A 248336-nucleotide genomic window follows, 5' to 3' on the forward strand; every position below is an offset into this window, starting at 1 on the left:
GCATCCCATGCTTGATCAGAGTTATCACCAACACTGAGTAGCACCTTGTACCTGTTAATAAGGTGTAAGGAGTTAGCCGCATGACCTGCTCCCTCTTTCGTCTTCCGCCCAGACACCCATGAACCCACCAATGTCTGCCATGTGCACTTGAGCGAAGATGGCCCAATCAGATGATGCAGCAAAAACACCTGGATCACCAAGCTATTACAATGGTACCAAATGTGTTGCAGGTCTCATCACCAGCACCCCAATGTCACTTCAACTTTGAGCATTAAACAGAAGGATGTCAATGGTAGTCAACGCAGCTTCCAGCTGTTTACAAACAGCAGCCCATTCTCGTTGTGTCCGCTCACAATAAGCACAGTCCCTTGCCATATTTTAAGGTGTAAAAAATAGATATAGGATCTCAAATGGTGCTGTAGAGTCTGTAATATACGTAAAATACAATGAGGAGAATTAAGAAACACTAAAAACTGCTCTGCAGTCTTCTCACTATATGACGAGACAGCAACCTCTTAGAAATAAATTTCTCTGCTGCAGTGGATGTATCTACATTACTTGTTACTAGAAACCCTTCTTACCCATACGCTACTGCATGAGAAGTATGCAAATTAGAATGCACTGATCTAAACCATATGCTGTCTACCAGCATGAGATTTAAACTTAGTGACATGGCGTGGAGCCTCTGGCCCCAGGGAAATGATACCAGGAAGCCACCTTACACAAGGATATGCACCAAGTTTTATGCAAAAACAAAAACAACTTAGAATAATTTGCAAACCACTACTCTACACACTAAAATACAAAATTACAGTTCATTTCTTTGCAGAAGCACATGAAAAATAAATTATTGTGTATCAGACAACTGATGCTGCTGCTACCACTGCTGATGCATCTGCTCAGCTTGTCATCTGCATACGATAAGAGGTACACTGTGCCATGGCCCTGTGCATTGCTACTAGGACACTGACCACTAAAATTCACAGGATTTATGCATTGGAAAAGGGATACCTAACAACTGACCTAACTTCTTGCATTGATGCACATACCATTTTAGTACCTGCCTGGTACTTCCTTCCCAGCCCCATGATTATCGACACTATTTGGTAAGCTGATTACTTCTCTTCTCCTAGCTTTTTGGAACAAACCTTTGATTTCGTTTTTGATTTTTTTTTCTGAAAGACTGACCAATCAGCCAGCCAGCTTTCTGCTGCTATGGCTCTCATCTCAGCCCTATAGCTACCACATGAACTGCCACCACCTATTGGGTGCTAGGGATCAGACTACCAGGCAGCACAGCAGCACGGTTCGTGAGTGAAGTTGGTCATATGCCTTATCCTTTGAGAAAAGATATGTACTGTGCTTTCTGTGCTTTACATGTGAGCTAGTGTATGTGCCTGGTTCCCTGAATGTAACACAACACTCTGAGAACAACACAATATTGTAGAATTTTCTGGAGACAAAAATCAATGATTTCACTACTTCAAACATCCGTCTGCTTAGCTGGGTGGTAAAGTGCTTGCCTCCCATGCACTGGGCCTGGGTTGAATTTCCAGCCAGGTCGGAGATTTTCTCTGCTTGTGGACTGGGTATTGTGTTGCCCTCATCATCATTTCATCCTCATCATCGGCCGCAAGTCTCCCAATGTGGCAGAGACTGAAATAAGACTTGCACTTGGCAGCCGAACGGGAACTTCCAGCCAACAATACCATACGATCATTTCATTTCATACTAGTTCAAACCACACTGATACAATGCTATTCTTCATATACACACTATCTACTGTAATCCATACTACTGTTGAAGCAATTACAGGCTTAACAGAAGCAATTCATTGCATTTTAGTGGAACATCAGTATCACAGGTATATCACTTTGTGTATGTGCAGGTGCATTTTAATATTCAGTATGTGACACATGTTAACATTTTCTTTGTCTTCTCCTTGCTCTCCTGCACAGGTCAATAGACCAAACCTGATGCGAGTCATACAAGATTTGAAATCACACCATGTGTGCACATGCCGCAACAGCATAGCAACAGATTGGCATCACTAGGGCTGAACTTTGTGCAGCTGAATCAACAAGAGGCTGTGCTACTCTTGGCTACAAACAGGGGCAGCTTTTCAGTTACAAATACATACAGCCATGTGAGGAAATTTTCAACTCAATCATTTGGTCACTGGAAACAAACACAGTTATCAAAACAAATTACAACTACAATTCTTGCCATATACCACCCTAGAGAATGTCTTAATTTCAAAGTTACACTTTTCTTGAATCCTTGCCTAATCTACAAATCTATGTGATATCCTGAACATCATAGTTAAGTCCACCATGAGAAGTCCATCACTGCACTCTGATACCACTGATCCATCAGTACGGGAATCTATGGTTATTGCAAGTAAGTCAGGAAAAAGCAAGTACAGGGAAATTCTTAGGTACTGGAACGAGAACATAAATTTTTACACATGCAAGGACTGGAATTTTGTAAAGAAGACCACTTGCCAGAGTTGAACCATACACTGCTTTTGTGTCACCAATGTCTTTACTCAATTGTCAAACAATGGTTCTTAAAAGGAACTAAAAACAGGATAGGTACTGAGTGCAGTTTCTCAGTAATGATTTATGTGATGTTGAGAAATAAGAAATTTTACAAACAATTTCCAAACAATTGTGGCACCCTCACTGTCAAGGTGATGAATAAGAATTAACTCGGGTAATTGTGGTTCAGCACAGAAAGGTAGATACTAAAACTAAACAACTGGCCAATGATGAGCTAACTGCTCACATCACTGCTCCATTTACTTTGCAATACATATTACACTTGTGTTCAATGTTTTACAAGTCTCTACTGTTTTGAGAATTACTTTTCCTGCATTTTGTATACTGTATTCTGTGTATGGTAGAGATAGGAAAGTTCCTTTCCCTTGAAACTTGCTGGAATTTATAAGCTATGAATTATGGTGAGATGCATATGAAACAGTAAGGCAACATTACATTTAAATGAAACATTATGTTGGAGTTTACAGAATCTCCTAAGATATAGGAATAGGACGCATATATAGTGTGCAACATTTCTTATATCATTATTTGAAATACTGAGGGATCCACACTTAGAAGTACTTTTGAGGAGTTAATATTTCCTTTAACAGTGGCTTTGTCTCTTTCCTTTTGTGGATAGCCAAGTTATTTTGATTTAAAATGCCCCTTAGGCAAATTACTTATCCTATGTTCTACAGTGGCAAATGTTATCTTTCCAATGAGGTTATGTACTGTGACCTAGACTGCATGTACTCTAGCTGTTTTCTTGGTTGTGGTTATGCTCCTACTCCGTCCACCACCATTTAAATGAATAGAGGCATGATTAAGTGACTTGTCCCAACAAGACTCGGCAGTAGTTACTGTATTTTAAAGGATTAAGTACATTACTCTAGCATTTCAGTTTATCATTAACACTTCTGAATCATCCTTGGCACCTATGAATCTAACAACTCATTTACATGTAAGCAGAGGCCACATGGTAATAGTAACAGGCATAGACGTTGTGTGAGAAGGGATTCTCCTTTGTCATTTCCCTCCCCCTGGACAAGGGATACCTAGCAACTTCCCTAATTTCTTGCGTTGATGCACATACCTTTTTAGTACCTGCCTGGTATTTCCTTCCCAGCCCCATGATTATCGACACTATTTGGTAAAACCAAATTGTTTTTGGGACTTACAGTGCCAACTCCTTTTGAATACATAACCCTATAATACCCATAGTGCTGGATCAGTGGTCTCGGTGTGCAGTGGCAAACTTCTGATGATGTATTCACCTGTTATATTCAGGATTTCACTCTCCTATTGTGAACACCTGTTTCCAGTTTGCCATGAAGTAAGCTAGCCACTATAAATGCACAATATACTGGATTGGCAGAACTGCTATAAGCTTGGACAGCTGAACATGACTGCCTTCCTTCCTTCCTTACCTCCTATTTTTATTGTATTCTTCTATATATTAGAATTTAAATATGTTGGTAATATGTTTCATACACTTAAACAATGCACTTATTACTAATATTCACCACCATTTTCATAACTGAACAATGAACTTATAATCATCTGCAAACAATATGCTTGATTTCAGAATTACTTGTTTCTGTCAGTATTCTATAAATTCTGCTGATCCATCATTCTGGCCACGTGTCAGTTGAATCTCAGTATCCTGTTACACTTGCCTCCACATGTGTGCTGACTATTGCAACTTGCAAGCAAAAATGACAAGGTAATACCTCTCTCTAGTGCTCCTTTTCATGCTGAATTGGTTCTCTTTCATTGCATTATGGACAACGTTTGACCTGTGAATATCCAATTGATTATTTGGTGTGAAGTCACATCAATATATTATTGTGAATCATTTTACTAGTTTGCCACAACACCCAAAAGGTAACTAATAACATTTTATCTGCTGCTAGATGCCTTGGGCAGATCATATTACAACACAGCTTGGGACATACTTTAGTATTGAGAGATTCTGTTGAACTGCAGCTTTTCATGTTTCTTTTCTAGGTAGTTGGATCTGTGATAGTGGAACCATCATCATGTTCTGAATCAATACCACTGACTAGCATGTGCATCTCACCCACAATGAAGATAACCTTCTAGCCACTAACAGACAAATCCACAATGCAGGCACTGAGCTAGTACAGCAATATAAGAAACTTAGAAATTTGATCTAGCGTGCCACAATAACTGTACACAGGAGAAAATCAAACCTAACTGCTACTGTGGGAGTAACTAAAGCATTACAGATTTTGGTGTATAGCACCCATGCAACACAGATGCTTGTCAGCACCTTGCATGCCATCATTCATTAGGATTTTAATAGTTAGTTCATACTGCCTGCTGAAACCTTCTTGCAAAATTTAAGGAATATTTCATTTTATCTGTTGGCACTCAGGCAAATGACCTATCCAATTTGGTAATAAACCTTGGCAAAGTACAACTGTCACAGTCTATGAGAGTGTTAAACACACATATATCCCTACCTGTCACTTGCACTAATTGTGAGTTTGAGTGTTACTGCGTTCACATCTTCCCAGTCACCTGGGCAGCCACTCACAAACATATTATTTGACACAAAACTGACTTTCTGACTGTTAGTAAAGATTATCAAACACACTGTCATACAGCTCACTGAGTTTCAGCTTTGCAGTCATACAAGCTATTACAAGTGTTCCACTTTATCACTTTCCACTAGTGTCGCAGACTGTAAAACTGCTTTGTTTTCAGATGAAACCAAGAGACCCCTTATTCCCACACAGTTGTCATGATGCCTCAACCACGGTTTGTACCTGTTGGCCATAGTTTACTATATGTGATACAACAGCCAACTGTCATAGCACTTCTCTGCTATAACAATGTGTTGATGTCACATTCTTATCAGTTCTCTCTGACAAGACAGTGTACTCCTGTTCAACAGTACTTATTGTGACGTAATCACAACCACTGCTAGACTGTGTGCTTGTTTAAAGTACATATATAACACATGTTTTAAATCTTTTCTGTTGCATTTGCCTGAAATACCTTTTGTGCTGCCACAACCTGACAGGTTGCTTATGGTGCTGCAATCAACTGACAAATTATCAGCTCAAGAGTGAGGCCAAATTATTCTTGTTTGTGCCACCACACAAATTGCATACTGGGATATACAGGAATTGATGCAGAGGGGGAGGGAGGTTAAACACAATGTCATACCTGTTCCACTAACCCTGGTTGCCTTTGGACTGGTCATATGGTTCACATGTAGCAAGGATTAGAATCCCCAAAACCAGCTGCAGCTGAGCATAATCCATCATGTGACTATCATAACTAAAGACATATTGAAAATGTGGGGTTGTTAAGGCATGGCCCTCTCTTACTGCTAAGTGTTAGGAATTAAGTTGTTTGTATATTAGTTTGTTTTCATTAAATATATTTGTCCTTTTACATATTCTGTAATATGAAAAGCATATTAGTTGTTATACATTGGCGATGGGCCTGATATGTAGAACATCATATTGTGGTGTGTTTGATGATGATAAAAAAAAAAGAGTAATCTCTCATAGGAAATTGGGATTTGTTAGTTGATATTAACCTTATTGGAAACAAGTATATTATTAAATTTAAGGAAAAAATGTGCTAAGAGATTGGGTTGATCATATTAGTACATCATGGAGAGCACATACATGGATAGTCAGTTTTTTAAGTATTCATCAATAAATCTTTGAACTTTTGACTTTTATACAATACAACAGTGGAGCTTATAGAGAAATACACCCTATGAACCTCCCTTGATGGAGTGTCACAGTCTTTAATAACCTGTGAGGTCTGGCTGTCACACCTGACAACCACCCTCAGCATCCTGGCTGCACTACTCCATCACTACACTCAGATGTCGCTGACACACGAGCCAAGTCACTACACCGAGCAAGGTGGCGCAGTAGTTATCACACTGGACTTACATTCAGGAGGATGACAGTTCAAACCTACGACCAGCCATCATGATAGGTTTTCTGTGATTGCTTCAGGATGGTTCCTTTGAAAGGACACGGCCGGCTTCCTTCCCCACCCTTCCCAAATCTGATAGGACTGCTTACCTCACCAACCAACCAACCAACCACTTACCTACCTACCTGACACATCTCAACAGCCCTTGTGTCGTCTCAGCCGGCTTACTACACTGTCACCACACCTGGCATTCTCTCCATGCAAACACACCACATCAGTGCACCAACTTGACTGGCCACATATTTCTATTGTTGTTGACTAAAATCAGGAAATTCAGATCTAAAAAATTATTGTAACATTACATGTAAAGGAAATGGAATTACCAAACTTCTCAGCCCTGGCCATTTTTACTAACTTAAAATTTTTCAATACATAAATTGCCCTACGTTACATATTAGCACACCTTAGTAAATACCACATGTCCAAGGGAACACTTTCCTTAAATTTAGTGATTCCAATCATTTAAATAATTGAACCATTATACCTGTAATCTTGAAATCAGTTAAATTGCTTCTACGGATGGGAGGGAGAGGTGGGGGGAGGGAAGGAATGTGCATGGTGGACCAGTAGACTGAATAGGAGAAGCTTTATTTTTCTAAGTTTTTGATTTTTCAAACTTTCATTCTCTGTATAGAGCAACTGCATTTAACTGAATAGTTGTGACCATACTTGGGCTGATACGGTAGTGGGTACCATTGCCAACCCATGCCTTGTTCACATGCAAACTGTTCTCACAGCTAGCAACACTGATGTGGTGATGCCTTGCCCCCTCAGTCTGTTGGTGGCCTCCCTGGCACCACATTTTTTATTGCACAATAGTAGATTATCTTAATAAACCTGGCACACCTGCTGATTTCTGGAAAGTACCCAACTGATCCTATTCAGCTATTTCATACACACCAGATACACACTCTCTGCAGTAGCCTTACCCTCGTCCAGTCCTGGAGACCTCTGTTCAGTAGTAAACTGCAACACATTCTGATTAATGAAGTCTACAGTTCAGTCCATTTGTTTATTACCTGTATGTTTTCAGAAACTGCATATCTGATGTTCAGTAAGGGACCTTTGGAACTGATGTATTGTATAAGAACATTTCTTCAAAATTTCTTTCTTTTTCATATTTTCTGTAATATTTTGGAAATTCATTTTTATCTTTGACTTTTAAAAATGTTAAGTAACCCATAAATTTCAGTTATTTCTTTCAACTGAAAATTGGCACTTATTTTACAGTATAAAATATTTTATCACAAGAAGTCCATCATAACATTTTACTATCCATATAAATAAAACCTGTTACAATTTTTCATAAATACCGGGAGAGATCATTATGTTAATATTGTAAGAATGTACCTTTGATGCTTTGCACCAACGAGTTCCGCTGTCTTGGTTAATCTCCGAGTAGTAGTCTTTGAGAGTAATGGAGGGAGTACAGTCATAAAAAGTGAAGTGTTGGACTAATTTTCTTGTGAGTTGGAGTGATATGTTATTTCATGAACTGTTAACTGTGAACACTGCATTTAACAAAAATGTCAATTTTTATAACTCTACAATGAGGAAAAGGAGTGCAATAATATCTGTTGTGATATCAGTGACTGTAACAAGATACAATTTGGTGGATACATTGAACATGACAAACTACAGTGCTTTATTATCTGCAAATGAATATCTTCACTGAAGCATTTCAAACCTGAGTCTCTTGAACAATCATATCCCAAAATATATTGGACAATGAGATGAGTCATGAATTACTTTGAAATATCCAGATGAACATTATTACAGTCACCTTGTTTAACACTTTCACTGCGGCTGACACTTATAAGCATCAAAACAAGCCACGAGCCAGTGCGGCTGATGCTGATAAGCGTCCATGCTCGCTGTCGGATTACTCACTCTAGTTGCAGCGTCTAAGCCAGCATCAAAGCGTGTAAACTTTGGTTTTGTGTGGTCAGTTATTGAATGTATATTGCTGGTAATAGCGGCTAATGAACCAACACCTGGACCTTCCAATGTGAAAAGGAGCAGAAAAAGTGTTAAACTGACAGAGGAACAATTACTTAGTGTACTAGAAGACAGTGATTTTCTGTGTAGTGAGGATGAGGCATACCACGGAGATTGTCATTTAGAGGCTGCAAAAGAATTGCAGAGTGATGACAGCATGGAAGCACAGCTTTTGAATCTGTTTCGTGACAGTTCTGAATCTGACGATACGAATTATGATGATTGTATGGAAATCGACGACGAAAACGAGCCCGACCTGTCACACGGAGATAATCCAGGTGAGTCTTGGCATAAAGAACCACATAATATGCAGTATCACCCATTTACGAAGGAAGAAGTTCTGCAAATTCATCCTGCTGGCAATTCTCCTATAGATTTCTTCAGATTATTGGTAACATACGAACCGTTGCAACTTGTAGATGACGAAACGCATGACGACGCAGTCAACATATTGCTGAGTGAAAATACAAAAGAGGGATCTAGGATCAGTAAATGGAAACCTCCAAGTGTAGGCGTCATCATTAAATCAGTATAGAACATGATCCTACAGATGTTACAAGGTCTTGACGTCGGCCTGTATCTCAGGTGTCAGGAGAGTCAGCTCCGAGCGGTACCTGCCCTTTCAGAGTGTTACCGGCTTGCGCTCGTGCGTTACCGGCCCGCACTCACACGCTGCTGGGCAGCATTGGAGAGTTGCACGCCTGCACCGATGCCGCAGCGAAAGTGTTAAGCAACAACCAATATTGGAACTTCTACTCTCAGTGTTTTTTCCCATCATACACTGATATATACATTTACATGTCTAATAGTACAGACAAGGAAATGTTAATGGGGAAAAGGACTGTTAGGATATGCAATTACCAACATCGATTTTTATCCAACACTTTAACCCCATTTCTCTACTGCCATGCCTAGTAATCTACATTAATAATTATTCTTATTGTTGTTGCTGTTGTTGTTCCTGCTGTCAGCTTCAGTTCAAAGACTGTTTTCATGCAACTCTCCATGCTACTCCAGCCTGTTTAAGCCTCTGTCTCTGAACAACCACTGCAACCTACACCTTTCTGAATCTGCAGATTGTATTCATTTCTTGGTCTTCTTCTACGATTATTACCCCTCACACTCACCTCCAATACTAAATAGGTGGTACCTTGATGTCTCAAGTTGTGCCTCATATATCTGGTCTCTCCAGTTCGGTTCAGAATCTCCTCATAAATTACACAATCTAGCCATTTAATCTTAAGCATTCTTCTGTAGCACCACATTTCAAAAGCCTCTTCTTGTCTAAACTGTTTATCACCCATGTTTTACTTCTCTTCATGGTTACAATCCAGACAAAAACCTTCAGAAAAGACATTATTCAATGTTAACAGATTTCTCTTATTCAGATATGCTTCTTTTTTGCCACTGCAAGTCCACATTTGATATTTTCTTTACTTCATACATAATCAGTTATTTTGTTGATCAAATTGCAACACTCAGCTACTACTTTTAGTGCTAATCTAAGTCCCTTAGCACCACCTGATTTACTTAGACTATATACCATTATCCTTGTTTTGCTTTCTTGATGTTTATTGTATATCCTCCTTTCAGGACACTGTCCACCCTGTTCAACTGCTCTTCCAAGTTCTTTGCTGTCTCTGACAGAATTACAAACCTGAAAGGTTTTAGTCTCTGATAATCCATCAAGTGGAACTGCAGCCGGACAAGTAGTACTTGAATAATGGCGACAAAACCAGTGGCTGTATTTGAATCTAATGTTGTTTATTCTTTTTAAAACACGTTACCAGTTTTGACACCACATGGTGTCATCTTCAGGCCTCAAATGTAACCTGCTACACACATGCACAATGTGGCATCGAAACTGGTAGCATGTTTTAAAGAGAATAAATGACATTAGATTCATATACAGCCACTGGTTTTGTCATAATTATTCAAGTACTGAAAATTTTTCTTTCTTCTCTCTGAACTTGAATTTATACTCTAAATTTTTCTCTGGTTTCCTTTACTGCTTGCTCAATATACAGATTGAATAATGTTGAGGATATGCTACAACCCTGTCTCTCCCTTCTCAACCACCACTTCCCTTTCATGTCCTCATGTGTGGCTAAACCTTTGTTACCTCTTTAGGCCTAACTACACCTATAATTTCCCTATGTGGACTCTTATCTGGAAGATTAGAATTGTACGTTCAGGTAAGAGTGATCCACTTTATCTTTTCTGTAGTACATTTTATTAACTTTAAATACAAAAAGACATTAGCATACCCACCAGTGCACTTATCGCCACATTTAATTACTCAGATTGTATTACGTGAGGAAATTGTTTACTTGGAGGAAGGTTTACAGACTCCACTGCCTTGCACTGTCTCTTTAGTCAGTGTGTGCACCTGCTTTTTGCCACTACTGCCGACAGTGTGACTGCCACAAAAAACTTTAGCCACCTATATGAGTCACCACCCTTTTATTTACACTCTGTATTTCTTCACTTAACAATACAAAATCTATGTCACCTTTTTAATTAGAAAATTATTAGTGAACTTTTGACCTATATTCCTAATATGTTTTCTGAATTTCTTAAGGTACTTTATGCTATCGAACTCTGACACCAAAATGCAGAGGTGATCTGACAGTTTGATCTGCAAAAGATCACTGTTCCAATTGTCACATGAAATTACATACTGCCTCTGTTCCAATTGTCACATGAAATAACATACTGCCTCAGTGTGTCACAATTGCAATCACCTTCCACAACAGCAAATAGCCTCAGTGATGCCTAACAAGAGCAATTGTCACTTTCTGTGACAAACCGCCTGAAAATCGAACTAAAAATGCAAAGACTGGTTGTCAGCTCTGAAGAAGCAAATATAATTCAATGTTCCTGAAGGAAATGTCAAAGTAATTAAATTTTTGAACTTTAATCTGAGATGTTTGCTTTAAAGAAACTTTTCTACTTCTACTGAAATGTTTGCGCATTTTTAAGTTAACCTTCTGCAGGATGAAACCAAGCTAACTTCACTTGTAGCATACTCACTACTAATACAAAATTTATCCATGGTGGACTTGTCAAAGACCTACTCTCCTTCTCCCAATTCCTGCAATGGAAACACTTATTTGCCACCAGCCCCCCAACCACAGCCAACATAATCTCAACACTAAACCCGGCCTCTCCCAGTTCATACCACCATCCAACCATCACCCTCTCCCCTTCCCACCCAAACCCTCCATGTCACCATCCAGGAACTCCTTACATCCAACTTGGCCTCATTATCCTTGCCCAGGTCACTTCCTAAGAATAACCACCTTCCAGCTGAGGAAAGGACATCCACACACAGTGTCAAAACAGACCCTGGCCCAAACATCCCACCTGCAGACAAAATTCCACCACTGCCATTAGGAATCACAGAGACTACCTGGCAGAAGGCCACTGCCAATTAGCTGATTGTTCCATCTATAAACTTTGCCACAGTGGTTCCAGCCCATTAGTCTAAAATAACCTCTAAGCCCTGCTTAAAGCCTTGGGCCTTTCGCAGAACCTGTTCCCTGTACCCATTTCACAACTCACCTATTTGACACCCTGCACACCTGCCTTCTACATGCTCCCATGGGCACCCATATGGCACCCTCCTCTGCCAACCTGTTTATCAGCCATGTAGAGGAAACCTTCACAGCCTCCCAAAACCGTAACCCACTGGTCTGGTCAGGTTCACTGACTGTATCTTCATGATTTGGACTCAGGGCCAAGACACCCTTTCCTCATTCCTTCACAACCTCACTATCTTCTCTCCCATCTGCTCCACTTGGTCCTCCTCAAACTGGCATGCCACCTTCCTAGACATTTACCACCTCCTCACTGATGGCTCCACCAATACCTCTGTCCACATAAAACACACCAACCATCAACAGCATCTGCATTTCAACAGCTGCCATCACTTCCACATCAAAAAGTTCCTCCCACAGACTGGCATCCCAGGGATGGCATATCTGCAATGAAAAGAATTCCCTTGCCTTGGATGCTGAAGGTCTCACCAAGGCCTACACAGACAAGCACTATCCCACAGACCTAGTCTGCAAACAGATCTCCCATGCCATTTCCCCACAATCCTCCACCACCCCCAAGAACTAGCTACAAAGGGGTGCCCCATTCATCACTTGATAACATCCTGGACTGTAATAACTGAACCCCATCCTTTGTCAAGGCTTTGATTACCTATAATCATGCCCTGATATGACAGACATCCTACCCAAGATCCTTCCTGCCTCTCCTAAAGTGGGCACACCCAACCTCCACAATATCCTAGTCCATCCCGATGCCACTCCAAATCCTAATTCCAATCCCTTGCCACAGGGATACCACTGTGGCAGACACAGGTGCAAGACCTGCCCAGTCCAACCACACAGTATTTGGTTGGTTGGTTTGTGGGATTAAAGGGACCAGACTGCCACAGTATTTGTATTCCAGTTCTGTCACTGTCTTATCCTATCCTATCAGAGGCCGGGCCATCTGTGAAGGCAGCCATGTCATACATATACCAGCTACACTGCAGTCAGTGCACAGTTTTTTATATTGATATTATGACCAACCAGCTCCCCACCAGGATGAACAACCACTGCCAACTATGCCAATGCACCCACCTGTTTTCCCCTTTCCTGTTCCTCTCCTTTTCTGCTCACAATCCCCTCATCCCACCACTTCCTTACACCCTGCTTGTCAGACTTCTCGTGCTTGTATTTAGTCCCTGAATGCTCTGAGCAATTATGCTCTTCTCTCCACCCATCTGTACCCTGCTATCCTTCCTCCTTCCCTGTCCAGCTGAAGACTACTGCTTACACTGAACCTGACAGCTGCATTCCAATACAGTTTGCAGCTGATGGTGGTCATGTGTGCCTGAACTGTGCTTGCTTGTATGGATGTGTGTGTTTTCTTGTCTGAAGAAGGAGAGGGGAAGGGACACGGACGCGCGCACACACACACACACACACACACACACACACACACACACACACACACACACACACACAGAGAGAGAGAGAGAGAGAGAGAGAGAGAGAGAGAGAGAGAGAGAGAGAGAGAGAGGGGGGGGGGGGGGGAGGGGTATAGCAGGCAGTTTTAAGTTGCAAAGGGGTAGTGGGCAGGTGGAAAACAAAGAGGGTGTGATGAAGCAAGTGGAAGAGGGAAAGCGAGAGGGTGTGATGTGCTAGTGAAAGAGGGTGTGGGGAGGCAGGTGGAATATGAGCAGGTTGTGAGGATGTAGGCGGCAGCACGACAGTTAGTGAGGAAACAGTTGGAATACAGGAATAGTGCAACAAAGCAGGTGGCTGGCGGAGAGAGAAATGGAAGGGGAAGATAGATCAGGGCAGAGATTTAAATTTTTCCTGATTATTTTGATGTAGGCAACTGGCACGACTATGTGTGTTGGGGACGGGGTGCATGTCATGACTGACAGTAAGATACATCACATGCATAGTTGGATCCAGGGGTGAAATAGGGTGACCAAAAAACTCAGCAGCACCTGGAGCAATTTAAACATACTTTGGGACACACGTGACATTTTTCATATAAAAGTAGTCTGGGAGTAGGGTACCCAACTACTCCTAAGGAAGGTGATGAAGATGAGGAAGGGATGGTATGTAAAAATGTTCAAAAATAATCTATTGGTATGTCTTTCCTGCATTTAGCCGACTTGGAATACTTTAAAAGTATTAAGTGCAAACTGTCTTATTCGTGTGGTTCAGTGTGTCCACCCAGATGTGAGAATGAGCACTGCAGCAAGCCAATAATATGTCAACATATTTCAGCACAAAAGATCAGGCCACACAGCTAAATACCATCCACTCAAGTCATACGGTGTTAAACAGAGATTTAGGCATATAGTACATGTGTACGTGGACAAAGCTGCAGGCAAAAAGCTAGTTCCATGTTTTCCTATATACTTACAGTTACTTTCTCTCAGGCAATTAGCCTCCAAACAGGTTGTGCACTAAGAACTTTCTTGTTGTTAATGATGCAATGTTTTATGACAAAACTTAGCATAGCACGATTTGGAGTATTTCCTGCAGTTACAAGACTTCAGCATTTTCATGTGAGTGTAGCTAATAAAGTTTTCTCTACTGGTATTTAAAGTTTTTAGGAGATTCAGAAGAAATATAACGTAACTTGTGAGGTGATTCGACAAGTGAAAATAAACCTAAAAATTGCTACGAACATGTGTCAAATTTTCGATTATAACGGAACTGGTGCGGGCCGTGAACACAATGTTAGACAGTATAATGGGTGGACAGATGACCGATTCATCATATAAGAGGTGTTCAAGAAGTCCCCCCCACCCACCTCAATGCACTTGTCAATTCACTGGAGTGTGTGCTGTGCTGCACATAGATCATCATCTCAGCATACTTTAATGTGGGTAGCAGCATTGGTGATGCGAGCAACAAGTTCTTCATGTGTATCTAACATCACAAAATACACGTCTCCCTTTAACCACCCACATAAACAGAAGTCTACTGGGGTTACATCAGGAGATTTGGAAGGGCATCACAGCCAATCCACTGTGGAAATGTGTTATTCAGATTCTGGGATACTTGTCTGGTACAGTGAATCAGTGATCCATCACGTTGCATGTACGATGTCGTCATTGCTCTAATGTCACGTCTTCCAAGTGCAGGCAGGTCTTCTATCATGGAATGTGTGTATTCTACAGCTGTCATATGATTTGGCAGGAACACAGGCCCTGGTCACCAGGTCATCAATCTACCATATCAGACTTTCACTGAGAACCTAAATTGGAATCTTGTTTGCCTGGTGTCATGTGGGTTTTCCATTGCCCATGTATGATAATTGTGGGTGTTCAAGATACCACTGGATGTAAATGTAGTCTCATCTGTAAATAAAGTGTATTGCACGACATCTTTGTGTTCAGCCAACCATTCATAAAATTTTTGTTTGCTTCCCGAGTCATCTGGATGCAGATGTTGCACGGGCTGCACGTGGAATGGGTACAAGCCCTCAAAATGTAATGTACACTACAATTGTGTTAGAGGAATACTGAGCTGACAGTTAACATGGCATGTACTATTGGTGGGATGCCATTGTACCATTGCAATAATATCTTCCCTTTCCTCAACTGACTGGATCGCCTCACATTTTGATGTTACGTGTACACTGTGTAGTGTTCCAGATTCGTGTAATGTCTCAAAAACCCTGAGAGATACCCTGGCACAGGGGTTTGTCCCTCAGGAACATGTCCCTGGTATTCTGTCACAGCTGCACTGCAATTACAATTCTCCTACACAAACAACATGTCTGCATATTCTGCATGGGTGAACTTATACAGCTTGTTGGTATTCATGGGCACAAATGGGCAACACTCAAACACAACACGCACATGGCCTCACATCTGCTCACTGCTCCAACCCACATTTGTACACTGGGTATGCTTCAACCCGCTCCAGTTCTGTAACAATCTAAAATCAGACTTTTTCCATTTATTTTTACATCCAGAATCACCACACAAATTATGTGACATTCCTCCTGAACCACCCTGTATGTCAACATCCAGTAGACATCAAATGTTTCAAAGATAACACATCCTGATCATTAATGAATATTTAATTTTGTTGGAGTTAACAATAAAGGAACCGGCACAGCATGTGTGTGAAGTGACTTAAGGAAGCAATGGAAAACTTAAATCAGGATTGCTTGACAAGGAACTGAAATCCACTTCTCTTGAACATGAGTTCACATTTTCAACCACAAAGCCATTTCACTCACTACTATGAACAGTGATGTTATTCGAGAACCTGAAGCATTCAGAGCTTTGCAGTTCCTCAGATTAGCAAATCTTTACCTTACTGACTGCTTAGCGTACTTAATACTTTCATAAAACAGTTTGAAAAATATTTTAGGGCATTGCCAACAAAAAAAAAAAAAGACATAATTAGATGTCCTGATCCAATTTTGTAACATTCCTCTACCTATGTTTTCCCTTTTCAGGCTTTTTTTCTTCACATCAGTACAGCGACTTCCACCATAAAAAATTTAAATTCTACATCAAATTACATCATTTAACAAAATAAGGAATCATTTGTTATACACACACTGTACAGTACTACTACTTCTTCTTCACTGTACAAAAAACCTTTGGTTGAAAACTAGTCTTTTTACCCACAAAAAAGGGAAGAAATGATTTGATCATCATCACATTGACAATTTGTTCACATGATTAAGCTTTATGCAGTGCCATGGACTATTACCAATAACAAAGAAACAGATTTCAGTTTTTGCCTATAGCGGCATTTATTTTATGTAAAATATCTGAGCTCCAAGTACAATGAAGGTGTATGCGTAGTTTCTGCGATGCACACCACCAACCTGGCACAATACTCTCTAGATTCTAATCAAAGAATACATAACTCAGCACACAAAACCAGTCACAACTAAACACAAATATGTTTTACTTATTTATGGATGTGATGTTTAATTACATTGAGATGAATCAGTACATAAGACATGAGTAGCAAATGTTCACAACTGGTTGCCATTGAGAGGCACACATCATGGTACTTGAGTAGGATTTTGCACCTTCCCAGCTAACAATACGAGCTGTGTGTCACGATGCAGCAAGAAGAAGAGGAAAGGCTGGTCCACAAAAAACCGGGTCACCTCTCTCTTCGGCCTCTTAGTCCCTGAAATAAATTTTCATTTATCAGTATAGTACATTAATTTTAAAAATGAAAATGATCAGTCCATTTACATTCACGAAAATAAAATGTAGCTGTGATATAGTTCATCTTTTGTAATGAGCGATCTGCAAGTAGTACATTAAAGGGACTACTAGCCACATATGGGAAGAAGCAACAGTACAGGTATTCAATACAACCAATCTTATGAACAGAAGATGATATTTTGCATGATGAATAGAGCAACTATTACACTCACGCCAGTGTTACTTGTGTTGATAATAGTACTGTCACTTACTGAGTTGCTTTTTATTAAAATCACCTCTACAGTTTACACTGTTCAACTGTTTGGCTGAACGTTAACAACAGCAAGTGACGTTCTTCTTTAGTAACTATTTGTTCACTTTGTTCCGCTGAATTCATTTATGTTTAAATATGGATAGTTAAGAGGTCGATACCTCTTAAGGATAGCATAAATTCAAATGTCTCCTTTAAACATAGGAAGGAAAATGGTGGCAGAATGAAAATAATTTAGGAGTAGAGGAGAATAGCAAATGCATTGTCATCAATAGGCACACAAAAAAAGAATGAAAAGTTTACTAGCTTTTGGAAGAAATCCTTTGAGAAGCTAGAGTACAAATACATGCACCCATAACCTTCCTGGCCTCAATCTCCAATAAAACCCACTTTTCGCACACCCTCTAACCAACTGTTCACCTTTTCTCAGTTCCATCACCCCCTCCCAACCCATGCCTCCACACTATCTTCCTCATGTGCCACATCCTACTGTCTCTGGTGCCCACCTATTGCAAGTCTTGCCTGTGTACCTGCCAGTCGTCCCTCCTACATTCCTATCCTGTATAACTACTGTCTTCCCTCGAACCACTAGCTACCCATCTCCAAACCCCCCTCCTGCTTTTTTATTTATTTATTTATTGTTCCGTGGGACCAAATTAAGGAGAAGTCTCCATGGTCATGGAACGAGTCAATACATGAAATTATAACACGATATTAGAAACAGATAAAATGAAATATAAAAAAACATATTCAGGTGACAAGTCGTAAGTTTAAATGAAGAAAATCGACAATGTAACACTGGAATTTGCTTAATTTTTTAGCTCTTCCAGGAGCTCCTCGACAGAATAGAAGGAGTGAGCCATGAGGAAACTCTTCAGTTTAGACGTAAAAGTATTTGGGCTACTGCTAAGATTTTTGAGTTCTTGTGGTAGCTTATTGAAAATGGATGCAGCAGAATACTGCACTCCTTTCTGCACAAGAGTCAAGGAAGTGCATTCTACATGCAGATTTCATTTCTGCCTAGTATTAACTGAGTGAAAGCTGCTAACTCTTGGGAATAGGCTAATATTGCTAACAACAAACGACATTAAAGAAAATATACTATACTGTGAGGGCAATGTCAGAATTCCCAGATTTTTGAATAGGGGTCGACAAGACGTTCTCGAACTTACACCACATATATCTCGAACAGCCCGTTTTTGAGCCAAAAATACCCTTTTTGAATCAGAAGAATTACCCCAAAAAATAATACCATACGACATAAGCGTATGAAAATATGCGAAGTAGACTACTTTTTGTGTTGAAGTGTCACTTATTTCAGATACTGTTCTAATGGTAAATAATGGTAGCTTTTGGAAGAAATCCTTTGAGAAGCTAGAGCACAAATACATGCACCCATAACCTTCCTGGCCTCAATCTCCAATAAAATCCACTTTTCGCACACCCTCTAACCAACTGTTCACCTTTTCTTAGTTCCATCACCCCCTCCCAACCCATGCCTCCACACTATCTTCCTCATGTGCCACATCCTACTGTCTCTGGTGCCCAGATCCTTGACATGGGCTTTCCACAACAGCTTACTATCTATCCGAACGCCTAGGAACTTGAACTGTTCCGTCTCGCTTATAATATGCCCATTCTGTCTGATCAAAATATCGGTTCTTGTTGAAATGTGAGTTAGAAACTGTAAAAACCGAGTATTACTGTGATGTAGCATCAAATTATTTTCCACAAGCCGCGAACTTATTTCATGAACTACATTATTTGTTACTGTTTCAATATTACACACAAGATCCTTCACTATCAAGCTGGTGTCATCAGCAAACAGAAATATTTTTGAATCACCTGTAATACTAGAAGGCATATCATTTATATAAATACGAAACAGCAGTGGCCCCAGCACCGACCCTTGGGGAACGCCCCACTTAACAGTGCCCCATTGGGACTGAACATCACTACCACTCTCAATATTGCGGAGAATTACTCTCTGCTTTCTGTTCTTAAAGTAAGAGGCGAACCAATTGTAAGCTACTCCCCTTACTCCATAATGGTCCAACTTCTGCAGTAATATTTTGTGGTCAACACAGTCAAAAGCATTCGTTAAATCAAAGAAAACACCTAGCGTTCGCAACCTTTTATTTAATCTGTCCAAAACCTCACAGAGAAAAGAGAATATAGCATTTTCAGTTGTTAAGCCATTTCTAAAACCAAACTGAACATTTGACAGCAAATTATGTGAATTTAAATGCTCCAGTAACCTTGTATATACAACCTTCTCGATAACTTTAGCAAACGCCGATGGCATAGAAATAGGTCTAAAATTGTCAACATTATCAATGTCTCCCTTTTTATAAAGTGGATTTACTACCGAGTACTTTAATCGATCAGGAAACCGACCACTCCTAAAGGAAAAGTGACAGATATGGCTGAGAACTGGGCTAACATACATAGAACAATACTTCAGTATTCTGCTAGATACCCCATCATATCCATGAGAGTTCTTGGTCTTTAGTGATTTAATTATTAACTCAATCTCCCTCTTGTCAGTATCATGGAGGAGCATTTCAGATAACAGTCTCGGAACACTTTTTTCTAAGAGCGCTATATGATTCCCTGTTGGGACTAGGTTTCTATTTAGTTCACCTGCTATATTCAGAAAGTGATTATTAAGTACTGTACATATATGTGACTTATCAGTAACACGGACATTCCCACTACGCACTGATTCTATATCCTCGACCTGTCTCTGCAGACCAGCAACTTCCTTTACGACCGACCATATGGTTTTAATTTTATCCTGAGACTTAGCTATTCTATCTGCATACCACATACTTTTTGCCTTCCTAATAACATTTTTAAGCGCCTTACAATACTGTCTGTAATGGGCTGCTGCATTTAGATTTTGACTGTTTCTAACGTTTTGATATAATTGCCACTTTGTTCTACAAGATATTCTTATCCCTCTAGTCAGCCACCCAGGCTGCCTGTTTATGCTAGATCCCCAGACTCCGACTTCACAACATTTTTGTTAAGGCTAGAGGTGGTTCTTGGTTCACTTTATAGGAAATACAAAAAGTTAGTTATATGTGGTGACTTCAATATTAATTGTATAAGTGATTGTGCAAGGAAGAGGATGCTGGTAGACCTCTTTAATTCATATAATCTTATGCAAACCGTATTCTTTCCAACGAGAGTGCAAGGGAACAGTAGAACAACTATAGACAACATTTTTGTTCATTCCTCATTACTAGAAGGGCATTCTGTTAGCAAAAAGGTGAATGGCCTTTCAGATCATGATGCACAAATTTTAACTTTAAAAGATTTTTGTGCTGGAACACATGTTAAATATAGTCATCAGCTGTTCAGGAAAGCTGATCCAGTTGCTGTAGAGACCTTTGTAAACCTTATAAAGGAACAAGAGTGGCAAGATGTTTATAGCGCTGACACAGTAAACGATAAATATAATGCTTTTCTCAAGACTTTTCTCACGCTCTTTGAAAGTTGCTTTCCGTTAGAACATTTAAAACAGGCTTCCCACTCCTTTCTCCCTCTACCTGCCCTACATATCGCAACCCCTACCCCAGCTCACCTGCTGAACTGCAATTCTGGTATTGTGCATCCTTCCGGCACAATGTATGTGGACATGGGATTTGGGGGTGGGGTGGCGGGTGGGGTGGAGATAGAAGGAGAGAGCTAGCTCATCATAAGATTTCTTCCAAAATCTAGCAAAGCTGCCATTCTTTTTTTGTGCACCTGTCAATGATTCTATGAGTCATCTCCTTTACTCCTAAATTATAAATGTTTCCTTCATTATTTTAGTAAGAAATTTATTTCCCTTCATCTGCCGCTTTGTTCCAACTGAATCCTAACACACTTTCATAATGCAGAACACCCACCTCTAAAATTATTTTGTCTTTCCAAATACGGAGAATGTTCTAACCACTGGGTACCATTTGTTTGAAGAAAAACGTGTACCGTCCAGTGAAAAACCATTTACCCAAATCATCAATAACTGCTTACAGCCTCTTCCCGCACCATTTGAAGAGCTTTATAGCATAACAGTGTAAGTCAGATTTTGATGAAAACAATTACTATGTTATGTAGAGAAAACTTCAGTTTTTTGGATGGCATGGTGATGTATGTCTTTGTATGAACAGTAGCATCACAGATGGCACCACAAGTTGTACTGTGAAACGGTTCGTATGATACATGTTATGGCACAGTGAAGGAAGTCCAACTTGCATCACAATGCCATGAAACAAAATTACCATCATCATCATCATCATCATCATCATCATCATCATCTGCTTGATTATTTGGCAGGTGTTACTGATGTTCGTATGAGATTATGTTTATGGTAATATGAATAATGCAGAAAGGCTTAGAGAAATCGTGAACGAAGAAGGGGAAATTTTGGATTCTGCTTCAGAATAGTAACCATCCGAAAGTGAGTCTAATGAAGAAAAAGAGGAACAGCAAACTCGTAGAAGAAAATGACAGAAGATACAACAGATGAAACTCAAAAGGAACTGAGGTCAAGAATATGCCACCAGAAAAGATAAGACAGTGCCTGTCAAAATATTTTGTAATGATGACTGCCACTGTAGACTACAATTCGCTTCGAAATTAACTGAAGAAGAAAGGAAAAGACTTTTTGATAGTTTTTGGAGATGGGGATCTTTTGCCTTTCAGTATGTCTACCTATGTGCTCTAACCAAAACAGAATCTCCTGCAGCAAAATGACGATGAATGGGACCTTGACTTTCAAAGGCTTCTACTGACAAATACTATTTACATGTTCAGAATTGATCAGTTAAAAGTCTGTGAAAAGTATTTTCTGAGAACTTCACAAATTTCTGATGGCAGGATGAGTCAATTACACAAAAAATAAAAAAAGGATAGGATCCTGATAATGATTTAAGAGGTCATCATAAAGCTCCAGAAGGTACAGTTTAGTCATATTCATTCATACATTGAAAGTTTTCCATGTCATCCGTCACATTATTCATGATAAGAAATTCTTAACAGATGTTACTGGAGTCCCGAATTGAACATCAGAGTTCTGTACATTTGTAAAAGATTGTGATTCTGTGCTTGGTGAAGATGGCTGATGATGCGCAATTACAGATTGGTGTGGAAGGGTTTTCTATAGTTGCTGTGGCCAAGGCATTCATTTCATTTACAACAGATGACATTGAGGAAGGGCAATGTATTGTCTTTTTCTACCTCCGTGGTGAACTGGAAGTTACTGTTAATGCTGTCGATGTGTTCCAAGAACCTGACAATAAGAACTATTTCGGTACACTCTTACATTGTTTATTTTCTGTACAAAAGCCAGTATTATGATCAGATGGACAGCATTGCAATGGGTGGCCCTTTAGCTCCAGCTGTTGTAAAACTTCTTCATGAAGAATTCTACGGATATTGCCTTACACACTGCACCATTAAAGCCTGGCTGTTTTTTGTAATACTTTAATGACACGCTTGTCATTTAGCCGCAAGGACGTGACAAACTTGTCTAGTTCATGGAGCACATCAACAGCATTAACAATAACATCCAGTTCACCATGGAGGTAGAAAAAGACAATGCATTGCCTTTGCTCAATGTCCTTGTCTGCTGCAAATGAAATGGATGCCTTGGCCACAGCGCCTATAGAAAAACCCACCCAGCCCAAAGTCCAAAGCAACTCGAAAAAGCGCAGATGACTTCTACATGTAAGAATGGGCCCACAAAATTACAGACCTACATCCTTTATGCCGGTATGCTGCAGTATCCTTTAACATATTCCAAGTTCAAATATGATAGATTTCCTTGAGCCTGAAAAGATTATCAGCACAGATTCAGAAAGCATAGCTCGTTGGAAACAGCCTGACCTGCTCTCTTGTAATATCTTGTGAACCACAGACTAAGGGCAAAACCAGATCCCATATTTCTAGTTTCCAGAATGCTTTTTACACCATTCCCCACAAATAACTCCTAATTAAATTGCATGCCTGTAGAGTATCACCTCAGTTGTGCAACTGGATGTATGATTTCCTGTCAGAAAGGTCACAGTTCTTACAAGGGAGCCTCCCCATTGCACCCCCCCCCCCCCCCCCCTCAGGTTTAGTTATAAGTAGTTATAAGTTGGCACAGTGGATAGGCCTTGAAAAACTGAACGCGGATCAATCGAGAAAACACGAAGAAGTTGTGTGGAACTATGAAAAAAATAAGCAAAATATACAAACTGAGTAGTCCATGCGCAAGATAGGCAACATCAAGGATAGTGTGAGCTCAGGAGCGCTGTGGTCCCGTAGTTAGCGTGAGCAGCTGCGGAAAGAGAGGTCCTTGGTTCAAGTCTTCCCTCGAGTGGAAAGTTTAATTTTTTATTTTCAGACAATTATTATCTGTCCGTCCGTCTGTCTGTCGGATGCGAGGTAACTGCGCTGTAGTATGGGGATGCTACAACTAAACAAACATCGAAACACACGACGTCAGTTGACTACAGTGCACGGAAGAGAGAGTATTCCTGCTAACGAGGCTCCCTGGCTGGCAGTTGACTGTGCGCTACTTTGGACGAGAGTGCATTAAATGCGTGAGATGTATTCCTGTCATGTGATGCACATGCCATCACCAGTGTCATATAGAATATATCAGATGTGTTTTCCTGTGGAGGAATCAGTTGACCTATGACCTTCCGATCAAATGTTTTCGGTTCCCATTAGAGAGGCACGTCCTTTCGTCTACTAATCGCACGGTTTTGCGGTGCGGCCGCAAAACAGACACTACACTTATTACAGTGAACAGAGACGTCAATGAACGTACGGACAGATCATAACTTTACGAAAATAAAGAAAGTAAACTTTTCACTCGAGGGAAGACTTGAACCAATGATCTCTCGTTTCGCAGTTGCTCACGCTAACCACGGGACCACAGCGCTCCCGAGCTCACACTGTCCTTGATGTTGCCTATCTTGCGCATCAACTACTCCGTTTGTATATTTTGCTTATTTTTTTCATAGTTCCACACAACTTCTTCCTGTTTTCTCGACTGATCTGTGTTCAGTTTTTCAAGGCCTATCCACTGTGCCATCTTATAAATAAATCTGAGGGGGCCGTGATGGGGAGGTTCCCTTGTCAGTAACTGATGGGAAGTCATCCAGTAAAACGAAAGTGGTATCTAGGACTCCCCAAAGGAGTGTTAAAGGTCCTCTGCTCTTAATAATCTATATAAGTGATTCAGGAGACAATCTGAGCAGTTCTCTTAGACAGCTTGTAGATTACGCTCTCATTCACCATCTAATAACATCATTAGAAGATCAAATCCAATTGCAAAATTACTTTGAGAAGACATCTATATGATGTGAAAAGTGGCAACTGACTCTAAATAAAAGTGTCAGGTTATCTGCATAAGTACACTACTGGCCATTAAAATTGCTACACCAAGAAGAAATGCAGATGATAAACAGGTATTCATTGGACAAATATATTATACTAGAACTGACATGTGATTACATTTTCACGCAATTTGGGTGCATAGATCCTGAGAAATCAGTACCCAGAACAACCACCTCTGGCCGTAATAATGGCCTTGATACGCCTGGGCATTGAGTCAAACAGAGCCTGGGTGGCGTGTACAGGTACAATTGCCCATGCAGCTTCAACACGATACCACAGTTCATCAAGAGTAGTGACTGGCGTATTGTGACGAGCCAGTTGCTTGGCCACCATTGACCAGATATTTTCAATTGGTGAAAGGATCTGGAGAATGTGCTGGCCAGGCCAGCAGTCAAACATTTTCTGTATCCAGAAAGGCCGGTACAAGACCTGCAACATGCGGTCGTGCATTATCCTGCTAAAATGTAGGGTTTTGCAGGCATCGAATGAAAGGTAGAGCCACGGGTCGTAACACATCTGAAATGTAACGTCCACTGTTCAAAGTGCCGTCCATGCGAACATGAGGTGACCGAGACGCGTAACCAATGGCATCCCATACCATCATGCCAGATGGTACGCCAGTATGGCGATGACGAATACGCGCTTCCAATGTGCGTTCACAGCGATGTCGCCAAACACGGATGCAACCATCATGATGCTGTAAACAGAACCTAGATTCATCTGAAAAAAATGACATTTTGCCACTCGTGCACCCAGGTTCGTCGTTGAGTACACCTTTGCAGGTGCTCCTGTCTGTGACGCAGCGTCAAGGGTAACCGCAGCCATGGTCTCCGAGCTCACAGTCCATGCTGCTGCAAACATCGCCAAACTGTTCATGCAGATGGTTGTTGTCTTGCAAACGTCCCCATCTGTTGACTCATGGATCAAGATGTGGCTGCACGATGCGTTACAGCCATGCGAATGAGATGCCTGTCATCTCTGCTAGTGATACGAGGCCGTTGGGATCAAGCACGGCGTTCCGTATTACCCTCCTGAACCCACCGATTCCATATTCTGCTAACAGTCATTGGATCAAGACCAACGCGAGCAGCAATGCCGCGATACGGTAAACCGCAATCGCGATAGGCTACAATCCAACTTTTATCAAAGTCGGAAACGTGATGGTAAGCATTTCTCCTCCTTACACGAGGCAGCACAACAACGTTTCACCAGGCAACGCCGGTCAACTACTGTCTGTGTATGAGAAATCGGTTGGAAACTTTCCTCATGTCAGCACGTTGTAGGTGTCGCCACTGGCGCCAACCTTGTGTGAATGCTCAGAAAAGCTAATCATTTGCATATCATAGCATCTTCTTCCTGTTGGTTAAATTTCGCGTCTGTAGCACATCACCTTTGTGGTGTAGCAATTTTGATGGCCAGTAGTGTATTAAAAAGAATCCATTAAATTTCAGCTAAAAGGTATTTCACACAAATCTACAGGCTGCAAACTCAACTAAATACTTAGTGATTACAATTACTAATAACTTCAAATGGAACCATCACATAGGTAATGTTATGGGAAAGTGAACCAAAGACTGTTTTATTGGCAGACCACTTAGAAGATGCAAGGGACCTGCTAAAGGCCATCGCTACACTTGGCCGTTCTCTGCTGGAGTACTGCCGCTCAATATGGGATCCATATCTGAATGGATTGACAGATAACATCGAAACACAATATGCAGGCACACCCATTCACAAAATTTCACTCTACAACTTTCTCTACCGAAAGCAAAAACATTCTGTTGGCACCCTCCTTCAAAGGGAGAAGTTATCTTTATACTAGAATAAAGAGGAGTCATAGTTTGCGTATTGGAATAGTAAACTATAAAAAGAATTGAAATTTTAAACATTGTTATTGGTTGAAGTCCAGCAACCGTGCATTAACTTAATTACAGAATGTATGTAGAGTCACCTCGGTTGCACAAATATGCAACTGAGGTGGCTCTACGTGCATTCTGTAATTAACATAAAAAGTATGTATGCAGAAGATCTGTATGTGCACCAGTGTTTCTTCTTCCCTGATGCTTCTTAAGAGCAGAACTAAAGACAAATACAGTGGAACCTCACATAGTGAACACAATTCATTCCAGAATTTTACTCTTAGTGTGAAACACTTGTTAGGTAAAACAATTTATCCCATAAAAATTAATGCAAAATATGACAATGCATTCCTTGCAGAAGAAGTACTGAAGGTTTTGTCTTATTCATGTCATTTATACACAGAAAATTATACATACAATATTATGTGCTTTACTATTCATGATACATAACTAATTCTTTTTATTAGGAAGCTGTCTATATTCATTTATTTATCCTGATGCTTCAACACTTGGTGAAAATGCGACACAGCATTATCATCAAATAAATTTGTACTACGCATAGCCACTGCTTTATTGGGGTGAAGATTTCTCAATGTACAATGCAACCAATTCCCATGCTTTCAGCATTTGTCTTATTGTGCCAGAAGATTGCTGCTTTGCTGTTACTGCTGCCGCCTCCTCCTCCTCCTCCTCCTGATTAACTGTTCTTCACAACTTCCTGCTGTTAAACACAGTGCAACTCCTTAAGCTCTTTGGTGGTCATTTTTGGGCTGTGATCTTCCACAAGCTCATCGATGTCATGCTCTTGGCCAAAGACACAATCCTGTTGACTATGGGCTCCACAGATACTGACTCAAATGCCTCAGAGTCACATTTGACAATGCACTCCAGCCACAGCTGCTTCCATGCAGAAGTCAGAGTTCTCTTGGTAACCCCTTCCCAAGCCTTTTTGATCATCTTCATGCTGGCAAAGATGTTAAAGTGGTATTTTCAAGACACTCAGAGTGAGATTGGTAACTTCAGTCAACTCAAAGCAACGCTTAAAGAGTATTTTAGTGTAGCGTTTCTTAAAGTTAGAAATATTATGCTGGTCCATAAGCTGAAGTAATGGAGTGGTGTTGGGAGGCAGAAATTGCATCTTGATGAATTGAAATTCTTCAAGGGTGTGGTGTTGGAGACCTGGAGAACGCACAGGAGGATTGTCATAATAAGCAAGACATGGAGTGGCAGATTCATCTCAAGCAAATATTTTTTCACCAAAGTACCAAACACTTCATCGATCCAATGAAAAAAATCATGTGTCAACCGAGCCTTGTTGTTGGACCTCCATATCACATTGAACCTGCTCTTCTGGACTTTACACTTCTTGAAGACTCGTGGAGTTTCTGAATGGTGAAGAAGCAGCGGTTTAATTTTCAAACCACTGCTTGCACTGGCACAAAATAGCAGTGTGAGACAGTCTTTCATTGACTTGTGACCTAGCAATTCATTCTCCTCTGCTGTTACAAGGTACACTTTGGTATCTTTTTCCAGAATAGACCCATCTCATCACAATTAAAAACTTGTTGCAGCAGATCTAGCTGCTTTGTCATGCCTCACACTGCTGCGGATGCCAGTTCTTCTCTTAAACTTCTTGTACCACCCACAGGTTCCCACAAACATTTCTTTGGCCACTGATGATCTTGGCACCTTCTTAACGCAGTCGGCAAAAATCATTCTCAACTTCTCACAAATGACGTTCTAGTTAATAGTGTTGCCTTGCAATAGTTTTTCATTTATTCATATAAGGAGCAACCTTTCGACATCATCCAGAATACAAAACCATTGTTTACTCTTGTCACTCCCTTTGAAGCACCTATCTCCTTAATCTTGTCCCTGTTCTTGAGGACAGTGCAAATAGTCAATGTAGACTGATTGTATGTGTGCTAAATCAGCAATGCTCACACCAATTTTGTGTTTTTCAATGATTTTATGTTTCATTTTTAAGGTCATTTTCTTTCTCTTGTGGTCATCTTCTTGTATATTTATCTTAGGGAACATTTCTACAAAGGTTATTAAAACTTGTGCGCAAAAAAACACTGCGTGAACTCAAGTTTAGAAAAATGTATGATCACAAGCTGTACTAAGATGGTGTCAGAAAGAACACTACACACAGATTGCAGTACACACTACAGACATTTTTCATATACAACTGCCGACAATGACAGGTGTTCATAATGTTGAACATTTCCGCCACTGCGCACAAACGGGGGGAGGGGGGGGGGGGGTCACACTAAAGCATTGTCGCGTGTTATGTGAAAGATCACTTGTTAAGCGAATAATGTTTTTTACAATTTGTTTTGCTTGTTATGCGAGGAGCTTGTCAAATGCTGTTCCACTGTAGTCTGAAGGTGGTTTGATGAACCCTTTGCGAGGCACGTAATTGTGAACAGCAAAGTAGTCATGGTGGTAAGTTCCTATGGACCAAACTGCTGAGGTCATCTGTCCCTAGGCTTACACAGTACTTAAACTAACTTATGCTAAGGACAACACACACACATCCATGCCCAAGGGAGAACTCAAATCTCCAAAAGGGGAAGGGGGGGGGGGGGGGCAAGGCGCCTCAAGACCACGTGGCTGCCCCACCCGGCAGAGTAGTCATGAATGTAGATGTATCCAGTATGTTATCATCAATTGTGAGTGTTCATCTGAGACAAGGGTACCATCAGGAGTGCAGGAAGTTGGTGTGGTTGGACCACTCGTTCTCTCTGTGTATAAATTATCTGACAAACAATGTAAACATCTGTGACTGTTTGCTGATGACATTGTAGTATATGCGAAAGTATTGTCATTGAGTGACTGTAGAAGGATACAGGATGACTTACACAGAATTCCTATTTGGTGTGATGAATGGCAGCTGGATCTACATGTAGAAAAATATAGCTTAATTCAAAGGAGTAGGAAAAACTATCATGTGACTTTCAAGTACAGTTTCGGTTTGCTCATTTTGAGAAGCAAGTAGCAATTCAAATTAATGCATTAGTGAAGATAAACTCCTTTGCCACGATCACTAATAATAAGCTTTATTCTAGATAACTGGCTTCGGTCATCGAGGTTACCATCTTCAAATCTCAACCGACAGGTTACTGTGTATGTCTTGAAATAGCAGTAAAACTACTCTTCTCATGAATTAGCAGTTACCAACAAACTGGAAGACTGATGCATTGGCATCTCAAAATTGAAACAACTGTGTGCAGTTATTCACCACACACACCTGTCTTATGTCACTCACAACAGAGCACATCATTTCAGCCAGGGTGCCGCTAAACTCACAAGGGAACATTCACAAGTGTCAATAAATGATCTTCACGAATCTCGGCAGTTGTATGGGGGGAGTAACAACACTTTTTTGTGCCCAGTTTCACTTTTAAGAGGTAAAACACAGCACGAAAGGTAATTTGGCATATTAGGCTTGGAGGGAATATCTTCGAAACGGTGGTATCTAAAAAGTGTTTCTCTGTAAAAGTTGATATGTAATAAACATTCTCAAACACTGGATAATCAAGTTTTGGAATAATTTTAAATTTTGTAAAATGCCCCACCATCATCAATTAATCTTGAAAAATGAAAACTGTTGTAACAACCTAAATTAAAGAAGCTTTCAAGCTCTATACATTGATGTGTAATAAAGCTAGTTTCTGAAATAGCATTTTCGGAATATAAGCTATACACAATGTGCTGTCACAGTCTTTCCAGTATACCTAATTGAAGTATTTAAACATTCCTTATTAGTCTAGTTATTTTACTTGTATTCATTTTATGTAAGTAACTCATTATGATACAAAATCACTACAATAATGATAATCTGTAAATAAATGCTTAAAACATAACATTTTCTTACACGACACACGTAAAAGGAATGAAGTTTCTTCACATATGACACACGACAGAGAACACAATATGAAACAAAATTCAGTAGGATTTCAAATTGTCGCTGGTGACCCTCTAAATATCCTGTGTTTTGTATAGGACATATTTCAGTACATTGGAAAACCTTGGCAAAGAGAACTGTTATGTACTAGTGACGGCAGCTTGATTAAATTGTTTCTAAAATGTAGACTGACAACCATTTAACAGAACTACGAGGGTTGAATGAAAAGTAATGCCTCCACCTTTGTTAATTGGTTTTGGATGGGAATGTTTTAATAAATTGAACACAGAAATAATTCTTAGATTGTAATATTTAATCACCAATATTCACTTTTCCACACAATCAACAGCCAATTGGATACATTTCTGCCAACGATGAACAAATTTTCTGAAGCCGTCACGGAAGAAGTCGACGCTATTTCCACAACCACAGTCTCACAGTTCTCTCAACATCTTCATCAGAAGCATAATAATGTCCCCGCAGATTGTTTTTCATTACAGGGAACAGATGGAAGTCAGACAGTGCTAAATCTGGACTGTATGGAGGATGCCGTATAGTGTGCTTTCATTTCAGGAGTCAGCATCCGGGGTACCCATCGTGCACATATCTTCTGATAGCCAAGCAAACCAATAACGTGACCCACACGTTATTGTGAAATGCCAATTGTGCTTGCAATTTTTCTCCAAGTGATACGACGATCGTCCAGAATCAATCTGTCACCCTTTTGCTTGTGAAATTCAGTGGTTGCTGTCACAAGACATCCAACTCGTTTGTCATGCAGGTCAGCTGTTCCCACCTCAACCTCTTTGAACTTACTCGCCCAACAACGCACAGCACTCACATCAATACAATCACCATAAACTGCTTTCATTCTCTGATGAGTCTCCTTTGGGGTAACACCTTCTGTTGTCAAGAATTCAATGACCGCACATTGTTTAAATCGCATTGACCAACCGTCTGCGCAGGGGTCCATACTCTACACTGTAACAACACAACCGTTTAGCGCTAAGTCTTCCCGCCATCTGGAGCTGTATAGAAGAGACTACAGAACAAGCCAGTACCTACTGCATACCAATGCTGCTAACTGTTTAAGAGTTACGAGGATGGAGGCATTACTAATCAGTCAAGCCTTGTACATCTGAAAAACTTCTTACAAAGTTCTTCCAACATTGAACGGTACAAATCTCACGACTGTACCTATCCCATCAAGCCCTTTAAGATAGCAAGACGAACAAGTTCCTTGTCCTTAGGTATGATGGTCAATATACTTTTTCATACCGACTAACCGCTTTTTCATAGTTTTAGAAGAAACTAATGGTGAGGTTGGGACAAGAATAAGAGAATCTTTTTTTGAAGCCTCAAATGGTCTTGTGACAGGATCGAACTCTGGTAAACAAACATGTGACCAGGTCAAGAGAGATTTGAAAGATGTTTTCTTTCCCAGTGAGGGAGAAAAGTTACTTATTACAGTCAGATTCTTGGGGCCATCAGTGTGAAAGAACCCTATAGAGCGTTGTACCTAAGGATGAGGCACTTCTTCGTATGGTGAACCCATATGGCATAGGTACGACTGAGATGCACATGGCTTTTGATGTTGGAAAAACTTCATGGAAAAATTTTCATGATTTATTTCTGTTGAATGATTATGATGTCGGTCTCCACTTGAGAAACAATGTAATCAAGCTGCAGTTACTAGTACATAATTAATTCCCTTTGCAAAGGCTTTCCAATGTACTGAAATATGCCTGATACAAATTAGGAAATTTAGAGGGTCACTCGCAACAGTTTAACATCCTGCTGAATTTTGTTTTGTATTCCTCTCAGTCACGTATATTCTGTGAAGAATTTCCATTCAATTTATGTGCATGGCATAAGAAAACGTTTTAGACAATTATTTACACATTATCAGTATTGCAATAATTTATCATAATAATGAGTATTTACTATCTTCAATTAACAAAATACATTTATGTAAAAAAATGAGTGTAAAATAACAACTTCAAACATGAAGCAAATATAACTAAAGTAAATGGCTAACAATAAATGCTTAGGCATTATAATTAGTTATGCTGAAAATACAGCACATTGTGTAAAGCTTACTTCCCAAAAATGGTATTTAAAGATCCAGCTTTATTACACACGGGTGTATGGAGCTTGAAAGTGGCTTTAATTTATGTTGTAACAAAAGTTTTCATTTTGCAAAATTAATTAATGGTGGTGGGGTATTATGCAAAATTTCAGATTATTACAATATTCAATTATACACGTTTCAAGGACATTAATTATGTATCAAGTTATATACGAAAAAGATTTTTTTATATAGCATGATTTCAAAGTATTCCCTCCAAACTTAATATGTCAAATTACCTTTCAGGCCGTTTATTACAGCTTAAAAGTGAAACTGGGCACAAACAAAAAATACGTACTGCATTATTTTGACCCCTACTTCTACATCTACATCATACTCCAGAAGCCAGTTAATGGTGTGTGTTTGAGGGTACTATTGGTACTACTATTTGATCCTTCCAACCCTGTTCCACTCACGAACAGTACACAGGAAGAATGATTGTCGATTCGCGTCTGTATTGCCTCTAATTTCTCAAATTTTCTCCTCATGTTCACTATGCAATGCAAGATGTATGTAGGGGTAAGTAATATGTTGTCTACATCTACATCCATACTCCACAAGCCACCTGACGGTGTGTGGCAGAGGGTACTTACAAGGGAACCTCCCCATCGCACCCCCCTCAGATTTAGTTATAAGTTGGCACAGTGGATAGGCCTTGAAAAATTGAACACAGATCAATCAAGAAAACAGGAAGAAGTTGTGTGAAACTATGAAAAAAAATAAGCAAAATATACAAACTGAGTAGTCCATGCGAAGATAGGTAACGTCAAGGACACTGGGAGTCAAGGAGCGGCGTGGTCTCGTGGTTAGCGAGAGCAGCTACGGAACGAGAGGTCCTAGGTTCAAGTCTTCCCTCGAGTGAAAGGTTTAATTCTTTATTTTTAGTTTATGTGAGAAACTCTTATGTTTTCATCACTTTTTTGGGAGTGATTATCACATCCACAAGAAAACCTAAATCGGGCAAGGTAGAAGAATCTTTTTACCCATTCGCTAAGTGTACAAGTTAGGTGGGTCGACAACATATTCCTGTCATGTGACGCACATGCCGTCACCAGTGTCATATAGAATATATCAGACGTGTTTTCCCGTGGAGGAATCAGTTGACCTATGACCTTGCGATCAAATGTTTTCGGTTCCCATTGGAGAGGCACGTCCTTTCGTCTACTAATTGCACGGTTTTGCGGTGCAGCCGCAAAACACAGACACTAAACTTATTGCAGTGAACAGAGACGTCAATGAACGAACGGACGGATCATAACTTTGCGAAAATAAAGAAAGTAAAATTTTCAGTTGAGGGAAGACTTGAACCAAGGACCTCTCGTTCCGCAGCTACTCACGCTAGCCACGGCACTTCTGAGCTCGAATGTTCCTTGATGTTGCATGTCTTGCACATGGACTACTCAGTCTGTATATTTTACTAATTTTTTTTTTATGGTTCCACACAACTACCTCCTGTTTTCTCGATTGATCTGTGTTCAGTTTTTCAAGGCCTATCCATTGTGCCAACTTATAACTAAATCTGAGGAGGGTGCGATGGGGAGGTTCCCTTCTTAGAGTACCTCTATTGGTTCTCCCTTCTATTCCAGACTCGTATTGTTTGTGGAAAGAAAGATTGTCGGTATGCCTCTGTGTGGGCTCTAATCTCTCTGATTTTATTTATCCTCATGGTCTCTTTGCGAGATATACGTAGGAGGGAGCAATATACTGCTTGACTCCTTAGTGAAGGTATGTTCTCGAAACTTAAAAGCTCATACCAAGCTACTGAGTGTCTCTCATACAGAGTTTTCCACTGGAGTTTATCTATCATCTCCGTAATGCTTTCGCACTTATTTAATGATCCTGTAATGAAGTGCACTGCTCTCCTTTGTATCTTCTCTATCTCTTCTATCAACCCTATCGTGTACAGTTCCCACACCGGTGAGCAGTATTCAAGCAGTGGGCAAACAAGTGTACTTTAACGTACTTCCTTTGTTTTTGGATTGCATTTCCGTAGGATTCTTCCATTGAATCTCAGTCTGGCATCTGCTTTACTGACGATTAATTTTATATGGTCATTCCATTTTAAATCACTCCTAATGCGTACTCCCTGCTTCCAGTTGCTGACCTGCTATATTGTAGCTAAATGATAAAGGATCTTTCTTTCTACGTATTTGCAGCACATTACATTTGTCTACATTCAGATTCAATTTCCATTCCCTGCACCATGTGTCAATTCGTTGCAGATCCTCCTGCATTTCAGTGTAATTTCCCATTGTTACAACCTCTCGATATACTACAGTATCATCCGCAAAAAGCCTCAGTGAACTTCCGATGTTATCCACAAGGTCATATTATGACACTCCCCTGGGGCACACCTGAAATCACTCTTACTTCGGAAGACTTCTCGCCATTGAGAATGACATGCTTCATTCTGTTATCTAGGAACTCTTCTATCCAATCACACAACTGGCATGATAGTCATCACACTCTTACTTTGTTCATTGAATGACTGTGGGGAACTGTATCAAATGGCTTGCGGAAGTCAAGAAACACGGCATGTACCTGGGAACCCGTGTCTATGGCCCTGTGAGTCTCGTGGACGAATAGCGTGAGCCGGGTTTCACACAATCTTCTTTTTCGAAACCCATGCCGATTCCTACAGAGTAGATTTCTAGTCTCCAGAAAAGTCATTATACTCAAACATAATACGTGTTCCAAAACTCTACAACTGATCGACGTTAGAGATATAGGTCTATAGTTCTGCACATCTGTTCGACGTCCCTTCTTGAAAACGGGGATGACCTGTGCCCTTTTCCAATCCTTTGAAACGCTACGCTCTTCTAGAGACCCATGGTACACCGCTGCAAGAAGGGGGGCAAGTTCTTTCGCATACTCTGTGTAAAATCGAACTGGTATCCCATCAGGTCCAGCGGCCTTTCCTCTTTTGAGCAATTTTAATTGTTTCTCTATCCCTCTGTCTATTTCAATATGTACCATTTTGTCATCTGTGCAACAATCTAGAGAAGGAACTACAGTGCAGTCTTCCTCTGTGAAACAGCTTTGGAAAAAGACATTTAGTATTTCGGCCTTTAGTTTGTCATCGTCTGTTTCAGTACCATTTTGGTCACAGAGTGTCTGGACATTTTGTTTTGATCCACCTACCACTTTGACATAAGACCAAAATTTCTTAGGATTTTCTGCCAAGTCAGTACATAGAACTTTACTTTCAAATTCATGGAACGCCTCTCACATGGCCATCCTCACATTACATTTCGCTTCGTGTAATTTTTGTTTGTCTGCAAGGTGTTGGCTATGTTTATGTTTGCTGTGAAGTTCCCTTTGCTTCTGCAGCAGTTTTCTAACTCTGTTGTTGTACCACGGTGGCTCTATCCCATCTCTTACGATCTTGCTTGGCACATACTCATCTAACGCATATTGTACGATGGTTTTGAACTTGTCCACTGATCCTCAACACTATCTGTACTTGAGACAAAACTTGTGTGTTGAGCCATCAGGTACTCTGAAATCTGCTTTTTGTCACTTTTGCTAAACAGAAAAATCTTCCTACCTTTTTTAATATTTCTATTTACGGCTGAAATCATCGATGAAGTAACTGCTTTATGATCGCTGATTCCCTGTTCTGCATTAACTTTTGCAAATAGTTCAGGTCTGTTTGTCACCAGAAGGTCTAATATGTTATCACCACGAGTCTGTTCTCTGTTTAACTGCTCAAGGTAGTTTTCATATAATGCACTTAAAAAAATTTCACTGGATTCTTTGTCCCTGCCACCCATTATAAACGTTTGAGTCTCCCAGTCTATATCTGGTAAATTAAAATCTCCACCCAGAACTATAACATGGTCAGGAAATCTACTCTAAATATTTTCCAAATTATCCTTCAGGTGCTCAGCCACAACAGCTGCTGAGCCAGGGGGCAAATAGAGACATCCAATTACCATGTTTGACCCTTCTTTAACCGCGACCTTCACCCAAATTATTTCACATTTCGGATCTCCGTCAATTTCCTTCGATACTATTGCACTTTTTATCGCTATAAACATGCCTTCCCCTTCACTGTCCAGCCTGTCTCTGCGGTATACATTCCAATCTGAGTTTAGAATTTCATTAGTGTTTACACCTAGTTTCAGCCAACTTTCCGTCCCTAGCACTATGTGGGCATTTTATTTATGTTTATTAATGAGAGCAGTTCTGAGAACTTTCTATAGACGCTCCTGCAGTTTACTATTACCACATTAATATTGTTATTCCCTGTTGCGTTTTGCCTACTACTACCACCTTGTCACGTCTCGGGAGGCTTCTTGTCGAGCCTAGGGAGGGAATTCTCTAACCTAAAAAACCCACATGTCCAATCCACACATACTTCGCTACCCTTGTAGCCGCTTCCTGTGTGTAGTGCACGCCTGACTGTATTCAGTGGACCCTACATTTCTCGACCAGATAGCGGAGGTCGAGAAATTTGCACCCCCAGATCTCCACAGAATCGTCCGAGCCTCTGGTTTAAGCCTTCCACTCGGCTCCAAACCGGAGGACTGCGATGGGTTCTGGGAACAATACTACAAATTGTTAGCTCAGATTCCACCCCACGAGTGAGGTTTTCTGCCTTGAACTTCGCCAACCACCTGTATGAACTGAGGATGACCTCTGAACCCAGACGGCAGGAGTCATTGGTGCCGACATGAGCAACAATTTGCAGTCAGGTGCACCCAGTGATCTCTATCACCACCAGCAGGGGCCTCCTCCACATCTCGGATGAACCCCCTCCCCCCGGCAAGCAGACAGAGTGAACACTGCCCTTCTTCCCTGACCTTCCCACTATTTCCCTAAGGGGCTCCATCACCCACCTAACACTGGAGCTACTAATCACTAATAAACCCCTCCCCCCGTGTGCCTACTTGGACCTTGCTGAAGGATCGGCCGCATGTCCACTCACAGGCAGAGCATGTGATGCCACACGGCCAGCCTCCACATTAACCCTCCAAACACTTCCTGGAAAGTGCAGCCCGCTTCGGACCGGAGTATTCTTGCCGAATTTTCCTAATTGCAGGATCCCAAGCTGTACTGAGATGGTAACCACTGTCTCGATTAATTAAATTTTCTTTCATCACCGAATCCCAAAATCCACTGGTGCTGCACAACTTCTTCATTTCTTCAAATTCGAAGGTATGCTTTTTGTTGATGCTGTGTTCCGCTTGGGATCCTGCAATTAGGAAAATTCAGCAAGAACGCTCCGGTCTGAAGGGGACTGCGGCCAGCGCTGATATGAACAGACACCAGGAATCCACACCCGCACGCGCACCCTCCCCCTAGGCCGCCCAAACTCTGGTGGTGCCGAGCGCAGTTCCGCAGCACGCAGCATGTGATTGGTCAGCGGCCCGAATCTGATAGCGGTCCAGTGGCTACAAAGGAGCGCGACGACAGACAGCATCCCGACACTTTGCCTGAAGATGAAGGATACGCAATCCATTGAAATGTTGCGACTAGAAGATGATGCCACTCGGCCGATAACTCATTAAGATTTCATAGCTCCTTAGGGTTTTTACTCAGATCGGTTGACAAAGTTTTACTCTGAAAGCCATTGGACGCTTCTCTCACTGCTCTCTTTATGCTCATTTTCATGTAGTTCAGCTAGGGTTTTACTTCTCTTGAATCTGAGGTGAGGTTCTCTTTGTTTATGTAACAGTTATTTAACATGGCTATTGTACTATGGTGGGTCTTTCCCAACTCTTAAGACCTCCCTGAGAACATACTTGTTTATAGCATATCACACGATTCCTTTGAATTTTTTCCATTTGTTTTCCACATCTTCATCGTCATCACTGACTATTTGATGCTGACTGCTCAGATGCTGTGAAATTTGTATCCTGTCACTCTTTCTAAGCAATATCATCTCCTTACTGTTTTTAACATTCTTTGTAAAACTGGTTGTCACAGATACTATCACAGCCTTATGATCACTGATACCTTCCTCTGTGTTAACTGATTTCATAAGTTCAGGTCTAAAAGATGTTACCCTCATGAGCTGGTTCTCTGTCTGCTCAAAGTAATTTTCAGACAAGACATCAAGAACAATGTCACATGAATCCGTCTCTGGCACCAGTTTTGATATCATGACACTCCAAATCTACACCTGGCAAGTTGAAGACACCCCTAGTACAATGGCATGATCTGGAAAATTACTAACGATAATCAGCAAGCTCTGTCTGAACCGCTCTACCACTACAGCTAATGACCCAGACAGTCTATATAAGCATCCGATTACCACTTTTGACTGATCTTTGATACTTAACTTCACCCCGATTACTTCATCTACATCTACATTTATACTCCACAAGCCACCCAATGGTGTGTGGCGGAGGGCACTTTACATGCCACTGTCTTTACCTCCCTTTCCTGTTTCAGTCACATATGGTTCGCAGGAAGAACAACTGCCGGAAAGCCTCCATGCACGCTCGAATCTCTCTAATTTTACATTTGTGATCTCCCCAGGAGGTATAAGTAGGGGGAAGCAATATATTCAATACCTCATTCAGAAACGCACCCTCTCGAAACCTGGACAGCAAGGTATGCCGCGATGCAGAGCGCCTCTCTTGCAGAGTCTGCCACTTGAGTTTGCTAAACATCTCCGTAACGCTATCACGCTTACCAAATAACACTGTGACGAAATGCACCACTCTTCTTTGGATCTTCTCTATCTCCTCTGTCAACCCGACCTGGTACGGATCCCACAATGATGAGAATACTCAAGTATAGGTCGAACGAGTGTTTTGTAAGCCACCTCCTTTGTTGATGGATTACATTTTCTAAGGATTCTTCCAATGAATCTCAACCTGGCACCCGCCTTAGCAACAATTAATTTTATATGATCATTCCACTTCACAGTCTGAATCCACGATAACCTCACCACATTTTATCGAATTCCTTACTGCTATAAACATGGCACCACCATTGGCGACTAACCCATCATTACGATAAATATTCCAATCTGAACTTAGGATTTCATTGTCATTAATGTCCGGTTTCAATCAACTTTCTATTCCTAATACTATCTGCACTTTATAACCTTGAGTAACCAATACTAAATCTGGGACCTTTCCTTGAACACTCCTGCAGTTCACTGAAATCATTAACCTTTTCTATCTCTAATGTGCTACAACAAATGTTCTCCGAGGCCAATGAGGCTAATTAAATCAGGCAAATTGTCTTTGATCCCGAGGGAGGGTTCCTCTAACCTGAAAAATCCCTATGTGCACGCCGCATGTACTCTGCCACCCTAGTAGCCGCTTCCTGCAATTAGTGTATGCCTAACCTATTAAGGGGAACCCAGCAATTCTGTAGCCAATAGTGGAAGTCAAGAAATTCGCACCCGATAGTGTCACAGAGTCATCTGAACTTTTGGTTTAGACCTTCCACTCTGCTCAAACCAGAGGACTGCGATCTACCCTGGGAACGATGCCACAAATAGACAACTTAGCCTGCACCTTGCATGTAATGGTAGTTGCCTTCAGCAAATCAGTAATCCACTGAATGGAGCTGAGGATGCCCTCAGAACCCAAGCGGCATGCGTCATTCATGCTGACATGTGCCACTAAATGCAGTTGGTCGCACCCAGTGCGCTCAATAGCTGCTGGCAGGCCTCTTCCACATCACGGATGAGCCCTCTTGGCGAAAGTATCAAGTGCACGCTGGCATTCGTTCCTGCCTTGCCTGCTATTTCCCTGAGGGGTCCATCGTCCACCTAACACTGGTGCTCCCAATGACAAGCATTTCCAACCCTCTGCACTCGTCTGACTGCTGGCCCAACTAGAGATGACTTCCCATGCTGGCTCAGAGTTATCACCAACACAGGGTAACATCTCGTACCTGTTGCTAAGGTGTAGGACGCCAGCTGTGTGACATGCTGCCTCTTTCACCTTCCGCCCAGTGACATGCAAACTATCTGCCATCCACTCTCAAGTGATGACTGACCAGACAGATGTTGCAAATCAGAATACGCAGCGACAGCCAAGACATGAGGAAATTACAAACGCACCAAAGGTGTCGCAGGCCTTGTCCCCAGGTCGTAGCCATATCATAGTGTGTAAAAATAGATGTAAGATCTCAAATGGTGGTTGCCAGTAAGCTACTGCACAAGATAAATATGCAAACTAGAATGCACTGGTCTAAACTATGTGTCACCTGCCAGCACAAGATTTACACTTAGTGGCGTGACGCGACAGCCTGATGGCAGGAAAATTACACTAGGAAGCTACCCTACACAAGGATTTGCACACAAAAACCAAAACACAGTGATCTGCTAACCACTGGTCTACACACTAAAAGATGCAGGTGCAGTTCACTGCTGCTGGTACACACTCACCACGTTTCATCATTTTCATTTACTGACAGTTGGGAATTGTCCCTTGTCAATCTAGCAGTGCCCTGGCTGCAATGATGTACTCTGTTGAGAGTGACATAAGACAGATGCATGAGGCGAATAACTATGTACGTAATTAATTCCGACATGCTGATGCATCAGTCTTCTAGTCTGTTATGGACCTACCAGTCAATGAGAAAGAGTACTTTTACTGCTATTTCAAGATACAAAATAACTTGTCCTTGTAGTACACAAGGCAAATGGTCGACTTCAGTTTACTGGGAGAATTTTATGAAATTTAGATTCACATCTCATGATATCAGGTGTACTGCCGATGCCTGGACAGTGTCTCGTGTTCCCCACAACGCCCGTGCCTGCGGCAGCCGTTTCTGGCAGTTCTATTTATCTCTAAGTGTTCCGTTTTCCGTTCACACCCATTTCCTCTGTTTTCTCCAGTGATGGCCATGCCAAGGCGTTCTGTACGAGGTCCATGCCTGCCAGGCGCATTCCCAGCACTAGCAACATGCTTTACATATTTCTTAAGCTTTAGGCAACTGCTCCAGCTACCTATTGCTCCCTGTCATTTGCCTGGCCTTACGGGTTCAGTATGCCCCTACAAGGTTTGCTTCCTGCTCAATTGCATATTCAGTCCACGCATGCCACAGCAATCTCTTGTGGCGGTGGCCGCCGTCTGCAGTTCTGTAATATGTCTGGTCCTAGGATGTGTAGTGCCTGAGGTTTCGCGTGGTTGATGTTCTCTCTCTTGTCGTTTTCGATGAGCATTACAGTTGTCTCCCGATTAGACAGTTGCCATCTTGTGCTCCACAAGAGATTCAATCCTGTTAATTAAGCACCTGGTTGTCTGAGATTCGTTACTGGAGAAGGGAACTTTTTTTCATTGTTTATTTGGTAATTATAAAGCCAGATTCCACACCACACTGAGCTGATGTCCTGCTTCCCAAATGGTCAAATAAGAGAAAACCTGATCAAGAAGGATATTAATTCAGAAGGGCATGGAATCTGGATTTAGAATTACTAAAATAAAACAACGGAAAGAGGTTCCTTCTTCAGTAACAGACTCGGACAACCAGGGGCGTAATTAACAGTATGAGATCTCTTATGGAGCACCTGGCAGAAACTACCTCCTCAGAAGACAACTGTAGTGATCACAAACAAGACAGGGAACAACATCAACTACCCAAAACCTCAAGCACCACACACCCTACGAGCAGCCACAGCACAGAACTCTAAATGGCAGCCACCACCATGGGAGATTTCTGTGGCGTGCACAAACAGAATATGCAATTCTCACAGCATCCTGATTCAGCAGGGAGTACATCTTGTAGGAGCATACCGAACCCACAAGACCAGGAGCATGACGGGCATGACAAAGCTGGAGTGGTCGTCAAAATCATAAGAAATGTCTAAAGCACATTGATAGTGCTGGGAATGTGCCTGGTGGGCATGTACCTAGTATGGAATGCCTTGGCATGGCCGACACTGGGGAAAACAGCGGAAACGGGCACAGACGGAAGATGGACTAGATATAAGTAGCACCAGAAATGGCCACAGCGGGTGTGGATGACATAGGGAACCCAAAACACAGCCCAGGTATAAATATGAGACACAGTCAGCTTGCTGATCAGTTGCAGGAAATACCTAATCAAGATGCCGAAATACGTCGTCATAATATTGTGTTGGGAAGACGCAGACCACCAGCAGTACACCAGATTCCATGAGACGACACCGAATCACCATGAAAGTCTAAGAAATTACAGAGCTTAGATTATCTACAAAGGAGACAATATACAGAATACTAGTGCGACCCATTCCTGAGTACTGCTCGAGTGTTTAGGATCCCCACCAGGTCAGACTAAAAGAAGACCTTGGGGCTACTTGGAAGCACACTGTTACATTTGTTGTAGGTAGATTCAATCAACATGTGTAAGTACTACGAAAACAGCTCATAGGAGGCATACAGACAGTCTGTTCCCTTGCTCCATTTGCAAGTGGAAGAGGAAAGGGAAAGACTAATAGGGGTACCTGTTATCCTCCACCCATACACCGTAAGGTGGCTACTAGAGTATTATGTAGATTTAGAAGAAATGTAGAGCATTCCGAAGTCTAGATTAGGTCGGTAGTTGACTGTTTGGTTGTGATTTGCAGTGGATAACAAATGTATCACAACAAAGATATTTTAGTTAAATGAAGTTTGTGATAAGACTGATTCACTTTCGTTAGTGTGACATTTCATACACTCAGTGATCTCGAAAATGACAGACAAATTAATAAGTTTATCAAACTGTTACAACTATTTGAAGACAGAAACTTATTCACATCTATTAAAATACTCATATTAGAGATAGCACATTAATACTCAAATGAGTGATCTCCGACGAAGAAAGAAAGAAAATATCTGAAAGAATGAAAAAATATTGGTCAGACACAAGTGCAAAAACCCCTTTATGTAAATAACTAGTCTATTATTGAATTTTATCGAAGTAAATTGTTTAATTCAATAGAAAGTCTTTGTATAAACCTTTTACAAATTAAGCGAGGTGTCCAATGAAGGCAAAAAATATATAAATAAATGTACTCAAATGTTAATATTCCAGAATAACAAACTTTCAAATAAACACAGGAAACATACAGATTTATTCTTACCCATGTGTGATGAGACAGCTCCAACAGAATTAACCGCAACATAGGATGCGGAGAAAAAGGCATCTTGAGTGATAGATTTCACATACAGTGGAGGAGCACCACTTGCAGAAGCAAATCCTAACTCTGCTGCACTTGCATTGAAGAGACTCCGTACACCCAACTGTTTCATAAATGGTGTCAAATCAAGTCCACTTGATAGAGCTGTAAACTGAGGAAGTGAAACTTCCGTCTCAGCATATGTGAGCCAGTGCGGCAGCTGCTGGAACGACACTCCTGGGAGTTTCACAAGAAGCTCATCTATATGATCAGGAGCATCCGGCAGAAGTATGAGAAGATTAAATGTTCCCACCTGTAGGCAAATCAAGATAATTTCTAATATAGACTTTACCTCACGAAAATCATTACGTATCCTTAAAAAAAAAAATCAACAAAATTAAGGCATATAGCATATTTCAATGCTACAAAATGGCAATCTATAAACAAAGTCACAATGTAATTACATGCCTACTATCAGACCTTCCATGTTCTGTAATCATCAAATTTACACAATACAAATGCAAGAGCAGTTTAAATAAAACATATATGAATTAAACAAACCCCCCCCCCCCACAAATGTCACCACATCAAAGTGCGTAATACAGTTTTCTACAAGCCCTAGTGGCAATCTAGCAGTATGAGCCTGGTGAAGTAACTTTCATAACTACAAAAACAACATTGTTAAGAGGCAATCTGCCATTTGGAGTCAACCACAAACTAACAGTAAAATTCGAAAATGAGGGCACAAACAGCTGTCTATAAATGTTGGTTTTGTCATTTGTACAGTATCATGTGAAGGGAATGTCCCACATGCAATGTTAACAATATATTAAATCAAATATTGTCCAAACAAACAAAATAAAAATAAATTATTTCTTTAAATCACAGTTGTGATGACAGACTGATCTGTGCTGTAGCCCAAAGTCAATGTTAAGGCCCTTGTGAACAAACTTGTTTGTCAAATTTGCTCTTACCTAGCCATGGATTTCTGGAACAAGCCTGTACATTTACCAACAAATTTCGACCCTTTAACCTCACTTTTTGAAACAGACACTATTATACTGTATATTGCCACTAGTGGGGCTGGCTATAAATGCAGATGCAGCATTTCTAACATTGACTCGGGCATTTTGTCAGAATAAGTAGTAGTATCAGCAAATGGAAAGTGAAACTTGTTTAGAGTTGGGTCATTCCATGCCAAGTGGTTTAGAGGTTCCTTCATAACCATCAAGGATTTTGGTGCAATTTTGTATGAACAATTGCACATACTTCCAATGAACATTGGTGTTTTTTCATCATTAGTTAAACACTTCCAGAGATACAGTGATTCGTTTGATGCCATGGTGCAGCTACCAACAGTGCACCCGGTAATTTTCAATAACTTTGAGACATAACATCTCCGATAATATTTTCTTGAAAGAAACAAAACTAGGTTATCTTGCATAACTTTTTCCGTTCTTGTAAGCGAAATAATAAAGAATTCCTGACCTATCTGCATACAGACAATTTCAAGCAAAGTCAGCTGAAAAACATAGATATTTTAAAAAAAAAAAAAAAAAAAAAAAAAAAAAAAAAAAAAAAAAAAAAAAAAAAAAAAAAAAAGGAAGCTTAGCTTTTTGTATCTCCGGAAGTAATTGTGGGGGAAAACCTGAAAACACCATAATTTACCAACACAAGGTCTTAGAATTTACAATTTCATTCTCCTACTGCTTTCCAATAGTTAACAAATTGAGGGCAAAGTTCATTTTTCAAAAACTGTCACACACTATAGTTGTTTAGTACTCTCTGGGCAAGGTAATATCAAAATCATGACTAGGAAGTGAGAAAGTCTGAATAATATGATATATTTCAGTCTGCTCTTCTATTATAACTACAGAATCAAACTGGTTATAAACTTCATGATTTAACTGTTCATTATCAGGACAGTGGAGATTATGGTAGCAAAACTGTTTCATAACAGCTGCAGCACACATCATACAAATGGTCTGCAGGTTTTACACCACTGTCACATTGTGTAGATTTTGATGAAGTTTACAGAATTCTTCCTCACACTTTTTGGAATGGACTCTTGTTACAGAGAATAATCAGTATGTCTTTATTGTGCAATTCTATTCACGTGCTAGTTTAATTCTGGTTTAAGGTACAGTATACCTTGTATTAGTATAGTTTGCAGTCAATGTAGAACATTAGTCAACACATGAAAAATTGTATAAATATGTTGGTACAGTCCACGATGACTTAACAACTGCTGGCTTCTTTCAAAGTGAGAAAACCAGTACCTACATGACCACAGGGGCCACGTCTGACAGCTGGCAACAGCAGCCATGGGTGAGTTTCTTTATCACAGGTTCCCAAGCTGATTATGCGGTTTCTATAAGAGTCAGAGGCCAAAGCTAGAAGCAGTCTCTTTTACAATCCTAAGCTTATGTCTCGGTGAAGCTACTTGAATTTTTTACAGATTTCATTAATTTGCTGCAGAATGCCACGAGGAAAAAACCATACAACTATACTTCCGGGCAGATGATGTCACTGATGGTATTGTTAGGCAAGAAATTCTGCTAAAAATAAAAATTGGCGCTTTTAGAGTGTGATTACCTCAAATTATTACATCAAGAAAAGAGAGAAAACTATTATTTTTATTGGACTCCTCATTCCATTTAATTTTTAAAAAATGATTTTGTAGGGCCGGATCCTTAAAAAAAAAAACTATTTACTAGTAGATTTGACTCCAGCTTATTTCCTAGTCATCAAAACTTTTTATATAATCTTCCTCAGAGAGTATTAAACAACTGTGGAACTTCATAACAGATGTCATATTTAATCTGAATACCGGTAGAATACAGGCCTATTTTCAATGCACATTCACTTTGTCATTCTTTTCTAGAGCCTCATATGCTCGCATTGCAAAACCAAATATACCTTTTTAGTTGGTTTAGAACGTGGTCTTTCTAATGACTCTAGTTTAAAGACGAGTTTGAAGAAGACTTTTACATAAATGTGGGACAAAAATAGCTGTTTTGGGCATTTTCAGAAAAGTTGTCAAATCTGCCCTCAATTTGAACATTGGAAAGCAGTAGGAGAATGAAAATTTATACTCTAAGACCCTGCATTGGCAAGTTATTACGTGCAAAGTTTCACGTGTATCATGCAATTACTTCTGGAGATACAAAAAAAAGTAATCATTACATTTCTTCGAGCATCTATTTTTTGGCCAACTTTGCTTCAAATGATCCTTATGCAGACAGTGCAGGGAAACTTTATTATTTTGCTTATGGGAGTAAAAAAAGTTGTACACGATTACCTAAGTTTTGTTTCTTTCAAATGGCTCTGAGCACTATGGGACTTAACAACTGAGGTCATCAGTCCCCTATAACATAGAACTACTTAAACCTAACTAATCTAAGGACATCACACACAACCATGCCCGAGGCATGATTCGAACCTGTGACCGTAGCGGTCGCACAGTTCCAGACTGAAGCACCTACAACCGCTCGGCCACAAATGCTGGCATTGTTTCTTTCAAGAAAATATTGCTGGAGATACTATGTCTCAAAGTTGCCAAACACTCATCAGAGCACTGTTAACAGTTGTGCTATAGGGTCAAACAAATGACTATATCCCAGCAATTATTAAATTGGCGAAAGTGAACGTTTACCAATGTTCACTGGGAACATGTCAAGCATTCACACAAAATTTCAGCAAAATCCGTGGTGGTCATGGGGGATCGATTTTCACAATTTGATGACGCGGCATTGAAGAGCCCAGTCACTTCACCCAAACACTGAAAAAGAGGACACATGTGTCAGTAAATTTATTCTCTTCTATTTGGCCCTCGAACGACAGTTCATTAAAATACCACAATGTAGGAACCCATACCCTCCATCTTACTTGAAAGAACTGGAGAACTTATTTTTCTTATTTTATTACACTCTCACTTGTACGTAGGGCATAGAATACCAATTTTCTTATTAACCACTTCTTGCATTATGTATAGTTGAGACAGATGACACATCTACCATTTTGGTAATTACCAGTGCTATTTTGTTTATATCCTTGGTTGTAGTTTCCATAGTTGTGAAAACTCATGATGCAGCGAGATAAGTTGTAATGAAACTATTTGTCATCAAACATATGCAGTAAGACAACACAATGTTCACAGATCCTGTCATATTTTCCTTCAATATTAATTCCTGGCAAACAGATCAAACATGCTCTATGTCTTACAAACACATCTAACAACACCGTACGCGGTCAAATATTTAGCAAACATAATAAAATTTGACATACTGTTTGACGATTTACAGGAGCCTTTAGGTTGGGAAGATCGCAATGTTGTTTTTAGTGTGCACTACTCATTCCTAGTAGTTTGACAGTTAAAACACTCAATTGTATGAGTTAGTGTATACATTGGTTGGAAGTTTTACTGAGGTTAGGCAGCCCTCGTTTTCCCCAGCACATGCGCATACCTATCCAATCAATTACAGGGGCTTACATTGTAAAATGAAATCTCAATCATCTCTAAACTGTTTTTTCCTGATACAGATAAAGCAATGATAAAGTGAAAGCACCACCAAGTTACAATCCCCAAGATTCACCAGGGTTTAAATCAATTTACTTATACAAGCATTAAAAAATTTAAGTGGCCTATAAAAATAAGTTGGAAATTAACAAGTGTAAAATAATTAAAAACAAAGTCTACTTGAAAATCGTTTTACTACTTCTTCAGTAATAGCAACATGGTAACAGTTTTGTATTGGACTCCCCCCCCCCCCCCCCCTTTGCATTTAAACATTAGGTTTCGTATTTGATGAATTTGTTACCACAACCAGATTTTCTGCTTAAACATGTTTGCTTAACCAACTCACATCCGATTGTCACCTTCCAATCTGACCTACACTTCAAGCTGTGCTAGAGATCAGTGTCACCACAAGCAAGGTGTGGTCCACCACACAACTTTAGCCAGAAACCTGCAGTATCAACCTTCCAAATATAAGACTAGGAAATTCTTTCTCCATTTTATTTCATACCTCTCAGTCATCTTTTCACACTTTCAACATATTATATGGTGCAATAAATAGTCTGTACTTCGACGTTTAAATTTGTTACATGACTAATAACTCATGTACTTATATCTGGGTTTCAAGTAGATTACTCTCTAATGTGCAAACAACAATGCAGTATCAAATGCTACATAATTCTTAAAAAGTCTATTAAGATTTATAAAAAAAAGAAAACTGAATAAACTATGTGACATATGCATCACTTCAAACATCCATTGCGTTGCACATATAAGAATTTGCAAGTTTTCATCCATGAGATTTACAGTGTTCTGCAGTACTTAGACAGCAAAGAAATACTGACACTGGTTTTATAATTCAGTTATTTCCATGCATAATTTTAGGTTTCTTTTTTATTGATCCATACTGTCAGTCTTTTGCTCGAGGCCAAAATAAACTTTTCTGGCAAAGAGACTCCAGTAACATAATTCAAATACAAGTTGCAATACACAGTTGCCGACATTTTATGTACTATGAACACACTACTTTATATCATAGTATATGTCTACAATATAACAGAAATCCTCAAATTGCCTACACTTGGCGCTATGTTCACAACAAATGGTTTCACACAAAAATGAACCAAGATCAGCGCTAGTTTGTATTATAGTTACAAAAATGTTGCTGATCATTGGTTGTCACACAGAAACCATGAAATATTTTGATTACTTTATTGCATCACGTCACTATCGTATGCAAATAAAATGTTCACCATCTGATGGTAACTCATTGTACAGCAGCTGTTCCACGAATCATATACCATCACAGAACCTTATCCAGGTCATCTACTAACAAGATACCATTATCTCTAACAAGCCATACATAAACTTCCACTAATTTCTATGTTAAGTTACCAATTGTGTGTCTCCATGATTGTCATAATCACACAGCTTAAATCGAATTTCAAACACTTGGTAGACAGCAGAATTAAATTCAAAACAACATTCTTATCATTCGAATAATCCATCCACACCATAATATTCACTTCTATTCATCCAGTAAGTGTGATGCCATGTATATTAACACAATATCAATCACCTGGGTCCCTTGATACGGGGAAGTATAATTCATAAAATGAAACTATTGATAATATAGGCGTTATTTCATGAGTACATTAAAATATGTGCTGCTTGGCATATACAAATGAATACTGATGAAATTAACTAGGTATGAGTGTTCTGTGTGGATACGTGAAAACACCAAACTTAAGGATTCCTTTCAATTAAAACTTTATTCAGTATTTACATTTGACCAGCCTCTTGTGAGCAGATTAAGTCGTTGCCATGTTACTTTAGCACAGAATGTTAGAGTCATACTAACCAACAAAATGTAGCCTTTCCATCCGCCCCACTGTAACTATACAAAATTTGCAACATTTTGTTCACGTCTCCTGTTACCATATACTATGCAACTAAGCACGAACTCTCCCTAACGTCAAAATTCCTATACGCGGAAAATCAATGTGGCGTTGTGACCCTAACGCGCCTTTATTTACATATACGTTACCAGTGTTGCCAACTCGATGACACAACTTTGTACTAAAAATGAATCACAAGTCGCTAGGAAAAAGTCATCTCTGAACGCACAGGCGCTAAAAAAGGCGTAAAAATGTTTTACAATAATAATCGCATTGAAGTAAAACAAATGCAACATCAGACAACGGTGAAAGTTTCGATCAGTGTTGTATTAAGAAGTGATGGAAAAATCTGGTCATTGTAAACATTTCTGGCACAGTTGAAATGTATATGAATTGCAAATAAATGGGTGCTGCTGTGGAAAACGGTTTCATAATACGCATTTGTTGAGCACCGTAGTAATGTTTCTTCAGAGTATGCATAATTAATTCACATTTCACATAACACGCACCTAAGAGGCAAAGAATTTTTTTGTGTAGCGATGGTTCCCATCTCGATCGAAGTTCAGAGTGCCCTTACTATTTCAGAGCAGAGTGAATCAACATCCCTAACTTCTATCACGTTACGCCAAGAAACCACAATTCTCGTGCAATAATGTTTATGTTTTAAAATATGAAAATCATTTAGAAATTAATCAGAGTTAATTGTAATGTATAAAGCAGCAGCCTATAATGCATCATTAACATCTATAGCTATAATCCTAAAGTAAGCGAAAAGAGTGAAAAGACGTCGACAGTAAATCTTCCGCCTAGCTTCTGTCGTAGTATTTTATTTACTCCTTTGTCTAATAATAGATCGATAAGTTCCTTAAATATCAAAAATTCTCTTCGTGAATATACACTCCTGGAAATGGAAAAAAGAACACATTGACACCGGTGTGTCAGACCCACCATACTTGCTCCGGACACTGCGAGAGGGCTGTACAAGCAATGATCACACGCACGGCACAGCGGACAAACCAGGAACCGCTGTGTTGGCCGTCGAATGGCGCTAGCTGCGCAGCATTTGTGCACCGCCGCCGTCAGTGTCAGGCAGTTTGCCGTGGCGTACGGAGCTTCATCGCAGTCTTTAACACTGGTAGCATGCGTGGACGTGAACCGTATGTGCAGTTGACGGACTTTGAGCGAGGGCGTATAGTGGGCATGCGGGAGGCCGGGTGGACGTACTGCCGAATTGCTCAACACGTGGGGCGTGAGGTCTCCACAGTACATCGATGTTGTCGCCAGTGGTCGGTGGAAGGTGGACGTGCCCGTCGACCTGGGACCGGACCGCAGCGACGCACGGATGCACGCCAAGACCGTAGGATCCTACGCAGTGCCGTAGGGGACCGCACCGCCACTTCCCAGCAAATTAGGGACACTGTTGCTCCTGGGGTATCGGCGAGGACCATTCGCAACCGTCTCCATGAAGCTGGGCTACGGTCCCGCACACCGTTAGGCCGTCTTCCGCTCACGCCCCAACATCGTGTAGCCCGCCTCCAGTGGTGTCGCGACAGGCGTGAATGGAGGAACGAATGGAGACGTGTCGCCTTCAGCGATGAGAGTCGCTTCTGCCGTGGTGCCAATGATGGTCGTATGCGTGTTTGGCGCCGTGCAGGTGAGCGCCACAATCAGGACTGCATACGACCGAGGCACACAGGGCCAACACCCGGCATCATGGTGTGGGGAGCGATCTCCTACACTGGCCGTACACCACTGGTGATCGTCGAGGGGACACTGAATAGTGCACGGTACATCCAAACCGTCATCGAACCCATCGTTCTACCATTCCTAGGGCGGCAAGGGAACTTGCTGTTCCAACAGGACAATGCACGTCCGCATGTATCCCGTGCCCCCCAACGTGCTCTAGAAGGTGTAAGTCAACTACCCTGGCCAGCAAGATCTCCGGATCTGTCCCCCATTGAGCATGTTTGGGCCTGGATGAAGCGTCGTCTCGCGCGGTCTGCATGTCCAGCACGAACGCTGGTCCAACTGAGGCGCCAGGTGGAAATGGCATGGCAAGCCGTACCACAGGACTACATCCAGCATCTCTACGATCGTCTCCATGGGAGAATAGCAGCCTGCATTGCTGCGAAAGGTGGATATAGACTGTACTAGTGCCGACATTGTGCATGCTCTGTTGCCTGTGTCTATGTGCCTGTGGTTCTGTCAGTGTGATCATGTGATGTATCTGACCCCAGGAATGTGTCAATAAAGGTTCCCCTTCCTGGGACAATGAATTCACGGTGTTCTTATTTCAATTTACAGGAGTGTATTTTCCCCATAAAGTCTGCCAGCAGACATACTTTCTATTATGCTGCAAGGAAAAATGTCAAGTTGCACAGATTACTGTAAAAATTATATCTTAAGACACCAGGTGCCAAATCTTTTACTTTTCTGCAAATACACTGGAGAAATGCGACTAGATTAAAATGTCACGAACTAATTGTAACTATTTTCAACTTGTACACTTATCTTACTACAGTACGTGCAAAATAGTTTTCCGAATCGTATAGCCGTGAAAACTTGCTGAGTCTGTACAACGCCCGAGTTTGCCAGCCAATCAGGGAACGATATTCCGCTAGCAGAGTGTATCAAGAAATAAAATTTCTCCAGCACCGGTTTAAACAGCAATGTATTCCGTTCGTATTATTAGATATTTGTTACTGTACACCACTCTAGTAGTCTAACGTAGTTTGTCAGTTGCTGATCTTTGCTCTATCTGAAATCGCAATTTTTAATACTACCATTCAATTAACGCTCACCTGTTCGTAGTCTGAAAATGTTTCTATTTCATCTTCTTGTGCTGCCGCACAAGTTGAAGGCTGGTTGCTTTTCTACATCTACAGGTACATAGATCCTCCACAAGCCACCATACTTTGCGTGGCGGAGGGTACCCTATACCACTACTTGTCATTTCATTTCCTGTTCCTCTCGTAAATAGAGCGAGGAAAAAACGACTATCTATTTACCTCCGAATGGGCCCTAATTTCTCGTATCTTATCTTCGTGGTCCCTGCACGTAATGTATTGTTGCCAACAGTACAATCGTTCTGCAGTCAGCTTCAGACGCCGGTTCTTCTAAGTTTCTCGAAAAGAACGTCGCCTTCCCTCCAGGAATTTCCATTTGAGTTCCCGAAGCATAGCCATAACACTTAAGTGTTGCTCGAACCTACCGGTAACAAGTCTAGCAGCCCGTTTCTGAACTGTTTCGATCTCTTCCTTCAATTCGTCCTGGTACGGATCCCAGACGTTTGAGCAGTACTCATGAATAGTTCGCACCAGCGTCCTATATGCGATCTCCTTTACAGGTGAACCACTCTTTCCTAAAATTCTTCCAATTAACCAAAGTCGACCATTCGCCTTCCCTATCACAGTTCTTACGTGCTTGTTCCACCGCATATTGCTTTACAATGTTACGCCCAGATATTTAAACGACAAGCAGGACACTAGTAATACTGTATCCGAACATTACAGGTTTGATATACCTACTCATTCACATTAACTTCCATTTTTTCACTTTTAAGTCTAGCTGCCATTCATCACATCAACTGGAAATTTTGTCTAAGTCGTCTTGTATCTTCCTAGAGTCACCCAACTGCTACACCTTACCGTAAACCACGGCATCATCAGCAAACAACCGCAGACTGCCGCCCACCCCGTCCACCAAAACATTTATGCATGTAGAGAACAACAGCCGTCCTATCACACTTCCCTGGGCACTGCTGAAGATACCCTTCTCTCTGATGAACATTCGCCGTCAAGGACAATATACTGGGTTCTATTATTTAAGAAGTCCTCAAGTCAATTACATATCTGTGAACTTTTTCCATATGGTCGTACCTTCACTAACAGCATGCAGTGGGGCACCGTGTCAAATGCTTTCCGGAAATCTAGAAATATGGAATCTGTCTGTAGCCTTTCATCCATCGTTCGCAGTATGTCATATGAGAAAAGAGCAAGCTGAGTTTCGCACGAGCGATGCTTTCTAAAACCATGCTGATTCGTGGTCATAAGCTTCTCAGTCTCAAGAAAGTTTATTGTATTCGAACTGAGAATATGTTCAAGGATTCTGCAGCAAACAGAAGCTAGGGGTATTGGCCTGTAATTTTACGGGGTCCACTCTTTTACCCTTCCTTTTATACTGGAGTCACCTGCGCTTTATTTTTCCAGTCGCTTGGGACTTCGTGCTGGGCGAGAGATTCACGATAAATGCAAGCTAGGCAAGGGACCATTGGCATAGGATACTCTTTGCAAAACAGAACTGGGATTCCACCTGGACCTGGTGATTTATTTGCTTTCAAATCTTTCAGTTGTTTCTCTACGCAAGGTATGCTTATTACTACGCCGTCCATACTGGAGTTCAGATGACGGTATGTTTGTACGATTCTCCTGTGTGAACGATTTCTTGAACGTGAAATTTAAAACTTCGGGTTTTGTTTTGCTATCTTCAACTGCCACACCAGACTGGTCACAAGGGACTGACTGGAAGTCTTAGACCCGCTTAGTGATTTTACATAGGACCAGAATTTTCTCGGGTCCTGTGCCAGATCTTTTGCTAAGATGTGAAGGTGGTAGTTGTCGTATGCTTCGCGCATAGATCTTTTCACAGAAGCACTAACCTCTACTAACCTTTGCTTTTGTCGTTTGTGCATTCCCTTTTGAACGAGAATGCACCAGCCTCTGCTTCCCGAGTATCCGCCAAATTTCGTTGTGAAAACATAGTTAGTCTTGTCCATCCTCTATCCACTTACTAGGCACATTACTCTCCAGACCACGATTTACAATCTGCTTAAACTTTGTCCATAATTCCTCTACATCCATGTTACTGGAACTAAGTGATGCCAGTTCATTGTCAGAGTGAGATGCTAATAACTGCCTGTCTGCTCTTTCCACCGGAAACACTCTCCTAGCCTTCTTGACTGATTTATTAACTTTGGTATTCACATCTGCTATAATGACATCATGATCGCTAATCCCCGTTTCTGTACGGACATTGTCGATAAGGTCCGACCCATTCTTAGCTACAAGCTCTTAAGATATTTCCATTGCGTGTGGGCTGCCGAGCTAGATGCTAAAGACAAATTTCAGAAAACGTGTTCAAAAGCATTTCGCATGACGCTGTGTCAGTACCCCCCGCAATGAATTCATAGAAATCCCAGTTTATAGTCGGTGGGTTAAAGTAGCCTCCAACTAGCATTGCATGATGTGGGTATTTACGCGCTGTCGACCGTAGACTTTCTTTGAATGATTCTAGAACTGTCGCTGCAGAATCAGGTGGCCGATAAAAACATCCAAAAATTAACTTGATTCCACCTACACCTGTTATACGCGACCAGATAACTTCACTGAGACACTCAGCTTCGACCTCAATAGAGACAATATTTTTGGCAACTGCAATGAAACTTCCCCTCCTATGGCCTCTAATATGTCTTTCCGATATACTTTCCACGACTCGCTAAGTATCTCAGAGCTTTCCACTTCGGGTTTCAGCCAGCTCTCAGACCCAAGAATAATTCGAGAGCGAGAACTTAGCTGGAGGAATGTAAATTCAGGAACTTTATTACGAATACTTCGACAGTTTACTGATAAAACTGTGACAGTCGAAGTGTCTTTATTCTGAACGCCGTTTGATTTCCCTTGCTGCATATCGACTGGCGAGTGTTCATCAGAACGCCTCAAACTAAGCCTAGCCTAAAAAGCCCTGTGTATACTCCACAAGGATTCTGCTACCCGAGTAGCAGCATCCTTTGCGTAGTGCTCCCCTGACCTCTCAAGGGGAGTCCTATAAATCCCCACACGATAACGTAGGTCTAGAAATCTGCAACCAAGACCATCACAGAGTCGACGAAGCCTTTGATTGAGACCCTCCACTCGGCTCCAAACCAAAGGACCCCTATCAACTCTGGGAACGATGCTGTAAACTGCGAACTCTGCTTGCACCCCGCACGCGAGGCCATCGGTCTTCATCACCTCCACCAGCCACCTGTGTGAACTGAGCATCACCTCAGAACCCATGCCGATATGAGCCACAACATGCAGACGCCTGCACCCTGCACGCTCGATAGCCACAGGGAAGACCGCCTCCACATCTCGGATGAGGCTCGCTGGCTGACATACTGAGCGTTCGTTGGCTTTCTTGACAACCCTGAACGCTATCTACCTAAGGGGCTGCATAACACGCCTAAAGGTGGAGCTTCCAATAACTAGTAAACCCCCCAGCCCTCCGTGTGCCTGCTCAGACCCTGTCCACTCACAGGGTGAATGGGCGAGGTCAAGCGGCCAGTCTACACATTAGCCCTTCACCTCGAGCGACGCGAACGAGTTACCACAGCCACTCACACTGCTGTACGGGCGGACTCACCGCATCGGGTGCACTAGGAGGTGCCTCGGAAGCAGAGCCCTTGGGCAAAACAAGGTGTCCCATCCAATGTGCCAGATTCTCTGCCACCGCTGCACCCAAAGGCAGCAGCCTGAAGGTGATTGACCGTAGCCAAAAGTACAGGGTTATTACAAATGATTGAAGCGATTTCACAGCTCTACAATAACTTTATTATTTGAGATATTTTCACAATGCTTTGCACACACATACAAAAACTCAAAAAGTTTTTTTAGGCATTCACAAATGTTCGATATGTGCCCCTTTAGTGATTCAGCAGACATCAAGCCGATAATCAAGTTCCTCCCACACTCAGCGCAGCATGTCCCCATCAATGAGTTCGAAAGCATCGTTGATGCGAGCTCACAGTTCTGGCACGTTTCTTGGTAGAGGAGGTTTAAACACTGAATCTTTCACATAACCCCACAGAAAGAAATTGCATGGGGTTAAGTCGGGAGAGCGTGGAGGCCATGACATGAATTGTTGATCATGATCTCCACCACGACCGATCCATCGGTTTTCCAATCTCCTGTTAAAGAAATGCTTCTGCTTTAGCCTTTTACGTAAGATTCTCCAAACCGTCGGCTGTGGTACGTTTAGCTCCCTGCTTGCTTTATTCGTCGACTTCCGCGGCGACGCGTGAAACTTGTCCGCACGCGTTCAACCATTTCTTCGCTCACTGCAGGCCGACCAGTTGATTTCCTCTTACAGAGGCATCCAGAAGCTTTAAACTGCGCATACCATCGCCGAATGGAGTTAGCAGTTGGTGGATCTTTGTTGAACTTCGTCCTGAAGTGTCGTTGCACTGTTATGACTGACTTATGTGAGTGCATTTCAAGCACGACATACGCTTTCTCGGCTCCTGTCGCCATTTTGTCTCACTGCGCTCTCGAGCGCTCTGGCGGCAGAAACCTGAAGTGCGGCTTCAGCCGAACAAAACTTCATGAGTTTTTCTACGTATCTGTAGTGTGTCGTGACCATATGTCAATGAATGGAGCTACAGTGAATTTATGAAATCGCTTCAATCATTTGTAATAGCCCCGTACATTCAGCTGTTCGTGGACAGCGCCCAGCTCCTCCTGCGACCCATCACTGCATGCACACACATCCTAGCTATCCTAGCAAGACTAACGGAAGAAGTGAACTATAAAAGCAAACAGTTCTAGATGTCTAACTTGCTACCCTCCTGATGCGTCACCAATGGAAGCTGCTGCGTTAATGAGCTACGTAGCTGGCTGTTCAGTGAGCAACTATCGCACTGCAGACTGAATGAATTTACACTTAAAAAACGGGAGATTAAACTTCTTAAACAGCGAAACACGCGCGAAATTAATTAAATATACTACAAAAGAAACACAGAAAAAGATAAACACTTAACTTGCTGCTCTGCAGTTGTACTCATACTCGTATATTAGCTCGTATATCATAGCTGTATACCAGCCGAGAGCTGGAGCCTGACTGACTGGCTTACTAAACGAACGGACGGTTTATTTCGAAACAAAGCAAATGAGCAACCTCTGCGCTACAGACTGAAGTTATACAGGTTGTATCACAATTAATTGCATAGGGTCGGAAATGCATACCTGAAGAGCTACGAGCAATTTTTCATCTTCGATACTGTGAAACAAATCTCTTCTAGTGCAAGCTCTTTGCTTTCCATATTTTGGGAAGTGGTATGATGGACCAAAATAAGAGAAAAAATGTCCAGCAAACATGTGCTCTAAAACGCATTCCTTAAAAGTTACGAGCACTTGATCATTAGAAGCGTTGTGTTACGAAGCAGCAAAGATGAACACGTGCTCATGGCTCTTAAGGAATGCATTTTAGAGCACATTTTAACTGGACGTTCTTTCTTGTTTTGGTCCATATTACCAGTTCCCCAAATATGAAAAGCAAAGAACTAGATGTAGAAGAGATTTGTTTCTCAGTATCGAAGATGAAACATTGCTCGTAGCTCTTAAGGTATGCATTTTCGACCCTATGTTTACTGAGCCTTTTTTCCTTTTAGTATCGTGTAATTTCAACTTTATGTGTTTGCGCCATTAATTATGATACGCCCTGTATACAGCATAGGAAACAACTGTTTTATCCATATTTTTCAGTTTTTCAGTGAGGCAGAAATTTTAAAACTCGTTTTCAAGAACACATGAATGCTTTTCAGACTCAACCATTTTGAAACATCAGTCACTGCACAACATATGCTAGAAATCAAATATACATGATTATCAACAGGCTAGAAAACAATATGATAGGGTACTACACAATGAAATTTAATGGTAAGACACTAAATCTGGAACTGCCCAAGGCTTCCTGCTACTGCTGGCCCACACCTCTACTGTGCAAACTACCTAACAGCAGAACCTTCTTCTTTCTGTTAGACTTTGCAACTGACCTAGGCCTTGCATGTTCCCTACATCTACATCTGCAAGAGGCTCCTCTCCGCTCAACTCTGACAGTTGGTCAAATCTATTGAACGTATGCAAAGTATAACTGTCTGAATACCTCCTATTCCTAGCTGCCTTCTTGCCAACTGCCAGTTCCCATTCCCCAGCGCCCTCACTCTCCTCAACCTACCTAGTTCCTCCTTTGCGTGTTGTAACTGCACCTGAAGGGCACAGGTTTTATGCTCCTGCTCCTCTATCAACCTAGTTCTACTACAGATTCTGCATTCCCAGGAGAGGATCTCGCTAGAATGCCCACTGGCTTCCCCACTGCATTACCCCCAATGAAAATACTTTGAACAAATCCCACACCGTAACCCACTACTCACAAACCTACGACAGAGCCCACACTTCTCGCTCACCGTAAAATTTTACAGTTACTGAAAAAAAACTATACTTCTCCTCTACTTAACTTTAGTAACGCAAGTAGAACTATTTATAGAACTAACAATAGCGGTCTCGAAATTCTCTGTCTACTAAGAAAGCAACTATTTGTATTAATACCACTACACCACAGCTAATACCAATAACAACAAAACTTCACAAAATTATTGGCTAAAACCAAACATTCAATCGGCCACTGGAACACTCAACGAAGTTAAAACACTGAATGAAAGTTTTACTGAAATATTTTACTAGAAACAATAAGAAACGTCAGCTGAAAACTAAAGAACGAAGTTTATTAAACGAATTCAAAGCACAGAAAATCTAAAAAAAACAGTAAGCGAACGTTTCCAAAAGCCAGAAATAGGATAAAACACTAAATTTAGTATCTGTATATCGGTGCACAAATAACTTCGTAAGTACTTACAAGGGAACCTCCCCATCGTATCCCCCTCAGATTTAATTATAAGTTGGCACAGTGGATAGGCCTTGAAAAACTAAACACAGATCAATCGAGAAAACAGGAAAAAGTTGTGTGGAACTATGAAAAAATAAGCAAAATATACAAACTGAGTAGTCCATGTGCAAGATAGGCAACATCAAGGATAATACGAACTCAGGAGCGCCGTGGTCTCGTGAGCAACTGCGGAATGAGAGGTCATTGGTTCAAGTCTTCCCTCGGGAGAATAGTTTACTTTTTTTATTTTCGCAAAGTTATGATCTGTCCGTTCGTTCATTGACGTCTCTGTTCACTGTAATAAGTTTAGTGTCTGTGTTTTGCGACCGCACCGCAAAATCGTGCGATTAGTAGACGAAAGGACGTGCCTCTCCAATGGGACCCGAAAACATTTGATCGCAAGGTCATAGGCCAACCGATTCCTCCACAGGAAAACACGTCTGATATATTCTATACGACACTGGTGACGGCATGTGCGTCACATGACAGGAATTTGTTGTCGACCCACCTAACTTGTACACTTGACGAATGGGTAAAAAGATTCTTCTACCTTGCCCGATTTAAGTTTTCTTGTGGATGTGATAATCACTCCCAAAAAAGTGATGAAAATATAAGCGTTTGTCACATAACCTGAAAATAGAAAGTTCAACTATTTACCCGAGGGAAGGTTTGAATCATGGACCTCTCGTTCCGCAGCTGCAAACGCTAACCACGGGACCACGGCACTCCTGAGCTTGCTCACTCCTTGTTGTTGCCTATGTTGCGCATGGACTACTCAGTTTGTATATTTTGCTTATTTTTTCATAGTTCCACACAACTTCTTCCTGTTTTCTCGATTGATCTGTGTTCAGTTTTTCAAGGCCTATCCACTGTGCCAACTTATAACTAAATCTGAGGGGGGTGCGATGGGGAGGTTCCCTTGTTAGCATCATAACCGCTACTGTTGCAAACTGCACACCGCAAAATGTAAACACACTACTGAGTTGTAGGAACTAGGAAGTGTTGGGAAGTGAGTACCAGGTTGTGGCGTCGCAACTAGTGCGCGATCGCCCATTTGTCTACTTTACTTCGGAATGTATGTGGGCTGCAATGTAAGCCGGTAGAGTATTATACGGTCAGTAACGGACGAGTTGTGTCCTGCAGACTGACGTCACGACCATCTGTTGAAGCTGCGCGTGTGAAAGCAGTGGAGTAGCGCTGGCAGGCCACTTACATTATACGAAACTAAAAATATTAATAACTAACACAGCAATAACCTGAGGAACGTCATATTTGATGTACAGGGTGTTTCAAAAATGACCGGTATATTTGAAACGGCAATAAAAACTAAACGAGCAGCGATAGAAATACACCGTTTGTTGCAATATGCTTGGGACAACAGTACATTTTCAGGCAGACAAACTTTCGAAATTACAGTAGTTACAATTTTCAACAACAGATGGCGCTGCGGTCTGGGAAACTCTATAGTACGATATTTTCCACATATCCACCATGCGTAGCAATAATATGGCGTAGTCTCTGAATGAAATTACCTGAAACCTTTGACAACGTGTCTGGCGGAATGGCTTCACATGCAGATGAGATGTACTGCTTCAGCTGTTCAATTGTTTCTGGATTCTGGCGGTACACCTGGTCTTTCAAGTGTCCCCACAGAAAGAAGTCACAGGGGTTCATGTCTGGCGAATAGGGAGGCCAATCCACGCCGCCTCCTGTATGTTTCGGATAGCCCAAAGCAATCACACGATCATCGAAATATTCATTCAGGAAATTAAAGACGTCGGCCGTGCGATGTGGCCGGGCACCATCTTGCATAAACCACGAGGTGTTCGCAGTGTCGTCTAAGGCAGTTTGTACCGCCACAAATTCACGAAGAATGTCCAGATAGCGTGATGCAGTAATCGTTTCGGATCTGAAAAATGGGCCAATGATTCCTTTGGAAGAAATGGCGGCCCAGACCAGTACTTTTTGAGGATGCAGGGACGATGGGACTGCAACATGGGACTTTTCGGTTCCCCATATGCGCCAGTTCTGTTTATTGACGAAGCCGTCCAGGTAAAAATAAGCTTCGTCAGTAAACCAAATGCTGCCCACATGCATATCGCCGTCATCAATCCTGTGCACTATATCGTTAGCGAATGTCTCTCGTGCAGCAATGGTAGCGGCGCTGAGGGGTTGCCGCATTTGAATTTTGTATGGATAGAGGTGTAAACTCTGGCGCATGAGACGATACGTGGACGTTGGCGTCATTTGGACCGCACCTGCAACACGGCGAACGGAAACCCGAGGCCAATGTTGGATCACCTGCTGCACTAGCTGCGCGTTGCCCTCTGTGGTTGCCGTACGCGGTCGCCCTACCTTTCCAGCACGTTCATCCGTCACGTTCCCAGTCCGTTGAAATTTTTCAAACAGATCCTTTATTGTATCGCTTTTCGGTCCTTTGGTTACATTAAACCTCCGTTGAAAACTTCGTCTTGTTGCAACAACACTGTGTTCTAGGCGGTGGAATTCCAACACCAGAAAAATCCTCTGTTCTAAGGAATAAACCATGTTGTCTACAGCAAATTTGCACGTTGTGAACAGCACACGCTTACAGCAGAAAGACGACGTACAGAATGGCGCACCCATAGACTGCGTTGTCTTCTATATCTTTCACATCACTTGCAGCGCCATCTGTTGTTGAAAATTGTAACTACTGTAATTTCGAAAGTTTGTCCGCCTGAAAATGTACTGTTGTCCCAAGCATATTGCAACAAACGGTGTATTTCTATCGCTGCTCGTTTAGTTTTTATTGCCGTTTCAAATATACCGGTCATTTTTGAAACACCCTGTACATCCTTCTGTTGTGAAAACAAACAATATGTCAAAGTCTGAGATCAAAAATAGTTGTATTTTGGAAGTTGGTAAAATTCCACAAAAAAACGTAATTTTCCGACAGTCAAGAATTTAAATAAATACAGTGATGTAATAGTTCACCTTCAGTGACTATGTACAATGATCTGATAACACTTTCAGTGTTCATATATAAATTTGGAAAGTTTTTAGTTTCAGAAAACCTCTGTGACTTTTCTATAATAATAATTTCAAGAATTCTAAGTAAATATGTGTATTGTGTGTTAGTGTGCGTGTGAATGAGAATGCGTGTGTGAGAGTATGTGGGACGTTCGGCATTATTAAAAATCATTCTGCAATTCTCTACAGGAACTGGCAAGTGTTCCAACTCTGTAACTTGGGAACGAATCCACTAGTGGTTCCCCTACTAGTGAATGTCGGATGTCCAAGTATGTATGCTTATGTATAAGACAGCCAGAACATTCGCGACAACATAATAAATTTCCAGATATAAAGTAAAGCTTATAGTTCATTTTGTCTTGTTTATTTAATTAGAGAGTTTTGTGTTACTTAATTTGATGATGTCAATGAGCCTAGAGAAGTGGTTGGTGCTTGCTAGATTTTGGCGCGAGCCGCGCCCTAGAAGTGAGTTCTCATTGGTCGTAAGTGCTGACAGCCATTGAGAAGCGAGACGGTTGGCCGCCTAGCGAGGAGATATAGATTTGAGAAGTGGGAGAGTGCGAGGAGAGTTGCGAGCCAGCTTTGATTGGAGGCTGTTATGCTGGATGTGACTTTTCGCATTATGCGTAAGATGAAGTCTTGGGATGACTTCCGCGTTATGGTCCAGTGATAATGGTATCTGGTAGTGACCAGAAACTGTTTATGAAAACTTTAGAGTGTTGTGATAATTCGTTCCGACGAAAATCGCGAGTGAACTTCGAATTACACTCCTGGAAATGGAAAAAAGAACACATTGACACCGGTGTGTCAGACCCACCATACTTGCTCCGGACACTGCGAGAGGGCTGTACAAGCAATGATCACACGCACGGCACAGCGGACACACCAGGAACCGCGGCGTTGGCCGTCGAATGGCGCTAGCTGCGCAGCATTTGTGCACCGCCGCCGTCAGTGTCAGCCAGTTTGCCGTGGCATACGGAGCTCCATCGCAGTCTTTAACACTGGTAGCATGCCGCGACAGCGTGGACGTGAACCGTATGTGCAGTTGACGGACTTTGAGCGAGGGCGTATAGTGGGCATGCGGGAGGCCGGGTGGACGTACCGCCGAATTGCTCAACACGTGGGGCGTGAGGTCTCCACAGTACATCGATGTTGTCGCCAGTGGTCGGCGGAAGGTGCACGTGCCCGTCGACCTGGGACCGGACCGCAGCGACGCACGGATGCACGCCAAGACCGTAGGATCCTACGCAGTGCCGTAGGGGACCGCACCGCCACTTCCCAGCAAATTAGGGACACTGTTGCTCCTGGGGTATCGGCGAGGACCATTCGCAACCGTCTCCATGAAGCTGGGCTACGGTCCCGCACACCGTTAGGCCGTCTTCCGCTCACGCCCCAACATCGTGCAGCCCGCCTCCAGTGGTGTCGCGACAGGCGTGAATGGAGGGACGAATGGAGACGTGTCGTCTTCAGCGATGAGAGTCGCTTCTGCCTTGGTGCCAGTGATGGTCGTATGCGTGTTTGGCGCCGTGCAGGTGAGCGCCACAATCAGGACTGCATACGACCGAGGCACACAGGGCCAACACCCGGCATCATGGTGTGGGGAGCGATCTCCTACACTGGCCGTACACCACTGGTGATCGTCGAGGGGACACTGAATAGTGCACGGTACATCCAAACCGTCATCGAACCCATCGTTCTACCATTCCTAGACCGCCAAGGGAACTTGCTGTTCCAACAGGACAATGCACGTCCGCATGTATCCCGTGCCACCCAACGTGCTCTAGAAGGTGTAAGTCAACTACCCTGGCCAGCAAGATCTCCGGATCTGTCCCCCATTGAGCATGTTTGGGACTGGATGAAGCGTCGTCTCACGCGGTCTGCACGTCCAGCACGAACGCTGGTCCAACTGAGGCGCCAGGTGGAAATGGCATGGCAAGCCGTTCCACAGGACTACATCCAGCATCTCTACGATCGTCTCCATGGGAGAATAGCAGCCTGCATTGCTGCGAAAGGTGGATATAGACTGTACTAGTGCCGACATTGTGCATGCTCTGTTGCCTGTGTCTATGTGCCTGTGGTTCTGTCAGTGTGATCATGTGATGTATCTGACCCCAGGAATGTGTCAATAAAGTTTCCCCTTCCTGGGACAATGAATTCACGGTGTTCTTATTTCAATTTCCAGGAGTGTATATAGTGTGGCGGTACTGAGTATATTCTTACTGAGTATTTATGGCGAGCATAAACTTTTACTAAAGACAACCACTGAATATCGTGTGCAGAAGTAATTGGCCGATCATTGACTGTGTTACAAGTAATTGGTTTCGGAATTTGGGAAGGTAAATGTTCTGGCTGTTTTAGGTATGGTGATAACTGTGAGCAGAAACTTTAGTAATTTTCGTAAATGTGGGCTAATGATCTTGCTTCACGGCAATAAAGATCTATTGAAGGTTTAAATTTGAACTTCATGTTTAAAGTACGAGTGACATCCCCTTTCCGAATCATTTCTTTAAAGTACATAGACAATTTTCAGCAAATTTTACTTATAGCGGCCTCCGGCGTGTAGCTATGAGGTTACAGTTTCCTCAACATTGCTTTTCTGTGATCTCGTAAGTAGCTGCAGTCAGGAGTTTACGTGCGAAGATCTACCGCTGTAAAGAGGTAGGTGAACAAAAATTATAAAAGAAATTGCAGCAACAGCAGCAACATATAATCTGCCGTAATTGGTGCATCGCACGCACGCACGTAAAAAATCCGTCGCAAGGTCACCAGCATTGTGAAGCCTAGTGCAGGGTTGGCTCAGGTGACTGACAGCTTAGGGGAGTTATGTAGGAATTTTACGGAGGAGGATCAGGTAGTGATAGTGGGTGGAGCAGGGAACAGTCTTGATAGGGACGAGGAATATGATGTAGGTGGTGACCTGGTAAAGATAGCTACTCAAAATGGTGGCACTAATGTGCATTTCGTGCAACTGTTCTAGCGTTATGATCGGCCTCATCTTATTGCGACTGTTAGGCGCATTAACTTGAGGCTGGAGGGGGTGCTGATGGGAGAGGGCATTGGTCACATTTCAGTGGTGCCAGTTGGGTCCATCAGTAGATCGGGTTTCAACAGGCATAGCCTGAATCTCGATAGGTATGGGAAGCGGAGGCTGCAAAGCTTATAGGTGACAGTGTAGCGGGTGGTCGTGGAATAACTCATGGAAAAATTCCTGTGGTAGTTGGTGTTAGAGATGCACTTCTTTAGATTGAAATCAGCTGATAGGTATATCTGCTTGAAGGAAGTCCTTCTAACTAAGCAATCACCTCCAGAGGACGTCATGTTCCTAAGTAGAGAAGGAATTAGCAAATTTCATCAAAATATAAGAAGTATTAGAGATAAAGTTAGTGAACTGCTTATAGATGTTGACTCTGAAATTATTGGTATATCGGAGAACCACTTAAATAATTGGACAATTCAGAGGCTTCCTTTACCAGGATACAGATAAGCTAGTTGTTTTTCAAGGAGTTCCTTGTGGGGTGGGGGAGTGGCTATGTACGTAAAAAACAGTATTCCATTTGAGTCCATAGACATATCGTGGCACTGCACTGAACAGATATCTGAATGTTGTGCATGGGCAGTTGAATTTAGTGAAACTAAACTTCTAATTGTTGTTGTTTATAGGCCCCCAACTCTGGCTTCAGAGCATTTCTACTCAAGCTAGAGAGTATTCAAATGTGTGTGAATTCCTAAGAGACCAAACTGCTGAGGTCATCAGTCCCTAGACTTCCACACTACTTAAACTCATGCTAAGAACAACATACACACCCATGTGCGAGGGAGGACTCGAACCTCCAGCGGGAGGGGCAGAGAGGGTTCTTGATCCACCAGAAATTAGTTAAATGTGGTGACTTTAATATAAATTTTGTATATGATGGTGCAAGCAAAAGGATGTTGGTAGATCTAAATTCATATTATCTGATGCAGACTGTGCTTTCTCCAACTAGGGTGCAGGGGATCAGTAGAACAGCCATAGACAATATTTTTATTCATTCTTTATTACTAGATGGGCATTCTGTTAGTAAAAGGGTGAATGGTCTTTCACACCATGCTGCACAAATTTTAACACTAAAAGGCTTTTGTACTCAAACAGATGCCACATATAATTACAAACTATGCAGGGGAGTTAATCCAACAGCAATAGAGAGTTGTGTAAACCTTGACAAGGAACAACAGTGGCAAGATATTTATAGCGCCGATAACATAGAGAGTTGCTTTCCATTAGAACGCTCTAAACGGGGTACTAGTAGTAATAGGCAGCCCGGGTAGCTGACTAGTGGGATAAGAATTTCATGTAGAACAAAATGGGAATTATATCAGAATGTTAGAAGTAGTCACAATCAAGCGACAGTAGCCAATAACAAACAGTATTGTAAGGTGCTTAAAAATGTTATTCAGAAGGCAAAGAGTATGTGGTACGCAAATAGAATAGCTAATTCACAGGATAAAATTGAAACCATATGGTCAGTTGTGAAGGAAGCGTCTGCTCAGCGGCACAAGGTCGACGATATAAAGTCAGTTCGTAGTAAAAATATTTATGTTACGGATAAATCAGATATATATACAGTATTTAACAACCGTTTCCTGAACATTGCTGGTGAATTAAAAATTTAGATTCTGCAGGGAATCATATAACTTTCGTGGCAAATGCCTTTCGAAGATTGATGTCTGAAAGACTCCTCTGTGATACAGATAAGGGGAAGATTGAGCCAGTAATTAAATCACTGAAGACTAATGACTGTCATGGATATGATGGAGCGGCTAGCAGAATATTAAAGTACTGTGCTGCACAGTTAGCCCTGTATTTAGCCATATTTGTGATTTTTCCTTTAAGAATGTTCAATTTCCTGAAATATTAAAGTACTCAATCACAAAGCCACATTATAAAAAGGGAGAAAGGGATAATTTAGCCAATTTTAGACCTATTTCTATGCCATCAGTGTCTGCTAAAGTTATTGAAAAGGTTGTGTATGTAAGGATAATTGATCATTTTATATCACATGATTTGCTATCAAATGTACAGTTCGGCTTTAGAAGTCGTTTAACAACTGAAAATGCTATATTCTCTTTTCCTGTGAGGTACTGGATGGGTTAAACAAAAGGTTTTGAACGCTAGCCATATTTTTTGATTTAGCTAAGGCATTTGATTATGTTGATCACAAAACATTGCTCCAGAAGTTGGACCATTGCGGAATACTGGGAGTAGCTCACAATTGGTTCACCTCTTATTTTAGCAACAAACAGCAAAAGGTCATCATTCACAATGTTGGGAATGGCTGTGATGTGGGGTCTCAGTGGGGTACGGTCAAGTGGGGGATGCCCCAGGGATCAGTGTTGAAGTCACTCCTGTTCCTTATTTATATAAATGATATGCCCTCTAGTATTACTGGTAACTCTAAAATATTTCTGTTTTCTGGGCAGTAAAGGATGTTGTGAGTAACATTGGCTTGGTTTCAAATAGTGTACTTCATGACCTAAGTTCATGGCTTGTAGAAAATAAACTAACGCTAAATCGCAGTAAGACTCAAGATTTACAGTTTCTAACACACAATTCAACAAAACCTGGCGTTTTAATTTCACCGAATGGGTATATGATTAGTGAAACTGAACAGTTCAAATTTCTAGGTGTTCAGATAGATAGTCAACTGTCGTGGAAAGCCCACGTTCAGGATCAAAGACTAAATGCTGCCACTTTTACTATTCGAACGATATCTGGAGTGAGTGATCGTTCGACACGAAAAGTAGTCTACCTTGGTTATTTTCATTCGCTTATGTCGTATTGTTTTATATTTTGGGGGCAACTCTTCCCATTCGAAAAGGATATTTTTGGCTCAGAAACGGGCGGTTCGGGCAATAAGTGGTGTGGGTTTACGAACCTCTTCTCGAACCCTGCTCACGAATCTGGATATTTTGACTTTAGCCTCTCAATATATATATTCCTTGCTGTCTTTTCTTGTTAACAATATTAGCTTATTCCCAAGAATAAGCAGCTTTCACTCGGTTAATACTCGGCAGAAATCAAACCTGCATTTGGATCGGACTTCCTTAACTCTTGTGCAGAAAGGTGTACAGTATACTGCTGCATCCATTTTCAATAAGCTACCACTCTAATTCAAACATTAGCAGTAATCCACGCGCTTTCAAATCGTAAATGAAGAGTTTCCTCATGGCTGACACCTTCTCTTCTGTCGAGGAGTTTCTTGAAAAATTAACCTGACTCTTGTTGTATTGTTGATTGTGTTTTCTTAAACTTACGGGCTGACTTTTTTCGGGTTCATAAACATTTTATTTTTATCTATTATTACTTTTATGTTGTAATTTCATGTATTGACACGTTTCATGAGCTTGGAGATTTGCTCCTCAATTTGATGCTACGGAACTTTTCGTGTAAATAAATGAATAAAATACACCTCCAAAAAATCAGAAAATCTGAATCAAGGTTAAATATAGCCCTAGTTACGTTAGTAATTTTAAAGACATTTTTTAAATTTATTTCTTTGCGTATGTAAAACTCAGATTCTTTGCAGTGCACGATAAACGCCATCTTTGGTGACTTCATGTTAAACTAACTTTGTGAAATGTTTTGAAATGTATAAGCAAGTGTTAGCCTTGAGTAACGTGATGTGTGATTATAGAATGGATAAACCAGCGTCTGCTGGTATTAAAACGTTACTCATTGTTTTTTGTTTCGCTGAACTTTTTCACTGTTTCCCATTATATTTTCTGTCATTAGATTCACGAAACAGAGAGCCTAACATGTAATCTTCTCATACCAGGAATTTCCATTTCGCATCGCTTCGTTCAAGAGCAGAAGTAACTAATTTATTAAGGTGATTTACAACTGACGATCGACGTACAACTTCTGAAATGCGTCGTGTGATTCACTGAAACACGAAAAAATTGTGACGGCGCAAAATGGGCGAGCTCGCTTCAAACCTGGAAATAATAGAAAAATGGATACAAATCCTAGAAAACTGTGCTCTCTTACATTCCTTGGGTCGCTGATTAGGAATCAAATGTCGGAAATACAAAATTTAAAAATAGCGGATCGAATTTGGCGGATCAAAATGTATAAATTTAGCGGATTTGAGTAACGCTTCGGCTATAATGTATTGTGAAGCCGCTGACAACGAATTAAAAGCCGAAATTGCATATTGAAATGTTTTATTCGATATTTTACATTTTTCAATCGAAATCATAGTCGTATTCGTCGTTTGTATCATTATCGCTTCAGAAGGGTCGCTGTAGTGTTGTCCACTAGGAGATGGTTCGAAAAGCAAATCATTTACCTCAGGTGGCATCCGTATATTATCTTCAACAGTCATTTTCTAGATACTCGAGGCGAATGGATCCTATGAGGCCAGAAAATGATGGAATACCACATGCATCGTTTTATCGCTTGAATATTTGCGTGTAAAATCGTCGCTGTACCTCTGGATATCATTCCGAGCTTCCTGCGCATTTTCAAATAGCCGACCAATCGGCAACGGAACAGCTTCGATTATGGCATACCCGTGCGTCAAAGCTCTGTGGACTAATGTCGGTGTCGAGCAATATTGCAAACTATTCTGGGGCCGGTGAAGTTCGCACCCGACTTACGTGATGTACCGGGTGATCAAAAAGTCAATAAAAATTTGAAAACTTTATAAACCACGGAATAATGTAGAGTAGATAGAGAGGTAAAAATTGACACACATGCTTGGAATGACATGAGGTTTTATTCGAACCAAAAAAAAAAAAAACAAAGTTCACAAAATATCAGACAGTTGGCGCATGACAATCGTGTATAAAAGGAGCTGTAATGAGAGAGAGAGAATCAGATGCACCAGCAGTAGCAACATGTTGACGTTACCTGAAAAGGCGCTTTTAGTGAAGCTGTGTTATCAGAATGGGGAATGTGCTAGTTCAGCGTTACGATCCTATCGCCATAGGAAGGGGATTCGAACGGGTAAAGGTCCGTTGACAAATGCAACTGTGGCGAGAATGATTTCGAAGTTCGAAGCCACGGGTTGTTCAGACGATAGACCCGGTAGTGGCCGACCGAGCACAAGGCGTAATGCTGCTGAGACAGTTCAGGAAGAAATGGAGACTGTAGCGGGTTCGTCTATGCACGGGGAAGTCAGCGCTCGTGCAGTCGCACCGGCATTCCATACACTACTGTTTGGTTGGCACTGAGGCGTAACCCTCCGATGCTTTCCGTACAAAATCCATCGGCATCATGAACTGTTACCTGGCGATTTAGTGAAGCGGAGGGCATTTGCAGTGTGGGCGTTTCAAAAAAAAAAAAAAGTGGTTCAAATAGCTCTGAGCGCTATGGGACTTAACATCTGAGGTCATCAGTCCCCTACAACTTAGAACTACTTAAACCTAACTAACCTAAGGACATCACACACATTCATGCCAGAGGCAGGATTCTAACCTGCGACTGTAGCAGTCGCGCGGTTCCGAACTGAAGCGCCTAGAACCGCTCGGCCGCCACGCCTGGCGCGTTTCAAAAGATGGCGGAAGATGACGATTGGTTTAGTAACGTGTTGTGGACAGACGAAGCTCATTTCACTCTCTGTGGGTCTGTCAACGCCCACAACTGCAGAATTTGGGCTACCGAAAATCCTAGAACTGTCGTGGAAGCTCCATTGCACGACGAGAAAGTCACGGTATGTGTTGGGTTTACCACGTCTACCGTTATCGGGCCTTTTTTCTTCGAGAAATGCGCGATTCTGGTTTTGTAACTGCTACCGTGACGGGTGAGACGTACGTCAATATGTTACAGAATCGCATCATCCACAGCCTGGCTGATAAACACCTGCTGGAACGTACGATGTTTATGCAGGATGGCGCTCCACCCCATATTGCTAGACGCGTGAAAGATCTCTTGCGCGCGTCGTTTGGTGATGATCGTGTGCTCAGCCGCCACTTTCGTCATGCTTGGCCTCCCAGGTCCCCAGACCTCAGTCCGTGCGATTATTGGCTTTGGGGTTACCTGAAGTCGCAAGTGTATCGTGATCGACCGACATCTCTAGGGATGCTGAAAGACAAAATCCGACGCCAACGCCTCACCATAACTCCGGACATGCTTTACAGTGTTGTTCACAACATTATTTCTCGACTACAGCTATTGTTGAGGATTGATGGCGGACATATTGAGCATTTCCTGTAAAGAACATCATCTTTGCTTTGTCTTACTTTGTTATGCTAATTATTGCTATTCTGATAAAATGAAGCGCCATCTGGCGGATATTTTTTGAACTTTTGTATTTTTTTGGTTCTAATAAAACCCCATGTCATTGCAAGCTTGTGTGTCAATTTGTACCTCTCTATCTACATTATTCCGTGATTTATTCAGTTTTCAAATTTATGCTGACTTTTTGACCACCCGGTATACATTTCTTCAGAGTTCTCGATAGTTATGTTTTAGTTCTTGAGTTCCCTGTACGAAATTTAAATATTCTGCAACATTTTGTGAAAAAAAACAATATTACTCGGGAAAATTTTAATCGTGTGAGAGAAATTATTTGCCAGTTTTCGAGAGGAATTATGATCACAATTCCGAATAGATCCCCAAGAATTCTGCAGAAAACCGTAATGGTAATTTTTTTCCAAATAAGTTTTAATAACTAGGGAACCATTTTTCCCGTGTGGTAATTTCGTAAGCTAGATAAATGACCGTCCACTAAGAACTTGTAAATATGTGCACATAAATACATTTGAACTCGTTAATATGCTATTAAGGTAGTAGGAGAGGCATTTACAAAAGTGGAAGCTCTTAGAGGAAATTATGTAGTCAACGATTTCCGATAATATCAGTAGTAGTTTAAAGTCGATATACGTTTTGAAACCAGTTGGCCCACTGTGCGGCTTTATTACTTATACTTCCTGTGAAAAAAAAAGAAAAAAAAAAGAATTACCTTGAGAGGAAGCTCAATGGCGGTGCAGGCTAGAGGAGCGACGCGTCCGCTACGGAATAGGCCAAGGTGCGGCACCATGGGCACGACTATGGTGTCGCCGACGCGGCCACTCCGCTGGAAGAGCGTCGTCTGCTGCGGCGACAGAAAGGCGAGCGTGCCGGTGCGATCCAGGTCCCGCCAGTGGCTCAGCACGCCCGCGTCAGTGCGGATCTCCAGCGCCTGCGCGCCTGCAACCACATCACATTAGTCGTATCCACGGAGAGTCGAAATGAATCAGACACACACATGTTTAATTTTAGTGCAATACAGTGAAATGATGTTAGTTGATGGAGGACGGAGGAGAAACGCAAGGAAAGGGGAGGGACTTGATATCAACTGCATCAGGCTGTGTGCGGCATCAGCGGAGGCGAGTGAAAATGCGTGCCGAACTAGGATTCGAAACCGGGATCTCTTGCTTACTTGACAGTTAGTTAATCATTGCGCCACTCGAACACAGTGTTTATCATACCCGCGCGAACGATCTTGACACGCCTCTCGACCGACACACACGCTTATCCGCAGTCCCTGTCTATGTCTAACATGCTCGCTACTGAGAGATTCCGGCAGGAGCTCTGACGTACACTACTGGCCATTAAAATTGCTACACCACGAAGATGATGTGCTACAAACGCGAAATTTAACCGACAGGAAGAAGATCCTATGATATGCAAATGATTAGCTCTTCAGAGCATTCACACAAGGTTGGCGCCGGTGGCGACACCTACAACGTGCTGACATGAGGAAAGTTTCGAACCGATTTCTCATACACAAACAGCAGTTCACCGGCGTCGTCTGGTGAAACGTTGTTGTGATGCCTCGTGTAAGGAGGAGAAATGCGCACCATCACGTTTCTGACTTTGACAAAGGTCGGATTGTAGCCTATCGCGATTGCGGTTTATCGTATCGCGACATTGCTGCTCGCGTTGGTCGAGATCCAATGACTGTTAGCAGAATATGGAATCGGTGGGTTCAGGAGGGTAATGAGGAACGCCGTGCGAGATGACAGGCATCTTACCCGCATGGCTGTAACGGATCGTGCAGCCACGTCTCGATCCCTGAGTCAACAGATGGGGACGTTTGCAAGACAACAACCATCTGCACGAACAGTTCGACGACGTTTGCAGCAGCATGGACTATCAGCTCGGAGACCATGGCTGCGGTTACCCTTGACGCAGCATCACAGACAGGAGTGCCTGCCTTGGTGTACTCAACGACGAACCTGGGTGCACGAATGGCGAAACGTCATTTTTTCGGATGAATCCAGGTTCTGTTTACAGCATTATGACGGTCGCATCCGTGTTTGGCGACATCGCGGTGAACGCACATTGGAAGCGTGTATTCGTCATCGCCATACTGGCGTATCACCTGGCGTGATGGTATGGGGTGCCATTGGTTACGCGTCTCGGTCACCTCTTGTTCGCATTGACGACACTTTGAACAGTGGACGTTACATTTCAGATGTGTTACGACCCGTGGTTCTACGCTTCATTCGATGCCTGCGAAACCCTACATTTCAGCAGGATAATGCACGACAGCATGTTGCACGTAATATACGGGCCTTTGTGGATACAGAAAATGTTCGACTGCTGCCCTGGCCAGCACCTTCTTCAGATCTCTCACCGACTGAAAACGTCTGGTCAATGGTGGCCGAGAAACTGGCTTGTCACAATACGCCAGTCACTACTCTTGATGAACTGTGGTATCGTGTTGAAGCTGCATGGGCAGCTATACCTGTACACGCCATCCAACCTCTGTTTGACTCAATGCCCAGGCGTATCAAGGCCGTTGTTACGGCCAGAGGTGGTTATTCTGGGTACTGATTTCTCAGGATCTATGCACCCAAATTGCGTGAAAATGTAATCACATGTCAGTTCTAGTATAAGATATTTGTCCAATGAATGCCCGTTTATCATCTGCATCTCTTCTTGATGTAGCAATTTTAATGGCCAGTAGTGTAATTGTGCGTCCGCAATGAATGTCGTGGATTCGTTGCCCATCGAGGCGAAACAGTTACATCAATGCGTGGTGTCTGTCCTTTCGGACATTACCGAAAAAACAGTCACGCCGTATTCATATAACTGATTCGCCTACATGGGCAACGGATCCACCTTTTTCAGTGTGGATGCACAAGTACGTCTGAGCTCCAGCGGGAATCTCAGAGTTGCGAGCCTGGAGAAAATGGACAGGGACTGCAGATAGGTGGCGTTCACTGGGAATGTGGGTCGGCTGTGAAGCGTGCCAAGATAGTCCGCGCAGCTGCGATAACACTGTGTACCAGATGGCGCAGTGGTTAACGAACCTGGTAAGCAGGAGATCCTGGTTTCGAATCTCGGTCCGGTAAAAATTTTCGCTCGTCGCAGCTGATTCCCGATGCAGCTAACAGCAGTAATCTCTTCCTTTCCTTTCCTTTCTCCCCCTCTCAACCTTCAATTTACATATAATGTATCACAGCTGCAGGTCCGAAAGAACAGATACCACGCATTGATAAAAAAAAGAGCTTTGTGTTGCTGTTGAGCGACATCAAGGGGTGGTAATCGCATATCCGTGAGTTACCACGAGGCTTGTGGATGGGAATGACTAAACCATCGAGGAAAACGTCTGGGGTCAGTACGAGAGGTGACGTAAGGTCGTGACAAATTTCCATATACACGTACGAAATGTCCGATAAATCTCCAGTGGAAGGCCGTCAGGGCCAAGCGATCTGTTCGTAATACTCGCCTGGATAGTATCATGGACTTCGTCCTCTGTGACTTTAGCTAGTAGATTCATCATTGCATCCATAAGAACCGAACCAAAGGAAAGTCTGGAGACCGCCTTAATGTTGGCAGGGTAGCGACGTTGTTCATGGTACGGCATAACGTAATGTGCATGGAGGGCAGACCCTGTATCGCGTTGAGAATCTAAACGCCGCGCATCACGGGTCGTAAGAACATTAATCAAAGTCCTCTGACGGTGGCGCCGTTCTGCTGTCACATAATACATGGATAGAAGCTCCTGCGCTAACTTGTCGTGTGTGCGCGTCCTTACAGTAGCTCCTCAAGGTAACGGCGAGAGAGAGATGTGAGCTGCGCCTTGCCACGATTCGCCATATCCTGGCGCTCTGGTGAATTCGGCATCATAGTACATTCCCAGAGAATGATGAAATAGAATTCCTGGATTCGTCATTGCCACACCGCGACCTCCCTTCAGTAACAATCAAGGCCGGGAAGGCTTTGTGCAGAGCACCCACCATGACAGGACAGTCGAGTGAAGTAAGGTGGGTTGTGTTCAGTTTCCATGGTCCGCAGCCGCGCCACACCCTTTGACGGCAGAGATTAATGGCACAGATATATGCGTCAGGGTCAGAGAACGCAGTGGGACAAACTTCAGCAGCCTGCACCCCACTGATAATATCGTGAGAGATGAAACACGATCGAGGCGGCTGGAAGAATGGCTAGTGCAATTCGTAAACCCAGCACGATTACTACGAACGTGCTCCCAAGAATCCACAATTCTGAGGTGCTGGAGAATTGTCGCTAGCGCAACTCACGGAGAGTGACGTGGTAATTGGTTAAAATAAATGGCTCTGAGCACTATGGGACTCAACTTCTGTGGTCATTAGTCACCTAGAACTTAGAATTAGTTAAACCTAACTAACCTAAGTACATCACACACATCCATGTCCGAGGCAAGATTCGAATCTGCGACCGTAGCGGTCTCGCGGTTCCAGACTGCAGCGCCTAGAACTGCACGGCCACTTCGACCGGCTGGTAATTGGTCTTTGGGTGCCTGGGTGCAGTTGAAATCGCCTCCCATGATCAGTGCATCTTGCCGACCCGAGAAAAGATGCGTGACTATCTAGGAGAAGATGTTGGAATGTTCATGCTGGCGATCCCGAACTAGATGGCTCGTAGACGTTGACGATACTGACGCCACAAAACGTGCATAGGGAGACAGGCAACTGTATCAGCCACCCCACTACCATTAGGGGAAGCATGGGAATCATGTGCTGTAAAACCATGGGGAGAACAGAAAGTTGGAACGTGCACCTCCTGAAGGAGGGCAACGTCAACGTCCGCAGCATATCATGTAGTAAAGGCAGTTTTGTGGAGTACTCGAATGGTATTGACACCGACGGCGGCTATGCGATACGTCTAAAAAGCTGCCATAATCAGGAGGACATGATTGAAACACAGGGAAGCACAGGGAGGTCCCTGTTAGGCCCACGTAGAAGGGTACAGCACTATGATGGGGAGGGAGCCGACCCTACAAAGGGAGGTACATTGCTCTGCACACCTCCAGAACGTCCGTCCTCAGCATCGACGTCGTTCGCCCAGGAGACAGGTGTCGCACCAGGTCTGTTCTATGGAACACTACCAGAAATGCGCCCACAGGTAGCGCCAGACACAGAAAGGGAGGCAACCGCATCTTACTCAGGCGGGGGAAGGTCGGTGTCTGGAGGTGGACGCTGAGATTGGAGATGGAGGCGGGGAAAAACATCGCATCGCCAGGTGCCAGGGCTTCAGAGAACAGCGCATCATCAGTATCAGGGTCGTCATCCCATGCACACATCCGATGGAGGCAGTCATCAGAAGGGGTAGGGCGTTGTCTCTTCCGTTTCCTCAGCGACCGTTGGTTCCTAATATGTTGTTTCGGGTCGGATGGCGGACGGCTATTGTCCGACACGTGGCCAGACGTCAGAAAAGCGGTGGTCGGTACAGCCCCATGATTAACAACTATGAGGTGGGGACGGACGGCTTGCGTGGGCTGACAGCCGTCGTCCGTTGGTACTGCCTCCGGCGGCAGTGTAGGAAACACAGGAAATACGTCCACCGTGTTGTCAAGAGGAGTCGACGCTGGCGCCAACTGATTCAGAGTGGGCGCAGCATGCAGCCCCGCCGTGGACTCATAAGACAGAGGTAACACAGTGGGCGCCACAGGTAGAGCGACGTCTCCGGTCAGCGTCTGAACCAGTGTACGTCGGAGACATTCAGAACGGACATGTCATTCCTGGGCACAACCTGAACAAGTGCGCGGCTGGCAATCGTACGTGACGACTGCTCGGCAACCGACTATTACCAAGTAGGCTGGCACGTGCTTCCTCAGTTCAGTTTTTGTCTACTGTACACCGTTGAGGACACGGTATCTTTCGAACGTCTTCCACGTCTCATAACGTGGCCGACGACGTTTCCGTAAAGTTTACAGGCGGCCACCACTGTGTCCGACGGCACTTGAAACGGGAGTTCGAAAACCTGCAACGTTCGGAGGCCAAAACCAGTGTGATCAACCACGAGAGCTCATATATGGCCGTCAGAGTATGGGAACTTGAGATCGTTAGTAGCATGGCGCCGCACAACGTTAGCGCTCAGCTTTTGATTCACCAGCTTTATGTTCACATTGGTCCTAAGGATCGAAAAATGAATGCCGAGAACATCTTATGGCGGGAGACGCTTTTCGTCCCGTGTAAACCAGTCAACTTAGTACGCTCTGAGTCGCTCATGATCCAAAGGGAACATTAATTCGATCATGGCTTGGCGAAAGGGACGGCCGAAGTGGCCGCGCGGTTCTAGGCACTACAGTATGGAACCGAGCGACCGCTACGGTCGCACGTTCGAATCCTGCCTCGGGCATGGATGTGTGTGTTCTCCTTAGGTTAGTTAGGTTTAAGTAGTTTTAAGTTCTAGGGGACTGATAACCACAGCAGTTAAGTCCCATAGTGCTCAGAGCCATTTGAACCATTTGGAGAAAGGAAAACACCATGGCGGTTGGTTAATTCGGACACGAAGACAAGCCGCGACGCGGAAGTACACTATCGCGCGCCCGCTCGCAAGCAGCACAACAGGCGAGACGAAAGGAAGGCGTGCTCGCCTCAGCGCTGCCGAAAGCAGTCACTGAGCCATCCGGACACAGGGTCATTGCAACTGATCAGACTACCTTAACACGCTTCCCGTCAGACCCATATTCTCAAGTTATCGACACACTAGTAACGTAATGCCCCTTGGTCATCATTCTCATTACTCGCGGCGCCGGCCGCGGTGGCCGAGCGGTTCTAGGTGCTTCAGTCCGGAACCGCGCTGCTGCTACGGTCGCAGGTTCGAATGCTGCCTCGGGCATGGATGTGTGTGATGTCCTTAGGTTACTTAGGTTTAAATAGTAGGGGACTGATGACCTCAGATGTTAAGTCCCATAGTGCTTAGAGCCATTTTTTTACTCGCGCCATTTTGCTGATTCCCATGATGGAGTAGCAGCTGAGCAGCGGACCTAACCGGCGCCTGCTCCCTGCACCTTGCGTAGCTGCCAGAGGACACTTTCGTCGCGAATGAGGTAAAACTGGCTTAGTTGCCATAGGACGCTCTTTGGAGCATCGCTAACAAGCACACGCCGCTAAACGCTTCACAGCAGTAAGCGGCCTAGAGTTACTGCAACTATGGTTGCCACTTCCCCACCGGGTTTCTCTCGTTCTTTAATAGGGTATTTCAGTGTCAGGGGGCCGTTCACGTTGGATGACCCCGTGCACTGTAGGCTGTCTTCCACCCCAGCCGGCCAGTGTGGCCGAGCGGTTCTAGGCGCTACAGTCTGGAACCGCGAGACCGTTACGGTCGCAGGTTCGAATACTGCCTCGGGCATGGATGTGTGTGATGTCCTTAGGTTAGTTAGGTTTAAGTAGTTCTAAGTCCTAGGAGACTGATGACCTCAGAAGTTAAGTCCCATAGTGCTTAGATCTGTAAGTACACTAAAACGTTTATCTCTGCCGATGATGATGATGTTTGGTTGTGGGGCGCTCAACATCGTGGTCATCAGCGCCCGCACAAGTTCCAAATCTTTTCATTGCCAGTCTCGGCACTTCCCAAATGATAATGAGGGTACCGCCGGCCGGAGTGCCCGAGCGGTTCTAGACGCTACAGTCTGGAACCGCGTGACCGCTACGGTCGCACGTTCGAATGCTGCCTCGGGCGTGGTTGTGTGTGATGTCCTTAGGTTAGTTATGTTTAAGTAGTTCTAAGTTCTAGGGGACTGATGACCTAAGATGTTAATTCCCATAGTGCTCAGAGCCATTTGAACCATTTGATAATGAGGATAAGACAAACACCTAGTCCCCGGGAGGAGAAAATTCCCGACCCGGCCGGGAATCGAACCCGGGACTCCGAGAACCAGAGGCAACAACGCTAGCAGCTAGACCACGAGCTGCGGACTTTATCTCTGACGAAAAAGCAAAACTGTCTTTTCTGACGAAAAAGCAAAACTATCTCGTATCCACACCCTACCCTCAATAAAAGTATTCTTACGCTGGGGAGATGGCAGATCCCCCTAGCAGATTCCACCCGATGACCCGCGTCAAGACTGCAGCAAAGGAGGTGGGAATGCCGACTGTTCCCGTCGACGTTTCCGTTCCGCTCGCCACACATCAGGGGGTGATCAGCCAGCTAAAGCTGGATGTCAGTGCCGCCAATCAGGAAGCTTGGGCTCAGAGAGAGCAAGAGCTCGTCGCCAAACTGACGGGTAGAAGCGACATAACAGCAGGAGCAACAGTAATACATATACACCACCAGTGAATACGCTAGACATGCCCTCAATATCGCCGCTGCAGCCTCCCGAGCCTCAAATGACGATTCTGGCGACCGCAGAGGAATAAAAAAAAAAACGGAAAAGACGGACCTTGGCAGGTGGTATGTTCAAAACGCAAAACAGCAGCAACATACGCCGACAAGTGAGCCCGCAGACTCACAGGACAAACGACCAGAGTTTCTGCCGACACTACCAACACTGGTTCCAAGCAGCGGTAACATGAAGACCATGCAAACAACGCTGTAGCAGTTCAACAACACAACACTACACCATCAGCTACGCAATTGGTAAGTTACTAAGGGGCCAAACTGCTGAGGTCATCGGCCCCTAGGCTTACACACTACTTCATCTAACTTAAACTATCTTAAGCTTAGGACAAGACACATACCCATGCCCGAGGGAGGACTCGAACCTCCGATGGGGGGAGCCACGCGAACCGTGGCAAGGCGCCTAAGACCTCACATCTACCCCGAGCGGCCCAGCAGCTACGTAGAACACAACAACTTCGTCTGGTTTCCTACCGGTCATAATACGCGTCTACACTTGCCTCTGATAGCTAAACAAGAGATTCATAGAACGTCACTCCGCCGCCACATACCACACAAAACTAGCAGGAGACCACACATCACTGTATGTATGCAATAAAACAGATTACAGCAATCTCCTTAACTTCTTCAAAGCTGAGGGGATCGAGTATAATACATACAAAGTCTATGTGAAAAAAAAAAAACTCAAATGTCCACTGATGAGCCAAAACATTACGACCACCTTCTTAACAGCTTGTTTATCCGTCTCTTGAAGGAAATGCATCACTGATTTTGCGTATCAGGGATCCGACAGTTTGTCGGTTGGGTTGTGGAGGTATGTGGCATTAGATGTCTGTGCACAGGTCATGTAATTCGCGTAAATAACAGACCGCTGATTTGCGTGCGCGGTGATGGCGCCCGATAGCGACCCAGACGGGTCCTCAAACCACTGTAGCACGGTTGTGGCTTTGAGACACGGACATGCTGATGAGAGATGACATTGCCTTCATGTATGACATCAAGCGTGAAGGGATGCAGTTGGTTCGCAGCTGTCTGTGCGTCTTTGATTACTACCACAGATCCCATGCAAGAGAGGGGGATGCCTCCCATAGCATAATATCGCTCCCACCAGCCTGCGACCGTGGCCCGCAGCACGTTTCGATCCGCCATTCACCTCGATGACGGCGTTTTTAGAGACGACACTAGACCTAGTGTAGTGAGAATGTGATTCACCTGAAGGGCCAACACGTTTTCATTGATCGACGAACAAATCAAATGGTTCAAATGGCTCTGAGCACTATGGGACTTAACATCTGTGGTCATCAGTCCCCTAGAACTTAGAACTACTTAAACCTAACTAACCTAAGGACAGCACACACATCCATGCCCGAGGCAGGATTCGAACCTGCGACCGTAGCAGTCGCGCGGTTCCGGACTGAGCGCCTAGAACCGCGAGACCACTGCGGCCGGCTACGAACGAATCCTATGGTTCTGACAATGTCATTGGGTCAACATATGATCACGTAGGGGTGATCTGTTGCGGAGCTCCATGTTCAACAATGTACGATGAACAGTGTGCCCCGAAACACTTGTGCGTGCACCAGCATTGTGCTCTTTCGGCAGAGATCCTACTGTCCTACTTTACAAAGCAGGCAAGCCTCCGAACCCTACTTTCTGTGAAGAGTCGTCGACTTCCAACCATTTGGTGCCTAGTGGTAGTTTCACTGTCTTTCTTCCTCTTTCTGTAGATACTCACTACACAAGTACGTGAGTGTTCGACCAGTTTCACCGTTTTCGACATACTCGCTTATAGGCTCTGCGTAATAATAATCTGCTGCGGCCCGCCGCGGTGGCCGAGCGGTTCTAAGCGGTACAGTCTGGAACCGCGCGACCGGTACCGTCGCAGGTTCGAATCCTGCCTCGGGCATGGATGTGTGTGATGTCCATACGTTAGTTAGGTTTAAGTAGTTCTAAGTCCTAGGCGACTGATGACCTCAGAAGTTAAGTCCCATAGTGCTCAGAGCCATTTGAACCATTTTTTTTTAATCTGCTGCACTTTGGCATAGTCGCTTTTCTCATTGGATTCCCCCATTTGCAGCCCAAATCTTCGCTAGGGGTATCCCCTGCCCGTGTCTGCTCCGCTTACATACTTTCGTTACCGAGTCGCGTGCTCGCAACGCTACCAGGCGGCATCCTACGTCGCGGTGAGCAATAGTCATAAAGTTCTGCCTTATCAGAACCCTCAATGACATTGTACATGATGAAATCACAGCTGCGTGAGCGTGAGCCGAATATTGGGTTTCAGGACACACAGACCACAGTCAAACTACTTAGTAGAATTGGTCGACACTACTCATTCCCGCGACTTTCTGAAGCGTTCTCGCTTCCCTTAGCATGGGTCCCGGGTTCGATTCCCGGAGCGGTCAGGGATTTTCACCTGCCTCGAGATGACTGGGTTTTTGTATTGTCCTCATCATTTCATCATCATTCATGATAATTGCGAGATTGGACTGAGCAACGATTGGGACTTTGTACGGACGCTGATAACCGCGCAGTTAAGCGCTCCACAAACCAACCATCATCATCATCATTATCATCATCATCATCGAACCTCCGGCGGGAGGGGCCGCGCAATTCGTGACATGGCGCCTCAAACCTCGCGGCCACTGCGCGCGGCCACAACCACCCAAAAATACTTCTAGCTAGGGACAATTAACCACCTATGGACACAAGTTCACAGACAAAGCAAATACTGGTGAACCCCTGCATTACAGCAAAACTAACTGGCGTTGCCTGCTGCAAATACCTAGCCGACCAACCGACAACGCAGCAAAGCGGTGCTGTACACTAAAAGCAAACAATTCCAACCAAACTTCTTACACCGTGCGATCGATTTATGGCCAATCGGCCACTCATATAACAACCTTGGCTTTTTAGAGGTACAGACGCTGCAGCTGGACCAGGAGAAGTCATAGGTGCCCAGCCTAGTAGTACCCCTCCTCGATAGGACTGAAACTCTTTATGACGACGAAAGCTATGACAACGGTACAGAGCACTGCACGATACACAAAACTAACAACAACTTCACCCTTGCACAATCTGTCGCAGATAGCAGGAAACCACTACTGCTCTTATTAGCCGTCCAGACTATCGCAGAGGTTTTCCCCCCTTAGTGCTTGCCATGGCACGCTTTTCTCCTCTGACTTAAATCCGCTACCCTACGTTCGCTTCTCGAGCACTTCTATATCCACGACGCGCGAACGTAGGTGACAGCAGAACTTCTGTGATGGTCACTACGTCGGTGCGGACGTAGAAGGATTCCACGCTTAAAAAAAAAAAAAAAAAAAAAAAAAAAAAAAAAAAAAAAAAAAAAAAAAAAAAAGGAGGAGAAGAAAAAGAACAGGAAGAAAAGCCGATTCCTGTAGGAGTTCGAGCCTGTTGTGCATATGAACTGAAGAGATCATTGGTCGTCTCGCCTTAATTATACAGATATGTGTGGTGTCTGTGTCTACATATATATAAGTGAGTGGTTCTTTACCCCACAGTAATTCTTTCCAGACATTAAATGATACGTGTATCAAGCTTGGTTGAGATCTGTCAAGGGATTCGGGAGAAGATGTGTAACATACATACATATGTACATCCACTTTTATAATGTGTACGGATAATGCAACGGCTGAAGAGCGGCGAATTGGCCGCTGCCAGCTCGTTCCCAATCAGAATAATGTAAATAACAATAAATGGTGTCAAAAAAGAAAGTAAATTAAAATTATACTGATAACCGAAATAAGTAGACAATTGGTTCCTTTTACCGATCCCCTGGCTCAGATCATACAGTTGCTGAAATGTTCAAAGGAAACTTGAGTATCAAGTCTAATAGGTACTCACTCATAGGTTATAGTTGGTGGTGACTACAATCTACCCTCGATATGCTGGCGAAAATGCATGTACAAAGACGATGGTAGGTACAGTACTGGCCATTAAAAGTGCTATACCACGAAGATGACGTGCTACAGACGCGAAATTTAACCGACAGGAAGATGATGCTGTGACATGCATATGATTAGCTTTTCAGAGCATTCACACAAGGTTGGCGCTAGTGGCGACACCTGTAACGTGCTGACATGAGGAAAGTTTCCAACCTATTTCTCATGCACAAACAGCAGTTGACTGGCGTTGCCTGGTGAAACGTTATTGTGATGCCTCGTGTAAGGAGGAGAAATGCGTACCATCACTTTGATAAAGGTCGGATTGTAGCCTATCGCGCTGGCGGTTTATCGTATCGCGACATTGCTGCTCGCTTGGTCGAGATCCAATGACTGTTAGCAGAATATGGAATCGGTGGGTTCAGGAGGGTAATACGGTACGCCGTGCTGGATCCCAACGGCCTCGTATCACTAGCAGCCGAGACGACATGCATCTTATCCGCATGGCTGTAACGGATCGTGCAGCCACGTCTCGATCCCTGAGTCAACAGATGGGGACGTTTGCAAGACAACAGCCATCCGCACGAACAGTTCGACGACGTTTGCAACAGCATGGAGTATCAGCTCGGAGACCATGGCTGCGGTTACCCTTGACGCTGCACCATAGACAGGAGCACCTGCGATGGTGTACTCAACGACGAACCTGGGTGCACGAATGGCAAAACGTCATTTTTTCGGATGAATCCAGGTTCTGTTTACAGCATCGTGATGGTCGCATCCGTGTTTGGCGACATCGCGGTAAACGCACATTGGAAGCGTGTATTTGTAATCGCCATACTGGCGTATCGCCCGACGTGGTGGTATGGGGTGCCATTGGTTACACGTCTCGGTCACCTCTTGTTCGCCTTGACGGCACTTTGAACAGTGAACGTTACATTTCAGATGTGTTACGACCCGTGGCTCTACCCTTCATTCGATCCCTGCGAAAACCTACATTTCAGCAGGATAATGCACGAGCGCATGTTACAGGTCCTGTACGGGCCTTTCTGGATACAGAAAATGTTCGACAGCAGCCCTGGCCAGCACATTCTCCAGATCTCTCACCAATTGAAAACGTCTGGTCAATGATGGCCGAGCAACTGGCTCGTCACTATACGCCAGTCACTACTCTTGATGAACTGTGTTATCGTGTTGAAGCTCCACGGGCAGCTGTACCTGTATACGCCATCCAAGCTCTGTTTGAGTCAATGCCCAGGCGTATCAAGGCCGTTGTTACGGCCAGAGGTGGTTATTCTGGGTACTGATTTCTCTGGATCTATGCACCCAAACTGCGTGAAAATGTAATCACATGTCAGTTCTAGTATAATATATTTGTCCAATCAATACCCGTTTATCATCTGCATTTCTTCTTGGTGTAGCAATTTTAATGGCCAGTAGTGTATAAAACATCGTCCAGTATTATACTAAATGCTTACTACGAAAATTATTTTGAGTAACTAATTCAGGAAACGACTCGAAGTGTAAATGATTGCAAAATATGCTTGACCTCTTAGCAACAAATAATTCGGAGCAAACAGGGAGCATCATGACGGATACATGGATTAGTGAATCCGAGGTCGTTGTAGCGAGATTGTATACCGTAACATCTAAACCCATTAAAAATAAACGCAGAATATATCTATTTAATTAAGCAGATAAAAACTCGCTTGGCGCCATCCTAAGAGACAGTCTTCTTCATTCCTTCTGTACTAACTGTGTGATGTGGCTTAAATCCAAAGGAATAGTATAGAGAGAAATTGAGAGATTTATATCACATAAATTAATAAGAGAGAGAACTGATCCCTCATGGTACAAAAAACAGGTCAGAACGCAGTTGCAGAAGCAACGAAAAACAGCATGTCAAATTAAAAAAAAAAAAAAAAAAAAAAAAAAAAACGCAAAATCTCCAAGGTTGTCGAATTTTTACAGAAGCTAGAAATTTAATGCGAACCTCAATGCAAGATGCTTTTAATAGTTTCCTTTACGAAACTCTGTCTCGAAATCTGGCAGAAAATCCAAAGAAATTCTGGTTGTATGTGAAGTACACCAGAGGGAAGACACAATCAATATCTTCACTGCGCGATAGCGATGATAATGTTACTGATGATAGTACCACTAAAACCTAGTTACTATATACAGTTTTCCAAAATTCCGTCACCAAGAAAGACGAAGCTAATATTCCAGAATTCGAATCAAGAACTGCTGCCAACTTGAGTAACTTGGAAACAGATTTCTTCGGTGTAGCAAAGAAACTCAAATAACATGATAAAGGTAAGTTTTCTGGTCCGCATTGTATACCAATTACTTTCCTCTCATATTACACTGATATAATAGCTGCATACGTTGCATCATACACAACAGTTCTCTCGACGAAAGATCCGTACGTAATGACAGGAAAGTAACACAGTCACACCAGTATCCAAGAAAGAAAATAGGTGTACTCCGCTGGATTACAGACCCATATCGCTGAGGTCGATTTGCAGTAGGATTTTGGCACGTGTACTGTGTTGGATCATTATGAGCCAGCGGAAAAATGCTTCTATTGCACCACAAAAAAGGCGAATATGCTCATGTTTATTAGAAGACTGACTAAAAAGTGGGGTATAAGCTGCCTTATTCTACGATCTTGCACGTTTAAAAATTTTTTAACGTGCATTTCACCTCTGACATTCACTAGCTGCCCTGACTATAACTCGCTCACACCCACTAGTCCATCGCTGTAAGTGGCTCGAACCCATCCACTCCAACTTATCCATTCTCACTCGCTCATTCAGCCCGACTCATTGTCATTATCTCTTTGTGTCTCTATAACTGTCATTGTTCTCTGTATTTCGGCCACAGTCTCCGTCGTTCTGTCCTACTACTACTGTCTCCTCTTACTGTCATTGTCTTCCTTGCTCGCTCTTGCTGCTGCTATTTCATTCGTTCCTTCCAGCTGCTGATGACTCCTTTCACTGTCACTATCTTACTCTACCTCGTTATCACTGGCTCTCACTCACTTCACTTGCTACTTCTTGCTCCTTCTCCTTCTTGCTTCTTCTCTTTATTCCTCTCACACTGGCACTGCCACCTTCACTCTTTTCCTAGCTCTGTTCTATCAGTGTCAACTATGTTCCACTGCCACTGTCCTCCCCCCCCCCCCCCCCCCCCCTCTCTCTCATGTCATTGTGTCTTTTGCTCTCTCTACATCACACCCACTGTCCACTGTCTTCCATTATTACTTTTCCGTTTTTTTCCCACTGTCGCTGTCTCCTTCTCTCTCTGCATAAAAATATTGCCAATACGAGGTGGGACAATAAAGTAATGAGAATGATTTTCTTCGCAAGATGTGGCAACCATGCAGGCTTTTCGCGGATGATGCTGTAGTATACAGAGAAGTTGCAGCACTAGAAAATTGTAGCGAAATGCAGGAAGATCTGCAACGGATAGGCACTTGGTGCAGGGAGTGGCAACTGACCCTTAACATAGACAAATGTAATGTATTGCGAATACATAGAAAGAAGAATCCTTTATTGTATGATTATATGATAGCGGAACAAGCACTGGTAGCAGTTACTTCTGTAAAATATCTGGGAGTATGCGTGCGGAACGATTTGAAGTGGAATGATCATATAAAATTAATTGTTGGTAAGGCGGGTACCAGGTTGAGATTAATTGGGAGAGTCCTTAGAAAATGTAGTCCATCAACAAAGGAGGTGGCTTACAAAACACTCGTTCGACCTATACTTGAGTATTGCTCATCAGGGTGGGATACGTACCAGATCGGGTTGACGGAGGAGATAGAGAAGATCCAAAGAAGAGCGGCGCGTTTCGTCACAGGGTTATTTGGTAACCGTGATAGCGTTACGGAGATGTTTAGAAAACTCAAGTGACAGACTCTGCAAGAGAGGCGCTCTGCATCGCGGTGTAGCTTGCTCGCCAGGTTTCGAGAGGGTGCGTTTCTGGAGGAGGTATCGAATATATTGCTTCCCCCTACTTATACCTCCCGAGGAGATCACGAATGTAAAATTAGAGAGATTCGAGCGCACACGGAGGCTTTCCGACAGTCGTTCTTCCCGCGAACCATACGCGACTGGAATAGAAAAGGGAGGTAATGACAGTGGCACGTAAAGTGCCCTCCGCCACACACCGTTGGGTGGCTTGCGGAGTATAAATGTAGATGTAGATGTAGAATACCTTTGACCTTGGTCTATCAGCTGCTTCTAGTTCAAGTGGCACATCGATGCAACTACTCAGTCGTGAGTTGTACTGTAATAAGTTAACACGTGTTTGTGTCTCTCGTCACGGAAATGGAACCGCAGAATATTGCGCAATGGTATGCCATTTCTTTTTGTGTTAAATTGGGTGAAAACGCGACAACTTACGGTATGCTTCAGAAGGCAATTGGAGAGGAGGTTATGTCAAGAGCTCAAGTTTTTCGTTGGCATAAAATGTTTAGTGAAGGCAGAACGAATGTTGAAGATTAAGACCGCAGTGGACGAACATCAACTTGGCCAGGGTGCGTGAACTCGTACGATCTGACCGAAGATTATCCGTGAAAATGATTGCAGAAGAACTGAACATAAATCGAGAAACGGTTCGTCTAATAATAACTGAAGATCTTGGTATGAGAAAGATTTGTGCAAAAATGGTCCCCAGAAATCTCACACCACAACAGCGAGAAATACGGAAAAATGTGGCAGCCAATCTGTTAGAGCAAACGGAAATCAATTCAGAATTGTTGAGCAGTGTTATCACTGGTGATGAAAGTTGTTTTTTTTTTCAGTACGATTCAGAGACAAAACGCCAAAGTTCTCAATGACGCTCAAAGGGATCGCCCAGACCAAAAAATGCTCGCATGTCAAAGTCAAAAGTGAAATGCATGCTTGTGTGCTTCTTTGATTCGAAGGGAATTGTTCATAAAGAGTGGGTGCCTCCTGGACAAACAGTTAACCAATATTACTACAAAGAAATTTTTGAAAGACTTCGTAAAAGAGATCTTCGTGTTCGTGCCAACGTTGCTGATAATTGGATTCTGCATCATGATAATGTGCCATACCATACTGCTCTGTCAGTACAGCAATTTTTAACCTTAAAACAAATTTCATTACTACCACAGCTACCTTATTGACCAGACATCGCTCCGTGCGACTTTTTTCTATTTCCAAAAGTCAAAACGGCGGTCAAGGGACACCATTTTCAAACAACACAAGACATCCAAAAAGTTGTGACGAGGGTCTTGGAGGATATTACAGGAGATGAGTTCCAGAAATGTTACCATCAATGGCAGAAGCACTGGAAAGAGTATGTGCAATCAGAAGGGAACTACTTTGAAGGAGACAACACTAAACTTGACTAAAACGGCAAGCAACATTTTTTTCACATCAGTCTCATTGCTTTATTGTCGCACCTCGTATGTTCGCATGCCAAACTTTTTGGGAAAAAATTATCCCAAGTTTCAGTCATTCTTTTAATAAACAGGATTATATTCACATTTTTTACACATTTTTCGCCTGGTTTCGTCCTTTCACCCGTTACAGCAGGGCATGTCACTCATATGATAATAACTTTATGGATCAGTAAAATTTTGATAGTTTACGTATGTGGAATTGAAATGACGCAAAGCTATATAATGTGGCACCTCATACCGTATTGTATGTACACAAAAATTTCTACCGAGTGAGGTGGCGCAGTGGTTAGCACACTCGCATTCGGGAGGACGACCGTTCAAACTCGCGTCCTGCCATCCTGATTTAGGTCTTCCGTGATTTCCATAAATCGCTTCAGGCAAATGCCGGGATGGTTCCCTTGAAAGGGCACGGCCTACTTCCTTCCCATCCGACCCTAACCTAATGGGGCGGATGACCTCGCTGTTTGGTCCTCTCCCGAAACCAACCAACCAACAACAAAAATTTTGCATGTGCTTCAGTACTACAACAACATGTTCCCAGAAACTTTCTGATGATAACGGAGACACTTAACATGTCATTTCTCCGTGCTACGTCACTTTATAAACTACGTTCTCGCCTCACACCGGATTTTACGTGCTATTTTAAGTGTACAAGTAGGGTAACTTTGAACCTGTACGTCGCGGAAACGGTAAAGATATCAAGAAAATTGTCAAGGTTGTTCGAGATCTGGATCTTAGGAATACATCGCAAAAATAACAGTCATTTGCTACACATAATCATCTTGAAATTTGCAGTTCGGTTTTGATATTCACAAACGATATTTTGGGGTGTTTCTCGATAACGGATAAAGATGTTTGAAAACGGGAAGATAGCAATTCTAGGCGCTTCAGTCTGGAACCGCGTGACCGCTACGGTTGCAGGTTCGAATCCTGCCTCGGGCATGGATGTGTGTGATGTCCTTAGGTTGGTTAGGTTTAAGTAGTTCTAAGTTCTAGGGGACTGATGACCTCAGCTGTTAAGTCCCATAGTGCTCAGAGCCATTTGAACCAGATTTGAACCATTTGATAACAATTCTAGATAAACGCCTAGAGAATGTAACGTTAAAACTTGAGCAATTTTCTGCTGTGGTGTCGCGACAGGCGTGACTGGAGGGACGAATGGAGACGTGTCGTCTTCAGCGATGAGAGTCGCTTCTGCCTTGGTGCCAATGATGGTCGTATGCGTGTTTGGCGCCGTGCAGGTGAGCGCCACAATCAGGACTGCATACGACCGAGGCACACAGGGCCAACACCCGGCATCATGGTGTGGGGAGCGATCTCCTACACTGGCCGTACACCACTGGTGATCGTCGAGGGGACACTGAATAGTGCACGGTACATCCAAACCGTCATCGAACCCATCGTTCTACCATTCCTAGACCGGCAAGGGAACTTGCTGTTCCAACAGGACAATGCACGTCCGCATGTATCCCGTGCCACCCAACGTGCTCTAGAAGGTGTAAGTCAACTACCCTGGTCAGCAAGATCTCCGGATCTGTCCCCCATTGAGCATGTTTGGGACTGGATGAAGCGTCGTCTCACGCGGTCTGCACGTCCAGCACGAACGCTGGTCCAACTGAGGCGCCAGGTGGAAATGGCATGGCAAGTCGTTCCACAGGACTACATCCAGCATCTCTACGATCGTCTCCATGGGAGAATAGCAGCCTGCATTGCTGCGAAAGGTGGATATAGACTGTACTAGTGCCGACATTGTGCATGCTCTGTTGCCTGTGTCTATGTGCCTGTGGTTCTGTCAGTGTGATCATGTGATGTATCTGACCCCAGGAATGTGTCAATAAAGTTTCCCCTTCCTGGGACAATGAATTCACGGTGTTCTTATTTCAATTTCCAGTCTCATATTACACTGATATAATAGCTGCATACGTTGCATCATACACAACAGTTCTCTCGACGAAAGATCCGTACGTAATGACAGGAAAGTAACACAGTCACACCAGTATCCAAGAAAGAAAATAGGAGTACTCCGCTGGATTACAGACCCATATCACTGAGGTCGATTTGCAGTAGGATTTTGGCACGTGTACTGTGTTGGATCATTATGAGCCAGCGGAAAAAATGCTTCTATTGCACCACAAAAAAGGCGAATATGCTCATGTTTATTAGAAGACTGACTAAAAAGTGGGGTATAAGCTGCCTTATTCTACGATCTTGCACGTTTAAAAATTTTTTAACGTGCATTTCACCTCTGACATCCACTAGCTGCCCTGACTATAACTCGCTCACACCCACTAGTCCATCGCAGTAAGTAGCTCGAACCCATCCACTCCAACTTATCCATTCTCACTCGCTCATTCAGCCCGACTCATTGTCATTATCTCTTTGTGTCTCTATAACTGTCATTGTTCTCTGTATTTCGGCCACAGTCTCCGTCGTTCTGTCCTACTACTACTGTCTCCTCTTACTGTCATTGTCTTCCTTGCTCGCTCTTGCTGCTGCTATTTCATTCGTTCCTTCCAGCTGCTGATGACTCCTTTCACTGTCACTATCTTACTCTACCTCGTTATCACTGGCTCTCACTCACTTCACTTGCTACTTCTTGCTCCTTCTGCTTCTTGCTTCTTCTCTTTATTCCTCTCACACTGGCACTCCCACCTTCACTCTTTTCCTAGCTCTGTTCTATCAGTGTCAACTATGTTCCACTGCTTCTGCAACTGCGTTCTGACCTGTTTTTTGTACCATGAGGGATCAGTTCTCTCTCTTATTAATTTGTGTGATATAAATCTCTCAATTTCTCTCTATACTATTCCTTTGGATTTAAGCCACATCACACAGTTAGTACAGAAGGAATGAAGAAGACTGTCTCTTAGGAAGGCGCCAAGCGAGTTTTTATCTGCTTAATTAAATAGATATATTCTACGTTTATTTTTAATGGGTTTAGATGTTACGGTATACAATCTCGCTACAACGACCTCGGATTCACTAATCCATGTATCCGTCATGATGCTCCCTGTTTGCTCCGAATTATTTGTTGCTAAGAGGTCAAGCATATTTTGCAATCATTTACACTTCGAGTCGTATCCTGAATTAGTCACTCAAAATAATTTTCGTAGTAAGCATTTAGTATAATACTGGACGATGTTTTATACACTACTGGCCATTAAAATTGCTACACCAAGAAGAAATGCAGATGATAAACGGGTACTCATTGGACAAATATATTATACTAGAACTGACATGTGATTACATTTTCACGCAGTTTGGGTGCATAGATCCAGAGAAATCAGTACCCAGAATAACCACCTCTGCCGTAACAACGGCCTTGATACGCCTGGGCATTGACTCAAACAGAGCTTGGATGGCGTATACAGGTACAGCTGCCCGTGCAGCTTCAACACAGTTCATCAAGAGTAGTGACTGGCGTATTGTGACGAGCCAGTTGCTCGTCCACCATTGACCAGACGTTTTTAATTGGTGAGAGATCTGGAGAATGTGCTGACCAGGGCAGCAGTCGGACATTTTCTGTATTCAGAAAGGCCGGTACAGGACCTGCAATATGCAGTCGTGCATTATCCTGCTGAAATGTAGGGTTTCGCAGGGATCGAATGAAGGGTAGAGCCACGGGTCGTAACACATCTGAAATGTAACGTCCACTGTTCAAAGTGCCGTCAAGGCGAACAAGAGGTGACCGAGACGTGTAACCAATGGCACCCCATACCACCACGTCGGCGATACGCCAGTATGGCGATTACGAATACACGCTTCCAATGTGCGTTTACTGCGATGTCGCCAAACACGGATGCGACCATCATGATGCTGTAAACAGAACCTGCATTCATCCAAAAAAATGACGTTTCGCCATTCGTGCACCCAGGTTCGTCGTTGAGTACACCATCGCAGGTGCTCCTGTCTGTGGTGCAGCGTCAAGGGTAACCGCAGCCATGGTCTCCGAGCTGATACTCCATGCTGCTGCAAACGTCGTCGAACTGTTCGTGCGGATGGTTGTTGTCTTGCAAACGTCCCCATCTGTTGACTCAGGGATCAAGACGTGGTTGCACGATCCGTTACAGCCATGCGGATAAGATGCATGTCGTCTCGGCTGCTAGTGATACGGGGCCATTGGGATCCAGCACGGCGTACCGTATTACCCTCCTGAACCCACCGATTCCATATTCTGCTAACAGTCATTGGATCTCGACCAAGCGAGCAGCAATGTCGCGATACGATAAACCGCCAGCGCGATAGGCTACAATCCGACCTTTATCAAAGTGATGGTACGCATTTCTCCTCCTTATACGAGGCATCACAATAACGTTTCACCAGGCAACGCCAGTCAACTGCTGTTTGTGCATGAGAAATCGGTTGGAACTTTCCTCATGTCAGCACGTTACAGGTGTCGCCACCAGCGCCAACCTTGTGTGAATGCTCTGAAAAGCTAATCATATGCATGTCACTGCATCTTCTTCCTGTCGGTTAAATTTCGCGTCTGCAGCACGTCATCTTCGTGGTGTAGCACTTTTAATGGCCAGTACTGTACCTACCATCGTCTTTGTACATGCATTTTCGCCAGCATATCGAGGGTAGCTTGTAGTCACCACCAAGTATAACCTATGAGTGAGTACCTATTAGACTTGATACTCAAGTTTCCTTTGAACATTTCAGCAACTGTATGATCTGTGCCAGGGGATCGGTAAAAGGAACCAATTGTCTATTTATTTCGGTTATCAGTATAATTTTAATTTACTTTCTTTTTTGACATCATTTATTGTTATTTACATTATTCTGATTGGGAGCGAGCGTAAGCTGGAGGAAGTGTGTAATATTCATTTTTTGAACCGTGTATTATATGATGGTTACAGTAGTACGATCCTTCTGTTTGATGTACAAATTCTCTGTTGCCCAAGTACTAACTAAAACACTTGTCTCGCTTTTATGGGCGGCATTTTGGAACACATTAGGTAGCGCATACTGTCGCAAGTGTACTGATTATATCGAAGTAAACGATCTTTTGAGAAATAGTCATTACAGATTCAGAAAATAGTGTTCTTGTGAAAAACAACTAGCTCTTTATATTCATAAAGTAATGAGTGCTATCTACAGGGAATCTCAAATTGTTTTCACATTTCTGGATTTCGAGAAGGCTTTTGATACCGTTCCTCACAAGCGGCTTCTAACCAAATTGCGTGCCTATATAGTATCGTTTCAGTTGGGAGACTGGATTCGTGATTTCCTGTCAGATAAGTCACAGTTCGCAGTAATTGACGGTATGTCACCGAGTAAAAGGGAAGTGACATCTGGAGTTCACTAAGAAAGTGTTATAGGAGGTCTGCTGTTCATAATCTATATAAATGATTTAGGAGACAAGCCGAGGAGCGCTCTTAGATTGTTTGCAAATGATGCTGTCATTTATCGTGTAGTAAAGTCATCAGAAGATCAAAACCAATAGCATAATGACTTAGACGAGATGTCTGTATGGCGCGAAAAGTGAAAATTGACTCTAAACAACAAAAAGTGTGAGGCCATCCACGTGAGTACTAAAAGGAACCCGTTAAATTTAGGTCCTACGAAAAATAACGCAACTCTAAAGGCTGTCAGTGCAAATAAATACCTAGGGATAACAATTACGAACAACTTAAGTTGGAATGAATACATAGACAATGATGTGGAGAAGGCGATCCAATGACGGCGTTTCATCGGCAGAACATTTAGAAAATGCAAGAAATCCACTAAAGAAACTGCCTAAACTACGTTAGTCCGCCCCCTGCTAGAGTCTTGTTGTGAGATATAGGATTGATGGAGGAGTGAGGACATCAAAACAGTTCAAAGAAGGGCAGATCGTTTTGTACTATCGTGAAATAGAGGAGACAGTGTCACGGATACGATACGGGAGTTACAGTGGCAGTTTTTAACAAAGGTGATTTTCGATGAGCGAAATCTTTTCAGTCTCCAACTTTTTTCTTCGAATGCGGAAATATATCATTGATGTCCATCTACATGGATATAAATCTGGGTTCGACTGGAGAGATATAAGTGTTCGTTTTTCCTGTGCACTCATCGAGAGTGGAACGGTAGTGAAGTATTGTGAAAGTGGTTCGATGAATCCTCTGCCAAGCACTTAAGTGTGAAGTGCAGATGTCATGCTACACCATGAAGAAATGCAGATGATAAACGGGTATTCATTGGACAAATATATTATACTAGAACTGACATGTGATTACATTTTCACGCAACTTGGATGCATAGATCCTGAGAAATCAGTACCCAGAACAACCACCTCTGGCCGTAGTAACGGCCTTGATACGCCTGGGCATTGAGTCAAACAGAGCTTGAACTGCTTGTAGAGGTACAGCTGCTGATGCAGCTTCAACACGATACCACAGTTCATCAAGAGTAGTGACTGGCGTATAGTGACAAGCCAGTTGTTCGGCCATCATTGACCAGACGTTTTCAATTGGTGAGAGATCTGGAGAATGTGCTGGCCAGGGCAGCAGTCGAACATTTTCTGTATCCAGAAAGGCCCGTACAGGACCTGCAACATGCGCTCGTGCATTATCCTGCTGAAATGTAGGTTTTCGCAGGGATCGAATGAAGGGTAGAGCCACGGGTCGTAACACATCTGAAATGTAACGTCCACTGTTCAAAGTGCCGTCAGTGCAAACAAGAGGTGACCGAGGTAACCAATGGCACCCCATACCATCATGGCGGGTGAAACGCCAGTATGGCGATGACGAATACACGCTTTCAATGTGCGTTCACCGCGATGTCGCCAAACACGGATGCGACCATCATGATGCTGTAAACAGAACCTGGATTCATCCGAAAAAATGACGTTTTGCCATTCGTGCACCTAGGTTCGTCGTTGAGTACACCATCGCAGGTACTCCTGTCTGTGATGCAGCGTCAAGGGTAACCGCACCATGGTCTCTTAGCTGATAGTCCATGGTTCTGCAAACGTCGTCGAACTGTTCTTGCAGGTGGTTGTTGTCTTGCAAACGTCCCCATCTGTTGACTCAGTGATAGAGCCGTGGCTGCACGATCCGTTACAGCCGTGCGGATAAGATGCCTGTCATCTCGACTGCTAGTGATACGACGCCGTAGGGATCCAGCACGGCGTTCTGTATTACCCTCCTGAACCCACCGATTCGATATTCTGCTAACAGTCATTGGATCTCAACCAACGCGAGCAGCAGTGTCGCGATACGATAAACCGCAATCGCGATAGGCTACAATCCGACCTTTATCAAAGGCGGAAACGTGATGGTACGCATTTCTCCTCCTTACACGAGGCATCACAACAACGTTTCACCAGGCAACGCCGGTCGACTGCTGTTTGTGAATGAGAAATCGGTTGGAACTTTCCTCATGTCAGCGCGTTGTAGGTGTCGCCGCCGGCGCCAACCTTGTGTGAATGCTCTGAAAAGGTAATCATTTGCATATCACAGCATCTTCTTCCTGTCGGTTAAATTTCGCGTCTGTAGCACGTCATCTTCGTGGTGTAGCAATTTTAATTGCCTGTAGTGTAGATGGAGGTGGTTCCTTCGAAAGGAAACTACTCCTATTCTTTTCATTGTTTCCCAAAACGAGCTTATACTATGTGTGACCTCGTCGTCGGTGGGACGTTGAACTCTAATATTACCTTCTTCAAAGTTTCCTACAATCATCAGTGGCATCGTTCACTGTGACTAGTTTTGAATAAAGGACTAGGTACATAGATGGGAGGACACCCTGGGCAGATTGCTCAAATTTCTTAGCATTATTTAACAGCCGGCCGTTGTGGTCGAGCGGTTCTAGGTGCTCAATCCGGAACTGCACTGCTGCTACGTTCGCAGTTTCGAATCCTGCCTCGGGCATGAATGTGTGTGATGTCCTTAGGTTTTTGTGTCGTTGTAATTCATGGAGTGGTCTGTGGAAATACAATGTTCGGCGATTGCGGACTTGGTGGGTTGGAGAAGGCGAGTATGCCGTTGGTGTTCCACAATGCGTTCCTGCACAGTTCGTGTTGTTTGCCCTATAGACCTATATGATTTGCCGCATTCACACGGAATCTTGTAAACACCTGATTTACGCAGGCCCAGGTCGTCTTTAACGGATTCCACCAGTGATGAAATTTTGGAAGGAGGGCGAAAGATGACTCTCACTTGATACTTTCTCAATATTCTGCCTATCTGTGAAGAAATATTCCCAATAAATGGTAGATAAGCCAGTCGACCTGAAGGCCTCTTCCTCTTCCTTGTTCCGTCGTTTGTAGGTCTGCATCACTCTGTTCACTTGCCTAGTTGAAAAGCCATTCTTCAGAAATACTTTTTGCAGGTGTTCCAGTTCCGCTTGAAGACTGTCGGCGTCAGAGATGGTATGGGCACGGTGGATTAAGGTTTGGAGAACGCCCATTTTTTGTGCTGGATGGTGGCAACTAGTAGCTTGCAGATACAGGTCTGTATGAGTGGGCTTTCTGTACACCGAGTGACCAAGTGTGCCATCACTCTTACGCCGCATCAAGACGTCTAAAAATGGCAAGCAACCATCTTTCTCTATCTCCATGGTAAACTTTATGTTTTCATGTATGGAGTTCATGTGATGTAAAAATTCTTGGAGACGGTCCAAACTATGAGGCCACACTATAAAAGTGTCGTCAACGTATCGTCAAAATACTGTCGGTTTAAAAGTGGCAGAGTCGAGTGCTCTCTCCTCAAAATCTTCCAGAAAAACATTGGCCACCAGGGGAGATAAAGGACTCCCCATGGCGACACCGTCAGATTGTTCGTAAAATGTGACGAGGAAATACTGCAGAGTCTTTCTGACTGCTGCCTGGGGAATATTTTGGGTACTCACCGTGGGGTGGGTCGCCAGCTGCGGCGTCTGTGACGTTGACGCGGTAGAACTGCGTCAACAGTTGCTTGTACTGCGGCGACAGCAACCCCGGCGTGTGCACCGTCGCCATGCTGAACGCGCCCGCCGCCTCGTCCGTCAGCGACTCCGCCGAGTGCTGCGAAGTAAAAGCGCGGTCTCGCAGGTCCAAAGCAGGCACAGATCTCATCAGTGACGTGCTCATACAACATTATCCGCTCTCGTTGTTTAGTTATTACTGTTCGTAATTCAATTTTTGTATGAGGTGTAGTCGTACAACTTTAATTATCATCTCAAAAATAAAGTTAGGTAATTAATTTACTTTTTGTTTCCTGGTACACTTCTCCTGTCCTACGACACACTGAAATCCACGTGCCACACTTCTTCAGCACTCTACTAGAGGAGCCAAAACGGCATAGCCCATTATTTAGTGGAGTGTCGTGCGGTAATTTGTTTTCTGAAGTAGAAAGCGTACAACACTGTAATATGACGCTTCCTGGCAGTTTAAAACTACGTACTGGATTGGATCTCGCACCTGGAATCTTTTTATTCAGTAAGAAAGTGCCCTACAAACTTTTTTTTTTAACATCGGGAAGTAGTTTCAGTGCAATACCTGAAGATACATACAAAAGCTTATCTATGTATTACGGTGCTGGAAAAAATATTCATAAGTTACGACGTGGACGCCCCCTGCCAGTTTCCGTAGTTCATAAGCGTGCGTTAGTGACCTTTTTTTTATGGAACATGAGAGGGAAATATAAACTCTATTTACAAACAAACAATACACCAAATCATCAGACAACGTCACAAAATACAAATGGGGAAAAACGACGGTTCCTTGTAAGCAGACGGAAGGTAGGGATGATGGAATGTGAGTAGGTGTAGGTCGTCTCCGGCTCGAAGATAGGGCGGAGGGCGGAATGGACCGGGATCCCTCGCCAGGCCTGGCCATAGCGTTACCAACTCCAGCAATCAACAGGACTTCGACAAGAAGGGATAGTCAAGGATGGAAAAAATTGTAAGCATGAAATTTGTGACACAGCAGTGGTAGATAGGGAAGACGGGAATGGGAAACAAGGACAGTGCAGCATCAGGCGCAGCGCCCACCACGGTCTTGAAAGCCGGCCACTGTGGCCGAGCGGTTCTTGGCGCTTCAGTCCGGAACCGCGCTGCTGCTACGGTCGCAGGTTCGAATCCTACCTCGGGCATGAATGTGTGTGATGTCCTTAGGCGAGTTAGGTTTAAGTAGTTCTAAGTCTAGCGGACTGATGACCTCAGATGTTATGTCCCATAGTGAAACTTCCTGGCAGATTAAAACTGTGTGCCGGATCGAGACTCGAACTCGGGACCTTTGCCTTTCGCGGGCAAGTGCTCTGGTTCGCAGGAGAGCTTCTGTAAAGTTTGGAAGGTAGGAGACGAGGTACTGGCAGAAGTAAAGCTGTGACGACGGGACGTGAGTCGTGCTAGGGTAGCTCAGATGGTAGAGCGCTTGCTCGCGTAAGGCAAAGGTTCCGATTTCGAGTCTCGGTCCGGCACACAGTTTTAATCTGCCAGGAAGTTTCATATCAGCGCACACTCCGCTGCAGAGTGATAATCTCATTCTGGAAGTCCCATAGTGCTTAGAGCCATTTGAACCATTTGAACGGGCTTGAAATAACGCGTGGTGTGTTAGCAGTGCACCTCGACAGCAGTCTAGCCAACCACGCCAGGCACATTCCAGCAGAGGAGGGTTTTTGCACAAAACTCCAAGGAGGTAACTGCCCATAACGGTGCGGTAAAGTGAACGTCGTTCAATTACCTCATGTTCAGTCTGTAGGAGGGTCCCAAGACCGAGCCACCACTTGTCCCCGTCTCCGTCAAGGTAAGCGACGTCTTCCGCGCGAATGAAAACGTATAGTTCGATCACAGGTGAAGGGGCGCAGATGAAACAGGCGACGATTTGCCGCCCCAGCGTCCAGATTTCACGAACGCTGGCGCATGTCGAGCGCTGGGCGTCATCGTCCACCGTGTGACAGGTGGAGCGTAAAGGAGTGTCCATTAAACCAGTCGCTTGTAAACGCCTGTTAGTGGCGAATTTTCTACAGGCGACATGAGACCGTGACGCTCCGACTGATGTCGGGAGGTACGGCTGATGAAGGTTGCGCCACACCGCCGTCCACCTTGTTAATGGATACTTAATCTCAACGTTGTTGCAAGGTACATCACACAGTAATTGAATGCAGAAATAGTTTGGAAGTGGGGATGGGGGTGGGGGGATGTACACGGAAGACAAGCATGCACATATAGCTAAGATCCACAAAAAAGACAGACAGATGCGTAAATAGAGGCGCAACATTCCCTACCGACTCCGGTGGGGAGATGGAGGCTGGCGTGTAAATGTCCAAGAGTTGGCACATGAGTGAGTTCCCTGTGCCAGATCACTATTTGCGCATGGTATTTAGATATAATGCCGCTGCACGACCCCAGACATTGGAGTGAGTTCAAGTCCTCAAGTCCACCAGCTGTCCAGGGGAGGGTGAACATATCATATTTGATCTTAAAAATGTTACCAGCCCTCAGGACGTAGCCTTATGCGGCCTGCAGGCTGTGACCAATCGCTGGCAACATCTAAAAGACGTGTACTACGTGCACCAGCTTGGAAACTAAACGCTCATTCAGATATCCCACATTATGCAAAGCGTCAAGGCAATGGAGGCAATGTTGCTGAACGGTCATGCGGGTGATTTGGAGGGAACGTAGGAAGTTGACCACTGCGATGCGACGGGTGGTGGACATACAGATGATGCCAAGGTATTGGAAACTCTGGACGCAAGGTAGAGGCGCCAGTTCTTCTTGTGTGAGTTTGCGGCCTATTGGCATCGCCGTTGATTTGGCAACACTCAAAGCACTGCCTGCCACGTCCCATACACGGAGATCAGATGAAGTACGTGCGTGGTTTCTTCCTGTAAGCATACCGGCAGCAACAAGTCGTCTGCATACACAACAGCGGAAAGTGCATTGTCGCAGGGTGAATCCTGACAAGTGCTTCGTGAGACTCCAATTAAGTGGTCCCAGGGAGCGAGCACAGAGGACCATCAATAGCGGACATCGCTGAGATATTATACTCGGACGGATCCGATGGCATTGTGTCGCCAAAATACATGCAAGTATCTTGTAGTCGGCATTGAGTAAGGTTGGGGGGCACTAATGGGCAGCCATATTCCCCTGCGATGGCTTGTTAATTGGGATGTTCAAAATGTTCAAATGTGTGTGAAATCTTATGGGACTTAACTGCTAATGTCATCAGTCCCTAAGCTTACACACTACTTAGCCTAAATTATCCTAATGACAAACACACACACCCATGCCCGAGGGAGGACTCGAACGTCCGCCGGGACCAGCCGCACAATCCATGACTGCAGCGCCCTAGACCGCTCGACTAATCCCGCGTGGCTTTAATTGGGATGATAATAGGTTCGACAAATGGCGGTGGAACCATGATGGCTGTCGTCGAAAGTTCGTGAAACATCAGTCAGTCTTGGCATCACTAAATCCTGGAAAGCGCAGCAAAATTCCACAGGGAGCCCATCCAAGCCAGGCGACTTGTTTGGATCACCCTTCGCTATCGCATTCTTGATGTCATCACAGGTGATGTCCTCCATCAGAGTTTACGTTTCGATGTCCGAGATGGTGCAGGTGACGTGGGACAAAATCGGCTCCAAATCATAACCTTTATGTTGCTCTTACTGGTAGATGTGGCGAAAGTGTTCCAAAACGCCAGCCACAACATCTGCCTGGTTGATGGCCCTATGCCTCCCCCTCCCCCTCCCCCCCCCCCCCCTCCCCACGAGCTCCGAGACCAGTTGTTCCTGGCGATACTTTCTGTCAGTTACGATGTGGTGCATTGAGGGGTCTTCCTGCGAAACTGTATCTTGACGGCGAGTCTTCACGACCACTACCTGTAATCTGCGATGATCAGTGCAACTGTGTGAGCCTCTATCCTGTTGATATCCATCTTAACAGGCGGATAGAATGGATGACGCTGGAGCTGTCGTCTTATTGTGTCCCATATGTGCTCGACTGGAGACGGATCTGGTGATGGAGCAGGCCAAGGCAACATGTCGATTATCGTGTTGGAAAACACCCCCAGGAATGCTGTCCATGAATGGTAGCACAACAGGTCGAATCACCAGACAGACGCACAAATTTCCTCCTGCTGTCATACCAAACAGCAGCGCAGACCGTAGCTCCAGGTGTAGGTCCAGTGTGTCTAGCTCGCAGACAGCTTGTTTGCAGGCCCTCAACTGGTCTCCTTCTAATCAACAGTTCGTTCCTATCGAGATGCTTATATTGCTGATGCTGTACGATACTACGGAGCCCTACGTCGAACACTTCCGAGTCTTCGCGTTCGTTTGCCTAAACTCACGTCGTCTTACAAAACTGTGCTCGTAGCGGAGCGGAAGTCATGATCTGCTGCTGAGTGTCGGTGGCAGAGAGAAAGCCAGCCCTCGTCGGCTCTGGGTGGAGATAAGTATTCTGTTCGGTGCCCGGAGAAAAAGTTAGATCTGTTCAGCGACCAGAGAAGAAGGGTATCCTGTTCGAGCTCTGAAGAAGAAGTGAATTCTGTTTGTTCTCCAGATTAGCTCTCCGTCCTGCGTCTGTGCGCCTTCGTTGTGCCAATCAGACGATTTTACAAAACTCTGCCGAATGGCATGGCCATAAATAAACCAACAATTTCCGAGTTTGCAATGTTAACCTATGGAAGGACTTGGTCTGAACAAGTCTTGTTGACGTTCTCCCTCTCCTATCGAGTTGTCTATCTAGCCAATCGGTTGGCTCCACGTTTTAGAGTTTCTGGAAGTAGGGCTCGGCTCCTCCACTCTGCTAAATTATAACTACTAACCAGTAAGGAGTCTCGTTCAACTTTTCAACGAACTGGCTGGGCTGTCCCATGTTGTCTCTTACAGTTCTGCAAGGTGCTTTCCACTTCACACCGCTCGTTTCTGGGAAGGACGTTCCAACCAGAAAGTAAACTTCTTGTCTCAAACAGATACGCCTGGCTGCACTGGTTTGCTAAGCTCAATGAGTCGGCTGAACTGAAGTGTTCTGCCACTACGTTATCGGGTTTTGTAGGAGGCTTCCTGGACCTCATCTATTGCGAAATACGGTACGCTGACCTTCTGAGTTTCACCGCGGGCTGCGCGCAAGACTCGGACAATGCGGTGGCTTATACGCTCGGCCGCACTGGACTCCCTGATACCTGGCCGTTAAGCCGCAGAGGATGGTTGCTCCTGAGTGCTGAACGGGACTTCGCTTTACTGCGGAAAACAAGATTCTCAGGCAGTGTCTTGGTCTGGGGTTCTCCATTCACGAAATCTTCAGAAAGTTTTATATGCAACTACTAGTGTATGGATAGAGAGAAGTAAGATGTTAATTGATATTCTAATCTCTGCAGTCACTGAATATTGCTTCTATAAACGTGGGCGTACATCAACTAGCCCCAATCGAAGTCGCTCAGAATAAATTAAATACACTGTGACAATATAACACGAGATGTGTCAGTTCACCAATAGACTGCCACATATCGCAGGCCTTTGACCTCCACGTTCTGTTATGAGGTGTGGATGGCTAACACATTGTCGCCTACTCATGATTTTACTGTCTTCCATAGGAGCTTAAGAAATTAGCATGCGAACAACTGACCATCTTCGCTGTTTCCAGGCACTGGGTCGTAAGAATCTCCTCTTTGTCAGTCATTTAAGTGGATTTCCTCACTCGCTAGAATGATTTCCCATTCGTCTTTGGTCCACTTAGATACTACCCTTACCGCGACACGTACCCACAACGCAACCAGGCGACATCAATCTCGCTGTGGGCAGTGGTCATAATGTTTGCGCTCATCAGTGTGTATTAAAACCTAATATAAATTTAAGTATTAGGAATTATTTTCGGCTGGTGTGTGACACATGGACGATAAACAGAACATCCAACAAAGGAACAGAAGAGTGTGAAATGTGCTATAGAAGAGTGCTGAAGATTATATGAGTGAATCAAATAACTAATGAGTAGGTTCTGAATAGAACTGAGGAGAAAGTAGTTGTATGGTATCGTTCCACTAGACGATAGGATCGGGTTAGAGCATAGGCCCTTAGGTGTCAAGGAACAGTTGATTTGGTAATGCGGAAAGTGTGGTGGTAAGTGGATATAAACTGCAGAAAGAGACCAGGTCTTGAATACAATAAGCAGGTCCAGACTAATTTAGCATGTAGTAGTTAGGCTGATATGAAAAGAATTGGGCAAGGGAGAGTAGCATGGAGAGCTACACCAAACGAGTCTTCAGAGTGATGATAACAACAACAAATATTGTGTTTACAATGTACTATACATTTGAAACCATGCGTTTTCTGTGTTCCACCCTGTATTTACTACTTTTCATAAAACACCCTATATGTAAATGGAACATACAAGACGGCAGTGTATACAAGAAATAGTGATAAAATTTTAATTATCACATAGAAAAAACTAAGATGTAACCATGACATTTTATGATGGTGTTAGTGTTTCTCTACATATAGATCCCTCAGTACAGTACATTTTTCCCAATGTTGGTAGGAACGCTGTCTGTAGAAGCCTGCATTTGGGATTTTCTGGAAAAGTTCAAGCTCAAAATTCACCTTGTCGTAATTCTATAAATAGCTCCCATGCAATGGTTTCTTCAGCCGAGGAAAAATTAGAGGGGTGCAGCAAAACTTTTATGGGTCAAAGGATCAGCATGTGTGACTATGTCGTGTGGAGAATGAGCTGGGCGTTGTCGTGGAGCAAAAAACAGCTTTGGAGAGTTTCCTCTAAAGCCTTCTCTGGACCGTCTCCCGTATCCTTGCCACGAGATTTTGGCGGTGTGCTACTGTAGCCCTATAACGGTTTGCCCCTTATGAGTATAATCTGTCAGCACCACACCATGACAGTCCTAAAAACATGATGATGATTGGGTCTACGGTGCTGAATCCTCATGTTTCACTATTCGTTTTGCTCCTTCGTCTCGGGATCATCGTGATACCCCCAAAACTCGTCGATGGAGATTAGATGGCTAAGGAAGTCATCTGGACTGGCCTGACAGAGCTGCAAAATTTCCGATGGTGTTTCTGTTCGGTCGGCTTTTTGAACTGGTGTGAGCAGCAGTGGAACCCAGTGGGTGATGAACTTTGTCGTGTTAAACATGTCGTGCAAGATGTTGAAATCTGATCCATTAGTGACCACCACTTTTCCCCCTGTCGCCTCAATTGAGATACGCCGGTCTTCGAGCACCAGAGTCTCTTATGATTCTTGCTTCTTTACAGAGACTCACATTCTGGAGCACGATGTTTAAAATCCGTGTCTGGCCATCCTAATTTAAGTTTACCGTGTTTTTCCTAAGTCATTTAAGGCAAATATTGGGATGGTTCCTTTAAAAGGGCACGGCCGATTTCCTTCATCGAGTATCCCTAATCCGAGCTTGTGTTCCGTCTCTAATGACATCGTTGTCGACGGGACATGAAACATTGATCTTCCTTCCTTTTCTTTACAGAGAGAGCGTCTGCAGCTTCGTTTTTCGTCAGACTTTTCTGATCAAACTGGAAGCGTCTTTTCCACCTAACTACTGTATCGTACGATGGTGCATTTTTGCCGTTACTTGCATCAAATCAGCAACCGTTTCAAAGACAGAAAACCAATTACCAATTACCGCCCTTTGTCAGTGGACTGGATCATTTTTCATTGGCTGCTTCGGCGGCGTTCTACGATCTTGTGGCGCGGGGATTTCAGGATGGCAAAAGTGATAATTAAAACTTTATGAATATCTTGCACGTGTGGGCTGTCAGTGCAGCGAGATCTCGACCTGAGGGGTCCTAAAATCATTTTGAAATTTGAGCAGGTAGGGTGCAAGTAATGACAATACCCACCTCGAAAGTGTCGAAATAGGCCTTGAAACCGTCGCGTAGAGCCTGGCGCTCTGCCTGCGCGATGCCAAGGGCGTGGTGCAGTTCCCGCGCCGTGTCTCCACTAGCTGCCTCCAGCAGGATCCCAGCCGCGCTCGCCACGCCGAACGGCGCCAGGACCAAGTTGTCCCGCCCCGGCGACAGTGCCTGCCAAAACACGTTCTTCTAAGTCTCTGGACTGTTCGCTTTCATAATTACACTGCGCAAAAATGAAAGGATCACTTCTATCGAAACTCCCTAATTGTCTCCTATTCCGACGCGTAAGTTTGCAACTTGACTTGTCTACAACCTTTCTCTGCAATGATGTAAAAGCATGGCACCCTACGCCGTCACACTCGAGACTGGCGACGCTTCAAACGGCAAGGAATCGACACATGAAAAGAAAGGGCGACATCTCAGAAGCTCGTGTTAGCTGCAAGACGGATAAATGACGTTACATTTACACCAAATTTCACTACAATTCTGCTCAACGCTGCCATGCACGTGTAGCATGATGGAAAAGTCGTCGCACCCTCTCTTACCCACATTTCCCCCATCTTTTGACGCCTCTACGATGCAGCCCAGAACCACGACATCCATCGTTGAAATCAGGTGGTTTTCTTATGAGTGGCCGACGAGAACATTTCAGATGCACCGCCGCTGAGAACTGACACGAAAAATCCTTAGCGGGTGGCGTAAAGGGCGTCAATGAAACCATACCTTGGCTTGGGACGTTGATTCCCACACATTTCGCCGCCAAAAGCGACAGTTCGCAGTGCGATGAGCGAGAGGACGACGTTCTTTTCAATGTTAGACACTGTCACCACCCAGTAGGCGTTTCAACCCTACTCTAAAGACATCGTGAGGCTGTAATCCCATTGAACTTGATATGATCCATTTCGAGTATAGTGGGACTGCAATTTTTACTTTGATATACAGGATGGAAGCACTAAAGACTGTTGAAAACTTTTCGGCGAAATCTAAACGAGATCCGAAGCAGAAATATACTTTTGTGCGTTTTCATCCCTCCTTTTTCGCGCCCTACTATAGTGTGATTACTGGGGCGGGGTTGTGGGGTGAGGGGGAGGTGCAACATTAAGATGTGCGTGAAAAAACAGCAAAGATCCCCCCAATTCTACAACATCCTTAGTGCCAGCCACGCAGCTCTCGCACCTGAAGGTTAGACAACCCATTCAACACCCATCAGGTGGTGTTTACTAGCTTTGAGGCATTAGAGCAGCCGCATGGCTGAATTGGTGTCGAACTTTCTGACAGGTACCATTTGCCGTTTTATTCACGCACATATTAATGTTTCACCCCCCCCCCCCCCCCATCCCCCACTCCCACCCTCCCCAGTAATCACACAATAGTAGGGCGCGAAAAGGGAGGGATGGAAAAGCATAAAAACGTATTTCTGCTTCGGCTCACTTTCAGGTTTCGCCGGATGATTTTCAACAGTCTCAAGTGATTCCATTCTGATGTCGGAGTAAAAATCCAAATTGGTTACATCATGTTCAACGGGGTTGCAGCTCTACGATGACCTTAGAGGGTAGAAATGCCCAGAGATGGCAGCAATATCGAACGTTGTCAAGAACGTCGTCCTCTTGTTCATCGCATTGCAAACTGCCGTTTTTGACGGCGAAATGTGTGGGAATCAGCACCTCAAGTGAAGGGATGATTTCATAGACTTCCTTTATGACACCCTCTGAGGCTTTTTCTTGTCGATTTTACGTGGCGGTGTGTCTGAAATGTTTTCCACGACCACCCATAAGAAAACCGCCTGATTTCAGCGCTGGGTATCGTGATTTTGGGCTCCATCGCGGAGGCGTCAAAAGATGGGGTGAAATACGGGTAAGAGGGGGTGCGATGACCTTCCCATCGTGTGACGCGTGCATGGCCGCGTTGGACAGAGTTGTAGTGAAATTTGATGTCACTGTGACGTCATTAACCCACCTTATAGCTAACACGAACTTCTGAGCTGTCGCCTTTTCTTTGCATGTGTCGGCACCTTGCCGTCTGAAGCGTCGCCAATTCCTAGGGTGATGATGCAGGGTGCCACGGTTTTACATCATTACAGAACAATGGTATAGGAATCTTTGAGCCAAGTTTCACACTTGCGCGTTCGAATAAGAGACAATTACGGAGTCTCGAAAAGTGGCACTTTCATTTTGTTGCGCGGTGCAGTATCCAAGATGTGAGCATAAAAACATGGAAAACTTAGATTTTATGGAATCTATGGCTGTACAAACAACTGGTTTGTATCATACTTAACAAACGGAATGCAAAGAGTGATGCTGAACAACGTTGGAAGGAAAGAAAATTTTATTAACTAGGAACAAATTACAAAAGAAATCACCTAAGGTTCAGTTTTGGGTCCACTGCTATTCTTTTTATATGTAAACGACATTTCACTTAGCATATTAAGAACCAGACATTTCTGATGAAACGTGCCGATGTGGACGGGTATTGCCTGATTTGTATGCAGCCAACACAATGTAATTGTCTTGCAGGTCCTCCAATCATATTTCGTCTGACTATACAAAACGACATGTTTTTGGCTAGCTCTTTTGTTTTCCCATGTAACCACAAACAGATTTACATATCATAAATTTTTCGTCGTTTCTGTTTCACTCTTTCAGTGTTTTGAACATATATCGTTTCTCTACATTATGAAACAACAATTTTTAATGCATGCACAAAAAGTACCAATTTTTATAAACTATAATACTGATGTAACTTTAAGCTACATGTAAAAATAACACCTGTTAGTGTTCACAACAATAAATCCATTATATCATACAAACAAATAATTTACTTGTTTCTGCGGTTGCCATTTGCTGATGTGCTCCTTTGGTATGATATTTACTGTCGTGACTATACACACAGCACTGCGCTGAGACACAGACAGTTTTCAAATATTATCACTAAGCCCTTTGACTTGATTTATTGCGGAGATCTTATCATTTACAGCTACTGCTTCATATATTGCATTAATCTTGTAGCTTGCATATAAACCAACTTTCCTAGTACTTTTTTAATGTGTAATACTGCGTAAAACATTTCTTTCTGTGAATAGGAACCGTAGAAATTTTTGCAAATAAACTTTGTTTCACTTCTTTTTATGCGGGCTGCACCAACTCTACCGAGTCTCGTAGGTAATTTATTTTTTCAGTATTCTGAAATGGACACAGGTTTACGTTGCTTCATGTCACCCGACACTCCTCCAATGTGGATCACTACGTGGTGCTTTCCCTGTTTCAATAGGGGATGGATTGGGCATATATCTCTCTGGTTTCGGAGAGCCTTCGTTATCATCGTCGGTAATCCAATTTTTCGCCACCAACTGAAGAAACGGCTTATACTTTATTTTTTCTCGGCATTCAAGGCATTTTAAATTCTAAATAAATTGAAAAGTCCACGTTTTATTAGGTGAAGGACGACTTTTTTGTTAATTTCGTCGATTTACTGACAGTAGGAGAGTAATAAAGATATCCGCATGGTCACCTCCTTTCATGCGGGCATTTTGTTGTTTTATGCAAACAGGCATCAGTATATGCTGTCCAGTTTTTCTTTTCAGTATTTCCAAGAGAAGTCCTATGAACTGTCGATATCATTCTGACATCCCGCTTGTCTTTGGATACGAGGAGACGAATGCCACCTTATCTACAGAAAACTACGTCACATCTCTTCATTCTTTGGCTTTCAGGATATCCGGTAAACTTATGTTCACCCTAATAGTACCACAGACTTTGTTTTTGTTTTTCAGTAACAACTCTACATTTACGATACTGTTACGTGTAATAATTATCCAGGTAGATATGGTGCCCACCAAGAACATGGTTAAGAACTGAGACTTCTTCCAATTTCGTCCCTTCAGCAGTGTCATCCTCCATGTTACAAATATAGTCTGTGTCACTCTCGCACAGCATCCTAACAAGTAACCCATAGTTTTTAATCTTTGCAGAGTTGTACGTTCGTAACCTCAGGTGCCTCTCCGTGGAATAATCCTTTCTTCCAATGAAAACTGTTGCTTTGGATTTTTAAAATGTCCTGAATTTATTGAGGAAACAATCCGACACAGGTTGAACTTTGAAGGGTCTGCCAGAGCTATTGTTCAGTTTCGTGTTGTCATTAAAGTGCCAGAATTTCCAAATCTGTTCAGATCTATTGCGACTCATAGTCTGTGAAAATATTTGTGTAGCTAGTAGAGGGTCTGTTGACCAATAATCTTTCTTGTTTACCGTTTTTCGTTTGTCCCATAACAAGAATTACGTTAAGGAATTTCTTCATGCCTCTTTCTGTAACCGAAGACTACTTGAGTGCTATAGGCTAGGTGCACGACTCCTTGCAAAACAGTTCAAACAAGTCATACCCAAAGGTCAGGATAATCACAGAAGCTTCAGAGTCATACTGCGTTGGAAACTTAATGACTCCAGGATGACAATGAAACGGTTCTATGTGTGACTGAAAGTCAATTTCACATCAATCGCTGTTATAAATATGACAGGGTGAATCATTCACAAGAACAGTCACTTCAGTGTCATTGTCAGAATCACTTGAAAACACTGCCACTTAAGATTCTTTACAAGTCTAATTATGTCACTGTCACTGGAATCCTCCCCCGAATCATAAGTATATTTCTTCACACAGTCATCCAGATCTTCATTCTCATTAGGAACATTTCAGTACTCGTTAGCAAAAACCTCCGAAAATATTTCTAATTCGTTCATTTACTTCCGTTTTCTGAATAGGGCCATCACTAAAAGGAGGAGTAGCTTCAGGACGGAAATGGTAACTGTTGTGACTGACAATTCGCAATTTTTCTCAAACACGACTTTTATTTATGTAAGTTCACAAGGTTGATGACTGAACAACAAAAGAAAGGTAACAACAACGATACTAGTAAAAGTCTCATAACTGAGGCAAACAAAAGTTCACTTCTAAATTTCCACAAAGGTTCGTGGTAACACACACACGCACACACACATACACACACACACTAGTGAGAGTCTAATTCAGAGATGAAGACGTAATCTTCAGCGGTCGAAGTGCACGAGATCGGCGTCCAGAGTGAACTGAACTTCTGGGCTAGTTCTAGCACCTAAATAGCTGTTGCCAGCCAATTAGGTTTTGGCGTAGTGATACTTCCTGCAGGCCGTAGCTCGAGATCCCCCTGCAGGTAGTAGTGCTCGGAATGTCTGTTTCCATTATCTTGTATGTAAATAGCCGGTGTTTACCATGGTGCTTTTGGTACACCTTGGAATAAGCAACCTCGTCCTCTGTGGTGTAATATGAGTTGCCGGCCCTCAGGGGCTACCTTTGGTCCGGTATAACAGTAACTTTCTGAAATATCAAAATACACTCACAGTGTTAAATAAGCAAACGGTACGCTAAGAAAGTCACCATTGCTACGTTGGCTATGGGTGTGAACACCTAACTAGATGAAGTCTAGAGGCTGCATGTTGTAAACACGAGTTATTTCGTGATCCGCCCGAAACAGCTGTCGCGTGAAACACGAGTAAACTCTGGATCTGTCCGCACTGCGTTAACATCCATCATCAAGCAGGATTTGTGCTTTTTGTAGTGACCATGAGCCGTAACGCCTGCAAGCCAGACTTCCCTCAAAGCACGCAAGCTACACAGTGCTGCCAGCTCACCAGGCGAAGCGAGCAATTTCTAGCGGACTACGTCAGAGGTCGTTAGCACAGCGGTACTGTGTTTCACGACACGTATCACGCGGGACAAAGAGTGTGGCGCTTACTATCACAGCACAGCAGGATATGAGTTGTGCTTAGAGGCTTAACACACATAGTGTGTTCGAGCTTTGTTCCTGTGAGAGTTGCAGTTCCAGTTTCAGTCGCAATCGCTACTCCTGATGATCGCAGGTCACCTGTAAGAAGAAGGATCCGCCGCTCTTCGATGACGCACGACACCGCCTCGGCAGTGCACACTCCGAATAGAAGAGCCACCTAGACGTAGCCTCAGAGCAAGAGAGTCACAGGATAGGAATACTGCACAACGATCTCTTTGAGCATCAGTGCGTAACTGAATAAACGTGTGCGTTTTGGAAACAGAGCCGTAGTTTATGTAATTGTGTATACTGGGTGGTCCATTGATCGTGACCGAGCCAAATCTAATGAAATAAGCGTCAGACGAAAAAAAACTACAAAGAACGAAACTTGTCTAGCTTGAAGGGGCAAACCAAATGGCGCTATGGTTGGCCCGCTACATGGCGCTGCCATAGGTCAAACGGATATCAACTGCGTTTTTTTAAATAGGAACCCCATTTTTTATTACATATTCGTGTAGTACGTAAAGAAATATGAATGTTTTAGTTGGACCACTTTTTCGCTTTGTGATAGGTGGTGCTGTAATAGCCACAAACATATGGCTCACAATTTTAGACGAACAGTTGGTAACAGGTAGGATTTTTAAATTAAAATGCAGAACGAAGGTACGTTTGAACATTCATCTCGGTTGTTCCAATGTGATACATGTCCTCTGTGAACTTATCTTTTCTGAGAACACATGCTGTTACAAAATGGTTCAAATGGCTCTGAGCACTATGGGACTCAACTGCTGTGGTCATAAGTCCCCTAGAACTTAGAACTACTTAAACCTAACTAACCTAAGGACATCACACACATCCATGCCCGAGGCAGGATTCGAACCTGCGACCGTAGCGGTCGTGCGGTTCCAGACTGAAGCGCCTTTAACCGCGCGGCCACTCCGGCCGGCCATGCTGTTACAGCATGATTACCGGTAAATACCACATTAATGCAATAAATGCTCAAAATGATGTCCGTCAACCTTAATGCATTTGGCAATACATGTAACGACATTCCTCTCAATAGCGAGTAGTTCGCCTTCCGTAATGTTCACACATGCATTGACAATGCGCTGACGCGTGTTGTCAGGCGTTTTCGGTGGATCACGATAGCAAATATCCTTTAACTATCCCCACAGAAAGAAATCCGGGGACGTCAGATCCGATGAATGTGCGGGCCATGGTATGGTGCTTCGACGACCAATCCACCTGTCATGAAATATGCTATTCAATACCGGTTCAACCGCACGCGAGCTATGTGCCGGACATCCATAATGTTGGAAGTACATCGCCATTCTGTCATGCAGTGAAACATCTTGTAGTAACATCGGTAGAACATTACGTAGGAAATCAGCGTACATTGCACCATTTAGATTGCCATCGATAAAATGGGGTCCAATAATCCTTCCTCCCATAATGCCGCACCATACATTAACCCGCCAAGGTCTCTGATGTTCCACTTTTCGCAGCCATCGTGTATTTTCCGTTGCCCAATAGTGTATATTATGCCGGTTTACGTTACCGCTGTTGGTGAATGACGCTTCGTCGTTAAATAGAACGCGGGCAAAAAATCTGTTATCGTCCCGTAATTTCTCTTGTGCCCAGTGGTAGAACTGTACACGACGTTCAAAGTCGTCGCCATGCAATTCCTGGTGCATAGAAATATGGTACGGGTGCAATCGATGTTGATGTAACACTCTCAACACCGACGTTTTTGAGATTCCCGATTCTAGCGCAGTTTGTCTGCTACTGACGTGCGGATTAGCCGCGACAGCAGCTAAAACACCTACTTGGGCTCCATCATGTGTTGCAGGTCGTGGTTGACGTTTCACATGTGGCTGAACACTTCCTGTTTCCTTAAATAACGTAACTATCCGGCGAACGGTCCGGACACTTGGATGATGTCATCCAGGATACCGAGCAGCATACATAGCACACGCCCGTTGGGCATTTTGATCACAATAGCCATTCATCAACACGATATCGACCTTTTCCGCAATTGGTAAACGGTCCATTTTAACACGGGTAATGTATCACGAAGCAAATATCGTCCGCACTGGCGGAATGTTACGTGATACCACGTACTTATACGTTTGTGACTATTACAGTGCCATCTATCACAAAGCGAAAAAAGTGGTCCAACTAAAACATTCAAATTTCTTTACGTACTACACGAATATGTAATAAAAATGGGGGATCCTATTTTTAAAAAAAACGCAGTTGATATCCGTTTGACCTATGGCAGCGACATCTAGCGAGCCAACCATAGCGCCATCTGGTTTCCCCCTTCACGCTAAACGAGTTTCGTTCTTTGTAGTTTTTTTCGTTTGATGCTTATTTCGTGAGATACTTGGCCTGGTCACTATCAATGGACCAACCTGTATAGCTACGCGTGTTCGAGGATTGGTTAGGAGTAGTGACCCTTTTTGCACTGTCAGCGGCTCCTCTGTGTTTCTTGTCAGCATACACGCTGCCGACGAAGTGTAGCTATAACATATTTGCAGGAGATGCTAATGTTATAATAAATTCTATTGGAGGGAAAGCAACAAAAATTGTTAATGATTTTTTTTTCAAAGAATTATCAAGTGGTTCTCTGAAAATAGACTTTTCCTAGATTTTGAGAAAACATATTCAGTTCTGTACTACAAGTAGTCATACCAACAAATGCAGAATATAAAGAGAAATCAGTAAACAGCGTAGAATGCTCCAAATTTTTGAGTGTACCAACTTATGAAAACTTTAACTGAAGGAAGTGTATTAAGTTCAGCTGCTTACGCTCTTTGTTTTCTTGCTAATCACTGGAAACAAGCGAATCAGCCTCCTAACGTAGTGTGCATATTTACAAATAAGATTGTCTCATAGAATACTTTTCTGGAATAATTCATTACTTAGAAAAAAAATATTGGTTGCATAGAAGCGACCAATAAGAATGATATATGGTGTTCAACCACAGTCATCTCGTAGATGCTTCAAGGCATTTTAACTGCACCTTTACAATATATACTGTATATTCATTACTGAAATTCATTATAAATCACCCATCATAATTTTAGAAGAACAGAGGTGTCAATAGGTACAACGCTAGGAAAACAGACCTTCATTACCCGTTGTTAGAGCTGTCGGCAACTCAGGATTAAGATCAATATGCACCAACAAGGTTTTGATCATTTGTCCAGTAGCATAAAATGTGTGACAGGTAACAAAGAATGTTTGAAATCTAATCTAAAATCATTTCTTCTGGTGGATACCTTCTATTCCATACACAAATTTTTGTTTACAACCTGGTAACACCATAAATTTTCACTACGCCGTCCTCCGTGAGCTCAATGCGCTCCCTCCATCACCTGACACCCATAGGGAACGACAACGTACTAAAGCTCGTCTCATAAATTTTCACTACGCCGTCCTCCGTGAGCTCAATGCGCTCCCTCCATCACCTGACACCCATAGGGAACGACAGCGTACTAAAGCTCGTCTCATAAATTTTCACTACGCCGTCCTCCGTGAGCTCGATGCGCTCCCTCCATCAACTGACACCCATAGGGAACGACAGCGTACTAAAGCTCGTCTCATAAATTTTCACTACGCCGTCCTCCGTGAGCTCAATGCGCTCCCTCCATCACCTGACACCCATAGGGAACGACAGCGTACTAAAGCTCGTCTCATAAATTTTCACTACGCCGTCCTCCGTGAGCTCAATGCGCTCCCTCCATCACCTGACACCCATAGGGAACGACAACGTACTAAAGCTCGTCTCATAAATTTTCACTACGCCGTCCTCCGTGAGCTCGATGCGCTCCCTCCATCACCTGACACCTATAGGGAACGACAGAGTACTAAAGCTCGTCTCCTCTCTCTCCAACGTGCACAACTGCATGGTGTCGTGGTGCGTTCCCGACGACAAGACCTCCTCCACGATGAAACCCCATCCACAATCCATGCCGCATCCGACCATAGTCGTCGACGTCGACTTTTCGTCCCCAACATCACGACCTCCGATGGTGTTCACCACACAACACAGGCGACAGTGGTGTCTGCCTTTGCTGAACATTATCGCCAATTTTATGATGATGAACCGATGGCAACGCCAATTCCTGATGATCTCCGTCCGTCCCCTGATCGGAGCCTCACCGTAGCGGAGTCAACGTCCATGATGTCTGCAATCACCGCAGAAGAGGTTGTAGATGCGATCAACAAAGGGGCCAAGAACAAATCACCAGGACCAGATGGTTTCCCAGTGGAGTTTTACCGGGCGTTCACCACGTTAATGCTTCCTCGCTGGACGGAAATGATTCAAGAACTCTTTACTCCGTTCTTCCCAATTCCACCTGAATTCGTCACTGGCATTCTTCTACCTGTGTCTAAGCCGAAGGGAGGGTCTCATGTCTCTGCATATCGCCCCTTACTCTACTGAATGCAGACTATAAAATCTATGCACGCCTCTTAGCAGCACGCATACGCACCGTCTTACCTACGGTCCTTTCACCGGAGCAGACTGCACGTGGTTGTGGGGCCACCTTACCAACAGCCCTACAAGAATGCCGTGACCTCATCGTACTGGCGTCGGTTTGTCGCACGGGTATCCATCGATTTCACGAGTGCCTTTGATCGCGTTCGCCACCCATTCCTCCTCATGGTGGCGACACGTATGGGGTTCCCATTACTTTTTGTCGATGCCATTCGCCGGTTACTACTTCCCGCGGTCCCGATGGTACAAGTCAATGGGAGGCTTGTAGGACCGATTCCTATACGCCGCTCTGTGCGTCAAGGATGCCCTATGTCTGCTTTACTATATGCCATTGCACTTGAGCCCCTCATCACTGGTCTTACCTCTAGACTGCAGGGTCTCACTTTGCGTGACTACACCTTTCACTGCAAGGCTTATGCGGACGACCTCCTCTTTCTCACCTGCTCCTCCACGGAACTCAATGACGCCATTAAGTGGATCCACCAGTATGGACGTCTTTCTGGTAGCATTCTTAATGTCCGTAAATCGACTATGATGCTCATTGGGCTCGGCCTCCCGGCTATGGTGCCGACCCCGCTCCCAGTCAGTACCACCCTTCGTTACTTGCGTATCGAATTTACGAGCTCCACACACCGCACAGTGGCCCTCGCTTACCGGCGGCTTTTGCAGTCGATTCGGCACCATGTCCGCGGTCAAGTGCACCGTAACTTCAACCAACTCCAACGTGTGTCCTATGTCAACATGTATGTCGCCCCTAAACTAGTACACGTCGCCCAGATCCTCCCAATGCCGTTACTCATTGGCCGCCGCATCCAATCAGCCTTTGGATATTTCGTGTCAGCAGGGGCACTTTTCAAAGTCCGCTACAACACTAACACTGCCTCCTGCAAAAGGTGGCCTCGGACTCAACGTGCGGACACGATCTTCTGCACTCTTTGTCCATACTATGTTGCGGCACTGGCAGGGGCCGGTCCCGTCCCTAACACGCAGGTTCGAATCCTGCCTCGGGCATGGATGTGTGTGATGTCCTTAGGTTAGTTAGGTTTAAGTAGTTCTACGTTCTATGGGACTGATGACCACAGATGTTAAGTCTCATAGTGCTCAGAGCCATTTGAACCATTTTGCACCTAACACGCAGTCTCTTAGATATCCTCCGACCAGCTTCTCCCGATCCACCGATCAATGTGGCACCTATTTCTCCATTATTGTACCACGTCGCCAATTGTTTCATAGAACTCAGCTACGTTCGGGTCGATCTTCCAGTCACCCGTCCCCCCGTACAAAAGGTTATTATCGTCTGTTTATGCTGTCCAACCCTTGCGACCCCATGGTGCCACAGCATCCTGACATTAACTGGCGAACGGTATGGGGGTGTGTGCAAGCACCCTTCTTACCGTCGTCTGTGTCTGCACTCTGGTATGTTTTAGTCTATGGCAAATTACCGACCAGTCGTCGATTTTATCGCATAGGACTGGCCACCTCCCCACTCTGCCCTGACTATCAGCTCGAAGACACCGACGAGCACCGTCTTACGTGGCCCCTGAAACGAAACGTACGGCTCCTCATCCAACGAATCGTGGGCTTTTACCTCCGTGCCCCGCCAACGACGGTAACCCCGGACTTCCTGTTATTGCCCCAGACATTTCACTACACTCTTGCTAAGCACCATACCCTAATTTCGAGGACAGGCTTTAGATTACCTGTTTCAGAGTGGTCCGCTTACAGTCCTTGACTTCTGGTACAAAGTTGTGACCGCGTATAGCACCCTCACCCGCAAACCATCTTACCGACCAACTTTTGCCGGTTATCTCCGCAGCGTCTTCCTTGACCCCCCTCAAAGTTAGGGGTGTGCCATGCCTACCTTTCACATGATGCAACACCCTTATCCACGTTCTCATGCATCGACCAAAAACAAATAAAAAAGGAAGAAGACAGAATATTTATATTTTGTTGTATTTAATGTTTTTCTAATATTTCTTGTTTAACTAACAGTCATTTGTATATGTTTAAATGGTACCTAGAAGAACTCTTGCATAGTGTATATGTATGTACTTTTAGTTTGTTCAACAAAGCCCAAGAAAAAGTGGTCAGCGCGACAGACTGTCAATCCTAAGGGCCCGGGTTCGATTCCCGGTTGGGTCGGAGATTTTCTTTGTTCAGGGACTGGGTGTTGTGTTGTCCTAATCATCATCATTTCATCCCCATCGACGCGCAAGTCGCCGAAGTGGCGTCAAATGGAAAGACTTGCACCAGGCGAGCGGTCTACCCGACGGGAGGCCCCCGCACACGACATTATTATTGTGTACAGAGAGTGAATTGTGACGGCACAAGTCATTCAGCAACGAGACGTCACAAACTCATTAGCCGATCCCATTCCCGAAAGGGAGCTGTGTCGAGTTCCAGACGAGTCACTGGTGGCAGCTGACGGGCTGCAGGTCCTATCGAAACTTTTCTAGCATCGTCGCCATGTTACTTAGGCCATATTTGTAACTTTTTGTTTACAGAATGAAATTTTCCCTCTATAGCGAAGTGTGGTATGATATGAAACTTCCTGGCAGATTAAAACTGTGTACCAGACCGAGAATGGAACTCGGGACTTTTGCCTTTCGCGGGCAAGTAGAAGGTAGTGGATGAGGTACTGGTGGAAGTAAAGCTGTGAGGATTGGTCGTGCTTGGATGGCACAGTGGTTTGTTGGTGAGTGTGATGATGACCATTTGGCTTTTCACCAGTTTATATCTACGGTTTAGTGGTCGCCGGCCGCGGTGGTCTAGCGGTTCTAGGCGCTCAGTCCGGAACCGCGCGACTGCTACGGTCGCAGGTTCGAATCCTGCCTCGGGCATGGATGTGTGTGCTGTCCTTAGGTTAGTTAGGTTTAAGTAGTTCTAAGTTCTAGGGGACTGATGACCACAGATGTTAAGTCCCATAGTGCTCAGAGCCATTTGAACCATTTGTTTAGTGGTCCTGTTCGCAGCTGCCTAAATTTCGGAAACTCTTTGCCAGCATGGTGAATCTTATCTTTGAAAGACTTGGCGTTGGGCAGCAGCGGCAGCAGCTGCTAACCTCATAGTGTTTTTGTTCTCTCGTCCCTATTTTTGCGCTGCATTCCTTCCTTTTGCGCTATTGCATCTCAGTGGCGGCCGGGTTTGAAGGCGTCGTGGCCGCCTTCTTGTCTTCTTGTCTCCACATGCCTGAAGGCGTCTGACAATGACAGATGGATTTTAGTAAAGTGTATTTTCTCTTTTGCACGATATTCAAATACTTATGTTGTGTTCCTTCTAATTAATTCTACTTTCATTATTGAAAATGTGTCATGCTCACGTTAATTTTATTTCGGTGTAAGTTAACTGTACATATAGTATACTCAATAAATAACTGTTACGAAAAAAAGTGTTAGAGCTTCTGCCCGTGAGAGGCAAAGGTCCAGAGTCCGAGTCTGTGTCCGTCACACAGTTTTAATCTGTCAGGAAGTTTCAACTTTTTGTTGTTTGCCTTGACCGAACGTGAGGAGGCATTCACTAATATGCTTTCGTAGAAGGGAAGTACAGTATAAGTGCATGGAAATACATAATTATTTTATGACATAACTAATAAAGAAGTAATCTCTGGCAGTAAGGCTACAGAATACTTGAAATCTGAGATCTGTGTGGAAGAAAAAACCAGTATAAATCGTAACAAATTAGGTCTACATACAGTGGTGGACGAATGCCCAAGGGAATTCAGCTAAAGAGAAAGAATAGTTCAATGGCATTATTTACTCTCTGCAGCACAGCCTCTAGCAAAGTAGAATGCCTGACGTAATATCATACCAATGTTTAGTCCAAAATGTGCCACGAGACAAGCGAAAATTATGTAGGACAGACAATCGGCGCCGTGTTCTGGTGATCTGCTGGACATAAACGTCATATCAAGCCCGGAAACTTGCAAAAGTCAGCGATAGCTGACACCTTGCGAAAAGACTAAAGTTCTCATTTAAAGATACGAAGGTCCTATCTCAAGCTTCGTCTTACTGTGGCTCTATAACAAAACGAGTGGTAGAAATTCGGATGTGCACGTTCAAATGCGATATAGTCAGTGAACGCAATCTTGACGGAGCCTGCTGTCAGCCGCTAGAAATGAAGAGTTACCAAAGAACCAAAATTAAGATCTTAATTACAAATGGAAGTGATGGCGCTGGGGCGGTGTCCTTTCTCCTTCCACTCTGTAGTTCTGACCCGGGGATGCAATGAAGCGGAGGCTACACTCTTTTCATTATTCCACAAAAAGTTAGCCAGATCACTTACTATTTAAGAAGCACATATCGGTCCCAGTAGTGTCGTCTGGATCTCCGCCCTCTCAAAATTTTGCAAATCCCTTGAAATTTCGGAGAGACAAACACTCTGCCTAGCCTCCGGCATCCGACTACCTTCTCCAACTCGCATTCCATTCCAACTCATCCAGTTCCCACACATCATTTTCTCTCTACGGCACTTACGAACCAAGTATGTAAATAGGAACGCCCAGTCCCAGCACCTCATACCTTCGTCTCTGATCTCCAATCTAGCTTCGCTTTCGCGCCATTACTCCCAAGTTCCAGATTCCAAGGACTTCCCTTGATCACCCTCAATCGCCTAAACTTCACCTAACAACCACTTACCAACCATAAAATCCGTCGTGACATATGATCGCTCTACCTGCCTTAGCCTACAATGTTGCATACCAACCAATTACTAAAGTACTCTATCGCTTCTCTCACATTCTACTTGCCGCCGTGGTTTTCTCTGTAAATTAAAAAATAATCGGTGAAACGAAATAGGTAAAGGTAAGATAGGTTTCTCTTTCTGCTGATTTATAAACTTAGTTTATTTAGTTGTTATCCAGAGAGTTTCAGCAACAAGCTAAGTTTTGAATTAAGATAATACTTTTTCCTGTCATGCGGCTGATGTATTTAAACCAACTAGATACAACTAAATGTAAATAAATTTGCTATCAGTTTCATGTAGCGACCTAAAAACATTCAAAGTTTTAGGGGTGGATACAGCATGCTGTACATGGTGGGTTGCGTTCTTACGGATGTTCTGGAGGCGGAATATTCATTTAAATGAGGTGTTTAAATGAGTGCTCAAATTCCCGAATGCGCGATTCAACATGCGTTCTAAACGACCTGCGGAGGAGGTGTAAGGCTGTTAGTGTTACGGAGCGATACTCTTCCTCTTTCTTGTATCTCACCCGAAAACAAATAAATAAACAAAAAAAATGGTTCAAATGGCTTTGAGCACTATGGGACTTAACATCTGAGGTCATCAGTCCCCTAGAACTTAGAACTACTTAAACCTAACTAACCTAAGGACATCACACACATCCATGCCCGAGGCAGGATTCGAACCTGCGACCGTACCAGTCGCGCGGCTCCAGACTGAAGTGCCTAGAACCGCTCGGCCACACCGGCCGGCCAAAATAAACAACGTTCGTAACTCTGAAGTAGGAGTAACGTTCCTTATGTGTATCCAGTCTATGTAGATAAATATTCCTTTCACTTATTAGTTTGTAAGTTACAGAGAAAAACACCTTATCTGAATACCCTGTAAGCACAGTATTTAACACCAATATTGTAGCCTCATTTTTTATATTAAAAAGCTGTGTAAAAATGTATCACTTGGTCTTAAAAGAGCTGTTTTGTCAGCTGCAAGCCCTTCCTCTGGGGCGGAACTAAAATATCAATAAAGAAGAAATGAGCGTCACGGCAGTCGGTTAGATCCTGATGAAGAGGATGGTTAATTTATTGGGGCCCTGGAAAATTAACTTCGGGATGATGCAGCTACAAAACAGAGCAAATTTTATAAAAATATGAAGTAATTCAGTGTGATCAGAGTATTACGAAATGTCGTATGGCATTGTTGGTTGAGATATCCCATAGGACGGTTTCAGCTGCCGTCGGAGAGGGCACACTCCGCACACAATGGTCTCTTTCCTTGTGGGTATGTGAGAGATGTGTCATTTGTGTATTTGTAGAGTTTACTACATATGTGTTGTGTGATGATGATGATGATGAGAGAAAGCAGAGCATGCACATAGCAATCTTCGTCCGCAGCTCGTGGTCGTGTGGTAGCGTTCTCACTTCCCACGCCCGGGTTCCCGGGTTCGATTCCCGGCGGGGTCAAGGATTTTCTCTGCCTCGTGATGACTGGGTGTTGTGTGATGTCCTTAGGTTTAGTTAGGTTTAAGTAGTTCTAAGTTCTAGGGGACTGATGACCATAGATGTTAAGTCCCATAGTGCTCAGAGCCATTTGAACCATAGCAACCTTCTGTCGAATAGCACAAACGGAGTCTCAGAGCTTGACGCCTCCATCCGACGGACTGATCACCATCAACTATGGTGATGATGTTTGGTTTGTGGGGTGCTCAACTGCGCGGTCATCAACGCCCGTGCACATTCTCACTCTGTACACAGTGCGATCCAGCCACTTTCACGAATGATGATGGAATGATGAGGACAACACAAACACCCAGTCCTGAAGCAGAGGAAATCCCCAACCCGGCCGGGAATCGAACCCGGGACCCCGTGATCCAGTGGTAGCAACGCTAGCCATTAGACCACGAGCTGCGGACACCATCAACTATGTCACATACCATCGCTTCATGAGACACTGCGGTGAGAGTTGTAATTTAATCCAGAACATTGGTGTAAAGGCTGGTGATCAGCAACTTTGCATTACCGTATCTCCTCCCCGTTGCCGGCTAAATACTGTCAGTGAAAATGTCATCCATCACCCGGATTCGTACCCTCTTACTACCAAGTCGACCGCCATCGCATAGGCGTGCGTTAGCGAACTCGGCTACGGAAGCGGTTACGAAATGTATTTGTCCTAGACGTTTGTGAAAACAGGGAAGTGATAAACAACAGGAATTATTAAAAAGGTTAAGACTGAAAGGGAAAGTAAACGACATTTCCAGCTGTCGTTCTCTGCTCCACTAATTGCTGTTCTAGTTCTCTGTGGAGCGTGTCTACTGATGCTGCGAGCGAGAAGCCGCTTTTTTCTAAGCGAGCGCTCGCGGCAGGTACGCGCTGCCATCGCTTTCCCTTTCACTTCCAGCAGGAACGCCTGCATGATTCGTTTCATTCCCACGCTCGGCTCTCTTCTGAAGGAAGGTTCTTCGCTGTGTGGGTGGACCTGGTGACACGAGAAGATTGCAAGACAGAGCAAGTAAATGGTGTAGCTGGTCGTGATCAGCAGCACAGGCTTCTGGCTTTTCTTATCTTTTGGGATCCAACACAGAGATTAGAGCTGAGCTCCGTATACTCAACTCGCCAGCGAGTCCTGTGACGCCATCTCTTAACTCGCCGTCTCTGTCTGCCTGTAGACTCAACTCGTGAGCCTCCGCCGTTGCCCACATATCACTTGAGTCTGTTGTCGGGTACAAATGAACTCAACTCGTTCACAGAGGACAGCGAGTACACGAGTTCGCTAGTATAGCCATACAACCACGGACTCGCGGCATTCCCGCGCTTAAACTGTAAACTGTTATTCATTTATTTCACACAGTCATGATTTCGGCTTTCTAGCCATTCTCAAGTGTAAGTTTAACTGTTACAGAATGTCCTACCTGCCTACATGACACAAGCAAGATATATATACCAATATAACGACTGATCAGTTAGTAATGAATATTGTTTTGTTTATACATGCTTTTATACAGATAAAATTTTTTCGAACACTGTTGTAAATTTATTTTAATATTTAATATCTATTCAGCGAATGTCTAACAATTACACTGACATATTCTTACTTTCGTGCGTTATCGAGTCTGTAACGACAGTTCCAGAAAACATGACATGTGGATGAATGCAATCTCTAAAAGGTGATTAATTATTCAAATAAATAACAGAAATGAATTATAAGCTACATAACTCGCTGTTACTCCACGAAAGCAAGTTTCCGTGACCAAATGAATAGAGATATAGCACGCTTTTTTATGTCGCAGGGATGTAACAGTGACGTTTCTTTGTGCTGTTTCACGCAGAACGTTTTTCTCATGATGGGGGTGGAATAAACGAGAATACAACCATTTTGTTTGCATTTGACGCAGTTTGTATATTTTGTGTCTGAAGCGTGGACTGTAGCGTCAAACTTATTAAAAATATCGCTCCTCTTCTAATGGAATACAGTTGTATTTATATACAGGGTGATCAAAAAGTCAGTATATATTTGAAAATTTTATAAACCACGGAATAATGTAGAGAGGTAAAAGTTGACACACATGCTTGGAATGACATGGGATTTTATTGGAACAAAAAAAAAAAAAAAAAAAAAAAACCTAAGTTCACAAAATGTCCGACAGATGGCGCTGGACAGTAAACCTGCTACCGTGACGGGTGAGAGGTAAGCCGATATGTTACAGAATCGCATCATCCCCAGCCTGGCTTATAAACACCAGCTGGAACGTACGATGTTTATGCAGGATGGCGCTCCACCCCATATTGCTAGACGCGTGAAAGATCTCTTGCGCGCGTCGTTTGGTGATGATCGCGTGCTCAGCCGCCACTTTCGTCATGCTTGGCCTCCCAGGTCCCCGGACCTCAGTCCGTGCGATTATTGGCTTTGGGGTTACTGAAGTCGCAAGTGTATCGTGATCGACCGACATCTCTAGGGATGCTGAAAGACAACATCCGACGCGAATGCCTCACCATAACTCTGGACATGCTTTACATTGCTGTTCACAACATTATTCCTCGACTACAGTTATTGTTGACGAATGATGGTGGACATATTGAGCTTTGCTTTGTCTTACTTTGTTATGCTAATTATTGCTATTCTGATTCAGATGGAGCGCCATCTGTCGGACATTTTTTGAACTTTTGTATTTTTTTGGTTCTAATAAAACCCCATGTCATTCCAAGCATGTGTGTCAATTTGTACTTCTCTATCTACATTATTCAAATGGTTCAAATGGCTCTGAGCACTATGGGACTTAACTGCTGTGGTCATCAGTCTCCTAGAACTTAGAACTACTTAAACCTAACTAACCTAAGGACATCACACACATCCATGCCCGAGGCAGGATTCTAACCTGCGACCGTAGTGGTCGCGCGGTTCCAGACTGTAGCGCCTAGAACAGCTCGACCACTCCGGCCGGCTATCTACATTATTCCGTGATTTACTCAGTTTTCAAATTTAAACTGACTTTTTGAACACCCGGTACGTTGCATCAATTAATTTTCATCTTACACCCTCCACAGTCTCACAAAACATTAAAGGGCATCTGATCCCGACAATCGGTCATTTCGCCTTGTCAGTGCTACTTTACAGCAGCAACTTCGTGTACTGGTCTTCCGTACAAGCAATAAGTCACAATTAGCCTTACATTCGTACGTGCTTCAGTAAGAGAGAACGAGTGGAAGAGTATGAAGCGATCGCAGCGCCACAGCTCTCAGACTCGTCGTACTCACGAAACTACTGCGGGAACAAAGGAACCCCGTTAGCACTGATGTAACAGCGGCTTCTTGATTTGTGAAGTATGTTATCCGAACATTACACTCGTGGGAACAAAGGAACCCCGTTAGCACTGATGTAACAGCGGCTTCTTGATTTGTGAAGTATGTTATCCGAACATTACACTCGTGGGAACAAAGGAACCCCGTTAGCACTGATGTAACAGCGGCTTCTTGATTTGTGAAGTATGTTATCCGAACATTACACTCGTGGGAACAAAGGAACCCCGTTAGCACTGATGTAACAGCGGCTTCTTGATTTGTGAAGTATGTTATCCGAACATTACACTCGTGGGAACAAAGGAACCCCGTTAGCACTGATGTAACAGCGGCTTCTTGATTTGTGAAGTATGTTATCCGAACATTACACTCGTGGGAACAAAGGAACCCCGTTAGCACTGATGTAACAGCGGCTTCTTGATTTGTGAAGTATGTTATCCGAACATTACACTCGTGGGAACAAAGGAACCCCGTTAGCACTGATGTAACAGCGGCTTCTTGATTTGTGAAGTATGTTATCCGAACATTACACTTGTGGGAACAAAGGAACCCCGTTAGCACTGATGTAACAGCGGCTTCTTGATTTGTGAAGTATGTTATCCGAACATTACACTCGTGGGAACAAAGGAACCCCGTTAGCACTGATGTAACAGCGGCTTCTTGATTTGTGAAGTATGTTATCCGAACATTACACTCGTGGGAACAAAGGAACCCCGTTAGCACTGATGTAACAGCGGCTTCTTGATTTGTGAAGTATGTTATCCGAACATTACACTCGTGGGAACAAAGGAACCCCGTTAGCACTGATGTAACAGCGGCTTCTTGATTTGTGAAGTATGTTATCCGAACATTACACTCGTGGGAACAAAGGAACCCCGTTAGCACTGATGTAACAGCGGCTTCTTGATTTGTGAAGTATGTTATCCGAACATTACACTCGTGGGAACAAAGGAACCCCGTTAGCACTGATGTAACAGCGGCTTCTTGATTTGTGAAGTATGTTATCCGAACATTACACTCGTGGGAACAAAGGAACCCCGTTAGCACTGATGTAACAGCGGCTTCTTGATTTGTGAAGTATGTTATCCGAACATTACACTCGTGGGAACAAAGGAACCCCGTTAGCACTGATGTAACAGCGGCTTCTTGATTTGTGAAGTATGTTATCCGAACATTACACTCGTGGGAACAAAGGAACCCCGTTAGCACTGATGTAACAGCGGCTTCTTGATTTGTGAAGTATGTTATCCGAACATTACACTCGTGGGAACAAAGGAACCCCGTTAGCACTGATGTAACAGCGGCTTCTTGATTTGTGAAGTATGTTATCCGAACATTACACTCGTGGGAACAAAGGAACCCCGTTAGCACTGATGTAACAGCGGCTTCTTGATTTGTGAAGTATGTTATCCGAACATTACACTCGTGGGAACAAAGGAACCCCGTTAGCACTGATGTAACAGCGGCTTCTTGATTTGTGAAGTATGTTATCCGAACATTACACTCGTGGGAACAAAGGAACCCCGTTAGCACTGATGTAACAGCGGCTTCTTGATTTGTGAAGTATGTTATCCGAACATTACACTCGTGGGAACAAAGGAACCCCGTTAGCACTGATGTAACAGCGGCTTCTTGATTTGTGAAGTATGTTATCCGAACATTACACTCGTGGGAACAAAGGAACCCCGTTAGCACTGATGTAACAGCGGCTTCTTGATTTGTGAAGTATGTTATCCGAACATTACACTCGTGGGAACAAAGGAACCCCGTTAGCACTGATGTAACAGCGGCTTCTTGATTTGTGAAGTATGTTATCCGAACATTACACTCGTGGGAACAAAGGAACCCCGTTAGCACTGATGTAACAGCGGCTTCTTGATTTGTGAAGTATGTTATCCGAACATTACACTCGTACTCGCTCCGCTCTTGGTCTCTAATCCAACATTCCTGTTTCATTAACCATCCATTCACGCGGCTGCATGTCCCGCCTACATCCTATCGATTTTCTTTACAGATCTAGTTACTTACAGCACGGCAACAGGTTCTTTACCTATTTGTTTGCCTATCTGATCTACACTGATGAGTCAAAACGTGAGACTGAACGCCACCTGGTAGATTTACAAACACGTGACACGGTAAGGGATGTATACAAGCGAAAGAGAGACGAATGGGGGACTATTATAGCAACGCTACGCGCCGCAAATGGGGAAACCCAATGATATAAGCGAGTTTGATTAAGAGCAAATGGTTATGGTCCGACCCTCGAGCACGATCATTTCGGAAACGGCGAAGCTGGTCGGCTGTTTTCATGCTACTGCCATGAACATCTTATGGAAAGTGGTCGTAGGACGGTGAAACCATGAGTATGCGACAAGGTGTTGAACGTCCAAGCCTCGTCACAGTACGTTCAGATCGGAGACTTGCCCGCTCTGTAAAATAGAGTAGGTGGCGATCTGTGGCAGATCTGACGACAGAATACAATGCTGGTGTAGGCACAAATGTTTCGGAGCACACCGCTAGGCGCACGTTGTTGAACATGGAGCTTTGCAACAAGACGATCCCTACATGTTCCCATGTTGACCAAAGGGCGTCGTTAGTTACGACTGCAATGGGCACATAATCATCTAGATAGGACCATGGATCAATGCTTCTTGTCATCTAGTCGGATGAGCCACGTTTCTTGTTACACCAGGTCGATGGTCGTTGCTGTATACTCCATCATCCAAGCGAACAACTGATCGAAACATCCACCGTGCTACGGACGCAAGCCAGTAGGGGCACCACCGTACTATGGAGGACATTCCTCTGGGCTTCAGTGGAACCTGTGGTAGTAATTGAAAGCACTATAACAGCTGAGAACTATGTGAAAATTACTACCTAGAACTTGCTTCCCTTCACTGCGGATGTCTTCCCCGGTGGCGATGACATCTACCAGGAGGGTAACTGCCCGTGTTATAAGGCCAGAATCGCGCTATAATGTTTGAAGAACATGACAGTAAACTCACTCTGATGTCTTGGTCACCAAATGCGCCTGATATAAACCCGATGGAACACTTCTGGTATAATACAGCGAGCCAGCTCCGCGCCGACAAACCATCGACACGTAAGTTACGGGAATTATGTTACTTGTGCATATACATCTGGTGCCACATACTTTGGGAAACCTACCATGGACTTGTCGAAACAATGGCACGTACAGTCGCTGCAGTTTTGGGTTCCAAAGGTGGACAAAGACACTACTAAGCAGGTGGTCGTAATGTTTCGGCTCATAAATGAACTGAGCCCTAACATGTATCTCTCCATTGTTCGTTTAGTAACTTCCACTATTTGGTTTATTTTCGTATTAAAAGTCTGTAGCTCACTACCATAGGCCAAAACTGCTAATACACACTGACAGTAAGGTTTCTGTTTGAGACATATAGGAATCCTAGTTTTGAAAACCCTGTTCAGAGTACCAAAATCACTCCAGACCAATTTTACTCTCTTGTTTGTGTCCATCCAGTTCTTGTCTTTAACTGCTGTCAATGCAAAAACTCATTAACTCGCTTTATTATTGACTGTTACTATGTACAATTTTTTAGTGTATTATTAATGGATAAGTTTAGTCTTATTATTATTATTAGTATTGCTACTAACGATTTTCATGCATACTTTCAGACTTCTTCTATTAAGCTGTTCCATTCACTATTGAAATTTGTATGTGCTAGAGGCGTACTGTCCAAGTGTCATCTGCAAAATAAAGGTAATTCAGATGTGTTGCATCAACACATTCCTTCTTCGTTTTCCCAGCACAAGGATCTAAAAATTTCCTTTTAAGATTGCTGGGAATACGTTTGATGGTATGGAAGCTTTTTGCCTAACTCCTATTTTAACTGTGAATTTCCTACTTTCTTGATGAAGTGTAATTTATATGGTATGGTGTTCAGTACACTAACGCATTAGGTTGGTGCATAAGTTCGTACTTTTCTGTTTTGCATGTTGGTATTCCGGTTGCTATGACTCTATTTATTGATTGTCATTTTTTATTTGTAGTAAACTGTTGCTATCTGAGATTTCATATTGTCATTTTGTCATTTGGAAACAGTGCGTGGAGCTGGAGTGTCAAGTGGAGAAATCGGAACATTTCCGACATGTTACCCTGTTTGAGTTCAGTGGAAGGGTGGCAGCAGCACCATGCATGAGGATAGTGCCGTTGGACAGAGCACGGCAAGAAAATGATTATCTCGTTTTAAGAGGGATCGCCTTGACATTAGTGACTCGCCACGTTCAGGAAGACCTTCGGTGTTTGACGAAGATCGTTTAAACGGATTAATCCACAACGATCCACGTCAGTGTAATTCAGAACTGGCAAATGTGATGGACTGTGATAATTCCTCCATCGTGCTACAATTTCCTGCAATGGGCAAGGTTCAAAAATCGGGTGTGTGGGTACAGCACGCTCTAAGCCAAAATCACAAAAATCAGTGGATGGTCGTATGTGCATCTCTGCTTGTTCGTCATCAACAGGCTCGTGAACAACACCGACCAGTCCTATTCTGTATCATTACTGGTGACGAGACATAGTGACGGTGTGGTGTACTTCGTATTGCTTCACCGAGGTGTAACCATCTCAGCTGACATTTATTGTCAACAACTGAGACTTCTTGCGAACGCAATCGAAGAACAACGACCAACACCCTCCCGCATTCTGCTAGACTGACAAAAAAACGCTGTAGAGCAGTTGCGTTGAGAAGTCATTCCGCACCCATCTTATTCACCTAATCTTGCACTCTCAGATTTTCACATTTTGCGCTCTCTATCGAACAACCTTCAAGAAAATTCCTTTCCCGGAAGAAAATGCGCTCTGAAAATGGCTCAATGAGCTCCTCGCCTCAAAATCACGTGATTTTTACAATCGTGGAATCGAAAAATCGTCCCATCGTTGGCAGACTGTTTTAAAAAGTGAAGAAGAATGTATTACTGACGATAAAGTTCAAAATGGTTCAAACGGCTCTGAGCACTATGGGACTTAACTTCTGAGGTCGTCAGTCCCCTAGAACTTAGAACTACTTAAACCTAACTAACCTAAGGACATCACACACATCCATGCCCGACTGCAGCGCCTAGAACCGCTCGGCCACTCCGGCCGGCGACGATAAAGTCTCTGTTACGAGTATCTGTTGTGTTTATTAAACTTATGGAGAAACGATACAAACTTATGCACCACCCCGTTAAGTTGAATCATTACCTTATTTCTCAAGGGCTATTACTACAGAGTTTAAGGGAATTAAGTTAAAAACTCTCTCTAAATCTATGAATCGCATGCAGAGTGGTAATTCATCCGCGTTGCACTATCTACAGTTTCGACTTGCATTGTGACATTTGCACTAATGAAGCATTCTAGTTCTTCGAATGAGTGAAATCCAATATTCTAGGAATGACGGTTCTCATACAATGCCTGACAGACTTTCTAGAGTGACGTTACTGGACAGTTGGACACTGCAAATAAGTCCTGTCAGTGATAACTCGAGTACCAATTTTATGGGATAGTTCTGAGCATGAATTTTGAACACTTGAACGTCATATATGGACTTGCTCATCTGCAGGTATACCGTTTCCATGAATACTTTTCGCCTTTAATCTATGGTGTACCTTCAGCAGCGTAGGCAGTATTTCCGTTACTGAAAGTCAACTTCAAGAGACTCTGTCCTCGACATCTAAGGAGATCGAAGCAATGGCCCCATGGTGTGTTGGCTAGGAGCAAACTGAAAATGGGAAGATGAGTTATTGAGAAAGTAAAATGTGATGAAATTGCCTAACATTATTCCAGGTACACATATTTACTTCTGTTTATCTCAATATGAAGTGTAGTGTGGAAGTAGAGCAATGTACACCAGTTGGAAGGTTAGTCTGGAAGCTGAAACTGAGTGATGCAGTAACATTTACATATGCTTTCGTGGTCTTCCCGTACAGTAGATGTAGTCCTAGAAAGCTCTGTTTTTAATATAACGTTGGAAAAATAGCTAACTTAGAACTCGGATAAAGAAGAAACAAGTAAACAACTTTGTAACTGAAATATTACACAGAATTGTTTACATAACGGGTTTCTCTTCTAAGAGTCGTCAGGCGCGATTATCTCTGGTGGTTCGGCAGGTATTTGCATTTTCGCTCTTGGAATGTGGAGCTGGAGCCAGCCGAAATGGTTAGTGACTCACTCTGTATGTTACTATTACTGTGGAACTGGTGGGTGATCAAGAAATTTTATTACTAACACAGACACAAAAGTGGTCGTTAGGTAAAAAAGGTGACTACTCCTGGTGTATTGTATTCTCGAAGGTAGAATTTGAGGAGCAACCTAGCATTGGCCTCAATGAGCGTTGAAAACCGCCTAAAAACCACACACTAGGCAGGCCGATGTACCTGCCCACGGTCGTTAATCCGTCGGGGGGATGCGATCCGTGTCTGGCTCACCCGTCTGTCTCGCACATTAGAGGACGAACTGTCAAAAACAGGAGGCCATACAAAATCCGCACACTTCTGTGAGTTCCGCAGGAAAGCACTTGATTTATTTGCCACGCGTTTTGTTACTTTGGCTGAACTATCACATCTACTTAAAATATGTTAATTTCTTAGTCGCAGTTTTCACAGCCGACACATTTAAGGCGAGATCTGCGTGGAAGCAATGCGCCAGAGGCAAATCACTGACCTGGAAAAGCTTCGGCACGAGGCTATTGCTGAGCTTGGTGACGGCCTGGACGCTGCTCTGCGACTCCTGGAGACTCAGACGAGCTGCCGCCACCACCAACAGCGCTCTCAGCATCTCTGAAACGACACAACACGTTTCCATTTAGTACACGTATCACTAAAATACGCCCTCCTCGAACGGTGGGTGTTACCATTGGTGAGGTGGATTGCATGCTCCAGCGAAACGGATAGCCACACCGCAGGTGCAACCACAACGAATGACTATCTGTTGAAAGGCCAAACAAACGTATGGTTCCTGAAGAGAGGCAGCAGCCTTTTCAGTAGTTGCAGGGGCAAGAGTCTGGATGACAGATGAATCTACCCTTGTAACATCAACAAAAACGGCATGTCTGTGCTGGTACAGCGAACGGTTTTAAGCAAGGGGAAACTACAGCCGTAATGTTTCCCGAGGACATGCAGCTCTACTGTATGGTTCAATGAAGATGGCATCCTCTGGTGTAAAATATTACGAGGGTAAAATAGTTCCCCATTCCGATTTCTGAGCGGGGACTACTCAAAAGAATGTCGTCATCAGGAGAAATAACACTGGCGTTCTACGGATCGGAGCATGGTATGTTAGACCCCTTAATTGCGCAGGGAGGTTAGAAAATCTAAACAGGAAATGGGTAGGTTGAAGTTAGATTAAGTGGGCAAAAAAATGGCTCTGAGCACTATGGGACTTAACATCTTAGGTCATCAGTCCCCTAGAACTTAGAACTACTTAAACCTAACTAACCTAAGGACATCACACAACACCCAGCCATCACGAGGCAGAGAAAATCCCTGACCCCGCCGGGAATCGAACCCGGGAACCCGGGCGTGGGAAGCGAGAACGCTACCGCACGACCACGAGATGCGGGCGATTAAGTGGGAGTTAGTGAAGTTTGATGGCAGGAGGAACAGGACTTCTGGTCAGGTGAGTATAGGGTTATAAACACAAAATCAAACAGAGGTAATGCAGGAGTGAACTTAATAATGAATGAAAAATAGAAATGTGGGTAAGCTACTACGAATAGCATAGTGAACGTATTATTGTAGCCGAAATAGACAGAAAACCAACACCCACCACGGTAGTACAAGTTTATATACCAACTAGCTCCGCAAATGATGAAGAGATTGAGGTGCTGTGTGATGAGATAAAAGAAATTATTCAGATAGTTTAGGGAGACGAAGTTTTAATTGTGATGTGGAATTCGATAGTAGGAAAAGGAAGGGAAAGAAAAGTTGTAGGTGAATAGGGACAGGGAGAAAGGAATGAAAGAGCAAGCCACCTGGTAGAATTTTGCACAGATCATAATTTAATCATAGCTGACACTTGGTTTAAGAATCATGAAAGAAGGTCATATACTTGGAAGAGATCTGGAGACACCAGAATGTTTCAGATTAATTATATAATCATCAGGCAGAGATTCTGGAACCAGATTTTAAATCGTAAGACATTTCCAGGGGCAGATGTAGACCCTGACCACAACTTATTGGTTATGAAATATAAATTAAAACTAAAGAAACTACAGAAAAGTAGTACAGTTAGGGTATGAGACCTGGATATGTTGAAAGAACCAGAGGTTGTTAAGAGTTTCACAGGAGCATTAGACAACGATTGACTAGAACGGTGGAAAGGAATACGGTAGAAGGCGAATGGATAGCTCTGAGTGATGAAATAATGAAGCCAGCAGAGGATCAAAAAAGTAAAAAGACAATTAAATACTTTATAACATACAAGACACTGCGGACGACCATCCCTCACAGTGAATAGAAAGGTATGCTCCAATAGAGGTACAGGGCTCCCGCGGTTAGTCATAGCTGTCATTGAACACGGATTATTGCGTCAGTTGTGGCTGCATGCGGCCAGGGGGCAGTGAGTACGCTTTCCCCCTCCACGCCGGCTCCGAGCTGACCGCAGTGAGCGCTCCGGAGTGCTCCGGCTCCATGGAGCTCGGTTGGAACAACCTGGTATAGAGGATCTGTACAAGGGAAATGAACTTAAAGGCAGTCTTATAGAAATTGAAGGGGACGTAGGTGAAGATGAGATGGAGGATATAATACAGCGGGAAGCATTTGACAGAGCACTGAAAGACCTAAGTCGAAACAACGCTCCAGGAGTAGACGATATTCCGTCAGAACTACTGACAGCCCTGGGAAAGCCAGCCATGACAAAAGTCTTCCATCTAATGTGAAAGATGTATGACACAGGTGAAATATCCTTAGACTTCAAGAATATTGTAATAATTACAATTCCAAAGAAAGCAGGTGCTGACAGGTGTGAATATTACCGAACTATCAGTTTAACAAGTCATGGTTGCAAAATACTGACGCGAATTTCTTACAGAAGGATGGAAAAACTGGAGAAGATCAGTTTGGATTCCTGAGAAATGCAGGAACACACGAGGTTATACTGACCCTACGATTTATCTTAGAAGATAGTTTAAGGGGAGATAAACGTACGTTTACAGCATTTGTAGACTTAGCGAAAGCTTTTGACAGTGTTGACTGGAGTACTCTCTTTGAAATTCTGAAGGTAGCAGGGGTAAAAAACAGGGAGAGAGCAGCTGTTTGCAACTTGTACAGTAACCAGATAGCAGCTATAGGAATCGAAGATCATGAAAAGGAAGCAATAGTTGAGAAGGAAATGAGACAGGGTGACAGCCTATCACCAATGTTATTCAGTTTATACATTGAGCAAGCAGTAAACGAAACAAAAGAGAACTTTGGAGTAGGAATTGAAGGTCAAGCAGAAGAAATAAAAACTTTGAGGTTTGCCGATGACATTGTTTTTCTGTCAGAGACCGCAAAAGACTTGGAAGAGCAGTTGAACGGAATGGACAGTAGCCTGGGAGGAGGATATATAACGAACATCAGCAAACGCTAAACAAGGATAATGGAATGTACTCGAATTAAATCAGGTGATTCTGAGGGAAATAGATTAGAAAGCGACACAATTAAAGTTGTAGATAAGGTTTGTTATTTGGACAGCAGAATAAAAGATGATGGCCGAAGTTGAGAGGATATAAAATGTAGACTCGCACTGGCAAGAAAAGCGTTTCTGGAGAAAAGAAATTTAGCAACATCGAATGTCTTATTGAAAGTATTTGCAAGTAGTGTAGCCACGTTTGGAAGTGAAACACGGATGATAAACAGTTTAGACCAGAGGAGAATGGAAGCTTTTGAAATGTTACAGAAGAATGCCGAAGATTAGGTGGGCAGATGACATAACTAATAAGGAGGTAATGAATGGAATCTGGGAGAAAAGAAATTTGTGGCACATTCTGAGACATCAAGGGATCACCATTTTAGAAATGGAGGGAACTATGGGGGTAAAAGTTGTGGAGGGAGACCAAGAGATGAATACAGCAAGGAGATTCAGACGGCATAAGTTACGGTAGTTACTCGGAGTTGAGTCTTGCACAGGGTAGAGTAGCCTGGAGGGCTGCATGAAACTGGTCTTCGGACTGAAGACCACAACAATAAACATCACTAAAATTCCATGTCTCTTTCTCAACTCCATGGATTTACAGATTCTGAAAGTGTTACGGCACACGTTCCAACTCGCACCACCACTCACAGAACAGAGGTCACACTCCGATAACTCTGGATACATTAAAAACGTCTTACGCCAGTCGATGGATGCAATAATAAATAACATAATTTGGATGAAAGCTGTTAAGTTGAGAAAGCGAATTGGGGAAGTGGAGCAGCTCGTGGTGAAGATCTGGATAATATAACATCTGTGGTTTTTGATATGAGCCTACAGCAGTGTGGATACACCGAAAATAATGCAACACATTCACATGTTGCACTTGTCAAGTGTGTTTACTGTTCTATGCCACTATGTTTAAAGCACAGGTGCCTCCTGTACATAAGAATGGCAATAGAACTGAAACGCAAAGCTACAGACCAATATCCTTAACACCGGTTGCTGCATAATTCTTGACCACATTCTCAACTCGAAGATAATGAAGTTGGTTGAGGAGAAAAGCTCCTGTGCATCAATTAGAACGGTTTTAGAAAGCAACACTTGGGCGAAACACAGCTTGTTGGTTTTTCACATGGTGTCCGGCCAACCATCGGTGAAGGGCAATAGGCAGATTCTACACTCCTGGAAATTGAAATAAGAACACCGTGAATTCATTGTCCCAGGAAGGGGAAACTTTATTGACACATTCCTGGGGTCAGATACATCACATGATCACACTGACAGAACCACAGGCACATAGACACAGGCAACAGAGCATGCACAATGTCGGCACTAGTACAGTGTATATCCACCTTTCGCAGCAATGCAGGCTGCTATTCTCCCATGGAGACGATCGTAGAGATGCTGGATGTAGTCCTGTGGAACGGCTTGCCATGCCATTTCCACCTGGCGCCTCGTGCTGGACGTGCAGACCGCGTGAGACGACGCTTCATCCAGTCCCAAACATGCTCAATGGGGGACAGATCCGGAGATCTTGCTGGCCTGGGTAGTTGACTTACACCTTCTAGAGCACGTTGGGTGGCACGGGATACATGCGGACGTGCATTGTCCTGTTGGAACAGCAAGTTCCCTTGCCGGTCTAGGAATGGTAGAACGATGGGTTCGATGACGGTTTGGATGTACCGTGCACTATTCAGTGTCCCCTCGACGATCACCAGTGGTGTACGGCCAGTGTAGGAGATCGCTCCCCACACCATGATGCCGGGTGTTGGCCCTGTGTGCCTCGGTCGTATGCAGTCCTGATTGTGGCGCTCACCTGCACGGCGCCAAACACGCATACGACCGTCATTGGCACCAAGGCAGAAGCGACTCTCATCGCTGAAGACGACACGTCTCCATTCGTCCCTCCATTCACGCCTGTCGCGACACCACTGGAGGCGGGCTGCACGATGTTGGGGCGTGAGCGGAAGACGGCCTAACGGTGTGCGGGACCGTAGCCCAGCTTCATGGAGACGGTTGCGAATGGTCCTCGCCGATACCCCAGGAGCAACAGTGTCCCTAATTTGCTGGGAAGTGGCGGTGCGGTCCCCTACGGCACTGCGTAGGATCCTACGGTCTTGGCGTGCATCCGTGCGTCGCTGCGGTCCGGTCCCAGGTCGACGGGCACGTGCACCTTCCGCCGACCACTGGCGACAACATCGATGTACTGTGGAGACCTCACGCCCCACGTGTTGAGCAATTCGGCGGTACGTCCACCCGGCCTTCCGCATGCCCACTATACGCCCTCGCTCAAAGTCCGTCAACTGCACATACGGTTCACGTCCACGCTTTCGTTGCATGCTACCAGTGTTAAAGACTGCGATGGAGCTCCGTATGCCACGGCAAACTGGCTGACACTGACGGCGGCGGTGCACAAATGCTGTGCAGCTAGCGCCATTCGACGGCCAACACCGCGGTTCCTGGTGTGTCCGCTGTGCCGTGCGTGTGATCATTGCTTGTACAGCCCTCTCGCAGTGTCCGGAGCAAGTATGGTGGGTCTGACACACCGGTGTCAATGTGTTCTTTTTTCCATTTCCAGGAGTGTATATTCCTTGACTGCCGAAAAGCGTTTAACACGGTGCCCCGCTGCAGACTGTTAACGAAAGTACGAGCATACGGAACAGGCTCCGAGATATGTGAGTGACTCGAAGATTTGTTAAGTAACAGACTCCGGCCGCTGTGGACGAGCGGTTCTAGGCGCTTCAGTCTGGAACCGCGTGACCGCTACGGTCGCAGGTTTGAATACTGCCTCGGGCACGGATGTGTGGGATGTCCTTAGGTTTAAGTAGTTATAAGTTCTAGGGGACTGATGACCTCAGGTGTCAAGTCCGGTAGTGCTCAGAGCCATTTGTACCGTTTGAAGTAACAGACCCCAGTGCGTTGTCATTGACAGCGAGTGTTCACCAGAGACAAGGGTGTCATCAGGGAAGCCTCAGGGGAGTTATTCTCTATATACATAAATGATCTGGTGGGCAGTATGAACAGCAATCTCTACAACATTTCTAGTTGGTGTGATGATTGGCAGCTACCTCTAAATTAGAAAAACGAAAGTTAATGCAGATGCTTACGAAAAACAATCTCGCAATGTTCGAATACGGAATTAGTAGCGTGCTGCTTGAAACAGTCACAGCGATTGAACATTTAGGCACAACGTTGCACAGCGATGTGAAATGGAACGAGCATGGAAGGATAGTAGTGGGGAAGGCGAGTGGTTGACTTGGGTTTATTGAGAGAGTTTTCGGAAAGTGTGGTTTATTTGTAAAGGAGCTCGCAAAAGAACACTACTGAGACTCATTATTGACTACTAATCGAGGGTTTGGGATCCGTACGAGATCGGATTAAATTAAGACATCAAAGCAGTTCAAAGGCGGCCTGGTAGATTTGTTACCGGTTGGTTCAAACAACGCGCAAGCGTCACGAAGATGCTTCGGGATCTCAAATAGGAATCCATGGAGCGAAGGCGATGCTCTTTTCGGGGAATGCTATTGTCGTTCAAATGGTTGAAATGGATCTAAAGCACTATTGAACTTAACATCTAAGGTCATCAGTCCCCTAGATTTAGAACTACTTAAACCAAACTAAGCTAAGGACATCACACACATCCACGCCCGAGGCAGGATTCGAACCTGCGACCGTAGCGGTCGCGTAGTTCCGGACTGAAGCGCCTAGACTCGCTCGGTCACAGCGGCCGGCTGCTATTGTGAACATTTAGATAACCGGCATTTGAAATTGATTGGTGAAAAATCCTACTGCCGTCAACGTACATTTTGCGGAAGAACCACGAACATAACATAAGAGAAATTAGGGCTCGTTCGGAGGCATAGACTAAGCCGTTTTCCCCTCATTCTGCTTGGAAGTGGAACAGGACGATAAATGATTAGCAGTGGAACAATGTATCCTCCACCACGCACCGAACCGTGACTTGCCGAGTATGTATGTAGGTTAAGAGTAAATCAGTCATGGAAACTCGAACATTTCCAATTGGATGGCGGATGAAGGAAGAACGTACGACGACACAGCAACTTCAAATTTGGGGAACATGTCTCGAAGTATTGCTTGTGTTAACTCATATTTTTTCAAGCAAATGTTTAGCTTTTTGCCAAATAATACCTCATTTATCACCACCTCTATAGCCGAATGGTTAGCGTCACTACCATCTGTGCGGAAGGAACCGGGTTCGGTTCTACGTAGCGCTTCTGATTTTCCAGAGGTGGGGCGGTCTGGAACGGTGTCTGCTCGCCCTCGTGCGGCCAGATGAGGAACTGCGTAAGGGGAGCACACCCTGCCTGTCTAACCCATGTTAATTTAGGCAAGTATTTTACCCATTTCTGAAAAAACTATTTGATGCTGGACCTTAATATTTTTACTGTATGTTACGTGATGCTAACAGTGTCAACTGTACTAAAATCTACGTTATCCATTTTATAGTTTTTAAGAAATACTTTTTTAAATTTATTAACAAAAAATATTAAGTTTTTTCTGCAGAAAATATTTTTTTGTGAACTTCCTAATGGGGCAATATTAATGAATGTAGTACCAGAGGTGGCTTTTTATGTTATACAGAGTCTCTGAAAATTTCATTCATTAATCTACGATAGTTTCTGATATAATGGGGCATATGTACTGAAAATTTTAGTTTGCGGGAAAGTGACTTTAAAGAAAAAACTTTTGAAATTTGTTACTTACAGTTAATTAAAACTGCCGTGATGCATACGATGGCCCTTCTTTGGCCTCTAGCAGGTCTTCCAGCTTCTTTTTCACGTTCCTGGGTGTTTGTCTTGCTTTGAAGGCCATATTAGGTGCAAAACTGTCTGCATCGGCTATCCTCATTTTATCGCAATGTTGCAGCCCAGTGATCATATTTTCACCAAGATTAATTCCTAGCTTTTTCAGTACCCAACACATTCCAATATTACCACAACTGAATGTAATAACAACATCATGAACTCCTAGTTTCATTGTATACATGCCTACAAATACAGTTTTAGGAAGGCGGTTCCAAATTATGCTGTTGAAACATTCATTTTGGTTCTGTGTTTGCCCGTGCAGACATTTCCTTAGGTCAGGATGAGCCAAGTGTCTGAAAATAGGTTTAATTGCTGTCATAACAGCAGCAGGAAGAGAATGCTGTTGAAAATATCCTCCAGTTGCCTGAGCCCTATTGTATTTGCACCACGAATTTTCCCCTATGGACACAATCCATGACATGGCTTATCATCAGCAGAGGACTTATGGAAGAATATGGCCCAAACATCTCTCTTCATTGCCTCCAGATTTTCTTTATTTCTCCGAATTGCCTGCCAGTAGTATACCCGGAAGTTTTCTATAACAACTACTCGCAATCACACTTGAACAAAACTAACCGCGTGTTTGAAAGCGTGTTGTTTGCAAACAGCAGAAACAAAAGAATATCGACCGTTGAATTCCAAGGGTAGCCAACACACGCGGGAGTAAAAAAAATCCCTAACGTGCAATGTATAAAGATCTAAAATGTATGCAGAAAAGTGGGTGACAGAAAAGTGGGCGTGGCACATAAACATACGTGGTAGGAAAAACGCTCTTTAAAAGCTCGAAAAAAATTTTTTTCAGCAAAATCCTTTTCAGAGTACTTAAATAAAACATTACTCTATCGAAATATGATGAAAACCGAAAATCTATTTTTTCGACCTGAACCACGGTGTGGTCCCTTAAATAAAGAAACAGCAGCATGGCCAGGATTAATCTACTGACAAGAGGGGCTGGAGGGACTGGAGACATGCTGATCACATATCTCACGATCACACATTGCTTCCCACAGTGCCTTTCAGGCAGCAATTGGACAGCCGTAACTTGTCTATGACTAACGCCTGATCCGCGAGTACTTATAATTGTTACGCGGTTTTTTTTTGTCAGAGACTTGCACTGATAAGCAAAACATTATGACCACCGCCCACCGCAACGCTGGATTCCGCCTGGTGGCGTTATGGGCACGTGACGCGGTAACAAAAGTGTGTAAGCGGAGCAGACGTGGACGAGGGATCACCCTAGCGAAGATATGAGCTGCAGATGGGGAAATCCATTGGGATAAGCGAATCTGACAAAGGGCAGATTATTATTACGCAGAGCCAGCGACCGAGTATCTCAGACATGGCGAAGCTGGTCGAATGTACACGTACTACTGTCGTGAGCATCTATGGAAAGAGGTAGAAGGACAGTGAAAATACTAATAGGCGCCAAATAGTGGGATGTCCACGCCTCTTCCCAGAACGTGAGGTTTTGAAGCTTGTCTGCTCTGTAAAGTAAGATAGATGGTGATCTGTGGCATCTCCGACGAAAGAGCACAGTGCTGGTGAGCTCACAAGTGCTCAGTAGCACACCGTTCATCGTACAATGTTGAACATAGGGCTCCGCAGCAGACCAGCGTTACGTGTTCACATGTTGACCCAACGACATTGTCAATTATGATTGCAGTGGGCACGGGACCGTCGCTATTCGACCGTCGATCAATGGAAACGAGTCGGTCCTTTGGGTGAATCACATTTTTGCTGCACTAGGTCGATGGTCGTCTCCAAAAACGCCGTCATAGAGGTGAACGGTGGTTCAAAACAGGCAGCGCGCCACGGACGCAGATAGGTGGGAGAAGTATTATGCTAGGGGAGACATTCTCCTGCGCTTTCATGACACCTGGGGTAGTAATCGAAAACACGCTGTCGGCAGCGAACCACCTGCATCCCTTCATGCTTGATATCTTCCCCGACAGCGATGTCATCAAAAATGGCTTTGAGGTCATCAGTCCCCTAGAACTTAGAACTACTTAAACCTAACTAACCTAAGGACATCACACACATCCATGCCCGAGGCAGTATTCGAACCTGCGACCGTAGCGGTCGCGCGGTTCCAGACTGTAGCGCCTAGAACCGCTCGGCCACCCGGCCGGCAGCGATGTCCTCTTTCAGCATAATAATTGTCCGTGTCTCGGAGGCAGGACCGTGCTACAGTGATTTGAGGAGCATTACAGTGAGCTCATGTTGTGTCTTAGCGACCATATTCGCCTGATGTACATGCTATAGAACTCATCTGGGTCACTATCGGGATCCATATCCGACTATGCACATCAGCGATCCGTTATTTATGCGAATTTCATGACCTGTGCGTAGACATCTAATACCACATACCTGCACAAACGTACTAACAGACTGTCAGATCCATGATACGCAAAATCAGTGATATATTTCGTTCCCAAGACGGACAAACAAGCTGTTAAACAAGTGACCATAATGTTTTAGCTCATGAGTGCACACTTCCGTACTGTCCGCGCCCGGTAATTGAGTGGCAGCTGGCACGGTAGCTCAGCGTATTCGGTCAGAGGGTTAGCTGCCCTCTGTAATAAAAAAAAAAACTGAGTTAAACGATCAACAACGAACTTAAACGGGTGTCTTACGACGTCCGCCCCGAGCAGATTCAACGAACGAAAACGAACAAAATTAGATTAAAAAAAATAAATAAATAAAAGTGGTCAGCGCGACGGACTGTCAATCCTCAGGGCCCGGGTTCGATTCCCGGCTGGGTCGGAGATTTTCTCCGCTCAGGGACTGGGTGTTGTGTTGTCCTAATGATCATCATTTCATCCCCATCGACGCGCAAGTCGCCGAAATGACGTCAAATCGAAAGACTTGCACCAGGCGAGCGGTCTACCCGACGGGAGGCCCTCGACACACGACATTATTATTATTATTATTACTTCCGTACTCTTTAGATACGTTAATCTTCAAACTTCGATGGTTCACAAATGCCAAGATAACAGATAAATGTCCTTTACTGATGGCAGCTTAGACACATGCCTGTATTTTTTAAATTATTGTTATCGCTTTAAGCCGGTCCCGCTGACGTGCGGCGCTTATAAACAAACAGTGCCATATAACGTCATATGCCTTGAAGGTTTCGTCGCGTTTGAGGCGCTTAAGGCATCATTCACAATCACTGAGTGCTTTTTCATTGCAAAGTGTAAGTACTGTATCTCAAATGTAACTACACAGTACAGTCACATTAAAGTGGCCGCTGTCTATGCTCGATGTCAGCGAGCAATAATCACTCACAGATGGCAGTTGGGAGCGCTAGCAGTGGAGTATACAACATAAAGCGTGTCCGGGGGACGTGGAAAACAGTGCAGCCGTTGCCGTAATGCGGAAGCGTAGTTATTTATCTGACGTCCAGAAGGGCATGATCATTTGATTTCGGGCCAAGAGTGGATGCATTTCCGAAACGGCTATGATTGCAAACTGTTCGCATGCCGCTGTGGTTAAATTATTCTTGTTATACCGGAGCCAACGTAACCCCTGAAGGCCGGCAACCAATATAACACCACAGAGGACGAGGTTGTCTATGCCCAAGGCGTACCCAAAAGCACCATGGTAAACATCGGCTATTTACATACAGGGTGTTTCAAAAATGACCGGTATATTTGAAACGGCAGTAAAAACTAAACGAGCAGCGATAGAAATACACCGTTTGTTGCAATATGCTTGGGACAACAGTACATTTTCAGGCAGACAAACTTTCGAAATTACAGTAGTTACAAGTTTCAACAACAGATGGCGCTGCGGTCTGGGAAACTCTATAGTACGATATTTTCCACATATCCACCATGCGTAGCAATAATATGGCGTAGTCTCTGAATGAAATTACCCGAAACCTTTGACAACGTGTCTGGCGGAATGGCTTCACATGCAGATGAGATGTACTGCTTCAGCTGTTCAATTGTTTCTGGATTCTGGCGGTACACCTGGTCTTTCAAGTGTCCCCACAGAAAGAAGTCACAGGGGTTCATGTCTGGCGAATAGGGAGGCCAATCCACGCCGCCTCCTGTATGTTTCGGATAGCCCAAAGCAATCACACGATCATCGAAATATTCATTCAGGAAATTAAAGACGTCGGCCGTGCGATGTGGCCGGGCACCATCTTGCATAAACCACGAGGTGTTCGCAGTGTCGTCTAAGGCAGTTTGTACCGCCACAAATTCACGAAGAATGTCCAGATAGCGTGATGCAGTAATCGTTTCGGATCTGAAAAATGGGCCAATGATTCCTTTGGAAGAAATGGCGGCCCAGACCAGCACTTTTTGAGGATGCACGGACGATGGGACTGCAACATGGGGCTTTTCGGTTCCCCATATGCGCCAGTTCTGTTTATTGACGAAGCCGTCCAGGTAAAAATAAGCTTCGTCATTAAACCAAATGCTGCCCACATGCATATCGCCGTCATCAATCCTGTGCACTATATCGTTAGCGAATGTCTCTCGTGCAGCAATGGTAGCGGCGCTGAGAGGTTGCCGCGTTTGAATTTTGTATGGATAGAGGTGTAAACTTTGGCGCATGAGACGATACGTGGACGCTGGCGTCATTTGGACCGCAGCTGCAACACGGCGAACGGAAACCCGAGGCCGCTGTTGGATCACCTGCTGCACTAGCTGCACGTTGCCCTCTGTGGTTGCCGTACGCGGTCGCCCTACCTTTCCAGCACGTTCATCCGTCACGTTCCCAGTCCGTTGAAATTTTTCAAACAGATCCTTTATTGTATCGCTTTTCGGTCCTTTGGTTACATTAAACCTCCGTTGAAAACTTCGTCTTGTTGCAACAACACTGTGTTCTAGGCGGTGGAATTCCAACACCAGAAAAATCCTCTACTCTAAGGAATAAACCATGTTGTCTACAGCACACTTGCACGTTGTGAACAGCACACGCTTACAGCAGAAAGACGACGTACAGAATGGCGCACCCACAGACTGCGTTGTCTTCTATATCTTTCACATCACTTGCAGCGCCATCTGTTGTTGAAAATTGTAACTACTGTAATTTCGAAAGTTTGTCCGCCTGAAAATGTACTGTTGTCCCAAGCATATTGCAACAAACGGTGTATTTCTATCGCTGCTCGTTTAGTTTTTATTGCCGTTTCAAATATACCGGTCATTTTTGAAACACCCTGTACAAGATAATGCAAACAGACATTCCGAGCACTACTTAACGCAGGGGGAGCTCGAGCCACGGCCTGCAGGAAGTATCACTACACCAAAACCTGATTGTGTGGAGACAGCTATTTAGAGGCTAGAACCAGGCCGGCAGTTCAGTTCACGCCGGATGCTGACCTCGTGTACTGCTACCGTTGAAGATTACGTCTTCGTCTCGGAATTGGACTGTTACTAGTGTGCGAGTGCGTTACCACGAACCTTTGTGGAAAATTAGAAGTGAACTTTTTTTTGCCTCAATGAGGAGACTTTTTTCGTCATTGTTACCTTTCGTTTGTATGTTCAGTCATCAACCTTGTGAACTTACATCAATAAAAGTTGTCTCTGTGAAAAATTGCGAATTGTCAGTCACAACACAAGTTGTTATATGGGTTTCCGGCCCTCAGGGGCTACCTCGGCTCCGGTATAACAATTATGTGCATGGAAAAACTGCGCTGTCGAAAACCAGCGCCGAGGACACTGATGCACCACAGGCCATAGGTGATAGGGGTGAACGACGGCTGCGGAGACGTGTACGGGCGAACGGACGTGCAACTGCTGAGCAGCTGACCGCTCAGCTGAACCAAGGGATTACCAGTAGTGTCTTCTCAACGACTATTCGGCGAATGTTGCTGCATATGGGTATCCTCAGCAGGTGCCAGGTTCATGGACCCATGCTGACAGCTGTTCATTGGCGACGAAGGCTATTTGTACAGCCGGCCGGTGTGGCCGAGCGGTTCTAGGCGCTACAATCTGGAACCGCGCGACCGCTACGGTCGCAGGTTCGAATTCTGCCTCGGGCTTGGACGTGTGTGATGTCCTTAGGTTAGTTAGGTTTAAGTAGTTCTAAGTTCTAGGGGACTGATGACCTCAGAAGTTAAGTCCCATAGTGCTCAGAGCCATTTTGCTATTTGCACAACAGTACCGCAACTGGACGTCACTGATTGGCGACAGGTGGCCTTTTCAGATGAATCATGTTTTATGTTCCATTGGACAGGTGCAGTTGGCGTGTATGGAGTGAAACGTCTGAAAACAAAAATCCTGCAACAACTGTCGGAAATGTCCAGACTGGAGGAGGAAGCTTAATGGTCTGATGAATGTTTTCGTGGCATTTCCTGGGCGATATCGTTATTCTGGAAGGCACAGTGAATCAACACAGGTATGCATCTGTCCTTGGGGACTATGTCCATTCCTACATGCAGTTTGTTTTCTCCTCAAGAAGATGGAATCTACCAGCAGGACAACGCAACATATCACACAGCTCCCACTGAGCACCGGGATGGGGTTATCATACACTCCTGGCAACGAAATTCTTCAGATTCATATCCAGTCGAGAATCTGTGGTACCACCGCGATCGGGCAATTTGAACATGGATCCTCAACCGCATAACCTAGCGCAGCTGGCTACGGCATTGCAGTCGGCGTGGCTTCACATCCATGTCGGTGCTGTTGTATCCGCCTGGTAGTCGTTTTCTCTGCACACCAGGCGGGCCGTACTGGTGGTCCCCACTCCAGGATGACGTGTGTAAACGGCTCTCATAAACTAAGAGATACACCCATGCTCATAAATTAAGGATAATGTTGATACATTGTAAAACAACACTCTGGTGTGCGGTTTGCAGGTTTAAATCACCTCGGGGTATGACCATGCGGTGCATTTGACCTGCAGCCTCGCACGGTGGCGCTGGCAGCAGTCCACATACGCAGAGGTGTGTTGGTGCATGTCAGAGTATGGTTCAGCGAGTAAGTGTGCAGACGTTTTCAGACGTGCTAATGGTGACTGTATGTTGAAAATGGCTCAAAGAAGAAATATTGATGACGTTATGAGGGGTAGGATACTAGGGAGACTGGAGGCTGGTCAAACACAGCAGGTCGTAGCACAGGCCCTCCGTATGTCACAAAGTGTGATCTCAAGATTATGGCAGCGACTCCAGTAGACATAAACGTGTCCAGGGGACTTCCACAGTGTACAACACCACAAGAAATGATATCTCACCATCAGTGCCCTCAGACGGCCACGGAATACTGCAGGTAGCCTTGCTCGGAACCTTACCCCAGCCACTGGAACAGTTGTCTCCAAACACACAGTCTACAGACGACTGAACAGACATGGTTTATTCCTGCAAGGTTGACATTCCACTGACCCCTGGTCACAGGAGGGCCCGTAAAGCCCGGTGTCAAGAACACAGTACAGGTCATTGGAACAGTGGTCCCAGATTATGTTCACGGACGAGTCCAGGTATAGTCTTAACAGTGATTATCGTCGGGTTTTCGTCTGGCGTGAACGAGGAACCAGATACCAACCGCTTAATGTCCTTGAAAGGGATATGTATGGAGGTCGTGGTTTGATGGTGTGGGGTGGGATTATGATTGGTGCACGTACACCCCTGCATGTATTTGAGAGAGGTGACAGAGGAACTGGAACAGGTCAGGTGTATCAGGACGTCATTTTGCACCAGTATGTCCGCCTTTTCAAGGCGGCAGTGGGTCCAACCTTCCTCCTGATGGATGATAACGTACGGCCCCACGGAGCTTCCATCGTGGAGGAGTACCTTGAAACAGAAGATGTCAGGCGAATATAGTGGCCTGCCTGTTCTCCAGACCTAAACCCCATCGAGCACGTCTGGGATGCTCTCGGTCGACGTATCGCTGCACGTCTTCAAACCCCTCCGACACTTCAGGAGCTCCAACAGGCACTGGTGAAAGAATGGAAGGCTATAACCCAGCAGCTGCTCGACCACCTAATCCAGAGTATGGCAACCCGTTGTGCGGCCTGTGTACGTGTGCATGGTGATCATATCCCATATTGATGTCGGGGTACATGCGCAGGAAACAGTGGCGTTTTGTAGCACATGTGTTTCGGGACGGTTTTTTCAACTTATCAACAATACCGTGGACTTACAGATCTGTGTCATGTGGGTTCCCTATGTGCCTACGCTATTAGCGCCAGTTTTATGTAGTGCCACATTGTGTGGCACCACATTCTGCAATTATCCTTAATTTGTGAGCATGGGTGTATTTCCTTGTATGGCCTGGGCTGTTGACCTCTGATTTACACGTCGCTTCCACAGCATCTGGGGGCGCCAGCCTCGTCGACAGTCAGCGTGCCTATCGCAGCAGAGATCGCTGTCGCCAGGCCACTATTTTGCTACAAGTTACGTGCCCTCACAGCGCTACGCGGATATCCATTTACCCAGACTATTTAGGCCACCGCCGGACCGTGCGACGTCATTTACATCCTACGCCTCAAATCGGCGGGAAGAGCCGTTCCGTCTGGCAATAAAAGCAGTTCAGGCTAGAGATGGGCAAAGTCGTTCATCCTTGGGAACTAGTTCACTGTTGAGCTCTCTTTTTTGGGAACCGTTCATTTTTACTCGTTCACCGTTCATTGTGCTTGGTATATGGTTCTTATGAAAAACTGAAAATTAGTAGCATAGGTGACTGAAGATGGAAGGCACCAAGAGGGGGCACTTGCCTACCCCCGGGAGTACAGAGTTTTTATTCATAACAGAATTCTTACACACTTGTAAGTTTCATGATTCTGCAAAACATCTCGTTTAGCCAACTGTAGCGTTATGTGGCTGATCTCAGTGAAATAATATAAAGTGGCGCACGAAAATCCCGGTCCCGAGTGCAGACGGCTCGCCAATTACGCACGATTTGTTGACAGCTGCGAGCAGAATAAACATGTAATAGTTAGGCAGTGAAGAAATAACAAATAAGCTAATGCAAACAACTCCGAAACAATAGATGACGATTGGTAAGCGACAGTGAGCAATCTAGTACTCGGGGCCGAGTTTTCGTGTGCCACCCTATACCACTGAAATAATATTGTAGGAATTATCATATTCTCTTTACAAAATGTGACACCATACAGTAGATTACGAAGCGCGGGCTTCATTCGGTTGTGAGTCGGTCTGCCTTCCATAACAATGAACATACTCTTGTACCTTGGCTCAAAAAAAGATGGAAAATAGCCACTCGTGTGTGCCGTGCCGACGTCCTTTGCATGTGTAATAACAAAAAATCTTGCCTTTTTATAAGTATTTCTTCTGCTGTTTATCGAAATTGTGAAGTAAGCTGATACGCCGTTTTTTTACGTGAAAAGACGTATGTATTACATACCACGTAATTTTCATGTAATTTACGTAATCATAAAATACATTTTAATTACCGGTCATGGACGCTGAATGGAATACGAAAAGAACCAGAAGTTCAGAGTTCAGAAAAGATTTGAGACGGATCTAGAATGGGCGTGCGAAGCGACTGAAACGAACAACAACCCGATACTGAACTAACAAGGAGCAGACGGCAGTGGAACTGCGACTTGTGGCCACGTTAAGAAGGACGAGTCCGGCCGAGGGAGGCCGAGACAGATGGGAACGGGACCGAGGCTGGAAAGAGACCTGCTCACGTGCCGTTCGGGAACGAGACCGACCGTTTCCCGTTCCCGGGAACTGTAAGTAGAAAGCCGCGATCGAAGTGAACTATGAAAGACCGTTCCCTAGAATTCGTTCCTCGTTCGTTCCGTTCATCTTGGTGAACCTTTCCTTTGGGCCCGTTAGTTCGCGAACGACCCATCTCTAGTTCAGGCCCAGCGCTATATGTTGGCAGTACAATACCAACAACTTCGTCTCAACGCTCCACGCCGATATACTTGGCCCAGTTCGTTGTGGTCTTCACCAGCAGCATGTTAGCCATCATACGGCGCCGGCAGCGACTCATTTTCGTCCCAGGTCTTCACACCGCTGCGTATCACTACTCCAGCGTTCGTCGTGTAGGTACATCACAGACAACGACATAGAAGAGTCATTTCTATGGTATATATTTGTGTGGGTGGTCATCCAAGGATATTATAATTGAGTTTCCTTTTGTTAGTAATGTTTTCCTTTTAAAAGTGTCTTCGATCACTTCTGAGTACGACGATATTTTAAGCACCTTCCAGAACTTCACTGATTTCTTCCTGCACGTCTCGTAGTGGCCCGCGTTGCAAAAGATGTATGCATTTCGAGATGTATGCATGTCAAACGGAACAGGTACTGCGGTGACTACAGCTGTTACGAAACACATTAATTGTATTCGCAATAGCGAATAACGACAACAATCATTTGTAGAATGGAATGACGACAATGAAAATTTGTGTCTGACATCTATTTTGTATATTCCCGTACAGATCAGACGTTGTACTTGAAAGTCGCTTGCCCGGTATCGGCAGTGGAATGCGATATTTCAGTGCCTGTGTTATTCTGATTACAATGTAAAGTTCCTTTGGATATGCGGTCCGGCACAAATTTTCACTGTCGTTATTCCATTCTACTGGTGATGGTTCTCGTTATTTGCAATTGCGAATACGTTTAATGTAATTTATAACTGATGTAGTCGCCGCAGTACTTGTTGCTTTAGACATGGATGCATGTCCAAAGGAGCTTTGCATCTTAATCAGAATAATACAGGCATTACAATATCGTATTTCTTTGTCGATACCGAGCAAGTGACTTTCAAGTACAACGTCTGACCTGTACGGGAATATACATAATGGATGTACGAGTACAGGTCGTAGATGCATGTTTGACGACTTACGGCAGTTTGGGTACAGCCATGAGTCGTGCGCGGTTAGCCAAATGGTATGCGGGCACTGTAGCTCAGAGTGTTCGGTCAGAGGCTTAGCTGCCCTCTGTAATAAAAAACTGAATGAACGGATCAACCATGAATTTGAACGTGTGTCCTGGGACGTCCGCCCCGAACAAATGGGACGAACACAATGAGATTAAAAAAAATGGTAAGGCGATCGCTTGCGATAAGTGGGAAATCCGGGTTCGAGTCCCGGTACGCCACAAATTGTTATTGTCCTCATGTCGTCATTCCAGTCTACAGCTGACCGTTGTCGTTATTCGCAATTTCGAATACGTTTAATGTATTGACAGAAGTGTTTAACACGTTCACGCTAGCGCTGGAAATTGTTTCATGCCGTGGGGTGGCGAGCGTTTTCATGCTTTGCTTCATATGGCTGCGCTGCTTTACCTGTTTGTCGCCGCTCCGCGGCGATAGAATTCGGACGCCCCAGGCTCTATTTTAATATACACTACTGGCCATTAAAATTGCTACACCACGAAGATGATGTGCTACAGACGCGAAATTTAACCGACAGGAAGAAGATCCTATGATATGCAAATGATTAGCTCTTCAGAGCATTCACACAAGGCTGGCCCAGGTGGCGACACCTACAACGTGCTGACATGAGGAAAGTTTCCAACCGATTTCTCATACACAAACAGCAGCTGACCGGCGTTGCCTGGTGAAACGTTGTTGTGATGCCTCGTGTAAGGAGAAGAAATGCGTACCATCACGTTTCCGACTTTGATACAGGTCGGATTGTAGCCTATCGCGATTGCGGTTTATCGTATCGCGACAGTGCTCCTCGCGTTGGTCGAGATCCACTGACTGTTAGTAGAATAGGGAATCGGTGGGTTCAGGAGGGTAATACGGAACGCCGTGCTGGATCCCAACGGCCTCGTATCACTAGCAGTCGAGATGACATGCATCTTATCCGCATGGCTGTAACGGGTTGTGCAGCCACGTCTCGATCCCTGAGTCAACAGATGGGGACGTTTGCAAGACAACAATCATCTGCACAAACAGTTCGACAGCGTTTGCAGCAGCATGGACTATCAGCTCGGAGACCATGGATGCGGTTACCATTGACGCTGCATCACAGACAGAAGCGCCTGCGATGGTGTACTCAACGACGAACCTGGGTGCACGATTGGCAAAACGTCATTTTTTCGGATGAATCCAGATTCTGTTTACAGCATCATGACGTTCGCATCCGTGTTTGGCGACATCGCGGTGAACTCACATTGGAAGCGTGTATTCGTCAACGCCATACTGGCGTATGACCTGGCGTGATGGTATGGGGTGCCATTGGTTACACGTCTCGGTCACCTCTTGTTCGCATTGACGGCACTTTGAACAGTGGACGTTACATTTCAGATGTGTTACGACCCGTGGCTCTACCCTTCATTCGATCCCTGCGAAACCCTACCTTTCAGCAGGATAATGCACGACCGCACGTTGCAGGTCCTGTACGGGCCTTTTTGGATACAGAAAATGTTCGACTGCTGCCCTGGCCAGCACATTCTCCAGATCTCTCACCAACTGAAAACGTCTGGTCAATGGTAGCCGAGCAACTATCTCGTCACAATACGCCATTCACTACTCTTGATGAACTGTGGTATCGTGTTGAAGCTGCATGGGCAGCTGTACCTGTACACTCCATCCAAGCTCTGTTTGACTCAATGCCGAGGCGTATCAAGGCCGTTATTACAGCCAGAGGTGGTTGTTCTGGGTACTGATTTGTCGGGATCTATGCACCCAAATTGCCTGAAAATGTAACCACATGTCAGTTCTAGTATAATATATTTGTCCAATGAATACCCGTTTATCATCTGCAGTTCTTCTTGGTTTAGCAATTTTAATGGCCAGTAGTGTACTAAACTTTTATTTTTAAATCAACAAGAGGTTACATACAGCAGTTTTACACTAAATTAATCACATATTGTGTGGTATCTCATTTGTTGAGAAAGCTCTGTCGTTGAAGGGGCACGCAAAACTGTATTCAGAGCTGTTCGTTATGCCTGGCTGATACGTTAGACATCAAACTTTTATTGCTTGTAGCGTAATTGGTAGAGTCAGACATGAACCGTCGGTGGCACACTCCAGCGTGAACGGGTTAAACTCGAGTGCGTGCGTCTACATGATTTCGTACCTATAACAGACTGAAGGAAAAAGAACTTATTGCTTTCGGCCCACTGGTTTTTTAAAGTTAATTTTTTTGTCCAAACTTGAAGGGTTACCTAACGCTGAGAATATTCCTTGAAGCTGCCATAAGTAATGCCAGTTCTGAGAGAAGCGTCTCTAAACTGAAGCTGATTAACAATTATTTAAGATTGTAATGGACCAGAGGATAGGGGCCTGGCCAACCAGCGCGCGATCACTCGCCTCCCCTGCGAGCAGAGGCCGTCAGACGAGTGACCAGTGTCTCCCTTCGTCTCCACCGGAGCATCCACAAAACCACATCGTACGCCAAAATGTTTTTCTGTGCTGTTCAGAAGAGGAGAAGAGTAAAAGAGACCCGCTATCAGATGAAGGAGTAGAGGGCAATTGGATATGCCGATATGTAGTGGGACGATATGAAGTTTGCTAACGGAAACAACGCTTGTTGTGAGTGCCGTTTACGTCTACGTATGTCTCCTGCCGAGAGACGTGTCGGGGGCTGATTGCACTGAAGTGAGGGAATTCCACTCATAATGATGTTTGTGTAGTCATCTAGCTGTGCGAATTGTGGGCAGCACAGAACTTTGACAAGGATGGTAAACAATAATTTGACTGGGAGAAGAAGAGTATGATCCAGCCAATCGAATGGGTGGTTACGCCCACGGACAAAGCTGGGGAGAACGTAAAGAGATCGCCTTGGAAGGGAACTCGTCATCAAGCCGGGAAAGAAGACATATGTTGGCCAACCTACCCTAGAACTCTTGCTTATCACCCTCCCGCTGCCACGAGCGGACCCCATCCGACCTGCATCTCGTGCGACGCCAGCAGCCTAGTCGCCTCCCGCTAAAATGCACTGTAGCTCTCATCTAAGTCCACCTGCCAGTTCCGTTTGTCTCGTAGCAACCACGATTTGAACACCTTGGTAACGCCCCTGAGATTCTTGTAACTGATAATGGATAAATCAGTATTTCCTTCCTCGTGAGTAAATGTAGCTTGTAAATTTTATTTGGATGATAGTGGTCCTATGGAATTTCTGTTTCTTAAAATAAATATTTACGACTAATCTCTTTACATTCTCGCAGCTGCCGTTCCTAACCCCTTTAGAAACACAAGTGTAGTTCAACATATTTTGGTTAATTTTTAATTAATATGTCCCGATAGCTGAGTGGTTCAGTTCGGCGCCAGCGGCCGTGCGAAGAGGAGATCCGATACTTCCGCCTGTGCGGCGTGTGCGAGTGTTTGTTTACTTGTGGACTTAGTCTGCGAGCGGGCTAGCAACAACGATCATGGCGAACAAGTACAGGAAAACTACATCACAATTCAATTTCTGCAAAGACTACGAACGACCAAAGGCTTTAGCAGTGGAACGATTCATTCGAGAGGAAGTCAAGATACCGCCAAACGATATTGTCGGAATTCACCTGTCCATCATTAGTACCACGGTGTATGTTAAGATGGTAAATGACGCGGCGTGTGAGAGAATTCTACAGGCGACAAAAGCAGGTCTCCGATTTTGCCATAGTGACGGGAATGTCGGTACGGTAACTGTAGAACATGCTGGTCTGGGTGTACGGACAATACGTGTTTTTGAGCTGCCATTTGAGCTCCCGGCTGACGAAGTTATCGAGGCTTTTAAGCCATACGGCACGGTACATGGTCACACGGCAGAACGCTGGACACAATTCGCCACGTACCCCGTTCTTAACGGAGTGCGACAGATCACTATTGATCTTCAGAAGCATGTACCGTCCTATCTGACAATTGGTGGTTGTCGGGCGGTAGTTAATTACGATGGTCAACCACGTACATGCTCTGGCTGTGGCCAGGAGGGACACCTCAGGTCGAACTGTATGCAACGCCGGATTACGCAACTGCCTTCAGATGTGCGGGAGCTGTCGCCGGCGATGACAGTACTACCGATCACCTATGCCAAAGCCCTCACTGCGTCCGCTGATGACCGAAAGGACACAGCCCCGGTGGAAGATCAAGATGGCACTCTCCGAAACCTTGTAGCAGACGTCGGGATGACAGAGGATGCTGCTCCATCGAACATACAATCTACGGCGACATCAGATGAGACCGAACTCCCACCAAGCACATCGATAGTACACGAAGCAGTTCCAGCCACTACGGATGCTGTTCCGTCTGGAACGCACTCTGTGACGACAACATCAGTCTCGACCGACCTCCCGCCAAGTACAACGATGGGAGTCGACACATCCAGTTCCTACGGATGCTTTTCTGTCGGGCAGCCGTGATTCCCTACAATCTGAGGACACGGAAGGAAGATGACGCAAACAACGTTCCCCGAAAAGGAGGAAACGGCGGCGTCGCACGACATCTCCTCGGGATGACTCCCCTTGCCCCGACGACGATGTGCCTGTGGACCAAGACGACACAACAGCCTCTACGAAACAGGATGAGGCAATGGAAACTGTTCGATCAGACCCGCAGCGGTCTGTCACATTGACGGTACCGGGACGTGGTGATGCTGAAGAGGAATCACAGCCAGTTGGCTCTCCAGACGCAGATGCTGTGGCTATGGACACGAATATATCACTGCCTGAAAAGATGTGATATGACGATATTGAGAAGGCGCCGGACGTCATAAAGAGGCAGCCGGCACTCACGGAGACGGCCTAATAATTGCTGAAGGTGAAGGTAGAGGGGCGAGAGAACGTCTTCTAACTCAGCCCCCAGCGCCGATGCAGGGAGATGTTGTTGCGCCTCGACAGAGTGGGATTCAACGCCATGCAAACCGTATTGCGACATTAAATATAAATGACGTGCGTTCACCGGCCAAAATACACCTACTGAAGTAAACGATTTGTGCATCTGATGTGGATATTGCTTTGCTGCAGGAAGGCCACATAGCTGCACTCCCATACATCGCAGGCTACCAATCCTATTCGTCACATGGAGATCACAATGGGAGTGGGGTGGCAGTTTACGTGCGAGATGGCTACCCAGTGGAAAACGTGTGCTATCTTCCGTCGGCCAAGGGAATGGCTTTCACGACGTTTGGGACACGCATCATAAATCTTTATGCACCGTCGGGAAATAATCGGCGACAGGAAAGGGTGCGATTTTATGCAGAAGACATTGCCCCACTATTCTATGGACGTTATGAATGTGTAATAATTGGTGGAGATTTCAACTGTGTTCTCAGACAGAAAGACCAATGGCCGCAAACAAACATCAGCCAGGAGTTGCGAATCGTTGTCAACGACCTTGTAGTTAGTGACACGTGGGAATTACGACATGGAGATGCACCGGGATACACCTATGTGACAAGTCATTCGGCGAGCAGATTAGATCGCATTTATATCTCACGGGCTCATGCAAATGATGTCCAGGACGCGGAACGCTCGCCATTGGCATTTTCCGATCACGGCGCTTACATCTGTACGGTGCTTCTTCCCTGTAGAGAGGTGTGGACAGTAAGGCCCCGTAGAAACTAAACATTCAACATCTACATGATCCTGAATGCCGTCAACGGGTCCCTGAGACATGGACGATGTGCGAGCGAAGGGTTGGAAGGTATGCGACGATGCTTGATTGGTGGCTGACTTGTGCTAAACCGGCGCTTCGCCGTACGTTTATCTCATATAGCAGGGAGATGGCAGAATGGCGCCGCCGTGCGACCGACTTTTATTTTGCAGCACTGCGCGACCTGGATGATGGTCCGCCGGGACAGGACATCTGGATCGAACGCAAAAGGATAAAAGCTAAACTTGTGGCTTTAGCTCGGAAACATCTTCAGGGAACCATGGTGCACGCCAGATGTCGCGATACGATAAGGCACGAGATTCCTTCCATGCACCATGTCGTGAATGAACGAAAGCACCGAGGACGCGATTTGGTACGGGAATTAATTACCCGCGAAGACCGAAGAGTGACGCGTCAAGCGGACATTGTCTCTGCATTCGTCGACCATTACCAACACATCTATCGGGAAGGAGCAGCCCCTGTCGATGACCTCGACCGTATAGCCACGTACGTCTCCCGTACACTGACGGTGGAAGCCGCGGGAACCTTACTGGAAGCGATTAGCTGTGAGGAAGTACATGATGCGATCGCACAAGGTGCGTTGAATCGGTCCCCAGGCATTGATGGGCTTCCTGCTGAATTTTATCGAGAATTTCTCAACGAAATGGCACCGCGATGGACGGAAATGTACAACGAGATGTTAAATTCCGATGTATCTATTCCACCGGCTTTTATGGAAGGCCTCTTGGTGCCAGTAGATAAACCGAAGCCAGGAATTACGGTCACACATTATCGCCCCATCACCCTGCTTAATGCCGACTATAAGATCTTTGCACGGTTGCTAGCGTCCCGATGTCGTATGTCAATTCGTAGCGTTCTCTCTCCTGAACAGACGACACCGGGTGGATCGGTGAATGTGCAAACAGCTACTGGCGAATGCCGTAATGTGATAGCGCTGGCGGAGGAGTGCCGGCTTAAAGCGGCGATGGTGGCGGTTGATTCTGACAGTGCTTTTGATAAAGTGCGCCACAACTATCTGTACGCTGTACTGGAACAAATGAGATTTCCAGACCGTTTTACTGGTCTCATTAGAAGGATTTATGTGGGCGCACAATCCTTGGTACAGGTTAATGCGCGTATAGCAGGGCCCATTCAAATTCGACGATCCGTTCGCCAGGGCTGCCCTCTTTCGATGCTGCTGTTCGCGATAGCGTTGGAACCATTATTTGGGAAGCTAACAAATTCTCTTTCTGGGATGGAACTACGGGGCTACACCTTCAAATGTCGTGCCTATGCGGACGACCTCCTGCTGGTCGTTCGTTCTGAGGAAGAGGTGAAAACGGTCCTTGAACTGTTGTTGGACCACAGTGTGACAGAGGGTAGTGCAGTGAACATGAACAAATCGGCGGCAATGCCGGTTGGAAGGGGCCTTACGCCAGAAGAAATCAGTCCGTTTCCTTATGTGCAACGATTCCGCTATCTCGGAATAGACTTTACCTCATCTGTAAAACATACTGCGGCAGTTAACTACCGACGTATTTTACAGACAACACGTACCATGGTCCGACAACATCTCCTACGGCGCCTTGATCCTTTGCAGTGAGTCGAGTATCTGAACACTTATGTGTTTTCTCGAATGGTGCATATTTCGCAGATCCTGCCCCTACCACTCACGCTCGGACGTCGACTTCAGTCAGCACTAGGCTATTTTGTGATGATTGGATCGCCCCTCAAGGTGCGATACGCAACGCTCACGCTCCCTACGGGCAAGGGGGGACTCGGACTTACGAATGTTCACTGCCGAGCGACGGCGCTGTTCCTAGCCACAATGTACAAGCAATGGCGTAGCGGGCGTGATTCTCTTACATCCTGCCTACTGAATCTCCTGGTTCCAGCGTCCCTCACACCTCCGGTGGCGGTGGGCAACATTACGCCACATTTTGCGCATGTATCAACATTTATCGTGGAACTTAGTTATATCAGAGACGAGCTTCCGCGCACGAGACCGCCATGCGCGAAGGATTTTTATGTTTGGCTGCTACGACGGATAATTTGTAATGTCATTGAACTCAAACACCCCAGGTTGCATTGGCCAAAGATTTGGAGACATGTGCACCAAAAATTCCTTCCTACCTTCGTTCAGGCACTGTGGTTCTCTGTCACCTGTGGCAAGTTCAACACCAACCAACGGCTCCATGCAATTGGACTAGTGGACACTCCACTATGCCCGAAATGTCGCCAAGTGGATGACGACCGTCACCGCTTAACTTGTATCGCGGTGGAGGACGTCTGGCTCCTAGGAAGACAGATGGTGGCTTGGTACCTCCGCAACATATTACCCCTGCTTCCTTCTTGCATCCGGAGAGTGACTACTTTCCGGCGACTAATTCACAGTCGATAATCTGGGTCAAAGGTTGGACGATCGCGTACCTCTATGGGGATGCTGCCAAGTCGCGACTTGACTTTTGGTATTTCTTGCAGCAAGCCCACAATGAGGTTCATAGATGGTCACACTATCGGAAAACCTTTGCCAACTATCTTCAGGCAGTCTTCCTCGACCCCCCACGCAGCTGAGATGTGCCGGGTGCAGTCGGTGTGCACATTTGACAGCTGATAATGAACCTCACGCTTCTCTCACCACTCAATATGTAATGCACATACTATACCATGAAATGATCTACATGTTCCTTTTAACAGAGTGATCTTTATATCTTTATAAATAAATTTAAAAAAACATCCCTGTTCCTTTAAATTTGTGATTTGTTTTAAATTTTTTTTTTATTTTTGCAGAGGATGCATTTCATCTAGTGTTTGTGAACTGCCTAATTTTGTATCCAAATAGAATACTAATACATAAATAAAGAAAAAGGGTCGTGAGTTCAAGACTCATCTGCATCGTAAAAAAAAGTGGTCAGCGGGAAAAAAAAGTGGTCAGCGCGGTGGTCTCTCCTGCCAAGGGCCCGGGTTCGATTCCCGGCTGGGATGGAGATTTTTCTCCGCACTGGGAATGGGTGTTGTGTTGTCCTCATCATCATTTCATCATCATGAGTGGAAGGCAACGGGAAACCACTACTGGAATCACTTCCCTACACGCTCATGCGGTGGACCTCTCTAAGGAGGCTTCCCCCATGACAAGACCTGCCGTTAAGCAGAACACAATGTTTTTTTATATGTCACACCCAAGTGCTATTTAATAATTTTAGTTTGGTTCATAAGCTCGTTGCGTTTTTGTTTTGCATGTTGGTATTCCGGTTGCTATGGATTTATTTATCATCATCTTCTTCTTCTTCTTTTTGCGTTACGGCCTTTGTAGGATCACGGGTAGTCCATTCGTGAACTGCATTTTCCTCTTCTTCTCCCGGAACCTCTTCATTTTTTTCTCTTCTTCTCTCCCGCTCATTATTTATCGATTGTCATTTTTTATTTTTGTTCACTGGTGCTACTGGAGTTTACATATTGTCACTTTGTCATACGGAGATAGTGAGTGGAGGCAGAAGATGGAGTGCCAAGTGGAGAAATCGACATATTTTTCTGTTTGAGTTCAATAGGCAGGTGACAGCAGCGAAGACAGAAATCTTTGTGCCATCTGTGGGGACAATGCTATTGGACAGAGCACGGCAAGAAAATGATTTTCTTGTTTTAATGAGGATCATTTGGATATTAGTGACACTCCACGTTCAGCAATGTCTTCAGGGTGTGATGATGATCGTTTAAACACATTAATCCACAAAGATCCACATCAGTGTACTCGAGAACTGTCAAACCTGAAGAACAGTGATCATTCCACCATCGTGCGACATTTGTATGCACTAGAGAAGGTTCAAAAATTGAATGCATGCGTACCGCACGCTCTTAGCCAAACTCACAGAAGTCAGCAGGTGGCCATATATGCATCTGTGCTTGCTCGTCATAAATTGGCTCTTGAACAACACCAACCACTCCTATTCTTCATCCTTACTGCCGACGAGAAATGGCGTCTTAATGCTAACATAAAGAAAAGAAAGGAATGGTTGAGCCCAAACAAAGCAGCAGCTTCCCGTACAAGGACCTGCGCGCATCCACATGAGATAATGTAATGCATCTCGTGGTATAGCGACGGCGTGGTGTACTGCCAATTGCCGCCCCCCCCTCCTCTCCCCTCCCTCCACCATTGAGGATTAACCATCACTGCTGACATTTGCTGTTAGCAATTGAAACTTCTTGCAGATGCAGTCCAAGAACAGTGACTAGGAAGACTGCGTGAAGTGATGCTACTCCATGATATGCCGGCAGCGGTGGCCGAGCGTTTCTAGGAGCTTCAGTCTGGAACCGCGCGACTGCTACGGTCGCAGGTTCGAATCCTGCCTGGGGGATGGATGTGTGTGATGTCCTTAGGTTAGTTAGGTTTAAGTAGTTCTAAGTTCTAGGGGACTGATGACCTCAGATGTTAAGCCCCATAGTGCTCAGAGCCATTTGAACCATTTTTTTTTACTCAACGATATCGCCCACCCGCATTCTGCTAGACTGACAAACAACGATGTAGAGGAGTTGGATTGGGAAATCATTCTGCACCCACATTATTCACCTGATCTTGCACCCTCAGATTTTCACCTTTCCCGCTTTCTGTCGAATAACCTTCAAGAACTACATTTCCACATTTCCATGCACTCCGAACATGGCTTCACGAGTTTTTCGCCTCAAAACCACGTGATTTCTACAGTCGCGGAATCGGAAACTTACCCCACCTTTGGCAGACTGTTATAAATACTGAAGGTGAATATGTTATTGGTGACTAAAGTCTCTGTTACCTGTCTATGTTAGGTGTTAAACTTACGGAAAAACGCTAAGAACTTACGCATCAATCTAATAATAAATATTGTAAAAATTTCGACCACTATGAAATCTACACTGTCCACGTTGAGATTAACAAATCTAATCATATTGGCAATGAAACATGTGATACGTACCCACACTGACGAGTGTATTGAAGACGTTGCATTGCAAAATACATGCAGAACAAAATTTCAGTTTATGAAAGATGTTTTATTTTGAATCCATTTCAAATAGTGACAGAATATCGCAGATGTTTTTTCCTTCACAATTCTTTGCATGCATTTCACAGCTAGTATAACGTAGGTTGGTGCTTCTGTGAACTTCGAGGCGTCATCATGATTATAAAATATCTAGGTGTCCTAAATATAATTGGAGTGGTAACTGCATTTCAGGTTAATTTGCGACTAAGTTCTAAGGTTTACAAAGGAGGGTCTTATGTCCTCATATCACGCGTCCTCTCTATAAGTGACGACACAAAAACATTTATAGATTTGGCCAAGAAATTGGAAGGCGTGATTAAAATCTTGCCTTGAGTTAATATTATGTTCAAGCTCTCCTTGTAGTTTTTATTACGTTATGAAAACACTTTCTGCTTCTGAATATATCAATCAAATCTAAGTCAAATCGCATTAATATTCGTTGTGGGTCAAAATTTTTGGTAAAAAGGGAGATATTTTCACATTTATACTGAGGTAGTATCGTCTGCGTACTCAGTTTGCTTCAAAAAGATATAGGAGGTTTTCAGGCTTTAAAATATGTTTACGAAATACAGACTGGAAAGATGTACACAACACGCTCGTTATCAATGAAAAGTGTAATGTACACTGTAATATAGCCTACAGTTCCCTAAAAAAGCATTCCAAAACGAGATGAACAAATTTCATTCAGTTATTATTATTTTTGTACGTATTAGTCAACATAAGGGAATCAGTGTCACCGCTCCTAAGCACAGCAATTCACTTTCCTTGATAAAGTGACGTTGAAAATATGGTTGAAATCGTTCGCTAAATCGCTCGTGTGTGATACGTAGGTTCAAGAAAAGGGAACGATTACAGGCAATATCGCTGGCGTGTGTTGGGTGCCCTAACATATATAGTATAGAACGGAAGAATTCTAAAACTATTAAATCAACGTCATTAAATTCTTATATATACAGTATTATTAACTTTGTTCTCAATAGTGCTGCTTTATTTGATTTCGATGTTCTCTGTTTGACAAAATACCTAAGACATTAGAGGGAAACTAATCCAAAACGTAGTGAATTTATGACTTTCTTTTTCCTGTTTTCGCGACGTCTTTGAGAACGTCCACTGCTCTCGTCCCTGCGCTGCAGGTGACGAGAGACGCACGCTATCTCGTTAGTTAAAGTATTCTTAACTACATCACTATCACTAAAGGAAACGTTAATTACATTTTATTTACGGTTCTAAAAATGCTTAAAGATTTGCTTTAATTTGCTAGACAAGAATATTTCGTCATAACTACTATACCACTGATTTTGGTCCTAGCTATAGATAAGGTCAGTCTCTCAATGAAAAACCTTCAGCAGCTATTTATTAGCTCTACAGTCTAACACAAATGTAATGTATTGCGAATACATAGAAAGAAGGATCCTTTATTGTATGATTATATGATAGCGGAACAAACACTGGTAGCAGTTACTTCTGTAAAATATCTGGGAGTATGCGTACGGAACGATTTGAAGTGGAATGATCATATAAAATTAATTGTTGGTAAGGCGGGTACCAGGTTGAGATTCATTGGGAGAGTGCTTAGAAAATGTAGTCCATCAACAAAGGAGGTGGCTTACAAAACACTCGTTCGACATATACTTGAGTATTGCTCATCAGTGTGGGATCCGTACCAGGTCGGGTTGACGGAGGAGATAGAAAAGATCCAAAGAAGAGCGGCGCGTTTCGTCACCGGGTTATTTGGTAACCGTGATAGCGTTACGGAGATGTTTAATAAACTCAAGTGGCAGACTCTGCAAGAGAGGCGCTCTGCATCGCGGTGTAGCTTGCTCGCCAGGTTTCGAGAGGGTGCGTTTCTGGATGAGGTATCGAATATATTGCTTCCCCCTACTTATATCTCCCGAGGAGATCACGAATGTAAAATTAGAGAGATTAGAGCGCGCACGGAGGCTTTCAGACAGTCGTTCTTCCCGCGAACCATACGCGACTGGAACAGGAAAGGGAGGTAATGACAGTGGCACGTAAAGTGCCCTCCGCCACACACCGTTGGGTGGCTTGCGGAGTATCAATGTAGATGTAGATGTAGATGTAGATGTAGAACACATGGCTGCCACTGAAAGAAAAGCACGTAATACATAAGCACTCATAGTCGAAAATCAGAGCTCCTACAAAAATCTACCACATTTTCCCCATATCCTGCAAGATCCCTATCTGTGTTCTAGATTCCGCAAGGCTTTCTTATTAGCCCCTCGAAACCTTTAGTTTGGAGAATGTTCATTTTAGATGCAATGTTTCAGATGTGACGTCCCCTCTCCGCCGCGTGCTGGCGTTGTCGACGCCGTTGAGCTGTTACTGCTTCAGCTCGGTCGGTGGAGTCGAGACGCGATGCTCGATGATGGATGTCTCCGTCGGTTAACGAGAGACAAGATTTGAAAAAGCTCTTAAGAAATCGTTCCTCGCGTAATGATTAAAGTTTGATTGCGAGTCGGTACAGTTTCCTTATTAATGCAAACTGCGCACTCTGTCTCTTATGGTTTGAAGTTGAATTATTATGTGCCCAGTTAACACTTTAGTGCAGTAATTGATGAATCTTCCCTCATGCGCATAGTCCACATCACCAAAAGCAAGGAAAAAGTTCAATTGCAGATCGTATTGGTCGTTGTATGTTCGTTGCTAAGTAAAATTGTTCGCTCTATATGACGCGAGATCCACAGATACTCTTTAACAATGTCTTAATTATCTTGCGTCGTAGTATTATGTATGTCCAAACTTTCCTTGTCACAACTAACAGTCCACGAATTTACTTCCAAGTTAAATAGTCACGGTTCATTAACTTTTGCTGAGCAGTTACCAAATATTCATAGAATGATGGAGGCGACACGTTGAATTTCCACTTTTGATGAACAATTTTATTGTTACTTTTCGCTAAATGCTTTATAAACATCACGCCACACGCACACACGGTTAATTAGCACTGGCAGTTCTGTTAGTTTCAAGTATCGTGACAATTACGACAGCTTTAACCCTCGGCGTGATTGTATCTTCATGTATTCGTGTCAATGTCTCCTACTCGAGACTAAACGCGTATTATAGTCTTTTGAAACTTTGTCCATTCCTTTCTATAAGTTCACTTATATGAATGTTGAGTCCAATATTGCCTACTTCCGTTAATAAAGTCCAACAACTCGGTATTCACAGTCAGCATACTACCTCGGTTCAAGTCTCTAGTCTGAATATCAGTTCACAAAATCCGTGCGTCTACGTCACGCAACAAGGACTCTTGAAAGTAAAACAATCTCGTCGCGCTCCGTTCGCTCAACTATGGCCAGAGCTGCTCTCGTATGACTTGATAGCACGATAGCTTGCAAGCGACTTACTTTTTCCGTGAATGAGTATTGTAGACGCATTGAATTTCTTCGTTGCGTTTACAACTCCCTTCCACATAAAAGTTATCTCTGACCGACATTTCTTTGGACTTAACTTTCATGCTATTAATTTGAAACTATTACTTAGATGTTTGGCAAATAACTAAAGATGACCTTTCTTTCTACTTCCTTTCTACCAAAACACACTCTGTGATGCTTAATGTTGGTGTTTATCAAGACTTTCTGGTGTTATGTCATCGGCAAAGTTGTCGTACCTGTCAGGATAACTTTTCCCTACTTTACGTCATGATGGTCTTTCCTAATTGGGTTTTGGGGTTCATTAGGGTGTTACACAGCCTACAAGTGCTGTGGGAACAGACTGACCGGCTTCCGCTCCAGTACGAGCATTCCCACTGGTTCCTTCCCCTCTTCTACTATTAGCACTTTCCTCCTGGGTGTTGCTTCCTGGCATGACTACTCGTTTATAGGTCAAGGTAAGCTCTTGTGATGGTAGAATCCTCTTGAACCCAACAAATCCTGAACAAATCCTGAATTTACCCCCCCCCCCCCCCCCCCCCCCCCAGCTAGTGGCACGCTGACAAAATGGAGTGTGCCTGCCGATTCGTAGATTAGTTGCGCCTCGTCCAGTGGGCACTGAAAATGTCCACGGAGGTCCCACTGACAAGGAGTTATCATAGAATTAATATCCATAAAAGAATTCCCCTAACTTAAAGCTATGAAAACCCATTCCCTGTAGGATCAGAGCTGTATGTTACAAATTATTTACTTCTTAATGCATGAGTGTTTTCTTTGTTGAAACTGTCTTAAATGTGTGAAGTTTATCTTTGCTGTTACGTACAACTCACACAAAAATGGCGTATAAATATCCTTCGAAAACGATTTGTTCAGAGTAAAGGAAAGCATGCAACAGACTCAAATAATTATGCTGGGAAAATAAATTGCTACATCCTATCGTCTTTTAATAAACATAAACCAAATAGTGCTACGCATTATCAAAGATCTCTAATATCTTTTGCTTAGTTGCGAAAATAGGGGGACAGTAGATTAGGGTGGATACATGAACAAGGCGTTGCCTCGAGTCTAGTGTATGATGATGACGTGTTTATATATTTAATTCAAGCCGCTGCGAAAGACTGCAGTAAGGTGAGGAAGCTTTGTCCTTAGTGGGTACTGTATCTTTTGATAGAAAAGCATAGGTGCATAGGTTCTTGTGGTGTAGATGTTTAGTCAGAAAGATTTTAATGTGCCACGTCTTACTATGTGAATGCCAGCATCACAGGCGACGAAAATTGTCTACGTTTCTATAATGTTTCAGCCAAGTCTAATAAACAAGTGGTAGATTTTTGACACGGGTTTATACATATCTCGATCCAAAAGTCTCTGACTGCCTAGAAAAAAATGGCGATTGTTGTGGTCATGTTAAACCGTGAATTATGTGATGTTCGAGTTCTAAAGAGCATTCACTGGAAAGGAGAATACGAAATGGAGCACTATCTCAAGTCGCAGAGGGACATACGAGTATATCTAATATCTAAACCAATGGATGGCTTTATATAATGATAATGCGCCAGAAAACGAGTTAATTCTTTTATTTTTTATTTTTTTACAGGTCGTTTACCTGCAATATTACGTAAGAAACCTGCCTGTAATAACGATATTGCCTAATATGATTTTATATTGTTTCTTAAGTGAAGGATTGGTTGAAAACCTGCGTTTTGTGGCTATCGAAAATGTCATGTGGGAATGGGACCACGAGCTGGAAGACATTCTGGAAGAATGATTTGGTAAACGATTACCAAGAATTAACGGATGCATTCAGAAAGTTGGAAATTTTGTTCGTTTTCCTCCTCCTCCTCCTTCGGCTCCCTCTTAGTCCAACAGTTATTATTCTTCGGTATTATAGAACTTGATTAACCTTGGCCTTCGCTTCCAAACGAAACTAAGAGGCATCTTCACGCGTTCCGAACCCGTATTAGTATTATCCAGCGTTGTTCCCTACATTCTTTTTCTGTCTTCCATGTAGAACAGCGGTAACAATATTGTATACATATGTCGTGGTGGCGGCGGTGGTTGTAAGTTCCTATGGGACCAAACTGTTGAGGTCATCGGTACCTACGTAATCTAACTGAAACTAACTTACGCTAAGGACAAAACACACACCCATGCCCGAGGGAGGACTCGAACCTCCGACGGGGGCAGCCGCTACAGTATGCTACGCCTCTGTTATTTCCATATATTATGTTGTGGGTTGGCAGGAGAGCCAACACCTTGTTATTAGAGGAAGCCGAAAGGCACGCGCTTTAGCTCAGGCAGGCTGGCGTGAGGTCTGGAACAGGACAAGGAAATTAGAATTTAGAAAAAACGGACGTAGCTGGTGGAATACTTAACTTTAATCCATTAATGGTGAACGTCGCTCTTGACTGTACATTATTCACAATATCAATAGTAACTGAACATGGCGCCTTGCTAGGTCGTAGCAAATGACGTAGTTGAAGGCTATGCTAACTATCGTCTCGGCAAATGAGAGCGTATTTTGTCAGTGAACCATCGCTAGCAAAGTCGGCTGTACAACTGGGCGAGTGCTAGGAAGTCTCTAGACCTGCCGTGTGGCGGCGCTCGGTCTGCAATCACTGATAGTGGCGACACGCGGGTCCGACGTATACTAACGGACCGCGGCCGATTTAAAGGCTACCACCTAGCAAGTGTGGTGCCTGGCGGTGACACGACATATTAGTTTTTTCTTCTTTCTTGTTAACTTGGCATATTATTCTAGCTTTATATGCTCCCACTTTCCCCAGTGTCAGTTATATACGCTTATTACTCGGCTCACTCCAAATTTAGGAGTGTTTTGCTAATATAGCTTTTAGTAGATTTGTTTAGTTCACATGCGATATACATCAAATAAAAAGCCCTAAAATCGAGTAAAATTTATGTAACGGAAAAAGAAGGATACATGCACACAAAGAGACAGAACGGTGAGAGAGAGAAAATACTAGGTCAGTGTGAAAAAAAACGCAGCTTGGCTGTCAAAGACATTGTTTATTCTGAATTGAACATACTCTAAGTTCTTGAGGTAGTCCCTTATATGATAATGCGCACTAATCAAATTTTTCGCAGTGACTAAATCAAATTCCTGAAGTGTCATTAAAGAAAGTCTGTTAAACTTTTATCTATAGTTGTCATAACCTTCTCACTGTACTGGTGTCATGTCTTATGAATAGGATTAATGTTCCCACGATTGGTTCTTCAAAGCTCTGTTTTACCACTATTATCAATATACACTTGTGATCAGGTGAAATGTAGGATGAAAATTAACATTTTTCCTTTGTAATCCACACCTCTTTTAGCGTTTTTTGTCCAGTTATCCCACAAGGCTTGAAAAACATTTTCTAGGTGTTGCTCATCATTTACAAGGCTATTGCTAAGAAGAAACCATCTTACACTATTTATAATCTTCGCATCAGACGAAATCATTTTTATGCAGTGCTACCGGCATTTACCCACTAATTCGCTGTCCGCATGCTCTGGGATGTGCAGAGAGGTGCACACGTCTCGTCTACATTAACAAATCGAAGTAGAAACTCAGCTGGATTTTTTTTTCCAGAACAGTTCAAACGTTAGCGGGAAACTCGATTTCGCTTTTGCTTTTGATCAGCATTCAACAAATAAAACATCTATCGTGCCTAATAGTTTCTCTTTTATCCGGACTGTGCTTTATTGTTTTTTCTGATATGCCTATAGCATCACTGATCACCCAATGATATGTTGCACAGGTTCTCGACGTTTTCATCCATGGTTGCCATTTTACGTTTTAGGACGTCCTTCAAGATTTCAAGAGAAATACGCCACATTTGAATTCAACTGCTCGTTCTTTTAGTCAAAACTAACAGATTACGGTATACTGATAATTTTTACTTATGGACCGTCTGACAGCAACTGAATAAAACACAATTTTAGTGCCATACGCGTTTCGCCTTTATTTACTGCAAGGCATCTTCAGTGGCCTGGAATATGTACATATGTTTGCTATTTAATTTACATTTTGGTCACTGTACCTATAGGTTATAAACAGTTCTAGTAGTTGGTATTTCCTATTAAGTAGTAATGTTTTGAACTGTCCTTAACAGGTTGCGTGCACGATTTCCTACATATTACGCTCCTGCTGCATTTTTGGTGTTGTTCTTCTTCTTATAAATGCCAATTTTCAGTTTTTTCCCCCCATATTTCACAGCACTGTGCACTGAACACTTGGTTCGATGCAATGTTTTGGTTCCTGTTGCCGACTGTCAGATGTTTTTACCAAAGATTCAATGTTATTGCCAAACTTTCGAGTGTAATTATTGAAGTATCTGTGATCTGTTCGTGTATGCATTTGTGCGTGCGTGCGTGTGTGTGTGTGTGTGTGTGTGTGTGTGTGTGTGTGTGTGTGTGTCCAGAAGGGGGAAGGGGGAAGAGTTTTTATCTGGTTGTGAGAGAGGAACGAGTGGTTTCTTTCTTTTTTGTTATCTTATCATTATCATTTCTTTTATTAAGTGTAGTAAGGGGCCTGTGCTGATGTGTGTTTGTTCATTTATCACACGTTCGTTTTCAGCGATGGCTTTCTAAATGTGGAAGTTTTCTTGCGTTTATATAAGATGTTTGTCATGGTTGCTTATTCTCATTATTTTGATTTCTTGTTCCATATTTGTAGGATGGTGATTATGGTATTTTAAATATTCTGCAAATGTGTAATGGTTTGTTTCGTGCTTCCAACACCTGTTATGTTCTTTGTATCGCGTTTTAAAATTTCTGCGTGTCATGCCTATTTATACAGTCCATAAGTAAAAATTATCAATATACCGTAATATTACACGCAACTGAGAAAGACAGGACTACAAAAGTTGAAGATATCAAAACTTACAAATGTTACTGTATTTTTAGTTGTATGTACTATGGTTGGTGGTATGGTCATGAAACCAAAAGCCAATAAGAACTGTTGAAAACTAGCAGACTTCTTATAAACCATCATCTGCTTAAGATACAGTTCTGTTGGTGATAATCCCATAGTAAAATAGTTTTAATAACGTTTCGGTATTCCCCTTCATAATTTGAACGAAACACAACAAGTTAAACGTGCCTTCAGAAATCTCTTACGCAGTTCGCACATTACTTACGTTATTCGCAAGTAGGCACCAATATAACAGACCGAAACTCAGTGATACCAGTGCTATTTCTGTCACATTCCATTAAGTTCTCACCTTGTCCTAATTCTTGGTGCAGACATGTTGCATAACGAAAACATCGTAAAAGCGAGGAACGTTCTCGCCAAGAACGAGAAGCTATGTGTACAGACGAAGAGACAAAGAACAAACAAGGTAGAGGGACAGTGAGAGCGGGGTGGAGAGGCAGAAAGAAAGTTAGAATAAAAGATATTGTAAATGGCCACCGCTTCGAAACACGGCATGTTTCGTGTCGAGTATGAGCGTCTCAGCCCTGCGATCGGAGCTGTAACAGCGCCTCTAGGATATTCGCTGGAGTAAGCTGGCACGTATTTCACTTTCACTCGTTAGAAACCGCTAGCGTGCCGCTGGTGTACATGTCCTGTTGGTAACGAGCTCGTGGCGACGAATCGTGCAGCGGGGCGGGGAACGTCTGCCTGTGTCCCGCGCAAACGTCCTACAGATGAAGTCTGTTCCACAATACGCTAACTCTACCAAGATTTCATCTTTGTTGAAAATGGAACTATTTTCTTTTCATGTCTTTTCCTCCTATATTCCTGTTTATTTGCCTGCCTATTTTGCCTGTCGCTCTCATTAGTGTTTGGGCACCAAGATGAATGGCACTTATGATAGCAAATTTAAAATTTATCCAGTGTTTAATTTCTCAGACATCAGTTAAAACCATGCTGTGTAATAACGCCAACCAACGTTGAGAGGATAATGGGCCTCCATCTGCATTGCATTAAGAATACAACGCGTTTCTGCGGCTTATAAAACGCTGAGCACCAGACGTTGCCCAGGTACGTATTTATTTCAGTTTCCTGTTAGTTCATTCTTCCTTCCCCCTCTCGTTGTCCATCTCTTCCTCCCCCTCTCTCTTCACACTCTCTGTCCATTTGCTTCTTCCCTTTCTGTCCATCTCCTCCCCTTCCTTCTCTTATTCTATGTCCTCCTCCTCCCTCCCTATTCACCTCCTCTTCCCCATCTCTCTGTCCGTCTCTTCCTCCCACCTCCTCCTGTTTATCTCCTCCTCTTCCCTTATTCTATCCATTTCCTTCTCCCCTCTCTGTTCTACTCTTCCTCCCCCTCTCTCTGCCTATCTATCCTCTCCCAGTCTCTGTCCATCTCTTCCTCCCTTCTTTCTTTGTCCACCTTCGCCTCTCACCTCTCTCTGTCATTCTGCTCCTCCCCCCCCCCCTCTCTCCATCTCTTCTTTCCCACTATCTGTCTCCATCTCCTCCTTCCCCTTCACTGCCTGTCCACGTCCTCATCCCCCTTCTCTCACTAGGTTATCACATCACTCCAATAAGGCGCTGGCGGTTGTTACCCCACGTTATTTCTTTCCAAATCGTAAATAGCGTGAGTACCAAATTTGGCTGAAATCTTTCCATTAGTTTAGAATGAACTTTTTACCCGTAGTTTTGGCCGCCTACGCACATGTCAGATATATTTTACATGTACACTACTGGCCATTAAAATTGCCACACCAAGAAGAAATGCAGATGATAAACGGGTATTCATTGGACAAATATATTATACTAGAACTGACATGTGATTATATTTTCACGCAGTTTGGGTGCATAGATCCTGAGAAATCAGTACCCAGAACAACCACCTCTGGCCGTAATAACGGTCTTGATACGCCTGGGCATTGAGTCAAACAGAGCTTGGATGGCATGTGCAGGTACAACTGCCCATGCAGCTTCAACACGATACCACAGTTCATCAAGGGTAGTGACTGGCGTATTGTGCTCGGCCATCATTGACCAGACGTTTTCAGTTGGTGAGAGATCTGGAGAATGTGCTGGCCAGGGCAGCAGTCGAACATTTTTTGTATCCAGAAAAGCCCGTACAGGACCTGCAATATGCGGTCGTGCATTATCCTGCTGAAAGGTAGGGTTTCGCAGGAATCGAATGAAGGGTAGAGCCACGGGTCGTAACACATCAGAAATGTAACATCCACTGTTCAAAGTGCCGTCAATGCGAACAAGAGGTGACCGAGACGCGTAACCAATGGCACCCCATAAAGTCACGCCGGGTGATATGCCAGTATGGCGATGTCGAATACACGCTTTCAATGTGCGTTCACCGCGATGTCGCCAAACATGGATGCGACCATCATGATGCTGTAAAAGTATCCTGGATTCATCCGAAAAAATGACGTTTTGCCATTCGTGCACCCAGGTTCGTCGTTGAGTACACCATCGCAGGCGCTCCTGTCTGTGATGCAGCGTCCAGGGTAACCGCAGCCGTGGTCTCCGAGCTGATAGTCCATGCTGTTGCAAAAGTCGTCGAACTGTTCTTGCAGATGATGGTTGTTGTCTTGCGAACGTCCCCATCTGTTGACTCAGGGATCAAGACGTGGCTGCACGATCCGTTACAGCCATGCGGATAAGATGCCTGTCATCTCGACTGCTACTGATACGAGGCCGTTGGGTCCAGCACGGCGTTCCGTATTACCCTCCCGAACCCACCGATTCCATATACTGCTAACAGTCATTGGATCTCGACCAACGCGAGCAGCAATGTCGCGATACGATAAACCGCAATCGCGATAGGCTACAATCCGACCTTTATCAAAGTCGGAAACGTGATGGTACGTATTTTTCCTCCTTACACGAGGCATCAAAACAACGTTTCGCCAGGCAATGCCGGTCAACTGCTGTTTGTGTATGAGAAATTGATTGGAAACTTTCTTCATGTCAGCACGTTGTAGGTGTCGCCACCGGCGCCAACCTTGTGTGAATGCTCCGAAAAGCTAATCATTTGCATATCACAGCATCTTCTTCCAGTCGAATAAATTTCGCGTCTGTAGCACGTCATCTTCGTAGTGTAGCAATTGTAATGGCCAGTAGTGTACTTAACATACCTTACATTTGTACCCATATTTCACCTTATCTCTAGCAAATTTTGCCCGGTGGCAGAAGATGCTGTGATATGCAAATGATTAGTTTTACAGAGCATTCACACAAGTTTGGTGCCGGTGGCGACACCTACAACGTGCTGACATGAGCAAAGTTTCCAACATATTTCTCATATACAAACAGCAGTTGACCGGCGTTGCCTGCTGAAACGTTGTTGTAGTGCCTCGTGTAAGGAGGAGAAATGCGTACCATCACGTTTCCGACTTTGGTAAAGGTCGGATTGTAGCCTATTGCGATTGCGGTTTATCGTATCGCGACATTGCTGCTCGCGTTGGTCGAGATCCAATGACTGTTAGCAGAATATGGAATCGGTGGGTTCAGGAGGGTAATACGGAACACCGTGCTTGATCCCAATGGCCTCGTATCACTACCAGTCGAGATGACAGGCATCTTATCCGCATGGCTGTAACGGATCGTGCAGCCACGTCTTGCAAGACAACAACCATCATCTGCACTAACAGTTCGACGACGTTTGCAGCAGCATGGACTGTCAGCTCGGAGACCGTGGCTTTTTACCCTTGACGCTGCATCACAGACAGGAGCGCCTGCGATGGTGTACTTAACGACGAACCTGGGTGCACGAATGGCAAAACGTCATTTTTTCGGATGAATCCAGGTTACTTTTACAGCATCATAATGGTCGCATCCGTGTTTGGCGACATCGCGGTGAACGCACACTGGAAGCGTGTATTCGTCATCGCCATACTGGCGTATCACCCGGCGTGATGGTATTGGTTACACGTCTCGGTCACCTCTTGTTCGCATTGACCGCACTTTGAACAGTGTACGCTACATTTCAGATGTGTTTCGACCCGTGGCTCTACCCTTCATTCGATCCCTGCGAAATCCTACATTTCAGCAGGATAATGCACGACCGCATGTTGCAGGTCCTGCAGGGGCCTTTCTGGATACAGGAAATATTCGACTGCTGCCCTGGCCAGCACATTCTCCAGATCTCTCAGCGATTGAAAACGTCTGGTCAATGGTGGCCGAGCAACTGGCTCGTCACAATACGCCAGTCACTACTCTTGATGAACTGTGGTATCATGTTGAAGCTGCATCGGCAGCTGTACCTGTTCACGCCATCCAGGCTCTGTTTGACTCATGCCCAGGCGTATCAAGGCCGCTATTACGGCCAGATGTGGTTGTTCTGGGTACTGATTTCTCAGGATCTATGCTTCTAAATTGCGTGAAAATGTAATCACATGTTAGTTCTAGTATAATATATTTGTCCAATGCATACCCGTTTATCATCTGCATTTATTCTTGGTGTAGCAATTTTAATGGCCAGTAGTGTATGTTCCAAAATCCTGCTGCATATAGACGTTAACGATATGGGCCCGCAATTTAGTGGATCACTCCTACTACTTTTCTGGAATATTGGTGTGACCTGTGCAACTTTACAGTCTTTGGGTACGGATCTTTCGTCGAGCGAACGGTTGTATATGATTGTTAAGTATGGAGCTAATACACCAGCATACTCCGAAAGGAACCTAATTGGTATACGGTCTGGACCAGAAGACTTGATTTTATTAAGTGATTTAAGTCGCTTCACTACTCCGAGGATATTTACCTCTACGTTACTCATGTTGGCAGCTGTTCCTGATTCGAATTCGGGAATACACTCCTGGAAATGGAAAAAAGAACACATTGACACCGGTGTGTCAGACCCACCATACTTGCTCCGGACACTGCGAGAGGGCTGTACAAGCAATGATCACACGCACGGCACAGCGGACACACCAGGAACCGCGGTGTTGGCCGTCGAATGGCGCTAGCTGCGCAGCATTTGTGCACCGCCGCCGTCAGTGTCAGCCAGTTTGCCGTGGCATACGGAGCTCCATCGCAGTCTTTAACACTGGTAGCATGCCGCGACAGCGTGGACGTGAACCGTATGTGCAGTTGACGGACTTTGAGCGAGGGCGTATAGTGGGCATGCGGGAGGCCGGGTGGACGTACCGCCGAATTGCTCAACACGTGGGGCGTGAGGTCTCCACAGTACATCGATGTTGTCGCCAGTGGTCGGCGGAAGGTGCACGTGCCCGTCGACCTGGGACCGGACCGCAGCGACGCACGGATGCACGCCAAGACCGTAGGATCCTACGCAGTGCCGTAGGGGACCGCACCGCCACTTCCCAGCAAATTAGGGACACTGTTGCTCCTGGGGTATCGGCGAGGACCATTCGCAACCGTCTCCATGAAGCTGGGCTACGGTCCCGCACACCGTTAGGCCGTCTTCCGCTCACGCCCCAACATCGAGCAGCCCGCCTCCAGTGGTGTCGCGACAGGCGTGAATGGAGGGACGAATGGAGACGTGTCGTCTTCAGCGATGAGAGTCGCTTCTGCCTTGGTGGCAATGATGGTCGTATGCGTGTTTGGCGCCGTGCAGGTGAGCGCCACAATCAGGACTGCATACGACCGAGGCACACAGGGCCAACACCCGGCATCATGGTGTGGGGAGCGATCTCCTACACTGGCCGTACACCACTGGTGATCGTCGAGGGGACACTGAATAGTGCACGGTACATCCAAACCGTCATCGAACCCATCGTTCTACCATTCCTAGACCGGCAAGGGAACTTGCTGTTCCAACAGGGCAATGCACGTCCGCATGTATCCCGTGCCACCCAACGTGTTCTAGAAGGTGTAAGTCAACTACCCTGGCCAGCAAGATCTCCGGATCTGTCCCCCATTGAGCATGTTTGGGACTGGATGAAGCGTCGTCTCACGCGGTCTGCATGTCCAGCACGAACGCTGGTCCAACTGAGGCGCCAGGTGGAAATGGCATGGCAAGCCGTTCCACAGGACTACATCCAGCGTCTCTACGATCGTCTCCATGGGAGAATAGCAGCCTGCATTGCTGCGGAAGGTGGATATACACTGCACTAGTGCCGACATTGTGCATGCTCTGTTGCCTGTGTCTATGTGCCTGTGGTTCTGTCAGTGTGATCATGTGATGTATCTGACCCCAGGAATGTGTCAATAAAGTTTCCCCTTCCTGGGACAATGAATTCACGGTGTTCTTATTTCAATTTCCAGGAGTGTATTTACTTTGTCTTCTTTTGTGAAGGCATTTCGGAAGGCTGTGTTTAGTAACTCTGCAGCACTTTATAACTGACTGCTTTATTTGTTTATCTTAATTTTAATCAGTTCTTTTTCCATTTAAATTGTAAGTAACGTAACATTAGCAATTTGTAAATTTCTAAAAATGGTTCAAATGTCTCTGAGCACTTTGGGACTTAACTTCTGAGGTCATCAGTCCCCTAGAACTTAGAACTACTTAATCCTAACTAGCGTAAGGACATCACACACATCTATGCCGAGGCAGGATTCGAACCTGCGACCGTAGCGGTGGCGCGGTTCCAGACTGTAGTGTAAATTTCTACTGTCACATACATGTACATAATGAAATATCTCTGAGAGTGAAAGTCTTTGGCATTGTTATAGTTGTAATATCGCCATCTTTGTATGCATACCTTCATGTGATGATACTTCTAAGTGTATGAGTGGTGCGTTACATTATGTGAATACGTTGCAGAGCTCAGAATTTAAAAGAGGCTCTTCACCAACTTGAACCATCGCTGACCACGCCAGGTGAGGTGAAGACTTTAATCTGCCCATGGGAACTCTCTCTACCCCAGACCAGACAGTGGTATGAATGAACATCTAAAACATCTTCCACACAAACTCTTAGTGCTGTTCACGAGCGTTGCAATAGTTGAATAAGGCTGTGCTCCTGTTTGGGTGTATGGAAGGTCGCTTATATCGCCCCTATCTGAAAACCTGGCAATAGCCTTAGGTTACCGATTAGCTACCGTTCTATTAGCCTACCTTCCACCTTATCGACGTTGCGGGAAGGCTTCATTTTTTGCCGCATGAAACCATTCATCCATGATCAGCAAATCATTAGGACAGGTCAGTCTGCGTTCCAGCCGTTGCTATTAGCTGATTTTCAACTGCTGTGAGCCGTGGAGAACATCGCCTGTAAAATGAACGTCTCCAATTATACAGCGGCTATCTTATTAGACAGAGACAAAGGTTGTGGAAGCGTGTGGATTGATAACTCTTGATCAAACTGCAAGATCTGCTATCCATGCCCGACTAATGTCTTCGGATAATTGGCAGTTTTCTCTAACACTTGTAGATGGTGGTTTACATCGATGAGCATCACTCCAGCGTCAGACGCCCGCAGGATGGTCTTCTGCAAGGGCTGAGTCCTGTCCCCAACTCTTTTCATCGTTTATGTTAACGACTTGCCCACCATGGCCGTCCTAGGTCATTTCTCTGACGATACAGCCTTACTCACTGGTAGCCAGATAATTACTGCAGCAATGGGGAGATTGCAACGCCAGCTCACGCTGGCGGAAGAGTGGTGTCAGATAATCACATTCGTCCCAACGCCGACAAAACAAAGGCTCTCTTACTCACTCGCAAATGCCCCAAATTGCGGAGCAGCCTTACCCTTCACCATCAAGAACGCGCGTGAGAAGAACCAAATTAAATACTTGGGGGTGCACCTGGATAGCAAACTCCTTTTCAGACGTCATATCCACAACAAGAGGATGCAACTGTTATAGCTTCTGCAACAACTGAGTACCGTTTTAACAAAACTCAACAAACGCCATTTTTTCATAATGCGTATTTAATGTATTCTGGTACTTTAAAATTAGCTTCACACAGTTGTTGTTGTTGTTGTTGTTGTTGTGGTCTTCAGTCCTGAGACTGGTTTGATGCATCTCTCCATGCTACTCTATCCTGTGCAAGCTTCTTCATCTCCCAGTACCTACTGCAACCTACATCCTTCTGAATCTGCTTAGTGTATTCATCTCTTACTCTCCGTCTCACACAGTAGCTAACAGAAAGTACGACGAAACTAAATATTTACCGTTGTAAAAGGTGCCTGGATATAGCAAATATTGACAAATTCGACATCTCCATTTTTCAAGATTCCGCAAAACTCAACTAATCCTTCTTTTATACCGCACAGCTGAAATTTCGAACACGAAATTTAAAAGTTAAATTTATTAGCCTTTACACTAGCAAGTGTTAACTGTCGGGCAATCACACAGCATACTACAGGATAAACCAACTGTTAGCTAAGCGAATGTTAGACAACAATACATACAGTCCAGCGTAATTCTCTTTCATGTTCAGCCACTGTTTCACTATACGAATAGTAGGTGTTGTAGTTCGTTGTAGTCGGAACACCATTATTAAAATATTAGAAGATTTAGGATATTCTGAAATAGTCCAGAGGTGAAAGGTGGAAGACAAAGCAGGAGTCGTCAACGTCAAAAGAGTAAGAAGTACACGATTGTATCCTCAAATGAAGATCTGTATATAGAATTCAGCCATATTGAAACAACAGAGGAAACTACATGGAAATGATGTTTATGTTTCAATGATCTTATTCATTTCAGAGAATATCAACAAGACAAAAGTTGAACAGGATAATTTCTTACTACGACATGTGAGCGTGAGCTTGTCTTAAAGACGCAGAGCGGCGGAAGACGATAAAAGCAAACAAAGATCTGTGTCAATCTCATATTACATAAGATAAGGAGAAGGCCGAGAGCTTCCTGCATGTGCCTCAAATTTCAGAAAGTGACAGGTAATTCTGATTTAATTTTTAGCATAAGCAAAACGTTTCTAGACTAAAAATAATTTTCTGAAAATAGTTATTTCACGAGTGTTTTTTCAGGAGTGTCCGGGGATAGACTTTGAAGTACTGCCCAACGGGAGTCGAGGTGGAAGAGCTCGTAAGCTGCAGAAAAGGGACGAATAGCAGACGCATTTCCTTAAGAAGGATATACGTAAAGTATAAATGCAGACTTTCTCGTTACTCTAGAAATAAAGTTAAGTGGTCATATTTTCCACCAGAGTTAAACATTTAAAAATGTATGATACTGTTAGATTCTGCTCAAGATTTGGAATTAAAAGATAATAGAAAAGCAGATTGTAGGTTGCACAAAATAAGAATAAAAAGATTTTTGAATATTTTAAGTGAAAATAACAAAAATAACACGACAGTTTGTTTTGACTGCCAGAAGAATCAACCCTTACCCATACCCTTTTACTCCAGTCTGGTCTGGTTGTATAACTGTACGATCTTAAATTATGCACAAAAGAAAGCAGACAAAGTAGTTAACTGCACATAGCTTGAGGCTGACTCATGATGAGAAGGGAAATGAAACAGCATCTGCTGTAAGCATTTATTTAAATTATTCACAGCAAAATCTAAGGAAAGAAAGCTCAGAAAATCTTAGGCTCTGTGGTGTCACCGCCAGACACCACACTTGCTAGGTGGTAGCCCCTAAATCGGCCGCGGTCCGTTAGTATACATCGGACCCGCGTGTCGCCACTACCAGTGATTGCAGACCGAGCGCCGCTATACGGCAGGTCTAGTCTAGAGAGACTGCCTAGCACTCGCCCCAGTTGTACAGCCGACTTTGCTAGCGATGGTTCACTGTCTACATACGCTCTCATTTGCCGAGACGACAGTTTAGCATAGTCTTCAGCTACGTCATTGGCTACGACCTAGCAAGGTGCCACATTCAGTTACTATGAATGTATTCTGAACAGATAATATTGTGAATCATGTACCGTCAAGAGCGACGTTCATCATTAATGGATTAAAGTTAAGTATCAAACTAATTAAGTCCGCTTTCTGAATTCTAATTCCTTGTCATGTTCCAGACCTCACGTCAGTATAGTTCTTCACTCCTCACGCCAGCCTGCGTGAGCTAAAACGCGTGCATTTCGGCCTCCACTAGTAACACGGTGTTGGCTCTTCTGCCAACGCAACAAGGCTCGTATTATTTTCTGATTCTTGTGGTTCCCAAAACTAAAATTTCACTATGATGGCAATCCGTAAGAGTTTCATTGAAAGCTCAGAGGTATTTAAAGCAGTCAGTAAAATTCTTCTGGGTCTGTCACCACACTGTCATTGTGTACACACTGACAATGCGGTCACAAACCCAGAAGAATTTTACTTGATGTGACAATAACCGCAGAAGCCTGCGTTTACGTAGTGAAAAGAATTTGGCATTATTTCCCAGGACGTGGGCATAACTATTTGCCTCCTACAGCGTCTTTGGCCGTATTGAAAAGTAACTAAGGAAACAAAAACAATCAGTCTGTCCACAGAATATTATGACATTTTGGGAAAGTTTGGGGTAAAGACTAGCATAGTTACAATGTGAAATAAATCTCCAAACGTGTAGTGGAAACAAAATTGCCTTTTAAGTTATCTAGCGCAAGAGTCTTGCGTTATGTAAGAAGACCTACGACAAGAGCACAATGCTTTTTTCAAAACACTTACTTTGTTTCACACTTCGTGATGTTGAATCCTGGAAGGAGAAGTTCTTCAATAATGTTTGAAGCACCTCAACTTCCACCAATGAATCACATAAGCAAAAATAAAGCTAATGATGTGAGGAAGTCCCTGTCTTATTTTCAAAATTGTTCAGAAGGAAGTAAAGATTTTATTCAAAAGTTTTAGAACGGAATCCCATTGATAATGAGGACAAAATTCTGTGTTAAGATGAACCCTTACATTAAAGAGGACTGTGTTTTAGTATTGTTTTGGATTTCACACAGAATCAAATCGAAAAACTGTATTAAAATGTATATTATTACTTTAGTTGTCATTCAAACGTATTACTGAGTTTCATAATAGGCTCAAGATGCGAGGAACCGATTTTGTTACTGTGGAAACTTCTGATAATGTGTTAACTTACAAAAAATATAAATTTATTAACACATTGCTAACTCTTTATTCTGATGTTATCTACAAAACGTAATATGCTTAAAAGCCCATTGAATTTAAATGCTCGGAATGTATAGCACCTAGCTTAAAAAATAAAGAAGAAACATGCATGAAAAAGTGGATATGTTGAGTATTGTAAAAATTTGTGATTTGTAACTTTTTTCCTTGATATAGGCTGTTAGCAATGAACTTCGATTATACCTTCACCAGTCCCTATCTACATGGATGGGCAGTACTGAATATTGGATTTTTTTGGAATCAACGATACTGAATAGAACTAAAGAACATCTCTCCTGTAAAATTGTCTTTGTCAAAAAGGTCCTCAGTTGCGGTAGTTTTACCCCGCTTCTTTACGGCTGCTCCACGTGGGGAACTACCAGTCCGTGCAGCTTCTGGCCACTATAAGTCATATAAAACACATGCCTCCTCCTCATCTTAGGAGTTCAGAGATGGGCCCGGATTGCCGACCTTCCTGAACGTCCCTCTCATCCATGATCACATTACAGGAGCTTCTCTGTAGGATCGTCGAATTCAGGCCCACTATCCGACACCTGGAATATACTGGCTCTATTATTTCAGAAAGAGGGCACTGAGTGCGCGTCCGTCATGCAATCGTTGGGACTCCCCAATAACTGGACGTTCCAAATGTTCAAATGTGTGTGAAATCTTATGGGACTTAACTGCTAAGGTCATCAGTCCCTAAGCTTTCACACTACTTAACCTAAATTATCCTAAGGACAAACACACACATCCATGCTCGAGGGAGGACTCGAACCTCCGCCGGGACCAGCCACACAGTCCATGACTGTAACGCCTTAGACCGCTCGGCTAATGCCAAACTGGATGCAACGAGATCGCCTACGTGCTTATCCCCCTGCTTACATCTGAATAGAGGTTGAACTGATCTCCATACCCAGACTCCCCAGAAGTCCAGGCTTAATGTAAGGTAGTACTTTGGTTCTCCTCTCTCTGTCTCTCTCTCTCTCTCTCTCTTTCACACACACACACACACACACACACACACACACACACACACACAAAGACTGCTCAGCATTTGGCTCGGATTCCATCCTTACTAACGTCCCATATCAAATTTCTTTATCGCTCTGTTGTTCGGTTTCGGGAAAGCAAACGAAGAACGGGTTTGAATTTGCGCGCGCAACGCCCTGATTGGCAATCTTCAGTGTTAATTAATTCGGAAAAAGCGCAACGATCGAATTTTTTTCGTATCGGTTATTTCTCTGCACAGTTTACCCTAAAACACCCTTACAAGGTTTTCAAACTGTTTTGACCACTCTGTACATGGTCCTATGGTCCTATGTTTTACACCTGTTATGAAGGGGTCGCTGTTTCCTTACAAGTTTCTTCACAGTGACTATATAATATAGCGGGTCCCTCCCATCATGAACTATTCTGTTACGTTCGTATTAGTCCAGTTTGTGCTCAAATACTCTCGGTGATTTATTTCTTCGAACTCGGTATAATGTTTCCTGCTAACAGTTTTTCGCTTCTAATGCCCTGCTGCTACAGCATGAGTCATTATATGAATTATGAGACTGCATTTCTGCAACGCATGAGATCGATCCGCCATCAGCGACACATGTCTCCTCATAATCAGCACTACACATGGAGGCTACGAAGGTGATGCTCGTGAGCATTGGTCACTTCTTAGATAAAATTGCCTGAAGTATGTTCTAAGTTTGAATATAAGTTTCTTGCCCGGAACTGTGATTTAATGTAATTTTCTGGCACCAGTGCATGACGCATTGGTTAAATTTCATCACAGTCAGCAATAAACGTTTTAAGTCAACGACAGTTTGTTGTGTTCACCTGGATGTATCTACCATTTTAGCAAGTTTGGTTCAGCATGTTTTTATATACTTATACTTAAGTAAAGATCAATAAATATTTTAAAACGTTTGCAACAATATTGACTTACTCTTAGAAGGAGTATTACAACCTTCATTAAATTACAGACTATTTCTTGGAAAGCAATTGTTTCTTCGAGAAAAATTTGTCGGAAAAGTGTACGTAACTTAAGAGACCATCGAAATTCACGAAAATCATGGCTACACTGTATCTCGAAGATACGGAAGTAACATTGTAGTACATATTCTTGGTTTTGTAAGAGAATTATATTTCGTCACACGAATATTCTCTGATTCTTCTTTTTGTTGCACTCACCGAAAGCAGGTTTTTATAGTTGTATGCGAATTTGAATCCCATATCTCGGGAATGCATGGCTAATAAGTTGAACATTGCTTTAGCTCACTCTAGATGTGTCCCCTATTCAGTGAGCAAACGATCAATTTTCTATTGATGTCACTGTATTTAAAACAACTCTTTTATGGGAAATTTCCAGATTTTGCAAATGGCTGCACTCTGACGGAATCCGCGACACACTCTGCGGCATGGTAAAGAAAGAGAATCTGTGGCACAAGCTGAACATTCGGCCAGGCAGAATATCCGATTATGAACTGAATAGCTATTTAGCCCACAGACATCATGAAAACGAAACGCGCGAAGGCGGAACACGTAAATACAAAATATTTCTGGAAGCAGCGAGGAGATGCCAGAGAAACCAGAGAAATCTGAGACCCTGACTGTCATCTCCCTCCCAGTTTCTACAACCTCGCAATGTGAAAGAAGAATAAAAATTGATGGCATCACAGTCCCTGTGATACATGAGCTATGGCTCAGTGGGTTAAAGGTCAACAATCTGAAATAAATGAGGGAAAACACGATTTGCTTCAGTCTGCAACTACAGCAGTGTAGTGTAGCGTAATGTAGTAAACTATAGTAGTCTTCAAGAGTGTGTTCTAAGACAGCTGCTTTGACAACATGCATACGTGTAAGAAGTTAACAGTTAGTTGTTCTACGATATAGTTCACAGAAAGCATCTCTTTTGAAAAAAATCGTCGAAGTTACAAGTACATACTACTATTGCCGTGAATAGTGATTGAAATCTAGTCTTACATATAAGTGACGTTAGATTAACTCGTATAACCAGACCATTAGATACATATCGCTCGATTATACCGCCGTCATCCCATCGATATGAGTCATGTCATTCATCTGCATTAGAGCAGCCATTCAGAAAGACTTTAACTGGAGTAAACCGATGAGGTGGCGCAGTGGATACCACACTCTGCACGTATTCGGGAGCACGACGGTTCAAATCCTCGTCCGGCCATTATGATTTAGGTTTCCCAAGATTTCTCTAAATCGCTTATGGCGAATACCGGGAATCCATTGAAAACGGACGTCCGATTTCCCTCCTATCCTTCCTTAATCCCAGCTTCTGCTTCGTCTCTAATGACCTCGTTGTCGACGGTATGTTTGTAAGTAGGCTGTTTAGGTTTTTATGTTGCTAACGGCATGTAGCGCTCTATATGAAAATCACTGTCTGTGCTGTGTGCAGTCTGCGGCTGGTTTCCATTGTTGGAATTTGCTATTGTAGTGTTGGGCAGTTGGCTGTTAACAGTGGCCGGCCGGAGTGGCCGTGCGGTTCTAGGCGCTGCAGTCTGGAACCGAGATACCGCTACCGTCGCAGGTTCGAATCCTGCCTCGGGCATGGATGTGCGTGATGTCCTTAGGTTAGTTAGGTTTAATTAGTTCTAAGTTCTAGGCGACTGATGACCTCAGAAGTTAAGTCGCATAGTGCTCAGAGCCATTTGAACCATTTGTTAACAGTGCGTAGCATTGTGCAGATGGAGGTGAGCCGCCCGCAGTGGTGGATGTGGGGAAGTGAGATGGCGGATTTTTGAGAGCGGATGATCTGGACGTGTGTCCATCAGAGACAGTACATTTGTAAGACTGGATGTCATGAAGTGCTATATATATTATGACTTCTGAACATTATTAAGGTAAATACATTGTTTGTTCTCTATCAAAATCTGTCATTTGCTAACTATGCCTATCAGTAGTTAGTGTCTTCAGTAGTTAGCGCTTTTTTAGTAGTTTGAATCTTTTATTTAGCTGGCAGTATTGGCGCTCGCTGTATTGCAGTAGTTCGAGTAACGAAGATTTTTGTGAGGTAAGTGATTTGTGAAACGTATAGGTTAATTTAGTCAGGGCCATTCTCTTGTAGAGATGATTGAAAGTCAGATTGCGTTGCGCTAAAAAATATTGTGTGTCAGTTTAAGCACAGTCATGTACAATTTTTCTAAGGGAACGTTTCATATGGCGACCCTTCGCCGAGGATACCTCACTGGAATCTTCTGATTTTTTCTTGTAGTTTGTGTAATTAGTGTAGCTTTTGTTTATTGCTAGCGCGTAATTGTAGAGAGAATCTCCTTTGTAGCTACAGTCTTTCATTGTTGTACAGTAAAACAGTTGTGGCATGCATGTAGATTTGCACTAAGTATTTCGCAGCTGCGCTTGCAATTAACTAGATATTTTTTCAGTGCTATGTTAATGTGTTCTCTTATTTTTGCTCTTCAAATTGTGCTTTTCTGTGTTATCGTGTGAAATATTGTGAGAATAATGGCGTGTGAAAAACGTAACACTAGGCTCCAAAGTAAACTGAGAAATAATAGTGACGACGAGCGTAGCTTATCAGCACCACTGTGTAATGAATTAGCGGACATTCAAAGTATTAATTTGGTAATAGTGCAAAGGGAAATGGGGCGGGCGGCAAATAATGGTGTAGACAGTGAAACAAGTAGTGAACAGGGAAGCATTCTCGATCGATGGGTCGGCAACAGCTCGCCTTAGGAATCCGAAATGACAGAACACAATATTGCAAATACTGTAGACTCAGGTTTTGTGTCCTCACCGTTTTCTCAAATGAATCAAGCCACATTTTCTGCTTATCAAAATGTGAATGTTGCCGGTGAAAATGCACTGCCAAAAAGCATAGAGAAACAGATTCCAGACACTAATACATTATTGTTGCAATTAATGTAACAAATGGAACAAAATCAGAGACAAACGCAGCAAAAGCTTCAAAAGTTAGACACAATGGAACAAAATCAGAGACAAACACAGCAAAAGCTTCAAAAGTTAGACACAATGGAACAAAATCTTCAAAAGTTAGACACAATGGGAACAACACCAGAGACAAACACAGCAACAGTTAGACGCAATGGAACAAAATCTTCAAAAGTTAGACGCCACACTTGAACAAACACATGAAGATTTAACTACTGAGTTACATAAAATCGAATCGAAATGTCAAAAAGTCTGTAATGACGTAAAAACACAAGTTTGTGAGCATTTCCAACCTATTTTTTCGCGGCATGAAAATGCATTATAGAATCACGAAGCAGCCATAAAAGAACCGCAAACTACTGTTCATGAAAATCGTGAGACCTTGTAAGCTAAAATTGACTCAGTTGCATCTACCGATTCGGTTACGCAACTTGCAGGAAAACTTAAAGGACACAGTAGATACTCTGAAAATTGGTTCAGAAAGAAACATGGAGGAAATTAGTTCATTATCAGAGAAAGCAGTTCAACTTTCGGATCAGCTAAATAATTTATCTACGAAGGTAGATGATAATCTGAATGACACAAAACCGATAGTCTTTAATGACACAGAAGAGTGCGAACAAATTAGGAAATTCAAACAAAATCAGAATCAAATTAATACGCAACACCAAAGAGAAATCCAGGAAGTACAAGATAAGCTGACACAGGTAATACAAGAATTACATATTTCAGAGGACACTCGCGCTCCAATACGGGAAGAGGAACAGCCACAAAATAATAACATGGAGTACTTCGGAAATTATGAAAGAAATTGGCAAGGTACACCGAATTTTGAGATGGAACCGCCGAAACGAAGTAACAATGACCGATATGCGACTCGCCGACATGATGATTTGGACTATAAGCTGTTTATTACTACACGTAAATTCAAGACATTTAAGAATTCCGGCAACGACATTCATCCACAAGCGTGGCTTCATCAATACTATCACTGTTTTCCTCCCAACTGGTCATTAGAGCACAGATTAGAATTTATGTGTGGCTATTTAGAGAATGAACCAGCTGTAAGAATGCGATCAGTCATTCACGATTGCCACAGTGAAGGAGAATTTTATCATGCCTTCCTCTCAGCATATTGGTCTCAAGCTACACAAGACCGAGTAAAGCATAACATCATAATGATGAAACATTTATAACTGTCTGAATTTTCCAGTCTCGTGAAATATTTTGAAGACATGTTGCACAAGAATCAGTACCTGTCAAACCCATACAGCCCCTCAGAACTCATCCGCATTTGCTTAATCAAATTACCTGAACATTTACGACATATTATTTTGGCAGGACGTTGCAGGGACGACATTGAAGCTTTTCAGGGACTCTTACAAGTATTACAAATTGACACTGACAATCGCGGAACGCGAAAACAGGAACACAACAATTACAGGTCACATCCGTCGCAATTCCGTGATGAAAGAGATAATAACTGGACACGACAAGGCTATTCTCACAACACAAATCGTGAACAAAACAGACACCACCCATATGACAACCGTTGGCAGAGTAGTAATAATTACAGGGAAAGATCACCTCTCCGTGGTAGTGACTATCACAGAGACAATCAGAGAAACAGACAATATGGGAACCAAAATAATTATTATCAAGGGAGGCAGAATAACTTTAGACGCAACGGTCCAGCCCACAGTTACGATTCAGGTAGAAATTCTCCACCACGTGACCCGCAAGAAAGAAACTATGAAATCTACCGACATGACGACAAACGATATGATCGTAACGACAGACCTGAATTGCATCAGAACTGGCGGGATTCAAACAGGGCAGGGCCCTTTCGACAAGGTGAATTTGTAGAAGTTAGGTCTCCAAATCCCAATAACGATGCGCGCCATCAGAGAGACAACAGGCAATGACTCATACCACTGGCAGCCACAAAACGTACTTATGAAGCTGACGACGTAGCTGCCGTGGCTAGTAATTATGTAAAAATGGAAGACATTAGGGACATCTTACTCCAGGAACACGACGTAAAACATAACAACATTGCATATCCTGTGATTCACATTACAGTAAATGACGTAAAATTTACGGCAGTACTTGACTCTGGCAGTCCCATTTCTGTAATTAGTGAAACAGCCTTTAGCAAATGCAACAAATCGAACGATTGCCCCACACTTCCGTTACGTAAGATTAAATTACTAGGTGCAATCGTGGAAAAAAGTGTAGATGTACGACAACAAACCAACTTATAATTCTTTCGTCAAAGCCACAGCTTCTCTATGAACTTTCTTATTGTTCCATTATTGTCGACGGAAATTATATTGGGAGTAGACTTTTTGAATGAATACAAAACAATCTTAAACTTTCACGATGCTGAAATAAGCTTAGAGAAAGAAGGTAAGTCAATAGCTTTGAAATTTGAAGATTGGCTCTCAAACCATGACAAGGAAATTAATCGGCTGTACCTTCTGTTAGACAACAGTCCGGAATTTTCGACGGAAATAGACACTATCAATCACTCTGCAAGTACTGACAGGGATGATATCGACGGCATATTTGATACTAATGAGTTAATTCAAAATAAAATTCAGACAATTGAGAACTGTAATGACACTGATAGGCAGGACCTTTTTGAGATTTTACAAGCCCATTCCACAGTTTTTACTCACAAAACAGGAACAATCAAGGGATTTCAATACCAATTTCGTGTTCGTGAACATACTAAATTTTGTGTTAGACCATACGTAATTCCGGCACATTATAGGGACCGTTTTAGAACAGAAATACAATCTATGGTTAACGAGGGCATTATTGAGCCTGCAGTTAGCTCATACAACAATCCATTACATGTTGTTGAGAAGAAAAATTGATCGATCAGGCTTATCTTAGATTCGAGACAAATCAATACTAGCATCATTCCTGAAACAGACAGGCCGCAAACGTTGGAAGAACTTCTTCAAAATTTTAATGGTGCAAAAGTGTTGTCTTCTTTTGATCTCAGATCCAGCTTTTATCAGATCGAACTTCATCCAGAATGTAGAAAATACACAGCTTTCCTTTGTTTCGGCGTTTGTTATCAGTTTCGGAAACTTCCTTTTGGTTTCAACATTTCTTCGGCAGCATTCATTCGCGGGCTGAATTCCATATTACCTGAGTTCTTAAAACGTCACATCACCTTATATGTGGACGATATTCTGATAGCAGAGGCCTCATGGGAACAACATATTTGCATCCTCAACAGCGTGTTACATATTTTTGCAGAATCTGGAATTAAACTTGGAAAAGTCTGAATTCGGTAGGACAAAGGTGAAGTTTTTGGGACATATTATTTCTTCTGAAGGCATTCAGCCGGATCCTTAAAAGTTAGAAGCAATCAGAGCCATTCCAGTTCCATCCACAAAAAAAACAAGTCCGCAGTTTTGTAGAACTCGTAAATTTTTACCGTCGTTTTCTGAATATGCAAATTCTAGTTACACCAAAACTTTGTTCTCTCACTGGAAAAAATAGTATTTGGAACTGGGACGAACAAGCACAGTTGGAATTCAATTCTTTGAAAGAATCGCTACTTAACGTGCCAATACTAGCTCATCCAGATCTGTCACAAGATTTCTGCCTTAGCACGGATTCTTCTAAAGTCGGTCTTGGTGCCCATTTATTTCAAGAAGCCACAGAAAATGACACTACTGTTCAGAAAACCGTTGCTTTTGCTAGCCGAGTGCTAACAAAATCTGAAAAAAATTATTCCGTTACTGAATTAGAAGCTTTAGCTATCGTTTGGGCATTTAACAAATTCCGTTTCTTTCTTTCTGGTAAGCACGTAAAAGTATACAGTGATCATCGTGCATTACAATTTCTTATGTCTTCAAAATTAAATCATGACAGGTTAAAACGTTGGGCATTGTTTCTGCAAGAATTCCACTTCACAATGGTCTACATTTCCGGCAAGGAGAACACTGTTGCGGACGCATTGTCACGCGCACCGGCTGGGCTTGAGAAAAGTAACACAGAAGGCAACCTCGAGAAAAATTTCAGTAATCTTTACATTCTGAAAGTCGCCTTTGAAAACTTCGTCACCACATCTTTAAAGGACATTGCTCATGAACAAGATAAAGATCAGATTTGGAAAGACATCAAAAGTAAATGGCATGAAAAGACACACACTCAGATTCGGCATTATTATCTGGTTAGAAACAACATACTCTTCAAACGCTGCATTGTTGATGACAAACTATGGGTACTTTGCATTCCAGATGATTTATTTAATAAGCTCATTTGGTACATTCATTTCAGCTACGCACATTTTAGTCCACGAAAATGTCATCATATTCTTCGGACGACTTGTTATTTTAACGATATGGAAAAGAGAATTCGAAGAGTCTTGTCTATTTGTAAAATTTGTCAAAAGGCGAAACCATCTACTATCTCACATCGTGCTCTGTTGTTTCCTATCATTCCTTCTAAATTCATAGAATTTGCTGCTGTTGATCTCTTGGGACCCCTTGTGAGAACATCGAATGGATTTTCGTACGTTCTAGTCGCTGTTGAACTTACTTCAAAATTTGTTTCTTTCACTCCGTTACGTAAAGCCACTGGACGGTCTGTATCCAACGCCTTTGTTAAAAATTTCTTACGTGAAGTTGGCCACGTTGCTAAAGTCATTTCAGATAACGGACCGCAATTCAGATCTGCTGTTTGGTCACGCATGCTTCAGAACCATAAAATCAAACCTGTTTTTATTTCATTGCACTCACCACATTGTAACCCGTCTGAACGGATTTTGAAAGAAATCAATAAGCTTTGCAGACTTTATTTTCACAGAAAGCATCAGCATTGGGACAGATATTTACACTTATTTTAAAATGTGCTGAATGGAATGCCTCATGAGTCCATTGCTTTACAACCTACTCTTGTACTGAAGAATGAAGAACCACCGAACAGAATCAGAGAGCTTGTACCTTTCCCGAATACATGTAAACTTCGACACAAAGACATAATTGATTTGGCTGATAAAAATATAAAATCTGCAGCAGACAAAAGGAGAAAACTACACGGTAAAACAAATGCAAAGAAATTATATATTGGTCAGAAATTTCTCATTAAAGCTCATTCATTGTCACATAAGAAGAAACACTTGAGTCACAAATTCTTTCCAGTTTACAATGCACTTTACAGAATCCGACGTATACCACATGATAATTGCGTTGAAGTTGAAACTCTGCGTACTAGGAAGAGTAAAGGTTTACACCACATTTCACATGTAAAACCGTTTATTGAAAGATAATCTGCGTTTGAAGTTGAAACTCTGCGTACTAGGAAGAGTAAAGGTTTACACCACATTTCACATGTAAAACCGTTTATTGAAAGATAATCTGCGTTTTAACTTGCCATAAAACTTTTCACTTTACATTACTAGTATGCTTTGTCAGACTTAGAATCTGTTAACATGCAACAACGTTTGAAGTTAAATACCCAGTCAGTAACCAAGAAACTTATTTAAACAGAAATTACAAATGCATTGTTATAGTGAACAGACGTCACAGTGTTATTGTGTGTGTACATTCTTGCTTGCTAGTTGCACGATTAAGTAACGACTATCAGGCTTACATACTTAGAACATATACTGGTACTGCTAATGAGATTTTAATGCAACATTTTGGTTTACTTGAAAATAGATTCTGGATTTAAAGTACTTTCTGTGAGAGACCAGATGACACAGTGGTTAGTTTATGTGACAGCTACACGATTTTATCACGACGCTACTAATGAGTGACAATTTACAATGTTGCTTTTGTGGTGTTTCTGTTTTATATCTTCACAGTTTTTCTTTACGAGGTGCATTCAAGTTCTAAGGCCTCCGATTTTTTTTCTCCAGACTGGAAAGAGATAGAAACATGTGCATTGTTTTAAAATGAGGCCACGTTCATTGTCAATACGTCCCAGACATGGCAGCACCGTACGGCAGATGGAATTTTACCGCCAGCGGCGAGAATGAGAACTGTTTTAAATACTTAAAATGGCGACGTTTTCCTTACTTGAACAAAGTGCAATCATTCGTTTTCTGAATTTGCGTGGTGTGAAACCAATTGAAATTCATCGACAGTTGAAGGAGACATGTGGTGATGGAGTTATGGATGTTTCGAAAGTGCGTTCGTGGGTGCGACAGTTTAATGAAGGCAGAACATCGTGTGACAACAAACCGAAACAACCTCGGGCTCGCACAACCCGGTCTGACGACATGATCGAGAAAGTGGAGAGAATTGTTTTGGGGGATCGCCGAATGACTGTTGAACAGATCACCTCCAGAGTTGGCATTTCTGTGGCTTCTGTGCACACAATCCTGCATGACGACCTGAAAATGCGAAAAGTGTCATCCAGGTGGGTGCCACGAATGCTGACGGACGACCACACGGCTGCCCGTGTGGCATGTTGCCAAGCAATGTTGACGCGCAGCGACAGCATGAATGGGACTTTCTTTTCGTCGGTTGTGACAATGGATGAGATGTGGATGCCATTTTTCAATCCAGAAACAAAGCGCCAGTCATCTCAATGGAAGCACACAGATTCACCACCACCAAAAAGATTTCGGGTAACCACCAGTGCTGAAAAAATGATGGTGTCCATGTTCTGGGACAGCGAGGGCGTAATCCTTACCCATTGCGTTCCAAAGGGCGCTACGGTAACAGGTGCATCCTACGAAAATATTTTGAAGAACAAATTCCTTCCTGCACTGCAACAAAAACGTCCGGGAAGAGCTGCGCGTGTGCTGTTTCACCAAACGCACCCGCACATCGGGCTAATGTTACGCAACAGTTTCTTCGTGATAACAACTTTGAAGTGATTCCTCATGCTCCCTACTCACCTGACCTGGCTCCTAGTGACTTTTGGCTTTTTCCAACAATGAAAGACACTCTCCGTGGCCGCACATTCACCACCCGTGCTGCTATTGCCTCAGCGATTTTCCAGTGGTCAAAACAGACTCCTAAAGAAGCCTTCGCTGCTGCCATGGAATCATGGCGTCAGCGTTGTGAAAAATGTGTACGTCTGCAGGGCGATTACGTCGAGAAGTAACGCCAGTTTCGTCGATTTCGGGTGAGTAGTTAATTAGAAAAAAAATCGGAGGCCTTAGAACTTGAATGCACCTCGTATTATTCTGGAAAGTAAAACATGTTTTAGTAGTAACTTTTGCGGTATAGCTACAATGAGACAGCCTTTTCCATAGCATTACAATACGTTACAGCACAGTACTTTCTTCATCACGGCAATAAGCGTAATAACTAAGATATCTATACGCAAAGCATTTCACTTTTGTTTATCATGAGGTAAGTACATTGATTTCTGCAGAACTTAGCTTTCGGACGACGATAACTACGACACTTCCACAGAGATTATCTTACAACAAGACGCACACTTTAGCGCTACAGGACACGTATTTTAGTGATTAATTTTGTACTTAAAACATTTATTTTTAAAGATTTTTGAATTACAATGATACAAAGGTTTTGCGTGATACATTTCAATCTATTGCTGTAATCTGTAACACCTGAGGTTATAATTACATTAATCCTCAGGGGGGTACACGCTTACTTTGTGTACCATGTGTTTGGCAAGCACAAGGAGCCCCAGCTAATATGGTATTTGCTTATACAACTTTACACATCGGCACCATATTTCTCTAACACTGAATTACACAGCTATCTGATCATTTAACTGAGAGAGACAAACATGTTTTTCTACTACATCAGTGACATATGTTTACGCAATTACACAGTTGGATAACTTCACACTTATGAAATTGTATTTTGTCTGTTCTTTGTGAACTATTCATATTTTTTTCGGAACCATTGTGATACTATGAGAGCTTTGAATGATGTATTTGGTATAGGATCACGATTTTTAAAGTATGTTTGAGGTAGATGACACTATTGAAATGAGCAGAGAATTTTTTTAGGTTTTAAAATTATTGCAGAAAGCTACGATGTTTTTGAGATTTGGCTGAGTTTTTGTGATATTATTATCACGACGACGATGTGTATTATGCTGTTGAGGTATGTTTATGATCAATAAGCTGATGCTATACGATGAATCTGATTATGCTACGTATTTATTATGATGAAATATTGAAGTGTCGACGCAGGATTGACGTGTCGACAAATATGTATATGTGTAATAAGTTAAGGAGTAATTAATAGTGGTTAGGGACTCTGGTTTGTGAAAAAGAATGTTGGAAACCAAGAATCGTACTTTAAGAGTTATGAAATGTGTGTATATGCGTGAATGTATCACAATGCCAGCGAAAATTTTTTGGACTCTTATATTTATAGGATTTTGTTTCTTCACATTTGTAGCGCAAATTCTTGACCTGTGAAATTTTTATATGAGACTGTCACTGTAGCAAACTGCTGTCGTAAATATTTCGGTAAGAAAGGTAAGTGACCTTCACGTAATGTGTTTTGGGTGCCCAACTGAGAGATAGTCGTCTGACAAAAGAAAGCCATTAGGTGGAAAAAAAAGAGGTAATTATACTCGCTATTGACATTTCTTTGTAGAAAGCATCGCAAATACGACATGCCCAAACATGAAAACATATGATTACACTGTGGAGCTCTTAATTTATGACATTTACTGAAATGGCTAATGAAATGACGAGCAATATTTTATGTCTATACACCTGATTATGACTACTGTCTTTCCAGTTGAGAGATTTTTTTTGCCTTTGGAGACGCCATTTGCCTAGTGAATGACGTTTCATATGCTGCTTTATATATATATTTGCTCATTTCGTTTAATATCTAGTTTCTAGCTGCACTGCAGCATTGGTTAAAATAAAATTTAATAGATGTACTAATATCACTATTTTCTGTCTACAGGCCCAGTAAAGAATACGTTTGTGATGTACTTTCTTAGAAAAGAGAGCACAAATAATCGTTTACCTTCACAGGAACTGCATAAATATTTTTTTACGATTTGGTATCTTGTCTGCTAGAGTAAGTTCTCGTAATGCATCACTCTAGTGTTAAGATGTGACATAGGTATTAAACATAGCCATTTTTACTGTAATATTTTTTCTGCTTGAGCTTTGTCATGTTTAGATATAAGTTATTACATTTACTGCTACTTGCTTTGCCAATTTGCATTTTTTTGTCATTGCTGTTTGTGTTAATTGTTTTGTGCTGCTGCATTGCCTCATCCCTTAGTATATATATCTGAGCTCAGTAGATTTAAGTTAGCTTAAGAGGGGGTAGACTATATAACAAACTAACTATGAAGAATAGGGAAAGAATGCATTGAGAAGTTATATGAAAAATATTTGGGCAAAAATGAGTATTGTACAATGAGAAAAATTTATTTAGAAAGGGGATATGAACAAAACAGTAGGGTTTAAGGACAACAAGTATAGATAGGACTTTTTGGGAATAATGATGAATGAAGGGAGATCTCCAAGAAGTAAAGAAAGTTTTATTTGCAAAATACTGCAGTAAAAAAAACCCTGTCCTTTCCTTTTGTGTTATTCCGCTAGGTGTTTGTGTAACCTTGTGTATTTGTGTTCTTCCTCTCTTTATGTGTTTAGCTGATATGTGTTATGTTGTAGAATTTTGTAATACTATGTTATTTACTTTATAAAGATCTTTAGACATTATTAATTCTGTTCTGTTTCAATGCTCATGTGTGAAATTAATGTTTCGAAAACTATTCTCTTTATTTTATGTATTTACTTATGTCATCATTCCTGTAACACTGATGTATATTTATATTCTTTCGTAAAGCCTGTATTACTACAAATGTTATCTGTATTATTATGTTTTAATGATGTTTTCTGTATCTTTATAATTGTATTCTCATGTTATAAAATTGTAATGGACACCAGTTCATCAAATTAAGTAACTTGTAAGCATACATTTCACTGCACACGTTTCTGTTGGTCATAGTATATGCACAATATGTGAAAAGTTGGGACTGTTAGTGCTTGCACGTGTGTTAATAATTCAGCAATGGACTGGTTAACAGCACTGCTGGTTCTAAGGACATTTCAAAAAAAAAAAAAAATTTGTGAGTGCACAAGTGGTGGTTCATCGACTTTGCTATATAGTACAAGACCCTTCGATGGTGATTGTGCACCTGCACAGTCGCAACAGATGGTTGCTGGCCGTCTCTACAAGGACTGAAGTGGGTCTACACCTTTGATGATCCACCAATACCATTATTTCGACAAGGAGTGAAGTGGGTCTGCACCTTTGATGATCCAGCAATACCATTATTTCTACAAGGACTGCAGTGGGTCTGCACCTCTGGTGGCACACCAATACCATAATTTCTACCAGGACTACAGTGGGTCTGCTCTGTGATGACCTACCTACCAATATTCTTCAAAACTTCGACTGACTCTGCTGTGGGTTTGCTCTGTTGTGGCTAATTACCTGTCTGCATGTCAAGAGTCAGCGTTATCTTTCTGTTGGAAGGACAACACTACTTCTTCAAGACTGCATGGAAATCCACTACTTCCGTGTGCATTTTCTTTTACTGCTCAGACTTTGTGCATAAGATTGTAATTAATACTGTGATGAATGATTAGGACTATCTTTATGGACTGTGAGAAAATTTTAGCTTTTGACCAACAGTGTATCAATAAGTGTGTGCATTTTATTTCTTTGTTATTGTAATTATGAAAAATTTTATCAAATCTGTATTGGCCACTGCCCAAAACAATTCGTAAAATTTTTGTGGGGAGCATGGGGGCTATGTAAGTAGGCTGTTCAGGTTTTTATGTTGGTAACGCCATGTAGCGCTCTATATGGAAATCACTGTCTGTGCTGTGTGCAGTCTGCGGCTGGTTTGCATAGTTGGAATTTGCTATTGTAGTGTTGGGCTGTTGGCTGTTAACAGTGCGTAGCATTGTGCAGTTGGAGGTGAGCCGCCCGCAGTGGTGGATGTGGGGAAGTGAGATGGCGGATTTTTGAGAGCGGATGATCTGGACCTGTGTCCATCAGAGACAGTACATTTGTAAGACTTGATGTCATGAACTGCTATATATATTATGACTTTTGAACACTATTAAGGTAAATACATTGTTTGTTCTCTATCAAAATCTTTCATTTGCTAACTATGCCTATCAGTAGTTAGTGCCTTCAGCAGTTAGTGCCTTCAGTAGTTTGAATCTTTTATTTAGCTGGCAGTATTGGTGCTCGCTGTATTGCAGTAGTTCGAGTAACGAAGATTTTTGTGAGGTAAGTGATTTGTGAAACCTATAGGTTAATTTAGTCAGGGCCATTCTCTTGTAGGGATGATTGAAAGTCAGATTGCGTTGCGCTAAAAAATATTGTGTGTCAGTTAAAGCACAGTCATGTATAATTTTTTTAAGGGGACGTTTCACGTTAAACACTAATCTTCCTTCCTTTCCCTTTTTGGAGAAAACCTGTGAAATGAGCGCCTGCTGTCAGAAGGGCAAAGAACATAATTTGATTCACTTAAGATCTCTACAAAGACTACAGCTCAAAGAATTAGATCGAAACCTCTTCTATAGCAGTGTTAGATTTTGATGGCTCTTTACGGAGAGAGAATGACTCAATAGATGGCTACCGTCTTTCGTTACGGATTTGTTCAGTGAGTGGGAGAAAGTTACACAGGCCGCTAGCTGACTCGAATCGGAGATAGTACAAAAACGCAGTGTGAATGAGATGAAAAACTACTGTTTTAGTTCCAGGGACCTGCCTCGAGTGAGGAATCTAAGAACGTGCTGCTTTCACAATTATGTATGTAATCCAGAGATGACATTTATCAAATGGAGAATCCAGGGTGCACGAAGATTACAGTTAAAACATGAGCATTAGCTATGTGAAATATATGAAAATTAGTTGTCCGCGGCCTTGCTGACTTAATCTACATTTACATGGGTACTCAGCAAGCCACCTTCCGGATGTGGCGAAGGATACTTGATGTACTAGAATCATGTTCAGCTTACGGGATTCAGCCGTCTGACGTCATTGACAACAACCGATATTTCCATAGGTGAACCCCCCCCCCCAGCCCCCACCCACTGTCATTTTCAAGGCACAAATGCAAAGAGCGGGCAAGGAAATATAAACCAAACCATCGGTTGGCTGGGCTACGTCGTATTAGGGTTCTTGGTCGGTGCGACGGCTTCTTTCCTCGCATAGCACCCTCTCGTTGCATTTGTGCCTCGAAAATGAAGTGGAGTTCACCTGTCGAAATATCAGCTATTATCGAACACATCATCCGATTGCGTTACCGCAAGTTGTTTCAACGTTTAGTTCGCTGGGAGAAACTCGAGTTTAACTAGAATCATATTCTCATCTTCCTATTCCATTTGCTAATGGTGTGTGTCAAGAAAGATTATCAATACTACTCTTTGTACAACAGTATTAACTTAAATTTTTCACTAAAGCAGAGTCCGCAGCTCGTGGTCGTGCGGTAGCGTTCTCGCTTCCCGCGCCCGGGCTCGATTCCCGGTGGGGTCAGGGATTTTCTCTGCTTCGTGATGACTGGGTGTTGTGTGATGTCCTTAGGTTAGTTAGGTTTAAGTAGTTCTAAGTTCTAGGGGACTGATGACCATAGATGTTAAGTCCCATAGTGCTCAGAGCCATTTAAACCAACTAAAGCAGAATACAAGTTGGAGAAAATAATTTATTTCTTGACTAGTATTGGAATGCGGGCACTCGGAATTTCGGGAGTAAAATTCTATGTGTATACACTGCGACTTTCTTCTTGTGTCTCACAGTGGAGTAGTTGAGCATTTCTGTCGAGTTGTCGCACTGACTAATATATTTGTGACGAAGCGCGCAGTTCATCTTTGAATTTTCCCTATCTCCTCCATCAATCCTCCTTGGTAAAGCTCCAGACCGAAACACAAAAATGGTCTATCGAAAGTTTTTAAGTGATCTCCTTCGTAGAAGAATTACGGTTCCTTAGGATTCTACCCGCAAATCTCAATCTGGCACCTGCCCCCTTCGTGTGATGGTTGGATTTGTAATCGAAGACCTCCTAGTATAGAATAACACGCAGCGTACTAGCTTGCGAGACAGGGGGATGTGCTGGACCCGGATCTAACGTCCGTCGACTGTTACACCAACCAGCCTTACATTGGCTTTAGGCTGTTTCCCGCCCACGTTGAGACAAATGCTGGGCTGTTGCCCACATTCAGCCTCGGAGAATACAATATACAAACAGTTATAATACGATATCACATAGGACAAAATATATACTATTCACAGACACGTCTTCGCTCCCTTAGGATATTTTGACGACCTTGGCGCCATGAAAGGCATCCGTTCACAACGATAAATAGTACACAGGTGACAAAAGTCATGGGATAGCGATATGCACGTATACAGATGGCGGGAGCATCACGTACACAAGGTATAAAAGGGCAATGTACAGATGGAGCTGCCGAGCGGTTCTAGGCGCTACAGTCTGGAACCGCGCGACCGCTACGGTCGTAGGTTCGAATCCTGCCTCGGGCATGGGTGTGTGTGATGTCCTTAGGTTAGTTAGGTTTAAGTAGTTCTAAGTTCTAGGGGACTGATGACCTCAGAAGTTAAGTACCACAGTGCTCAGAGCCATTTGAACCATTTTGAACTGATGGAGCTGTCAAGGTGATTATGGCCGCACAGCAGAGACTTTGAACACGGAATGGTAGTTGGAGTTAGACGCATGAAACATTCCGTTACGAAAATCGTTAGGGAATTCAATAGCCCGAGATCCACTGTGTCGAGATGGTGCCGAGAATACCATATTTCAGCCGTTACCTCTCACCACGGACAACGCAGTGGCAAATGGCCTTCACTTAACCACCGAGAGTAGCTGGGTTTGCTTAAAGTTGTTAGTGCTAACAGACACGCCAAACTGCGTGAAACAACCGCAGAAATCAATGTAGGACGTACGATGAACATATTCGTTAGGACAGTGCGGCGAAATTTGGAGTTAATCGGCAATGGCAGCAGACGACCGATGCGAGAGCCGTTCATAACAGCACGACGTCACCTGCAGCGCCACTCCTGGGCGAGTGACCGTGTAGATTGGACCTTAGACGACTGGAAAACTGTGGGCTGGTCAGATGAGTCGCGATTTCAGTTGGTAAGAGCTGATGGTAGGGTTCAAGTGTGGCGCAGACCCCACGAAGCCATGAGTCCAGATTATCAACAAGCACTGTGCAAGCTGATGCTAGTTCCAGAATGGTGTGGGATGTGTTTTTATGGAACAGACTTGAGTTCTCTGGTCCAACTGAACCAATCGTTGATTGGAAATGGTTATGTTCGGCTACTTGAAGACCATTTGCAACCAATCGTGGGCTTCATATTTATGGCTGTCAATGCGCCAGGTCATCTGGCCACAGTTGTTCGCGATTGGTTTGGAGAACATCCTGGAAAATTCGAGCGTATGATTTGGCCACTCAGATCGCCCAATATGAATCCCACTGAACATTTATGGGGCATAATCGAGAGGTCATTTCGTGAGCAAAATCCTGCACCGGCAACAATTTTGCAATTGTGGTCAGCTATAGAGGCTGCAGCATGGATCAATATTTGTGCAGGGGACTTCGAAAGACTTGTTGAGTCCATACCACGTCGGATTGTTGCACTACGTCGGAAAAAAGGAGGTCCGACACGATATTAGAGGCATCACACGACTCTTGTCACCCCACTGTATTATGGAAAGAACCGTTCTGCCAACCACATATCTTCAAGAGAACAGTGCCCGCAGATACTTGTTTTATAATCATTAGACAAGACAGAAAAATGATACTTTTACCGTTCACTCTCTACTGCACTTCGTACGGTCGCCCACAGACCGTAATTGCGCTTGTGGAGGAACATCGTCACAATCTTTACTGACTTAATGACGAAGTTTCTGAAACATTTTAGTTAATACACGCAATTGTTACATAAGAAAACAAAACATTAGTTTGCCAAGTTTAGTGTAACAGCGCACTGATCAAGGCGACACATTGAGTTGACACTGAACTCGTAGTGGGAGCAGCAGAGTTCAAATCCCCATCCAGTCAGCTGGATTGCGCTTTTCTTTTGCTTCCCTAAATCATTTGAGGTTATGCCATCATGCTTCCTTCAACGAGACCACAGACAGTTTCCTTTTCCAGTTCTCGCGCTTATAGTGATCTCATTGTTGACGAGACGATAAACTATAACTTCCTTTTCAATGTATAAAGCGACGCATGAACATGCAATTTGTTATAAAGCAGCAAACCAGATCACATCTGATGGATCAAAGCTTTCCCCGCTCACCAGCAAGCCTGGTTCTCGTTACTGGCGATTTCCGTAAACCATTTCAGCCTTTCCTCTTTTTCTTCAAGCAACGTATACGCAAAAACTGCTGCATCTACATGTCCATCGATAGTGTATAAGCGAACATATGGTGTGGGTCTGTGGGTACTTCGTGTAATACTGTCACTTCGTCCTCACCTCCTATTCCTCTTCCATCTCGGATGGTGTGCGAGAAGAACGACTGTTGGTAAGCCCCGTATAAGCACGAATCTCTCTAACGCTACACTCACTAAATTACTAAAATACGCAGAACAGAGATCAATTAAAAACACTCACACTAACAATAATCCACCATTCTACGACTCCTCAAGCCGCTTTAGGTTGAAACGACGTGATGACAAAAAAGGATTTCCAGCCACTGAAATGAAAATACTGGATCCCAGATGAAAAATCTCTGCCCCCTGAAAATTCTGAAAATAAACGTGAAAAGAGTTTTTCCAATGAATTACTGCTCCCATGTTTCAGCTTGGAAGCCTCGATCTTTGGTGACCGAGACAGGTAGGTCAGTGGTTAGCACAATGGACTCATAGTAAACCACAAAACTGCAAGTTTTTGGTGGTTCCCGTAGCGCAATGAATATTTTCGCGGATATTCACTCCTACAACTGGTGCTTAACCTGTTCAGGAGACAGGAAACATACGGACGTGACACAATTCCTCCCACTTGCTCGTACAGCGGAACTAGTACTCCGTCTCTAATGACTTCCACATGAACGGGACGTTTAACTTTACTTGCAAGCTCTGAGCGAGGTGACTTAAGGGTACTACATAAGACTCTCATTAGGGGCGCAGCCGACTACACTATCGCTCAGGCCATCCAGATTTGAGTTTTCTGCGGTCTCCCAAAACAGCTTAATGTCAGTGCCGGAATGAATGAATGATCGTATTGCATTACTGGACAGGACACCCAGGATGGGGTTACTGGTTCACCGAGTGTAAGTTTTTCCATCTGGCGTCAATCAGCGTCGATGAAGATGAGATGAAATGATTTGGACAACACAAACACCCATTCTCCGAGCAAAGAATATTTCCAACGCAGCCATGAATCTAACCTGGGACCCTGCAATTAAGAGACAGCGACGTTGACCTTCAGAAGAACAACTGTGGACAACGTCGGAATGCTTCCTTTGAAAATGATACTGCTTATTCCCTTCTCCATCCTCTTTCAACTCGAGCTTGTGCTGCGTCAATAAAAAAAAAACCTTTTTCTTTCTAATTGTAATCCGTGATTTGATAGAAATTTAGCCGCACTGGGCATTTATCGCCTGCCTCATTGTCAGTCAAGCTATTAATTAAAGGTGGTGGCATCAGCACTCATCGCCAACAGGAAGCGAAGGTGTCGTGCGTGTGTCTCGAGCGACGCTTCTTGCTGCCAAACAATACAAACATAGCTTTCACGCACCTTGCGCTCTTGCTCAATTCCCGGCTGTGTTTGACATTTGCAGGAGAAACTACACATTGCCCAATGGTAATTAAGTGACAGTGGAGAGGCGCCTGCTGCCAAGTGAGAAAGGATCTATTGTCAGGAAGTTGTACGATGCAAAAAAGAAAGCCTTTCAGTCATACAGAAATAAACTGTCAGCTATCGTTGGCCAGATGGACAACATTTTGGCACGATATCCATCAAGAGAACATCCAACACCTCTGCCAACCAATGAAAGCCAAATAACTCCTGCGTAAGACCCGGGGGTGGACCAACGCGTTATTGACTTGCTCAACTTGTGAGGTTCTTTCTCTGAAAGAATCCTCCAATTTTTCTGAAATTGTAGTCATTTGTCTGTCTCTACATGTAAATCACATCTATCGATTTCCGTTCCATTCGGATAATTCCTTCGTGGTGTGTCTTTTCTTTTTTCTTTGTCTTAGAGCGTATGTAATAAAAGCTGGGAAGTTCCTGCAGAGTTAATAGTTGCTTATATTGTCATAGTATCGCAGATAATACTCTCTAATAACCCAATGATTCCTATCGACAATGAAATACGTATTATCAATGTTTCTTCTTTAGGATGGCTGCTCGAATCTCACGCCCGTGGCACCATGTTTCTTGTACGTAGTTTGAACACTATCGAAGAACTTTAACATTGTGTACGCACGTTCTGTCACCTTCACCATCACTACTGAAACTACGTTATCCTTCTTAGCGTCAATAAATTTGATGACGCAAAATACAAGCCATCCCGTCTGACGGCGAAAACATTTTTCACGCTCGCTTGCACAATACCCACTGCTTTGAACTGGAACGTATCTGCACCTAGTCACGCAATCACATTAGTTTTCGCTACATATGCCACTTCAATTGATTTTAGGGAATAATATAATCTGCCTCTTTCCAGAAGCACAAATCGCCAGCCGCTGTAGTCGAGCGGTTCTAGGCGCTTCAATCCGGAACCACGCGCCTGCTATGGTCCCAGGTTCGAATCCTGCCTCGGGCATGAATGTGTGTGATGTCTTTAGGTTAGTTAGGTTTAAGTACGAGGGTTGCCCAGTAAATAATGCCCCATTTTTTTTTCTCCAGAAGTATTTATTCCACAACAATCAAATTTACATATGTGAAAGACTGATGTTTTGTCTACTTGCTTTATTTTTCCACATAATCTCCTTCAAGTTCGACGGCCTTTTTCCAGCGAGACACAAGAGCGTGTATTCCCTGCCGGTAAAAATCTGTACTCTGCCTACGGAGCCAGGTTGTCACTTCGTGAATCACTTCTTCGTCATCGGCAAAACGTCTTCCACGAATGAAACTCTTCATTGGCCCAAACAAGTGAAAGTCTGAAGGAGCCAAATCGGGGCTGTAGGGTGGATGGGGTAACACTATCCAACCCACTTTCGCGATGTGTTCACAAGTCCTCAAACTTGTGTGAGGACGAGCGTTATCATGCTGAATCAAAACATCCTGTGGGTTAACATGACGCCCAAGGCGCCGGAAGCGCTGCTTAAGTTTGTCTAATGTTTTGACATAAGCCTCTGTCGAGTCGTAATGCGTCGATCCCGTCGAATGAGAACATCAGCCCGCTGCAACATGTCAGGCGTGACAGCCGTGGGAGGCCTTCCCGACCGCGGCAAATCTCGGAGCTCCGCAGCACCGCCCTCTGATGCTTTCACCCTCTGTGCCCAGCGACCAACAGTACTCCTATCGACTGCAGATGTTCCGTAGACTTTGCACAAGCGTTTATGAATATTGTCCACGGTTTCTTCCTCTGCTACGAGAAATTCAATCACTGCACGTTGTTTATGACGGATGTCACCTGCAGACGCCATTTTAGAACATTCCTACACCACCGCTCTCTGTCGGAGGAAATTGAAACTTTGCGTACACACGCGGGAAACTTCAAATAACTCACACCTAAAGTGTCACATTTCTAATATTTTTTATTTCGGAGAAAAAAAATATGGGGCATTATTTACTGGGCAACCCTCGTAGTTCTAAGTCTCTGGAACTGATGAGCTCAGATGTTAAGTCTAATAGTGCTTAGAGCCATTTGAAGCACAAATCAACAATCATACGGGCATTCCCAACACATTTAGAACCCTGTCTTTTGTACCTGTAGTCCAGTCCTTACGTTGAAGATCTAGTTATTGTACATTGAATGTATGAGAATTTCTCGTATGGCATTATTGGTCGGGGGACACCATTTTGGGTTGACGGCCGCCTACTGTAAGTCTTTGAATTTGACGCCACTTCGGCGACTTGCATGTCTTTGTGAAGAGGATGAAATGAAATGATTAGGATGACACGAAAACCCAGCCCCAATCCGACCGGATTGTGAATCGAACCCGGAACCTAATGTTCTGCAGTCAACGACGCCAACCACTAGATCACTAGCTGCGGATGGCGCATTATAATATGGGAGGTAGGAAAGGTGAGGAAGTCAAACAAAGGAGAGGGAGAATATTAAAATAAGAGCCACCATGACAGGCTTACTGTTATAATTCCGAGAGTTCACGTATAAACGTATACCTCAAGAAAGGTAAGGAAAAATCACAGAAATTCGAGCTTATATGATTTACCAAAATCATTCTTCCGGCACGCCGTAAGTGATTGTAACAACAGATGAACGTGCTCCATAAAGTAACCAGCGGAGTGCAGATGTAGAATGAAATGATACAGGATTTGTCTTCATAACCTACTTTGAGGACCGTTCGTAAATTAGGCTACGAATAAAAGCTAGTAAACGAAATGACGTTGTGGGACATTTCATAAGATTGCTGGTATAAATTTTAACGTTGTAAATTACTGACAGTATCCATAAAGTTATGTCAATTTGTTGGTGTATAAGATAGTAACGCTTTGATTTGCATGTTGGTGTTCCGGTTGTTATGGGTTTATTTAGCGATTGTCATTTTCTATTTTTAGCTCACTTCAAGAAGAATATAATAATTCCAATCCCAAAGAAAGCAAGTGTTGACAAATGTGAAAATTACTGAACTATCAGTTTAATACGTCAAGGCTGTAAAATACTAACGCGAATTCTTTACAGGAGAATGATAAAACTGGTAGAAACAGACCTCGGGTAAGATCAGTTTGGATTCCGTAGAAATATTGGAACACGTGAGGCAATACTGACCCCACGGCTTATCTTAGAAGCTAGATTAAGAAAAGGCAAACCTACGTTTCTAGCATTTGTAGACTTAGAGAAAGCTTTAGACAATGTTGACTGGAATACTCTCTTTCAAATTCTGAAGGTGGCAGGGGTAAAATACAGGAAGCGAAAGGCTATTTTCAATTTGTACAGAAACCAGATGGCAGTTATAAGAGTCGAGGGACATCAAAGGGAAGCAGTGGTTGGGAAGGGAGTGAGACAGGGTTGTAGCCTCTCCCCATTGCTATTCAATCTGTATATTGAGCAAGCAGTAAAGGAAACAAAAGGAAAGTTCGGAGTAGGTATTAAAATCCATGGAGAAGAAATAAAAACTTTGAGGTTTGCCGATGACATTGTAATTCTGTCAGAGACAGCAAAGGACTTGGAAGAGCAGTTGAGCGGAATGGACAGTGTCTTGAAAGGAGGGTATAAGATGAACATCAACAAAAGCAAAACGAGGATAATGGAATGTAGTCGAATTAAGTCGGGTGATGCTGAGGGAATTAGATTAGGAAATGAGACACTTAAAGTAGTAAAGGAGTTCTGCTATTTGAGGAGCAAAATAACTGATGGTTGTCGAAGTAGAGAGGATATAAAATGTAGACTGGCAATGGCAAGGAAAGCATTTCTGAAGATGAGAAGTTTGTTAACATCGAGTATAGGTTTAAGTATCAGGAAGTCGTTTCTGAAAGTATTTGTATGGACTGTAGCCATGTATGGAAGTGAAACATGGACGATAAATAGTTTGGACAAGAAGAGAATAGAAGCTTTCGAAATGTGGTGCTACAGAAGAATGCTGAAGATTAGATGGGTAGAATACATAACTAATGAGGAAGTATTGAATAGGATTGGGGAGAAGAGAATTTAGTGGCACAACTTGACTAGAAGAAGGGATCGGTTGGTAGGACATGTTCTGAGGCATCAAGGGATCACCAGTTTAGTATTGGAGGGCAGCGGGGAGGGTAAAAATCGTAGAGGGAGACCAAGAGATGAATACACTAAGCAGATTCAGAAGGATGTAGGTTGCAGTACGTACTGGGAGAAGAAGAAGCTTGCACAGGATAGAGTAGCTTCAAGAGCTGCATCAAGCCAGTCTCAGGACTGATGACCACAACAACAACAGCTCACTGTTGCTATTTGAGTTAACGCATTGTTATTTTGTTATTTGTAAATAGTGAGTGGAGCTGCAGATGCTAGAAAACGGAGTGCCAAGTGGAGAAATCAGAACATTTCCGACATATTCTTCTGTTTCAGTTCAGTAGAGAGATGACAGCAGCAGAGGTAGCCAGAAACATTTGTGCTGTGTGTGTGTGTGTGGGGGGGGGGGGGGGGGTAATGTCACTGGATAGAGAACGGCAAGAAAATGGTTTCCTCGTTATAATGAGGATCATTGTGACATTAGTGATTTTCCACGTTCAAGAAGACCTTCGGGCTTTGATGAAGAGCGTTTCAACGAATTAATTCCCAATTCCCAATGATTGAAGTCAGTGTACTCGAGAACTGGAAAGTGTGATGAACTGTGATCATTTCACCATTGTGCTACAATTGCACGCAACGGGAAAGGTTCAGAAATTGGGTGTACGTGTACCGCATGCTCGAAGCCAAAATCATAAAAATCAGTGGGTGGCCATTCGTGCATCTTTGTTTGCTCGTCACAAATTGGCTCGTCAGCAACACCGAACATTCCTGTACTGTATCGTTACTGATGACAGGGAAATGGTGTCTTTATGCTAACATAAGGTAAAGAAAGGAATGGTTGAGTCCAAACAGAGCAACAACTCCCCATGAATAGGAAAAAGAATCCCGTAATGTTTGAATACTCCATTAGTAGTGTAGCGCTTGACACAGTCACGTCGATTAAATATTTGGGCGTAACATTGCAGAGCGATATGAAGTGGGACAAGGCAGTTGTGGGGAAGGCGGATAGTCGACTTCGGTTCATTGGTAGAATTTTGGGAAGATGTGGTTCATCTGTAAAGGAGACCGCTTATAAAACACCAATACGACCTATTCTTGGGTACTGTTCGAGCGGTTGGGATCCCTATCAGGTCGGATTGAGGGAGGACATAGGAGCAATTCAGAAGTGGGCCGCTAGATTTGTTACTGGTAGGTTTGATCATCACGCGAGTGTTACGGAAATGCTTCAGGAACTCGGGTGGGAGTCTCTGGAGGAAAGGAGGCGTTCTTTTCGTGAATCGCTACTGATGAAATTTAGAGAACCAGCATTTGACGCTGACTGCAGTACAATTTTACTGCCGCCAACTTATATTTCGCGGAAAGACCACAAAGATAAGATAAGAGAGATTAGGGCTCGTACAGAGGCATTTAGGCAGTCATTTTTCCCTCGTTCTGTTTGGGAGTGGAACCGGGAGAGAAGATGCTAGTTGTGGTACAAGATACCCTCCGCCACGCACAGAATGTAGGATTGCGGAGTATGTATGTAGATGTAGATGTACAAAGAGCTGCGTGCATCCACAAAGGATAATGTTATGCATCTGGTGGAACAGCGACTGTGTGGTGTACAACTAGTTGCTGCCCCGAGGTGTAACCATGGCTGCTGTCATTTGTTCTCAACAAATGAGACGTCTTGCAGAAGCAACCCCACAACAACAACCAGGAAGACTGCGTGAAGTGATGCTACTCCACGATAATGCCTGCCCGCATTCTGCCTGACTGTCAAAACACACTATAGAGGAGTTGGGTTGGGAAGTCACTCCGCACCCACCTTATTCATCTGATCTTGCGCCCTCAGATTTTCACCTCTTTTGCTCGCTATCGAACAACTTTCAAGGAACTTCCTTTCCGGATGAAAATGCGCTCCGCCCGCATCTCGTGGTCGTGCGGTAGCGTTCTCGCTTCCCACGCCCGGATTCCCGGGTTCGATTCCCGGCGGGGCCAGGGATTTTCTCTGCCTCGTGATGGCTGGGTGTTGTGTGCTGTCCTTAGGTTAGTTAGGTTTAAGTAGTTCTAAGTTCTAGGGGACTTATGACCACAGCAGTTGAGTCCCATAGTGCTCAGAGCCATTTGAACCAAAATGCGCTCCGAACATGGCTCGACGAATTCTTCGCCTCAAAATCACGTGATTTCTACAGTCTCTGAATCGAATTACCCAGCGTTCCCAGACTGTTGTAAATTGGGAAGGAGAGTATGTTACTGATGACTAACCGGGCGGGTGGCCGAGTGGTTCTAGGCGCTACAGTCTAGAACCGCGCGACCGCTACGGTCGCAGGTTCGAATCCTGCCTTGGGATGGATGTGTGTGATGTCCTTAGGTTAGTTAGATTCAAGTAGTTCTAAGTTCTAGGGGACTGGTGACCTCAGAAGTTAAGTCCCATAGTGCTCAGAGACATTTTGGAACTGATGACTACTGTCTTTGTTATGCGTATCTCTTGTGTTTGTTGAACTTATGGAAAAGCGCTACGAACCTATGCATCAACCCAGCAATACGCTTATTGGAGTGCCTTTGGGCAATCACGAGGGCCAAGGAAACTCATTCATACACTACTGCACAATGAAGAGGAAAGAGAGAGCACTTCGGCGCCTTAGCGCTGATCCGTGACACGAATTCTTTTGCCCTCTTTCTTAGCTGGTTTCCTAACCTCCCACGGATACTACTTCGCCTTTCTTGTTTCACTAACAACTTTCACGGGTGACTAAGATCCTGCTTTACTTCTCCTGCTGCCTTCTGCGAAAGGCTCCAGCGATGAAATCTGTCTGAACTCTCCCGTCATGCCTTGAAGCACTGTCGCGGTCCAGAATCTGTTACGGAGCTACATCAGAAAAATAGACAAACGAAACACGCTGTGCATGACTCGTAAAACTAAAGAACCGGAACACTATTCAGACGTCGCAGACCGACATGCTCAAACAACGTCTTAAAATACGGTCGCTGTTGTATCTCTGAATGAAAGAAAGAAAATAAATAGCTAGGAATATAACGATGGTTTCAATTAATTATTTAATCTAGTCTTATCAGGATTCTCTTCGAAATCACATTTGGTGACATGAGGTGAGGGAAAACTCACTATAGATAAGATTTATATGAAAATCTTTTCTGCAGCTCCTCTTTTTTTTTTCCTTGTTGACGGTACCCAGCATTAATTACAGGGATCGCCCCATAGTGAGTCTTTGCTCACCGTCGATTGGAAACTTTCTTTCTGTTGCCGGTGTGGTGTCACCGCCAGACACCACACTTGCTAGGTGGTAGCCTTTAAATCGGCCGCGGTCCGTTAGTATACGTCAGACCCGCGTGTCGCCACTATCAGTGACTGCAGACCGAGCGCCGCCACACGCCACACGGCAGGTCTAGTCTAGAGAGACTCCCTAGCACTCGCCCCAGTTGTACAGCCGACTTTGCTAGCAAATGGTTCACTGTCTACATACGCTCTCATTTGCAGAGACGACAGTTTAGCATAGCCTTCGGCTACGTCATTTGCTACGACCTAGCAAGGCGCCATTTTCAGTTACTACGAATGTATTCTGGACAGATAATATTGTGAATCATGTACCGTCAAGAGCGACGTTCATCATTAATGGATTAAAGTTAAGTATCAAACTAATTACGCTTTCTGAATTCTAATTCCTTGTCATGTTCCAGACCTCACGTCAGTATAGTCCTTCCCTCCTCACGCCAGCCTGCGTGAGCTAAAACGCGTGCATTTCGGCCTCCACTAGTAACACGATGTTGGCTCTTCAGCCAACACAACAGCCGGAAGCCCTTCGTGAGTCAATGTCATAATATTAGTCGAACGGGAGTACGTAATATGTACTTCACACGTCTGTAAGTTGTATCAGCTGTGTATTTTCGTGTTTACGTGTTGGTTTTCCGAGGAGGATTTGGTAAACGAACCCGATCTTTGTATAACTAAGTACGTGAAACGCCTAAAACACGCATCTCACCAAACTAAAGGTTGTTATTTCGAGGAACGGTTTTGGTCAATGCCCCGATCACCTCCCAGCCCCGCAAGCGGTAACACACTACGGATTAGGCGATAAGAGCAACTCTTTTCCCACACCTGTGATTATGCACAACTAGGCATTCTAGAACACCACAAGAATACTTGGATGCGATTGAAGCCAGCTAACTTCCCACTGATACTGCATTCGATTTTCTTGTTTCACTGACAACTCTCACGAGTGACTAAGATCCTGCTTTATTTCTCCACTTATCTCTCCCGCCATTCCTTGATGCATTATCCCATTTCTAAGACCAGTATAAAGTTCCAATACTAACAGCGACAGCGGAGGACTTCTTACGTGAATCACGATTGACTCTTTCTCGAAGCGTTATGATATCACGTTGAATGCGTGTTGTTAACACACACCGGACAAAAAGTTTGTCATCCCCAGGAAACATCATCACCATAATAACATGTAATATGGCCCTTTACCTTGATAATGACCTCACATAAGCGAGGGAGGGAGTCCAAAACTTCCTTCAGGTATGATTATTAGATGCTTTAAAGCTACCAAACTATAGGGATTTTTGATTATTACGTTTCACCCGCTATTCCAAATGGTACCAGCCATTTTCTATAGCATTAAAGTCGGAGGAGTTAGGAGGCCTGCCAAGATGGGTTGGACTGCACGTGTGTTCGTCAAACTAGGAAAGTATGAGTGTAGCCCTGTGGACACGACTGTTGGCATCTTGGAAGGCAGGAGTGTCCACAGTGCACTCATGATGATGATGATGTAGCAGGAAGGTCAACGGTTACTCTCTGAGCACGTGAAATAAGTATCCTGGTTCATGTTCATAGTATCCAAACCAGTGGGCCCAATATATGGTACGTCAAACACCCAGAAAACACCACAGAACTTCCTCTGGCCTCACCTGTACACTCCAGAGATTGCAGGTTAAACACCTCATTCGATCGTCGATGCGCTCGATACATCGCATCAGTCGAAAAGAGGAAAAATTGGGATCCATCGGACTATACTACACGCTTCCAGTCAGCTACTTCCAGTATATATGATGTTTGGCCCACTGAAGAGGAGTAGCTTTATGCGTCGCTGTAAGAAATGACATTTTGCGAGGTAACCGACTCCAAACGTTCATCACATTGTGTTCCCTTCCCACGGTTTTCTCGGGAACTGGTTGAATAGTTGATATGGATCTGCTTTCACTGACAGCAGCAAGTCGAGTCGGGTTTGAACCCGATGGTCGTTCACAGGGCGTGATTATCGTCCCTGGTATCAGTTGATCAGGATCTTCTTAAGAGCTCTGTTCTTACTCAGAGTTAGATGATTAGGAGGGGTACATCATTCCTTGTAGGCACCTTGGGCAGTCCTCATTCATACACAAATAAATCGGGCAACATCATGTACGATGTGGTCATGGGTACGTCCAAACACAATATCTCCTTTGTGCCTTTCTGTCACGTCTCAATGTCGGCCTATTTTATTGCGTTTATTCCGTACAAGGTACAACCGGCTGGCAAAGCCCTCCACGTTACTGTCATGACTCACGTCAGCTATGGTTGATCATATGTATATGACAGCTTGGTAGCAGTTCTACACTATCTGTAGTGCTCCAGAACGACCGGAGTGCTCTTCTAAGGGGGTGGTAAATATTTTGTCCAAAGAGCTTACTTTTGCTTGTCACTCGGTGGTCCTTTCGTTCACTCATAACCAAATACAAAAAAAGTTTTGCTTACTATGTAGATAACCGTACTGTAAACCACATCTTTTCAAGAAAACAGTGCCTGCATATGCGCATTTTATAATCATTAGACAAGATATGAAAAACACGAGTCATGAGTATTTCAGGAGTTGCATCATGTTTCTTTCATAAATGTTAAGACTACTGACAAAATGCACTCCTGGAAATGGAAAAAAGAGCACATTGACACCGGTGTGACAGACCCACCATACTTGCTCCGGACACTGCGAGAGGGCTGTACAAGCAATGATCACACGCACGGCACAGCGGACACACCAGGAACCGCGGTGTTGGCCGTCGAATGGCGCTAGCTGCGCAGCATTTGTGCACCGCCGCCGTCAGTGTCAGCCAGTTTGCCGTGGCATACGGAGCTCCATCGCAGTCTTTAACACTGGTAGCATGCCGCGACAGCGTGGACGTGAACCGTATGTGCAGTTGACGGACTTTGAGCGAGGGCGTATAGTGCGCATGCGGGAGGCCGGGTGGACGTACCGCCGAATTGCTCAACACGTGGGGCGTGAGGTCTCCACAGTACATCGATGTTGTCGCCAGTGGTCGGCGGAAGGTGCACGTGCCCGTCGACCTGGGACCGGACAGCAGCGACGCACGGATGCACGCCAAGACCGTAGGATCCTACGCAGTGCCGTAGGGGACCGCACCGCCACTCCCCAGCAAATTAGGGACACTGTTGCTCCTGGGGTATCGGCGAGGACCATTCGCAACCGTCTCCATGAAGCTGGGCTACGGTCCCGCACACCGTTAGGCCGTCTTCCGCTCACGCCCCAACATCGTGCAGCCCGCCTCCAGTGGTGTCGCGACAGGCGTGAATGGAGGGACGAATGGAGACGTGTCGTCTTCAGCGATGAGAGTCGCTTCTGCCTTGGTGCCAATGATGGTCGTATGCGTGTTTGGCGCCGTGCAGGTGAGCGCCACAATCAGGACTGCATACGACCGAGGCACACAGGGCCAACACCCGGCATCATGGTGTGGGGAGCGATCTCCTACACTGGCCGTACACCACTGGTGCCCGTCGAGGGGACACTGAATAGTGCACGGTACATCCAAACCCTCATCGAACCCATCGTTCTACCATTCCTAGACCGGCAAGGGAACTTGCTGTTCCAACAGGACAATGCACGTCCGCATGTATCCCGTGCCACCCAACGTGCTCTAGAAGGTGTAAGTCAACTACCCTGGCCAGCAAGATCTCCGGATCTGTCCCCCATTGAGCATGTTTGGGACTGGATGAAGCGTCGTCTCACGCGGTCTGCACGTCCAGCACGAACGCTGGTCCAACTGAGGCGCCAGGTGGAAACGGCATGGCAAGCCGTTCCACAGGACTACATCCAGCATCTCTACGATCGTCTCCATGGGAGAATAGCAGCCTGCATTGCTGCGAAAGGTGGATATACACTGTACTAGTGCCGACATTGTGCATGCTCTGTTGCCTGTGTCTATGTGCCTGTGGTTCTGTCAGTGTGATCATGTGATGTATCTGACCCCAGGAATGTGTCAATAAAGTTTCCCCTTCCTGGGACAATGAATTCACGGTGTTCTTATTTCAATTTCCAGGAGTGTACATGCGTCGGAGAAAACCATATCAACATCGATGAATGACACATCCACTGAGGACACTTATTTAGCGTCTGCTGTACGAACAGTTTTGCTTTGATCTGCACGTACAGGACACTGTCGTTAGTCATTAAATAAAAAGGTAAGGTACGTAAAAGAGGGAATGTATACTGAGGTGAAAAGTCATGAGATACTTCCCCGCCATCTGTATATGTGCATATAGCTATCCCATGACTTTTGTCACTTCAGTGCATAGTCCACTATTTCATACGTACCCATCCCAAAATTTACATAAGTTAATATTCTTGACACGGTCGATCTTCTACAATAGTGAGCGTTACGACACTACAAAAAAGGTGTGCAATGCAGAGCTGCAGGCATCTTCTTCTACTAATATAGATGCTTAATAAAGATATCTTATTATGTTCCAGTAAGAGGCATTAGTAAAATACACTGGAGTGTTCACAATAAAGTTAAGCAAGTATAGGCGTATGATACACTGGTAGTGAAAGCAACTGGAGATCACCCCGGAAAGGAAACGCTGCAGTTCTCATTGTGAAAGTTCCGTGCGCTGTTCTGCTAGAATCGAAGGAGCGTGACCAGACTAGGGTCGCCGGCCGCGGTGGTCTAGCGGTTCTATGCGCTCAGTCAGGAACCGCGCGACTGCTACGGTCGCAGGTTCGAATCCTGCCTCGGGCATGGATGTGTGTGATGTCCTTAGGTTAGTTAGGCTTAAGTAGTTCTAAGTTATAGGGGACTTATGACCACAGATGTTGGGTCCCATAGTGCTCAGAGCCATTTGAACCCTTTTTTAGACTAGGGTCGTAGCCGCAACACGCAAGAGATCTGTACCAATGTACACTACTGCCCATTAAAATTGCTACACCAAGAAGAAATGCAGATGATAAACGAGTATTCTTTGGACAAATATATTATACTAGAACTGAGATGTGATTACATTTTCACGTAATTTGGGTGCATAGATCCTGAGAAATCGGTAGGCAGAACAACCACCTTTGGCCGTAATAACGGCCTTGATACGCCTGGGCATTGAGTCAAACAGAGCTTCGATGGCGTGTACAGGTACACGATACCACAGTTCATCAAGAGTAGTGACTGGCGTATTGTGACGACCCAGTTGTTCGGCCACCATTGACCAGACGTTTTCAGTTGGTGAGAGATCTGGAGAATGTGCTGGCCAGGGCAGCAGTCAAACATTTTCTGTATCCAGAAAGGCCCGTACAGGACCTGCAACAAGCAGTCGTGCATTATCCCGCTGAAATGTAGGGTTTCGCAGGGATCGAATGAAGGGTAGAGCCACGGGTCGTAACACATCTGAAATGTAACGTCCACTGTTCAAAGTGCCGTCAATGTGCACAATAGATGACCAAGACGTGTAACCATGGCACCCCATACCATCACGCCGGGTGATACGCCAGTATAGCGATGACGAATGCACGCTTATAATGTGCGTTCACCGCGATGTCGCCAAACACTGATGCGACCATCATGATGCTGTAAACAGAACCTGGATTCATCCGAAAAAATGACGTTTTGCCATTCGTGCACCCAGGTTCGTCGTTGAGTACACCATCGCAGGCGCTCCTGTCTGTGATGCAGCGTCAAGGGTAACCGCAGCCATGGTCTCCGAGCTGATAGTCCATGCTGCTGCAAACGCAGTCGAACTGTTCTTGCAGATGGTTGTTGTCTTGCAAACGTTCCCATCTGTTGACTCAGGGATCGAGACGTGGCTGCACGATCCGTTACAGCCATGGGGATCAGATGCCTGTCATCTCGACTGCTAGTGATACGAGGCCGTTGGGATCCAGCATGACGTTCCGTATTACCCTCCTGAACCCACAGATTATATATTCTGCTAACAGTCATTGGATCTCGACCAACGCGAGCAGCAATGTCGCGATACGATAAACCGCAATCGCGATAGGCTACAATCCGACCTTTATCAAAGTCAGAAACATGATGGTACGCATTTCTCCTCCTTACACGAGGCATTACAACAACGTTTCACCAGGCAACTCCGGTCAACTGCTGTTTGTGTATGAGAAATCTGTTGGAAACTTTGCTCATGTCACACACATCCATGCCCGAGGCAGGATTCGAACCTGCGGCCGTAGCGGCCGCGCGGTTCCAGACTGTAGTGCCTAGAACCGCTCGGCCACACAGACCGGCAGTAAATTAAGTAACCTTAACAGAAAACAGTGATAGCTCTCCATGAAGGCATTCTCTGTAATCGCTTTCTATCCTTACAGTGCTGTTCTGCAGTCGTGTTATTGTACACTAGCGTCTCTTTTTTTGCCTATTCATGAAAAATATATTAAGGGAATATAATGCCACTAGAAGTAGTCACATGCAAAACGTATGTGGGACCATGCGTACCTTGAGATTAAAAGTGGAACGACCACATTAAACTAATAGCAAGAAAGATGTCAGACCGAGGTCTTTGGAAGAATTCTCAGAAAGTATACTCTACCCACGAAGGAAGTAACTTACAAAACCATCTTTCGGCCGATGCGTGGGTGTTACTCGTCAGTCTGGGACTCTTACCACATAAGACTGATAGAAGAAATAGAGACGATTCAAAGAAGAGCAGCGCGTTTCGTCACAACTTCGTTTAGTAAATGCGAAAGAGTCACTGAGATGCCTACCGACCTCCTCTGGTAGACGGTACAGCAGAGGTTTTGTACATCACTATGTCATATGCCGTTCAAATTCCGAGAACGTACGTTCCTGGAAGAATGAACCAATTTTCTCCTTCCTCCCATGTATGTTTCGTTAAAAGACCGTGAAGGCAAGATTAGAGGGGCTGGAACTCGCAAGGATGTTTACCAGGAATATTTGTTCTTTCCATACACCATTCGCTGCTGGAACAACAAAGAGTGGAAGCGACAGTGGTAAACAATGTACCCTCCGCCAAATAGCTTAAAGATCTTGTGGAGATGTTAGTATAGATTACAAAATAATAAAATAATACCACTCTGATGTTAATCCACCTCCATAAAGTCAAATGACGAAGTTTAGTTCCTTTAACACACTCTACCATCTGGTGCGCAAGATGTATGAGACAGGCGAAATACCCTCAGACTTCAAGAAGAATATAATAATTCCAATCCCAAAGAAAACAGGTGTTGGCAGATGTGAAAATTATCGAACTATCAGTTTAATAAGTCACGGCTGCAAAATACTAACACGAATTCTTTACAGACGAATGGAAAAACTAGTAGAAGCCGACCTCGGGGCAGATCAGTTTGGATTCCGTAGAAATATTGGAACACGTGAGGCAATACTGACCCTACGATTTATCTTAGAAGCTAGATTAAGGAAAGGAAAACCTACGTTTCTAGCATTTGTAGACTTAGAGAAAGCTTTTGACAATGTTGCCTGGAATACTCTCTTTCAAATTCTGAAGGTGGCAGGGGTAAAATACAGGGAGCGAAAAGCTATTTGCTATTTGTACAGAAACCAGATGGCGGTTAAAGAGTCGAGGGACATTAAACGGAAGCAGTGGTTGGGAAGGGAGTGAGACAGGGTTGTAGCCTCTCCCCGATGTTGTTCAATCTGTATATTGAGCAAGCAGTAAAGGAAACAAAAGAAAAGTTCGGAGTAGGTATTAAAATCCATGGAGAAGAAATAAAAACTTTAAGGTTCGCGCGATGACATTGTAATTCTGTCAGAGACAGCAAAGGACTTGGAAGAGCAGTTGAACGGAATGGACAGTGTCTTGAAAGGAGGAAATAAGATGAACATCAACAAAAGCAAAACAAGGATAATGGAACGTAGTCGAATTAAGTCGGGTGATGCTGAGGGAATTAGATTAGGAAATGAGACACTTAAAGTAGTAAAGGAGTTCTGCTATTTGGGGAGCAAAATAACTGATGATTGTCGAAGTAGAGAGGATATAAAATGTAGACTGGCAATGGCAAGTAAAGCGTTTCTGAAGAAGAGAAATTTGTTAACATCGAGTATAGATTTAAGTGTCAGGAAGTCGTTTCTGGAAGTATTTGTATGGAGTGTAGCCATGTATGGAAGTGAAACGTGGACGATAAATAGTTTGGACAAGAAGAGAATAGAAGCTTTCGAAATATGGTGCTATAGAAGAATGCTGTAGATTAGATGGGTAGATCACATAACTAATGAGGAAGTATTGAATAGGATTGGGGAGAAGAGGAGTTTGTGGCAGAACTTGACCAGAAGAAGGGATCCGTTGGTAGGACACGTTCTGAGACATCGAGGGATCAACAATTTAGTACTGGAGGGCAGCGGGGAGGGTAAAAATCGTAGAGGGAGACCAAGAGATGAATACACTAAGCAGATTCAGAAGGATGTAGGTTGCAGTAGGTACTGGGAGATGAAGAAGCTTGCACAGGATAGAGTAGCATGGAGAGCTGCATCAAACCAGTCTCAGGACTGAAGACCACAACAACAACACACTTGGCTTTGTCACCTACAAACAAGAAATTGCAATGTATGAAGAAGGGGACGCCTGTTGCGGACAGACATCGGGGCCGCTGCGCGCCTCGTGTGCTGACCGTAACTGCCTGCTGCGCTTTCCTTTCTGACTCACTCAGGAAAACTGGAATCACTCTGATGGAAAGAAATCGCAACACCAAGAAGGACTTGTGCGACGTAAACAAAGGTTGGTATGCTTGTTTATACATCCAAAACATGACATCTATTTAAATTTCACGCCAATCGCATAAGAGTGGCGACGGTAGCACCACTATGAGGATTCATATCAGGTTTGCTTTAAATACTCGCTGCAACAGCCGTGAGCATTAGTTACCTTTGAAATTGGGCATGATGAGTTGATTGTTGTTGTTGTTGTTGTGGTCTTCAGTCCTGAGACTGGTTTGATGTAGCTCTCCATGCTACTCTATCCCGTGCAAGCTCCTTCATCTCCCAGTACTTACTACAACCTACATCCTTCTGAATCTGCTTAGTGTATTCACTTCGGTCTCCTTCTACGATTTTTACCCTCCACGCTGCCCTCCAATGCTAAATTTGTGACCCCTGATGCCTCAGAACATGTCCTATCAACCGGTCCCTTCTTCTTGTCAAGTTGTGCCACAAAGTCCTCTTCTCCCCAATTCTATTCAATACCTCTTCATTAGTTACGTGATCTACCCATCAAATCTTCAGCATTCTTCTGTAGCACCACATTTCAAAAGCTTCTATTCTCTTCTTGTTCAAATGGTTCAAATGGCTCTGAGCACTATGGGACTTAACAGCTGTGGTCATCAGTCCCCTAGAACTTAGAACTACTTAAACCCAACTAACCTAAGGACATCACACACATCCATGCCCGAGGCAGGATTCGAATCTGCGACCGTAGCATCTCTTCTTGTCCAAACTATTTATCGTCCATGTTTCACTTCCATACATGGCTACACTCCATACAAATACTTTCAGAAACGACATTCTGACACTTAAATCTATACTCGATGTTAACAAATTCCTCTTCTTCAGAAACGCTTTCCTTACCATTGTCAGTCTACATTTTATATACTCTCTACTTCGACCATCATCGGCTATTTTGATCCCCAAATAGCAAAACTCCTTTACTACTTTAAGTGTCTCATTTCCTAATCTAATTCCCTCAGCATCAGCCGACTTAATTCGACTACATTCCATTATCCTCGTCTTGCTTTTGTTGATGTTCATTTTATATCCTCCTTTCAAGACACTGTCCATTCCGTACAACTGCTCGAGTTGATATTAGTCAAGAATGCGACAAAAACGCCATCATTGATTGTAATAGGGCTACGAGAAGCAGAACGTTCCTTCTGCGATACTTCAGGAAGGCTTGGCAGAAACGTAGCCACCGTACGTGATTACTGGCAGCGGTGGACATGAGAATGTTTGGTAGCAAGAACACCGGGCTCCGGATGGCCACGTAGCACTACCGGGAGAAAAGACCATCGAGTTCGATGTACGGCTCTTGTTCATCATACAGCATCTGTAGCAGCAATCTGAGCAGCAGTTGACATCATAATGACACAACGAGCTGTTGCAAATCGATCACTTCAACGACAGCTCAGAGCCAGACGACATGCAGCGTGCATTCCACTTACCCCGAACCACCGCCATTTGCGACTTCAGTGTTGTCAAGCGAGAGTTCATGAGAGGGCAGGGTAGAGCTCTGTTGTGTTTTCTGATGAAAGCTATTTCTGCCTCGGTGCTAGTGATGGCCGTGGTTGGTTAGAAGGAGGCCAGCTGAGGGCCTGCAACCAGTCTGTCTGCGTTCTAGACACACTGGACCTACACCTGGAAGGATGACGGTTCAATACCGCGTCCGGCCATTCTGATTCTGATTTAGGTTTTCCGTGATTTTCCTAAATCGCTCCAGCCAAATGCCGGGATGGTTCCTTTGAAAGGGCACGGCCGACTTCCTTCCCCGTCCTTCCCTAATCCGATGAGACTGATGACCTCGCTGTTTGGTCTCTTCTCCCAACCAACCAAAAGCCTACGCCTGGAGTTACGGTGCTGTTTCGTATGACAGAAGGAGCAGGAGGAAATTTGTGCGGCTGTCTGGTAATGCAATCTGTTCTGTTACCATTCATCAACAGTATTCCAGGGCGTGCTTTCCAACACGATAACGCTCGCCCACATACCCCTATTACAACCAAATATGCACTACAGAGTGTCGACATATTGTGCCTTGTCCTGCTCGATCACCAGATCTGTCTCCAATCGAGCACGTATGGGACAACATTGGACGACAACTCCAGCGTCATCCATAAACAGCATTAACCGTCCCTATATTGACCGACAAACTGCAACAGGCATGGAACTCCATCCCATTAACTGACATTCAGAACATATACAACGCAATGAATGCACGTTTGTGTGCTTACATTCAACGTTCTGGTGGCTACATCGGTTATTAATGAACAAGCGTTTCGCATTTACAATGGCTAATCTCACGATTACATTAACCTGTGATCTTGCAACGTTAATCACGTAAATATATTACGTAGACAAACGTATTCCTGAAATTTCATTACTCTACATTAACTATTTCTTGGTGTTAGCAATTTTTCCGTCAGTGTAATATTCTTCTTATATTCTTCTTTCATTTTTGCTGCATGAGAAAACACACTAAAAAGTTTATGTCCGGCACAAAATTTTTATCTGCGATGGTTTTAAATGTATGCTGCCATTTAGAGATGTTTCCAACTGCGAATTGATACTTATTACTGAATATCGTGTTAATGTTGCATGACCTTTATGACCTTTATTTTTTCGTGGCAGGGTATCATATAAAAGAGTACAGCAATGTAAACAAACATTTGTAACATCTGCACATTTAGAGAAGGCTTTTGGCAATGTTGATTGGAATTTACTATGAGAAATTTTGAACGTAACAGGAAGTGAACTGCTATGTAAAACAAGTACAGAAGCCACATTGCAGTTATAAGAGTCTAAAGGTATGAAAAGGAAGCATAATTGAGAAACGAGGGAGCTGATGTCGCAGCTTATCCGTGATGCTATTCAATCTGTACAATGATTTAGCAATAAAGGAAACCAAAGATTAATTTGAAAGGAGAATTAAAGTTCAGAGAGAATTAAAAAACTTTGACGTTTGCTCCTGAGATTATAATTTTGTCAGGGGCAGAAAAGGACTTGGAAGTGCTTGCAGCAGTTTGGCACAATCGACAAAAGTAAAACTAGAGAAATGGAGAAAAATCTAATTAAAACACGCGATATTGAGGGAATCAGGTTAGTGAGTGAAACACGAAAAATAATAAGTGAGTTTTGCTATTTGGGTAGTAAAATGATTGACAATGGCAGAAGTAGAGAGAATACATTAATCAGAAAGGCAACAGCAAGAAAATCGTTTCTGAAACAGAGACTTATTTTAACTGCTAATATACCTTTAAGATTTAGAAAGACTTTTCTCAAATTATTTGCCTGGAGTGTACCCTGGTACGGGAGTGCAAGATGCACGTTAAACAGTGCAGACAAGAAGAGACTAGCAGCTTTTGAAATGCAATACTACAGAAGAATGCTGAATAATAGTTGAGTAAATCGGATAACTAATGAATCGGGGAGAAAAGAAATTAATGACATAACTTGACCAAAAGGAGGACACAGCTGATTCGACACAACCTCAGCTATGAATAAGAAGTTGTGCGACATAAACAAAAGTTCGTAGGCGTGTTTATTCATCTGAAAGATGATACCTGTTTAGATTTCTTGCCAGTTGCACAATAGTGGCGCTCGCAGCGCTACTACGAGAATGTAAATCTGGTTTCCTTTAAATACACGCCGTAACGGGCGTGAGCATCAGTTACCTTTGAGATAGGATGTGATGAGTTGATATTAGTCAAGAATTCCTTTAAGGTGACGAAGATGCCATTATCAACACTTCACTGAGTTTGAACGCCGGCCGGGGTGGTCGAGCGGTTCTAGGTGCTTCAGTCTGGAACCGCGCGACCGCTACGGTCTCGGGCATGGATGTGTGTGATATCCTTAGGTTAGTTAGGTTTAAGTAGTTCCAAGTTCTATGGGACTGATGACCTCAGAAGTTAAGTCCCATAGTGCTCAGAGCCATTTGAACCATTCTGAGTTTGAACAAGGTCGTGTGATAGGCTGCGAGAAGCTAGATGTTCCTCCTGCGATATTGCAAAGAGGCCTGGTAGGAATGTAGCCATGATTGCTGGTAGTGGTGGTCACGAGGATGTACGGACGCAGAAACACCGGGCACAGGGAGGCCACATGACACTACCGCAAGGGAAGACCATCTTGTTCGACGTATGGCTCGAGCGTATCATACAGCATCTGTAGCAGCAATCTGAGCAGCAGTTGGCATCATAATGACACAACAAGCTGTTACAAATCGATCACTTCAAGGACAGCTCAGAACCAGACGTCCTATGACGTGCATTCCACTGTCCACAAACCACCGCCATGTACGACTTCAGTGACATCAAACGAGAGCTCATTGGAGGACAGGGGGAGGTCTGTTGTGTTTTGAGATGAAATCCCGTTCTGCCTCGGTGCCAGTGATGGCTGTTTCATGATTAGGAGAAGGCCAGTTGAGGCCTGCAGCCAACCTGTCTGTGTGCTAGATACACTAGGCCTACACCTGGATGTACGATTTATGAATCATTTAGGAACAGTATTCCAGGGAGTGTTTTCCAACAGGATAACGTTTGCCCACATACAGCTGTTGTAGCCCAACTTGCAAAACAGAGTATCGACATGTTTCCTTGGCCTCCACGATCATCAGATCTGTCTCCAATAGCGCACATATTGAATATCATTGGACAACACCTCCAGCGTCGTCCACTAACGGCGTTAACCGTCCCTGTTTTGACCGACCGAGTGTAACAGGGATAGAACTCCATCCCACAAACTGATATCCAGCACCTGTATAAAAAATATATGTACGATCGGTTACTTCAAGGACAGCTCAGAACCAGACATCCCGTAGCGTGCGTTCAGCTGACCCCAAACCACCGCCATGTACGACTTCAGTGGTGTCAAACGAGAGCCCATTGGAGGGCAGGGGAGGTCTGTCATGTTTTCTGATGAGAGTCGGTTCTGCCTCGGTGCCAGTGATGGTCGTTTGATCGTTAGAAGAAGGCCAGTTGAGGGCCTGCAACCAACCCGTCTGCATGCTAGGCACACTAGGCCTACACCTGGAGGTATGGCCTGTGATGCAATTTCGGATGACAGCAGGAGCAAAATCATGATTACCTCACGCTGCGTGACTGCAAATTTGTATGTCAGTCTGGCGATTCGACCTATTACGCTACCATTTATGAACAGTATCCCAAGGGTGTTTTCCAACGGGATAACGTTTGCCCACATACAGCTATTGTAGCCCAGCTTGCACAACAGAGTATCAACATGTTGCCTTGGCCTCCACAATCATCAGATCTGTCTGCAATAACGCACATATTGAACATCATCGGACAACAACTCCAGCATCGTCCACTTACAGCGTTAATCGTCCCTATATTGACCCACCAAGTGTAACAGTTATGGAACTACATCCCACAAACTGACATCCGGAAACTGTACAAAAAAGTATATGTACTACTGCATGCTCGCATTCAACATTCTGGTGGCTACTTGGATTATTAATGTACCAGCATTTCACATTTACAATGGCTTATCTCGCGTTCACATTAATCTATGATCTTACAGTGTTAATCACGTAAATAAGTTACCTAGACAAATGTATTGCCGGAGTTTCATTACTCTACATTAACATTTTTTTAGTGTTACGATTTCTTTCCAGTTAGTGAAGAATTACGATTTTGAGAACTATCCCAGGCTGTATTTTGATCTCGTGTTCGTGGATGTGGACAACAAAGAAACGCTAATCGGTAGCGTATAATGTGAAAACATCAGATTCGAGTCTCAGTGGTGAAACAAGTTTGCATGATCTTTTACTTGGCCAAAGAAGGGAGGGCAGTTGGTGGCGCACAGTTGACGACCATCAAACAGTGTCCCAATATTCTGAGATACATATTGCGGACGTCGCCGTTGTCTCAGAGAATGAGGATAGATGACACAGTTGGTGATCATTAGGCCGTCTGATGTGTAAATTAAACACGGGGGCCACTATGCAACGAGGAGTCTGGTCTGTCAGCTGGCACCGGGTTTCGCTTCTCCCCATCTCCTGCTGTTTCTGTTATTACCCGTAATATCGCAAATACAGCTCTAGCCAAGACAACACTCATCACAGTGAACTACACGACACACTTAACACATTCGACACATTACACCAAGCGAGACTAATCTTACACCGTGTCCCCCACCCCGCACTAAAAATCCCTAAAAATCAGTTACGGCTTTCGAGTTCGAAGCAATGACTAGACAGTACCCTCCCGATGCACAGGAGTAGATCAGATTGTCGTTGTCCGTCGAAGAGCACTATTTTCGCATTCATCTTTTTCAGTTAAGGCAGTAGCACCAGCAACATAATAACACACCATCATATGAAACTGAATAAACTACAGAGCACTACGAGACACGAAGAATGAATCTGATGAGCCGTTGGATAAGAATCAAAGGTTAGTTTCATTCACGAAGAACTTCTTGAAATATTTCGAGTGCTAGTATTCATCGTCAGATTGTGCCAATATTTCACTAGTATTTACTTACCTCCTGTGCAAAAATCTTAGGGCACAGAGACGAAAATTCAGCCGGCACTGATTGGCGCGCAGCAGTCACGGGTATAGTGTGTCTCGCAGACGCGGCGATGTCATGCAGAAGGGAAGAGCCGGCGCTTACCTGCGGCTGCGGGACGCATGGTGTATCCGCTCCGGCGTCGTCCTGCGCTGTGAGAGGCGCGCCGGCTTTGCAGCATCTGGGTCACTCACCACTCTTACTTTCCGTCGCGCTTCGCCGCCGGAAAGGTCGGCTTGACCCACAGAACCCACGGGTGTGCGTGCCGTTGTAACGTACACGTAACACAAGCAAGTGGAGAAAGTAGCTGCTATTCGCAGACAGTTCGGGCTCGTCAAGGCCGTCCACATTTGCATTTCTTTTTTGCGGTTCGTGTGTATCCACGAACGCACACTGAGCCGATTAGAGATTGAGCACAAAGAGCTTATTAGCCTCGATTTGAGGACCGTATCGTAATGTAACCCACTACAACTACTCGAAGTGTAAATAAACCCATTTAACTACCCTTGACAAAGAACCGACAATGGTATTCGATTTATTATAACAATATTTACAGGACAGTTCAGAGAGTAGTCGCAATTGGTGTGCCGGCCGCTGTGGCCGAGCGGCCCTAGGCGTTTCAGTCTGGAACCGCGCTGCTGCTACGGTCGCAGGTTCGAATCCTGCCTCGGGCATGGATGTGAGTGATGTCCTTAGGTTAGTTAGGTTTAAGTAGTTCTAAGTCTAGGAAAAACGAATGGAAAAAGTGGTAGACCTCGGGGAAGATCAGTTTGGATTCCGTAGAAATGTTGGAACAGGTGAGGCAATACTGACCCTACGTCTTATCTTAGAAGAAAGATTAAGGAAAGGAAAACCTACGTTTCTAGCATTTGTAGACTTAGAGGAAGCTTTTGACAATGTTGACTGGAATACTCTCTTTCAAATTCTGAAGGTGGCAGGGGCAAAATACAAGGAGCGAAAGGCTATTTACAATTTGTACAGAAACCAGATGGCAGTTATAAGAGTCGAGGGACATTAAAGGGAAGCGGTGGTTGGGAAGGGAGTGAGACAGGGTTGTAGCCTCTCCCCGATGCTATTCAATCTGTGTATTGAGCAAGCAGTAAAGGAAACAAAAGAAAAGTTCGGAGTAGGTATTAAAATCCATGGAGAAGAAATAAAAACTTTGAGGTTCGCCGATGACATTGTAATTCTGTCAGAGACAGCAAAGGACTTGGAAGAGCAGTTGAGCGGAATGGACAGTCTCTTGAAAGGAGGGTATAAGATGAACATCAACAAAAGCAAAACAAGGATAATGGAATGTAGTCGAATTAAGTCGGGTGACGCTGAGGGAATTAGATTAGGAAATGAGACACTTAAAGTAGTAAAGGAGTTTTGATATTTGGGGAGCAAAATTACTTATGATGGTGGAAGTAGCGAAGCTATAAAATGTAGACTGGCAATGGCAAGTAAAGCGTTTCTGAAGAAGAGAAATTTGTTAACATCGAGTATAGATTTAAGTGTCAGGAAGTCGTTTCTGAAAGTATTTGTATGGAGTGTAGCCATGTATGGAAGTGAAACGTGGACGATAAATAGTTTAGACAAGAAGAGAATAGAAGCTTTCGAAATATGGTGCTATAGAAGAATGCTGTAGATTAGATGGATAGATCACATAACTAATGAGGAGGTATGGAATAGAATTAGGGAGAAGAGGAGTTTGTGGCAGAACTTGACCAGAAGAAGGGATCGGTTGGTAGGACATGTTCTGAGACATCGAGGGATCAACAATTCAGTACTGGAGGGCAGCGGGGAGGGTAAAAATCGTAGAGGGAGACCAAGAGATGAATACAATAAGCAGATTCAGAAGGATGTAGGTTGCAGCAGGTACTGGGAGATGAAGAAACTTGCACAGGATAGAGTAGCATGGAGAGCTGCATCAAACCAGTCTCAAGACTGAAGACTACAACAACAAGTCTAGGGGTCTGATGGCCTCAGATGTTAAGTCTCGTAGTGCTTAGAGCCATTTCAACCATCTGAGCAATTGGTGTTACGACAGTTTTCGACCAGTGTCAGAAATCTTCGGATATCACAGGTCTTCAGAATGACTCTGCAGCGGACTGTGGGCTGTTGTAAAAGTTCGTGACAGATTAAAATTATGTAACAATCCGGTTCTCGAAAGCAGATCCTCTCCTATCGCGGCCAGTGCAACCACCGACTGAACTATCCGCCTCCATAGTTTCGATTCTGTAAGTACCTCTCTCTCATTTTTCAAACTTCTACCAGAAGCGTCGTTGATGGCACTGTAACAAATGTAACTTGCAAGGCCCTGAGGGCCGCATTATACTGCTGTACTTAGACTTATTCTCCGCAAGACAACATGCACTATTAGACGGAGGGTAAATAGTGGATCATTCATACCCCCTCCCCTTCCCCCTCCCCCTCATGTGCCGTCCTCTTCTATTCCAGTAGTGGATGGTGCACAGGAAAAACTACACTACTGGCCATTAAAATTGCTACACCAAGAAGAAATGCAGATGGTGAACGGGTATTCATTGGACAAAGATATTATACTAGAACTGACATGTGATTGCATTTTCACGCAATTTGGGTGCATAGATCCTGAGAAATCAGTACCCAGAGCAACCACCTCTGGCCGTAATAACAGCCTTAATACGCCTGAGCACTGAGTCAAACAGAGCTTGGTACAGCTGCCCATGCAGCTTCAACACGATACCACAGTTCATCAAGAATAGTGACTGGCGTATTGTGACGAGCCAGATGTTCGGCCACCATTGACCAGACGTTTTCAATTGGTGGGAGATCTGGAGAATGTGCTGGCCAGGGCTGCAGTCGAACATTTTCTGTATCCAGAAAGGCCCGTACAGGACCTGCAACATGCGGTCGTGCATTATCCTGCTGAAATGTAGGGTTTTGCATGCATTATCCTGCTGAAATGTAGGGTTTCGCAGGCATCGAATGAAGGGTAGAGCCACGGGTCGTAACAAATCTGAAATGTAACGTCCACTGTTCAAAGTACCGTAAAACTGGACAAGAGGTGACCGAGGCGTGTAACCAATGGCACCCCATACCATCACGCCGGGTGATACGCCAGTATGGCGATGACGAATAAATGCTTACAATGTGCGTTCACCGCGATGGTGCCATCATGATGCTGTAAAAATAACCTGGATTCATCCGAAAAAATGACGTTTTGCCATTCGTGCACCCAGGTTCGGCGTTGAGTACACCATCGCAGACGCTCCTGTCTATGATGCAGCGTCAAGGGTGACCGCAGCCATGGTCTCCGAGCTGATAGTCCATACTGCTGCAAACGTCATCTAACTGTTCGTGCAGATGGTTGTTGTCTTGCAAACGTCCCCATTTGTTGACTCAGGGATAGAGACGTGGCTGCACGATGCGTTACAGCCATGCGGATAAGATGCCTGTCATCTCGACTGCTAGTAATACGAGGCCGTTGGGATCCAGTACGGCGTTCGCATTACCCTCCTGAACACACCGATTCCATATTCTGCTAACAGTTATTGGATCTCGATCAACGCGAGCAGCAATGTCGCGATACGATAAACCGCAATCGCGATAGGCTACCATCCGACCTTTATCAAAGTCGGAAACGTGATGGTACGTATTTCTCCTCCTTACACGAGGCATCACAACAACGTTTCACCAGGCAACGCCGGTCAACTGCTGTTTGTGTATGAGAAATCTGTTGGAAACTTTCCTCATGTCAGCACGTTGTAGGTGTCGCCATCTGGGCCAACCTTGTGTGAATGCTCTGAAAAGCTAATCATTTGCATATCACAGCATCTTCTTCCTGTTAGTTAAATTTCGCGTCTGTAGCGCGTCATCTTCGTGGTGTAGCAATTTTAATGGCCTGTAGTGTATTATCAGTCTTCTTCTATTCTAACTCGAATTTCTCCAAATTTACTGTCGTCGTCATTACATGATATTATCGTGGAGGACGTTGACTACTACAAGTACATACTAAAGAAGCGAGTAAATGACAATAAAACACGCAAATAATCTTAATAAATATAGGTTTGGAAATCAATAGTTTCCCCGATACGACGTATTACGACTGAGTACATGAACCCCTTAGAACAGAGTCCCCGAGGATACAAAATGCACATGTGCACTTGACGACACCACGTTACACAAGTTTTTGACATGGGCACTGTTCGTATGAAGGCAGGTTCAGCAGTTCTCCTCAATCGAGGCACATATGAGTTCAAAAATCTCAAGTGCGTTGTCCACCACAGAGAAAGCGTGTCCGGAGGTCATCGACAGAGGTTAAACGTCTTTTAAATATCTCTACACACAAAAGTGTGTAGAGATATTTTGTTTGCTAGGATTATTTGACTGTTTCATTGCTCTCTAATCACCCCTTTCGTTTGGATCTACAGCAGTCAAACACCTTGTATTTCTTGATTCATATTGGAATTTGAGCTCTCGGAATTTTTAGGCTAAGGCTCCGCACGATGGAGAACGTGTTTCTTGTAAAGTCTCCCATACGACTTTATTGATTTTTTTTTTACTTTCTCGTGCTAAGCAAAAAGCCTACCTCTTCATTTATCTAAATTTAACATTTTTTCACTCTGAAACGACCAACAGTTCCTAGCAGTCTTTTCAGAACTTCATACCTTGCAACATATCCTTCATTCAGCTTTGCCCTGTATCAAAGACACCAAAATATAGCATTCCGTCTTCAGGCCACAAGTGGCCCATCGGGAGCATCCGACCGCCGTGCCATCCGTAGATGAGGATGTGGATAGGAGGGGCGTGGGGTCAGCACACCGCTCTCCCGGCCGTTATGATTGTTTTCTTTGACCGGAGTCGCTACTGTTCGGTCGAGTAGCTCCTCAGTTGGCATCACGAGGCTGATGCACCCCAAAAAATGGTAACAACGCATGGCGGCCCGGACGGTCACCCATCCAAGTGCCGGCCACGCCCGACAGCGCTTAGCTGTGGTGATCTGACGGGAACCGGTGTTTCCACTGCGGCAAGGCCGTTGCCAAAGACACCAAAATGCTGTGTCGTAATTGATACAGACACTATCTTTGGAATTCTGGTCCATATTACGCTGCTGATAAGACTCGTTAGGATTCTGGGTGCGGCCATGAAGACATTTCTTCAGTAGTCTTACATCGCCTACACAGCTCGCTCGTGTTCAACAGTGGAGTTCTTACTACATCGTCGCTACGGTATTACAATATGTCAAAGGCAGGCGAGCGGGGGTTGAAGCAATAATGATATTTGACTGGAAGCTTTTGAATCTCTGAAAGTTTCTTTCAAGACCTCTACTATGCGAAAAGGCATAGCTGGTTTGTGAATACGTTTGTCACCATTTTGCTGTGCTCTGTTGTATTTGCAACATTAATCCCTTCCTAGAGGGCAGAAGCCATGAATGGGTTTATCGTCTGTTGAAAAGAATTTAATTAAAACTACCCGTACAGCTTTTCTCATATCTTCTACCTAACATTTTGCTCAGGGTCCGTGCCATAGCAGTTCTATGATAGTATCTGTGAGTCTACTCTTACCATCTAATCCTCTGACATCTTCCAATTTCTTTCACTTGTAGGCAGTCTTCAGTTGTCGCAGCGTCTATCAGTTTGCTTTTGTACATGAGCTATGCATTTCAGTTATATTTGCTGCATGTGGCGTCTTTTCCTCAACTGCTTTGAAAGCTTTTGAATCCCCATTTCCTAGACAAATGATTAATCTTATCTTCTTCAGCTACGCAGATTCTTGCAAACTGGTCACGCTCACACAGTGTTTTGTTTCAATGATTCAATAAACCAGAAAAAGGCAATAATATATACGTATTATATATAATTAGAAAGGGGAAATTCGGTAGATTTCGCTCAATGAAAAAAAAAAAATTTTGAAACTTTCAAGATTTCAACTGTTACGTAGACCCTTAAAATGGTTACACAGAGTATATAATGATCACAGAACAGATAAATGATAAGAAACTTCCTGGCAGATTAAAACTGTGTGCCGGACAGAGACTCGAACTCGGGACCTTTGCCTTTCGCAGGCAAGTGCTCCACCAACTGAGCTACCCAAGCACGACTCACGCCCCGTCAAAACATTACGATCACAAGCTTAATAGTGTGTTGGTCCACTTTGGAAAGCAATACTGGAGCGATTCTGCGAGGCATGGATTTGACAAGTCCTTTGGAGGTTCCCAGAAATATGTGGCACCAAATGTCTTTGTACATCTCCCGCAATTCCCGTAAATTACGGGCCGGTGAATTGCGGGCGCGGAACTGATACCTGATAACGTAATACCTGTGTTCTACAGAGTTCAGTTCAGGCGAATTTGGTGGCCAGTATACCAACGTTAGTTCACTATCCTGTTCCTCAAATCATTGTATCACGATTCTGGACTTGTGGCACAGTCAGTAAGTTATCCTGGAGAGAAGATGCCATTACCGTTGGGGAAGTCATCATTGCCGGCCGAAGTGGCCGTGCGGTTAAAGGCGCTGCAGTCTGGAACCGCAAGACCGCTACGGTCGCAGGTTCGAATCCTGCCTCGGGCATGGATGTTTGTGATGTCCTTAGGTTAGTTAGGTTTAACTAGTTCTAAGTTCTAGGGGACTAATAACCTCAGCAGTTGAGTCCCATAGTGCTCAGAGCCATTGAAGTCATCATGCATTACAGGATGCATGTGGTCTGCGATAATGTTCACGTAGTCCACAGCTGTCATGGTACCTTCAGTTGTTACCACAGGATCCATGGAAGCTCAGGTGAATGTCCCCCATAGCATAATACTGCCCCCACCAGCATTCATCTGAGCCGCGATGCATATTTTGGGGAGTCATACATGTGGATGACGGTGCAACTGGGCACAAAGGTCGCCCTGGTGTAACAAGAAACGTGATTCGTCTGACCAGACAAAATTGGTCCATAGTCCAATCTCGATGATCCCATGTCCACTGCAATTGTAACTGACGATCTCATTGAACCATCATGGGAACACGTATGGGCCTGCAGCTACAGATCTCCTTGTTCAGCAAAGTGCACTTAATGATGTCCTCCGAAACACTTATGCCTGCACAAGCATTATATTCTGCCGATTGCAACCTAGGTTTAATCGTCCATCGCCCGCTTTCCATTAATGTTCACGACAGTAACAAGCGAAGACACTCTGGATGAAAGCATACCCTCCTATAAGCACATTTTCAGGTGCATATTGTAATTCAGTGAACAATCAGATGTTTGCTAGAATGTGAAATCCGTCTTCATCCTCATAGCATCTGTTGTTTCTACTGCCGATATAACTATTGCTGATTATTGCAGAAAGGTGAAGAGAAACTCATTAGGAAAGAAAGAGGATTATACGTCTACAAGTTGTAGATCTTAGTGTTACATAAAGCAAACAGTTCAAATTTATCATCCGAACGAACGCTTGGGTTCACTTCGGTTCGACATGGCCATGTTTTACCATTTTGGTCTACATAATGATGTAGGGGCTGTTGCAAGGATACGAATACACAGTTTGACTGTTTATGCTATTTTCCGTAGGAATGGTAATGAACACGAGGCTGCCCGGCTGTAACGGACGGCATTTCCACACCAACGACATCTGAGTCATTCAGCCTTTAGTGCTAAGGCAGGATCTATGGCACCACAGACTATTGAGCAAGGAAGGATACGTGTTGTTCATACACCTGGCCAGGAAGGGAACATTCTGTGGGCTGTCGAAAAAGAACCAAATATCAGTGCAATAAAAGTGGCCCTGACATGTGGTACATCTCTATGTTCAGCATGGGGGATACTTAACGAGCAACTCATTTATCCGTATCGTCTTCAACGTGTGCAGGTCCTTACACCTGCAGATCACCCACCGCACGAGAAAATGGTTCAAATGGCTCTGAGCACTATGGGACTCAACTGCTGAGGTCATTAGTCCCCTAGAACTTAGAACTAGTTAAACCTAACTATCCTAAGGACATCACAAACATCCATGCCCGAGGCAGGATTCGAACCTGCGACCGTAGCGGTCTTGCGGTTCCAGACTGCAGCGCCTTTAACTGCACGGCCACTTCGGCCGGCCCACCGCACGAGAACTTTCAAAATGTTCAAATGTGTGTGAATTTCTAAGACACCAAACTGCTGAGGTCATCGGTCCCTAGACTTACACATTACTTTAACTTACGCTAAGAACAACACATTCACCCATGCCCGAGGGAGGGCTCGAGCCTCCGACTGGAGGGACCGCGCAGTCACTGACATGGCGCCTCTAACCGCGCAGCCACTCCGCGCGGGCGAGAGCTTTCGCCGAATGTTTGTTACACAAACTGTCACTCAGTTGTTTTTCTCTTGAGTTTTGTTTACAAACGAGGCAACGTTTGGAAGAGATGGAATAACAAATTTACACAAGAAACACATACTGGTCGATAGCAATCCATATGCTATAGTAAAGGCAAGACATCAGCATCAGTTAAAGACTGATGTATGGGCTGGAATTGTAGGTGATTGTCTGGTAAGGGCATACGTCCTCCCAGCACTTCTTACAGGTGCTGTCTGCTGGTACTCTATTTAGAACACCCTCCAAGATACGAGGTGCATTCAAGTTCTAAGGCCTCCGATTTTTTTTCTAATTAACTACTCACCCGAAATCGATGAAACTGGCGTTACTTCTCGACGTAATCGCCCTGCAGACGTACATACACATTTTTCACAACGCTGACGCCATGATTCCATGGCAGCGGCGAAGGCTTCTTTAGGAGTCTGTTTTGACCACTGGAAAATCGCTGAGACAATAGCAGCACGGCTGGTGAATGTTTGGCCACGGAGAGTGTCTTTCATTGTTGGAAAAAGCCAAAAGTCACTAGGAGCCAGGTCAGGTGAGTAGGGAGCATGAGGAATCACTTCAAAGTTGTTATCACGAAGAAACTGTTGCGTAACGTTAGCTCGATGTGCGGGTGCGTTGTCTTGGTGAAACAGCACACACGCAGCACTTCCCGGACGTTTTTGTTGCAGTGCAGGAAGGAATTTGTTCTTCAAAACATTTTTGTGGGATGCACTTGTTACCGTAGTGCCCTTTGGAACGCAATGGGTAAGGATTACGCCCTCGCTGTCCCAGAACATGGACACCATCATTTTTTCAGCACTGGTGGTTACCCAAAATTTTTTTGGTGGCAGTGAATCTGTGTGCTTCCATTGAGCTGACCGGCACTTTGTTTCTGGGTTGAAAAATGGCATCCACGTCTCATCCATTGTCACAACCGACGTAAAGAAAGTCCCATTCGTGCTGTCATTGCGCGTCAACATTGCTTGGCAACATGCCACACGGGCAGCCGTGTGGTCATCCGTCAGCATTCGTGGCACCCAGCTGGATGACACTTTTCGCATTTTCAGGTCGTCATGCAGGATTGTGTGCACAGAACCCACAGAAATGCCAATTCTGGAGGCGATCTGTTCAACAGTCATTTGCGATCCCCCAAAACAATTCTCTCCACTTTCTCGATCGTGTCGTCAGACCGGCTTGTGCGAGCCCGAGGTTGTTTTGGTTTGTTGTCACACGATGTTCTGCCTTCATTAAACTGTCACACCCACGAACACACGTTCGACACATCCATAACTCCATCACCACATGTCTCCTTCAACTGTCGATGAATTTCAATTGGTTTCACACCACGCAAATTCAGAAAACGAATGATTGCACGCTGTTCAAGTAAGGAAAACGTCGCCATTTTAAGTATTTAAAACAGTTCTCATTCTCGCCGCTGGCGGTAAAATTCCATCTGCCGTACGGTGCTGCCATCTCTGGGACATATTGACAATGAACGCGGCCTCATTTTAAAACAATGCGCATGTTTCTATCTCTTTCCAGTCCGGAGAAAAAAAATCGGAGGCCTTAGAACTTGAATGCACCTCGTATACTAAAAGATGTGTCCCTACAAAAAAGAAGAAACGTATGGATCGTGCATGATGGAGCTCCAGCACTTTTTCAGTTTCTCTGTTCGAGATGCACTGGCTGGTATCTACCATGAGAGATGGTTAGGCAGAGAAGGACCAGTTCCATGGCCTGCAATTTCCCCCGACCTCAGTCCTTTGGATTATTATTTCTGGGAGCGTCTTAAACAATTGGTCTATGCAGCAAACAACCAGATGCAGAAATCCTCCATTGACGTGTCCTGGAAGCCTGTGAAACCATTCGAAACGGAGAAGGAGTATTTGAAACGGTGTGGCAAACCATGATTTGACGGGTGCATGCACGTTTAAAAGCAAGGTGAGAACACTGCGAGCATTTATTATGAGTTCCTATGTTGACGAATTCTAGTCACCTACATTGTAAACTTCCATTATTAACTCGAAAAAGAAGAATTTTCGCGCATATTTTCATATGAACTATATTCTTGTTTTGATGTAAGGAACCTGTCCTCAACATTCGTGAAAGCATTTTTGAAACACCGTGAATATTGTCTGTACACTAGGTTAAGTTTCACTGCTGCTGGTCATACCAAAAAAAGATCGCACTTAGTTTAGCGTTATGTCTCACAGGAGAGCTGTAAATATTCCATGTCAACTTTGGTTTAAGTGCATCAACTGAACATCAGCCCAAAATCTTCAAGATTGGCGATCTTTTACAGAAGCTCGAAATTTAGCACGAACTTCAATGCGAGATACTTATAATAGTTTCCACAACGAAACTTTGTCTCTAAATCTGGCAGAAAATACAAACAGATTCTGGTTGTACGTAGAATAAGCTTGCGGCAAGGCACAGTCAATGCTTTGGCTACGCGATAGCAATGGAAATACTATCGATGACAGTGCTGCCAAAGTAGAGTTACTAAACACAGCTTTCCGAAATTCCTTCACCAAAGAAGAGGAAGTAAATATTCCAGAATTCGAATCAAGAATAGCTGCCAACATGAGTAACTTAGAAGTAGAGATCCTAGAAGTAGTGATGCAACTTAAATCACTTAATAAAAGCAAGGCTTCCGGTCCAGACTGAATATCAGTTAGGTTATTTCAGAGTATGCTGATGCAATAGCCGCATACTTAACAATCATACACAACCGCTCGCTCCACGAAAGATCCGTATCCAAAATCCGGAAAGCTGCGCAAGTCATACCAATATTCAACAAAGGTAGTAGGAGTAATCCTCTAAATTACAGGCCCATAGCGTTAACGTCGATATGCAGCAGGATTCTGGAACATATATTGTGTTCGTACATTATGAATTACCTCGGAGAGAACAGTATATTGACACACAGTCAACACGGAATCAGTAAACATCGTTCTTGTGAAACAGAACTAGCTCTTTACTCATACGAAGTGTTAAATGCTGTTGAAAAGGGATTTCAAATTGAGTCCGTATTTCTAGATTTCCAGAAGGCTTTTGATACTGTGCCTCACAAGCGACTTGTAGTCAAATTGCGTGCTTATGGGATATCGTCTCATTCATGTGACTGGACTTGTGATTTCCTGTCAGAGAGGTCACAGTTGTAGTAATTGACGGAAAGTCATTGAGTAAAACAGAGGTTATTTCTGTCGTTCCCCAGGGTAGTGTTATAGGCCATCTGCTGTTCCTCGTCGATATAAAAGATTTAGGAAGCAATCTGAGCAGCCGCCGTAGGTTGTTTGCAGATGACGCTGTCATTTGTTGTCTAGTAAGGTCATCAGAAGATAAAAAAAAATTGCAATACGATTTAGAAAAGATATCTGCATGATGCAATGAAAAGTAGGAGGTCATGCACATGAGTGTCAAAAGGAATCCATTAAACTTTGGTTACACGATAAATCAGTCAAATCTAAAGTCCATAAATTCTGCTAAATACCTAGATATTGCAACTACGAACAACTTAAATTGAAAACAACACAGAAAATGTTGTGGGGAAGGCGAACCAAAGCCTGTGTTTTATTGGAAGAACACAGATCTACTAAAGAGACTGCCTACACTACGCGTGTCCGTCTTGTTTTGGAGTGCTGCTGCGCGATGTGGGGTCCTTACCAGATAGGTTTAACGGAGTACATCGAGAACTGTCAAAGAAGGGCAGCACGTTTTGTATTACCGAGAAATAGGGGAGAGAGTGTCCTGAAATGATACAGGCTCTAAGGTGGACGTCGTTAAGAAAAGGCGTTTTCCGTTGGGACGGAATCTTCTCACGAAATTTCAATCACCAACTTTCTCCTCCGAATGCAAAAATATTTTATCGAAACCAACCTACGTAGGGAAAAACGATCATCATAATAAAATAAGGGAAATCAAAGCTCGAACGGAAAAACATAGGTGCTCGTTTTTTCGGTACGCTGTTCGAGGTTTGAATAATAGAATATTATTGTGAAAGTGGTTCGATGCACCCTCTGCCAGGCACTTAAGTGAGATTTGTAGAGTATCCATGTAAATGCAGATATAGAAAATAAACGTACAAGTCTGTCAGTTGGGCTAGAGCATTATAAAGTGTGCTACAAGAGTTCCAAGCTGTTGGAACAAAACATATATCACCTTTAAAAAACGAGTTAGCATGTGATAGATATTTTGTATTTATTTATTTATTTCTTTACATTGTTAAATTATTTTGTAAGTATTGTATATGCAGTTTCTGAACGTTGTTTTTCTGTGCATAGATTATTCCAACTTCTGCTGAAACATATACAGGGTGGTCCATTGATAGTGACCGGGCCAAATAACTCACGAAATAAGCATCAAACGAAAAAACAACAAAGAACGAAACTCGTCTAGCTTGACGGGGAAAACCAGATGGCGCTATGGTTAGCCTGCTAGATGGCACTGTCATGCGCCAAACGGATATCAACTGCGTTTTTCTAAATAGGAACCCCGATTTTTTTATTACATATTCGTGTAGTACGTAAAGAAATATGAATGTTTTAGTTGGACTACTTTTTTCGCTGTTTGATAGATGGCGCTGTAATAGTCACAAACGTATAAGTACGTGGTATCACGTAACATTCCTCCATTGCGGACGGTATTTGCTTCGTGATACATTACCCGTGTTAAAACGGACCGTTTACCAATTGCAGAAAAGGTCGATATCGTGTTGATGTATGGCTATTGGGATCAAAATGCCCAACGGGCGTGTGCCATGTATGCTGCTCGGTATCCGTACGACATCATCCAAGTGTCCGGACCGTTCGCCGGATAGTTACGTTATTTAAGGAAACAGGAAGTGTTCAGCCACATGTGGAACGTCAACCACGACCTGCAACAAATGATGATGCCCAAGTAGGTGTTTTAGCTGCTGTCGCGGCTAATCCTCACATCAGTACCACAAAAATTGCGCGAGAATCGGGAATCTCAAAAACGTCGGTGTTGAGAATGCTACATCAACATCGATTGCACCCGTACGATATTTCTATGCATCAGGAATTGCATGGCGACGACTTTGAACGTCGTGTACAGTTCTGCTACTGGGCACAAGAGAAACTACTGGACGATGACAGATTTTTTGCACGCCTTCTATTAGACGACGAAGCGTCATTCATCAACAGCGGTAACGCAAACCGGCATAATATGCACTATTGGGCAACGGAAACCCCACGATGGCTGCGACAAGTGGGACATTAGCAACCTTGGCGGGTTAATGTATGGTGCGGCATTATGGGAGGAAGGATAATTGGCCCCCAATTTATCGATGGCAATCTAAATGGTGCAATGTACGTTGATTTCCTACGTAATGTTCTACCGATGTTACTACAAGATGTTTCACTGCATGACAGAATGGCGATGTACTTCCAACATGATGTATGTCCGGCACATAGCTCGCGTGCGGTTGAAGTAGTATTGAATAGCATATTTCATGACAGGTGGATTGGTCGTCGAAGCACCATACCATGGCCCGCACGTTCACCGGATCTGACGTCCTCGGATTTCTTTATGTGGGGAAAGTTGCAGGATATTTGCTATCGTGATCCACCGAAAACGCCTGACAACATGTGTCAGCGCATTGTCAATGCATGTGCGAACATTACGGAAGGCGAGCTACTCGCTGTTGAGAGGAATGTCGTTACAAGTATTGCCAAATACATTGAGGTTGACGGACATGATTTTGAGAATTTATTGCATTAATGTGGTATTTACAGGTAATCACGCTGTAACAACATGCGTTCTCAGAAATGATAAGTTCACAAAAGCACATGTATCACATTGGAACAACCGAAATAAAATGTTCAAACGTACCTGGTTCTGTATTTTAATTTAAAAATCTACCTGTTACCAACTGTTCGTCTAAAATTGTGAGCCACATATTTGTGACTATTACAGCGCCATCTATCACAAAGCGAAAAAAGTGGTCCAACTAAAACTTTCATATTTCTTAAGTACTACACGAATATGTAATAAAAAATGGGGGTTCCTATTTAAAAAAAAAAAAAAAAAACACAGTTGATATCCGTTTGACGTATGACAGCGCCATCTAGCGGGTCAACCATAGCGCCATCTGGTTTCCCCCTTCAAGCTAGACAAGTTTCGTTCTTTGTAGTTTTTTCGTTTGACGCTTATTTCGAGATATTTGGCCCGGTCACGATCAATGGACCACCCTGTATACTGTCTGAGATGCAAAGTGTGTGAATTAGTCCAGCATATAGACACATATTTTTGTAAAAATGAGATTATCTGAACTGCTAGTTCTATTCTGAGAGAAAGAAAAAGAGACAAAACTAATGAATCCACTTTTGTTACACTCTAGTTATTCGTTTTCTTTCTTCCTGTCCTGATGTATACAGTTATTTACATCTGCATTGCACGCATTGGAAGAGCTGCATTTACACTATTAACAGAGTTCAGTTTTACAGTAAGCAGACATATCTGCGTTGCCCGCATGGAAGAGATGCATTAAAAGTGCCCGCATCTCGTGGTCGTGCGGTAGCGTTCTCGCTTCCCACGCCCGGGTTCCCGGGTTCGATTCCCGGCGGGGTCAGGGATTTTCTCTGCCTCGTGATGGCTGGGTGTTGTGTGCTGTCCCTAGGTTAGTTAGGTTTAAGTAGTTCTAAGTTCTAGGGGACTGATGACCATAGATGCTAAGTCCCATAGTGCTCAGAACCATTTGAACCATTGAAAGTGTTCATTTTTACAGTGGACAGGTATATCTGCATTGCACTCATCAAAGAGGTCCACTTGCGTTTTGTTAAAAGTGTTGAAGTGTGATTACACTTAACGAAAAATGTTCAAATGTGTGTGAAACCTTATGGGACTTAACTGTTAAGGTCATCAGTCCCTAAGCTTACACACTACTTAACCTAAATTATCCTAAGGACAAACACACACCCATGCCCGAGGGAGGACTTGAACCTCCGCCGTGACTAGTCGCACTGTCCATGACTGCAGCGCCTTAAACCGCTCGGCTAATCCCGCGCGGCTACACTTAACGTCAGACAGACGGGTTAGCGAGAGCGATTCACGGACAGCGACGCAACTGATGGGGCATCAGTTGGCACTCCAGCATTGGCACGGCGTGTTCGCAGCGGGCTTGGCGCACGGCACGGAGGCTCTCCCCAACACGTCACGCGTAATCTTGCTGGCGGCAAGCTTTGCGATCGGCATCTCTGAGGACCGCATAAGGGGGGTCTCAATGGTATGGTATTAGTTTAAATAAAGACATAAACATCCCTGTCCCATCCCAGAAGTGGCGGAAGTTGTTTACAGCTAGGGCAAGTGAACTGTCACGCCATAAGAGAGTCAATTATTTTCGACTTTCCCATCCTTTGGAACATAGCACAAGTGTTCTGGCAGCCATGCAGGATGCGCACATATCCTTGATCCACAATCTCGAATTTTGACGTCATAAGGATGCATAAATCTGACAGTCATGTGGGCTGCACTCATGCTCCACAGGTCGCCATTTGGATTATATCATAGCGCTGCATTCGTATTCCCAGGTCGTTGTCTTGGAATCTGGTGGCACAGGGATTCACGCGTATTCCCAGGTCTGCCATCTAGCATCGATATCTTGAATTTTACCAATATCTCAATGGTGCATGTTCGATTTTTTGAAGATCCCGCCTTTTTACAATTAAGCCAATTGAATATCCCGCCTTTTTACAATTAGGACTTGTTATACATCCAAAGTCATAGTGATGTTAGAGGGGTGGGGAAAACCTTTAGGACAATCAGGCTATTTTGAATTTACGTCAGAGGGTAGGAAAAGGGGATGGAGGGAAATCTGGCAACATCACATGGTATTATAGGGTGAAGGAGGAGGGGGAGAGGGAGATGTGGCAGCAATGCAGACTGCGTTCGAACAACCACGGCTATTCTACTCACAACGAGTAAGAACTTCCGTAATGTTATTAATAACCAACAGAAGGCGGATTCTTGTATTCTTTTTTATTTACCCAGTTTATCGTACCAACCTAAAGTTGGGAGCAGGAAGAGTACTGTCTGGAGTGGCAAGTAAATTACGTATCCCCTTCGTCTTTTGACGTGAAAACGTATATTCATCTCTCCAACTTTCTTGTCTGAGGAAATACCGTCATAGTTGAATTGTTAGTAACTACGAGATACCGGCCACGGTGCCCGAGCAATTCCAGGCGCTTCAGTCCGGAACCGCGCGACTGCTACGCTCGCAGGTTCGAATCCTGCCTCGGGCATGGATGTGTGTGACGTACTTAGGTTATTTAGGTTTAAGTAGTTCTAAGTTCTAGGGGACTGATGACCTCACATGTGAAGTCCCATAGTGCTCTGAGCCATTTGAACCATTTGAACTATGAGATTCACAATACGTAAACGGTAGCTGAGGCCCGCAAGGGATAGATAATGTCTGTACGTATCGTAGCAATATAGGTGCGTGCGCGTAACTGTTACGAATTAGCTTTGTGTCCAGTTATAAACTGGTGTAGCGTGTGAAACGCGTTTAGCTGGAACATTGATTCAAGTGTCGTTGTGAGAGCTTCCGGAACATTAGTAGGATCCACAGTGAGACGATAAAAATGTTCGACGGAATGTAAGTGAAAATCGGTATAAAATTAAAAAATTGCAAAATAATGACAAATGTCCTCTCCTGGGACTCGCAAATATGCTAAAGTCAAGCAACGAGCGAATGCGAGAGCTACGGCAGCGTCGAAAAGTAAATGAAAAAATGACACAAAGTGATTAAGTAGCTGGCCCATCGGGCATACAGCGGCCAGCGACAGTCCAAACTTACCATTTGCTTCCAGAATGAGATTTTCACTCTGCAGCGGAGTGTGCGCTGATATGAACTTTATGCAACGAAGTTGAGTGCAAGCAGTTATCTAGGGTCGGTTCTAGGTGGTATAACGGTCATATCTCAAGATCACTGACCAGGACTTTCGGTGTCAGGTTACACATTTGGGCGACTTATAATCAAGATCGCCCCATTCTCCTCCCCCTGGGGACGCACCAGCATCTGACCAAGGTGATCCAGACGAGCACCGTAACCCTCGTTTCTCCCTTCCCTCGCTCACCACCCTCCTCTCCCCCCCCCCCCCTCCCCTCCTTCCTGGATCTGTGAGATGCAAGCACCCAAAGCCCATTTTCATCGTTTATAATTGGGTCCCTGAGTCGGTGGCTTCACGTTAGACCTGTGCAGTATAGGGAAAGGATCAGACTGTGTCTATTTGTTAATGACAAAATACTGTAATTATGTTAAGTCACATCACTAGAGGTCCATTTGTTCATAACAAAACATTAAGGGATTTCCGTCATTTGAGCGACCAGCAGAGACCACACAAGTGCAGATATATAAGTGGACTCAGTTTTCCACATTTGTTCATATTTTTCCACCTTATTCGTATTTTTCAACATTCTTTCATATTTTCCATAATTTTACGTATTTCTCCACAATTTTTTTTTGTATTTTTCCGAAATTGTAAGAATTTTATTCAATTATGCGAGTTCTGTCCCTCTGTTCTCGACATCATATAAACATCCGGTTGCGTTGCGATGTCCCATCAATGTCGTGTCATGTCACATCGAAATCATCATGCTAGCAGCCAGTCACAATGCAGTATGTGTAAAAGTACCTAATTATTTATCATTGCTAAGCTACTGCTACATTACTATCTTATATATATATATATATATATATATATATATATATATATATGTGTGTGTGTGTGTGTGTGTGTGTGTGTGGCACATACAGTATGAATTAGAAACAAACATGTTAGAAATAATGGCATCACAACATGTTAATGATGTCATACAAATTCTATAAGCACTACAGTTTTACTGATTTGCGGCCAAAGAAAGAAATACCACATGCGGCAGATGAACCCCTACTGAGTCACCACTTCATTACTAGATTGTGTGATGTCATAATCTATGTTTCAAAATGAAAGCATTGTTGCGAATAGTGGCGTCAAAACGAAATTCTGGTGCTTCCAACCAAAGATACTATGCGTATAACAAATAGCACAACGTCACGGAATAGAAGAGAGGTGACCAGTATCTCCAATGAAATGCGTGACGCCTTTATAGTAAGCATGTGGAATATAGCTTTGACCATGAACACTGTGATGGCAATGGCAGAGAAATTTGCAATATTTTTTGGTGTAATACTCTCTGAGAGGGTTTCTGGTGGAAAAAACACTGATACAAAAGCATCCACTCAGTAAGGAGCATCCTCCCGATGGCAAAACAGGTCCCAACATATCGCTGGAAGTATGAGGACTGCATTGTGGATAAGCGCCCTCCCCTCCCGTTTCTCTCTCTGGACCAATCAGAACGAAGCTTTCAGAACTAACTCTTCTGCGTGGGAAACACCAGTCTTGGTCAGCCAGAGCTCCCACGCAGAATACAAAGCCATGTTACATGATATAAGCAGCTGCATTATCATTAGAAGATGTGTAACATTGCTTGAAAATATGCACAAAAATTGACTACGAAAGCTACCAATCCTTCTACGTCCATCACATTGGTCAGGTTAGTCTGTAGTGGGAAGGAGTGGCCCCTCGTACACAAGGATCATACTGGGGATATCGGGGCGACAAATACAATCCTGCAAGTATGCTGTTGGTGGATGAGATCTGCCAGTGCTCCCAGGCAGAATTAAAAGACATGTAACACAGTGTGGCTGGTCCTGGCGAAGGTTCGAGTCCTCCCTCGGGCATGGGTGTGTGTGTTTGTCCTTAGGATAATTTAGGTTAAGTAGTGTGTAAGCTTAGGGACTGATGACCTTAGCAGTTAAGTCCAATAAGGTTTCACACACACACACACACACACACATGTAACACAAAATAAATCCTTGAAATATCAGTGTGCGACATCACTAGAGGACTTGTAAATAGATACGGAATATGTATACACGTCCCCGCCGTCCAAATGAGACTGAGCAATGACCCCAGTGCAGAAAAGAACTGTTTCTGCTTACCAAGTTTTCGACTCACACAGGCCACAATACCTCTATCACTGTGCAGTAAAATGCGGCCGTTGAGAATTATTGTATTCATGTGCCAGCTATTGATAACTGTCCGAAAAAATTTCGGACGGTGCGGTGCGCACCTCTGTTGACACTGCAGCCGTAGCCACCGCAGCAGCCGATACCCGGGGGCTGCAGGCGCTGACTCCGCTACTGAGAGCCTAGGACCAGCCCTGGAAATAATGCGCAGGCCGACGTGCTCCTCGCATAAATGAGACGTCTAGCTCTGGGGAAGAAACGCCACAGCCTCAGTGTGTGGACACTGGTTGCCAGTAACCTCCAGAAAACATCCTACGCAAAACCGATAAAAAGCGAGGAATCACTGGCCTGTGTTTGTCGCTAGTGGCAATGGGCAAGATTTTCCCTATCCGCCCATGATCGCGCCGAGAATAGAGATGCTGCTCAGCGATCGGTAAGGAGACAGGAGTTCTGCAGCCCCTCGCACACTGGCGGGAACGCAGGAACCCCGTGCTTGATAAGGCCGGAAGTGCGTCACCTGCTGAAGACATGTGACAGCCAGTGGACGCAGGCAGCCATAAAAGTTATAAAGAAATTTCCGATTATACATCTCTCTAAATACCGAGAATAATACCAGTAACGACATGCTGCTAAAGGTAGCAGAGCTTTCCTGTGTAGCAGGATTGTACTAAGTAAATACGTTCTTAGGCAATTAAGCAGTAACTTCCGTCATGTTGACCAGTGTGATATGGTCATTACGTATACGGTTTGGTTACGTATGCAGTGGTAAATAACGATGACTGTTTCACAGGGCAGGTCCATACACTGCTTCTTACGAAGAAGAAGAAAAACGGTGATCGAAATTAAAAAATAGTCATGATCAACTCGTATGATTTATAAGGTTGCTAATCACACTTGGTAGCAGTGCGTTTTTTGTTCCTTGCGAAAGTGCTATAACACCTCCTTATTAATTTAGTGGAAAACTTAACCCACAAACCAACAATGTATATGCTGGATTTGTCACGGGTGGATTCGATCAACACGCCAGTATTACGTGAGCCCTAATTGCACAATGTTCTTTTCGCGAAAAGGCCATTGACAACTGACATTCATAGAGAGCCTAAATTTCGAGTAAGCTAAAAGAAATTAGGACTCGTACAGTTAGACGTTTTCCAATCCGTCTCCGTTTTTGTGAGTGGCACAAGGTACCACACGAAGTATATGTGTATTCAAAATAAAAAAAAATAAAATAAAAATTAGGAAGAAAAGTCATGATCATTCGTACCTGTTATAAGCAATAAACAACCTAGAGTTCAGCCAAGATAAACAACCTAGAGTTCAGCCTTGCATTTAAAAAAATGGTTCAAATGGCTCTGAGCACTATGCGACTTAACTTCTGAGGTAATCAGTCGCCTAGAACTTAGAACTAATTAAACCTAACTAACCTAAGGACATCACACATCCATGCCCGAGGCAGGATTCGAACCTGCGACCGTAGCGGTCGCTCGGCTCCGGACTGTAGCGCCTAGAACCGCACTTCCACTCCGGCCGACCATGCATTAAAAACACGATGCATCTGTGAGCAAGAGTTTATCTGATATTTGTTTGGAAATATACATATGTGAACAGTTGTCTGGCAATAAAATAGGCTTCTATGCAAGAGCTGCAATACACTTTTCGCGATAATTATATCCTACCTCTATTAATCCAAACTGGTATGTGTCTCAGACTGCCTAAATCTCGTATGTTGCCATAACACACCACGAATATCCGAAACATGTTGCGTATATGATGAATAAGTATAGATTCTATGGTTAATCGTAGGCATTTAGTTACAGCACCATACTGACATTATGACTGTATAGTGGGATCGTAACACATTTTCACATATGCAGCTATCTATTGTAGCGTTAGAGCATAATGTTTCCAACATATCTGAGAAGGTGATGATTCAGCCAGCCATAGCTGTGAGTGAATAATAAAGCACGTTTGCCGGCTGCTGTGGACGAGCGGTTCTAGGCGCTTCAGTCTGGAACCGCGCGACCGCTACGATCGCAGGTTCGAATCCTGCTTCGGGTAGGGATGTGTGTGAAGTACTTCGGTTAGTTAGGTTTGAGTAGTTTTAAGTTCTGGGGGGCTGATGACCTCAGATGTTAAGTTCAATAGTGCTCAGAGCCATTTGAGCCGTTTTTGAAAGCACGTTTCCCACTCTTGGTTCTATAGGATGTAAACAGATACCAGTAACGTGCCTGACAAAATGATTTCACTCATCCAGCAACGTAACATAGATTTCACCAACAGTAACCCACAAAAGAAATTTCACTATCGCTGCTTACGTTATTTATTTGCACACAGTGCATTCTTTTATAACCAATTACACTAGTTAACAAATTTACTCTTTTTCTGCATCTGGTTTTTAAATGGGTGGATTTACCTAATTTTGGGGTGCTGAATACACTGGTAAAATCAGTTTTTCTCTATGACGTCACATTTCCTAGATACACAGCAGAATAAAAAATAGCGAAAATTCACACAATTATGTCAAACAAAAATACACATCCAGAACGTTTGAAATCAATACTATTTTGTATGTACATGTGGGCATGATAACAAAAAAAGGTCCAAATTAGTTCAGAAGATATTTTCACCTTTAATTGTTTTTTGTTTTTGAAAAATGAGACGACGGAGCCCTTGTTTTGTTTGCCGTTTCATCACTGTCCCCAACAAGACCAGAGCAGTAGTCACCCATCATCGAAGGGTTCCAATGGCCTTGGTAACGTTGTTCCATGGTAAGAATGTCTTGGTGAAAGCGTTCACCATGCTCATCGCTTACGGCTCCCAAATTTTCCGGGAATAATTCCAGGTGAGAGCGTAAAAAGTGAATTTTAAGCGACATTCTACACCCAATGTTCTTACAGTTGTCCAACAGATCATTCACAATCGTAACACAGTTTTTGTCTTTTCTGCTACCCAAAAAGCCCATCACAACTTATTTAAAAGAAGACCAAGCAGCTAATTAGATATCTGTGAGTTTGGTATCAAAGGTTGGATCTTTCAGCAATTTTCTTATTTGTGGTCCAACAAATAAACCCTCTTTGAACTTTGCCTCACTTAATTTGGGAAATTTTCCTTTTAAGTGATTGAAGGCCTCACCTTCTTTATTCAGAGCTTTTACAGAGTTCTTGATAAGGCCCAACTTGACATGAAGGGGAGGCAAAATGAGTTTATCAGGATCAACCAATGGGGTAT

General features: G+C 43.7%; 1 protein-coding gene and 1 pseudogene across 1 annotated transcript; both read right to left on the bottom strand.

The window, feature by feature from the left end:
- Positions 1-16795: 16795 nt before the first annotated feature.
- LOC124555704 (intracellular coagulation inhibitor 3-like) lies at positions 16796-226043 on the bottom strand. Its single transcript, XM_047129709.1, has 7 exons — positions 225892-226043; positions 133071-133186; positions 106609-106791; positions 98678-98831; positions 72888-73114; positions 43792-44140; positions 16796-17209 (listed from the first exon to the last, which is right to left on the bottom strand). Exons 1-7 carry the CDS (start codon positions 225965-225967, stop codon positions 17079-17081), a joined length of 1236 nt encoding a protein of 411 aa, XP_046985665.1. The 5' UTR covers positions 225968-226043; the 3' UTR covers positions 16796-17078.
- Positions 226044-230675: 4632 nt separating this feature from the next.
- On the bottom strand, positions 230676-230793 carry LOC124556908 (annotated as a pseudogene).
- Between the last annotated feature and the right edge of the window lie 17543 nt (positions 230794-248336).

Source organism: Schistocerca americana, chromosome X (genome assembly GCF_021461395.2).
Source record: "Schistocerca americana isolate TAMUIC-IGC-003095 chromosome X, iqSchAmer2.1, whole genome shotgun sequence".
In the NCBI taxonomy this organism is placed as follows: Eukaryota; Metazoa; Arthropoda; class Insecta; order Orthoptera; family Acrididae; genus Schistocerca; species Schistocerca americana.

Excerpts from the sequence above, each read along its gene's own strand:
- LOC124555704 (XM_047129709.1), bottom strand. The coding sequence starts at position 225,967 with ATGCTGCAAAGCCGGCGCGCCTCTCACAGCGCAGGACGACGCCGGAGC. Across the intron at positions 98,832-106,608 it reads CCTATTTCGACACTTTCGAG|CACTCGGCGGAGTCGCTGAC; the intron begins GTGGGTATTGTC and ends TTTACTTCGCAG. Across the intron at positions 44,141-72,887 it reads CCATTGAGCTTCCTCTCAAG|GTGGGAACATTTAATCTTCT; the intron begins GTAATTCTTTTT and ends ATTTGCCTACAG.